The following is a 288358-nucleotide window of genomic DNA, read 5'->3' as shown; positions in this document are numbered from 1 at the left end:
GTGTACAGTTCATAATCATGCACTCAAATGACTACTAGGAGATAAGCACACGCCCAGTTACATTGCCATTCACATACTGGTCATATCTGCCCATATCAAAATAAATTGAACTTAAAGGTCCAACTTAGAAACTTCACTGAATATTCACAAAATATGTTCCAGTGAAATCCTTAAGGCACGAAATAAAGGGTTTTCATTCTTACATTGATATACTGATTAGAACATTGGTTGAGCTCATATTCCTCTTCTCAAAATATCTCATCCTTGATTATTCATTGTGTGCAGTCTTTGAGTGATGTGCTCTTCTGTGCAGTATGCATTTCAACAGCCTCTCTGCTTACTTCACACCTTGCAGTGAATTGGTCTCAATCACGGCAGGGTGTAGCCAGAGGCACCGATGATCACCGTCCTCTCCCTCCTTCATATTTTCCTTCACCTTCATGCCACCCTGTATCCAACATGTCTGAGAGTGCCATGAGGAGAATCGCTTGATGACATCTGAACAAAGATTTGGCAATGGCGATGAATCTCATCAACAAAGGTTCAAACAACAGGAATTCTGCAGATGCTGGAAATTCAAGCAACATACATCAAAGTTGCTGGTGAACGCAGCAGGCCAAGCAGCATCTATAGGAAGAGGCGCAGTCGACGTTTCAGGCCGAGACCCTTCGTCAGGACTAACTGAAGGAAGAGTGAGTAAGGGATTTGAAAGCTGGAGGGGGAGGGGGAGATGCAAAATGATAGGAGAAGACAGGAGGGGGAGGGATAGAGCCGAGAGCTGGACAGGTGATAGGCAAAAGGGGATACGAGAGGATCATGGGACAGGAGGTCCGGGAAGAAAGACAAGGGAGGGGTGACCCAGAGGATGGGCAAGAGGTATATTCAGAGGGACAGAGGGAGGAAAAGGAGAGTGAGAGAAAGAATGTGTGCATAAAAATGAGTAACAGATGGGGTACGAGGGGGAGGTGGGGCCTTAGCGGAAGTTAGAGAAGTCGATGTTCATGCCATCAGGTTGGAGGCTACCCAGACGGAATATAAGGTGTTGTTCCTCCAACCTGAGTGTGGCTTCATCTTTACAGTAGAGGAGGCCGTGGATAGACATGTCAGAATGGGAATGGGATGTGGAATTAAAATGTGTGGCCACTGGGAGATCCTGCTTTCTCTGGCGGACAGAGCGTAGATGTTCAGCAAAGCGGTCTCCCAGTCTGCGTTGGGTCTCACCAATATATAAAAGGCCACATCGGGAGCACCGGACGCAGTATATCACCCCAGTCGACTCACAGGTGAAGTGATGCCTCACCTGGAAGGACTGTTTGGGGCCCTGAATGGTGGTAAGGGAGGAAGTGTAAGGGCATGTGTAGCACTTGTTCCGCTTACACGGATAAGTGCCAGGAGGGAGATCTGTGGGTAGGTATGGGGGGGACGAATGATCAAGGGAGTTGTGTAGGGAGCGATCCCTGCGGAATGCAGAGAGTGGGGGGGAGGGAAAGATGTTATTCTCCATAACTTCCGCCACCTCCAACGGGATCCCACCACTAAGCACATCTTTCCCTCCCCCACTCTCTCTGCATTCCGCAGGGATCGCTCCCTACACAACTCCCTTGTCCATTCGTCCCCCCCAACCCACCCCACTGATCTCCCACCTGGCACTTATCCGTGTAAGCGGAACAAGTGCTACACATGCCCTTACACTTCCTCCCTTACCACCATTCAGGGCCCCAAACAGTCCTTCCAGGTGAGGCATCACTTCACCTGTGAGTCGACTGGGGTGATATACTGCGTCCAGTGCTCCCGATGTGGCCTTTTATATATTGGTGAGACCCAACGCAGACTGGGAGACCGCTTTGCTGAACATCTACGCTCTGTCCGCCAGAGAAAGCAGGATCTCCCAGTGGCCACACATTTTAATTCCACATCCTATTCCCATTCTGACATGTCTATCCACGGCCTCCTCTACTGTAAAGATGAAGCCACACTCAGGTTGGAGGAACAACACCTTATATTCCGTCTGGGTAGCCTCCAACCTGATGGCATGAACATCGACTTCTCTAACTTCCGCTAAGGCCCCACCTCCCCCTCGTACCCCATCTGTTACTCATTTTTATGCACACATTCTTTCTCTCACTCTCCTTTTCCTCCCTCTGTCCCTCTGAATATACCTCTTGCCCATCCTCTGGGTCACCCCCCCCCCTTGTCTTTCTTCCCAGACCTCCTGTCCCATGATCCTCTCATATCCCCTTTTGCCTATCACCTGTCCAGCTCTCGGCTCTATCCCTCCCCCTCCTGTCTTCTCCTATCATTTTGCATCTCCCCCTCCCCCTCCAGCTTTCAAATCCCTTACTCACTCTTCCTTCAGTTAGTCCTGACGAAGGGTCTCGGCCTGAAATGTCGACTGCGCCTCTTCCTATAGATGCTGCTTGGCCTGCTGCGTTCACCAGCAACTTTGATGTATGTTGCAAGAAAGGTTCAAATCCCATTTTAGTGCATTTTTAAGGATACAAACTGCCCAGCACATAACATCAAGGATGCTTTGGTCAATTTTATAATTTGTCATGGGAGGAAATAATGGGACATTGATGCCAAACATAACAGCACCAAAAATAACTGGAAAATGATGTCAGTTACCCAAAGAATTTTTATGGTGCTTTGCATGGTAACTTGGGTAATGAAGCAGGTTCCACCAAGGATCTGCGACCAATGTGAATAGGACAAGTTCTCAAATATCACATTGACAAATCCTTATAGAGGCATGGAGAGGATAAATCAGAGAGTGTACGCTGAAGTATTCAAACAAGTAAGTATCGATTTTTAAAGGCATCCGTTAGTCTTGCAAGACCATGGATCTGTGCCTGGAAAGTCTTCACTCTCCAGGGCACAGGTCTGGGCAAGGTTGTATGGAAGACCAGCAGCTGCCCATGCTGCAAGTCTCCACTCTCCATGACACCAATGTTGTCCAAGGGAAGGGCATTAGGACCCATACAGCTTGGCACCAGTGTCGTCACAGAGCAATGTGTGATTAAGTGCCTTGCTCAAGGACACAACACGTGTTGCCTCGGCTGAGGCTCAAGTGCATGACCTTCAGGTCACTAGTCCAATGCCTTAACCACTTGGCCATGTGCCCACACAAAATATAGATACATACGAAAAGAGGTGAATGTGGTAAAAGGTAGTTAATCTACCTACATAATAAATATCTGCAGAAGTGTTGTACTATACCTTAAAGATAGTATCAGAGAGATGTAAGATAGTAATGAAGAGATGAAGCCAATTAAAGCAACAGACACACTCTGACACAAGGGGTAGTGTGGATGCTGGAAAGCTCAAGCAATACACACAATGTACTGGAGGAGTTCAGCAGGTCAGGAGGCACCTATGAACGGGAATAAGCAGTCGATGTTTCAGGATGAGACCTTTCATCAGGACGCACCCTGAAATTTTCTGGCCGATGGCTGGATATCATTGCAATAAAGAAATATTTGAGTGAGGTTCTGGTATTGTGAGGCTTTGGAGGGCCTACCTTTCTTGGACAGTAACTTTGATTTCTGTAGTCTGCATTTAGTGTACAGCAACTAAACATTGTAACCTCATTGTAACCCTTTAATAATAATGAATCGGTCTCTGCCATTGATCCTTTCATATGATCTGGGCATAGCTATCATGACTGATGTCACTCTTTCAGAATGAGTTTCTTGTATCAAATTCTATAGTATATTGTGCAAAACAGGCAGTTGTCACCTAACAGCATTAGATTAAAAACATTCTGTGCGGAATTTTACGTGATCAATAAATCTTGAAAAGTCACTTGCAGGGGAAATTGTGGTAAATACAACATCTAATTTTAATTTTCTATCAAATCATTCTGCACTTTAAGGACCCAAATGTATTGTTTAGCTACTGGATGGCTCTCCATGGCTGTGACTTCCAAGGAGTTTTGTTTCTTATTGGGAATGTAATAATGAAACCAAATGTTGAAACATTCAATTTTATTGAAAAAAAAATCTAAGACGAAAGTTATTGGATGCCTGTGTCATACGAGAACATTAAATTCTGCGTCTCTGCTCTGGAGCTTGAATCCATGTGTTGATTGATGTCATATCTGGGTCCCTCTTGGAATGTTAGGTTTGGAATGTTGGACTGAATTGGCAGAAAAATTGAATTTCATGATACTACCAAATGCACTTATATTGAATACTTGTAGGTGGAATTTTCCTGTAGTCACTGAAAGCTAAGATGATGCAATGGAAATGAAGTATAAAGTATTAAAATTTAGAACATAATCAGGACAGCACTGTGGCACATTTAGTATACCTGTTGCCTCACGAGTCCAGAGACCCGGAGCTCAATCCTGACCATGGATGCTAAAGCTCTTAATTCCTACCAATCTCTTTATGCAGATCGTACTTTCTTCCAGCTGCTTCAGTTCCCCCTTCCCCATATCCAAATGACATGCTGATTGGTGGGTTAATTGGCCATTGCAATGTAAATGTGTGCTGGATTCTGGGCAGAGTTGATGGGAATGTGGGGAGAATGAAAAGGGATTCGTGTAGGATCAGTCCTATTGGATGCTTGACGGTTGATGCAGACTTCATGGGGCGAACAGCGAGATTCCATGCAATAGAATTCTGTTGCTCTTATCGAGGATACCTGATCAAATAGAGGGTGTCCTTTCAGAATGGAGGTGAGGACGAGTTTCTTTAGCCAGAGAGTGGCGAATCTGTGGAATTCTTTGCCACAGGCGACTGTGGAGGCCAAGACATTGGATAAATTTAAGGCAGAAGTTGATAGATTATTGATTAGCCAAGCCATGAGGGGATACAGGGAGAAGGCAGGAGATTGGGACTGAGGGGAAAAATGTGTCAGCCATGATGGAATGGCAGAGTAGACTCGATGGGCCAAATGGCCTAATTCTGCTCCTGTATCTTATGGTTATATGCCAACACTTTAAAACATGACCAGCTCTGAGATACTAGGCTTAACTTGGCAATTAGTTGTTCTTATATCTTGCTCAGTATTGCTATCTATCACACACCCGTGCTTGGAATATTAGTACAAGCTGGCCTTTATAGGCACATGTATGTAATGTCTGCTTCTTCTGACTTTTGAGCATATGCAAGACATTATTGACATCTGCAGAGAGCACCATAGCAATGAGCAGAAATCTCTTGAAGTAACCATAATGCTCTAACTGCAATATTTCTTCTCCAGAACACCTTGAGGAACAAATGTAAGTGGGAGAGATAATACATTGAGATTAGTCCATTACCTTTACAGTCTTCGGGAAATTTGATTCAATTCCAAACAGGCAAGTTGAATGTTACAAACGCAGGTCCTGAAGAAGGGTTTTGGCTCAAAATGTCGACTGTTTATTCATTTCCAGAGATGCTGCCTGGCCTGCTGAATCCCTCCCGAATGTTGTATGTGTTAAGTTGAATATTACCGCAGCTTTCAAAAAATCTTTTATGTCACACAAAGTACATTTATTTAACATTAGTTATCCACAGAAAAAAATACTATTTCCAAAAAATTGTATAATTTTTTAAATACAAAAATCATTCCATTGATATGAAGGAATTAGTGAATAATGTTACTAAACAGGTTATTGATGGTATATTGAATTAATTATAGAGCTGTCCCTTTAGGCTTTAATAAACTTGTGGCACCATCACCTACAATGTTGATGAAAAAGGCAAACTGATGTAGACTGATGGACCTGGCGCAACTGTGCCTTGTTTACTTTTCTGTGAAGTGGTTGTGACAGCACACCATGAAACGTGAAACAGGAACTAATGTGCTGAAAGCCCTTGAGGAGACCCTTAGGCCAAGCTAATGTCTCAAGCTGCACTGTAAGCAGTATTTGTAGTCTGTTCACAATGTTGTCTAGTGTGTATTTAAATCTTGTTTGCCCTTTGCAACATGATTTCAATTTGCACAATTGGCATAATTTATCTTAAAAAGGTAAAGCATGTTAGGTGGAGCTTTAACTCCGAAAGAATTTTCTTTTGTTGAAAAAAAAGAAACAAACTGCATTCAGATGTGTTTCAAGGACTGAATGCTTACAGGCTGTCCCTGGGTAACGAATGAGATTCTCTTTTAACAGACATTCATAAGTCGATTCTCCCTAAGTCGAAAAATACACAAAATTCACTTGATATTCTAATCATACCTCCATAGTCGTGTAATGAATGGCATTAAAGCACTTAAGACTGATGAGAAGGAGCATCAGTGGAGAGAGAGGATACTATTTCAGCCATTCATAAGAACAATCGGACTTTCGATTTTAATAAAATTATGCAACTTCATTCATATGTAGAGATGTCTATAAGGCGGATATTCATAACCTGTGCTGAAGTAAAACGATGCCTCTTGCAAATCTTGAAATAACATAATCTTTCATCAATAGCTTTGCTAATTAATTCCTACTTTAGTAGACTAAATAGCTAAAGACTATTCATTCAAATTTATTTTGTTTCAATAAGGTTTGTGTTAGAAGATGCTGCATGAATGGTGGGAATCAGCAGAGTATGTTTCTATTATCCAGATAAACTGCTCCAGGCTTTCAGTTGCTCCCAGTTGGAATCTGTTATACTTTTCATTGAAGATTCAGCCATGTAAACAAAAAACATCCAACAGAAAGATACCTTGCGTGTGGTGTACTGGATGCTGAGCACATGGGAAAGTTCAGATGATGCAGCCGATGTGTTCAATAGCAGCTCATTACCATGGAATCAACCACTGATTTGGACTTAAGTGCTAATAAATCAGTTGAGGGCAAAGTTTGTGATACTAAGTTGCTCAAAAAAATTGCTTCAAAGAAAGAGAGCTCTGTATCGATAAAGTCATTTTTAACTGTATTAGAAATCTAGATATTTGTTTGTGAATGAGCATCTGAAAATATGATGTTTATTATATAGCATTTCTTTATTCCTACAAGCCCTCAATTCCGTAATCTTCTCTTTAAATTCCTCTCTCTAAGTACCCACGACGATCGGTTCTTCACAATCCTCCTGGGTAGATAACTTCAGGGATTCACCACCTTCTGTGAGATGATGTGGTGTGATCAGATTCGATGAATGGACATGGGCTTAGAGCATCAAATCTCTCTTTGGTTTCAGTGATTTGCTGAGCACTAGCAGTATTTTTTTATTTTCAATTTAAGATTTGATTACAGTGGTCAGGTTTGATACAGGAAATCAGTAACATGCTAGGAGTTCACTTGGAAGTTATTTGATTGAAACAAAGCTCAGGTTTGGGAGAAGTTAACAAAAACAGAGCTTATCATAGAAAAACCTTGTCTTGGATGATTAGATTCTAATCTGGAAATTGAACAACACACTGAGTGGCTTGGGATCAACCCAGATTGGTTAGGACCAACCCAGATGAGTAAATTGCAAGATTGATAGTTGAGCGCTCGGCTGCCGGGCTGAATGATTGAACTTTGGCCCTCAACTTCTTCAATTTTACTCAATAAAATGGTACCAACTTTAAAAAACAAGATTAAGATTTAGAAATGAAACCTTGAAGGTTTAGCACGTATGTTCAAATCTTCATTCACAGAATATCACAAAAGCTGTAAGCCAAGGAGGCCCACCAGTGCCTTTACTTCCTGAGAAAACTGAAGAAATTTGGCCTGTCCCCTAAAACCCTCACTAATTTTTATAGGTGCACCGTAGAAAGCATTTTTCTAGGTTGCATCACAACCTGGTATGGAAATTGTCCTGTCCAAGACCGAAAGAAGCTGCAGAAGATCGTGAACACGGTGTAGCACATCACACAAACTAATCTTCCACCCTTGGACTCACTTTACACCGCACGCTGTCAGAGCAGTGCTGCCAGGATAATCAAGGACACAACCCACCCAGCCAACACACTTTTCGTCCCTCTTTCCTCCAGGACAAGGCTCAGGAGCTTGAAGACTCGTATGGCCAGATTTGGGAACTGCTTCTTTCCATCTGTGATAAGACTGCTGAATGGATCCTGACCCCTGATCTGGGCCATACCCTTCCAATATGCAGACCTGCCTCTCGGTTTTTTTGCATGACCTTACTTTCCATTTTTCTATTTTCTATTTATGATTTATAATTTAAATTTTTAATATTTACTATTGATTTGTAATCCAGGGAGTGGGAAGCGCAGAAGCAAATATCGCTGTGACGATTGTACATTCTAGTATCAATTGTTTGGCGACAATAAAGTATAAAGTAAGTTAAACTTATACAATTTTAAATTTCTTTTCAGAGTTTTTCTTGAGACAATGACTGAAATTATTTCTTCAATAGCTTTCATTATAATGCAACATTAGCTATGATTAATTGATTAGATCAAACTCCCATGTAAAGATTTTCATTAGTTAGCATTTATTTTAATTCGCAACTATTCTACAATAGTAACACGTTATAGAACATAGAACAGTACAACAAAGGAACATGTCTTTCAGCCTACAATGTTGTGCCAAACCAAGTAAATTGGTAATCAAATGGCCAGCTAAACTAATATCTATGCCAGTATTGTCTCTGTGAACAACAAATTTTTCCACAAGTGTTTCTTCCTCAGAATTTTTTATTGGGTTATGACAGACCACTTGAAGCTGAACACAAATATATTTCCAGACTGCTTATATCACATACGGACGAGAACAATGGAAGGTCCAACGGACAGGAAGGCGGTCTCTGCAAGCGTCGTGGAATGCGTAGAGCACAACAAGACACAGAAGATGTCCTGGTCATCCACTGAGCCTAGTCCCATGCCCAGCAGTCTCGACTGTTGTCTTGCCACTGGATCCAGATGAGAATTGGGAAGCGAGAGTGAGGCTCTCCCTCACTTAAATCCAAATCACGATTTTTATTTGTACTCAGTTTCTGAGGCTTCTTGCTTAAGTGTCCAACAATAGTCAGTCAGCACTGATGGATTCCAGTTGCCCTGATACCGTTTCTCCATGACTGAAATGTTTGTCACTGACAGTGCCCAGATTTGCAGGGAAGAAGTCTATACGGGAATGCAGAAAATGAATCTTTAGTCATGCGTTGCAGTTCATGGTCGTGTATGCTTGAAGCATGTTGTCAACTAGCTGTGCGTAGTTTGGTGCTCTGTAGTTGCCAAGACAAATTTCAACAATATCCTTGAATGCCTTCTATGTGATTTTCTCTGGTCCCATTGGAAGTGCTTTGAACTGTCTGTCATTGATGACCTGTTTGATTTGTGGACCAACAAAAATGCCTTCCTTAATCTTGGCATCAGTTAATCTGACTTGAATTATGAATTGAAGTAACAATTATAGGTGATTTCAAAAAAATGGTGCATGATGGGGAAATTTGTGGTGATTTTTATGAACAGCAGCTCCAACTCCATAGGTTGCATCCAAAAGTATTCAGAAAGCACAATTTTTTGTTGTCCGGTCTTATTACTCAGCTGGATATATGGAGCAGATTACAAACATGCACTATATACATATGAAGTGGGAATAGAAATAGGCCATTAATCCCCTTGAGCCCATTTTGCCATTCAACAGGATCATGATTTATTGTACCTTCAGTTCTGCATTCCACTTCCCTCTTATAACCTTTTACCCATTTTCTTATCAAGAATTTATTTTCTTCTGGCTTAAAAATATTCAAAGACTTTGCTTCTTCAGCTCTTTGAGGATTGAAGTTCCAAGGTCTTATGATTTTTTCAAGAGAAAAGTCTCATCCCTGTGGCAAATAGGCAATGCTTATTCTAAATAGCAACCTCAATATGTTTCAACCTCAAGTTGAAACATCGAAACATCGGCTCTACTTTGGCTTGATCAAGGCATCTCAGGATCTCACATGTTTCAATCGAGTCACTTCTAACTCTTCTAAACGGCAGTGGATATAAACCTTGCTGCCCATTAGATAATCTGTCCATTCCAGATATCAGTCTGGTGAACCTCTTTGGAATTGTTGTCAATAGTTATATGCTTCCTGAAACAAAAAGATCAGCACTGTATGAAGTGCTGACCAGCGCTTGTTATTACTGAAGAATGGTTCTTGCCATCTGAAATAGAGCATGGAAGACTGAAGTGCTACCTTTTCTTCATTGGAAGAGATGTTTTGCTCATTTTGCCTCGTGATTGGAAGTCTTTACTTCTTAGTAAAAAAAAATCAAGTTTCAAGATTGTTTATTGTCATTCTTCAGTATACTGTACCAGTGTAAAAGAGAACAAAATGATTTTTACTCTGGATCCAATGCAGCATTAAAAAACCACAATAATAATTAATATAACAGTAATACATAAAACAAAATGTACAAATAATTGTTGAATGTGGCCTTATATACACAAGATTAACTTATATATTGACATATTGTAGACTGATAGTATGTACATAAAGTGACACTATGTGCTGGAGCATCTGAACATTAGGTAACTCTGACAGGAAATGATAAAGTGACTAAGTAACTCTTGGCAAGCAGAACTCTTCTAGGCAGCAGCAGGGCATATGGAAACAGAGTAGGACATTGACTATGTCAGTGTACGTGAGGTGTGGAGTATAAGTATAAAATAGCAGGGATAAAGAGTGCTGAGGAGCTGTGGAGAGGAGTAGCTGACATGGATATAGTCATCAAAGTTGCTGGTGAACGCAGCAGGCCAGGCAGCATCTGTAGGAAGAGGTGCAGTCGACATTTCAGGCCGAGACCCTTCATCAGGACTAACTGAAGGAAGAGTGAGTAAGGGATTTGACTTACTCACTCTTCCTTCAGTTAGTCCTGACGAAGGGTCTCGGCCTGAAACGTCAACTGCACCGCTTCCTACAGATGCTGCCTGGCCTGCTGCGTTCACCAGCAACTTTGATGTGCGTTGCTTGAATTTTCAGCATCTGCAGAATTCCTGTTGTTTATGGATATAGTCATAGTTGGGGTGGAGGTGTTGATCAGCTTGATGGGTTGGGGAAAGTAAATATTTTTAATCCGAATCAGGTTTATTATTACCGGCATATGATGTGAAATTTGTTAGCTTAGCAGCAGCAGTTCAATACAGTACATAATCTAGCAGAGAAAAATAAATAAATAAACAAACAAATAAATAAATAAATGGACAAGTAAATCAATTACATATATTTGAATAGATTAAAAAACATGCAAAAATGTATATATTAAAATAAGTAAATAAGTAAATCAATTATAGTATACATTTATTAAATAGAATAAAAAACGTGCAAAAAACAGAAATACTGTATATTAAGATAAGTGAGGTAGTGCCCAAAGGTTCAATGTCCATTTAGGAATCAGATGGCAGAGGGGATGAAGCTGTTCCTGAATCGCTGAGTGTGTGCCTTCAGGCTTCTGTACTTCCTACCTGATGGTAACAGTGAGAAAAGGGCATGCCCTGGGTGCTGGAGGTCCTTAATAATGGACACTGCCTTTCTGAGACACCACTCCCTAAAGATGTCCTGGGTACTTTGTAGGCTAGTACCCAAGATGGCGTGGTCCTAGCATGTTTGCTGCATAGGCTGTTCTCTAATGGAAGTGGGACAAACAGTCCATTAGTTATAGTCATAATCATACTTTATTGATCCCGAGGGAAATTGGTTTTCGTTACAGTTGCACCAACCAAGAATACAGTATAAATAAAGCAATATAAAGCCATAAATAATTAAATAGTAATATGTAAATGCCAGGAAATAAGTCCAGGACCAGCCTATTGGCTCAGGGTGTCTGACCCTCCAAGGGAGGAGTTGTAAAGTTTGATGGCCACAGGCAGGAATGACTTCCTATGACGCTCAGTGTTGCATCTCGGTGGAATGAGGGAGGGTGGAATCCTTTATGATATTGTTGGCCTTTTTCTGGCACCTATAAATATTGTTGGGATTTATAACAAATCCTAAAGAGCATTACTTACTTCAGTATCAGTTAGCAGTTTGTGGGTTTAAGTCTCATTACAGAGGCTTCAGCATGCAAATTTATATTGACAGTTCCAGTGCAGAACTGTGTGAGTGTGATACTGTTGGAGATACTATTTTAAAATGAAATATCAAACCATGAATTGATCTGCAGCTTCTGGTGGGGAGTAAAAGATGCATAATTTGGAAAATTTATTCTGGTATACAAAGTCCTGTCTTAATCAATGTCGCAAAAAGGGACTATTTTATCGTTAATGTGTTAGATTTTGTGGCTTGCGTAGTTGGAGATATGACAACCTAAAGGATAAGGTCCCACTACCTACTAAATGTTCTCAATGGCACGTATCTCAGTAGCCTTTGACAACCAAGCCAACTTCTGGCCTTCACATGTGGCTTAGCTACTGAGCTCAGAAGAGCCATTTTGATTGACAGGAAAAAAGGGTAAAGGTGGGTTACTGATGTCTTAAAACCAGTCACTTTGGCATATGGATCTCGTCATCCACGGTTGACAGCTCATCTATAGAAGGAAAACTCTGATCTCAGACCTCTATTGCCTTGTGGCTATACCCACTCATGGGGAAGGCGTCGGGAGTAAACTCTGAGGAAAAATTTGGAGCTATAGCCCCTAAGGCAGTCTTGCGTTGAGTTCAATGCCAACTGGCAACTCTTGAGACACCACTGATACCAAACTGTGCTGTTCTTTAGGATTCATCAGCTGCATGGAGACGGGGAGCCAGCTGTATGGGCAACAGCTTGCTCTCCATATAGTACGGCCTTGGCTTGTGTACTGGGCTCATATATCTGGACAGCGCGGATGCAACACCTATGATGACGCCCGACTAACGGAGGCCTCAGACATTCTTGGAGCTTCATTTCTGACATTTCAACAGTGATAACACTTCAGAAGTAATTATTTTGCTGGAATAATAACAGAGAAAGCTGGGACTATTCAGCAGGTCAGACAGTAGGTGTGGTGATTGGAGGTGGTTTTACATTTCAGAATGGAGGCACGAGAAACGACAGATGCTGGAGGAACTTAGGGGTCAAACAGTATCTGTGAAAGCAAAGGGAAATCATGTTGAGACCCTACATGAGGACACAATATTTCAGACTGATGACTTCTCATCAGGGCTATGAAAAGAGATAAGCAAATTTACAGATGCAGAGCAAAGGGGAAGAAGCGAAACAAAAATTGAAGTTTCTTACAAACATGAGAAAGTCTGCAGATGCTGGAAATCCAAAGCGATACAAACAAAACACTCGAGGAACTCAGCAGGTCTGGCAGCATCTATGGAAAAGGGTAAACAGTCTGTATTTTGGGCCGTGACCCTCCATCAGGACTTGATCTGCCATACTTGGTTACTGACCATTGCGCAACTGGCACTCAGGGCAGCAGTGAAGGTGCTCCATCTCTGGTGGCTTTCAGGTCTTCCTTCATTGTGTCAGTAGCTTCCTCTTAGTTTTTACTACCTTCAGTTACCACCTTATGCAAGTTCCAGGTGGAAACTCAGGAATATTGTCGCACACAAATGTAGAAGGATTCTTTATTGCTGTTTCCATAACAATGTTGTTTTACCAATCAGGGTTGTTAGCTCTGAACTGAACTGCTGAACCTGGAGGACCGGTAGATGACTCTTAGTCTGGCCTCTATGCTTTGACCTGTTTGGCATGGGTGACCCTACCAAAAGCCAAAGCATAAAGCCCTGACTCCAACCAGTATAGTTCTCCAGGTCATTGAGGTATACATGCCTCTGAAACCACAACAAGATTGTGTCCTACTTGGAGGACCTCAGTACATGTGACAATAATAAATCAATTCCCTTTATTTGTACATAGTGATGCAAAAAAAGCGTTTTTGGTTGCGTGGAAGATGGAAGATCTCAAAAATTAGGACAGTTGGAAAAGAAAGAGACTTAAAAATGGTACAAATACTGTATATAATATGTAACTTTTACTCCTCCTGACAATGGGGAAGTTCAGAGGGGGCAGTGGGGTTAAAATGATGGCCTAAGCTTTGCACAAATTGCAATATTAAAAGTTATGACCTTCACTGCTGCTCCACTTGCTAACTCACAGTAACTTTAGGATTTTCCGGATAGTCTAAAACAAAATTCCTAAATTTTCTGCCATTGATTCAGCTCTGCCCTGTGGCCTGTGTTATTTTGTAGGTTACACGATAGTCTTGGGAAATCAGCTGAGTTGGCAAATGTTTCTATTTTTTTTAATTAGTCTCATTTAAATACTCTGTGGATGATATGGTCAGAGTAAATGTTTAATGGCACAGTAAGTCACAATTACTTCTTAACAACCTCTGGTCCAATAAAGTATGTGGATAGTAATTACCTCATGCAAATATTGCATGTTATAATGAATTTTAAAATATTTAATATTTTAAAGTTTATAGTCTTTCAATTTCTGCATAATTCTTATCCTGATCTACATATAGCAGTCTATAGAATCTATAAAACATTAGATAACAATGCATTATTTCTTCTCCTGTTCTACTGAGAGATTTTCTTTGTAATTGGCTCCTTACCACGTTGGTTGATGTCAAAAGTGAGGAAGGATATGGCATAGCAATCACCCAGTCTCTGTGGATAACTTTTCTAGAGATCAGCAGTTAGCATACTGCATGATGAACACATTGAAAGGTTGGGGCATACTGTCAGTACTGATGGCAAAATCTAAGGACAGTCCTATTAATACTGACAGAGCCTCCATCTCTACAGCCTCCTACAGGCTTGTTTGTCCACCACCAAAAATGCCCATTGCCCTATTGACATGGGGTTAGAGCATCAGAACTTATTGGTGGAGATGAATCAGATCTCCAACACAGAACAGGAGACTGCAACTCTCAATTAAATTATAACTGTGTTGCTTAGAGACATTTGCTGAGTGTGTTTTTGTAAAGTATTGGAATGTTTCACAGACTAAATTCACCCCTGGGCTTTTTTTTTGGTCCCTCTTAGTTCAACCAGTTTAAAATCACAATTTATTTATACCAAATGTGTCTTTGCTCATTAAATGAAAGATTGACAGAGGAGGATAGCATGCCCCGCTGATGTTATCTGGACCCTTGCTGTTGTGATTAAATTAGTTATATATACTGCTGGCACTAAGGGCTGCATCATTGGAACAAGCCACAGATCAAATTGGGTGGGAAGAGCTATTAGATCTGATTTTAGAAAGGCCAGTGTGGCTTCTCATAATCCAGAACCTTAATGAGCATATGGCTGACTACCAGTTTAATGTATGTTCAATGTACCCATCTTATTAACCCTCAATGATCCAGTCCGCTCTGTCTGTTTTATAAAAACAGGTAAAGAAATCGAATGATAAACTCATGGAAGTCCATTGCAGGAAACTTAACATTTGAAAAAGAAAAGGAAACATTTCAGACATTTCTCAAAACCCCATTTTTTTTGCCTATCTCCAATCTTCACATCTTTTTCTTTATTCTTCATTTTTAGATTTATTTTTGTTTACTTTCTGTTGAATGATAATGGATTTGGCTTTTCCTTTCTCACTTTGCACTCAAATTTCTTCAACCCTTCTTCAGACGCAATCCTAGACAAAGCCTAATATCACCACTCCCATCACCCTGCCTATTTCTACTAGCACCATCTGTTCACCGGCCTTGGGCAATAACCTGTCACTATGTTTCTTCTTAATCTTGAACTCCATCACATCTTTGTCTCTGCACTAACATCCTGAACAAGAAAGGAATAGCCAATACAAAAAGTACTTACATACAAAGGGAAAGCTATCATGGGACTGACAAAAGGAAAGCAATCATATAAATATTGAGATAGATCCTGACTTGTAGCAGTTGGATAAATGGTCAAAAATGATCCGGTCAGCCACTTATATTTCACTTAAGAGTTGTGCCTCCATGTAAATAATATTCATGAAGCGTGTAGAGTAACTGCCCATTTACAACTACACATTTGGTACTATTGTCTGAAACTATCATTACTCCAGAGAAAAGAATACTTGCAGGAGATGAATGCATCACATACATGAACAGTCGCTGCAGTACATAAGCAAGGTAAATGAAATGCCAAGAATGAAATTTAATTTTAGAAGCAGTGTGGAAATAAGCAAATTACCTGACCTGCTGAAATTTTCCAGAGTTTTCTATTTTAATTTCAGATCGCTGATGACAGCAGTTTAGTTTCCCTCAGATGATTGACAGTCTGGTTGCGATCCACCAGAATAAAGATCTGGCTTACAAGAGCCCGCAGATGCTGGAATCCTGAGCAAAAAATAAACAAACAGCTGAAGGAAATCAAAGGGGCAGGCAGTATCTATGGAGGGAAATATACAGTCAAAATTTGGGTTTGTGACCCTTCATCTGGACTGGATTGATGATCTAGTTTGCAACCCATCAGATTAGTGGGCCTCCGACTGATAGCCTATTAAATGTCCCATTTTAATTGGTAGTCAGTTTATGTTCCGCATGGCGGAGAGGCTAGTTTAATATGCAGTTGCTTAGCAGTTTGGGTAGTGCTCCACATGAATAGCCGACTGGCTATGCTCCACCCATTTTACTTTCCATTTGATCGGTGGTCTGATTTATTTTTCTGTCAATTTTCAATCACATGATGTTTAATTTGACTTACTTCCTCAAGATATGGAAGAAATGTGACAAGCCACATTGAGGTGATGTCAGTTTTATAATGAGGTAATTTTGAAAAGGGGAAATGAGGATGATTGAAAAAATCAGATTACATGGGATTAGATCAGATCAAAGCATAAAAGAAAATTGAGATGAAAGTCAATAATAGCCAAGCCAACCAAGAGAAGGTGCAAAAGGTAGCAACCAATTCAGTAAAAGGGATAGCGGGTGAACATATTATGAAAGCCAATGTCAGTGGTAGGGAAGTTATTGGAAAAAAAGCTCTGAGGGAGAGGATTAGTCTGCATTTGGAAATATATGGATTAATCAAAGGTAGCATAGTTTTGTTAAGGGGAGTTCCTACCTAACCACTTCAACTGAATTTTTCAATAAGGTAACAAAGTGTATGGATGAGGGTGATGACTACAGTAAGGCCTTGACAAGGTACACATATAGTACTGTGCAAAAGTACTAGGCACCCGAGATTTTTTATATGGCTTCAGATAGTATGGCCTCCACAGAGTCCTGATCTCATCATCATCAAGGCTCCCTGGGATTACCTGGAAAGACAGAATCAAGTGAGACAGCCAAAGTCTGCAAAAGAACTGTGACAAGCTCTCCAAGATACTTGGAACAACCTACCAGCCAATTTTCTTATAAAGCTGCATGACAGTGTATCTAAGAGAATTGATGCAGCTTTAAAAGCAAAGGGTGGTCATACCAAATATTGATTTGATTTAGGTTTTTACTGTTTACTGCTCTTTGTAACATTTCATTTCATTATTTTGAAAAAATATTAGTTTTACAGTCTTTGTTATAAGTGCCTAAGACTTTTGCTCAGTACCGGAAAATTGGATTAAAATCTTCTTTAGTAATCTGAGGCAGAGATTGTTGGTGGAGATTTTCTTATGTGATTGAAAATCTGTAACCAGTAGTATCTCATGGAATTCAGTGCTGCAATTCGTTTTGTTCATTATATATACATAAACAAATTTAACAGAGAGATTCAAAATTTAATTATTAAGTTTACACTGGTAGTGTTGTTGATAGTGAGAAGGATTATCATAAGCTATAGGATGATATTAATCAGTTGAATGTTCCTACAACCAAAGATCTCACATTCAAGGATTCTTTATCTCATTATCTCATGTTCTTGTTATATATTGCTATTTATTTATATTTGCGTTTGCAGAGTTTTTTGTCCTGCACTTTCATTGATCCTGTTATAGTTACTATTCTATAGATTTGCTGAGTATGACTAGAAGAACATGAATCTCGGGGTTGTCAATGGTGACATAAAGGTACATGTACTTTGATAATAGCATTTACTTTGAACTTGCAGCTTTGATAAGATGGGCAGAACAATGACAGATGCAATTTAATCCAGGTAACTGCAAAGTTATGCATTTTAGGAGGACTAATCACCACAGAACATATAAAGCAAATGTTAGGAACTTCAGGGAGTATTGAGGAACAAAAGGAACCGCAGTATACATGGCAAAAGATCCCTGAATATGCCAGCAAAGGTAAATAAAGTTGGCGTAGAAGGCATACCAGATACTTAGCTAGACCATAAACTATAAAAACTAGGAGCTTATGGTACAACTTTATAAAATATTAGACACACCATAGCAGGAACATTGTGTGTCATTCTGGTCACCATTCTATAGAAATAAAATGTGATTGTGCTTGGGAGTTACAGGAACATCATCAGGATGGAGAAGAGTCAGGATTGTTTCCCTCACATTAGAGGAGGCTGATGGGGACTTGATAGAATTATGCAAACTTATGAATGTTCAGGTAGATGGAGCTCGTCAGCCTGGGAAGGCAGTCCACCTAAGAGAGGGAAAACTCCACTTTCAAACCTCCGCTGCCTTGTGACCATACCCACCAATGGGAAAGGCTTTGGGAGTAAACCCTGAAGACAAATCCGGAGCCGAAGTCCCTAAGGCAGTCTGACGTTGACTTCAACCTCATTCTGGCAACTCCTGAGACGACACTGGTGCCAAGCTGTATCGGCTCTTGCCCTTCTCTTGGACAACATCGGTGTCGTGGAGAGGGGAGACTTGTTGCATAGGCAACTGCCGGTCCTCCATACAGTCTTGCCCAGGCCTGCACCCTGGAGATCATTCCATGCGCAGATCCATGGTCTCGTGAGACTAACGGATGCCACCACCATGAATGTTATAGATAAGAAAGAGAGTAGGAAGCCTTTCTCTTCATCAGAACTATCTAATGCTAGAGGACAAAGAATAAAGGGTGAGCAACTTAGAGGAGATCTGAGGTGGAACCTTTTCACCAGATGGGTGGAATATGAAATGCACGGCCGAAAGAGGTGGTACTCTCGGAACATTGCAGCATCTGGATGAAGATTGGAATTGTAAAAACATGGAAGTCCACAGACCAATTGCTGATCAAGGGAATTAGTACAGCTAGGTATTGAATGGTCAGCATTAACTTGGTGGAAAGGAAGTCCTGTGCCTCTTTCTGTTCTAATGGCTCAACAACTCTGTAACTGATGTTTTACCTGGTGCTGTATGTCAGCTGGTTAGTGAAGGCTACGATGGCTGAATGAACAGTGATTATTATCTGTAAGGATGTGTCCAACTCCTTTAGAAAATGTGCATTCATTATTTTTCTCTTTGCTGCTTTCTGCATTTACTTAGAGCTGCCTGGATGGTTGCAGATATTATAAGTATGAAAATAAAAGACAGTGTGGGGGCTTCAATGCAGGTTTACGGGGCCCACTTACTCTCGCTGAGTAAACTAATTCCAGATGTACCATGTTAACATGGAAATTTAAAGCTTTGTGCAACATGAGCCTTCAGTAACTCTAACCACCATCTATTCTTCATTCACAAGCAAAATATGATGGGTCATCATATTTATTAGTGCTGGATTGCATGGCAGCCCAGGGCAACTGAAGGAGTTAACATGCTTCATTCTCAAAGACTCCATTACAATTTTGAAGGATTGACATCCCAAACTTTTCCCTGCTAAGGAGTTAGGAAGCCTGAAATTCGATCATGCATAGCGTTATGGTGCCTGTGGAAGCGCAGTACCCAGTGGCCTGTTACTCAGATCTTAGATCCAGCCTTGAAGCCAGCATTAGGGTTCATTTTCAGCCCATTTTGGCATGCCTGTAGCTTGGATGTCGTGGTGTAAATCCCTTCTCTAGAGAGTGTAAGAAAATGGGATGGAGGGGGAAAAAGAGATGTGGAAGAGAGAGAGGAGGTGCCAGACAAAGAGAGAACGAGGAGGGGGAAGGAATTAAAAAGAAAGAAAAGACGTTTAAAATAACTTGATTACCAGCCAACACTGTGGGAGATTTGCTAACTGGACAATTCAAGGCCTTAGGGGCTGAACGTGGGCTTGTTCATTCACTCATTGTAAATTGTCAACTAAAAGCTATAAAAATTGCTAAGAGACTGCATTGTAAACACATGCCCTATACATTGACAAGGGGCAAGCAGAATTTTGGCACACGCTAATACTTCATTTTGAGTACTCTGGCCTAGATTTATAATCAGAAAACCATTAGAAAATGATTTTAATGCACAACATGTTAAGATAATTACCTTCATTAGTTCAAATAATGCTTTCTAATTTGTTTTGAAGTTGTATTTGAGTATTTTATCACTGAGCATTTATTTCATGGTTGAATTTATTTCTGGATCAATAACTTCATATGTTAACTAGTGACTTTATTACTCCTCTGATTTAATTTCAGATCCAAACATTTTTTTTTGCATTGTCTTAATCCTTAATAAACTGATCATTACCAACAAGCTATTTGACACCCAGCATTTCGTCACTTTATTTCTTCCTGTTGCAGTTTAGAAATAGAACTTTGCCAGTCAGTTGGAAAAAGTGGGTCTACATTCTTGACTTCAGGGTATTACAAAGGGCTTTCTAGCTAATTAAGTTTATATGAAGAATAGCCACTAATGTGGTGTAGGATAACTATTAAACAATGAGCTTCCATGAGCCAAAATAGGAGCACAAGTGGATAATCAGTTTTAATAATATTGATAGAGGAATCATCAGAATCAGAATTAGGCTTAGTATCACCTGCATATGCTATGAAATTTGTTAACTTTATGGCAGAAGTACAATAAAATACACAATAAATAAATGTAGAGAAAAAAACTCTCTTACATCTGTGAATTACATTAAGTATATATTTATATATATACTTGTCTTTTAAATAGATTAGGTTAAAATAAGTACTGCAAAAAAAAGCAGAAATAAGAAAGTAGCGAGGTAGTGTTCATGGGTTAAATGTCTATTAAGAAATCAGATGATAGAGGGGAAGAAGCTGTTCCTGAATCACTGAGTGTGTGCCTTCAGGCCTCTGTACCTCCTTCCTGATGGTAACAGTGTAAAGAGGGCATGTTCTGGGTGGTGGTGATCCTTAATGATGGTACCTAAGATGTCTTGCATACCACGGAGGCTAGTACCCATGATGGAGTTGACTAATTTTACAATAAACGTTATATACTCCCTGTCCTTTTTCAAAATAATGTTATTGATTTGTATTCACTTATAGACTAAAACAATATGTACTGTTATATATATAAATATTTGAAAACTGTCCCTGATATTAAACAATTATGTTATTTTTAAAGTTAGAATGTTGCATTTGCTTAATATTAAACAACTTGCCTTTAAGCTGAATTTAATGTATTAAAACATCACAAGATGTACACAGACTCAAGATAACATCTGTTATCTACAGCTGGGAGCCTCAGCTTAATATCTGATCCTCATGGTAACATCTTTGACAGTGCAGCACTCCCTCAATTATGCATTGGAGTGAATCCACTATATTCATGCCACTGAGGAGAGTTCCCTATCACTGAACCACATGTAACCAAAGAAAGTTAATGAGTTATGCAATTATTTGTACTGCCATGGAGACCTGGAACCGTCAGCTTACAAACAGCTGAACTGAGTCAGTGCCCTCTTCAAGTAACTTACAGGTTGTCTGTCTCCTTTGCTTTCTGGGAATTCAGCTGCACTACCAACCAAATAAATAAAATTTGGGTGTATTCAGCATGAAGAGCCTGATGCAGAACAACAGACAGGGATTGATTAAGAAAGTGATTCTGCAGATACTGGAAATTCAGAGTAACATGCACAAAATGCCGGAAGAGCTCAGCAGGTCAGGCAGCCTTGATGGAAAAGAGTAAAGAATCAACATTTTGGGTTGAGACCCTTCATCAGGACTGGAAAGGAAGGGGGAAGAAGTCAGAATAAGAAAGTGGTGGGAGGGGATGGATTGCAAGCCAGGAGATGATAAGTGAAGCTAGGTGAGGGGGAAGATAGGTGGATTGGGAGAGGGTATGAAATGTGAAGCTAGTTGGAATGGGTAAAGGACTGAAAAAGAAGTAGTTTGATAGGAGAGGAGAATGGATCACAGGAGAAAAGGAAGGAGGATGGAACCAGAAGGGGGTGTTAAGCAGATGAGAAGAGAAGAGGTAAGAAGGGAGCCAGAATGGGGAATGGAAGAAGAGAGAATGGGGAGGAGAGGAGAAATTACCACAACTTAGAGGAATCGATGTTCATACCATCAGGATGGAGGGGTATATGATATGTTGCTTCTCCAGCCTGAGAGTGGCCTCATCTCAGAATGAATCAATCTCACATTATATTCTGCAACAGAGTAGAAGTGTTTTTTTTTCCACAGTATGGCACTGATGCTGACAAAAGGAAAAAGCATAATTGAAGACAGTTATTATATGGGGTGCTATAGAAAGCTTAGAAAAGGGATGAGTCATGCAGTGGGTCATAACATGATCTGATCTCAATGGAAAAAGTATGCAGCAAACACCCCCTGAGCGGAATTACAAAAAACAGCTGGGTGTTTTTTCATGTCAGTGAATCATTCCAATGTGACATTGCATTGTTTTAAATCTACTGTAGTATTATAAATTTATATATAAGCTGTACTATTGCAGCTTCTAACATCAAATAACATTTTGACTTCTAATCAGAAAAATAATTTTCCCAATGGTGCAGATCAGAAGAAAAACAGAATCTGTACCTACACTTCAGTCAATATCTGTTAAGAGAAATGGCAACCTTAGAGTGGCCTAGGCCTAGATTGAGCAGACATGGAGATATTTCCTACAGTGGGTTAGTCGAGGACCAGAGGCAACAACCTCAGAATACAAAGACGTATTTTTAGAACAGAGATGAGGAGAAATTTCTTTAGCCAGAGGGCAGTGAATCGATGGAATTCTTTGCCATAGATGGCTGTGCAGGCCAAGTCATTTGGTATTTAAAAGTGGGGGTTGATAAGTTCTTTGTTAGTAAGGGCATCAAAGGTTACAGAGAGAACAAATAAACTCTTCTTGGGCTTCCAGCTGGGTACAGGTATCATTTTTAACCGGCGCTTCAATGACAAACGCTGCCATCTTCATCAAGGAGCAAGACCTTCATCTTTGTTAAAATTATTTTCCTCTTGTTTCCTCTAGTTATGGGGAGAAAGCAGGAGAATGGAGTTGAGAGGTATAATAAATCAGCAAATATGGAATGGCATAGCAGACTTGATGGGCTGAATAACCTAATTCTGCTCCTACGTATTATGGTCTTATGGTTTTATAGTCTTAAAATTTATGCAAGAATCTTCCTTAGATTTAGCAAAGATTTTATACCAGAATGTTTATCTACCTTTCCATACTATTGAAGCTGAAAGATGTGGTTTAGATTTTCTGTTAGCTATTGCATTCATTTGGATATACTACTAAGTTATTTGATAACACTGCACTTTTCATTACTTTAAAATATTTCCCATTTACTGAAACTGAGACGAAAGCATGCAAGTGAATGCTTTATAAGTAATGCTTGTTATGAAGGAAAATGCACCAATATTACAAAATGTTTGGAAACTGCTTTTACTATTGTATGTACAGTTAAAATGCAACAAAATTTATTGATGTAAGTGATATATCATCCACCTTTTCTTGAAAATAATCTTTGATATTAAACATCTTTATTATTTTATAGTTGGAATATTATATTTACTTATTTTTAAACAACTTGTTTCTACATCGTGCATTTACAAAATAAAATATTACTTGGAGTAACTAACCCAAAATATCAGAAGATTTTTTTTTCATTGAGGCTTTTCAGAGAGATTGGGAGAATTTGGAGAGACAGTTAACAGTGGAGTGAAGGGAGACTAGGATGCGATAACAAATGATGGATATGCAGCACCTGCAACGTTCCACAAGGCAATTCACAGGAATGTTACCAAATAAAACTTGACATTAAGACACCAATTGATATGTTAAGGAAGAAGACTAAATGATATATTTTAGGAATTTGACTCAATGAAGGAAGCTTGGCAGTTCTGGCAAGGCTTGAATGCTAGCACCTATAAGAAAGTAAAGTGAAGCAACATAGGTGACAAAAGGGCTGTGCTTCCAGATGAGCTCAATGGATTCTATGCTTGCACTGACCATCAGAACATGGAGGATTCATCACAAACTCGCACAGTCCCTGATGATCTTGTGATTTCCATCTCCGAGGCTGATGTGCGGGCATCATACAGGAGGGTGAACCCACAGAAAGCAGCCAGCCCACTTGGGGTGTCTGGCCACATACGAAGACCTGTGCTGATCATCTTGCTGGAGTGTTCACTGAGATCTGTAATCTCTCGCTTCAGTATTATGAGTTACCCACCTACTTCAAGCAGACCAGATATGCTTCTGCCGAAAATGAACTCTCATCCAGTTGCATTTACATCCACAATTTACTTTGCACAAGCCGAAGGTCTTTGAGCTGCAGCTCCAGTTCCTTAACATGGCCTCCAAGGAGCTGCATCTCAATGCACCTGGTGCAGATGTAGCCACTGGTTAGACTTGTAGTATCCCTGAACTTCCACATCACAGAGCAGAACACTGGCCTTGTAGATGTACCCCTTAATCTCTCAAGAGTTAAGTAAAGAATAAGAAATGAGAAATAATGAATGAACTTACCTACTTACCTTGCCTCCGCCTGTTCTCGCCGAAGCTCTGTTGAGTAAAGCCTGATCGGACCACTCCCACGATGACTGCTCCCATGATGACTGCACCACTAGACCGTACCCCACTTTTATGGAGACTGTTTTTTTGAAGTTCTTCATTGGACTTGTGTGGGAATGCTTCTACTGTGTCAGCACCGTACTCCAATCAAAGATATGAAGTTCTGGAGGACCTTGGCCATAAGAGGTAAGTCAACTACATTTAGGGATGATCTATATGTCAATGATGACAATGTCTTTGCTTTCTCCTGTCTCCATGAAAGATACATTGGAGCATGATGAGGCCAGGAGAGAACATAAAGATAGGAAGTCAGCAGACATTGCTTTGGCTCTGCTTAAAAGCCTTTCAGTTGTGGGATGTCAGTCAGGAAAACTATTATGAGTGTTTGAGAAAGCTTACCCTATGGGAAGAATGAAATAATTATTTTTGAAGTAAAACTTACTGCAATATCTAAAGCTTCAGTAGCCTCGGGATTGCCTTTAATAATCTCTATAACTGAACAATACTATGAGGTTTGAGCTGATAGAGTGATGAGAGATCTTTATTATTTATTTTTGGGATCTGGAAAAGTCAGCATTTGTTACCTTTGCGAAGCTGATGGTGAATCACTGTTTTGATTATCTGCAGTTCTGGTGAAGGCATTCCTTACACGGAACATGCAAAGGTCGACCAAGGTACGTTGTAGATGCACCATAGAAAACATTATGTCCTGATCACAGTTCAGCATTGCAACAGATCTGCATAAGATGACAAGAAGTTGCAGATGATTGTGGACAATCCTCAGTCCAATATGACCATAGGACATTGGAGCACATTTGGGCAAATTGGCCTCCCCTTAATGGATTCTGTCTACACTTAATAGCACCTAAGAAAATTAGACAGTATAACCAAAGACCCCTCCCACCACAAGCACTTTTTCTTCTTCTCCCTTCCATCAGGCAGAGGATGTACATTTGAAAACACAAACCACCAGATTCAAGGTCAGCTTCCATCCCACTGTTAAGACTCCTGAATGGAACTCTTGTACTTTAGAGATTAAATCTTGACCTCATGATCTATCTTATCATGGTCCTTGCACTTTATTGTCGACCTGCATTGCAGTCAGTCCGGATTGGAAGCAGCATTTCCAACACCATCACACTGAGCACGGAAGCCCCCCAATGCTATGTGCTCATTCCACTGCTGTTCAGTCTGCTGTCCCACAACTGTGCTGCAACACACAGCTTGAACCACATCATCAACTTCGCTGATGACGCGACTGTGGTGGGTCCCATCAGCAAGAGCAATGAGTCAGCATACAGAGAGGAGGTGCAGCAGCTAATGGTCTGGTGTAGAGCCAACAACCTGTCTCTGAATGTGAACAAAACAAAAGAGATGGTTGTTGACTTCAGGAGGACACGGAGCGACCACCCTCCGCTGAACATCGACAACTCCTCTGTAGAGATCGTTAAGAGCACCAAATTTCTTGGTGTTCACCTGGCGGAGAATCTCACCTGGTCCCTCAACGCCAGCTCCATAGCCAAGAAAGCCCAGCAGCATCTCTACTTTCTGCGAAGGCTGAGAAAAGTCCATCCCCCACCCCCCATCATCACCACATTCTACAGAGGTTGTAGTGGGAGATCCTGAGCAACTGCATCACTGCCTGGTTCAGAAATTGAACCATCTTGGATCACAAGACCCTGCAGCGGATAGTGAGGTAAGCTGAGAAGATCATCAGGGTCTCGCTTCCTGCTATTACAGACATTTACACCACACGCTGCATCCATAAAGCAAACAGCGTTATGAAGGACCCCGCGCACCCCTCATACAAACCCTTCTCCCTCCTGCCATCAGGCAAAAGGCACCAAAGCATTCGGGCTCTCACAACTAGACTATGTAACAGTTTCTTCCCCCAGGTCATCAGACTCCTCAATACCCAGAGCCTGGACTGACACCAACCTACTGCCCTCTACTGTGCCTATTGTCTTGTGTATTATTTATTGTAATGCCTGCACTGTTTTGTGCTCTTTATGCAGTCCTGGGTAGGTCTGTAGTCTAGTGTAGTTTTTGTGATGTTTTTACGTAGTTCAGTGTAGTTTTTGCATTGTTTCATGTAGCACCATGGTCCTAAAAAACGTTGTCTCATTTTCACTGTGTACTGTACCAGCAGTTATGGTCGAAATGACAATAAAAAGTGACTTGACTTGACTTGACTTGACTTGACTTGATTACCCTTACTGCAACACTATATCCTGCATTCTACTTGTGCTTCCTTCATCTACTCATGTCTTCAAATGATGTGTATGAATGGCTTGCGAAACAAAATTTTTCACTGTACCTCGGTACATGAGACAAGAATAAATCAATTATCTAAGGCTTTAGCAACCTTTGGGCTAGCTTTGATAATTTCTAGCTGAACAATAGCAAAGAGTGGCATGGGTGTTCCAGAATTTCAACCCAACAACAATGAAGGAACAATAACACACTTGCAGGACAGGATGAAATCTTGACTGGGAACATACGAATTAGTGGTGGTGTTCATACTGGCGGTAGAGGTTGCGTGCTTGGAAGATGTTGTCAGAGAAGTGTGTGTGTGCACCACTGCAGACACTGTACACTGTTAATGGAGAGAATAAATATAGTAATGGTTCATGGGGCACCTAGTCAGGAATTGTAAAGGAGGCTTGACCCAAATAGAAAGAGGCAGACAATTTAGTGTGGAGTGATAACTTTAATAATAAACTGCAAAATAGCAAGCCATGATAAGCCATAAAACAAGAGAAAACAGAACAGAAAATTAACATGACAGGGTAACCGAAGGCTAGTCCTGAAGAAGGGTTTTGGTCTGAAATGCTGACTGTTTGTTCATTTCCATAGAAGCTGCCTAATCTGCTGAGTTCAGTATTTTGTGTGCTTTGCAGAATTTCTTGTGTTTATGAAGGATAGGAGCAACTGGTGGAGGATATCTGGCTCATATGAGTGAACAAAGACTGTGAATGAGAGCTGGGTTTAAATAGGCTGCAGGTGATGAGTTGGAAATGAGTGGCAGGTGACTCCTGTTTGCTGGGTGGATACTGGAAAGAGCCTACACATGTCTACCAAGTAGACTGCTTTGACATAGATGCTGTTGGGCTTTGTGAAGTGCATTCACTCAGGCAAGTGGTGAACTTGACAACTTTATGCTCTAACTAGTACTGATGATTAATTGTAGGAATGATAGTTCTGCACTGCAACAGCACTGGAAAGAAATACAGTCCAAAGGTGGAATAAGTCGTTTTTCAGAAATCTCCTGTGTTCTTCCAAAATAGGTCCATTGAATTTGAAAATGACAGCATCTCTATACTGCCTCCCTGTTTAGAGACTGAGTGTTGTCTAAGCAAGGATTTTGTCTCCCAAGGAAGAACATAAATTACATATCATACTTAAACAACTAGAATCAACTTTCCAAGTAAATGGTACAATATCTCAGATGGCTGACAGATCTCAATGCATTAATTAGTAGTTAATCATCTAGCAAGTATCAGTATTTAAAATTATCTTTTGCAAATCTGCATTTCTGTAGAAATTACACATTAAAAATGAATATAAATAAAAGCCAAGGTTAGTCAAGTGATATGGCAAGGCTTAAGGTAAACATATTGTTTAAGGGCTTCTTAACACTGATAAGCAGCAGTTCCAACTACACTGATGTCATGCTTCAAGATAATGCAGCAGCAAGCAACCGTAAAAATAATGTTTATGAATTACTTCACGCGTTTTCAAGTTGCAGAAGAATTTTAATCTGTCTATTCACTCTTGATACACTTATCACTTTCCAATTTACATAGATAAGAATATAAAAGTATATGAAAATAGGAACAACAGTGCCTTAAGCCTGTTCATCATTGACTGATCTGCCCCAATCTCAGTTCATTGCCTGTGCTAATTCCCCATCGTCCTGAAGACGCTAATATTTCAGGAACATACCTAACTCCTCTTAAGGTAAAGCTTATGCTCCTGATACTCCAAGTGGTGGTCAGGAATTAGATACTTTGGCTTCTGCAATCAGATAGAATCAGTTGTTTCTGGACTGGAACCAATGAACACACTCTTTATGCTACTGAAATATTTCATTTTGCATTTTAGGACATGATCTATGGCACAAAGAATATAAAAAGCCTAGAAACTGGTTCCTTATCCTTTTTTGGTCCACTGCACCAACAATGCATTTCATGCTAAACACTAACTTTATTTAGTTCCCTGGCCAAAAAAAAAATTCTGAAATTGAGCAAGAAGACACAATAATAATATTCGATTTGTTTTACATCCACTATAATCCTTGTAAAAAGTACACCTGTGTTATTCTCATTGGGACCATGACAAATATCATGCAGATGTTAAATCTTTGGGCTTACCAGGAAGGACTCCGGCTCTTAAATGTGCAGCTTTCAGGACAACAACATCTACAATGGCTATTGTGGAGGAACGAGTGGCTGGAGGGAGATTGAGAGAATATCTAGAATCACACAACATGATATTAAAGTTCTGGTGCAGGAGCAAGAGGCCAGGAAGAATGACCTGTGCACAGGGGGGACAGTGGTGGTGGTGGGAGTGACCAGTGGTAAAGGAGACCCAGCAAGACAACCATAAGAAGAGCTCAATTGAACGTGAAAGAGGTGTTAATTAGAAGTGAAAATATCCAAAGTACAGAGTAATTCTATGGAAGAAATGCTACGATTTTACCTGATATGTCAAGCTATGCTGCAGACCAACCTGAATACCACTGACTTCTGCAGAAGTACGCATACACACATTGCCTTCACTACCTTCTACACAAGTGCCATGTTCCCAAATGATAGGTTGCCCAACAGAGCCTTAGAGAGATAAAGTGTGGAACCATATTCCTTGAGCCCATGCTGACCATCAACCACACACTCACACTGATACTGCATTACTCCCATTTTATTCTCTCCACGTTTCCATCAACTGCCCCCAGACTCTACCACTCACTTACACATTGAGTATTTTGTAGCGTTCAACTAACGTACCAACCCACCCGTCTTTGGAGGAAACTGGAGCACTTGGAAGAAGCCCATAGTGTCAGAAGAAAAACGTGAAAACTCCACACAGACAAGACCCAGGATCGGGACTGAACGTGGGTCACACTGGTGTTGTGAGGTATTTGCTCTAAAAGCTATGGCACTAGCTCTTCAATACTTACATTTAAGTAAAGAGATTGAGGAACAACTGGGAGGTCACCCGTCTGATAGTATACCAAGACTGATGTTACAAGTGCTGAGCTGCACCTAATAGAGAAGACATTCGATTGCGGAGCTATGGGCAAAGGGTCAGCAACCAGCTGAAAAACGTGCAACTTAGAGTATACCAGGTATGTCCGATGCCAACATTTCACTGCAGTTCCTACATCCCACAACAGGGGACACCCAAATTATCATCTATGCTGCTGACATCGCGCACTGAGGCGTTTTTGGTTGCAATTTATAAGCACAACAATCTTCTACGTTGTCTTTGCTGAGCATCAGAATTACCACATGACTTTCAACCACCCCATCCCATCAGGGGAAGGGAACATAGTGCAGGAGAAACAGGAGGAACAAAAAGAAATATAGGAAAGAGAAGATGAATAGGATACAGAGCACAGTGTATCTTTGTCCCTACCGTATCACAGCAGCACCTCAGAGAATGGCTCTGTGAGAAATGAGTAGATTAGGCTGAAGGAATAACTATCATGTGGGTACAAAAGGAACTGGTGGAGGGGCTCACCAGAACAGGAGTGTGGACATCCAAAATAACTCAGACAAAGCAGAAGGGAAGAACATAGAGTGATGTCATTGAGTATGTATCAGATGCCAGAAAACCATAAGGCAAACTCATGTGAAATGTATGTGGAGTTGTTCCATTTCACTGGGAAATGATTGCTAGCATGATTTACACTGGGTTAAAACAGTTTAAAGGGATTTGTGCATGAAAAATGGATATTAATTGATAAATTTCTAAATACCATGATCACAATTTTGTCAGAGAAATGAGTGGCACCTACAAACTAGCTTCCAACCCTCTGTTATTGCTTTCATAAAAACTTCATTTATTGCCTCTGTCTATGTCTTTGTCATATATAAGATTCAACCATTTCAGTGTTCTCTTCCCTGTCTACTACTTGGCTGTCTAGAGGATGTACTTCTCTTCCCTCTTCCCCTTTAAGATCTTTTTACAAATTATTCCCTCTACAAAGCAATTGGCATACTAATTGATCATGTCACTGTGAAATTCCTGGGCTTGTTTCAACATTAGTATTACACAAGTTCAATTTGTTGCAGCCTTTCTCACAAAACACACCCTGCTCCTTTTCACATCCCCCCTCCCCCCCCCCCACACACACACACACCCAGAATCGCAGCTGGTGATCCTTTAAGATTGCTTTAAGTTTGATTCCTTCAGGTCTGTGACTTATCTCTGTGAGTCCCACTTCCCTGCCCTCTCCCCATAGGCTTGCAATTATCTTTTTCTTTCAAATCCCTTTGGAACGCTGTGATTGAGTTTACCTCCTCTGAACCCTTGATAGTGCATTCCAGAGCCAAACCACTCATCATGTAAAAAAAAGTTTTTCTTTGTGTCACTTACGGTTATTTCACTAATGCCTCTGCCAATGGAAACATTTGCCCTGTCTACGCTGTCTAAACCCTTCATGATTTTACATACCTCTGTCAGATTTCCCCTCAACTTCTCTATCCTGAGAAGAATGATCCCACTTTCTCCAATCTATAACAATTACAATAATAACCCACACAGTGATTTCCTATTGTTCCATAACACAGAAAGCTAAAATTATATATTGAACACTTACTCTTAATTATTGAACAGTTTAAAAAAGTTGTATTACTGAACCGTTTAAAAAAATTGTTTCACTGAACAATCACTGCTCTATAATTTTAGCAGACGATACTCAGTGACAAAGTTCTTACAAACACCCTTTATATCTGCTTCCTCACATAAAATGAAGTAATATAAAAATTGGTGTGTAATCAATTGCTGATGCCCAATTTATATTCAAACTATACTTTGGTGTAAATTGTAGCTAAATTGCTTTGGCGAATTTACTGTTCATAATCTAGTTTATGTTACAGGAAGCAAGAGTGAAATATGCATTAAATCCACATGTATTAGTGCTTTAGAAGATCAAATTACTGCTGTTTTAAAAGTTCTTTCACATTCCCTTGTACATATTGGATGCTTCCTCTTTAATCCTGAACATTACTTGCCGCTATAGAACAACAAAGGTGAAAGGTCAAGGTTCTACTCCAGGACACCAGCAAAGGGGTAGATTGGAAGATGAGACAAAGCAGGATATGGTGATCAAACAATGCCACACTTCTGGGTTATCGAAGGAAAGCAAGGCGGAGATGTAAAACGAGACTTCACAGATTTTAAGAACAGGTTAAATTTATCACCGCAGAACCCTAGGCAGCAAGTCATAATATCAACACTGTACTTGTATAGGAACTAGGAGTAGTGAATGCGTAGCTATGCAGAGGACATTTTAGAGTGTTTTATTTACTTAAACTTAAGAAAAAGCAGCAATAACTTGGCAGAACAGGCAAATAATCAACAAATGAGTGGATGGATACTTTTGGATAGAACGAATAAGGGGAATCATATTATTCTTGAAAAATAAATGTCTGAATCTGATATGAAAACTAGGGCATGTACAATATAGAGATCAATCACTAAAGGTAAATACAGGTTAGTAAGGTCATAAAGAAGTAAGGGCTGGGGTTTATGTCTAGAGGGAAATAATTGCTATAAAAAACAAAAAGCTATATTGAACTTGTATATAACTTTGATTAAACTAAACCAAGATACTGTAAACATTCACAAACACAAGAAAATATGCAGATGCTGGAAATCCAGGCAACATGCACACTGTTCTGGAGGAACTCAGCAGGCCAGGCAGCATCTATGGAAAAGAGTAACCAGCCGAAGTTTTGAGCTAAGACCCTTCATCAGGCCTGATGAAGGGTCTTAGCTCAAAAAATTGAATGTTTACTACTTCTCCATAAATACTGCCTGCCCTGCAGAGATTTTCCAGCACTGTGTGTGTGTGTGTGTGTGGGTGGGTGTGTGTGTGTGTGTGTGTGTGTGTGTGAGAGAGAGAGAGAGTAAATAATCCTGGTCTCAAAAATCTGATAGATTTAGAAACTCTGGATATAGTTGAAAATTATTATTTTTTAAAACTCGGAATTGGACTTTGCACCAATTAGGGAAGATTTTAAAAAATGATGGAGTTCTGTACTCTAGGAAAAAGAAGCCTGTTTGATCAACTGATAGCGGTTGTGAAGAATGTGAAGGACTTCAGGAGGGATGTGGAGGAAATTACATAGATACATTGTTCTCCATAGCTAGTTTCACACAGAATTGTGGTAAATTAAAATAATGGATAAAATTTATTTCTAGGATAATAGAGGAGACTGAGGATATATGAGGGGTGATTGATAAGTTCATGGCCTAAGGTAGGAGGAGTCAATTTTAGACTAGCACATTTATTTTTCAACGTATTTCCCTCCTACATTTACACACTTAGTCCAGTGGTCGTGGAGCATACGGATCCCTTCTTTGTAGGAGTCGGCGTCTTGGACCTCCAGAAAGAGATCCGCAGCACTGGTGATTGATAAGTTTGTGGCCTAAGGTAGAAGCAGATGAGTTATACAGCTCTCGTTACATGCACGTGCAGTTCAACTCTTTAAGTGATTATGCAGAAAGTTTGAAGTTTATAACTTATCTCCTTCTTTGCCAGATCTCTTCAATGAGAGTCATTTAGATTCTGGAAGCTGGAAAGTAAGGAGGGATTTCATCAAATGAGAGGCATAATCAAAATGGAACCAAGAGAACTATTAAAATGGCAAAGGTGATCAGGCCAAATGCTCCTCTCCTCCTGCAAAGCCAGGGTCTTCAGCACAACGTCTTAATGGCGATAAGGAAGTTTAGGAACCTACTCAGTAAACTGCCTGCCTCCATTGAGTTATCTTTCTTATGTCACACCAGTGCCTTTGGGAGATTGCTGCTATTTTCCACATGCTGACCTGGAGCTCCAGTGGCCACCGGAAGCAAAATCAGTCAAGACATTAGTAGTAATTCCACTTGGGAGGGGATTAAGTATTGAGCCAGCCTCTCTCTCTACCTTCTGTCCAATTCTCTAACATCTTGTCCGATTTTTTTGATCAGCTAAAGTATATATTTCCCCTCCATGACAAATATGCTTCCAAATCGGAGTATATAATGAAAAATTTACTTCAGATATTATGACATTCTCGGATCTTGAAAGATAATGATACCATTCTATGTAATTACAAATTCCTTTTGTCTATTAGTTACAATGTGAGCAATTTGCATTGATTTTCTAAACTCCTGGTGTTGATGCCAATTAGAATTGCTGAAGCTCCCAGGAGAAGTCCTTTAACAAGTGCCTGCTGCTTCCTATCCTTCAGTCAAGTCTTTATCCATTTATCTTGAATCCTTTTCACTTTAAAAGCTGAACCAATCATCCTTCATCTACTGCTGTATCCATGACCCTTGACACAAATAGGTCTAGAAACACGGGAGTATTTTCTTTGATTGATACTGTGGACTGGATGAATGTTGCTTTTTTTCTATTCTGTGTGGCTACACTGGTGGATAGAAAGTAAGCTCACTTACTGTCAGTATGTGAGAGCTTTGAGGTCATCTGGACTTAGCAAAATGTTACTGTTAGAAGAGACCCTCTTGTGTCCAATTCTCACTTGTTGACTAAGTGCCTGAAATGATATAATAAGTTAAATCACTGAGTATTGAAAATAAGTTAATTTTATTCCCCCTTCTTTGCAAATAATGGGAAGGAATTAAAATCGGACCAGTAGTCTTCTCCAAACCTATTCCTCTTTGGATAACTGAGGTTCCTCTTTGACAGATTGTTGAGCCTTAGGTAATGGCCATTGGGGTCTAAGATTTCTGCTGAAAAGCCCTATGTCATTTTCTTTCTTTTCAATTAAGTACTGATAGATGTTTATGGTGCTTGAGGATTGTGTAGACATGGTAAATGTAACAGAGATCTTGTTTCAATTTTAAGACTGCCTTCAGCATGTCAGGAAAAGCAGAAACATTGTTGGATCAACACAAGACCTTTCTACCTATGGACCATCTCCTATTTTTGGCTTACACCAGCCCAATCAATCCTTTGGCTACTTACTCTAACCAATCTAATTCAATCCATGGCAACTGAAACCCTCTGACACCCTAAATAAGGCAGATTAATTGATAAAGAAAATCAAATGCAACCAATTAGCTAGAATGGAGTTAAAATGGATCATACCTCCCTCAGTGCCTGCCTGTTTTATAACCGTTGGTTAAATTTGTACATTTGCACACGGCTGATTGTTGGACTTCAGCTTAATTTTTAACCTGTTGTGTGTGCTTTACCTCTGAAAGGAGATTTGACAATGTTAGTCTTTCTCTTGTATGGAGACTTGGCAAGCAAGTCAGGTATTTGGGAATTTTTATTTTATTTAAAGGATACGCTGCTAGGAGGGGTAGCTTTTATTATGGCGCGTGCTGCAACGACTGAACCCAGGTGTGGACGAAAGGCAGACTCAGTCCTCCTGGTGAGTGCTGACACCCACTTAACCCAGATACGCAGAAATGGCAGACTCCCATGTAGAAATAGAAACAAGAGGTTGTACATAAGAATAACAACATAGCAACAATAGCACGGCCGTGACACTGCGAGACAAATCAATCTCAACACAGGAGGACTCCATTCACGGTGCTAAGTGTGAGTCTGCATTAAATAATCGTAGAAAGCAGAAAACCCATGCCAGTAACAATTACTTGACAAGATGAAACAGAAAGCACAAGGGCTTGACCACTCTCGTTAAGACAACAATGTGTAAATACAGGTACTCGAGAAACCTGGAATCCCAATGCTCCACGACAAGCCACAGAGACTCACAAGTCTCATGACAACTTTATTATTTATCCCCCAGTTTCCTATTAGCAAAGTGGTTTCTGGATCATAAGAGCCACTATCTTGCTAGAAGTTTGGAGTCACATGGAGGCCAGATGAGGGGAGGATGGCAGGTATCACACATTAAGGTATATTTTTGGTTTTGGAAGCAACGCAAGATTTTCATGGTTACCTTTGGCATTTTATCCTGGAGTATTGGTATAACCTGACTTAAATTTAACAGTGATTGCTATTTTGAACTCATGCCTCTGAACAATAAATCTGTGATATAATCACTATGCTACCATACATTGGAAGATTTGAGTCATACCAGTAGCTTAGGCAAATAAATTAGTTCTCTTTGATTGTGTGCATTGTTTATTGACCCATATCTACCTAAATATTTTCAGGTTTTAGGTGGTACTGCTGGATACTTTTTATTAACCCAGAGTCATAGATTTTTGTAGATGCTGCATGATACCTTTAAGCAGATGACATAAACCATATGCCTTGATCTTAAAATAATGTTAGGATATTATAAGTGTCCGTCAAAGGGAAAACATTCCCACTTTTCAGATTTAAACCATTATAAAGCCAAACCTACTGACATGATAAACTGTATGAACATTTGTTAATATATTCTACAACCATTAACTGAGCAAGGATGGTGTTATTTATCAGCAATTTTCTAATTCTTCAACAGATTTCCTGATTGGGTGAGAATCAACTGAGTCAAATGCCAGTACATATTTGGGTTATGCATTGAAATATGTATTTTTTTCCAGCCAGAAGAGCTATGATATTAAAAAAAACTTTGTTTAATCTTAACAACACACACAAAATGCTGGTAGAACTCAGCAGGCCAGGCGGGCTGCGTTCCACCAGCACTTTTTGTGTGTTGCTTGAATTTCCAGCATCTGCAGATTTTCTCGTGTTTGCGTTGTTTAATCTTAAAACTGTTTTAAATCTTGGCTATTAGTCATAGGAGCAGAATTAGGCCATTCAGTCCTTTGAGTCTGCTCTGCCATTACATCATAACTGATCCACTTTCCCTCTTAACCCCATTCTCCTACCTTCTCCCTGTAACCTATCAACTTCTGCCTTAAATAAACTCAATGACTAGGCCTCCACAGCTACCTGTGGTAACAAATTCCACAGGATTCACCACTAACTAAAGAAATTCTTCCTCACCTTCATTCAAAATGGTCTTTCCCCTGTTTTGAAGCTCTGCACCCTGGTCCTACCCTTACATTCCCGGAATCATTCTTGTGAACCTCCCATGAACACTCTCCAATGTTAGCATATCCTTTCTTAGATTGCAGGCAGGCCCAAAACTGCTCACAGTACTCTAAGTGGGGCCACACCAGTGCTTATAAAGCCTTAGAATTACATCCTTGTTTTTATATTCTAAGCTTCTCAAAATGAGTGCTAACATTGCATTTGCCTTCCTCACCATCAACTCAACCTGTACGCTAACCTTTAGGTAATACTGCACCAGGACTCCGAAATCCCTTTGCACCTCAGATTTTTGAACTTTCTCCCTATTTACAACATAATCTGCACTTTTATTACTTTTACCAAAGTGCATGACTATACTCTTCCTGACATTGCATTAGATCTGCCACTCCTTTGCCCATTCTCCGAATCTGTCTAAGTTCTTCCGCAGCCTCCCTACTTCCTTAACAATACTTGCCCCTCCATCTTTCGGCATATTGACTGCAAACTTGGCCACAAACACAGCAATTGCATCATCCTAACCATTGACATACACCATAAAAAGAATTGGTACCGACACCGACCCTGCAGAGCACCAACACCAATAAGGTGTTGTACTTAAATGCACGCAGCATAAGAAATAAGGTGGATGATCTTGTTGTACAGCTACAGATTGGCAGGTATGATATTGTGGCCATCACTGAGACCTGGCTAAAGGAAGCATGTCTTTGGGAGCTGAACGTCCAAGGATACACGGTGTATCGGAAGGATAGGAAGGTAGGCAGAGGGGGAGGCATGGCTTTATTGGTAAGAAATGATATTAAATCATTAGAAAGAGGTGATATAGGATCGGAAGGTGCAGAATCTTTATGGGTTGAGCTAAGGAATAGCAGGGGTAAAAGGACCCTGATGGCTGTTATTTATAGGCCTCTAAACAGCTGCAGGGATGTGGACTACAAATTACAACTGGAAATAGAAAAGGCTTGTCAGAAGGGCAGTGCTATGATAATTGTGGGGGATTTTAACATGCGAGTAGATTGGAAAAATCAGGTCGGCACTGGATCTCAAGAGAGAGAATTTGTAGAATGTCTGCGAGATGGCTTTTTAGAACAGCTTGTTGTTGAGCCCACTAGGGGATCGGCTGTACTGGATTAGGTATTGTGTAATAAACCGGAGGTGATTGGAGAGATTGAGGTGAAGGAACCCTTAGGAGGCAGTGATCATAACATGATTGAGTTCACTGTGAAATTAGAAAAAGAGAAGCCAAAATCTGATGTGTCGGTGTTTCAGTGGAGTAAAGGAAACTACAGTGGCATGAGAGAGGAACTGGCCAAAGTTGACTGGAAAGAGACACTGGCGGGAAAGACGGCAGAGCAGCAGTGGCTGGAGTTTATGCGAGAAATGAGGAATGTGCAAGACAGGTATATTCCAAAAAAGAAGATATTTTCGAGTGGAAAAAAGATGCAACCTTGGCTGACAAGAGAAGTCAAAGCCAAAGTTAAAGCTAAGGAGAGGGCATACAAGGAAGCAAAAATTAGTGCGAAGACAGAGGATTGGGAAGTCTTTAAAACCTTACAAAAGGAAACTAAGAAGGTCATTAAGAGAGAAAAGATTAACTATGAAAGGAAACTAGCAAATAATATCGAAGAGGATACTAAAAGCTTTTTCAAGTATATAAAGAGTAGAAGACAGGTGAGAGTAGATATAAGACTGATAGAAAATGATACTGGAGAAATTGTAATGGGAGATGAGGAGATGGCAGAGGAACTGAACAAGTATTTTGCATCAGTCTTCACTGAGGAAGACAGCAGGATACCGGACACTCAAGGGTGGCAGGGAAGAGAAGTGTGCGCAGTCACAATTACGACAGAGAAAATACTCAGGAAGCTGAATAGGCTAAACGTCGATAAATCTCCTGGACCAGATGGAATGGACCCTCGTGTTCTGAGGGAAGTAGCTGTGGAGATTGCGGAGGCATTAGCGATGATCTTTCAAAAGTCGATAGATTCTGGCATGGTTCCGGAGGACTGGAAGATTGCAAATGTCACTCCGCTATTTAAGAAGGGGGAAAGGAAGCAAAAAGGAAATTATAGACCTGTTAGCTTGACGTCGGTGGTTGGGAAGTTGTTGGAGTCGATCGTCAAGGATGAGGTTACAGAGTACCTGGAGGCATATGACAAGATAGGCAGAACTCAGCATGGATTCCTTAAAGGAAAATCCTGCCTGATAAACCTATTACAATTTTTTGAGGAAATTACCAGTAGGCTAGACAAGGGAGATGCAGTGGATGTTGTATATTTGGATTTTCAGAAGGCCTTTGACAAGGTGCCACACATGAGGCTGGAGGGGCCGGTAGTGCTGAGGAAACGGAGAGTCTGCAGAGAGACTTGGATAGATTGGAAGAATGGACAGAGAAGTGGCAAATGAAGTACAATGTTGGGAAGTGTATGGTTATGCACTTTGGCAGAAAAAATAAACGGGCAGACTATTATTTAAATGGAGAAAGAATTCAAAGTTCTGAGCTGCAACGGGACTTGGGAGTCCTCGTACAGGATTCCCTTAAAGTTAACCTCCAGGTTGAGTCGGTAGTGAAGAAGGCGAATGCAATGTTGGCATTCATTTCTAGAGGAATAGAGTATAGGAGCAGGGATGTGATGTTGAGGCTCTATAAGGCGCTGGTGAGACCTCACTTGGAGTACCGTGGGCAGTTTTGGTCTCCTTATTTAAGAAAGGATGTGCTGACGTTGGAGAGGGTACAGAGAAGATTCACTAGAATGATTCCAGGAATGAAAGGGTTAACATATGAGGAACGTTTGTCCGCTCTTGGACTGTATTCCTTGGAGTTTAGAAGAATGAGGGGAGACCTCATAGAAACATTTCGAATGTTAAAAGGCATGGACAGAGTGGATGTGGCAAAGTTGTTTCCCATGATGCGGGAGTCTAGTACGAGAGGGCATGACTTCAGGATTGAAGGGCGCCCTTTCAGAACAGAAATACGAAAAAATTTTTTTAGTTAGAGGGTGGTGAACCTATGGAATTTGTTGCCACGGGCAGCAGTGGAGGCCAAGTCATTGGGTGTCTTTAAGGCAGAGATTGATAGGTATCTGAGTAGCCAGGGCATCAAAGGTTATGGTGAGAAGGTGGGGCAGTGGGACTAAATAGGATAAAATGGATCAGCTCATGATAAAATGGCGGAGCAGACTCGATGGGCCGAATGGCTTCTGCTCCTTTGTCTTATGGTCTTATGGTCACTGGCAGCCAACCAGAAAAGGCTCCCTTTATTCCCACTCTTTGCCTCCTGCCAAACTATTAATCTTCTTTCCATGCTGGAATCTTTCCTGTAGAACCATGGGCTCTTATCGTGTTAAGCATTCTCATGTGTGGCACCTTGTCAAAGGACTTCTAAAAAAAAATCCAATTATGTGACATCCACCGATTCTCCCTCAGCTATCCTGCTTAGAAAAGTAATATTTCAGAACATTAAGTGAAACAAGGTACCTAGTTTCTGTGTTATATTATTGCAAGACTGCTCAATTCTGATCTGCAAAGTTTCAATCAATCTCTGACTTTAAGTATTACCCACACTCTTCATAGAAGTAACACAAGTATACTTGTGTATGAACACAGACAATCTGTCTCTCTCTCTCACACACACACTTATTCTCATTCTCTCTCTCTCTCTCTTTCTGTCTCTATTTGCCTGTCTCTCTCTCACTCTCTTTCTGTCTCTCTTGCCGCCATGAACAAGTACAAAATGACAAAAGTTCCAGAACCGGAGAATATCCTCCATTAATTCATGTGCCAGCCTTAAATATACACGTTCACTGACGCACACAGTATTTACAACAGTCTGCCAAGCCAAACATTCCACTGCACAAGTTTTGATATTTTGAAAGTGATAAATTTCTTTTATCACGCTCAAGTGTGAGACCAAATTAATTATGAATGTATGTTTGACATTGTAAGGGAAACAAATCAGCAGTAAATCTGTGGTGTTCATACATCTTCCAACAGCCATGCTTCTACCCTTCCTGCCTACAGCACTGTGTCAAAGCAGTCAGAGGGCTTTTTATGTCTCCATCCATAGGAGGTTCACAGGAATGATCCCAGGAATGTAAGGATTAATGTATGAGGAGTGTTTGATGACTTGAAGGAGTCAGAATGATGAGGAGGGGATTTCATTGAAACCTACTGATAGTGGATGTTAAAGAGGATGCTTCCATTAATAGGAGAGTATAGGATCTGGGAACACAGGCTCAGAATAAAAGGATGTCCCTTCAAAACTGAAATGAGGAAGAATTTCTTCAGCCAGAAGGTGATGGAACTGTGGAAATTGTTGCTGTGGAGACAAAGTCTTTGAGTATATTTAAGGCTGAGATTCATAGTCTCTTTACTGGCGAAATGGTTAAGAGTTATGAGGAGAAGGCAGGAAAATTGGGTTAAAAAGGAATCAGCCGCAATAGAATGGTGGAGAAATACAATCGGTAGAATCCTCTGTATCTTATGGACTTGAGGACTTTAAGTTAAGATAGGCAATGAATGGTCAGGCGGGCAAAATCAAGACTAAGTATGTGACCTCAATGATTAACTCCCGAGCCTGATTACAATATCATGCCCAGGTATTACTGGTCTTTACCGATTACAGAATTAAATAATTTGGGGAGCAGGAATGCAATTACCAAAGTTATAATAATTTTGCTCAAACTTTCAAAAGATTCTCCAGAAATTCCTTGCTTACTTTCCTTGGTAATTTATAAATGAGTCATAAGAAGGAAGTGTAATAACAGGTCATCAGCTGTTTGAAGGTCTATTGAAGAGCTTTATTACTCTGGAGAATAATGGGGAGAAGTTTCCATTCGGCTCTACTCGCTCATCGTAGGTATCTTTTGCACTTTGTGGTTTACCCTGGAAGCTGTGGCCTCTCCTGTGACATGATGACTGGGCCTTCACAGAAGGGTTCATGTTGATATTTCCAAATGTTCTGGAAGTTCATATAAAAACAAAAAAGAAATGCTGGTAAAGCACAGCAGGTCAGGCTGCCTCTTAGAAGAGAATCAGTCTATGTTTCAGGTTGAAGACCCTTTTACAGAACTGAATTGCTCTGGCTTTGATGTTGGAGGGCAGGTGCCCCTTCGGGACTGATTGATGGACATATCAGAAAGCATAACGGCTTTGTATTGTAGCTATTCTGCAAGTGACCATTAGAAACTGTAGAGAGTTGTGGACACAGCTGAGCACATCAGAGAAACTAGCATCTCGTCTATGTACTCTGTCTCTGGTTCTTGCTACCTCAATAAAGCAGCCAGAATAATCACAGACCCCACCCACAATGGGCATTCTCTTCTCTCCTCTCTTCCACTGGACAGAAGATAGAAAACTCTAAAAGAACTTGCCACCAAGCTCAAGGTAAGCTTCAATCCCGCTGTTATTAGATTTTTGAATGATATTTATTTACTTATGAGATACAGCAGCCCTTCGAGCCACACCACCCAGCAATATCCCAATTTAATCCTAGCCTAATCATGGGACAAGTTACAATGACCAATTAATATACCAAATCGGTATATCTTTAGACTGTGGAGAAAAAACGAGAGCACCCTGAGGAAACCCACATGGTCACGGTGAGAACATATAAACTCTTTAGAGGTAGCGGTGGGAATTGAACCCAGATCGTGGGTACTGTGTAGCTAAGTACAGCTCTAACATCATATACAAGTTTGCTGATGATGGCACTGTTGTGGGTTGTGTCTAAGGGGGTGATGGATCAGCATACAGGAGGGAGTTTGAAAACTTGGCTAAGTGGTGGACTAACAGCAACCTCTCACTCAATGCCAATAAGACTAAGGAACTGATTGTAGACTTCAGGAGAGGGAAATCAGAGGACCATGAGCCAGTAATCATCAGAGGATCAGAGGTGGAGAGGGTTAGTAACTTTGAATTCCTGCATGTCACTTTCTCAGTGGACCTATCATATAAATATTATTGTGAAGAAAGCACAACAACACCTCTACTTCCTCAGGAGTCTGCAGAGATTCTGCATGTCATCAAAAAACTTTGCAAACTTACATAAGACCCTAAGACATAGGAGCAGAATTAAGCCACTCAGCCCATCGAGTCTACTCCACCGTACCATCATGGCTGACCCCGGAACCCTCTCAACCCCATACACCTGCCTTCTGGCCATATCCTTTGATGCCCTGTTGATCAGGAAAATATCAACTTCCACCTTAAATATACGCACGGACTTGGCCACCACTGCAGTCTGTGGCAGAGCATTCCACCGATTTACTACTCTCTGTCTAAAGAAAACTTCTACAGGTGTGTGGTGGAAAGTGTGCTGACTGGCTGCATTACAGCTTGTTATAGCTACTGTAACAAAAGGTGGTGGTTTTGGCCCGGTAGATCATAAGTAAAACCCTCTCAACCACTGAGCACATCTACATGAAATGATGCCATAGAAAAGCAACATCCATCAACAAAAATCCTTACCACCAAGGCCGTGCTCTTTTCTCACTGCTGCCATCAGCTAGAAAGTACAGGTGCCCGAGGACTCACACAACTAGTTTCAAGAGCAGTTACTATCCCTCAACTATCAGGCTCTTGAACAAAAGAGGATAGCTACACTCATTTAAGGACCTATTTAACGACTCTGTCATTTTGTTATTTCATGCTTGTTATTTATTGCTATTTATTTCTATCTGCATTTGCACCGTTTGTTTACACTTCCTGATGTTTACAGTTTACAGATCATGTTTACAGTTACTGTTCTATAGATTTGCTAAGGTTGCCCATGGAGAAAAAAATCTCAGGTTTGTATGTGGTGACATGTACGTACTCTGATAATAAATTTTACTTTGAACTTTGAACTTTGAATTTTGAACCTTGAAGATCTCAGAATATTTTACAATAAAGTAGTAAATTAAAATTTAAAAAAATATGTAAGAAATCTAAAATAAAAACAGAAAATATGAAAAATACTCAGCAAGCCAGGCAGCATCTGTGGAAAGAGAATAAGTTTACATTTTTATTTCCGGATCCTTCTTCCAAAGCCTGACTACCAATGAAGGAGCCCCGACCTGAAATTTCAGCTGCTCTTCTTTTCACTGATGCTGCCTGATTTACTGACTTTTTCCAGTATTTTCTGTTTTTATTACAATAAAACATATATCCTGCGGTGTCTTAGTACGCATTAAATAAAGCAGTAAATTCTGTGCACAGCAAGCTCCCACAAACAAGTATTTGAAATTGATTAAATAATCTGTTCCAGTAATGTTAATTGGCCTTGCCACTGTAGTTATTTTCCTTGTACATCATTACAATTGTACTCTCAGACTCATTATTCCACATGCTGGACCAATGAGGTACTTCACACAGTGCAGCACTAATTCTGTTTGAAGTATATAATCTTTTGCTGCCATCTGTTTTTCCTGCTGATCAGCAATAGAAAAGGGTAATGTTCCTTTTGCCCTCTTCCAGCCTATCAGTATGTTGAAGATGCTACCTCTTCAGATGTTAGAACCAGAAGATCTCAGTAAGGATGTGTTGTCATTGGAGAGAGTCCAGAGGAGATTCACGAGGATCTGGGAATGAAGGGGTTAACATATGAGGAGCATTTGGCAGCTTTGAGCCCGTACTCACTGGAATTTAGAAGAATGTGTGGCGATCTTGTTGAAACCTACTGAATGTTGAAAGGACTCGATAGGGTGGATGTGGAGAGGATGTCTCCTGTGCTGGGGGTATCCAGAACTAAAGGGCACAGCCTCAAAATTGAGTGGTGACCTTTTAGAACAGAGGTAAGGAGGAATTTTTTTTAGCTGGAGAGTAGTAAATCTGTGGAATGCTCTGCCACAGACTGCAGTGGAAGCCAAGTCTGTGCATATATTTAAGACGGAAGTTGATCACTTCATGATCAGTCAGGGCATCAAAGGATATGGCGTGAAGACAAGTGAATGGGGTTGAGTTGTATCTGAGATCAGCCATGATGGAATGGCAGAACAGCCTTGATGGGCTGAGTGGCCTAATTCTGCTCCTATGTCTTGTGGTCTAAGACCTAGCTGGTGCTACTAAAGCATGGATTGTACCTTAACCTCCAATGAAATAAGTAAAAGTTAATGGATTCTTTTCAAGGGAAATACAATATTCAATATTGAAGAAGTAGTGGCAAAGCATTCCTTGCTTTTTCTGATATTAGGAAAATCCTTCAGTACTGAATTGTCAGCAAATGGTAAATAAAACTTTTACGTCAACAGAGAGACTAAGTTAAGATTTTGATTTTGTCATGGATGACCTGAACTGAAAGCCTAAATTAGAAGCTAAAGTTCAAAGGTCAAAAAAACAAGGTACATAAGGGTCTAGTAATGTTTAATACCTGCTGGCAGTAAGCATCCTGTCCTTCGATCTCCTGGCACATTATTGTTAACTTCCAACTAACCTCTCACTAGGGAATCACCTTCTTTTGGGTTTGTTAAACTTATTTCCTTTATCTTCATCTTTGTGTTGAAGGTGTTTTTCGACTGGACAGTTTCCAGCCTATTATTCCATGGGTTTTCCCCGGGTGCTCCCGTTTCTTCCCACAGTCCAGATATAATGGGGTTGTCAGGATCGCTGGGGCAGCATGACTCGAAGAGCCTGAAAAGCCTATTCCACACTGTACAGCTAAATAAAATTTAAAATATATATATATTTATTTCATCCAAATAACCAGCTCCGAACTCCAGAAACAATTTATTTTCTCTTTTAAGTACTTCAGTACAATTGACCTCATTTCAAATCATAAACAAACTAAAACCATTCTTGATTAGCCATTGATTTAAGTGAAAGAAATTGGAATCACTCAAGCCAAGGCAAAATTATATTTTGAAGTTATTCTTATAGCAAAAGAATGTTACAGCACAGGCTTAAACAAGAAGTAAGTTCCAAGAATTAATATTTGTCAAAAAGCAAGTTTTTTTTTGCATGAGCCAAGTTGGAATGTAACTATTTTCCTGAACACAGTCAGATTCTTTTCTTGAGTTTTTTTCTTAATTACTTAGTTTTGCCATGCTTTAACCTCAATAACCTTTCAATTTCTACTGTGTTACCTATGAGCAGGCGTTTTTAGTTCTCCAACGTGCTAGTACCTCTCCTTCTTTGCTGTTGAACCATTTCATTGCCGTTTCATTGACTGGGTGGTGTTTTATTACAGTGAGATCAATAGCAAAGGGCTCTCAGCCACCAATTAGCTTGTCACTCAGAATCAGGGAGTAGAAGCTACACTAATCCCAGAGCATCACAGGCCACTAATGAGGTGAACAGAATACAGAGAACTTGAAGTTCCAACTCTAACTTTTGACTGTTTACCTGCAAAATTTGAGGTGGTGATTTTGGAGACAGCCGCAATTGAAATATTGGTACAAAAGATGGCATTGAGCTGACCTAGAACTGAGATGGGATTTACACTTGTGTTGTATTCTTTTGTTAATTGTAAATAGGAATAATATATATTTCTTCTTTACCTGTTGGAACGGTAACAATTGACTAGGAATGTATTGTCATAGACCAGGGACATGGACCTATCCTGTCCATGCTGACCATCAAATATCCATCTATCGTTAAACAAGCACTGAGAAAGACATAGTCATATATGATATAGCACTCCATTTATACCCGTTTACACTATTATCTTCAAAGGCCTCACTGATCTGTAACTAAGACCATAAAATGTAGAATCAGAATTAGGCATTTGACCCATCGTGTCTGCACCGCCATTTCATCATAGCTGATACAATTTTCCTATCAGCCCCAGTCTCCTGCCTTCTCCCCATATCCCTTCATGCCCTGACCGATCAAGAATCTATCAACCTGTGCCTTAAATATACATAAAGACTCGGACTCCATAGCTGTTTGTGGCAAAGCATTCCATAGGTTCACCACTCTCTGCCTAAAATTTGGCTGCCCAGTTCTTTCCTAAATCAGATGAACAGCTAATTAAAACATATTTGGTGCTCATTGAAGCAATTTATATGTAAGTATTATCAACAGTGACTACTTATCTGCTTTTCATGAAGTATAACTCCCAATCTCACAATTTTAAAATCCTCCTCATTGTCCTTAATTCTTCCATTGTGTCGCATCTGGAGATGATGTTGTCCAGGAGATTCTTCAGAAGTCAAGGATGAGACAAAGATCGCAGAGATACAACCATTTTATTAGATGTTCATCATATTTCAGGTCATATGGGGTCAGCCTGCACCAGCAAGCAAAGAATTAATGAAGGAGATTGAGCATGTGCTTTCCTTTCATCGTGCAAACCAGTCTGAACTGATTTCTATAAGAAACCTGTAAACAGGTACTGACTGAGTCACATTTCAGCTTTGCCAAAAGAAACTACAGAAGTACAGAACAAAATACACTACAAACAGATAAATATATAAGCATGCATAAAGAAAACTAGAAGGAAAAAGCACACAATAAAAACAACCTTCTGAAACCTAATCCAACAATTGCCCCTCCCTTTCATTGTGACTTCCTCCTGTCCTATACACCATTGACTTCAAACCCTTTATTCCACTGTCTGCAGTCCCTCAGGAATCTCCATCTCTTTATTATGCCCTTGCTCACTCTCTACCTACCATTGTTTTGTCTTTGAACAATCTCTTTAATCTCCATCCGTAAAATAAGATTATGTTCATGTAATCCTATAATATTGTAATTTGTTCCTTATTAATCTCTTGACACATTTCACTAATTAAGCATAGGTAAATCAGCCGGCATTTTAAATATCAGCATTCAATAATACAGGGCCCCCAATTTTTTTCTTATAATGTAAAATCTCCAGCAATCTGTTCTGGAATTCTTGCAGTCTTGACTCCAAATGACATGTGCTTTACTTTCTTATACCTAAGCATCCAAGTGCAGGTCAAACATCAATCCAGAATCTAAATACAGAAAATGCTGGAAATCTGAAATGCAAACTGATAAAGTTGGAGATACTCATCAAGTCAAGTAGCAACTATGAAGAGGGAAAACAGGTTAGCTTTCCAAGATGTTGACCTTTCATCAGAAGTGCCTATTATGATAAAACTGGAAAGGACAACCATCAGAAATATTAACTCTCCTGACTGAGTATTTCCAGTATTATCTAATTTTATTGTAGATTAACCATGTCGAATTCCTGACACAATGATAACTATTAAAGTTTTGTGAGATCACTAAGTTATTACCTCCATTAATCTGTCTAGGAAGAACCAATACATCATACTTCAGAGTAGACACTGGGTTTAGTTTCGTTCTTCATGTGGCTGAATCTCCCCAATGAGACTCAGAATTTCTCAACATGTTTTTAAATTTTGGTACACTGTTCCTGATTAATTGTTTTCAGTTTGTGTTCTGATACAAGTCCGACATCAAAGAAAATGATCAAATATAACTTTAAGAATCCTCTTGCCAGAGTAGCTGGCTATATAACAAAAATATATACTTTCAATTTCAATTACCTGTATCGGTGATATTTCTGAAAATAATAAGAATCCAAACTACATATATTTGGGCAAGGCCATAAGACCATGAGACATGGGAGCAGATTTGGAACATTTAACCCATCAGGTCTGATCCACCATTAGCTGTTTTATTATCCTTCTCAATCACCTCTCCTGCCTTCTTCCTGTAACCTTTTGACACTCTTACTAATCAAGAACCTATCAACCTCCACTTTAAATATACCAGATGACTTGGCCTCCACAGCCATCTGTGGCAATGTATTCCACAGATTCAACACCCTCTGGCTCAGGAAATTCATACTCATATCTGTCCCAACCTGTTCTGAATGGCCACTCTTCTATTCTGAGGAGGTACCCCTGGTCCTAGACTCACCCACAATTTGAAACATCCTCTCCACATCCACCTATCTATGCTGTTCAAAATTCAGCATGTTTCATTGAGATTCACCCTCATTCTTCTAAACTCCAGTGAGTATAAGCCCAGAGCATTTTGCTCCTATGCTTTCCTGAGTAGTCAGTGTTACTAGATTATTTAATAATGTGCAAACATGCATCATTGGAGACTGTCCAAAAAAAAAACTCACTGGTTTCATTCCTGGGCTGGGATGATTGCCCTATCACAAGTGCCGAGACAAAAATCCATGTATGTTTTCAGGTGCAAATGATCTTCTTGAAACTTGTCAGGTTCTTAAAGTCATGACGTGTAGACTGATTGTGCAATAATGTCAATAAGAACAAGCCCAAAGTAGTCCGCAAGTGCATCCAATCCAGCTTGCTAGCCCCAAGCCAGCATAAACATCGTGCCACACTGCCTCCAGTCTCTCATCTCCTGGGCGACTGCATCAGGTGATCACGCGGAATAAGGCCTAGTCCGCAGTACAACTGAAACTATGCAGTCTCACCAATAAACCAATGAATTGGATTCCAGTATTTTACATCACCGATGTCCAACAGGATCTTGTGATCTCTTCAATTCTCTACCTTAGAGACAATGTTCCCTCTAAGGGAACACAGTTTTTATTACTACTACACAAAGGAATTTAACCTGCGCACAAATGGTTGTCACCTTCCACCTTATTGGCACGTTAAGTATATTTCACAATTGTACCCAAAGACATTTCCTTTTCCTGTTTCTGATGCGTATGGTTTTGACAACGTGGAAAGACTGTGCAAAGATTTGGCTGCAGATTTTAGAACTGGCTTATTTATACTATTTTTATTGAAGAAATTATTGATTCACTATGTTGAATTCCAAAAAAGCAAAGGGCATGCAGGGCAAAAGAACTGCTAGTTCATTTAAAGAGGAGTGGCTTATTATCCTTAGAATAACTTCAGGTTTACTTCCACTTAAAAATTCAGTGAGCACATGTTGCTGTCACCAGGCAAAAAATTGCACAGCATAAAATTTGTGTACACACTGGTCATTACAAATTAGAGGGAACATAGCTTAGAGATGCAAATCATAAACACAAGTGATTCTGTCAGATTCCTCCTTCTTCAGCCATTTACCTTTTTCAGCTATCACCCCTCAGCTTCTCACTTCATCACCGTCCCCTCCCTACCACGTACCCCACTCCCATGACTTCACCTAACACCTTATAGCTTGTACTCCTTCCCCTCCCTCCACCTTCTTATTTTGGCTTCTTCCCCCTTCCTTTCCAGTCCTGATGAAGGATCACAACCCGAAAAGATGACTCTTTATTCTTTTCCATTGATGCTGCCTGACCTGCTGAGTTCCTCCTTCATTTTGTGTGTGTTATTCTACACTGGAGATTGTGGCGGCTACATCATTGAAATAGATAACTTTTTGAAAGATCAGAGAATTGAGGGCTATGGGGACTAGCATGGAAGAGGAGATGAGGCCGAGAGATAGACCAGACGTGACCATACTGAAACATGGAATGGAGCAGGCTCAACTGACTTGTTCCTGCTTCTATTTTCTAATGTCCTTCTTAGATCTGTTTCCTTTAGCAATGGTTTGTGACTGTCTCCTGCAGCTACAGAGGAGTTGGGCATAGCGTAGCATATTGGGTCTACAGATGGCAGATTATAAATGCAGTTTCAATGGTATTCCACAGGTTTTCAAAGGAATATCCCCTTTTTCAGGATTTGCAGCCATCCATGAAGAGAAGGCTAGCATAAAACGATTCTGCTTTCCTGCAATACTTTGTTGTTTATTCAACTGATGTTTTCCATGTGTGGAAGAAAAACAGCAATGGTAATTTTAAGTATGCAGAGAGTATGTTTTCTTCGACATTTTAATATTGCTTGAATATACAGAACTTCACATGGAACCAAGTAACATTAGAACAAAGAATAATATTTGTACAGTTAATGTGTGTATATTTATGCATTTTCCAAGATGCTATTTTTTGCTGATTGATTTTGCCAAGTCAGTTGAGTTCAAATCCCCAGGCAATGAGCTGAAGTTCTGCATGCTGGTCAGGCTGCACCTGGACCACTTAGTTCTGGTCGACATGCCGTGAGAGACCCATCCAAGCCCCAGAGACCTTACGAAAGAGAGCAATGAGACTGATCCCAGGTGTTACAGTGGCAGTCAGAAGGATCTGGGAGTAAAAGTACAGATCACGGGCCTGGAAACAAAATGTCTCTAAGGGTTTCCCCTATCAGGATGCATGGGGCACTTAGTGTGACAGAGTAACTGAACCTAAAACAGTACTACTGATTGGCAAAGTGAAAAGAGAAATAGACAATCAAGACCTGAATTTGTATAGCATTCTTTTGGGATTTCCCATTGCTATTTGTACATAGTACGATTCCATGAAAACTATATCACCTGACCAACCAAACTATAAATTTTGCTGCAGATTTCATGAATAATAAGTGTATTTTGAATCTTTGAATATTTGAATGTGCTACAGGACTCCATGCATGCTCTCATGATCCTGAGAACAATGTTGGTGACAGTGTAGCACATTCAAATATTCAAAGATTCAAAGTACATTTATTATCAAAGTATGTATGTAGTATATAACCCTGAAATTCATCTCCCTCACAGACAGTCATGAAACAAAGAGAACCATGAAACCAACCCATTCAAAGAAAGACACCAAACATCAAACACCCCCACTCCCCGTGCAAAAAGTAATGCACAAACAGCAACAAAAACAAACAAGTGAGAATGCAAAGGGCATATTTCCGTACAGTTCAGTACATGATCAGGCTGTCCTGCCAAGTAAATCAAAAACTAACAGCAAGGCTAAATGCTAACTTGTCATGCTCACTGAATAAAAACCAAACAATTCAGGTTCTCTGCATTTCTAACACTCGATACATTAATTGCTCACTTACCTGAAATTAATCTGGCACAAGAGTTTTAATAGCTGCCTGACCCCAAAGAATGTCCAGCATTATCTGTTTTTTAAATCTATTTCAGATTTCTGCTGTGTTTTCCTATTTAATTAAGGTTTGGTCTGGATTTTGATGGTTAAAGAATAATAAGAAGAAGAAGGCAAGAACCTAAAGCACAACTTGGCCTGTATTGGACAAGTTAGGCCAAAGATGTTTTTGTCCAAAGTTCAAAGTACATTTATACATTATATAACCTTGAGATTCATCTCCTTGCAGGCAACCACAAAACAGTAAACCCAAAAGATCCCATAAAACAAAAAGACTGACAAACATCCAAGCAACACACACGGAATGCTGGAGGAACTCAGCAGGCCAGGTGGCATCTATGGAAAAGAGTTGACGCTTCGGGCCGAAACCCTTCGGTAGGTCTGGAGAAAAACATCCAATATGTAGACAGAGTGGAAAAAAAACAAATCATGCAAACAATAAAAGTAAGCAACTAGCATTTAGAATGAAAGTGAGTCCTCAGACATGAAGTCCTTAGTAGCCAAAGCAAGCCACAGCCTCAGCCTCAGTTCAACACAAAGCACAGTAAACATTGCAGAGCTCACAGACACAAAGCCCGGAGCAGCTAGACTTTATAACGTTATGATCCTATGTAGTCTATGCTCATTATTCTGTCCTCTTCCCTTTAAAATCTCTAGATTTTCTTGGTTTCAATAATTTCATACATTTCATTACAGTATTTTGTGATTCAGAATTAACCTTTTGTATTCATTTGAATTCATGCCAGAAGCATAATGAGGATTTTCACTTTTGTTATGACCCTGTTTATCATTATTTACAATTACCATAACTGATTTTTAGTAGATCTCCATTTTACTGGCAGGGATTTTAAAGATACTCATAAGCTAAGTGGAAAATCAACAGGAGGTGGACCCACAATTTACACTAAGAGCGGGAGAGTTCTTCATCTGTAGTTAGTGATTTGGGGGTCATTTAATTGGAAAGTTTTGAGGGTAAGCACTTTCGAGTGTATTAAATGAGCTGCCATAAATTCTGCTATCCCAGTTATCAGTCATTGGCATGGTTACCCACTGTTTGACAGTTAAGAAGATTGTGCATAAACAACCTAAGTAATGCACTCCTTTTCAAATCTAAGACCAAAATTGATCTGGTCCCATGCTTAGTTTACAATTAACCACCATATAAAGCAATGACATGAATAATTGAAAATGTAGTTTATATAGCTTTACTAATTTAGTTACCGTTGAAGTTTTGAATATCTCAATATATTTTGACTCAAAAGTGTTAGGAAGGGAAGATATTATATTGGCCAAAAGAAGAATGGGATTACTCTTTCTTTCTTAAAATGCATCATCAGCTGAGTACCCTAATGTCTTTCTTTCTTTTCATTCATACAGTACTGTGCAAAAGTCTTAGCCACCCTAGCTTTTTTGTATGGTTTCATAAGGCCTCCACAAAGCCCTGATCACAATATTATTGAGGCTGTCTCAGATTACCTGAAGAGAAAGAAGCCAGCAAGACAGCCAAAGGCTGAAGAAGAACTGTGGCAAATTCTCCAAGATGCTCAGAACAACCTACCGGCCGATTTTCTAATAAAACTGCATGACAATGTTCCAAAGAGAATTGACACAGTTTTAAATGCAAAGGCTGGTCACACAAAATATCGATTGATTTAATTTTTACTGTTCACTGCTATTTAAAGTAATTTTTGATATTTCGAAACTTTTCATTGCTTTACAGAATTTTTTTTACATGTGCCTAAGACTTTTGTAATTCTAAATCCTAGCAGAGAGAAGCACAGAACAAGCTCATAATGAATCTCAACCTCTTTTCACCATGTCCCATTTCACTTTGCATTAATTTACATAAGGACAAAAAACTAACTATACTGTAAATTATGCTGCCAATCCACTGAGAATCAGTTGCAGCTAACTAGCACAGATCAATTTCACCCTTTTGGTATCTCCAACCTGGCAATGGCACAATGAGCCAAATCATTTTCTTTCCCACAAATGCTCACATTTTGGATGTAAGGTGAATAATAGAGACTCAGAAATTTTGTAGCTAAAAGCATGTCAGATCAATATTCTCTGGTGTTACATTCTAGCTTTTTCAAGACCCCCAGACTCTTATCTTTTGGCATTCACGAGGCTGAGATAAGTGCATCCAAACTCGCACCAAGGTCAATTCTCGGTAGTTTCCCATCATTATAAAGAATAGAAGTTGAGAAGTGAAGGGAAGTGATGATATCTGGTAGGCATGATTTAAGGTAATTTATTTTGTTGCCATTAAGATAATCAGGGAGGTTTAAAATATTTGTAGAATTGGGTGTGTTAGAGCACCTGTCAGCAAATGTCCCCAGGCACTGCAGAGTTAGTGAAGGAACCAGCCTTGAAGAAGATGGCAATTGCCAAGTTAGGTCATGTTTCTTAATTAAAGCTGAAAGAGGCATTGATAGTCCAGTTAAGGCCAATGTCAGTGCTCAGAATCCTGGGGCCTCGTATTCATAAAAGATTCAGCATTAAGGGATATCAAACAGGAATTATGCACCTATTGTCTCTGTACCTTCTCAGTGACATCCATAGGTATACACAGAGGATCAAGGACACAACTCCTCCAGTAGACACATGAAGGATAACAAAACTATACGTTTCTAATTCCTGGGCTTCAGATAAATTGTTACCATAGTAATATAAAAATGCAATATATGAAACTAATTCCAGTACAAATGTTTCATGCAAAACTTATGTGCCTCAAAGACTAAACCTTTGTGACAGATGTCGACTTACTATTAGATAACCATTACTTTATCATCAATGAATAAAGAAAATAATTTTTCCTGAAAGAACAATAAATGTCAGATAAATAAAATATAGTCTTTTCCAGGATTCCTTTCCTAAATAAAGTTCAAAGTACATTTATTATGAAAGTATGTATACATTATACAACCTTGAGACTCGTCTCCTTAGAGGCAGCCACAATATAGAGAAACCCAAAAGAACTCATTTTAAAAAAGGCTGTCAAGCATCCACTGTGCAGAGAAAAAGAAACAAATAATGCAAGCAATAGAACTAAGCATAGAGCATTCAGAACGGAATTTTTATGAAAGACGCAAATCCAGACATCATCGCAGCCAGAGCAGGCCACAAACTCAGATCAGTACAGAGGCAAGTAAACGTTGCTAGACCACAGACATGAAGCCAGGCAGTAGATGTAGGTATGGCGTGCAGAACAGTCATCATGTTATCTTGTCAACAGACTAAACCTCTGTGTTGAACAGAGTAAAACAATGAAAGGACTACGAATGAGAAGTCACAAAAAGGAATAGAAGAAGTGAGTTAGTTCCTCACACATGTTCTGTTAGATCATGGCAAATCAGTACCACCACATAATTTGTTTCATAATATTCCCCATTTGGAAATTCCAGATTTGGAAATTCTAGGTCACTTTTGGCATCCACGGATAAGGGAAAATATGAACATTTCCAGCACTGTTTATGTACAAAAAAGCTTCATCATCTCCTTCCTTAAAATGCTTACCTCTATTTTTTTTAATTGTGGTTCCAGTTTAAGACAACAGTCTTTATATATTTCATTCTGTTGAAATTCTTCACAATTCAAAAAGCATCAATTTAATCTGTAAAGACTTAGCGACTTAGGACTTTCTTCCTTTGGAGCAATGGAGGATAAGAGATGACTTGATGGAGGTGTATAAGATGATAAGAGGCAGAGATAGAGTGTACAGCCATCATTTTTTTCCCCAGGGTGTCAATGGCTAATAGAAGAAAGCATGCTTTTAAGGCGATTGGAAGAAAGTACAATAGTGGGGGGGATGTAAGAGGTAGCTTTCTTACATAGAGACCAAGATAACTGCATGGAAATGCTGAGTGTGGTAGTAGAGGCAGATACGTCAGGGACATTTAAGAAATTCTGAGATGGGTACAGGATGAAAGAAAAATGGAGGGGCTTTGTAGAAGGGAAGTGTTACGTTGATCGTGGATTAGGTTAAAAGGTCAGCATAACATAGTGGGCTGAATGTCCTGAACTATGCTGACTGTTCTATGTTTAATGTTGTCTGTTTTTCTGAACTCAAGCTTGTGCAATACAGCCCATAACCTAATCTTTTAAAACATTGATAATTTAAGTGAATCACTGTTCAAACCCCAAAGCCAAATATATATTATATCAAACAGGTACTCTTTCTTACCTAATGTGGTTATTCATCAGAATTTGTCAGTTTTGTTTATGATTATTTAACTGACATGAAAAGACTAAGGAATGAAAACCAAACATAGCTGTTCATAGAAATACATCTGTAATAACTCATTCCAGAATACTCAGATGTCATGGTGGGCCATAATATGCTAAAAATGCATAAATATGCAAATGTAAATTGTGTATGTATCTGTTTCTGAATCTTTATCCTTCTGACAAACATTTGGAACTGATTATCACAATATTACTCTGAGTCAGGTTACACTGCAAACTCTGATATACTATTAGGCTGTCTGAATAACTGCAGTATTCTAAACATTGCATTTGTATTGCCTATGGAGTTAGACATTTTTTCTCCCAAAAACTATTGAAAAGTTCAGATGACACAGACTGTAAAGCATTTGACCGTAAGCAATGTCCTTCAGAAGGAATTTAAGCAAATTAAGGTTTTTCATCAGTTGCAAATCAATTTCTTGAATTAAATAATGAACATATTGAATAATTTGATAATAACAATAACTTGTACTTGAACAGCATTGCATTTCACAAGAGGATAATAGATCAAAATTTGACATTGACTACAAAATTTCAGAAGGCCAGATGTTTGGGCAATCAGACAGATCATATTTGAAAGAGCAAAGCAATTTTGTTTTATATGCAATTCTGAGATCTGGGCACCAATGTCAAATCCAGCATTTATCATCCATCTCAAACAGTTCTTGTAGTTCTTGAGAGTGTTCTGACAAGCCACTTACTGTACAACTCTAACTATTCTGGTGAAGGTACTCCTCCAGTTATTGTTGAGTAAACCTAGTAACAATGAAGAATAAGTGAAATATTTCCTCGTCATGATGAAGTGTGACTCATAGACAGCTATAGATTAGTAGTGTCCTTATGTTGCTGCTTCCCTTGTCTGTCTTGGTGCTTGAAGTTTGATTTTAGGAGGTATGTTCAGAGTAGTAGTAAAAGTTGTACTGTAAATAAATGTGGGCACGTGACCAAGTGGTTAAGGCATTGGACTAGCGACCTGAGGGTCGTGAGTTCGAGACCCAGCCAAGGCAATGTGTTGGAGACACTTAATCACACGTCGCTCTGCGACGACACTGGTGCCAAGTTGTATGGGTCCCAATGCTCTTCACAACATTGGTGTCGTGGAGAGCTGAGACTTGCAGTATGGGCAACTGCTGGTCTTCCATACAACCTTGGCCAGGCCTGTGCAAAGAGAGTGAAGCTTTCCAGGCGCAGATCCATGGTCTCACAAAACTAACGGATGCCTTAAAAGATGTTAGATATACTGCAGTCAGTGTGTGGCAAATTAATGTTCATTGCAGATAATATGACTAATGAAAATGTGGATGAATCTTTCATCAGAAGAGGAGGGGTGGGATCACATAGAAGGTAAAATAATTTTTAAAACAAGGTGCAACTTGACAAGTTTATCTGGAACGGATAAATGGAGAGGTATTCTTCAGAGTAGTCAAATTTTACACCAAGGTTACAAATCTTGTTCCATTGTAATTTGTTAGAACACTGCTTTGGTCTTTTCAATACTTTACTGGAGGAAATTTCTGCACATTCCACAAGGTGTGAATCAAATCAGGGAAAGAGGTCAAAGCAGGGTGTGGATAGAAGGAGCCGAGCAGTGTCTATCTATATGTGGAAAACAATGTTTGATTTCAAATAGCATAGTCGTGTGTTGGAAACAGAAGAGGGGCTAAAGTTTAAGCAAGTTCAAGGGCAAGGGTACAGAGTGGCTAAGGGAAGCATTACAGCTGATGTTACAACTATCGCTAGATGGAGACAGTTTGGGAACAGTTACATCCTTGGAAATGCAGGAGAATGCAGATACTGGAATCTGAAGCAAAAACCAATCTGCTAGAGGAACTCAGCAAAACTAACAGCATCTGTGGGAGGAAATAAAATATAAATGTTTCGTGTTGAAAACCTGCATCTGGTCTGAGGAGATGCTGGAGGAGGATTGCTTGGTGCAGGTACAGGTATGTCATGTTGATTATTCATATTTCGTATTTGTATATGTGATGTGTAATCCCTCAGTCATTAACAAATAATAATCAATTTGCTCCTCAAATTGTTCTTGAACTCTGACTGACAAAGATTAATTACAAATTCTAAACAGGATACTCGACCATTTGTAGTTATAAGGTCTTCCTATATTACGTTCTTTTCAAATATGTCCTATTTATAATTAGGAATTAGGTAACAAATGAATGGAAGATACTGAATAATGTTATTAATTAATTTACTGTTGAATGTTTGGAATTCATTCAGCTAGACAAGATGTTTAGCAGAGATGCATTTTATTATTTCGAGCAAATTATGTATTTCCAACATTATACACTATCACAGATACCTGCTTTACTTCACTGTTTTTACAGTCTCATCAATTAAAAATAATTGCATTACTGTTATACCTCATAGATATTTACTTAAAAGAATGCAAAACACATGCCTGTGGCTTGTAACCACCAAATAAGGTTTTTATTAAAATCAGACATGCCAGACTGCCTAGCCAACTGCTTTCAACAACAATCAGGCCCTGAGTGAAATAAAGCTGGCACCAAAAAGTGAAAAGACAAACTACGCCTCTTCTGTGCAAGCAATGTTCAAAATCCCTCGCATCAGCAAAAGTGCAGTTGGAATTGTTGAAAGATTGTTGAACAATTTGAAGCTGAATTTCTGAAGGACCTGCATGCCCAATTAAGCTGTGTATAAATGTACACAGCATTACTTTACAGATCTAGCCTGAATGATGAAAGTGGAACTAGTTCATTATGCCAAGAGCAATGAAGCTGCTTACGGCTCACTTTGGTATGATGCTGTTTAAATCTGGAAAAAGTACTATGCAGTAAAACCAAATGTAATTCACAAAGAATGATGTTATAAAAGTTATGTGATATGATGAATCACTTTTACAGCACATGGCTTTAAGTAGACTTGGAGTACTTGGCAAGTTTGGTTGCTGAATTTTTGTAGCACACTCTGCCTAGTTTGTGTTTTGCACCTCAAATTGGTGTGAATGTTTGCACAAGGCTGACCACGAAATACTGAAGGGGTGCTGGATTGCTGGAGGTGTCATCTTTGAGAACAGGGATTAATTTGACAACCAAACTATCCTCTCAGATCACTTGTACTCAAAGAAATGACAATGATCAGCTCTGATATAAAACTGAAAATGCTTGAAGCATTCAGTGGATCAGGCTACATCAATACAGACAAAGCAGTATTAGCAATACAGGTAAATGACCTTTCCAGATTCATTAAGATAAAGAAAGTTTTTCCTTTTAAATGGAAATATCATTGGAAAAAAGAGCAAAAACTTTACAAAGTGGTATTCCTGCAGGGGAGGGGGAAGTTGAATTGAATTCAACCAATACCAACAAAATAGTTTATTTGGCTATTATAGCATCACACTTGAAGCTAACACCATGTAGAAGCATTTTAAAGCATTTCAACATGAAAAGAATTTTAGACTTTACCGAAATATTTTTGACCTAGTCCTTATTAGTCAAAGATATCAAGAGTAAAATAAAAGCCAGTAATTCAAAATTTTTATTCAAATTCTTTGTTGACATTCATCTTTCAGTATTTACATGGATTATGACAAAGTATTTATTATTCTATACCCTTTTCTCAGTCTGGCCGAAATACATTCCACCTCTGGACAGAGATCTTACTCCTTCAGTGTCATTCTACAATACATTGTTCAGAGATAAATAAAATAATATATCCAACAAAATTTTGTTTCTCAGTATAAACAAATTTCCTGGCCAATCAAATGATAATAAAGAAAACTGTAGCAGAGTAATGAGTTATTTTGCACAAGCAGCCTTTATCTTCTCAATCCAATGATATTGCAGTTTGAGAATCATCATAAGGCTTCCAATAAACATGTGGCTTTTATTCATTTAGATCCTTATCTTCTGAAGCTATTGCAGTCTCTGCTGTGCTTCTCACACTATGGTCATTCATCCAACCAATATATACATTACATAGCCACAAGTCTTCCTCCTAACTATCTTCCTCTAATCTACCTTGACAAAGACAAATATATTCATGCAAAATTTCATCCATGGATTCTCAACAGTCAACCTATGGTCACCTTACAAAATATCTTCATTGCTCTCTCCTTTGTTTCCCAAACTTATAAATATAATAACAAGAATAGGCTATTTGGTCCTTCAAGTTCATGCCATCTTCCAGTGTAACGGTCACATTGGTCTCATTCTACCTTTCATAGTTTGCTGCATCTCTACAACTCATTCTCTCTCACACAATCCTATCAATTTCCCCTTTAATATTTTTTTTCCGTTAACCTATACAATGACCAATTTCTCATCTTTGGAGCATCTTTAGTTCCCCAACCATATTGCAGCCACCACCCTGCGACCAGACATTGTCCTAGTGTCTGAGTCTACTAAGCAAGTGGTGCTGCTGGAGCTGACAGTCCCATGGGAAGATAGCTTGGAGGAGGCCTTTGAAAGGAAGTTCTCCAAGTACGCAGGCCTGGTCAGCAACTGTCAGCAGGCTGGATGGAGAGCGAGGTGTCTCCCAGTGGAGGTTGGTTGTAGGGGATTTGTAGCCCATTCTTTGGTTAGAGCCTTCAGCATTTTGGGCATTGAGGGAGAGAGGAAGAGGAGAGCCATCCGCAGTACCACCGATGCAGCAGAGAGGGCCTCAAGATGGCTGTGGCTCAAAAGAGGGGAGCCATTGAGTCATAAGTAGCTAGCCATCTGGACACAAGCTGGGGTCTGATCAGCCCCGGCTGGGTCACCTGGAGGAGGTTGTATGATATTGAAAGACCCGAAACACCCGATGATTCCAGGAACATCACTGAAGATGTGTCCAGAAGCATCAATAGATGTATGTACACAGTGGCATGGGAGAGGAAACCAGAGCATCTGGAGGAACCTCACATGATCACAGTGAAAATGTGTAAACTCGACATGGATAGTGTCAAAGGTCAGGAGTATACCTGGATTGTAGGACAAATGCTATAACTGCACTGATTCCTGAACCACAGTGCCTCCTAATACCATCTCCTGGTATTAAAACTAACAGAATGGGATAAGCATCCATATTATGAAAATTGATTAAGTTCACTGCTCTGTAGACATAGACCCGATTAATATTGAGCTGATTGACAGCATGGTCATTTTTATTTTATTTGGGTCATGGACAAGAATGACATCACACCATCTTTCTCTTCAGCTCCCACACAATGCTCCACAGTTTTTGGTTCTGACGCCACATCTTGTTCTGCTTGCCATTCAGGATAAGCTTACAAAAGGCTAATCTATTGTCCCACTTGACCTTCAACTGTGCTTTAAGCTCTTCCATTTAGTTAACAGAAAAGAACTTACCCATTTTTGGCTCTGCCTCTCATTCAACAGCTAAATCACTGATCCATGTATTTGTCACCTTCAAACATTACTTCTCTATTTCAAAAACTAAATGTCATTTGTTTTAGGAATCGGTTCCAATAAAAGATCATTGATCAGAAACTTTTATTTTGTTAATTTCTCTACCTTCTAAATAACTTCAGCCATTCTTTATTTTATTTTATCTTCTCTTTTTGCAACCACCAAAATATGTAACTCACCCAAAATTCAATTTCCTAAATACTGCTCTTCACTAATTCCCATTTTTTAGATTTCCACTCCCTAATGTAAATTGGAGTGGGAAGTGGAATTAAAATGGGGTAGCGGCTGGGAGATCCTTCTTTTTCTGGTGGTTAGAGCGTGGGTGCTTGGTGAAGTGGTCTCCCAGTCTATGTCAGGTCTCACGATATACGGAAGGCCACACTGGGAGCACCGAGTAGATTCCCCCTTATCCAACACTGTCATCTGTGCCAGCTCTTCACCATCCCCTCTGACCTTCCCCTCTCTGTGCCCACACCTCAGTGAGTTCCACACAGTGACCTCTTCTCCCGTCTTCAACCCTCCTACTCTTCCTGGACCCTTCTTTTCCATTCCCCATCCCCGTTTCCCTCTTTCACCTTATCTCCTTATCTGCCCATCACCTCCCTCTGGTGCTCCTGCCCCTTTTCTTTCTTCCATGGCCTACTGTCCTCTCCTATCAGATTTCCCCTTTCTCCAGCCCTGTATCTCATTCACCAATCAACTTCCCAGCTCTTTACTTCACCCCTCACCCACCTCCCAGTTGCACATATCATTGTGTTTCTTCCTCTCTTCCTCCCACCTTCTTACTCTGACTCCTCATCTTTTTTTCTCCAGCCCTGATGAAGGGTCTTGGCTACTAACATCAACTGTACTCTCAAGAGATCAGTAGTTTCTGAACTACTCAAACCACCCCGTCTGGCACCAACAATCATCCCAAGATCTCAGTCACTTAGATCACACATCTTCTGTATTCTTAACAATAAATGAACCTCTTGATCATATCTGCATGATTTTATGCATTGAGTTGCTGCTAGGTGATTGATTGATAAGCAATTTGCGTTAACGAGCAGTGCACATCATACCTCTAATATTCCCTGCTCTTTGCTGTTCCATCAAAGTCATGTAAACTACATGTTATACCCTTTTTCAGAGGGTATCAGTACAGATGTTTTACTTAAAATATGCATTTTTTCAACAAATAGTGCTACTAAGAAATTAACCACTGATTAGGTGTACAATATTCTCCAAAAATTAGCAGCATAATTCCATTCTTCCATTCATTCCATAATTCCAAGAGGAGAGGCTGTACTTGATCTGGTATTGGGAAATGAACCTGGTCAGGTGTCAGATCTCTCAGTGGGAGACCATTTTGGAGATAGTGATCACAATTCTATCTCCTTTACTACAGCATTGGAGAGGAATAGGAACAGACAAGGCTGGGAAACATTTAATTGGAGTAAGGGGAAATATGAGGCTATCAGGCAGGAACATGGAAGCATAAATTGGAAACAGATGTTCTCAGGGAAACATATGGAAGAATTGTGGCAAATGTTAAGGGAATATTTGCCTAGGGTTCTGCATTCAAATGAGACAGGGAAAGGATGGTAGGGTACAGGAACCGTGGTCTACAAAGGCTGTTGTAAATCTAGTCAAAAAGAAAAGAAGAGCTTATGAGAAGTTCAAAAATCTAGGTAATGATAGAGATCTAAAAGATTATAAGGCTAGCAGGAAGGAGCTTAAGAATGATATTAGGAGAGCCAGAAGGAGCCATGAGAAGGCCTTGGCAAACAGGATTAAGGAAAACCCCAAGGCATTCAACAAGTATGTGAAGAGCAAGAGGATGAGATGTGAGAGAATAGGACCAATCAAGTGTGACAGTGGAAAAGTGTGCATGGAACTGGAGGAGATAGCAGAGGTACTTAATGAATACTTTGCTTCAGTATTCACTACAGAAAAGGATCTTGGCAATTGTAGGGATGACTTGCAGTGGACTGAAAAGGTTGAGCATGTAGATATTAAGAAAGAGGATGTGCTGGAGCTTTTGGAAAGCATCAAGTTGGATAAGTCACTGGGACCTGATGGGATGTACCCCGGGCTACTGTAGGAAGCAAGGGAGGAGATTGCTGAGCCTCTGGCAATGATCTTTGAATCATCAATGAGAACGGGAGAGGTTCCAGAGGATTGGAGGGTTGAGGATATCGTTCCCTTATTCAAGAAAGGGAGTAGGGATAGCCCAGGAAATTATAGACCCATGAGTCTTACTTCAGTGGTTGGTAAATTGTTGGAGAAGATCCTGAGAGGCAGGATTTATGAACATTTGGAGAGGCGTAATATGATTAGGAATAGGCATGGCTTTGTCAAAGGCAGGTCGTGCCTTACCAGCCCGATTGAATTTTTTGAGGATGTGACTAAACACATTGATGAAGGTAGTGCCATAGATCAGGGGTCCCCAGCCTTTTTGCACTGGGGACCGGTTTTATATTGACAATATTCTTGCGGGCCAGACGATGGGGGTGGGGGTGTGGTGGTGTTCAAGTTCAACCATGCATGACAGGAATGAGGAAAGGTGCAGCTGACTCATATCGTTTCATATCGCCAAATCATATGGTTTCCTCACAACCTGGTAGCACATGCTTTGTGGCCCGGTACCGGTATGCGGCCCAGTGGTTGGGGACCACTGCCGTAGATGTAGTGTATATGGATTTCAGCAAGGCATTTGATAAAGTACCACATGCAAGGCTTATTGAGAAAGTAAGGAGGCATGGCATCCAAGGGTACTTTGCTTTGCTGATCCAGAACCGGCTTGCCCACAGAAGGTAAAGAGTGGCTGTAGACAGGTCATATTCTGCATGGAGGCTGGTGACCAGTGGTGTGGCTCACGGATCTGTTCTGGGATCCGTAATCTTTATGATTTTTATAAATGACTTGGATGAGGAAGTGGAGGGATGGGTTAGTAAATTTGCTGATGACACAAAGGTTGGAGGTGTTGTAGATAGTGTGGAGGGCTGTCAGAGGTTACAGAGGGGCATTGATAGGATGCAAAACTGGGCTGAGAAGTGGCAGATGGAGTTCAACCCAGATAAGTGTGAGGTGGTTCATTTTGGTAGGTCAAATATGATGACAAGATATAGTATCAATGGCAAGACTCTTGGCAGTGTGGGGGATCAGGGGGATCTTGAAGTCCGAGTCCATAGGACACTCAAAGCTGCTACGCAGATTGACTCTGTGGTTAAGAAGGCATACGATGCATTGGCCTTCATCAATCGTGGGATTGAGTTTAAGAGCCGAGAAGTAATGTTGCAGCTATATAGGACCCTAGTCAGACCCCACTTAGAGTACTGTGCTCAGTTCTGGTCGTCTCACTACAGGAAGGACGTGGAAATCATAGAAAGGGTGCAGAGGATATTTACAAGGATGTTGCCTGGAGTGCGGTGCGTGCCTTATGAGAATAGTTTGAGTGAACTCGGCCTTTTCTCCTTGGAGCGACGGAGGATGAGAGGTGACCTGATAAAGGTGTACAAGATAATGAGAGGCATTGATCGTATGGATAGTCAGTGGCTTTTCCCCGGGGCTGAAATAGCTAGCACGAGAGGGCATAGTTTTAAGCTGCTTGGAAGTAGATACAGAGGAGATGTCAGGGGTACGTTTTTTACACAGAGAGTGGTGAATGCGTGGAATGGGCTGCCAGCAGCTGTGGTGGAGGCAGAAACAATAGGGTCTTTTAAGAGACTCCTGGATGGATACATGGAGCTTTAAAAAATAGAAGGCTATGGGTAAGGCTAGGTAGTTCTAAGGTAAGGACATGTTCGGTACAGCTTTGCGGGCCGAAGAGCTTGTGTTGTGCTGCAGGTTTTCTATGTTTCTATGTTTCTATTCTGCATTCTGCAGCATCTGGTAAATAACAGTCACACAAAATCAACACAAGCATCAAAGTTAGTTAATTTCCTCACATATTCCCAGATCATGCTCTTGAAATATTATTCTTTAGCAGCACATTTTCAAATATAGCAAAATAAGCATCAAGATAAATTCTAGAATGAAATAAGATCATTGTATAGGAGATAAGTAAGTTGACCAAGGTGCAAGAGGAAAGCGGCATTTTGTTTTACCAAGATGAAAGGTGAAGAGCAAATCACACACTCCTATCTGACACTTTGATTTGTGATTTTCTAAAACTTTGTCACTTAAGATCATCAAGTGTCACGATGTTTACAATTGTGAAGATTAGGGAACTGAAGCTTTTAAAACAACAGGGATAATCTTACCAAGATTAGATCATTGACCACTTCATTGAAAGTCTCTTGAAAACTTCCTTTCAAAATAATGCCAGGTAAAAATTTTCAACAGTGCAACTTCTACTAGGTGTTTTAATGCACCTTTAACTTTCTAATGGTGTAAGTGTTCATACCTAAAAGGAAGCATGTAAATTGAGGAATCTATATATAAAATATGATACACTTTTCTGATTTGATTTATTGCTTTCATCACATTTTACTTTGAAGGGTGTTCAGCATTTACTAGATATGCCCAAACATTGAAATGCTTTTACATTTAATTTGGGTGTAAAATTGTGAGCTTGGGATGGCAAAAAAAGAGAAGGAGGACATTTGGATTTCAACGAACAATGCAATTAATAAATTAGTTACAGATAGCATGAGCAATTAATAGCGTCACAACTGACAGTTCCTCTGGATGAATTCAAAGTGAAGTCAGGTCCAGAAAGATATGGAAGCAACAACTGGAGGGAGAAAGGAAGAAAAAGAAAAAAAAGTTTTTTTTGAAATAAATTATGAATTTGATGTTTCATTACTTACAACAACTACTAAAAAGCTGAACAAATGGGAGTTGACTTTTATGATTGATATTCAGTGCCTAAATGGTTAATCATTGGTAATTAGCACCTTAATAGTTTTGGAAAGGAACAGAAAAGTTACAAAATATTGCAAAAGACATGGCTGGATTCTTTGGTTTTCTTACAAATCTTAGCCTGCAGTGCAAAGCAGCAATTTTATGACATTCTAAGGAATATAAGATCAGAATTCCTGGAAACTATTAACAAGTTAGAGCAAGCTACAAGAAATGTAGCTTGAATGAGAAATCATAAGACCATTACACCATAAAACATTGGAGTAGAATTAGGCCATTCAGTCCATTGAGTCTGCTCCACTATTTCATTATGGATGAATTCTAATCCCTCTCGAATACCTGCTTTCTCCTGTAACCTTTGATGCCTCCACTAATCAATTCCTATCAACCTCCACCTTAAATATAACCAATGACCTGGCCTCCACAGCCCTCTAAATTCCACAGATTCACAATCCCCTGCTAAAGGAATTCCTCCTCATCTCTCTTCTAAAGGGACGTCCTTCTATTCTGATGCTAGAAGATTTAATGGAGCCATTTGAGGATGGAAGTCATGGGATTGATAAAGGAAAAAATTAATGTAATACATTTGGGCTTTCAAAAGGTTCTTGATAAGGTTCCACATAAGAGGTCAATATATAAATTTAAAGTATATCAGGTTGGGCATAATTGACTCCATAGTTGAGAAGAGGAATAAAAGACTAGGGATAAATGGGACATTTATAGGCTGGTAGGCAGTGACAAGTGAAGTATTAGAGGGATCAGGGCTTTGGCCAGTTTTTCTCAATAAGTATGTATGATTTGGATGACAAACAAAATATAGTATCTCCAGTTTCACAGTGACTCAAATATTAAGGTGAGGTGTGAGCAGAATTCCAGGAAATTCTAATGTGATTTAGACAAGTTGAGTGAGTGGGCAAATGCATGGCAGATGCAGTTTAATGCAGCTGCAAGTGGCATTATCCATGATGATTCTAAAAAAAAAGGTAGTTTATTATGTGAATGATGATTGGGATTGGAGTTAGGGAAGTTTTAACAAGACATAGGTATTCTTGCACACCAGTCACTAAAAGTAAACACTCAGATGCAGCAAGCAGTAAAGCAACCAAAAGAGCTAATGGCACACTGGCCTCCATTACCAGATGATTAGATTAGATTAGATTATGAGGACACACAGTTCTCTTTTATTGTCATTTAGTAATGCATACAATGTTTCACAGTAGCAGCGACAGCCAAGCGGGCATTTCAGAAGTTCCTCCAGATGTTCTCACTTCTGTCTCCATCAAATCAGGATTGTGCACGGCCCCTACTTAACAAATATGATATTATTTCGGAGTGGCCGCCCGCGCTGTATCACGTCGCCATCTTCTCCTCCCCTCCTCCTTTGAGTACAGAAGCCAGATTTTATTGCTGTTGTTGTATTGGGCCTTATTGAGAACCCACCTGGAATTTTGTGTGCAGATTTTGTCTCCTTACCCAAGGAAGTATGTTCTTATCATGGAAAAGTGTACAACAAGGGTTTACAAGACTAGTTCCTGTGATGGCAGAACTGACATATGAGAAAACATTGAATTGCTTAAGCAAGTGCAGCTGTGGAGTTTTGAAGAATACTTGAGGATCTCATGGAAATGGACAGATTAGATAGAGGGAGTATGTTCCCAATGACTGGAGAGTTCAGAACAAAGAATCACTGCCTCAGGAAATTGGTGAGGTCATTTAGAACCAAATTGATGAGCAATTTCCTCATCTGGAACTCTTCACCACAGTATGTAGTCTAGGCCAAACCATTAGATATATTCAAGACGAAGGTCAACATATTTTTTGATGGCACAGGGATCAGGGATAAAAGGAGAAGACAGGAACAAAGTACTGAATTGAAGGACTGAATAGTACAGTGGCCAGCCCTTGCTCTTATTTTCTGTGTCTAAAGTTTCTTGGCCTTCAGTTCCTTCTGACACTCACTTTGTTCCCCCAACTATACCGGTCTGTACCATTTACTTGTTGTCTGTTAGGAGAATAGAGAAACTGTTTGAGAATCTTAGAAGTTTAATAACACCATTAACAAACTTGAAATGAATAAGATCATTGTGGGGTTGTTTTTGGATGAAAGCTGATGTTGAACCACCCCTGAGATTTTAGGACAGGTAACTGAAAGTTGGATCGGAGGTGGAGATGAACACTGATGAACTGAGGTCAGGGGATTAGGTGGGAACTACAGGTGAGGTCCAAATGTTTACAGGGACAGCATTCAGTATGGAGCAAATCCAGTTATGCAAGTTGTCAAAACTGGAAGAATGTTTGTATTGTATGATATGGATTAAGCTGAATATTGACAAGTTAAACAAAATGCTAGAAATTGAAGCATGTGTGTGTGTGTCAACTCCGAAAGTGGAGCAGTTGGAAAGCCTGTTTCTGATGTTTTTAGGACTGGTCACATGGGAGCACCGTGGGGGTAGGGCCTGGGGAAGAGAACTGCAAGCCGTTTTCCCAGTTGCTGGGGAAATGCCAAGCCTTTGGTTCTTGTCTCCCTTTATGGCACAGCTGAGCCCAAGAATTGTATCAGTAGAAAATTGCAATCATGAAGTCGTGTCCGGATGCCTTATGGCACAGACTGGCAAATGTGCTTCACATACGTAAAACATTATTTCCAATGCCTAAGTAAAAACCCCCGCCCCCAGCTCCCAACCCAAAAGACAACATTTTTGAGCACTTCAACTTTCCATGACCTTTCCAGCAAATTGGTTTAATACTGGAAGCCCACACATTTAAAGTGATAAATGACTATTTATTAATCAATTAGTCAGATATTTTGACAAATGCTGCAATTTTAGGAGAAGAAGCTTTTTGAACTATTTTAAATAGTTCTGAAATATAGTTCAAGTGTTTCACTCACAAGGGATATGCATAGTTAAAGATTGCTTTCTTACTTGATTTAGGTCTGTGTGTGAACACAAAGAACACCACATATGGGACTAATTAGGGGGCTAAATCTGGAAAGTCTGAATAGTGGTAGGAGGTGATCATTCTTTTGGTACCTAATTTATTGTCCTTCCATGTTACACTTAACTGGGATATGTGTATTGGGCATTTCAGCTGTAAACTCGGCCTTTAAGGGGAAATGTTGCTCACTTTGGAAAAAGAGACTTGAAGAAATTTGCCTCCCGCCTTCTAGGTCCTTAAGCGCTTTTGTTTGTGTAAAGATATTGTGCAGGGTGTGAGGAAGGAGGGGTTAAAAAACTCAAGCTGAATGTACCATTAGCAGCAATTTGAAACCTGCCCTCTAGAGTGTTTCACTCGTAATGGAATGAATCTCCTCTTTCATGAACAGCTGCATTTCAATGGGTAGGGTTGATTCTTGAAAAGAGCCAGAGAGCGCCAGGGGAGCATTCTTTAGCTGACAAAGAGAAGGCTTCTAAAGAGTACCGATATGCTAACATGCCACGTTATTGGATTGAGTCTCTCTTGTAGATCTTGTGAAACTAGCTCTCAACATGTTACTAAGAAGCTTGTAAACTACTTTACAGTTCACAGTCCCTTATTTTGGTTCACTTCCAGGTAGGGGAGCTAAAGGTCACTCACTCTGTGGATAGGTTTCCCTCGCCAATTATAGTGCTATGGTGGTCAAATTATAGCAACAAAACCTTTTAGCAAATGGATTGAGAGACCTCACACATTGAACACCAAAGGAATTGCAGGGATTATTATTAAACATATAAGCTTCAGAACAAACAAGGATTATCAAATATTAACCTGATAACAAATTCAGAAATCTGCAAGTTTTTTGGGATGTATTTATCTAATCCTCCACTCCCTACAGGTGTTGCAAAGGAATTCATCTTTATAAGCTGATTTAAGATGTTTCACAGAGGATATTCTGCTTTCAGGGTGTCAGGCCCGTGAAACCATTGGATCTGGACTTCTCACGGTCCTCAGTATTCAAAGGAATGGTTGATACGCAGTTTTACTTTTAAATCAGATATGTTACCTGTGCTGTGGTCAGGTCCACCTCTGCTAGGTCAGGAGAATAGAACCATTAATGAAGCAGGTTCCTGGACTCTCTTGTACTGGAGAGGTCCCAACCTAGGAGAGTGAAAATGGATTTTTTGCGCACAGCCAACATGGAAGTGTGTGCTCCTCCCCTAGAAATAAAGAAATGCGACAAGTCATTGCACTTCACAAATCCTGTGACACAACAGCAGAGTGGATTACCCCACATGTCATACAAGATCATCAGAAGGTTGAACAGGTCATTTGGATGGTCAGAAAATAACCTTACATTCAACAGTTTGCAATGATATGTTTCAGTATTTCCAAACCAATTCACCAAAATCACAGCCATGTTTTCAGTCAATTGTTTATGCCAACAGTGGCCTGGATTTTGCAGTATGTGATTAAAGCACAATGCTGATCACTTATTACATTTCCAGCTATGCAAAGATATCTTACTGGGTGCATATCAATAACTGAAAGTTAACAGATTTCCTGTCCAAAACTCTTTTCTCCACAAGTGACTCACAGCAGACAAGGAGTAGTGTGTCATTTCAACATATCAGACTGAAGAATCATCACTAAGACAGTAGACTTTCACAGTATGAACACACACACATTTCAAAAAGTGCTGTGAGGTTGTGGTAGGGTAATGTACAAATGCATGCATACTTCAGAATCACATATCCAAAAGCAACAAGCACAAGGATCATGTATGACTTTGAAAGTGGTGAGTGAAGTTTTCTTGTCAAAACTCTTATAGTTGAAACCAAGAAAAACTGGATTGAAGAGCATGCCTTATGAGGATAGGTTAATTGAGCGAGGGTTTTTCTCTTTGGAGCAAATGGCGATGAGAGGTGACTTAATAGGGTTGTGCAAAACGATAAGGATCATAGATCAAATGGATAGCCAGAGACTTTTTCCCAGGGTGGAAATGATTAATACCAAGGGCATAATTTTAAGATGATTGGACGAAAGAATAGGGAGGATTTTTTTTACACAGGGAGTGGCGAGTGTGTGGAACACGCCACCGGGGTGGTGGTAGAGGCAGATACATTGGGGATATTAAAGAGACTCTAAGGCATATGGATGATAGAAAAATGGAGGTTGATGTGGGAGGAAATAGTTAGGTTGAATGAAGAGTTGACTAAAAGGTCTGAGTGGGCTGAAGGGCATGCACTGTGCTGTAATGTTCTAAAAACAGAATGGCAGGCTGGAGTAAGATTCATCTGAATTATTGTTCCATCGACCGAGACTTTATTTCCTTCTCACCTCCACTAAAATGGGAATAATCAATAGCAACTTTATTCAATATCCCTGATGTTCCATGCGAACAGAAAAGCAAAGAAGTTTATAATTATGCTTACATCTACCACAATCTGAACATTGTTGGGTGAGTGGAGCAGGAAGGAGAGGTGGGGCTGCTGGAAATAACTGTAAATCAAATTCACTTTAAAACATTAAACCAAGTAATTCAAAGAAGTTAAAATAACATGAAATCTGCAGAGACCTTTCTTTTTCATCTGTGCATATTTTTAAAATCCAACATCTGATGGATGCAGTTTTGAGGAGAGATTAGTGACTTCAAACAATTGTGTCACTTGTGGGAGAATGGTTTCATTCAGGATGCATGCTGATTAATGAGCTAACATTGATGGTTGGGAACTTTGTAACCTGTGAGCAGTTCATACTAAATAGACTTTTAGACCAAAAATTTGCCTTTTACTATAATGCAATCCTATGTATGTTTTTTTTCCAACCAAATGTGTTTCAAGACTTCACACAAATTGACATTAGCAAGGAAAAGGCAAATAGGATACAGCAGTTATGACCTTACATGTGTTTTGCTGTATAACATAAAATATTTACCTTTTGGTATATTGGAACAGAAAGTGTGTTCCAGCTAAATAGTATCTATTGAGGTCACTGCTCTGGAGTTTAGAACATACTTTTTCTTATAGGCTGCCTGTGCTAATGACACAGGAGGCACAATCAATGACCTGAGGATAAATGTGAACCCTGGAACATGAGCAGTTTGTTTTGTGAACCTCACTGGCAATATGTTGCTGATGAACACAGAGAGCGGCTAAAAAATAAATCAATCACTAATCAGCAGGCATCAAACACAAACCAGATTTGACTGAGTCTAAACTATCATTGTGCTATCGCTTCTACCTTGAGGCATTGCAGGGCTTTGTTATTAATAGCAACAATACCCAAGAGTCAGGTCAACCCTCGAAGTGAAGGTGCAGGACAGCTCCACCATTCGTCGTCGTGGCTATCCCTTGAGGTCGAGGATGATGGTCTTCATTCTGTTGATCTACTTATGGGCTCTCAAATGGCTTATGAGTCATACATATATGGTCATACGTTGCCCGTATTTCATACCAAGGATACTATAATTGCAGTGCAACTTGATAATACATTAAATGGGAGGCAGAGTGGCACAGTGCTCACTGCCTTACCCCTCCAGTGAGCAGTGTGTTCAATCCTGATCTCTAAGATCAAACTCAGCTCACTGGAGGTATGTGTGGGTGTATACATGTGCAGAAGTTGCATCAGTCTCTCTGTGTCTCCCTTGCTTGCTCTGGCTTCCTTCCTCATTGTAAGGAATGTGTGGGTTGGTGGGTTAATTGGCCTTGCTGTGAATGAGACATAGAATCCGGGGGAGAATAGGTGGTGGGGAAAATTAATCCAAGCTTGCATGGATTCAATGGGCAGAATGGCCTCCTGTGTTATGGGAAATTGGAACATTTTGTACTTGCACTAGCCACGTGTGCATAAAACTCTGTTCTCAATGAGCTTGATGTGACTTGTAAAATATACAGCTGGTTGTTCCACTCAGTTCTATTGAGTGCATATTTCATTATGCCAGTCAGAGTCTGAGGGGTATCTGGAGTTAACAGGAGCCCTAAACGTGACTTTTACACCAAATTAATCCATGTTTATAAATGAGCAGATGATCAAACAGAATGCTGTTTTTTTTAAAGACAAGATCATTTCTCTCAACTTAGCTTTCATTTCAAGACATGGTCTACATTTTAAACTGCAGATAAACCAGAGCAATTCATGAAATTTTCAGCAGGCATATTCTGAAGATGGTGTGTTGCTGAAAACATGTTGCTATTCCAGTGCTAAGGGAAATGAAAGATGTATTTGCAATTGCAAGGCGGGTGAAAGGAGCAGCCAAGGTCATTGCCTGTCACCAGGTGCTGTATTTGAGTAGCAATGCCCTTGTTTCCACAACACCACCCATAAGCAACAGCGCAGTAAATCTATTGTCATTAAACAGTGGGAAGCTCTTTTCTGCTGGCAAAGTGCCCGTATTGTGAACTCAGTTGGCATTCTAAGGAGCAAACAAAGCTGACCAGCGCTTGGGCCAATGTTCCCGTTAAAGAAATACAGTTTTCTTTTAACCTTCTTAATTCAGCTTCTTTCAGCATATGAAGGACAGGTAATTTAAAAATGTATGTGTTACTGTGACCCTACTGTATTCCAAGCTATCTAATTATTAATTATATTTTAACTAATCATTGCTCTCAGTGGTTTTGCCCTCTCAATGGCATTTTTGTTAAAGTACGGCAAGGGCAGGTTTGCAACAGTGGAGCAGCTGGTACGATAATTGAATCATCGTCGTGCTGCTGCTGTCCAAGAAAACAAAGTTGGCGTTTTAACTATTTTTAAAAATTAGTACGTGCATTACTCTTTTTTAATCTGAGGTGTTTTGCACTTGAACTCTACCTGGTTCACACAAGAGCTGAAGCACAATTTATCACACAGAAGTGCAGGCGGGAGGGGAAGGCAGACTGTTTGTTCCACAAGGGCAATGTTCGGATGCCAGCCTTAGACTGTTGGCCTCTATTGCCAGCCCTGCCCGCCGGTCTCATCCACCTGCCTGCAGGCAGAGATCTTCAGTGTGCTCTCAGCTCTATCTATCAACGTTCAGAGTGAAAGGGGCAGGGCTAAGAGTGGAGTCAGAGAGTGTCATAGGGAGAAGGAGGACTAGAAAGGGTGAAATCTGAGTCAATTGTCTTGTTTTCACAATGCATGAAGTGCCGATTCAAGAAGGAGCAGATATCCATAAACATAATATTAAAATTCCTGTAGAACAACAATACAGCACAGGGACAGGCACTTCAGCCCACAAAGTGATGCTGTACTAATTCAAAGGTACATTTAATGTCAGAGAAATGTATACAATATACATCCTAAAATGCTTTTTCTTCGCAACCATCCACCAAAACAGAGAAGTCCCCCAAAGAATGAATGACTGTTAAATGTTAGAACCCCAAAGTCCCCCCCAGCTCCCCCCTCCCACATGTAAGTGGCAGCAAGCAATGATCCCCCTTCCCCACACCGGCAAAAAAAAAAGCATCAGCACCCACCAGTGAGCACTCAAGTGTGCAGCAAAAGCAACAGCAAAGACTTGCAGTACTCCAAAGACTACGTGTTTACCCCATATTCGACATACTACAGGCTTTCTCTTTCTCCTAAATAAGGGAGAAAGAGATGTCTCTATTTCACAGCTAGAGGGGAGACATAACAAACAACTCGCTGGTTTATGATGTTAAAAGTCTGTTGTGTCACTTCTTCTGAGCCTCTGTACTCAGGTCTCTGGGCACACAGCCAAAGGTCTTCCAACTCCCATGACACACTGGTCTGGGACACTGACCTTTGATCCACCAGTCCTCAGAACCCCAAGATCCTAGGCCTCCAAAGGCTAGCCAAACTCTTAGGCCGCGCCCTCGGCTTGTCAGATAATGGCCAGTCATGACACCCCGAGAGTGGGTCCCATTCCCGCAAAGAACCAAAGTCAGTGTATAACTCCAGGTCAAGGTCTTCAAAAGAACCCTTAAAGGGAAAAATAGAGATATTGAAGATGGAAATAGAACTGCTTCCAAAGATACAAGCAAAAGAGTTACCATTTAGCGTCATCTTGACTAAGCTCTGCCCTACGAATTCAACACCTAGTTAAGTTATTTCTTTCTGCCTACATAAGGGCCATAATTCTTCATCTCTGCATACTCATGTGCCTATCTAAGAGTCAGATGAGTAACCCTATTGTATTTGCCTCTGCTACCATCTCTGGCAGCACTATAATTGTTGCCGTTAAATTTTTCCCCCCTTTGGGAAATTGCCCTGTTTGATGCAATTGGTACTTAATCACAAAATACTGAAGAAGATCAATTTATGATAGCCTTACTAAATACTTTGAACACATTGAGCATTAATTAATGCACACCTTTGATCCTTGGACAACACAAAGGTACTGCAGGTAGCGCTGCTGGTGCACTGCTCCAGAGACCTGGGTTTGATCTTGACCTTTGTGTTCTCTGTGTAGAATCCACCCTGGTTTCCCCCCAGGTGCTGAGGTGCTCAAAGGTGTGCCAGTTAATTGTCCCTATGGCACGTAGTGAGGCATGTGAAAGAGATTAGGTTACAGAGAAATGAGTGGGGAAATGGGATTGCACAGAGTTGATGAGCTGAATGGGCTTCTTCACCAGCATAAGAGAATATGAAATTAAAAATACATAACAGAAAATGGGCGAAACACAGAATTGCACTGGAATTTCTGTAAAGTACCACTATGGAGGTACCTCATGGTTTCATCACAGATGTTACTGTTTCCCATGAAATCAAAATTTACAAACAGTCACTGGAGTATCAGTCAGGAGCAATTTATATCCGGCCTACACTGCAGGCTTCAACTACTAGATTGAGCACATTTGCCAAACAGAACATCCTCATTTAAAAAGAAGTGCAGTTAAAAAAATGCATTGATTTAAGGTTACCAAAACAAAACCTTGAAGCACGTTACCATTCAAAAAACAATTGTTTTTAATGCTGTAATATTTGCACTTTTAGATTACTTTTCTTGGTATGATTAACTTTAGAGTTCTATGGATTTGGTGGAAGATAAGAAAACCTTGGCAAAGCAAACGTAAAGATAAAATCCATCTTCACTTTGGAAAAGTATGTTTGAGACATTTGTTTGAAGTGAGGAAGTAGATTAACATTAACAGAAGACCTGCTGGTTTATTTTGTAAACTGATACATCCCCAATAAGTCTGTGGCTATGGTAAGTGCAGTAATATTGTGAGCTGGGTCATATATCATGTTTATTCCTTATTAACATCAGTAAAGCAACTAAAATTAGCAAAGACAAGATCCATCTGTCTTGGGAGATAAGTGTGGGCTATTTATTTTCTGGATGAAACCAATCACTTATTAGTATTCCTGAGGAAAAAATATATGTGTCTTGTTTATTAAAATCACTTTTGCAAGAAAATGGAAATGATTGCAAGCACATTCTTTAGGTAAAGGTATCACGATGATTTTTAGTCACATCTCTAATGTGAGCATAAAGCAAACACCTGCGATGCACAAAACCATGCCATTAATTGATGACTTCAGTTCAACTGAAACATTTTCTGTAGTATCTTTCACCATTTTTAATGTATTAAAAACATTATGGCTACTAAATAGAACACAGCATTAGCAGCAGTACTTTACAATGGTAACTCTTTTGGGAATAGTGCCTCATAATAGATTTATAACATTGTCACTGATAAATATATGAAAGATTCACAATGTATGAAATAACTTCCATAATTTAAGGATCCCACCGGAATATTTGCAATGGAGTTGCTGCTCTGGGTTCTTAAGGGCACGTTGCTTACAGATTTTATGAATATTTTGTTTAACACTTCACCATCTGTACTGTAGCAAACCACCTCCGGGATAACGAGCATTATGGATGTTAAGATTGCTTGAGTTCTTCTGGGGAAACCTTGTGCTGAATGCCTCAACTTAGGTTACAGATCAGTCATATCTGGGCAGATATTCAGTTCCTACTTGAATAAAATGGTACGCGTGTATGTGTCTGTGTGTGTGTGTGTGTGTGTGTGTGTGTGTGTGTGTGTGTGTGTATATACGTGCACATGTTCTTGCTCGAGGAGGGGTGTGCTGGAAGGAGGATGGGTGATGTTGGTGAAAGAATGTGGTGGAGAGATACAGCATGGAATATCTTCTGGACTAATATTACCTCTTTAGTAAAGTACACAGATCAGCTCAAAGAGAATAGCATTGATCTAATAAATTTTCCTTACACTTGCGTGTTTGACAGCTATAGGAACCACATGGACAAGAAGATGAAGTTTATTTATATATAAAAAGAGGTTACATTTTGAACTAAAACATTGATAGCTCTGATAAATCCATAATTTGTGCTTTATTTCTGAATCTTGGGCATACTATTAGATGGAAAGGTAATTAATCGTGCATTATTATGCTGTCTGTGCCAAAGGAATCTGTCTGTTTCTTCTTATTGTCAGTTGTTAATCTCCCATAAAATGTTGCCGCAGGGCAGAAGGTGGTATGAACAAGTCAAAGAAAGACATGTTGCAAAGTAGACAATGAACAGCTGTTCCATTGTGCTAATTTAGTCAGACTTACATCAAAGTATTAGCCTGTACCACGAAAAAAGACCTCACAATATGAGAAGTGACCAGAGCAATCATTGGTAGTGAATTATTATATACATATATCTGGTCTAGTAAATAATATTAGATGTTAATAAGGGTAATGATCCTCCTAACAGAATTTGTTCTAATTAAATCTGCTAGCATTTTCTACAGATCTCTGTATCCCATGACAGCAATTTATGCAGAATCACAAGGAATACCCGTACATTCTGAATGTTTGATGGTATCATCCCAATCTCTTATAAGCAGGGTAATTAAAAGATTTACTTTTATATCACATCTTTTACACCCTTTCAGGACATTCAATATCATTTATAGCCAATCAAGTACCTTTGAATTGTTATCAGTGCTATGTAGGAGGTACACGTGCCAATTTACATAATTGGATGGTACCATAGACCAGGAACTAGCTTCTAACAGCTCAGAGCTGCATACTAATTATAGTTAGTTTGTGGGATTAAGATATCCTCTGCGAATTGGCTACAATTACAAGTCTATTGAATATTGAAAGGCCTAGATAGAGTGGTTGTGGAGAGGGTGTTTCCTATAGTGGGCCAGAGGGCATCGTCCCAACATACAAGGACATCCATTTAGGACAGAGAGGAGGAGGAATCTGTTTATCTCGAGGACAGTGAATCTATGGAATTCATCGCCACAGACGGTTGTGGATGACTAGTCATTGGGTATACTTAAAATGGAGTTTGATTGGTTCTTAATTAGCAAGGGCATCAAAGGTTAGAGAGAAGGCTAGAGAATGAGGCTGAGAGGGTTAATAAATCAATTATGATAGAATGGCAGAACAGACTTGATGGGCTGAATGGCCTAACCCTGCTCCTATGTCTCGTGGTTTTATGGTATTTCAATGCCCTAACGTTAATTTGAAAGAGACAACTTCAATTCAATATTCATGGTTCTGAGCCATGACTGGAACAAGTTGCCGTGATTTTCAGGGGCTGGAATGGAGGCAGAGAGTCTTTTGTTGTTTCAGGTCATGTCATGCCTGAACCGGGAGAGCCAGATGCCGATTATTAAAAAGGGATTAGTCTTCACCATGTATGTTGCTCATTCTGATTACTGCAGGAAAGAATTTATTTGTTATGCAATAGAATAGATTTACTGTACATTATGTAGAAATTTTGATTTGGTAAAATACAAGCCCAGTTGGATTTCTAGAATATTTTGTTATAAATATTAAAATATTGATTCCTAAGAGATGTGGGTAATAAATATGGACAAATATCAATAAGACTGTTCTATGATATACTGGCAACTGAAGATTGGAAATGTAACTTCATTATCCATTTGTGCAAATACTCAAAGTTTGACCCTGTGTGCTATTCTACAAAGGCCTTATGGTATTTCAAATCAGAAAAACTGCTATATTACTGAAAGTACAATATTCCTTCAGTACAGCAAGTATTAGTCTATGATTGATGTGCTTGAGTTTCATGAAATTCTCATTCAAAAGCAAAGAGGCATCTTCTGAGCAATGACTACCAATGAGCATTTTTTTTATTATTGGGCCAAATCAAGGTGCCTGTCAACCATTCAGAGGTCAGCTTGTTGTAGACATTTGTGGTGGCTTGGCTGATGTCCCAGGTGAACTACAATCAGCAGCTTTGCTTCGGACCCCTGGGCCACTAGGGAACTCAGCAGTGGCAAAGCGGAATTATCACCTCGTACCTGAGATTTATCTCGTGGTAGCTGAGTGTTGTGTGACATCGTTCATTTCAATGGAGTCACAGACCCCACACAGAAATGGTTATTGATTGAATTACTGAACTTCATTTCACAATAATTTTGCTTTTCTTTAAAATAATTGTATATTGTGTTTACAGTGTATTCCATTTTAATAGATTGAAATAACTTAAACAGATCAGGAGACATTTTAAAAAATTCAGAATTTTTTGACATCAGCATAGCAGAGGCATAGTTGTCTCTCAGAGTTCACTTCATCTCATGGAAAGCCTGTGTGGAAGTTTAGCTCATCTATTGCACTATGGCAAGATGGTGAATAAGAACATAAGAAAAAGGTAGGTATAAAAAATGGCACAAATTCATTATCACCTGTTTTATACCATTGCCTGAGAACCATTTTAACACACATCTTTCTGAGGGTTTTCCAAGTTTATTGAAATGTTTTTTTCCCTTACACTCTCTTTTGTTACCTGGATTTGGTTACACCCTCAGGAAAGCTCCCAAAATTCAAGTGCACAGTTTAAAATTAAAAAAAAGACAGATAGAGAAATACTTACTTGAATTTGATATGACAAAATATGTTTCAAAATTATGCAACAAAGTGTTAAACCATAAATATCTAAGCAATTTGGATCTTAAGCAGGAAGTAGCTTTAATTGAAGTAACCTTATTTTAACCACAATAAAAAAAGGAACACCCTTCAAAGATTGGTTTTGAGTTTGAAAAGTTTACAAAATTATTATCAGTAAAGGAACATGCATAAGTTGGAAAGAACACTAAGCTCCATAGTGAAATGGAATTTTAACCTTTCTCTCAAAGCATAATATTTTGAGTTTATTTTAAATTAACAATTTTTTGTCCTTTCTGCAAGCGCCTCCTCTAAGAATCTTTCATTGAATGAGTGTGGACAGTCTCAACAAAACTAATAATGAGTATTTGTCTGCAGAACGAAATGGTCTATAATTTAACATTAAATCAACAGTGATTCAGAATTGTCGCAACAGCATCCTGGGAGTAGGATATGCAGTAAACTATGCTGATGCAGCTGGGAAGCTTTGCTTTTTAGTCAGACTCCAGGTGAGTTGCTGAGATAGAATACTAGGAACATTACCCTACATCTAACCTTGCTATATTTAATCTGCAGTGCTGCCAACCCTCATTACTCTCAAAGCGAATCTTACACAGTAGCTAGCCAGGAGTCTCAAGGTGGTGTGGAAGTGGAGTCAAGGGAATACATAAATAACCCTTTAAGATTACCTTGAGACCTAGCTGGATTTTGTTTCTAGACTCCTTTAATAATTGTGAGCATTGGGAACACAGAAAAGCTTGATACAGGTAATAGATAGAAAACTTGAAATGCGTTGCATTCCTGTGTACTGAAATCCTATCACAACAAGCAGACAAAATCTTCTTTTGAAGGTTGCCTTACTTGGTGAAGGTAAATTAAATTTCCATTGGACTTGATTTTACATGGCAGTTAACCCCAGAAGCCTTGAATGATGGGGAACTTAGAGCCTGGCAGCAGTGCAAGAAGTTACAGCAGCTGCCTAGAATTTACCCAGGCATATTCTTTCAAGCAAACTGCTCTAAGGGACCATTGCACGGATTCGCTGTCTCCATTCACTTGAATGAAGTGGCTTCAAGTACTAAAAATTAATTAGTCAAGATGGATTCTTGATCTTACACTCTCTCTTGTCAATACCTTGTATCTTATTGTCTGCCAGCACTATATGTTCTCTATAATTTTAATGAGAAGTTCTGCATTTTGTTTTTACTCTTCCCTTGTACTAGCTTGATGTATTGATGAAATTGCCTGTATGGATGGCATGCAAAGTTTTTCACTCTACCTTGGCACATGTAACAATAATAAACTAATTTAATAAATATGCTTATTGTCATATACCTGGAGTTTATTTAAGTGGTTTGTATTTTAGCAAGTGTTTCCATAATTAGGGGACATAGCCTCAGGATCCAGGGGAGTAGATTTATGACTATTGAGATGAGAAGGAACTGCCTTTCACAGAGAATCTGTGGAGTTCTCTGCCCAAGGAAGCAGTAGACACTACCTCATTAAATATATGTAGGACACAGTTATATTGGTTCTTACATTGTAAGGGAAATAAGGGTTACAGGGAAAAGATAGGTCGGTGGAGCTGAATCCATGGCCATATGACCTACTGCCCATTATGCCACTAGCATTTAGTGCAGCAATGAAGGTCCTCAATCTGAAGCTGTTTTCAGGGCTTCCTTCATTGTGTTAGTAGCTCAGTTTTCACTACTATAGTTATGCAAGTCCGGGGTTGAGACTCAGGAATACCATCGTGCACAGATGTCGAAGAATTCTTCATACCTGTCAGGGTGGTTAGCCCTGAGCTGAAGCCCTGAACCTGGAGGACCAGCGGCCTGCTCTTAGTCTGGCCTCTACCCTTTGACCTGTTTGGCATAGGTGACCCTACCAAGAGCCAAAGCATGAAGTTCTGACTCCAGCCCACATAGTCCTCTGGGACATTGAGGTACACAAGTCTCCAAACAACAACAAGATTGTCGTCCTCTTGGAGGCATCCAGATAAGCCATGATCTTATTGAATGGCTGAGCAGGCTTGATGGCCTACTCCTGCTCCTATTTCTTATGTTTGTAGGGTCATTATTTTAATTTGGAAAAATAACCAAGAACTATAAAATATTTTATTGATTCTAAGTGTCAGATAATTTTAGAATCTTTTAATATTTTTAACATGGTTTCACTGTCATTCAGCAGGTTTATGAGAAGGCCTTATTCTACAAGCTTTCTCTGCAAACATCCGCCAGAATACCCCCTCCCCGCCCCCATGTGATAATGTTTGCATGCATTACCACAATATAGGACCTTACCACTGAGTATATTGGGTATGTAAGATGATGCTGTGAATTCCACTGATGTCAAATGTGGACTTGGCAGGTGAGCTCAGATAAGCTTATTGCTGCCAGCAAATTCTGGGCCACTGATTGGACAACAATTACCACAGTCTTTCCATTGAGGCAACAGCATAGCATAAATAATTGCATGAATTATATAGCAGCAGTTGCTGGACCTTCCATCATTTCTCTGTGTAATTGGCAGCAGGTTTAGAAAATGCAGAAATCCCGAAGCTGAAATTAGTGACCCAATGCATCTTCAGAGACTTTACTGACCGGAATCTTCCAGAGGGTAACCAGGTTGAAAATGCATGAATTAATACAATGTTATTCTTTTTATGAAATTCTGAAAATATTCTGAAAAACTTGGAAACCAACATTACTGAAACTTGTTAGGAACATTTTCACTTTGCCTCAGATTACAGCTACTGGGCCCCATTTATATCCAATGGATTAAAGTGCAGGAGTGTAACTTGCAGGTATTTTGCAATAAGTGAAGAAAAGACCCAAGTGTTTCTTGCTTCAGCTCTGTTCATGAAGATTGGATAAAATTTGAATGTGTAAGATAAACTGAGTGGGATGTGTTTTCTTTTTCAATTCTCATCATCCACAGAGGGTTCCGACAATTGCACAAGACACACGGAATTAAAAGCAAGGTTCACTCTCTTTATTCAAGGGCTCCTCATAGAATGAGACCCTGCAACATTTGAGAAACAGAGTTGTGACCCAGGCAGCTGTTGTTCATATGGAAAAATTCTTAAAGCAACAATCTCAAAGCTAGAATTGTTGTTCTTTGCTGATATTACATATTCTACATAGCTTCTCTTTTCCTTAAAATAAACATTCAGAGTGAAAAAAAGTGCTCAGAAGTTGAAATATAGTTGAGATATAATTTTGCATGTTCCATATATCTTGCATTGTCAAGGCTGAGAAGGATATCATTGGTCTCATTATCCATATTTATCAAACACATAAATTTCTGCCATCACTCTTTAAGAATCAGGTCAATGTCCCCATATTAAATAAGTAAGTTCATAGTTCAAAGTAAATTTATTATCAAACTACATATATGTCACCATATACAACCCTGAGATTCATTTTCTTGCTGGCATGCTCAACAAATCCACAGTAGAATAATAACCATAATGAATCAATGAAAGATTACACCAACTTGGACGTTCAACCAGCGTGCAATTGATAACAAACTGTTCAAATACAATAGAAAGAAATAGTAATAATACGTAAATAGGCAATAAATATCAAGAACATGAGTTGAAGAGTTCTTGAATGTGAGTTCATAGGTTGTGGGAATATTTCCAAGATTCAAATTACATTTTTATCAAAGTATATATGCAGTACACAACCCTGAGATTCATCTTCCTCACAGCCATGAAACAAAGAAAAACCATGGAACCCATTCAAAGAAAAATATCAAACTCCCAACCCCTTGTGCAAAAGATACAAATTGTGCAAACAACTACAAAAAAAAGGAGTGAAAAATACAGAATATAAAACACAGAATCAATAGAGTCCAGGCACAGTCAATGACGAGGAAATTGAAGATGAGTTAATTTATCCCCTTTGGTTCAAGAACCTGATGGTTGAGGGTTAATAACTGTTTCTGAACCTGGTGGCATGAGTCCTGATGCTCCTGTACCTTCTTCCTGATGGAAACAGTGAGAAGAGAGTATGTCCTGGGTTGGAGGGATCTCTTATGATAGATGCTGCTTTCCTGCGACAGCATTTCACTTAAATGCGCTCAATGGAGGGGAGGGCTTTACTCATGATGGACTGGGCCATATCCACTAATTTTTGTTGGATTTCCTTTCAAAGGCATTGATGTTTCCATACTAGGCTGTGATGCAGCCAGTCAGTATACTTAATGCTATAAATCTATAGAAGTTTGTCAAAGTTTTAGATTTCATACCAAATCTTTGCAAACTCCTTGGACAGTAGAGGCACTGCCATGCTTTCTTCATAATTACAATTACATATTGGGCCCAGGACTGGACCTCTGAAAAAATAACACTGAGGAATTTGAAGTTGATGACCCTGTTCACCTCTATTCCTCCAATGAGGACTAGCTCATGGACCTCTGATTTCCTTACCCTGAAGTCAATAATCAGCTATTGTCTAGCTGAAATTGAGTAAGAGGTAAGACACCACTCAGTCAGACATTCAGTCTCCCTCCTGTATGTTGATTCAACACCACCTTTGATTCAACCTATGACATTGGTGTCATCAACAAACTTGAATATGGCATAGTGGCTGTGCTTAGCCACACAGTCATAAGTGTAAACCAAGTCGAGCAGGATGCTAAGAATACAGCCTTGCGGTGCACCTGTGCTGATGGAGATTATGGAAGAGTTATTGTTGCCAATCTAAACTGACTGGGATCCTCAGGTGAGGAAATTGAGGATCCAGTTGCACAAGCAGGTACTGAGGCCAAGGTCTTGGAGCTTATTGATTAGTTTTGAGGGGTTGATCGTTTTGAATGCTGAGCAGCGGTCGATAAAGAGCACAGATGTATGCATCTTTGCTGTGCAGATGGTCCAGGTTTGAGTGACGAGCCAATGAAATGGCATCTGCTGTGGATCTGTTCATACCAGATGAATGGCTTCATGCCTTCTTCATGCATATAAATCTGTCTATTCAGTGTGCTATTATATGTCAGCTTCAACGCTGGAGCAGGTCTGGTTATTTACCTTAGTGGGACTGGGCAATCATCGTCTATCACCTGAATTTTTCATCAGAGGGTTACAAAGCTACATACGTACATCCAATGCAGAATTTTGTTGTTATTACATACGTAATGGCATGTGTGCTTTGCAACAAGTGTAGACCGCCTTCATAATGTGATAAAAACTAATGTGGGAACAGTAGACTGTGGACTTTGTGTGGCTAGAAAGTGGTTTGCCATCGGTAATGAGGCTCAACATAATCCCAGGTAAAATCACTCTGAATGTAATCAGCAATATCTCAGTTTGTGCTTTAGATCTGACCTCCCATAGTCAGTATCCATAAGATGGCTAATCACAGTTCTAAATATATTTGGAAGCTGGTCAGATTAAACCTATTTAGATGGACAGATTGGTCTAAACCAACACATGGAAGGGAGACAAATAGTAGGAAATTATACGCCAGGTAGCCTAATTTTAGTGGTTGAGATGATATTGCACTGACTGAACCTGCAAGTAACCTTTACAAGGATTCCCCGGACCCTTTGCACCTCTGCTTTCTAAATTTCGATTTTTTTTTTTTTACAAACATTTGTAGATTATGAGGACACGCAGTCCTCTTTTATTGTCATTTAGTAATGCATGCATTAAGAAATAATACAATATTCCTCCGGTGTGATATCACAGAAACACAGGACAGACCAAGACTGAAAAACTAACAAAAACCACATAATTATGACATATAGCTACTACAATGCAACAATACCATAACTTGATGAAGAACAGGCCATGACACAGTAAAAAAGTTCAAAAGTCTCTCGTAAGTCCCACATCTCATGCAGACGGAAGAAGAAAGAAAACTCTCCCTGCCATGCCCGACCACAGTCCGACTCTCAGTTGTCTGAAAACTTCGAGTTCCGATCAGCCCTCCGACACCGAGTACCGAGCACCATCTCTCACCTTTCAGAAAATAGTCTTATGGTTTTACAGTCTATGCCATGCACATAGACAACTAACTGCTAGTTTTTCCATGCAGGGCTACCAGGTTTATCCTGATTCTTCCTTCAGTGCTGATTGGTATCAACGATATGGCAAGATCTGGTACAGAACAGGATCTTACCCTCAAACAATTTTGATGTTCAACTTTCTTAGTTTTGCTCTCGGCCTCAGTTTTATCCTTTACTGGCTATAACCTATTTTTATCCACTCAGAGATTTGAATAAAATACCTTCAACCTAGATGGAGACGTGTGTGATCTATTTAAGCTTGATATTATGCTGCTAGATTGTTCTAAATACTTTCACAAGTATTTAAAGTCTCTGTGCATCTGTGGTTGTCTCAACTGGAATACTAACCTGTGTAAACAACATTTCATTTCCTGGAATATCTTATCCTTCTTCACCTGCAATATTTTTAGTGCTGAATTAATCTGTTTGGTGGCTTGCTAAGCAAGCACAACTCCTGTGAATTGGAGCTATGAGAATCACAGAAAGGTACAGCACAGAAAAGGGTCCTTTGGCACAATTCATTAAATCCAACCAGGAAACCTATTTGCCTGCATTCGGTCTGTATGACTGGTGGTATTTTGATAAACTGTACTCTATCCAGTCTTCCATTTTGAGGCAATATGCTCTTACTTATGATTTTTTTTTCGTTTGCAACTTTAAACTGAGAGGATTGAACAAAATAGTTTCCTTGGCAATGACATCAGGGTTCCCTGCCAAAACCGTTTTTTTTAAAAGCTACTTGTACTTAGAGAAACTAGGCCTGATGTCAGAGCTCCTGTCATTTCCCCCAAAATTGATCCATATGTTGCATTTATTTGCTACACTGACCGTAACACTCTTGTATTTGTACAGACTGTTTCAATCACTGCATCTATCCTGCTTTCCTAATTCAATGTTAGGTCCTGCACATTTAGAAACTTAGAAACTTGTGTGAACTGAATATACCCAATCTTTCAGTGTACAATCAAAACGGCTTTGAAAGAGAAAGAGAAAAAAAAGAATATTTAAGCCATATTATTAAGATTTCCATTGGATTTCAATATTGTAATGAATGAAATTCTTTTGATGAGGTATCTCATTGGAAGTCTAAGTACAATACAGTCAATTTCCAAATAGGAAGGCCTTACCAGCAGCAACGTCCTGTGGAAAATAGAATTTGCTGGCAGAGCATTCCTCAGATTTACTATTCTCTGTCTAAAACAATTCCTCCTTACCTCTGTTCTGAAAGGTTGCACCCTCAACTTTGAGGCTGTGCCCTCTAGTTCTGGATAGCCCTGCCATAGGAAACATCTTCTCCACATCCATCCTATCTAGTCCTTTCAACATTTGGTAGGTTTCAATGGGATCTCCGGGTATTCTTCTAAATTCCAGAGTTCAGGCCCAAAGCTGCCTCATATGTTAATCGCTTTATTCCCAGAATCATCCTTGGAAACCTCCTCTGGACTCTCACCAATGACAATATATTCTTTCTGAAATATAGGGCCCAAAACTGTGGACAATACTTCAAGAGCAGCCTGACTAGTGTCTTATAAAGTCTCAGCATTATCTCTTTGCTTTTATGTTCTATTCCCCTTGAAATAAATGCCAACATTGCATTTGGTTTCTTTACCACAGACTCAAACAGTAAATTAACATTCTGGGTATCTTTCATGAGGCTTCCTAAGTTCTTCTACACCTCTAATGTTTGAACCTTCTCCCCATTCAGAAAATATTCGGCACTATTGTTCCTTTTACCAAAATGAATTATCATACATTTCCCAACACTGTATTCCATCTGCCACTTTTTTTGCCCATTCTTCCAAATTGTCTAAGTCCTGCTGCAATCACATTGCTTCCTCAGCACTACCTACCCTCCAACTATAATTGTATCATCTGCAAACTTTGCCACAAAACCAATCATTGACAAGCAATGTGAAAATAGTGGTCCCAATACTGACACCTGAGGACCACCACCAGTCACTGACAGTCAATCTGAAAAGGCCCCATTCATTCCCAGTCACTGTCTCCAACTTGTCAACCATTCCACTATCCATGCCAGTATTTTTCCTGTAACACCATAGCATTTTATTCTGTTAAGCAGGCTTACATGAGGTATCTTACAAAATGCCTTCTGAAAATCCAAGTAAATTACATTCAACCGCTCCTTCATCCACCCTGCTTGTTACTTCCTCGAAGAACTCGAGGAAGTAACAAGTATTCTACTGTACCTCACTGTACGTGTACACATGACAATAAACTCAACTTGTCTTTAACATGCATTTGTCACTCTAAATACAACATTAAGTTGTTGGTTTTAAATATTATATGTTAACTATACAGTTTACAAATCATATGTAGTCTTCTATGTTACAAAAATAATTCCAGTATGAGATGAGGTAAAATGCAGGGAAGCATTAAATACCTCAATAATTATATTTTAGAATTAGTTATCCCTTCCATTTCCTGCAGCAGCTGAAATACAGTTTAGAGAAGCTTCTAGAATTAACAAAAGAAAAGGGATTGATGAAGACAATATCTGGATCTCTATCACTGATTGGATAAGACCATAGGACCATAAGACAAAGGAGCAGAAGTCGGCCATTCGGCCCATCGAGTCTGCTCTGCCATTTTATCATGAGTTGATCCATTCTTCCATTTAGTCCCACTCCCCCACCTTCTCAACATAACCTTTGATGCCCTGGCTACTCAGATACCTATCAATCTCTGCCTTAAATACACCCAATGACTTGGCCTCCACTGCCGCCCATGTTAACAAATTCCATAGATTCACCACCCTCTGGCTAAAAAAATTTCTTTGCTTCTCTGTTCTGAATGGGTGCCCTTCAATCCTTAAGTCATGCCCTCTCGTACTAGACTCCCCCATCATGGGAAACAACTTTACCACATCCACTCTATCCATGCCTTTCAACATTCGAAATGTTTCTATGAGGCCCCCCTCATTCTTCTAAACTCCAGGGAATACAGTCCAAGAGCGGACAAACGTTCCTCATATGCTAACCCTCTCAACCCAAGAATCATTCTAGTGAATCTTCTCTGTACCCTCTCCAACGTCAGCACATCCTTTCTCAAATAAGGAGACCAAAACTGCCCACAGTACTCCAAGTGAGGACTTACCAGCGCCTTAAAGAGCCTCAACATCACATCCCTGCTCCTATACTCTATTCCTCTAGAAGTGAATGCCAACATTGCATTTGCCTTCTTCGCCGCCAACTCAACCTGGAAGTTAACCTTAAGGGTATCCTACATGAGGACTCCCAAGTCCCGTTGCATCTCAGAACTTTGAATTCTCTCCCCATTTAAATAATAGTCTGCCCATTCATTTCTTCTGTCAAAGTGCATAACCATACACTTTCCAATATTGTATTTCATTTGCCACCTCCTTGTCCATTCCCCCAATCTATCCAAATCTCTCTGCAGACTCTCTGTTTCCTCAGCACTACCGGCCCCTCCACCTATCTTTGTATCATCAGTAAACTTAGCCACAAAGCCATTCCATAATCCAAATCGTTGATGTACAATGTAAAAAGAAGCGGCCCCAACACGGACCCCTGTGGAACACCACTGGTAACCGGCAGCCAACTAGAATAGGATCCCTTTATTCCCACTCTCTGTTTCCTGCCAATCAGCCAACGCCCTATCCACGTATGTAAACTTCCCGTAATTCCATGGGTTCTTATCTTGTTAAGCAGCCTCATGTGTGGCACCTTGTCAAAGGCCTTCTGAAAATCCAAATATACAACATCCACTGCATCTCCCTTGTCTAGCCTACTTGAAATTTTCTCAAATAATGGAAAGACAAGAACTCGGAACTGGCAAAGCAGTGATCAAAAACTTGAAAATGACAGAAACAACCTAGACAATCTTCACAAATGTAAAAATAGTTACCTTTTCAGGGCAACAATAACAGAGGTGATGCTGTACCCTTGTCCCAACCAGCTTCAACTGCTTCATAAAAGACCTCCTCGGGAAATTAACCAATCTATGCTTCCATGAAATATAAGCTAAATAATTGTCAAGCGTGGATTGATATGTGCAAGTACCATTTGCAGCATACATCTGGACAATAACCAGCTCCATCAAGATGAGTTTAACTAACTTTGATGTTCAGTGGTATTACATTTCCCTCTCTATGGCTGGTTTTTGACCTGAATATTTCCAGCATTTTTCACTTTTTTTCATTATCTTAATGTTGTTTTAAAACTTATTTGTTCTTCAGTGAAACTGTGAATCCTCCAACAGGACCACTACCTTGATGTGGTTTGGAGGCTTGCGTACGTCAGTGAAACAGAAACCAGTGCTGGCTGGAGTCATGGCTTTATGCTTTGGCTCTTGGTAGGGTCACCCATGCTAGACACCTCAAAGGGCAGAGTGGTCCAGTGGTCCAGTGTTCCTCCGGGTTCAGGGGTTCAACTCAGGACTGACAGCTCTGACTGGTAGAACAAAGCTGTTATGGAAAAAGTAATGAAGAATCCTTCTACATCTGTGTGCAATGGGATTCCTGACTCTCCATGGCTGCCAAGGCCAGCCTGAGATGGGGCCCTTCAATGCTGTCCCAAACACCTGGACAGTTAGAAAGTAACTGCGAATGTTGTCAAATGTGCATTTTTACTTAATTGTAGAGTCATAATCTTGGATATTGGAACTGCCAGATGAATATCAAGAAGCAATATAAATGAGGTTGATTTGCAGACACTCTCACTGAAGATGAACAAAGGAAATCCTTGATTAGAAAATTAGCTTTTACTCATAATTTTTTTTATTATTGAGGGTATCTGTAAATTTACCTGAGGAGTATCAATTATCAGTTTGGCACTTTTGGAGAATTTTTTTTTAGATTAGATTAGATTATGAGGACACACAGTCCTCTTTTATTGTCATTTAGTAATGCATGCATTAGTCATAGTCATAGGCATACTTTATTGATCCCGGGGGAAATTGGTTTTCATTACAGTTGCACTATAAATAATTAAATAGTCATAAAACCATAAATAGTTAAATAGTAATATGTAAATTATGCCAGGAAATAAATCCAGGACCAGCCTATTGGCTCAGGGTGTCTGACATTAAGAAATGATACAATTTATTCCTCCAGAATGATATCACAGAAACACAAGACAAACCAAGACTAAAAAAAACTGACAGAAACCACATAATTATAACATATAGTTACAACAGTGCAAAGCAATACCATAATTTGATGAAGAACAGACCATGGGCACAGTAAAAAAAGTCTCAAAGTCTCTCAAAAGTCCCATCATCTCATGCAGATGGTTGAAGGGAGAAACTCTCCCTGCCATGTGCTTCCAGCGCTGCAAACTTGCTGATGCAGCATCCTGGAAGCACCCGACCACAGTCCGACTCTAAGTCCGTCCGAAAACTTCGAGCCTCCGACACCGAGCACCGAGCACCATCTCTGCCGAGCGCTTCGACCCCGACCCCGGCCACGGCAACAGGCAATAGACAAAGCCAAGGATTTGGGGCCTTCCCCTCTAGAAATTCTTGATCGCACAGTAGCAGCGGCAGTGAAGCAGGCATTTCAGAAGTTTCTCCAGATGTTCCTCCGTGCTTCTTCACGTCTGTCTCCATCAAATCAGGATTGTACATGGCCCCTATTTAACATGGCCCCTATTTAACAAATATAATATCATTTCGGAGCAGCTGCACGCTGCATCACGCCGCCATCTTCTCCTCCCCGCTCAATAAATATTTATTTATTTATTGAGATACAGCACAGATTAAACCCTTCCAGCCCTCAAGCCACACTGCCTGGCAACCCCCAACTTAATCCTAGCCTATTGATGGGACAATTTACAATAAGCAATTAACCTACCAACTGGTACACCTTTGGAACCAGAGCACCCGGTGTACGCAGTCACTGGGAGAATTTTCAAGCTCCTTACAGGCAGTGGCGGGAATTGAACCAGGGTCGCTGGTACTGTAAAACATTGTGCTAACCACTATGCTACCATGCCATCCAATGCTGCATGGTATTTAAGTTACAAAAGCACTGGACTTAAATTACAACAGTTACATTAACCTGAAATACCAGAGCACCATAGCCATTCTAAAATGTTAGCTTGTTTATATCAAACTATAATTATTAACTGCTGGAAAGTCTCTTCTTCAGTAACGAGATAAAATGTGAAGCAGAAATGTGCATTATCTTAAAAGTTTAGGAAGATGGATTTGTCTGTGGTAGGTCCTGGTGTAGACCCGCTTGTTAGACCCTGGGAAACAACCACAGTCATATGATTAGAAAATAGAAGCAAGGTCTGTTCTGTGTTAGAAGATATAAGAAGACAATCTTGGATGAAAAGATCAAAACCTTCCTTTTAAATATGAGAGCATTACTAATAGTTACTGTACACGAGCCCACAACAGTTACCAAAGGGAACACTAGCTCTCTGGATTGACAGAGGAGATGAATTGGAAATCCCTGTTTATTGTGGCAGTTTTCCTGACATCTGTGATGTTTATAAGCAGCTGTCTCTGCTAATGACATACCGATAACTGACACTCCTCAGCACACTGAGAGCACTGGAGTCCCTCAAGTTCTGTTAAGTGTGCAAAGTTGGAATGTTTTGTTAGTTTGTGTGCGCTGTGGTCCCTGACAGCTTTCAAATTGGTCCTTCAGGAATTTTGTATGACAAACATGTGGAGTGTTTAAATCTTTCTGGTGTCCTGTAATTTCATGTGTCAAGAATCCTTTTCATTTTTAGGACCACCAAAAGTTATAACTGAATGATCCTACTTTTTTCAATAAGCAAATAAAAGCTAATTTAAAAAATGAAAGTCATTCAGGAGACACCAAAGGTTGATGGAATTTTCCATTTCCATGGGGTAAAATTGCTTCAAGTCATTGCTTAAGACCGATTTATGCCCTGAAACCACTACATAGTAGCCAAGAAGAAAATGTAAATGTGCAATATTTTATTATTTTGAGATCATGCACGAATAGATAATTCTAAAGTGATCAACAAAGAGGTGAAACACAAGACAATGAATTGCGAATCATTAAGAATACTGATGTCAATTGGCATCCCTACAGATCTTTGATACTTAATGGTATAGCTGTTAGCTATTATTCAAGAGGCACTGGTACGTTTCCAGGGCTATAAAGTAGCAGAAAACGGTAATTTAGAAATAATTCCTAAAGAACTTGCATGGATGCCTTTACAAAAGTTATGCATATTGTTACTTGAACAAGGATTGACTTTAAATCTCAATGACTGTGAGGTTAATACTTGTTGTTAGTGATAACAGTATATTGAATCAGCTTATTTTGCGGTATTAAGTGATCACAAAGAGCGTACAGAAGTGTTTAATAGAACATTCTGCTGGTGTTTAGTCGGCTAAAAGATTTTAAAATATAGTAATACCAGAGCAGACACAATAGCTCAGCTTTCTAAAGTTTTTTATAGTGCATGAATTTGAAGCAGAGGTATCCAAAGAGTGATTTTAGTTCATTTTTGACTGGAATTAAGTGATGGTACAGTTGTATAAAATACAAAGCTATAAATTAGGGCAAGCAAGCTTCTTCCTGAAGTGTAAACACCATGTGATGTGACAAGTGTTTGACTATAGTTTATATTTAATCATTTGTTTCCAAAATATTCTTGGTATGCCAAGTTCATAGAGAGCATCCTCACATTAGTCATTACTATCTGGTTAGGTGCAGCATCCTCTTGCAATATACAAAAACTATAGCAAACTGTCAGGTCAGCAGAAAAGGTCATTTGTGCTTCAGTCTGCTATCACCGAAGGACTCGTATGTGCCTTGGACAAAGAAGTGGGCAGGAAAAATCATTACGGACACTACCCACCCTGCAAACAGCTTTTGCCAAGTGCTTCCTTCTGGAAAGCACAATAGGGCTATTAAAACAAAAACTTCATGCCATCATAAAAGTTTCTTTCCCCATTTAGTTAATCTGGTCAACCCATTCTAGTTAGACCACCCCCCCCCAACTACTCTATCTATTACATCCATCACCACACTGTAGACACTTTAAACCACTTCTTAAAATGTTGTTTACATTGTAAATACATGCTGGTATTTATACATTTATTCAAATTCTATTGCATATCCATCCTTTAACTTTGAACTTTATTTTTATATAATTCCTTATTATTTATAATCGTTGAAGGTTGTTGCTTTTTGCACCCTGACTAACACACCACAGCAAATGTGAATGTGAGACGAGGTGATGGTCTTCGTCAATCAGAGTCGACCATGGATATTGTGTCCTATCTGTCTAGATACACAAGCCTAGGCAGTACGATATGGAGAGCAAGCTGTTGCCCATGTAGCAAGCTCCCCCTCTGCATGCATCTGATGAACTCAAAGGAACAGCAACGGCAGAGACTGATACCAACAACGTCGCAGGTGTTGCCAGTCAACATTGAACTCAATGTAGAATTGCCCTGGGGACTCCAGCTCTGGATTTTTCACTCAGGGTTTACTCCTGAAGCCTTCCCCATGAGCGGATATAACCACAAAGCAGTAGAGGTTTGCGATCAGAGTTTCCTTCTCCGAGCTGCGTTGCCAACCGTGGCTGATGAGTCCCCGCCACCCGAAGCGACTGGCTCTAAGGCACCAGTAAGCTGCCTTTGCCCCTTCTTCTAGCAGTAGAAACAGTTTCCTTGGGCTTAGTAATTAAGCCAGACATAAAAGCCAGGAGCTGGACTTGGTTGTCAGAGGTTATTTGAGGCTCATGCCATTAGAAGCATTTAATAGGTAGTGGGAGCTTATTCCCGTTAACATCTCCAGCTATAACAATGTTAAGGTGAATGTATATGCTGAGTAAAGATAATTCTTGATCCTTCACTCTTCATCAAATCTAGAATGTAAATTGACTTCCTTTCATTGATTAACCTAAAAACAAACTACAAAAGCAAAGCTACAGTTTCCACATTGTTTTTCTTTAATAGGCTAAAATAATAAATATTTTACAGTTAATTTGGAGTGGCTGCTTTATTCAGATTTGTTTTGATCTACCCAGCAAGAGCTTATATATTCATCTGAACATCGGACTATGAAATGAAAGCAAAATACTCAGATACTGGAAATCTAAAACAAAAACCTTAAATGTAGGCAAAACTCGGGAGGTGAGGGAGATCATTTGGAGGGAGAAACAAAGTTACAATTTCAGGTCCATAAGTTGTCTATCCATTCTTTTGCTCAGATTCCAAGGTGTTGAATTACTCACAAAAGAAATCCTAACCCAGTGACATAAGTTTGACTGCATATCTGGTTGGATTTATGTTACAAGTAGATGTTGAATACAGGTATTAAGAGTTTCAGGGAAGCACCTGAAGGGTTTCTTGGAAGCCATTTTGTCATGTTTTCTATATGGATCCTCACCAGCTGGGTGCAGTGTTCAGACATATGTCAGAATATTTGACCCCATGTTCTTACTGAATGAGTTTAGCATGTCAGGAATTAAGCCTCACCAACTTATCCCCTATGGCTTTTTCTGTGGAATTATGACTGATGACATGTCGAGAGGATTCAACATATGAGTCACCAATCAAAAGCATAAAGGCACATAGGACAATAGATAGCTTCAACAGTGACCATGGAGACCTGAAGAAATGAATTTGTTGTTTGTGTTAGTCAGAGAGCTTTGCATATAATGATAATGTATAAACCAAATAAAGTGCTTTTAAAGTGAAATAGCTATTTCACTGGGGCAGTTCCACTCTCTCGACCTCAGAAGTCTGGGTCCAGTGGTATGACCAGGCGTCACAAACTGCAGTGATTGACCATGATGTCTTCTATGCCTTGTACTCCACGGAGTGTTGCAGTACTGTCTTCATAGCCATTGGATCTCACTGTAGATCTCCACCAGAGCTGGCTTCACATGCTTGGACAGGGTATAACCCTATCTCACTGTGGTAGGAGGTTGTTGGCTATCATGCCCCGGTTTAGCCTGCCTGTCGAAGCAGTGTACTGGGACGTGGCCACTGCCACATGCAAACAGGTACTTGGAGCCACAGGTGAGAGCTGAGGGTCTGCTGGGGACCAAAGGTGAGTCAGCTGCCCTGGAATGGACACGGCAGGTCCCTTCACCTGAAGTGCTACCCTTTCCTCAAAACTACATACCAAAGCCATGATGGTCAAGTGATGATGAACCCTTGCACTGTAGTCTGGCTCAGCATTTGTAGGGAAGCATGCTTTTTCTCTGAGTTTGGTAATGTCTACTATTCCGTTGCTTTTGGACATCTTTACAATGATCAAATTGCTATGTACCTTCTCTGTTTCACTCTTGGTTTATCAATGTATCTTCCTTTGACAGCTGATCATTCATTTTCTTTACAATCCAAGACAGAATGAAGGAAGGGAAGAGAGATTTAATCAAGTGAATTGTGAAACAATATGAGATCAGCAAGAATGAGATTTCCTCCTCTTTTGTGACACATCCTTGTGTCATGAAATTCTCTGGAAGTCAGTTTAATTTTTCACACTTGGTCCTGCCCACCCCTCCATAAATAGTCAATCACACTTCCACCAGGCTGACTCAGTTAAAGATGTGCTCTTTTTTTTAATTGAGATACGGCATGGTATAAGCTCTTCTGGCCCTTCAAACCATGCCTCCCAGCAATCCCTAGATTTAACCTTACCTAATCACAGGACAATTTACAATGACCAATTAACCTACCAACCATTATGCCTTTGGGATGTGGGAGGAAACCAGAGCACCTGGAGGAAACCCACGCAGATACGCGAAGAACGTACAAACGCCTTACAGGGAGTGACGGGAATTGACCCCGTGTCACTGGTACTGTAAAGCGTTGAGCTAACCACTTGTTTCTGATGATGGTACATGTGTCTTACAGCTACCTACTTTCCCAGATGAAAGAGTAACATTAATGGATGGAAACACAAAAAAAACCCTCAATTATTCCAGGTAATATTCGTACCCCTAATGCAGTTGTTCAATGGTGAAGTTACTGAGGACCAAGCCAATTATCTGTAGGCTTACAATGCTAGCCCACATGAATGACACATACTCAGTTGAGTACATCTGCTTCCACCCACTCATGGGGATCTTTTCTCATGACCATGCGTAGGCGATGGAACTCTGAACACCAAGGAGAACAAACATCGAGCTATTGCCTCATATCTGCACCTGCTGATCTCTGTCCCATGGCTCTTGCCTCATTATTCCCATTACTTTCTTCATTCATAGGTCACAGGAGGAGGATGGCATGGGTTGGTGGTGAGGAGGGAAGTGAAATAACAGTCAATAGAAGAAGATATGTAATGGGGCGAGGCAAATAGGGCAAGGGGTGTTGGAGGAGCCTGGCGTGGAAGGTTTGTTTGAATGGTAAGGTTAAGGATGTGGGAAGCACTACTGTTCCCCAGAAGTAGTCCTGGAAAAGTTCTTACCGGCTTCGAATGACTAGGCTGAGCCTTTCATTTGCTGAGTGATCCATCCTACAATTTTGAAGTTAAATTTCTGACAAATCCTGAGGAACAGAGAATCAGAATCAGGTTTTTATCACTGACATACAGTGTGTCATAAATTTAAAGTTCAAGTTCAGGTTTATTGTCATTCAACTATATACATACATACTGCCAAACGAAACAATATTGCTCCAGAACAAGGTGCACAACAAAGCACATATAACACACAGACTCAACACATAAAATAAATTAACAAATAAAAAAAATATATTCCAAAAGACTCACAGGTGGCATAAGTTGCATTTACAACACAAGTTGAAAAATAAACTGTATGATGCTACTAGAACTTCATATGTGATGAGACCTGGGTGGTGACAAGGAGTTCAGTAGTCTCACAGCCTGGGGAAGAAGCTGTTTCCCCATTCGATCAGTGCTTGTCCTCGTGCTATGGTACCTCCTGCCTGATGGCATGGAGTCAAAGAGATTGTGGGTGGATGGGAGGGATCTTTGACAATGCTAAGGACCCTGAGCAAGCAGTACCTCTGATAAATATCTCATATGAGTGGAAGAAAGACACTGACGATCCTCTTGGCAGTCCTCACAATCCTTTGTAGGGTTCTGCTGTCAGATGCCTTGCAATTCCTGCACCAGACGGTGATACAGCTGGTCAGGACAATCTCACTGGAGAAAATTAGGGATGGGGGAAGTCCTCATTCGCCTCAATCTCCGATGGAAGTGGAGATACTGCAATGCTTTCTTGTTAAAGAGGTGATGTTGAGGGAGCAGGTGAGATCATACATTATGTGCACTCCTGGAAACTTGGTGTTGCTAACTTTCTTCACCTGCACAGTGAAGAGAAGGCAGCTTGCACCTTCCCAAAGTTCACAATGATGTTGTCTTGTCCATGGCTAGACTCAAGTTATTGTGCTTGCATTATTCTACAAGCCACTCTTCCTCATCTCTATAAGCCTTTGTTTTGCAGCAGCAATACAAAGGAAGGCATAAAAAAAGTGTTATAAGTTACAAAAATAAATACTAAATAGTGCAAAAGACAAATGAAGTGATGGCGTTCCATGGACCTCTCAGAAATCTGATGGCGATGGGTAAGAAGCTGTTATATAAAGATTCCAACAACTGAATTGGTTCTCGTTGCCAGTTTAAAATCTTCAAAACAACCATGTCTAAACCAGGCAGAGGAGAGATATTGGTCTCAGTTGAACTGAGAAGTGGTGCCGATCTGGCAAATGGAGATCGGGTGTACTATTCTGTTCAAATTTTGCTAATGTCAGAAAAAAAGCTCTCCGAATTTCATTTAGAGTGCTCCCAAATCCCAAATGAACAAAAGTCTGGTAGAATCATGACTCAGTGAATCACAGAATTGATGATTTTGTGTCTTCCCAGAGTGCTAAAATTTATGTTTTAAGATACTCTGTACACCTCAAACACAAATTGACAAAGAACCAACATGAAGAGGAGCTTTGTATTTGTAATCATTCATAAAATGGTAATTTTTGATAATACATTGAGGCTTATATTTGAAAATATTGTTTTTAAAACAGGGATGATATATGCCCAGAAAAAATCGGGACTGATGAAGGGTCTTGGCCTGGACCATCAACTGTTAATTCTTCTCCTGGACTGCGGAGTTCCTTCAACATTTCCCGCATCTGTGGAATCTCTTGTGTGTGATATGCACTCAGTGGGCACAGCTGTACTCATGCATGTTAATGTAAATATCTCATCAAGCAATCATTTGGCAACAATTCATTGCAATAAAGCACATGGACATGGTCAAAAGGTTCAGTGGTTGTTAAAACAAAACATCAGAATGGGGAAGAAGTGTGATCTAAGTGACTGACCGTGGAATGATTGTTGGTGCCTGATGAGTTGGTTTGAGTATCTCAGAAACCGCTGACTTCCTGGGATTTTCACACACAATGTTCTTTAGAATTTAACAGAGAATGGTTCAAAAGAACAAAATATACCCAGAGAGTGGCAATTCAGTGGGTGAACATACCTCGTTAATAAGCGAGGTCAGAGGAAAATGGCCACACTGGTTCAAACTGACAGGAAGGTGACATTAATTCAAATAACCATGCGTACAAAAGTGGTGTGAAGAAGAGCACCTCAAGCCTTGAAGTGTCAATGCTGTGCAGAGCAACTTCTCTGAATGCACAACACATTGAACTTTGAAGTATTTGGGTTGTAGCAGCAGAATACCAGAAAAATACGCTCAGTGACCACTTTATTAGGTACAGGGGGCACCTAATAAAGTGGTGACTGAGTGTATGCACGTTTCTGGATACAAGGACAGTATTAGAGTTCCAATGGAACACAAAGAATGCATAAGGACAAACTAGGCCTGTGCCACATTGATAATGGCACTCAGTAAAGTTCCACAACAACAATACACAGCAGGCCTATCAATTGCTATGCAAAGATTATTTTTGAGTCTCATCATTCCAACCCTCTTTTGGATCCAGAGTCCTCTTTTCATCTCATTCATCTGCACAGCCTCCCTGGAACCTCCATAAACCTTGGAGAGTGCTGATTCTAATGCTCCAAGCCGTGTTTAGTTCTCTGCATTACTTGTTAGCACTTGATCTGGCTGTGGTGTACCTCCGGTTTAATCAGTACCAGTTAGTTAGTTATAGATGCTTGGCACTCAAAGAACTGGTGATCTTGCTGATACATCCAGTGAAAGACCTTCCCTGAATTCACAATATATCAAACCTTGAAGTAGATGGGCCACAGCAGAACAAGACCACAAAAACATATTAAGTAACCATTTTTACATCAAAGTTGCTGGTGAACGCAGCAGGCCAGGCAGCATCTGTAGGAAGAGGTGCAGTCGACGTTTCAGGCCGACACCCTTCGTCAGGACTAACTGAAGGAAGAGTGAGTAAGGGATTTGAAAGTTGGAGGGGGAGTGGGAGATCCAAAATGATAGGAAAAGACAGGAGGGAAGGGATAGAGCCAAGAGCTGGACAGGTGATAGGCAAAAGGGGATATGAGAGGATTATGGGACAGGAGGTCCGGGAAGAAAGACGGGGGGGGGGGGAACTCAGAGGATGGGCAAGAGGTATATTTAGAGGGACAGAGGGAGGAAAAGGAGAGTGAGAGAAAGAATGTGTGCATAAAAATAAGTAACAGATGGGGTACGAGGGGGAGGTGGGGCCTTAGCGGAAGTTAGAGAAGTCGATGTTCATGCCATCAGGTTGGAGGCTACCCAGACGGAATATAAGGTGTTGTTCCTCCAACCTGAGTGTGGCTTCATCTTTACAGTAGAGGAGGCCGTGGATAGACAGGTCAGAATGGGAATGGTATGTGGAATTAAAATATGTGGCCACTGCGAGATCCTGCTTTCTCTGGCGGACAGAGCGTAGATGTTCAGCAAAGCGGTCTCCCAGTCTGCGTCGAGTCTCGCCAATATATAAAAGGCCACATCGGGAGCACCGGATGCAGTATATCACCCCAGTCAACTCACAGGTGAAGTGTTGCCTCACCTGGAAGGACTGTTTGGGGCCCTGAATGGTGGTAAGGGAGGAAGTGTAAGGGCATGTGTAGCACTTGTTCTGCTTACACGGATAAGTGCCAGGAGGGAGATCAGTGGGGAGGGATGGGGGGGACGAATGGACAAGGAAGTTGCGTAGGGAGCGATCCCTGCGGAATACAGAGAGAGTGGGGGAGAGAAAGATGTGCTTAGTGGTGGGATCCCATTGGAGGTGGCGGAAGTTACGGAGAATAATATGTTGGACCCGGAGGCTGGTGGGGTGGTAGGTGAGGACCAGGGGAACCCTATTCCTAGTGGGGTGGTGGGAGGATGGAGTGAGAGCAGATGTACGTGAAATGGGGGAGATGCGTTTAAGAGCAGAGTTGATAGTGGAGGAAGGGAAGCCCCTTTCTTTAAAAAAGGAAGACATCTCCCTCATCCTAGAATGAAAAGCCTCATCCTGAGAGCAGATGCGGCGGAGACGGAGGAATTGCGAGAAGGGGATGGCGTTTTTGCAAGAGACAGGGTGAGAAGAGGAATAGTCCAGATAGCTGTGAGAGTCAGTAGGCTTATAGTAGACATCAGTGGATAAGCTGTTTCCAGAGACAGAGACAGAAAGATCTAGAAAGGGGAGGGAGGTGTCGGAAATGGACCAGGTAAACTTGAGGGCAGGGTGAAAGTTGGAGGCAAAGTTAATAAAGTCAACGAGTTCTGCATGCGTGCAGGAAGCAGCGCCAATGCAGTCGTCGATGTAGCAAAGGAAAAGTGGGGGACAGATACCAGAATAGGTGTAAGAGACAGGGTGAGAAGAGGAATAGTCCAGATAGTTGTGAGAGTCAGTAGGCTTATAGTAGACATCAGTGGATAAGCTGTCTCCAGAGACAGAGACAGAAAGATCTAGAAAGGGGAGGGAGGCTTATAGTAGACATCAGTGGATAAGCTGTCTCCAGAGACAGAGACAGAAAGATCTAGAAAGGGGAGAGAGGCTTATAGTAGATATCAGTGGATAAGCTGTCTCCAGAGACAGAGACAGAAAGATCTAGAAAGGGGGAGGGAGGCTTATAGTAGACATCAGTGGATAAGCTGTCTCCAGAGACAGAGACAGAAAGATCTAGAAAGGGGAGGGAGGCTTATAGTAGACATCAGTGGATAAGCTGTCTCCAGAGACAGAGACAGAAAGATCTAGAAAGGGGAGGGAGGCTTATAGTAGACATCAGTGGATAAGCTGTCTCCAGGGACAGAGACAGAAAGATCTAGAAAGGGGAGGGAGGCTTATAGTAGACATCAGTGGTTAAGCTGTCTCCAGAGACAGAGACAGAAAGATCTAGAAAGGGGATGGAGGCTTATAGTAGACATCAGTGGATAAGCTGTCTCCAGAGACAGAGACAGAAAGATCTAGAAAGTCTCTTTCTCTGGAGACAGCTTATCCACTGATGTCTACTATAAGCCTACTGACTCTCACAACTATCTGGACTATTCCTCTTCTCACCCTGTCTCTTGCAAAAACGCCATCCCCTTCTCGCAATTCCTCTGTCTCCGCCGCATCTGCTCTCAGGATGAGGCTTTTCATTCTAGGACGAGGGAGATGTCTTCATTTTTTAAAGAAAGGGGCTTCCCTTCCTCCACTATCAACTCTGCTCTTAAACGCATCTCCCCCATTTCACGTACATCTGCTCCCACTCCATCCTCCCACCACCCCACTAGGAATAGGGTTCCCCTGGTCCTCACCTACCACCCCACCAGCCTCCGGGTCCAACATATTATTCTCCGTAACTTCCGCCACCTCCAACAGGATCCCACCACTAAGCACATCTTTCCCTCCCCCAACTCTCTCTGCATTCCGCAGGGATCGCTCCCTGCGCAACTTCCTTGTCCATTCGTTCCCCCCATCCCTCCCCACTGATCTCCCTCCTGGCACTTATCCGTGTAAGCGGAACAAGTGCTACACATGCCCTTACACTTCCTCCCTTACCACCATTCAGGGCCCCAAACAGTCCTTCCAGGTGAGGCAACAGTTCACCTGTGAGTCAACTGGGGTGATATACTGTGTCCGGTGCTCCCGTTGTGGCCTTTTATATATTGGCGAGACCCGACGCAGACTGGGAGACCGCTTTGCTGAACATCTACGCTCTGTCCGCCAGAGAAAGCAGGATCTCGCAGTGGCCACATATTTTAATTCCACATACCATTCCCATTCTGACCTGTCTATCCACGGCCTCCTCTACTGTAAAGATGAAGCCACACTCAGGTTGGAGGAACAACACCTTATATTCCGTCTGGGTAGCCTCCAACCTGATGGCATGAACATTGACTTCTCTAACTTCCGCTAAGGCCCCACCTCCCCCTCGTACCCCATCTGTTACTTATTTTTATGCACACATTCTTTCTCTCACTCTCCTTTTTCTCCTTCTGTCCCTCTGAATATACCTCTTGCCCATCCTCTGGGTCCCCCCCCTTGTCTTTCTTCCCGGACCTCCTATCCCATGATCCTCTCGTATCCCCTTTTGCCTATCACCTGTCCAGCTCTTGGCTCCATCCCTCTCCCTCCTGTCTTCTCCTATCATTTTGGATCTCCCCCTCCCCCTCCAACTTTCAAATCCCTTACTCACTCTTCCTTCAGTTAGTCCTGACGAAGGGTCTCGGCTTGAAACGTCGACTGCACCACTTCCTACAGATGCTGCTTGGCCTGCTGCGTTGACCAGCAACTTTGATGTGTGTTGCTTGAATTTCCAGCATCTGCAGAATTCCTGTTGTTTAAGTAACCATTTTATTAGGTACAGGAAGTACCTAATAAATAGGCCACTGTGTGTATGCCCATTAATTATCGGTGCGCATTGAGATAGGGTCAAGAAAAAGAAAATAAAGGATTACAGGAGGAAAGAGTATAAAGTGATCCTATTTGGATTTTTTTCACCTCTAGGCTCCTCAAAATGTTTTTACATCCAATAAAGCATTTTAAGCAAAGTTACTAATGATATGTAGCAAGTGTGATAAAAAAATTAAGAACAACAAGGTCTAAGAAACAGTGATGTTAGAAAGATATATATATAAGCATCTGTTCGTCTTGTGAGAGGCCTTGGAAGGTTTCCAGGGTGCAGGCCTGGGCAAGGTTATATGGAAAACCAGCAGTTGCCCATGCTGCAAGTCCCCCCTCTCCACGCCACCAATATTGTCCAAGGGATGGGCATTAGGACCCATACAGCTTGGCACCAGTGTCGTTGCAGAGCTATGTGTGGTTAAGTGTCTCGCTCAAGGACACAACACGCCGCCTCAGCCAAGGCTCGAACTAACGACCTTCAGATCACTAGACGAACGCTTTAACCACTTGGCCATGCTCCATTCTTTCTGTTAGAAAGAATGAAAAGAAATATTAGCTTTACTTGTCACATGTACATTGAAACATCAAAATATGTCATTTGTGTCAGCAAGAATTCTGCTGGGGGCAGCCTGCAAGTGTCACGGTGCTTCCAGCACCAACATAGAATTGCACACAACTTACTAATCCTAACCGTACACTTTTAGAAAGTGGGTGGAAACTGGAACACCAAGAGGAAACTACACAGTCATGGGGAGATGTACTGACTCCTTACAAACAGCAGTGGGATCAAATCCCGATCTGTGATCTGCTGGCATTGTCAAGTGATTACATTAACCACTCAGCTCTTATGCTACTGTGTAATTTTACTCTGAGGGATAGGGGTTGATCAGGATGCAGGAGAAAAGAAAATCTCTTCTGCTCTTCAGTTTTCTATAGTACCATGAGTTATTTTACATCCACTTGAAAAGACAATAGGATTTTAGTTTTATTTTACGTTGACTGTACCTCCTCCTAGAGATGCTGCTTGGCCTGCTGCGTTTACCAGCAATTTTTATGTGTGTTGCTTGAATTTCCAGCATCTGCAGAATTCCTGTGGTTAGGATTTTAGTTTAATACCACATTCACAAGGCAGGACAGCTCACATGCAGCATTATGTCAAAAGTTTCAGAATAAATTTCTGGTAAAATTCCTGGGAGATGGATTCTGGAAATGGAATGCACAAGTTTTAAGGTACTATGCTTCTAATCTGAGGAGCAACATTATCTGATTGGGAAATGATTTACAGAATAATTGCTCAGAAGTCCAGTTGCCTAATTTGAAATGCAAATGAACTTCAATTGTTCTATATTTTGTCTGCAGTGTAACACAGTAAAAGTCACTTACAGGTAACTTTACCAACTTATCAAGGTGTTTAGAAGCACAAATCACTTTTGCACCCTAATGTAATTTCAGCATTAATCACACATCAGATGATGTCATTTCCTGTGCAATCATTCCTGATAGACTACTGTGAATGACTTGAATTAACTTATCTCAGCAACCACCGTAGATCACTCCAGTGCAGTAATGTATTGGGAGTTTTGCCAGGAAAGCTCCTTACTCATTTTGTATTCCTGCACATTTCTGCCACGCCACATTAAGCAAACTACTGTGCCAGACTCAGGTGTATGTGTATTTGAACATTGCCATTTCCTTTCATTGTGCAGCACAATTGAGAAAAGGGCATGTCTGCAAACATTAGTGCAGCATGCAAGATATCGGCATACAAAGAGCAAGAAAAATATACGCTTTAATGTCAATTCATCGTGCACTCGGAAGGAAGGCTTGATGCAAGTACGTCTCACAGAAACCATTTATAGTGGGTTTAAAACAACCTTAGAAGGCTGAAGAAAGGTAAATATTTAGACATGTAATTTTTTCATTTGCAAGGAAAAATTGACATGGTGCATACTTAAAATCGCTGAATTCGAAGATGAACTTGTTCTCCTCGAACACTTACAATTCATAAACATAAATATGATATACTATAAATGGAATGGGAAAATATCAAACTTCTGGTTCTGAGCACAAGCTTCAGAATGTGGGTCTATACCACTGGAACAAAGTAGAAGGTGCCAAGAGGAATAGTGAGCATGGAAAGCAAATTGGAATGTCTATGTAAAAAAAAAGATCAACATGAAATTTACTGAATGATCCTAGTATGCAATATTATGCAAAATTCTTAGGCACATATATATAGGGCTAAGGAGTATAAGACCTTTGCATAGTACTGTATTTGTCAAACAGAAACGAAGAGCAAGTTTGTAAATCTAGCAGGAGCAAAGGATGTTGGGAAGGGTGACAGTGGAGCACCATGAGAGGGCTATTGGATATCTGGCAGAGAAACTGTACCAGGGGCGGGTGAGTGGCAGAGAGGAGGTTGGTGGCATGGGTGCAGAGACACCAGGCAAGGTCATTTGATTCCAAACAAATGGTTAATTGATCATTACAGAATGTCCCACTGGTGCTTCCCACTCGCTCCCCTCTCTCTTCCTCTTTTCCCAAATGTGATTCCCCTCTCCCTGCACCTTTCCCACTTTCAGTCCATAACAGTGGCTCTTATCATCATCAGGTTTATCATCATTCACATATATCATGAAATTTGCTTTGTTTGCGGCAGCAGTACAGTGCAATACATAAAGTTACTACAGTACCGTGCAAAAGTCTTGAGCATCTAGCTTTCTATATGTGCCTAAGACTTTAGTACAGTACTCTTATATACTGCAAGAGACCTTAGGCAGACTTGTGGAATTGAATGCAAAGAATCAAAATGCCACATGAGGAATTGACAATGGCTCAAAAATAAAATTATGCACTGGATGGCTACAAATAGTCTCATGGATTACTGTATACTACAGGTTAAAATTGGTTTCAGGTTTCAGAGTGTGATGAAGTTCTTAGCGAAGCTATCAGGGGAAATATTATATGTGGTAATGATAAATACAACAATAACTACAGCAATAACCACAGAAACAATGGAATAGTGCAAAGTATTCTAATGGAATCCAAGGTAGTGCAAAGAGAAATGCTTAAGTGTAGCATAGTCTTTAGCACGACATTTTACAGTACAGATGGCTCAGGTTTAGTTCCCGCCATTGCCTGTAAAGCGTTTGAATGTTCTCCCTACGACCACGTGGTTTTCCTCTAGGTGCTTCAGTTTTCTTCCACAGTCCAAAGACATCCCTGTTGGTAGGTTAAATGGTGATTGTAAATTGTCCTGTGATTAGGCATGGATAAAATCAGGGGTAGCTGAGCAGCAAAGCTTGAAGGGCCATAAGGTTCTATTCTACACTGTATCTCAATAAATAAATAAAATTAAAGAGGAAATAGAATTAAGGATTTGAGAACACGGTGGCAGCTCCACCAGAAGAGAACTGTGAAAGAGCTGATTGTTTCAGAAGTCTGGTAGCAATAAGAAGAAACAGTTCCTGAGCCTGATCATCAGGCTTTCAAGCTCGAAGGTAGAGGAGAGAAAAGGGAATGGCCAGAGTTACAGGCATAAACACAAAAAAATCTGCAGATGCTGGAAATCCAAAGCAACACACACAAAATGCTGGAGGAACTCAGCAGGCCAGGCAGCTTCTATGGAAAAGAATGAACAGTCGACTTTTTGGGCCGATACCCTTCATCAGGACATCCTGTACAGCATCCTTGACATCACCATTATTCTTTCTGATGCATGTGGTTCTCAGGAAGGAATTTTAGCTCCTGAAGGCTCATCCAAGCAAATTGGAAAATCAGCTCATATTCAGAGCATTGGCTCTCCTTCAGCACCGGCATTAGCAACGAAAAATGTGGCAGTGAAATTAAACCGCATCTGGGAGACAACAGCCAGCTTCTTCACCCAATTCTCACTGCTACCTCCACCATTATCCTATCTGCTTCAGGGTAGGAAAGAAGGACAATGCTTAAACATGTAGAAAAATACAAAGAGTTGCCAATTAGACAGCTGGCTTGTATATAACTGAAGTTGTAGAGTTTGTGCATGACAATCCAGAACGACTATAAACTGGGAGTCATTGGGAAACCCAATGGGAACATAATATATTAGTGAACCATTTGCACTTGTTGAATTGCTGGAGGGTGATTTTGTGTTTTTGCTGGTTAAACTGCAACTGCTGCCAGCTTACATTCAGCTCTGTCTTTACATCCAAATACCATATGATCATTGAAGGATAGCAAGTAGCCTTTGCTTTATATACCAAGTGATTCTGACTGAAGGAAAATTACTGACTTGGAGAATAGGAAATCACCCAATCTCCAGAAGAGGAAAATGGCCACCTGGATCCAAGAAGACAAACAAAGTTTAACTTCAGTATCTGATTCAAAAGTTAGGACGCCTGATGCTATAGCACTCTTTCATTATTGCCATTCCAGAGATAACACTCACTCTCAGTGGATTCAAAATTGAGATACTGCTGATTCTCCCATTAGCTTTCAGTATGTTGACATACATACAGCAAGAGATTATTATGTCCAGGTCACAGATCTATCAGCTAATAAGAGCATAGCATTAATGTAGAGTGAAGGTAGAGCAGTAAATGTAGTGTATATGGATTTCAGTAAGGCATTTGATAAGGTTCTTCATGTGCATCTCATTCAGAAACTAATGAGGAATGGGATCCAAGGAGAACTTGCTTTGTGGATCATATTCTGCATAGAGGACGTTGGCCAGCGGTGTTCCACGTGGATCTGTTCTGGGACCCCTCTTCTTTGTGATTTTTATAAATGACCTGGATGAGGAAGTGAAAGGATGAGGTAATATGTTTGCAGATGACACAAAGGTTGGGAGTGTTTTGGGTAGTCTGGAGGGTTGTCAGAGGTTACAGCGCGACATCCATAGGAAGCAGAACTGGGCTGAGAAGTGGCAGATGGAGTTCAACGCAGGTAGGTGTGAATTGGTTCATTTTGGTAGGTCATATCTGAAGACAGAATATAATATTAATGGTAAGACTCTTGGCAGTGTGGAGGATCAGTGGGATCTTGGGGTCCATGTCCATAGGACACTCAGAGCTGCTGCACAGGTTGACAGTGTTGTTAAGAAGGTGTATGGTATGTTGGCCTTCATCAACTGTGGAACTGAGTTCAAGAGCCATAAGGTACTGTTACAGCTATATAAGACCTTAGTTAGACCCCACTTGGAGTATTGTGTTCAGTTCCGGTTACCTCATTACAGGAAGGATGTGGATACTATAGAGAGAGTGCAGAGGAGATTTACAAGGATGTTGCTGGATTGGAAAGCATGCCTTATGAGAGTAGGTTGGGTGAACTTGACCTTTTCTCCTTGGAACGACGGAGGCTGAGAGATGACCTCATAGAGGTGTATAAGATGATGAGAGGCATTGATCATGTGGATAACCAAAGGCTTTTCCCAAGGCTGAAATGGCTAACATGAGGCGGCAGGGTTTTTAGGTACTTGGAAATAGTGTTAGCCTTTGGTTTGTCCTGTTTTCTGTGATATCTCTCCAGAAAAACATTGTGTCATTTCTTAATGCATGTATGCATTTCTAAATGACAATAAAAGTGGACTGAGTGTTCTCATAATCTAAAAAAAATAGGTACATGGGGGATGTCAGAGGTAAGTTTCTCACACAGAGAGTGGTGGGTGCATAGAATGCACTGCCAACGAAGGTGGTAGAGGCAGATACAATAGGGTCTTTTAAGAGACACTTAGATAGGTACATGGAGCTAAGAAAAATAGAGGGTTATGCGGTTTGGAAATTCCAGGCAGTTTCTAGAGTAGGCACTACATTGTGGGCCAAAGGGCCTGTAATGTGCTGTAGATTTCTATGTTTCTATGTTAATGTATGCCCTTCCATGATGCCAGGACAAAAAGCTCAAAAAAAAACATAAAACCAATAAATAACGTTTGCCTTGCCCTACTAAAATACCCAGGTTCAGGAAATGTCATTCTTATTTTAAGGAAATTATTCAGATGCATTTCTAAATTAAGAATTTATAATTTAATATTAAAGGAAGTCCATCAGATTTCTTATACATCATAAGACCATATGCTTCTCCATGAAAGTACAGAGATAAGATTGTCAAATCAAACAATGTGCTCCTGGAGGCTGGTTCTGCCTTGTTTATCATAATAGAAACAGGTCACTTCCAATTGAGACCAGTTTCAGCAAATAGAGTAAAATCCTACTTGCTATTTTATAAAGATTATATGGCGGCTGGACATGAGGCAGAGGTTGAATGCATACTGGCAACAGTACAACCATACACCTTCTTGTCGCTCACAATTCTACCAACAAAATCATCCTACATGTGTAAACAGCTCAGTAATGTACTCTATTCCCATTGGGCTTTGCAATGGCTGCCAGTTTTTCCCCATGCTGGATTGCCATGCACAAATTGAACAGTCTCAGTTACAAAAGGGGCTGCTATTCTGATCAGCTGTTAACCTCCAGGACCCAACAAAACAGTGATCTATTGAAATTGTTGTCGTTGCAATTCTGGGAAGGGCTTATTTTAAACAATTTGTCAGGATTATTCTCTTTAAGGAGAACAGCTTTGTTGCTATTCCACAAACAGACTGCACAGGAATTGCATCATCAAAAATTTTTTGATTACTATTTGGTGTGATATGTGCAGAGCAGTTTTGTATTCAGTGGAATTTCCATTCCAGCTGTTTCACTCTGGAATGAATCCAAAGGCATTTCCCAATAAGTCCATGGCTCAAATTTAAATTATCAGTGTTAGTCTGATGTCTTGTGAGCCCAAGCATTAAAAATTGTACAGCATTAGAGAGCTGTGTATCCATTCTATTCTCAAAGCAGTATGCAGTGCTTCTAAATGAATCTCTCATCAAGTTACACTCAGTGGCCATTTTATTAGGTACCACCTGTACCTAATAAAGTGGCCACTGAGTTGTGAGTTCATGGCCTCCTACTGTGATGCTGCTGTAGCACATCCACTTCAAGATTCAATGTGTTGTGTATTCAGAAATGCTATTTTGCACACCACTGTTGTAACATGTGGTAATTTGATTGACTGTTGCCTTCCTGTCAGCTTGAACCAGTTTGGCCATTCTCCTCTGACTTCTCTCATTAACAAGGCATTTTTATCCACAGAACCATATTGTTTTTTTCACACCATTCTCAATCATGTGTGTGAGAATCCAAGGAGATCAGCAGTCTGTGAGATACTCAAACTACCCCATCTGGCACCAACTATTATTCCATGGTCAAAGTCACTTAGATCTCATTTCTTCCCCATTCTGATGCTTGGTATGAACATCTTGACCATGCCTGCATGCTTTTATATGTTAAGTTACTGCTACATGATTGGCTGATCAGATATTTTCATAAACAAGTAGCGCATTAACAAATAAAGTAGCCCCTGGAAGTATGTTCGCTTTTTGGTGTGCATTTCCTTTTTCAGTCAAAGCTTAGTCACTTTAGGAGCAAAAGAAAAGATACAGCTAAAATTCAATCCACATATTGCTGCTGCATACAGCACAGCCTACATGGATATTGATACTGTTTGGAATAGAACTCCTGAAATTTAACCGTGAATGTGTATTTCCTGTTCAATGTTAATTTGGTGAGTTGTTAAAAATTTGCATTATGTTGCTGAAAGCCCTTCATTTTTATTTCTACGCTCTCAGAATCTGGGTATTACTGGTAATGCCAATATTTATAGTCCATTGCTGATCTATGAGTTAAAGGAGTTCTTCCTGATCATAAATGGAGCTTCGAAACTAATAAAAGTCCCTTTTATTTACTTAAAGGCTTTCCTGGATCTGACTGTGCCCCAAACTCACACCCTCACATGAAACCCCCTAAACTACATCTCATTTGGCATTTCTCCCTGTCCATGAATCATCTACCTGGCCTACACTGAGCAGCACCTTCTAGCTACTCCTATTATCACAGCCCTTCAATCATTCTCGTTGTCTAGCACTCAGTCTGATTTGGGATTCTCCTCCAGACCAAGCCTCACAATTCATAAGACCATACGAACATAAGAGATGGCCGTTTAAGTCTGCTCCGTCATTTCATCATGACTGATCCATTATGTCTCTCAACATCATTCTCTTGCCTTCTCTCCGTAACCTTTCACATCCTGACTAATCAAGAACCTATCAACCCCTGTCTCAAATGCACCCAATGTCCTGTCTTCCACAGTTGCCCGTGGCAATGAATTCCATAGATTCACCATCCTCTGGCTCAAAAAATTCCTCATCTTCTCCATTCTAAATGGACATCCCTCTAGGTCTGAGGCTGTGCCCTCTGGTCCTGGATTCCCCCAGTATAGGAAACATCCACTCTATCTATGCCTTTCAACAGTTGATAGATTTCAATGAGATCCCCTCTCATTCTTCTAAATTCCAGTGAATACAGGTCTAGAGCTATCAAATGCTCCTCATAGGATAACCCTTTCATCCTTGGTTTCATTCTCGTGAAACTCCTCTGAGCCCTCTCCAAAGTCAGCACATCTTTTCTTAGATTAGGGACCCAAAGCTGCTCACAATACTTCAAGTGAGGCCTCACTCCTGCCTTATAAAGCCTCTGCATTACATTCTTGCATTTATATTCTAGTCCTCTCAAAGTAAATGCTGACATTGCATTTGCCTTCCTCACCACTGTCTCAATCTGTAAATTAACTTCTAGGGAATCCTGCAGGATGACTCTCAAACCTCGGATTTTTGAATTTTCTGCCCATTTAGAAAATAGTCTCTGCTTTTGTTCCTTTACCAAAATGTGGACCGTACACTTCCCGACACTCTATTCCATTTGCCACTTCCTTGCACACTCTCCTAATCTGTCTAAGACAATCTGCAGCTTCCCTTCTTCTGCATCACTAGCTGCTTCTCCACCTATCTTTGTATCATCTGGAAACTTAGCCACAAAGCCATCAATTCAGTCATTCAAATCATTCCCATATAACGTGAAAAGTTTTATTGTCCCAACGACCCCTGCAGAACACAACTAGCCTGTCACCAGCAGCCAACAATATTGGAATCAAGCACCAACCTGATTTTTCCAGCCTACCTGCAGTTCCTCAGCCACGTATTATATTCTGCCAAGCCATGTATCTGCCCAACCGTTATGTTCATATCCTCACTGGCACATGACACAGGCAGCAATCTGGAGATGACAATCCTGAGGGTCTTGCTTTCAACTTTCTAACTAACTCCCTAAATTCTTTCATCAATACTTCCTCCATTTTCCTACCTACATAAATCATTGGTGCCAACATATACCAAGAATTCTGGCTGCCCACCCACCCCCTTTAGAATTCCCATGGACCCTATCCGAAGTGTCCCTGATCCTGGCATCTGGGAGACCAACAAACCATGCGGGTGTGTTCAGCAACTCTCATTAACCATCCCTTGTGCTAATCTCCAACCCCAGGTTCCTGTTACCTACTGTGCACCAGTGAAGTCAAAAATTAAAAAAAAAATTGGGTCTCACGTCCAAAGGTCAAGTTTTCCTCTTGGTTGTTAAAGAAACCAGCACTGTCTATACCACAATGCTGGGTTGCCAGACTGAAAGTGTTTCATACGGGCTGTTTCTACTTTCCTCAGGAAACATGAGTAAACCACAAGAAATATGGAAGCAATATCCACCCTGCAAATTTAGTCAAGAGTCGTGAGAATGTGGAACCCACCATTATAATGTTGAGATGAATGGTTTTATGGAAAACTATGTAAAGACAGGAAGGCAAAAGGAAAGAAAGGATATCTTGATAGGGTGAAATAAGAGAAGACAGAAGGAGTCTCAAGCAGAAAGTGAACTCTGGTGCGAATTTGTTGATCTAAACTTAGAACATGGTTTTCCACACATTCCATATATTTGGGGAGCCACCCATTGGTTTTGCACACTAAAAATATTAAAAGATCACTGAAATCTAGAGACTGATGAGCAACTTGTCTCTTTTCAACTTCCCTTTGCAGGACTTACCATTGTCAACTCCTTTCCATGTTAGTTTCAAAAGTATATTCCTCTTGTCTGTTGCTGAATAGAAATCCATCCAGTATTTTTTTTTGATTCATCCTTCTATTGCACCATATGTTGTTCTGTGGTAATAAGATTTTAGAGTTCATTCCAGTTTGCTCATGAGATGGTACATTACATTCAGTATGAAGTGGTTAATACAAACAGGTCAGATTCAAATGTTAATAAAAGGCAACGTGCGCGCGCGTGCGCGCACACACACACTCACACACACACACACACACACACACACACATCTGATTAAAAATGATTTTCTATATAAGTGTAGTCACTATAATTTTGAAGTCTCTAACATTACAATAAGCAATTAAAGGAATTAGTTTTGTTAATAATTTAGGAGGATTTTTAATGTGATAATGGGCCAATAGACAGTGAAGTGGTGAACTCTCATTTTATGTTTTACTATTTCAAAGCTGAGCTGATATTAAATACATAAATTACACTTTACTTTGTTAGACACGACAATACTTGAACAGTGTTTCATTTCACTCAGGTACTTAGTGAAACATTTAACTGTTTTCCCAGAAGAGGTAGGAAGATTTTAGAAAGGGTGAAAGTGTGGGAGCTTGTTAAAAGGGGAGGTGAAGGATGGAGGAAGGGAGACATTATTAAATCAAGCCAGACTAACAATGGGAAGGAGCAGCAGTTTACAACAAAGCAAGATAGGTGATGCCCTTCAGAAAGGGCAAGGTCCAAAATTCTACAGGCATGAAAACAGGAAATGGCTTTCAAATAAAGTTTGAGAAAGAATGATTCATCGGAAGTTTAAATCAGCAGTGTACCCTCAGGTGGCATCATTGATGCCAGGAATCATAAATAAGGACACATCACACATTTTGTCAGTTTGACTTGATTCTCTGATCTGATTTATTAAAGTACTTAATTCCAGATCACTTTGCAAAAAAAGTTCAGCTTGATCATGCAGTTTGTGCATATGCAGTCAATAAACTGCAGCAAGTACAAGGACAGTGATCCAACAATGGGGAAAACAAGTAAACAGAAATGACATGAAAGTTTATATACATTTCTCTCTCCTTTGTGATGCATTAGTTTGCTATGGTCCATACCGCTTCAATCAGGATCAACTTTATTATCATTGACATATGCTGTGAAATTTGTTGTTTTGTAGCAGCAGTATAATGCAATGCATAAATATACAGTAAATTATAATATGAAATAAATAAATAATGCAAAAAGAGAGCAAAAATTGCAAAGCAATGTTTATTGTCTGCTCAGAAATCTGATGGCAGAAAGGGAAGAAGCAGTTCCTTAAAAGTTGAGTGTGCATCTTCTCGTTTCTGTACACCCTCTCTGATGGTAGCAATACAAAGGGGGCACGTCCTGGACTGTAAGGGTTCTTAATGATAGATGCCACCTTTTTCAGGGGTGGTTAGGTTCTAGCCTTAACTGCTGATGATTAAAACTCTGCTTTATCCGCAAATCAAAGTGCATGATAGTGAAGACACAGTTCATTGCATGCAGCTTGTATTATGGTTGTGCTTTTGTAATGCACGGAGGTACACATGCACCGCTTTCTGAAGTGTATCTGTTGTACTGTAACTTTAATAGGTCGAGTGCAGTGTATAGGTCATACGTTCTTTTTATGCATACATATTTATTTTCACTATCAACGTATTGTAGGTCATAGATATTTTTGGCACTTGGGCCAGTAAGGTTTACTGCTTTTCTGGGTCATCATTTTACCTTATTACAGGATGTTCTACTTAAATATAGTGTTGAGTTTGAATAAGTAGAATCAGTGATATAGAGAGGACTTGCATAACACCACTGCATGATAATGACTAATACTCATAACTACAGAACCTTCCTGACATAGTCAGGCTATCAGGAAAGCCAAAATAGCAAAGAGCATTGCTCAGATTCTTGAGGCCAAAGTCACTGTTGATTTAATCTGATGTTTACACACCAAAGTTAGTTTTGCCTTGAAATTGCATTGAGGACAAAGGAATTTCATTTACAAATAACCCATTACAAACATTACATGATATGAGTTCAAGGGGGTTTGACTGCTAAACTCAGTACTAGTTTTTCCATTGTGACCTTCCTAACAGAACTTGTGGTGTTCTTTACCCTCAAAAAAGAAACAAGGATCAATTTCATTCGCCCTATGGATTTGCGTGTATTAGGAATTCACCGTAGTGTGTTGGTCGGGGTGTGACATGCAACAAAAACAAAATCATTCAACAATTGTAAAGAATAAAGAATTATATAAAAATAAAGTTTTATAAATTATATATTTATTGAAATTTTATTCCAGATCTGTACTTGAACCTCTAATACGAGCATGTAGAATAGATTCCATTTAATTGACCATCAGTTAATTGGAGCAAACGCTTATTTGGGACAAATCTTAAAGAACACAAGCTAATCGAGAAAATAGCCCGAATTCCCTTTGTTTATTTGGGACATTATGCTGCTTAACTGGGACAAGAGACTGTTGCTGAAAAGTTTCTAACTAGTGATAGTATTGTGCACTTGTATGGCCGTTAGACACTATGTCTTGCTTAAAATGAAAAGTTTTTAAATGGCATGAGTTGCATGTGTTTCTGTTAAAAAAGCAGTGATCTTTGTCACCAATGGTTGGCAAGAAATAGACAGTAAGACAATTTGGAACAGTTTTGCTCACTGCAGTTACAAGCATTCAGGCTTGGAGATGTCAGAAATGGCTGGGAATGAAAATGAAATGATTTCAATACTTCAACAAGCTAGGAACTATGAAGAATTTGAAAGTACTGACAATCATCTTAAATGTTACAATGAAAATGAAAATTTGGAGGATGCAATCGTTGAAAGCATTGCATGAAGTCAGTCCATTATCTGCACAATGTGCGTCTGCACTAATTTTGTTCATTTACATTCAATCAAAGATCTCAGCAATGTACAATGAATGAATTCTTCCATCAATAAATAGTAGGAACTAAAATATAGTTGTACAGGACTGTACTAATATTGGTTGTGTTTGAATTTGTTCTGTATTTCATTCAAATACATAATCTGTTACTCAGTTAAACAGTAGTTTGTGTTTTTTATACATTTTTATTATTTCCATGAAACTTGGGGCAGCCGCTTAATTAAGTCAAGATGCACTGGTCCCTCTGTGTCCCAATTAACTGGAATCTACTATATTTACAATGTAAGCAGCATTATAAAAATAGTTTAAAGTAGTTTATAGATGTGCAGTGAAGGGGGTAACAGATAAAGGTGGGGTCTAGCTAGAATGGTTAATCAGATTAACCACCTGCTGGAAGAAACTGTTAAAATGGCATGAGTTTTTGTTTTATTAGTCCTATAGCATTTTTAAGAAGGAAGCTTTTGCAAAACATTTGAAGTGTAGGTAGTGTTCATAATGATTTATCCAGCCCAATTTTTTGTCCTAGACATATACAAGTCCTGCAGTGATGGTAGACTGCAGCCAAAAATCACTTCTCAGCTGAGCCATGAAATCTCCTCTTGGCAAATACACTGCACAATAGCAGCTCTGCCATTTTTGCTTTGGTTGTATTACTTTATTTTAAAATTCTTTCAGATGTAGCTTTGCCAAAGACCAGGACATTTCAATGAGTTGTTTCAGCACTAGCAGCTTGTTGAAATTGGACCTAGCAGATGTGCAGCAAGCCACTCATATCTCCTAATTGTTGTGGTCTTCTCTAAATCCTGCACCAATAGTTTCCATAATGAACACTACATTTTCAAAAATACCTGGTATCTGTGGTTGTGTTCTACCTAGCCACCAAAAGGAAACCTGCTGAAGATGCAAAGGTTAAGTGAAAATCAAGAGGTTGAGGAAAATATTGTGAGGTACTGAGGAACCAAGGTAGGTTGATGGAGTTAATTGTACGACAAAGCAGGCTCAGGGTGTTGAGTAGCCTCTTCCCATTGTAATAGAACAATATCTGGACATGAATTAGATCAAGATATTGTTGCTCCAATGCATAATTCCAAAGGTCAGAATAAATCCTTAATAAGGGACCTACAATTTCCAATCTTTCGATGTACCTTTGCATTTAAGATTTTGTTTCTAGATTGAAACTAAGTCTGGAATTTCCTACAGTTTGTTAAACAATGAAGAGATAGTAAATAGCCCTTCAGTCTAAACTTTGGAAAAAAAAATTTGCATGTTTTAACCACTACTTTTGAGATGGATCGAACTTTAAATAAATTACCAGCAGCAGTATTATTTGTTAGTCAGAATCTGTTGACTCATCCAGTATATCTGCTTTACTGAAACACAAGCTTGAAGGCACTATCATTTAAGCCATTAGGTAGTTCCTGATTGAGACAATTCTAGAAGTTTTTATTTGACTGGAAATTATAGTTTATTTAAATAAAATACAGGCTACTATAATTTCAAATCATTTTGACTGCCATCATATCTTACATCTAATCATAGCAGGGCTCTGGATATAGTGTTAATTAGGACCTTGCACCACTACACAGTGTTTAAAATAAGTCAAATTTATTTATACACAGCACTTGCGTCATTATTTCAGAAACCTCCAAAGCATCCCTTTCAATATTCACACAAGAGATTCTGCAGATCCTGGAAATATGGAGTAACACACACAAATTGCTGGAGGAGCTCAACAAATCGGGCAGCGTCTATGGGGAGGAATAAGCGGTTGATGTTTTGAGCCAAGGCACTTCATCAGGACATAGAACCACTCCAGGTTCTCTGCCTTCTTTCCTCCTGAGCATTTGCCTGCCTTTTATTTTTTCCAAATTGGACATCATTCTGGATGGATCATAACTGCCTTTAGTTTAGTTTTAACAACTTACATCGGACATTCTGAATTGTTGTAGTATTTCTTGATGTTGTCGTAATCTTAGAGATCAGAGGCGGCTTGGGAGCTCTCTCACTCTTGAACGGCCTTGGTCTCTAATTCTTTAACATTTTTTTCTAACACTCTTTTCTCTAGCATCTTTCTTTATCTCTCTTTTCTTACTTTTCCCTATCTTTGACTCCAACAATCTCTTTCTTCATCTCTCTTTCTCTAACTTTCTCTCTAGCTTTAACTATTACTTTCTTTAGTACTCTAATGCCCATGTCATTCTGTCATTCCGAACAGCTTTGGACCAATGCAAAATTGGCAATGTAATTCGGACTTTCAGAGATTTTTGGATGCAGGAATAGCTTCTGGCAGCAAATCTGGTCAATTCATTAATGAAGCCTTGATCTTCACCATTCATAGCTCTCCCATCCTTGCAGAATGACTAAGGCAATGGTTCTGATGCAACCTTAGAACCCATATGCCTGCAGTAGCTTAATGCAGCCCTAGACCAAGTAGAACCAAATTCGGTCAAGTACCGTGCTAGGCTCTGCTCAAGCAAACCAACTGTCCACAGTCATGCTCAATTAGCCCTGCAGTCATACTAATCTTGAGGCCTTTATTCTGTGTAGAAGACAGCTTGTCCAGGCCTTCAGGAGTTACAGCTGTAGGCTGCTACACCCAATACTGCCCTGATAGTCCTTATCATTATTTCTAAAAGCTTTGATAGTGAAAGAAATTTTAAAACTGTTGATATTGATATCTATTTTCAAAGTAGGGCTATATTAAAGTATAATGAAAATAATAACCATCTAGTTTGACACAGAATAGATGGGCTGAATGGCCTGTTTGTGAGCTATACTTTTCTATGACTCTATGACTCAAATTTATTCGAAAAATTCAACTACTGTCAATTTATTAAATATGCAGAGAAATAAACAAATTAAAAGCAGATAATGATTTGCAAATCAATGCAGTGAGTGAGACTGCACAATGTGTGCATACTATGACTGACACTCAACTAAGGGGCCAAAAACTATGCATATCTGACTCCACATTTCAGTTTGTCACTGAACACCCCTTTCCACCAGCAAAACAAGAAGTCAGATGCACCCACGTTGACAGAGTCTGGAGAGTACTGCCAGCCCTCAGCACAATTCAGTCCATTATATTTCCTACTGTGTGGTGCATGACCAAGTGGTTAAGGCGTTCGACTAGCGATCTGAAGGTCATGACCCCAGCCGAGGCAGTGTGTTGTCTCCTTGAGTAAGGCACTTAACCACACACTGCTCCAGTCCACCCAGCTGAAAATGGGTACCGGCAAAATGCTGGGGGTTAACCTCGCGATAGACTGGCGTCCTATCCAAGGGGGAGTCTCGTACTCTCAGTCGCTTCACGCTACGGAAACCGGCATAAGCACCGGCCTGATGAGCCTATAAGGCTTGGGACAGACTTTAACTTCAATGTTTCTTACTGTTACAGCTGTTCTGTACCTTTGATGATTAATCCATACATTGAAGACTTGCTTTACAAACCATGTGTGAGAGTGCTCAGATAGGGTGATTGTATTGGGTGTATTGAGTGTAGGTGTGTGGTGGCTTGGACACATTCAGTGGCCGAAGCACACATGCGGTTGCAGGTTGGACATGGAATGGCGGTTGTTAGGACAGATGCATATACAGCTTTGTGGCATCGGTCTCGTGCTGCTGCAAGGCGCTGATTTCGGTCATCCTCAAATGCAGATGTGGCTTTTATGGTCAGGGCGCGCCACGCAGCCCTGTTGGCTGCGGACACCTCAAGTTGTCGAGGCTGGAGGTCTGCCCATTTGATGTACGATTTCTTTGAATCTTTTTTTGGGGCGGGCCTGATTGCGACTGCCATGCTCAAGCTCACCGTAGAGCAGCTGCCTGGGGATTCTTGTTTCACCCATGTGGAAATCATGGCCAGTCCAGCGTAGCTGGGCCTGGAGGATCCTTGCCTCAATGCTTGTGCTGTTGGTTCTGTCAAGGACTTCTTGGTTGGTGATTCGGTCCTGCCATTGAATCCTCATGAACGACCGCAGAGAGCACATGTGAAACTGCTCCAGCTGTTTGATGTGCCTGCAGTACAGGGTCCAGGTTTCGCAGCCGTACAGGAGAGAGGTGAGGACCACAGCCTTGTACACCTTGAGCTTGGTTAAAAGCTGAATGTCCTCGTGCTCCAGACCTTTGACACGGAGTTTCCCGAGTGCCTGGCTGGCTTTCTGGATCCTTGCTATGATCTCTTTGTCAAGGGATCCATCACTGGAGATGGTGCTTCCTAGATACTTGAAGCTCTCCACATTCTTCAGGACAGTGCCGTCGATGGTGATGCATGGCTGAGGAGGGTAACTGTTTGGTGCAGGTTGACACTATCTACATTATATTTAATATACGCCATTGCCTTTCAGTCTTATATTGAGTTTCTGATGAGGGATTATAATTTGTATAAGTGACCCAGTTTTATAACTATGCTCTCAATTTCCTCTTTGGAACTTACTTTTCCACGGGCTAAGTAATCTGAATGCACAGAAGTATAAGCAGTGTTCTGTGTGTGGTAGTACTAACCTGGTGCATTGAGCTTAATTACCTTTGGGGATCAGGAGAAAACCTGTAAAAATTTGGGTTCCCTTAGGAGATTAAATAAATTAGGAAGAATAAGTGACAAGGCACATTATACACAACCTTTGGAATGTTAGCTTCAGTGATTGAAAAGCACCTTCTAAGCTTAGAACAATGACAAGAACAATTGTCTTTTGGCCATGAATGCAACATAACTGTGACTGAAAAATAATGGGAAACTTGCCAGTGATTTACATCGTTCTTGATGAGCAAGGGTCTACGCCAACCACATGAAATCAGGAAACTGTCCCTATTATGCCTGCAGCCAAGAGATATGAAACAATCTCCTCTTTGATTGTTAATTTTGCAATTTTGTTTTAGGGGCACATCAGATTTTTCCTCAGGAAACTGGATTTGGAGGTTTGGTGTTTTATTGGAGGAGATAAGATAAAAAAATAACAAGAATGCAGACAGAATGGAAAATACTTTAACGGAATTTAATGAATAAATTGTTTTCTTGTTTTTCAATGTATTAATTCTCCCATCCTCTTCATTGCATGCCAAAGGAAAGGGAGGTTACCATCTCTTTCTTCCTCAGTTGTGCATCTAATTGTGAATCTGTCAGTGGTGGTTCTGTGGAAATGGTTTATCTCATTGGGGTGAATGACTAGCTGCATGTCAACCACTGCAATTGCCAGTAACCTTGCTTAATCAGGAACATTTTCCTGATAATTTCAAAATGCTGGGGACACAATTGAGTTTGGCAAGGCCATCTCTAAAGCATTAAGTTTATTCATAACTGTCATTGTTAAATGATATGTGGTTAGTAGACTGAGGCTTTACAGTGGCTTTAAAGGGAAGTGAATGTTTGCTGGAAGTGCTGTATCTGTTTTGAGTATTGCCTCTATCATTGAAATGGTTTCCTGTGCTCAATTGTTTACGTACATGGATGTAATATCAAAAGAGATTGTTGCTTCATCCTCTCCACTACAGTAACTTGTGATGTGTTCAACAAAGCAGGAAGAATTTGTGGCCATGCTTTTATTTCCTGACAGTATAGTCAAAGAATCCATGTAAGATATTTGGCAGCAGGGAAAGAAACTGAGCCAGTACATGTAATGGTGGATCAGGCTGGTTTTTATTTTAATACTACACCAGTATAAACATATCTGTCAAAATCTAATATATATTTGATTCTACTGAAATCTGCTTTACTACTCATAAACATAAATTGCATCATGAAATATACAGCATGCCTTTACATCCATTTTTATTTAGTAACAGTTCCAGACTTTGGAAAACAAAATATGTGGTCAAAAGTTATAGCCACAACTGTACATCTACCATTTGCAAGTTCAATAGATTGAGCATGGAATAACAATAACTCTCAATCGTGTCGTGGGACAGATATTGTGTATAATTGGAAAATTATGTCTCAGTAAGTTTACAAATCTTCAATGGTTTCTGTTGGCTAGGCATAGTTATGTAATGCTTTTTGCATACATAAAATACGTGAGAGATGTTTTCACAGGGGAAAAGTCATATAATGAAAGCTCTGCTTGGGAGAGGAGAGGTTTGTTCCTGACAAAAGGACAGACTTGCATTTATATATCTCTCATCACATCCCAAAACTCATTAAAACTAGTGAAGTAAGGCTAACACAATTGGGTTGTGATATTGGTCGGTCAAGAGTCAATTTGCTCATAGAAAACTTCACAAATGTCAATGTGATGTTGATTGAGAGTTGAATATTGACTGAGATATCTGAAATAATTTCCTTAAAATAGCATCATAGAAACTTCTTAACATTCTATATCCATTTGCGAGAGCAGTCAAAGCTACTGAAGGACAGTACATCAAACAGTGCCGCAGTCTCTCAGCCCTAATTATTTACAGCGGGACTATTAGTTTACAGATAAGCTTCTGGGGAAAGAATTGAAGCTAAAGTTATTTGAATTGGACATTAGTGCAGGGAGAGTTGGGTATATGGAGAATTCAAGTGTTGGAGATGAGTAAATAAATTGTAAAAAGCAGGTGAGATCATTAGGATAGGATAAACAAAGACAAAATATTTGAAAACAAAATAATTTGTAATAAAAAGGTTAAAGCTAGGGAATTAGTGTAAATGAGAAGCCACAAGTCAAAATACAGACTGATATTTTGGATGAATTTCAGTGTTTGGACTGTTCACATGAAGTAGTATGGCACAGGGACTGTGAAGTCTAATAAGGAATGTATATGGAAGCGATGTAAATCTCCAAATTTTGTGTGACCAATATGAAATTGTCTCTCCCTCTTGGATTTTCATACTTGTGTCACCAGTGCAAAGACAATTTCCATCAGATCTAAGGATTTGTGGATGCTATTGGATATTTACTAATATAATACAAAGTTTTACTTTCTGTAGATGATGTAAAATCCAGCTGCATGTGCTTTTTTACATAAATAAACCACCTAAATTTATGAATACCATTGATCCACACACAGCCACTTCATTCATTATTCTGGTCCACTTATTATGTTACACTCACAGGGAACTCCCATATATCATAGAGCTTCATTGTGAGGAATGTGAATTCAGGAGCTCATAAATTGACAATTAGTTGATTTCTCTAGATACTAGCCACAAACATATGCAGTCTTCCAAATGACCCTTCAAAACAGGTCAGGGTGCTCTGACATGTCAGTGGTGGCTGGGGTTTATTTTAGTATAACTTGCAGAATGGGATCAGGTGAAACACTGATTTTCAACTCTGTTCAGGGTTATTCTATTGATTTAAAAGGTGAAAAACAAGAAAGCTTGTAAAACTGGTGAGTATACCAAGCTGAGTGAGAAAAAATTGCATCCCAACGCCTGTAAGATCTTTATTTCAATATAGAGCAAGTTGAAATATGTTAATGGCTAACATAATATTCCCTCCCCTCAACATACAACAGTGTAGAACAGTGATAACCATCTAGCATAAACAATTTAGAGAAAGGTAGGCAGTGGCCACTTTATTAGGTACACCTGTACACCTGCTCATTAATGGAAATATCTAATCAGTCAATCATGTGGCAGCAACTCAATGCATAAAAGCCAAATGGTTCAGTTGTTGTTCAGACCAAATATCAGAAAGGGGAAGAAATGTGATCTAAGTGACTGATCATGGAATGATTGTTAGTGCCAGAAGAGGTGGAGTGAGTATCTTAGAAACCAGCGATCTGCCGGGATTTTCACACTAACAGTCTCTGGAGTTTATAGAGAATTTGTGTGAGAAACAAAGAAACGTCCATATATGTGGATAAAAAGCCTTGTTAATGAGGGAGATTAGAGGAGAATGGCCAGGGTCATTCAAACTGACAGGAAGGTGACAGTAAATCAAAAAATGCATTGCAACAGTGGTGTGCATAAGGAAATGCACAACACATTTAACCTTGAAATACACAGATGTACCTAATAATGTGGCCATTAAGTGTAGTTTGTGCAGAGGAGTTCAAAAAATCCAAATCTATCAATTACTATATTTTCAGATTCTTTTTTTTTGATCTTTTAATTTTTTTCTATCTTTTTGTGAATTTCTGAAAGAACTAGTGTTGGAACAAATATTTTTATGCAAAGGCCAATTTCCCAATTGACAAAGGCCCAATAATTCAGATAATAGGGGTAATACCTAATGCAAACTTTAACACAACAATGAGCTTGTAAATACAATCTTTGGTGTCCTTTTCCAGATGTTTGTGGAAGTTATAATTGAAGATAGGTGGAATATCCAGTACCCATGTAGAATTCATTGAAATAACACAAGAGCAAATAATTTAAGAGGAATAGCAGAATCAGAATCAAGTTTATTATCACCGGTGTGTGTCGTGAAATTTGTTAACTTAGCAGCAGCAGTTCAATACCATACATAATATAGAAGAAGAGAAAAAAATAATAAATAAATAAGTATATCAAATACAGGATACGTATAGTGAATAGATTAAAAATCATGCAAAAACAGAAATAATATATATTAAAAAGTGAGATAGTGGTCACAGTATCAATGTCCATTCAGGGATTGGATGGCAGAGGGGAAGAAGCTGTTCCTGAATCACTGAGTGCGTGCCTTCAGGCTTCTGTACCTCCTACCTGATGGTAACAGTGAGAAAGGGGCAGGCCCTGGGTGCTGGAGGTGCTTAATATTGACACTGCCTTTCTGAGACGCCGCTCCTTGAAGATGTCCTGGGTACCTTATAGGCTAGTACCCAAGATGGAGCCGACTAAATGTACGACCCTTTGCAGCTTCTTTTGGCCCTGTGCAGTTGCCCCTCCCCCCCACCCATACAAGACTGTGATGCAGCCTGTCAGAATGCTTTCCACGGTACATCTATAGAAGTTTTTGAGTGTTTATGTTGATACACCAAATCTCTTTTAAACTCCTAATGAGGTACAGATGCTGTCTTGCCTTCTTTGTTGCTGCATCGATATGGTGGGACCAGGTTAGGTCCTCAGAGATCTTGACAGCCAGGAACTTGAAACTGCTCATTTTCTCTCCGCTTCTGATCCTTTTATGAGGATTTGTATGCGTTCCTTCATCTTACCCTTGCTGAAGCAGGTCTCAGAAACTTCTGTTTCAGAAGTTCTGTTTCAGAAGTTTTAAAACCTTAATGAGATTTACAGGAAGATGTTGCTTCCTGCTTGGCATTGCTGCCTGTTGCGCCTCCAACTGTGCCCTCAGGTCATCAGCTGGAAACAACCAGTCATTGATGTTTTGCTCCCTTCGCACTGGTACTTGTCCTGGTGGCGGAGTAGTGGTAGGGGTGTCTCTCTGCCACCCTCTGCAGCTTCCCATGTGGCTAGTCAGTCCACAGATTTCTGTCCTTCTTCTTCAGCTACTGCCAAAAGCTGCCTTTTCTGCTTCTTCAGCCAGCTCTCTGGTGGCCCTCTTGAGCCTCGATCCAGTCACCGTCACCGCCATATCATGGAGTAACCAATGTCCCAGCAGGGTAGATGATGGTCCTCCAGACACTTAGTTCCTTACACTCAGCTGCCAGGTTCAAGTACTTCAGCCTCTTCTGCTTGTTGACAGCCTCTACTTCTTCCTCCCATGGGATGGTTAACTCAATGTTGAGGACTATTTTGGTGGCCATAGACCACAGCGCATGTCTGGGTGGGGATATGTGGTGGTGATCTTAATGGGGAGCTACAGCTGTCTGCCAAGATCTGCCCTGATGTTCCATTCCTTACCTGTGGATTGGAGTCCTCAAGGAGCAGTTGGGTGAGTGCATTCAGTGCTCTTACCAGACTTAGCAAATAGGAAGAGTTGTTGTTCCTCTGGGGGAAAGCTGCTTCTTGTATCCCGCCTGTAGGTCTCCAGGATCTCAGCCAGCTGCTTCGGGTCCTGGTTGTGCCAGCATTTGTAGTGGCCTTGGGACAGCTCATTCTTGCATCCTGCCAGGATGTGTTGGGAGTTGACATTTGAGTTACCACACACTTACAAAACGGAATTCCTGGAACGCCAACTGCCTGACTGTTTGATATGCTGCTGGTTGAATGTCACCATGAGATGTAGATCAACGTGGAGCCAGTTGCAGAGCTCTTCCATCTGATATGAGGACATTTGCAGACTATGAAGGTAGAACTGATACCATCAGGAAATGATATTGGAGCGACCATTCCAGAAGGCATGGTAGAAATCGTGTTGCATCAGTCACTTGCTATCCATCTGATAGTTTGTTTGGTTGACTTCAAGAAAATTGGATGTGGTGTAATTGACAGCCAATTTAATTTTATCTGAGCAACACACATCAAAGTTGCTGGTGAACGCAGCAGGCCAAGCAGCATCTATAGGAAGAGGCGCAGTCGACGTTTCAGGCCGAGACCCTTCGTCAGGACTAACTGAAGGAAGAGTGAGTAAGGGATTTGAAAGCTGGAGGGGGAGGGGGAGATGCAAAATGATAGGAGAAGACAGGAGGGGGAGGGATAGAGCTGAGAGCTGGACAGGTGATAGGCAAAAGGGGATACGAGAGGATCATGGGACAGGAGGTCCGGGAAGAAAGACGGGGGGGGGGGGTGACCCAGAGGATGGGCAAGAGGTATATTCAGAGGGACAGAGGGAGAAAAAGGAGAGTGAGAGAAAGAATGTGTGCATAAAAATGAGTAACAGATGGGGTACGAGGGGGAGGTGGGGCCTAGCGGAAGTTAGAGAAGTCAATGTTCATGCCATCAGGTTGGAGGCTACCCAGACGGAACATAAGGTGTTGTTCCTCCAACCTGAGTGTGGCTTCATCTTTACAGTAGAGGAGGCCGTGGATAGACATGTCAGAATGGGAATGGGATGTGGAATTAAAATGTGTGGCCACTGGGAGATCCTGCTTTCTCTGGCGGACAGAGCGTAGATGTTCAGCAAAGCGGTCTCCCAGTCTGCGTCGGGTCTCACCAATATATAAAAGGCCACATCGGGAGCACCGGACGCAGTATATCACCCCAGTCGACTCACAGGTGAAGTGATGCCTCACCTGGAAGGACTGTTTGGGGCCCTGAATGGTGGTAAGGGAGGAAGTGTAAGGGCATGTGTAGCACTTGTTCCGCTTACACGGATAAGTGCCAGGAGGGAGATCAGTGGGGAGGGATGGGGGGGACGAATGGACAAGGGAGTTGTGTAGGGAGCGATCCCTGCGGAATGCAGAGAGGGGGGGGGAGGGAAAGATGTGCTTAGTGGTGGGATCCCGTTGGAGGTGGCGGAAGTTACGGAGAATAATATGTTGGACCCAGAGGCTGGTGGGGTGGTAGGTGAGGACCAGGGGAACCCTATTCCTCGTTGGGTGGTGGGAAGATGGAGTGAGAGCAGATGTACGTGAAATGGGGGAGATGCGTTTAAGAGCAGAGTTGATAGTGGAGGAAGGGAAGCCCCTTTCTTTAAAAAATGAAGACATCTCCCTCGTCCTAGAATGAAAAGCCTCATCCTGAGAGCAGATGCGACGGAGACGGAGGAATTGCGAGAAGGGGATGGCGTTTTTTCAAGAGACAGGATGAGAAGAGGAATAGTCCAGATAGCTGTGAGAGTCAGTAGGCTTATAGTAGACATCAGTGGATAAGCTGTCTCCAGAGACAGAGACAGAAAGATCTAGAAAGAGGAGGGAGGTGTCGGAAATGGACCAGGTAAACTTGAGGGCAGGGTGAAAGTTGGAGGCAAAGTTAATAAAGTCAACGAGTTCTGCATGCGTGCAGGAAGCAGCGCCAATGCAGTCGTCGATGTAGCGAAGGAAAAGTGGGGGACAGATACCAGAATAGGCACGGAACATAGATTGTTCCACAAACCCAACAAAAAGGCAGGCATAGCTAGGACCCATACGGGTGCCCATAGCTACACCTTTAGTTTGGAGGAAATGGGAGGAGCAAAAGGAGAAATTATTAAGAGTAAGGACTAATTCTGCTAGACGGAGCAGAGTGGTGGTAGAGGGGAACTTCACCCTGCCCTCAAGTTTACCTGGTCCATTTCCGACACCTCCCTCCCCTTTCGAGATCTTTCTGTCTCTGTCTCTGAAGACAGCTTATCCACTGATGTCTACTATAAGCCTACTGACTCTCACAGCTATCTGGACTATTCCTCTTCTCACCCTGTCTCTTGCAAAAACGCCATCCCCTTCTCGCAATTCCTCCGTCTCCGTCGCATCTGCTCTCAGGATGAGGCTTTTCATTCTAGGACGAGGGAGATGTCTTCATTTTTTAAAGAAAGGGGCTTCCCTTCCTCCACTATCAACTCTGCTCTTAAACGCATCTCCCCCATTTCACGTACATCTGCTCTCACTCCATCTTCCCACCACCCAACGAGGAATAGGGTTCCCCTGGTCCTCACCTACCACCCCACCAGCCTCTGGGTCCAACATATTATTCTCCGTAACTTCCGCCACCTCCAACGGGATCCCACCACTAAGCACATCTTTCCCTCCCCCCCTCTCTCTGCATTCCGCAGGGATCGCTCCCTACACAACTCCCTTGTCCATTCGTCCCCCCCATCCCTCCCCACTGATCTCCCTCCTGGCACTTATCCGTGTAAGCGGAACAAGTGCTACACATGCCCTTACACTTCCTCCCCTTACCACCATTCAGGGCCCCAAACAGTCCTTCCAGGTGAGGCATCACTTCACCTGTGAGTCGACTGGGGTGATATACTGCGTCCGGTGCTCCCGATGTGGTCTTTTATATATTGGTGAGACCCGACGCAGACTGGGAGACCGCTTTGCTGAACATCTACGCTCTGTCCGCCAGAGAAAGCAGGATCTCCCAGTGGCCACACATTTTAATTCCACATCCCATTCCCATTCTGACATGTCTATCCACGGCCTCCTCTACTGTAAAGATGAAGCCACACTCAGGTTGGAGGAACAACACCTTATATTCCGTCTGGGTAGCCTCCAACCTGATGGCATGAACATTGACTTCTCTAACTTCCGCTAGGCCCCACCTCCCCCTCGTACCCCATCTGTTACTCATTTTTATGCACACATTCTTTCTCTCACTCTCCTTTTTCTCCCTCTGTCCCTCTGAATATACCTCTTGCCCATCCTCTGGGTCACCCCCCCCCCGTCTTTCTTCCCGGACCTCCTGTCCCATGATCCTCTCGTATCCCCTTTTGCCTATCACCTGTCCAGCTCTCGGCTCTATCCCTCCCCCTCCTGTCTTCTCCTATCATTTTGCATCTCCCCCTCCCCCTCCAGCTTTCAAATCCCTTACTCACTCTTCCTTCAGTTAGTCCTGACGAAGGGTCTCGGCCTGAAACGTCGACTGCGCCTCTTCCTATAGATGCTGCTTGGCCTGCTGCGTTCACCAGCAACTTTGATGTGTGTTGCTTGAATTTCCAGCATCTGCAGAATTCCTGTTGTTTAATTTTATCTGACTTGGATTTCTGTCCATGTTAAAATTCATCAGCTTTCTCCTTCCATCCCTACCAATAACTACTTCCCTGAACTCTTTTGCATCTGTCTTTCCTAATTTCAAAGACAGCAGTAGAATAACCACTACATATAGAGTTACTGATGCCGACACCAGGACTTTGCTGTTCGTACAGAGTATTTTCTTTTCCCTTTAAATATTATCAGTAACAAACCAGAATTCCCTAATTCTATTATATTGCTGTATTTTCCCTTTCAACATTTGTGATCCAGAAAGTATTTTTAATGGACTCAACTCTGCAAGATTCTTGTTTCTATCATTGACTGAGGACATGGAGTGTTTGCATGGATTTCATATGGTCTGCTATTTCTTCCCAGATCAAGAAATTGAACAGAGCTCTATCTCATTTCAGGTATGTAGCTCAACCATCCTGTAGAATGATGTACCAGAATTGAAAAGACGATCATCTAACAAATAGCTTGACCAAAAACAATTAACTTGACCCAAAACAAACAAAGTTTCTACTTGCCAAACTGTTAATTCAATTATGCTGGCTTTCCATTAATCACCATGGGCTTTGTGTTCTAACAATATATGTGTTTTACACTGACTAACTTTTACAGTAATCCCTTCAGGCTGCACAGACTTTAGAAAGATTTCTAGAAGTGTTCTTCCTCATTATCCATATCCCATTAGGTCTCCAATTGTAAAGGTTTCTCATTAGTGACGGATCAGCATAAAGGAGGGAGACTGAAAATCTGGCTGAGAGATGCTACAGCAAGAACATTTCACTTAATGTCAGCAAGACCGAAGAGCTGATTATTAACTTCAGGAGGAGGAAACCAGTATTCCAGGAGCCAGTCCTCATCAGGGGATCAGAGCTGGAAAAGGTCAGCAACTTTAAATTCTTGGTGTTATCAGTTCAGAGGACCCGGACCCAGCATATGTGCAGTTACGAAGATAGCATGGCAATGCCTCAACTTCTTTGGCAGTTTGGGAAGATTCAGCATGACATCTAAAACTTTGACAAACTTCTCTAGATGTTTGGTGAGGAGTATATTGAAAGGTTGCAACATGACATGGCATGGAAACACCAATGGCCTTTAACAGAAAATCCTCCAAAAGTAGTGGAAATGGCCCAGTCTGTCATAGGTAAAGCCTCTCCACCATTAAGCAGATCTACAAAAGAGCATTGTCGCAGTATACGTCATCCGGGAACCCCACCACCTAGGTCATCGACCGTCTCGCTGCTGCCATTAGGAAGAAGTTACAGGTGCCTCAGTACTCACACCATCAGGATCAGGAACAATTAATTCCCCTCAACCACTGGGCTTCTGAACCAAAGTAGATATCTTCACTTAATCTCACTTGACAGATCACTGAAATCTTCCCACAACTGATCAATTCACTTTCAAGGATTCTTCATCACATATTCTGGATACTTATTGCTTACGTATTTATTATTATTATGTATTTATTTTTGAATTTGTACTGTTTATTGTCTTTTACACACTGGTTGTACACCCAGTTGGTGCAGTCTTTCATTGATTCTATTATGGTTAATGTATTTATTGAGTATGCCCTCAAAAAATATTCTCAGTGTTGTGTATGGTGACGTATATTGTTTTGAAAATAAACTTACTTTAAGCTTTTAAGTTCGAACATCATTCTTTGCCCTGGCCATTGGAAAGTTCTCATCATGAAGCCAACTCAATACCAAGAATTCTCCAGGCTCGTGAAATATGCTTGGTTCTAGAACAACTGGCACTAAGTCAATTTCTAACTTGCTCAGGTCCAGAGTAGGTTATGTGATATAGTCCCATAATTCAGGTGTTGGAAACTAAAAAAAAACTCATGCTTTAGAATTAATAGCACAGATACCTTGCTCAAATTCCCATTGGAACAATTTTGGGTGTTCAGTAAAAACACTGAATTGATGAACAAAGAGAAGGAAGCAATCAGCCATCAGCTACTTGGTTGACACAAGGTGTTCAACCACATCTTAAAAGAGACAATGCAACACATCCTAATACTTTATTCTGAAAACACTTCTGCTTGCTTAATTAAATCAAGTTAAACAAGTAAAACAAGCAATTGTCATTGTTATTTGCAAACATGCAGAAAATACCCATAATAATAAGTTGACAACTTGAAGAGCTTTAGGAAAGCACCAGAATGTATAGATTTCATTGTAAATGTCATCTTGCTAAGTATATATTTAAAGAGCTGACTTAACTGTTTAATAGTGCAATTTGCAGCTGAATATGGTCTCCTGTCAACACGTCTACCACCAATCAATATTTTGTCAAATCTTCACAAGTCCTTATTGCTTTGTTCTTATCTTGTCTCAATTGTCCATTTGTCCATTTCTATCTTGTCCATTTTCTATCAAAGTTGTAATCTAACAGATGTGATATGATGACAGAAAATAAATGGGGAGCAAATGGCACTGGATAAATATGAGTTCAGTTGCTATTATCTGCCAAATTTTCCCAATATTATTGTACAATAATATTTCACTGTCTCAGGACAGGGTTGAATGAGTCCAAATCTGCACATCAAATTGATGGAGAAGATTGGTCAACTCTTCTTGCATGCAATGTGCTAGGTCCAGGGCACTGTCTCACGCTTTCATTGCCATCGTTTCGACAGGTTCTCAATGAATTTCTAGAGCTGAAGTACATTTGATGTATGTGTAACTGGAAAGATGACAGGCCATGACATGAAGAGATATCAATGGACATTCTGCAAAGATATTTTTTATTACTACAAGCTTTCATTGTCTTTAAAAGGGAGCACTAAATGGAATGCATGTGACATGAAGTGATGTCATGGGTGGACAGTAGGTAGTCTGAAAATATGAGTACATTGATGGGTTTTGTTACATCCTGCAACATCTTGACAGTTCTTGTCTCAGGGGGCTTTGCTATTGCTTGCTTAGTGGGTGGAGGGTGCTGACGCTTTTGCTGAAGTAAGTGGGAAGAGAGAATTGCTGGGATTGCTTTGAGAACCAGCATTGAGAGGTACAACCTGGATATAGGGCCAGTGTTGCAACCAGTCCTCGTTGACACTCTGCATCCCGTTTACACTAAATTACTCCAACATGCTCTTCGACCCCCACCCAAGTTATGGCATTATACCTATGGATAATTTACAGTCGCCAATATCCCACCAAACTGCACGTCCTTGGCATGTAAGAGAAAATGAGGAAATCTGAAGGAAACTCAAGCAGTCATAAAGAGAGCATGAAAACTGGACGCAGGCAATATGCAGTGGATTGAATGGTATCCTATATTATAAGAAATTAAAAATGAATAATGCAATTGAAAATCTCTTCAGTTATAGCAGGGACATTGGATTAAAGACCAGTGACTACCAGTATGTTAATTGCATTATATCATGAACCAGCAGCCACTTTGTACATGTATCTATGGTGTAAGTGGATTTCTACCTGTCTTATGGCAATAAAATCAACATGCATCATACAAAGCAATGTGTAATGTTCTTTATATTCAAATGTTCTAAGTACATTTATTATCAAAGGAAGTATAAATTACACAACCTTGAGATTTGTTTGCTTACCGGTAGCCACAAATCAAGAAACACAAAAGAACTCAATTAAAGAAAAAAAATAAAAGACCAATACCCAATGCACAAGAGAGAGGAAAAAAAACACAAATCATTCAAACAACTGAAGCGAACAACAATGCTCTGAACCAAATTGTCCTCAGATCCGAACTATGCACAATCCTTTAAAATTGAAATTAAGATATTTCAATTATTTGTTTTCTAATCTATGCCCACTGTATTTTATATGATCATTTTATAGCAAATCATACCCACTAATAAATGTAGTTACAGTATATTCTCCTGCTTGTCAAATATTTAATCAAGTGTATAACTTAACACAATGTTAGTAGCACAGTATATTTTGACATGTACATGAGGCACTTAATTCAGTTTATTGTTAGCCTGGAAAGTACCTATTTTATATAACACAAGATCAGAAAACTGCATACTGTGAGACAGATCAGCATAAAGACCACTTCAATACCATTTAATAGGGCCTTAAGGTCCATTATAATTGTTAGGTCACAAAGCTATAACGCAATATTGCAAGCTTGCAGCCAAGGTCTAATGGAGATTGAAATCCATTCACACATTATATTAAAAGCGATGTAAAAGTATTCTGGTATTAGGAGAAACACAGACAAAATGCTGGGGGATTTCAGCAGGTCAGAAAACATCTATGGAAATGAATAAACAGTCGACATTTTTGGCCAAGACTCTTTATCAGGACTTAATATTGAGTATTGAGAGAAATTGTTTAACTTATAGAGAATTATATATCTACTCTGGCTAAAACATTTATGATATATTCTGAAATTGCTTGGGAAAAAGATTTCCAAAAGCAGCCCAGTAGGGCATAAAATTTGTCTAAGTAAAACAAACTATTTGAAATAACCCCATGCTGAGTTTGCAAAGTGAATGCAGTTTAACATCTTTCCCTTTTCAGTGAAAGGCAGGACTACCTTCGAAAAATTATTTTAGAATTTCTTTCTTGCATGCAAAAAGAAGCAAGTTTAATCTGAAGTAAATGCAGAAGGTACTGGAAATACTCAGCAGATTAGGCAGCATCTGTGAAGGGAGAAATAGAGTTAAGAACTCAGTTCGATGACTGTAAATTGTCCCATGAGTAGGTCAGAATTAAATCGGGGAATTGCTGGGTGGCATGGCTTGAAGGGCCGCCAGGGCCTATTCCACGCTGTATCTCAATCAATCAATCCATGAGAGGAGGCAACTTTAAAGGGGATGTATGAGATGTTTTTTTTACACAGAGTGGTAAATTGCTTTATTATTTTCACATGTACCAAGGTACTGTGGAAAAAATTGTTTTGCATGTAATCCATACCGATCATTTCATTGCAACCATACATTGAGGTACTGCTAGGGAAAACAATAACAGAAAGCAGAATAAAGTGTTACAGTTACAGGGAAAGTGGAATGCAGACAGACCAGAAGTTGCAAGACTATTAAGAGGGAGATTGTGAGGTCACAAGTCCACTTTTGTACTAGGAGACTGTAGAAGCTTCTTATACCAGAGAAATAAAAGCTCTCCTTGAGACTTCTGGAACAAGCTTTCTGTTTTTTGTAACAGACTGGCAAAGGCAAATAGGTCATTCAGCAGGCTGTACAAAAGAGTCTGGAACAACAAGCATTTGAAGAAAGGCACAAAGATCAACATGTACAGAGCCATTGTACTGACCACCCTCCTGTACGGCTCTGAATCGTGGGTCACCTACCATTACCACCTACGACTCTTTGAGCGTTTCCACCAGCGCTATCACCGCACCATCCTCAACATCCACTGGTGTGACCAACATCGAAGTCCTCGAACAGGCGGAGGTCACCAGCATTGAGGCCATGCTGCTGAAGACACAGCTGTGCTGTGCTGGGCAGGGCACGTCTCCAGGATGGAGGATCATCGTCTGCCCAAGACTGTGCTGTATGGCGAACTCTCCACTGGCCACCATGACAGAGGGGCACTGAAGAAGAGATACAAGAACTCCCTGAAGAATTCCCTTAGTGCCTGTCACATTGACCATCGCCAGTGGTCTAATCTAGCCTCCGATCGCGAGGCCTGGCGACACACCATTCACCAGCCTGTCTCCTCCGAGAACACACGCAGGGCTGGCATTGTGGACAAGAGGAGAAGGAGAAAGAACCGTGACACAGCAGCACCAAACCCAGAACAGAATTTCCTTTGCAGCCGCTATGGTCAGACCTGCCTGTCCCATATTGGCCTTGTCAGCCACCAGCGAGCCTGCGGCAGACGTGGGCAGACCCGTTCCTGAATCTTTGTTCGTGAAACCAAGCCATGGATGAATGAATGAAAGTTCTATCTTGGGAGGAAGGAAGGGAAAAGACAGAACATCCAGGTCAAAGTTGAATTTACATTTATTATCAAAGGATGTATACATTACACGACCTTGTGATTCATTACCTGGCAGGCAGCCACAAAACAAAGAACCCCAAAGGAACCCATATAAGAAAGAGGAATGCTGAATGCCCAATGTGCAGAAAGGAAAAAAGCAAGTCATGCAAACAATAACCACAAGCAAATAGTGCTCTGAACTGAACTCTGCAAACAGAGTCCTACAGATCAGCATAGTTCAGTGGAGAGCCAAGTTGTGGAGCAGCGATCTGAATCGGACATCTCTCGCCTTGGGCCCCACTACCCTGACCCTTTCAATCTGGCCTGGCGCCTAAATCAGCATCCAAATATTGGGTTCAATTGTCTCAATTTGGCCTGTACGCAATCTTTCTGATTCAACCCTGCACTTTAGTCTCCATCCAGACATCAGGTTCAATCACTTCAGTACACTCTGGTGCCCAGACCTCGCCATCTCGATTTGGCCAATCTTTCCAATTTGGCACAGCGCTTTAATTGATCAAACCTTGAGTCTCCCTTGCTCTCAGAGAATGGCCAGCCACCTCGCCTCTCCTCGGCTCTTCCACACTGAATTGCCTGCAAGTCCAAAGGGAAGTTACAGCCCGTTACTTAAGATGATTGTTTGCCAGAAAAAGGGTGTTTAACGAAGTAATTAGTTGTTTTTTTTTCCTTATTTCATTAACCACCAGCCAGAAGTCACTGAGTTCACCAGCGCCATCTTAAACCGGAAGCCTAAATGACTGGATGCCTTACCAAGAGAAGAAGCAAAGGCAGAATTCGTGGATGGGGGCTGGTTTCTGTGATGTGCTGGGCTGTATGCACAACTCTCTTCAGATTCAGAGCAGTGATACTTTCAGATAGGATGCTTTCTATGGTATGCTGATAAAAATTAATGAGAGTCAAAAGGAAATTTTAGCCTAACCAACTGGATTTAAATTTCAGTCAGCTTCATATCCTCCTGAGGAAGTAAGGCACTGGTGAGCATTCTTGTCTGTGCTGTTGATGTAGTTGGAACAGGATAGGCTCCTCGGAATTTGAAACTTTCAACCCTCCCAACCTCAACACCGTTGGTGTAAACAGGAGTGTTTGCACCATTCCCCTTCCTGAAGTCAACGGCCAGCTCTTTTGTTCTGCTAACATTAAGGGAAAGGTTGTTGTCATGATAGCACTCCACTAGGCTCTCTATCGCCTTCATCATTAATTAAGAACCAGCCCACTACAGAGGTGTCAGCTCCAATCTTGCAGATGGAATTAGAGTAGAATCTGGCCACACAGCCGTGAACATAGGAGGCTGAGGATGCAGTTTAGTGTGGCATCAGTGTCAAGGATGACCACAGCAGAGGAGTTACTGCCAATCCTTAATGACTGTGGTCAGTCGGTCAGGAACTCCAAGGATCCAGTTGCAAAGGCAGGTAGGAGCCTGCATCAGGCTGCCAGTCTTAGCGGTGGAAGCACATACAGCAGGGTGTTTAAAAGGCTTTTAGGTAGAGATATGAATATGCATGGTGCGGAGGGATGTGGATTAAGTGTAGGCAAAAGAGATTTAGTTAAATCTGGCAGTGTATTCAGCACAGGTATCGTGGGCTGAATTGGCCTGTTCATGCGCTGTATGGTTCTATTGTCGAATCAGGTCAGATTGATGGAAACCTGGTGGATTTCTTCACCACCCTGCTTAATTTTATTCTTTGTTGGCAAAAATTTAAATCGAGTAGCTGAGGCTAAAATTTTGGCTGATGACAATTTAGCTGCCTATCTCATCAAGTATCTAAATACTAATTATTGTTCGATGAAAGGTTATTGACCAGAAATATTCTTTTTTTCCTCTTTCTGCCTGTATTGTCTGTTTTCATGCCATGTTTTTGTTATGTTTTGTAACACTAAAACCTAATTGAAAGAAAATATGGGTACTGGGAAATGTGTGTTTACTTTGTCTTTTTTTTCACTTTAGTGAGGTGTTCAAATCTGATGTGATGGCATTATAATTATATATGACATTCATGTAATTTTACACACACTGAATTATGTTAAAAAAAACAACTGCTCAATCAAACAATGTATTTACAAGATTATTCAAATAGTACTGAAATATTAAACACACAACATTGCTTCCAGCCTAGCTATAAATTCCAACTCAATATAGAATACATCTCAACTCAATTATGTAACATATTGCTCTCTCATCATCTATATATACACCCAGTATACTATATAGACATCCACAGCATAGTAAAATTTAAATTGTCCCGTTCAGGCCTAAAGATTTAGTCGTTATGGAGGATTTCTTACTCCTGTGTGATAATATCTCTCCTGACTAGGGAGGTCACTCTGCATGGGTAATGCAGACCATTCCCAGGGATGGAGAGATGTAGCTCTTTGCATCTTCTGGACGTGCATGGCAAACTGCTCAATCTGCTGATATACCCCTCCCCCCACCCCACCCCGGCCACCAAACAAAGCTTCAAGCTAACGCTTTCATTTTGGCCATGCCTAGATGACTGCCATGTAGTTTCTCAAATACAGCTTGGATGTTACAACTTTCAAGCCCCACATAAGGCAACCCCTGTCAAGGGCAAGTTCATCCTGGTGTTGGTAAAAAAGGGGGAAACTGTCATTTCTGGTGCACATTCCAGCATTGCAATGTAGACCTGAGATGGTGTGGGATATGTTTTCTAGTTTCCTTTTGGACAATTTCTGCTGTTACAGGGAGATTTTCAATTTGCATTAGGGAGAATACGTCAAGAGGTTTCCACGTTTTTGTAGATGTTTCAGGTATTTTCTTTTCCAAGAGTAAACGGGACAATCCATCAGTATTTCTATGATTAGATGTCCTCTTGAATTTGATTTTCACATTGTGTCCTCCAAGAAACAGAGTCCATCTCTGCATTTGTGCTGCTGGTCTTAGTGGAACGCTCTTCTGTGGATTGAAAATGGACACTGGTGGTTGATGATCAGTACTGAGGGTAAATACTCTCCCACACAAGTACTGGTCAAAATGTTTTACACCCCAAACGAGACTCAAGTCCTCTCTGTCAATCTGTGCATAATTTTTCTCTAGAACAGAAAGGGAATGTGATGCAAAAGCCATGAGATATTCACGTCCATCACTCATAACATGTGACATGACTGCACATATACCATAAGGTGAGGAGTCACAGGCATGCCTCACTGGATAACATGGATCATAATGTGTGAGTACAGTGTGTGATGTCACCATTTCCTTTTTCTTTTGGAAAGCCACCTCACACTGCTTTGTCCATTGCCATTTCTTCCCAATCTGTAGTAATGAGTTCAAGGGGGTGGAGCACAGTAAACAGTGACCTGTTATAGTAATTGACAAATCCTTAAAAAGGACCACAACTGTGACAAGTCCTTTGTTCTTGGGACATCCAGCACGGCTTGAATTTTTCAGCACACTTGTGTAATTCTGGTGCATCAATAGTGTGACTACAGTAAGTGATGCTTGCTGTGAAGAATTCCAACTTGCTGCATTATGTTCTGAGACCATAACCTTCTAATCTCTTTACCACTGTCTTGCGATTTTGGAGGTGTTCCTTGTCCTTCTCACTGGTAACAAAGAAAAAAATCAGTATTTATCACTCTTCCTAAGAAACCTGGAGCAATAGAATGTGAATTACATAGGACCATAAGTTTACTGAGTCATATCACCAAGATACTTCTAAGAATTGATGACAAGAGCTAAGAGTAAGATACAAGCTGAAATAGGTAAAGAACAATGTGGTTTCGTGAAAGACAAAGGTACAAGAAATGCGATATTGATGTTAAGGATTCTATCAGAACAAACTATTCAAGTGCAAAAAGATTTGTTTGTTTTTTTTATCAACTACACAAAAGCATTTGATAAAGTGAAGCACAATAAGTTATTCAAAATATTACAGGAAACTCTAGATCTAGATTCGAAAGACCTCCACCTAATCAGAAATCTGTACTGGGAACAAACTGCCGCTGTAAGAATAGATGGAGAAGTGAGTCAGTTTACAAAAATCAAGAGAGGCGTTAGGCAAAGGTGTGTTTTCTCCCCTAATTTGTTTAATGTGTACAGTGAAACAATATTACAAAAAATAAGAGACACCTTGAGAATCAAAGTTGGCGGTGAAATAATCAATAACTTTAGATGCGTGGATGACATTGGGTTAATTGCAAGTACAGAGAAAGAACTACAAAACTTAATTGATATAGTTGTTGAAGAAAGTGCAAAAATGGATCTACCTATCAATTGCAAAAAGACAGAATGTATGGTGATATCCAAAAAGAAGGAGCATCCTATCTACAGGCTGAGAATAAACGGGGAAGGCATAAAACAAGTACATAACTTTTGCTGCTTAGGAAGCTGGGTGACATCAGATGGCAGGTGCGACATGGACATAAAAAGAATAGGGATGGCAAAAGACACCTTTATGAGAATGATACTGACCAACACTAGACTAGGCATGACAACCCGCCTCAGAGTACTGAACTGTTACGTTTATCCAGTTATGTTATATGGCTCAGAATGTTGGAACATGAGGAAACGAACTGACACAGCAGAGATGTGGTTTTTGAGGAGGATGCTAAAAGTATCATGTATGAAATGAATATCTAATGAAGATGTCATGAACAGAGCAAGCACAAAAAGAGAACTAATGTATGAGATCATGAAAAGGCAACATGACTTCATTGGACATGTGATTAAGAAATAGGAGTTAGAATGCACGGTAATTATGGGAAAGACTGAAGGGAAGAAAGCAAGAGGAAAACAAAGACAAATGATGATGGATACAGCAGCCAGAGAACTGGAAATGAATACCAATGAATTGATCCACTTGACCCAAAACAGGAGTGTGTGGCCATGGCAGTCAAAGCTCAAACTGGGCATGGCTCCTGCTGATGATGATGATGATGAACAATGATGTCATCCAGGTAACACTGATTGTCTGGAAAGAACTTTGTCCGCTACCATACAATCTGGCTCATTGGCTACAATATAATTGATGGAATAAGGAACCTGAGGGGCTTTGTAAACCTTGGGTGTGGCATTTTCATTTAACACTATTTTATCCTTGATATGTTTGAGATTTCCAAAGGCATTATTCAGTACCTTCCTTAATTCACTTTGAGTTGACTTTATTACAGGGGATGTGCATGCAAATGGTGGTTGGTTCTCCAAACAAGTTTTAGTTGTCTCAGTCAATCGTGCCCCCACAATGCTGGCCCTCTTGTTTTTACCACACACAAGCCCAAAATGGCTTGTTGGTAGTTGTATTTCAATGCTAAAAACAGGAGTTACCTTTTCTCCAGTAGAGGTTCTGAGTTGGGTATCTGCAGGCTTCAGTTCAGTATCTTTGAAATGTTGTTAAAACTCATTTTGTTCAATGACTGAAACAGCCAAGCCAGTGTCCAATTCCATATGAATTAATTTGTCATTCAGTTCTGGTGTAAGCCATATCGGTTGTCTCTGATTAGTTTTCCCATTATAAATCTCAAGGCTACCCAGTCCTGCGCCACTCTCACCGTTATCAGATTTTTCATCAGCAGCATGCAGATTAATGCTTTTTATGAAACTGCAGCTTGACATTTTATCTTTTTCTCTTCCCTGTACAGTCTGCTTATTTGTGTCTGCCCGACGTGCTCTTCATATGCATCTTACTTTGTTCCATTTTCTGCAAGTTTTACCTTTAAACCTGCATTGGTCTGGTGTATGTGAGCCCCTGTCACAATGGTAACACAAATTGTTTGACGAGGCTGGTTTCAGTTTAGATGTTGCTATTTAGTTCACACTCATTTTCATTCCTGTCTGGAACTCAGTTGAATTCCTGGCTGCTTCTTCCATTGATACAGTGATTTGAACTGTACTTTTAAATATGAGTTGTACTTCAGTTAGGAGCCATTTTTGAATGTTTTCTTGTAAGATTCTACATGCTAAACGATTTCTCAGTGTGTCATTAAGTCCCTTACTGAATTAACAATGCTCAAACAATCTCTTCAATTCAGCCATGCAAGCTGAAAGGGACTCTGCTTCCTTTTGAATCCACTAATGAGACCGAAAGTGTTCTGCAATCAACAATAGCTTTTGTTCTAAACGTTCCTGCATTATTTTATTGCTATCAGAAAGCTTACTTCAGCTGCGTTGGCTGCAACAGTTAAATTTCAAAGCAAACTGTATGTTTCCCCCCACAACACTCAGCAGCATTGGCACTCATTTCTTGATGGCTATTTCATTTACTTCAAAGTACTGTTCAATTCATTCGGTGTACAACAGCCAGTTATCTTTTATGCAGTTGAATGTGTCTATCTTTCTGATGTAGTCAGCCATTCCTGCTTTTTCAGAACTTATTATTACCCAGTATTCACTGTTTACAAACCTGTGAATTTCCTCCACTCTCTGCTTTGTTCCCAAAAAAAAACATGGTCTAGCTGTTCTTTACTCGACTGTTTCCCCCTCTTGTGAAGAAAGCATACTGTGCTTTTTTAAAAATCTTGAACATCTCATTGTGCTTCAACAGGTAGGTAGTTGACTTTGGTTTGTTTTAAAGCGTACTCTTTGCCACTGCTACATTTTGTACTTCAAAAATTAATGGAAAGAAAAATATAGGAACTGGGAAATGTGCATCTACTTATTTTTTTACTTTAGTGAGGTATTCAAGTATGATATGGTGGCATATTGATGTATGCCATTCATGTACTTTTACATATGAATTATGTAAACAATGAATATTTAATCAAATAATATATTTACATCATTACTGAAGTATTACTGTCATATTAAACACACAACATTTTCCGGCACCTGCTGGGTTTTATTTTATTTTCAAGTCTTTTCTGGAACATATGAAAAATTCACATTTTTGATTCTTGCCTTTTGACATGGAAGGGAGGACATTCAACCCATTGTATATTTGCCAGCTCTCTGAGCAACATCACTCTCTTTATTTTCCTGTAGCTATTTTCCTTCTCAGTCCCACCTGCAATTCGGGTAATTTTACTATAACCCGTGGGAGCAAAGCAGGGAACCCAGGGAAACACAGCCATTAAAGGAAGGACATGTAATCTCCAAACAGATAGCATCAGAGGACAGAATTGAAACCAAATTGCTGGAATTTTGAAGTAGCAGCATAACATATTGCACCATTGCGCCAACTGCAAAGGAACCAGGAAGAAAATTCTGTTATGTCTGGCTCATGATTCTAAATATATTCTTTCCCCTCAAGTCTCATCTGGTGCTATGTGGCCTTACTGAATAATACCCTTTTCTTTTGCTTTTTTTTCTTGCTAGCTGACTGAACTATAAAAATAACAATCAATATACAAAAATGTCAAAAATCATTGACTGGTCTGATGCAGTGGTAATGATTTTGACATATACACAACAAATAATGAACTGAGACTCAGTCAATAGTTTGCTATTAAATCTTTTTCAGACATTTCTGATCATCTTCTTCAGAACGGCTTTTGTTGGAAAGTGATGAATAGAATAGTTCAACGTTGATGGTATGTGACTTGTATTGTTTTCATACTAGTACCTTTGGTTCAGAAAAAGATTACAGAGCAAATTGATCCAGACCAAATAAAAATAGTAGCCACCATTGCTGATTAAGTTTGGAGATAGTATATGTTTGACACTATTATCCTTCCCACTGTATTCATTGTGAACAGTAGATTCACTGCTGTTACAGAGCTACATGTCTTTGATGAACTATTGGCAATATTAGTGATATGTACAAGATAATTATCCATTATTTCTTTTTCAGTCAATCCTTCCATCTCGTAATGAAGTTCAAAGAGGTTTCTACTTTTCTCCTGATTCCACACTCCATATGAAAACACAAAGAGAAGCTTATTGGTGAACATCAGAGAGAGGAAAAAGGAAAGCACAATTTTTAGTAACAACAAATTGTTCACAATGCAAATTGGAATCTTAACAAGTTCTTTGATGATGATATTCAATAAAAAATAAATTACAAAAAAAAAGAAAAGTATCCTTCAGCCAACCAATCAATGCCAACCAAGAGGCTCATCTAAGGTGGGCCTCTTGTTGGGCCAAAATAACACTAAGCCTTTCCTATCCATGTACCTACCCACATCTATTTGAAGTGTTGTTATGTACCAGCCTCAACCATTTCTTCTGGCAGCTCATTCCACATGTACACCAGAAATGAAATACATATTTTAAATTAACTCTCTTTTCATGATCAAATCATAAATATTTGTTTTTATTCTAACAGAATTCTGCTTTCCTGAAATATCATGAAAATTCCAATGTAAATATTGTTTCTGAACTAGATCCTGGCAGCACAGTAGTACGTTTGTGATGTTGCCGTCTCACAGCTTCAGTGACATGGGTTCAAATCCTGCCTTTGGTTCTGCCTGTGATGACTCTGTATGTGCTTTCTCATAAGTTTGTTCTGAGCACCACAGATTCCTCCACATCTCGGCAATATGCTGGTTGGTAGGTTACTTGAGGTTCTGATGTTTCTTGTCATTCATTTTTTTTTGGGGGGGTTTTCTGTTTTGTGGATGTCTGCAAAGAGTAAGGTTTAAGTTTTCAGGTTGTATATTGTATGCATTCTCTGATATTAAATTGAATCAGTTGAACCATTTAAACTATAAATTGTCCTTAGTTATAGATGACTGGTAGAATATGGGAAGACTGCAATCTGGGGCGAATGAAGTTAATGTAACAATGAATACTTGAGGCTGGGTTGGACCCGATAAGCCTAAACGCTTCTTCCATTCCCTTTCTCCCTATAACTAATATAATCTGTAAATTTTATCATTCTGATGACCATTACCATGACATTTTCCCCTTCAAATTTCCTTCCCTGTTGAAGATTGAAATGGGGGTGCAACACAGCAACTACCAGCTGGCAACATGTCTCTATGACACACACACAAAATGCTGGGGGAACTCAGCAGGCCAGGCAGCATTTATGGAGAAGTGTAAGCAGCTAACTTTTTGGGCCAAAACCCTTCATCCGGACACATCAGGAATGTGTCTATGTGACTGTTTCTCATGAGTAAGTAGTTGGCAAGAGGCACTTCCAGCCAATTCTTTCATGGAGGTTGCAGCTAACCCTGATGTAGTTTATAAACAATCTCCATTCATAGGTGTTATAAATGGGAAACATTCAATGGAGCTTAATATCATTCCTGCACTTGTCAATCATAAGCGAGCAATATTAGACCACAAGTCAGGCTGGCTGACTTAGTAGCAAGCATAGTTCCTTGCCTTGCAACTAATTCAGTAGAGGAAAGGAAGAACAATTTATATTCAAGTAATGTCTTTCACAATGTTAAGAGATGTCAGAGAGCTTTATAGCCAGTGAAACACTTTTCAAGGACTGTCAACAATTCATGGTAAGTGGAGGTATAAATGGTGGTGAGGAAACAGGGAGACTGCAGAACATGGACAGGTTAGGAGAATGGGAAAAGAAGTGGCAGATGGAATACAGTGTAGGGAAGTATATGGTCATGCACATTGGTAGAAGAAATAAGGATATAAACTATTTTCTAAATGGGGAGCATATTCACAAGTTGGAGGTGTAAAGGGACTTGGGAGTACTAGTGCAAGATTTGCTAAGACTTTATAAAGCCTTGGTTAGACTACATTTGGAGCATTGTGAGGCATTTTGAGCCACATATATAAGAGATGATTTACTGGCATTGGAGAGGATCCAGGGGAGGTTTACAAGAATGATCTTGGGAATGAAAGGCATAACACATAAGGAGTCTCTGGGACTGTACTCACTGGAGTTTAGAAGAATGAGGAGGGATCTCATTGAAAACTATCATATATAGAAAGGCCTGAAGAGATTGGACATGCAAAGGGTGTTTTCAATAGTGGGAGAATCTAGGACCAGCGAGCACAGCTTCTAATTAGAAGAACATCCCACTAGAGATGAAGAGCCTTTTTTTTTTAGCTAGAAGAATGACAAATCTGTGGAACCCATTGCCATGGTTGGCTGTGGAGACCAAATCACTGGCTTGGTTTAAAGGGGTGTTGATAGATTCTTGATTCATCCTGGCATCAAAGGTTATGGGGAGAAGGCAAACAAATGGGGTTGAGAGGGAAAATTATTCAGCCATCATCGAATGGCTCAGCAGACTCAATTGGTTGAATGATCTACTTCTACTCCTATGTCTTATGGTCTTATAGGCATGCCTGTCCACATTACAGCAGTCCTTTTGTGGTAGTATAAGAGGCAATGTCCAAATAGGATCAGCTTTTCATGGATATTGCTTCACCTTCTGTACTTCTTGGACCTCAGGCTCTAGAATTCCCTCTTTTAAGCACGCTGACTCTCCAATTTCATCACTGTTCCTTAATATTTACCGCTTACTTTTCTGTCTTTTTGATGTCTTTATAACTTAAACTAATTAGTATCTTGAAGCATAGTTATAAGATGTTGTATAAGTACTGTTTCTTGTTGTTTTGAAGCTTTAAATTAAATTTCTACTCCATTCATTTAGAAAGGCATTGATAATCTAAAGGATGTTCTTGAAGTATCATTGCACCTCTTGACATGACATGTTACCAAATGGCATTGCCCCTTTGAAGAGTGTAAATAATAGTGGCACTGATCTGATTTAACTGTCACGAGATTAGAAGTGCTGACAATCCGCAGTGGTTAGAAACTTAAGGACTCTCTACAAAGCTTTGTCCTTTATTATAAATTGCATAATTGTTCACAAAAAGGGTTTCTGCTTTGTAGAAACACTTGAGAAGATTGTATGATTGTCTCAGAGACATTTCACTTGTAGCCTCGGTCCCTGAGCAGTGAAAAATAGTCTGCCTTGCAAAGTACTCATTCTCTACTGTGCAAGCAAGGTTGCTTCACAGATGCTCTGTTTGTTGAGGCTTAATCTGTTCTCATGTACTTTTTCTCCAAAATCATAAAGAGATTTCGAAAAATTATTCTCATTTGCACAGTTGGTGCTACAATTACATCTTTCCAAGCAGCCTGAGAGCATTACTGCAGCAAGAAATAGTGCCCCTTTAAATGAGATGCAACAACAAAATCAAAGTTTAATTGTTATCAATAAAGTGGTCTTTTTGTCATACTTTCTACCAGGAGCTTTTATCTGTTCACTGTTATTTTTAGGAATGACAACTTGTTAGTAAAATTAACATATGTAATCATGATTTGCAGCTAATGATGCTTTGAGGTCAGTCACATCTGTGTATTTTGGTCATATGTATTCCTGAAACACAGCCTGATTGGTGTAATTACATTCTTTAGCTACTATTTTAACCACAGACAAGGCTAAAGTTCATCTGTGTGTGTTAACCAATATGTGACTTTGCTAAATCTTGAAGTAATCTCAGAATTGGATTGCAGATCATGGGTGAAGCAAGCTCCATATGTCTGGGCTAAAAGTTCCCAGCAGTGTCTATACTTGTTGATAAACACCTAGCAAGTGATGTCATCCTGTTTTTTTTCTATTCAAAACCATCGGTTCAGAAAAAGCAATACTGGTTTCTGATTACAGAGAAGAACTACAGAAGATTCCTTAGTGGATTATACCAATGGGGAGTGATATTCTGTAGCCACTGTAAAATCCAGTTCAAAGGTTAATTTGTTATCAAAGTGTACAACACTGAAATTCTTCTCCAGATAGCCAGGAAACCAAGAAAGAAAAGAATGGCAGCCAGATCATCAACCCTCAAATCCCCCCTCCCTGCACAAAAAAAAAATAACAAAAAAGATACAGGCATATCGACCCCCAAATCCCCCTACCCACATGCAAGAAACAAGAAAGATTGGGTGAAAAACACAGAATATAAAAAACATAAGACTGAAAAAAGTCGATAGTCCAAGTCCATATCCAAAGAACAAAAAAAACCTGGGAAACATTCTCTGGGCTCAGTGGCAGTCTCTCCCCTTCAATCAAGAGGAAGTCTCCCCTATCCAGCAGCATAGCAATCCCACCAGAGATAAAAAGGCAAGCAGTTAGCCACATTTGACCAGCAAAGGCTATAAAGTTCAATTAATATCCCACGATTTCAATGGATTACTGTTGGCAAAAGATATCTTTTTAACGCTTTTACTTGATGAAGGGTCTCGGCCCGAAACAACAACTGTTTACTTTTTTCCATAGACCTGCTGAGTTCTCCCAACTTTTTGTGTGCAATACTTTACTTTAGTCTTACTCATGAAACAAGAGTAGAAATTGTGAATGCTAGCAGGCTCACCAGAAAAAAAATGTTTTTCCATATTTAGATTTCAGTTCTAAATATGATGGCTAAAATTAATTTCACATTTATGCCACATTAGGTGAAGAATATTAAAAATGTTTGTTTCTGAAAAATAATGTTTGTATTCAAGAATGGGTCTAAGTCAATGCCACGTAGTGATTGAACCCAAAATGATAGAATGAATGTTCTTAAAAACGCAAACACGAGGAATGAATGTTCTCTTTGTTGGTTGTAAAATTATATACTCCGAAGTTAAAATGAAAGCTTCAGTTTTTATGCAAAGGTTTCTATATTGTGAAATTATGTTCTTATGAAGGGAAGGAAAGCCTCATATTAATATAGAATCTTTACATTTCTATCAGGATACCCTAAGGCTTATTACAACCAGGGAAGTATCTTTGGAATGTTGCTATTAAGGAAAGACTGCAGTCAATTTGCACAGAGGAAGCTATGCAGAATTGTGATATTGATATTGTCTGTTTTAATAAGGTTGTGTTGGAGACAATATAGCCTGGGCAATTGGAATAGTGCTTCTGTTCTTTAATTTGGCAAACATGATATCTCTTACAGTCAGCTAAGCAGCTTCATATGTATTCTGACAGTGTAGTACACCCTCAGCGTTGCTCAGGAATATTAATCCAGATGTTTGTGTTAGTTCTCTTCAGAACAGGACTTGAGTCAAAGATTTTAGTTCAGAATTGAGAGTTTTATTAATAGAAAAAAATGTGTTGGGTACTATGAGTGACTGTATGTACTGTATTTTGCACCTTGGCCTCAGAGGAACACTGTTTCATTTAACACAGACAAAATGCTGGAAGAACTCAGCAGGCCGGGCAGCATCTATGGAAAAGAGTACAGTTGACATTTTGGGCCTGCCAAAGGGTTTCAGCCCGAAACGTCAGCTGTACTCTTTTCCATAGATGCTGCTTGGATTTCTAACATCTACAGATTTTCTCATTTGTGACTGTTTTGTTTAGCTGTATACATGTGTATGATTGAATGACAATTACCCTTGAAACTAATGCTACTGCCAGCTGAGTGAGTAGTATGAAGCCTACAATTCGATGCATATTGTCAAAGGAAGAATCGTAATCTGATATTTTGAGTAGTATGATCATATTTCAAAATGGGATTAACTCAGATAGGCAACTTGGCTGTCATAGTTATCCAACAAGGACTTATTTCCTTGCTGTATAACTGCAGGACTCTATGTTAACATGAGAAAAATACTCCATAATCTTTACTTAAGTGCACCATAAAGGTGAAGCTTTTTCAAAGAAAATACTTCTGAGTTTCAAGGTACACTATGTCTATTAATGGATTAACTTTTGCTCAAAAGAAGATTCATGTTGAACCTTGTTTTTAATAAAATCACTATCTTTTCAACAAAATGTCATCTCATTACTTAAATCACAACTCAAACATTTTTATATATGAAGAAATGATGATCTCATAGAATGATAGAAAATGTATGATGTGGGAAATGCCCCAGTTTAGCAATTATGTGCTAGTTGGAAAAAAAAAAGATGCGCAGTCTAATCACCCTTCTAACTCCAGATCCATTGCTAAGACCAGGTTATTAAACACAATATGTAATTCTGTTTCTACCGATCTTTCACGCAATGTGACCCAGACATTTCTACGCCCTCACTGAAAAGAAATTATTTGTTAAATTGGCTCTAATTCTGCCACCAAAACTTTCATTCAACACTCCCTAGTTGTTGGCATGTCAGCTAAAGGAAAATCTGCTCATTCTCAAGCATTTCAATAGGACTGATGACCTACATGAGTTCTCAAAGGCCAATGTAGCAATCTCTAGGAGAAATAAGTCCTTTCTATTTACTCTTTCTGTACATCTCATACTTTTGTACTCCTCAGTTAAGTCTCCAAACAGCCACTTGAAGATCTCTGTACGTTTCATTTTTGAGAGTACCATGTTAGTCATGGATATGTGCGAGAGGTCACAAGACAATAGTGAAGCAATATGGTGGGCTTCAGATTGTAAAGCAGTTCTGTGTGCTTCTTAATACAAGGGTTAAACAGTTGCAATTTACAATACGTACCGTAAAAGTATGTGGTGGGGTGGAAATACGTCTCTACTAAAGGACGTTGCTCCTTCTCCCTCCATCCTGCCGCTTGCCCGCAGGTCATCCTTGGCAAGGTGTAGCACCCGCTTAGTCCCTGATCAGTGTCATGTGAAGCCATGGGCGCAAATAATGGATGGTGGTATGAGCAGCTGGTGCATATTACAAGTCCCAGTTATGCAACCACTGATGCCAGACAGGCAATTTCTGAAGAGTATTGTTAACGGCTGGGGTCACCCGTCTTGTAAAGAAACTGCCCAGAGGAAGGCAATGGCAAACTACTTCTGTAGAAAAACTTGCCAAGAACAATCATGGTCATGGGACCATGATCGCCTACCTCATAGGTAACGGCACATAATGATGATGGTGACTGTAAAGGTAGATTATTAAGGAAGAGAGCCAAGTGCAAGCTGGTGGCATTGTATTTAGTGGGGAATTTCAGATGGTAACCCTTACAGAAGTGAAGGCTTGTCTGGTAAATTTAATGATCTCAAATTCCTGAGATCAAGATCAGCATGAGAGGAAACATGTGTGGGACTGGAGTGTAATAATGCCGGGAGGGATGTTGGAAATCCTAGGGTGACATTAGGGTGGCCAATTGGAAGTAAACTCAGATAACAAGTCAGCAGCAGCCTGTTTTGCAAGTGTGCCTAACTCTATTTAGCTAAATCTAGTCAGCTCCATCTTGGGTACTGGCCTACAAAGTACCCAGGACATTTTCAGGGAGCGATGTCTCAGAAAGGCAGCATCCATTATTAAGGACCTCCAGCACCCAGGGCATGCCCTTTTCTCACTGTTACCAACAGGTAGGAGGTACAGAAGCCTGAAGGCACACACTCAGCGATTCAGGAACAGTTTCTTCCTCTCTGCCATCTGATTACTAAATGGGTATTGAACCCTTGGACACTACCTCGCTTATTTTAATATACAGTATTTTTGTTTTTTGCACGTTTTTAATCTATTCAATAAACGTATGCTGTAATTGATTTACTTATTTATTTGTTATTATTATTATTGTTTATATTTTATTGTTTTTCTCTTCTATATTATGTATTGCATTGAACTGCTGCTGCTAAGTTAACAAATTTCGCATCACATGCCGGTGATAATAAACCTGATTCTGATTTTTCATTCAATTCAAGTGGAAAATTAAGACTTTTCATCTTCCCCTATTGTCAGAGCAGGTACCACTATTTGAGGGTCGTGTCCTAGATAGACAATGATGACAATAAAGTCAGTACAGTTGAGAACATATTCAGTGATTTAATGTGGTTCCAAGACTGAGAAGCCAGGAAGAAATTGACTACTTCACTGCATATTAAGGTGCGTGTCACCTTATCATATAAACTGTGGTTTCCTTTTAAATAAGTATAACCTTCTTATTTTTCAGTTGAATGTCTTTTAGCTTGTTAGAGAAATCTGGTATTTTGATATATTAACGCTACATAATTCACAGATGCCAAAACAACACTTCACCAGACTTCAGTATCCCTGAAACTTTAATCTTCAAGGCGTTTAAAAAAAAACTGGAACAGCTGGTCTGCATGGACTACAGTAATGAAGCAATTAAGTCAGTCACCACACAAACATATCAACTTGAACCACTGTCATTAGTTTAAGATATTTATACAGTGCAGCCTTTTAAATTGCATAGAGCAATCTTCATTAGTGCAGTGTCCCAGTTCTGAATATGATGCCGATGAACTACTAACTCTGGGACCAAGAAATTGACTTAAAAAAAGCCCTTGCAATAGAGTACTTCAGGATATATTTTCTGCAAATATGTTCATGGATCACAAAGGGTAAATTATGAATACCAGAGAAGGTGTGATACAGTCTATCCCTCACCTCATAGATCCTGCCAGCCTAATGTGCCATGTCTGTAAGTAAGTTTAACTGTCACTGACTAATAGAAACAGTTCTCATGGTGTGGAAAGCTGGATTTTAGTTTAATGACAGCAACATAGTTGATTTTCCCCCATTTGTTTCTAGTGGTGCTCCCTGAAACAGCTCGCATCCTTCACATTAAAAGCAGCGAGCTACCTGTTGACCAAGGCTGTGATGTGGTTTGATACCTCCATGCAGTTGCCGCTTGTAAAAAGACATTAGCAAAATCAGAGCTAATTCTAAAAAAGCGCAGTAAGACAGAAAGTCAGCCCAAAGGATCAGAATCAGTTTGTTTCAACAGCTCATTCTGTTAATGGAGCAACTTGGCCATAAAAAGTAGAAAGCAACTGAGGTAAATCAGGCTCCTGAATCTAGATATTTGTTGCCTTCTTGCCTTCATGTGTGTGCAGGGCAGGGGTTCCCAACTTTTTTAAGCCATGGACGAATACCATTAAGCAGAGCATTCACGGACCCCGGGTTGGGAACCCCGGTGACAAGGGTGCAATGGAGTAATGACCCTGATGGTTGTATTAGCCGCTCCCCCACCCTTCCCAACAGTCAAGGAATGTTCACAGGTTGCAATTGCTGGTAGATCAATCCACAAAAACCATTCATTTACATGTTGGTTACCACACCAAATTTGGGCTCAGTTTTCATTGGTGAGAATACCTGCTTCAAATGTCTTCAAACACTATTTGGCATGTAAGGGTTTGGATATTTTTTTCCAGTTATAAGAAAAAGTCTCCGAGATTATGTCAGAATTTTAGTGCTGAAGAAGTCTAAAGAACTTTGGGGTCCTGACTGACATATAGAAATTTTAATTCTGTATCTTTGTTCATTTACACAACAAAGAAAATGACGACAATAGCCTCATTCCACTGTAGTCCTTCTCAATACTTTCTCACCCCTATCCTTATTTAGCCCAGGGCAGATATTCACTAGTAATTCAAATGGCCAGCACAGAAAAAGTCACTTCAGCTCACAGATCATTTCATTGAACACCTACGCTCTGTCCGCCAGAGAAAGCAGGATCTCCCAGTGGTCACACATTTTAATTCCACGTCCCATTCCCATTCTGATATGTCTATCCACTGTCTCCTCTACTGTAAAGATGAGGCCACACTCAGGTTGGAGGAAAAACACCTTATATTCTGTCTGGGTAGCCTCCAACCTGATGGCGTGAACATTGACTTCTCAAACTTCCGCTAATGCCCCACCTCCCCCTCGTACCCCATCCATTATTTATTTATTTATATACACACTTTCTTTTTCTCTCTCTCCTTTTTCTTCCTCTATCCCTCTCACTATAACCCTTGCCCATCCTCTGGGTTTCCCCCTCCCCCTTTTCTTTCTCCCTGGGCCTCCTGTCCCATGATCCTCTCATATCCCTTTTGCCAACCAACTGTCCAGCTCTTGGCTCCATCCCTCCCCCTCCTGTCTTCTCCTATCATTTCAGATCTCCCCCTCCTAGCTCTTCTTTCAGTTAGTCCTGACGAAGGGTCTCGGCCCGAAACGTCAACTGTCCCTCTTCCTAGAGCTGCTGCCTGGCCTGCTGCGTTCACCCGCAACTTTTATGTGTGTTGCTGTCAGCTTACCTCATCTACTCTGACCATCAATTACCAATTTCCTCACCTTCCAAGTATGTGGCAAGCAGTGTCTGTTAAGGATTGGCCTGTACAGCCACTCTAGGACGCACATATCAAACTCCACTAACTGACTGAAAGAAACCATCATCATCCTATAGGATGGATAGCCAGAGAGAGAGAGACACCAAATTTTTCTCTCACACCTCCATCAACTCCCACATATACCCCACCAATTTTGCCTCTGAAGTATACAAAGAGCAATTTGCACTTCAACCAATAAGCACAACTTTGGGCATAGGAGTGGAAAGTAGAGCACTTGGGGAAAATCAACATTGCCTCAGAGAGAACATGAAAACTCCAGGCATTCTGCACCTGAGGTCAGGTTTGAACCCAGCAAAGCTAACTGCTGTACCACTGTACTTTTGATCCTTCAGTATGAAGCTACTAGACTTGACTCACATACCTCTGGTGAATTGTACATGGGTTAGCAGTGTTACTGTCAAATTTGCCTTGTCTTCTATATCAATTTTAATCTTTTCCTTCGATAGTTGGGCTACTTTATGTTGAAGAAAATTATTGAAATGTTTATTACAGTTAGATTTATAGATACAGGGGAGGTGGTTATAGGCCTTACAGTGCAATGTGAGTGCATGGCTTTCTTGAAAAGGATAAGGTTACCTATTATTTTTATTCTGCATAACTGCTGGAAAAATGTGTCCCTTGTTGAAAAAAGGATAGCTGAAAGACAGTTTATCATTGTTAAAAATTATCTATTCCCTCCATCTTCTGAAACTGCTATGAAAATGTAGTTAGTTCCAAATGTAATTTGCAAGACCTCAGAAAAGAAGCCGGTTTTGCGGTATCTGGGATATTCGTATCTTATAACGTAATCAGCAAATAATTATAGAGTTTTAGACTTAGTAAGATCTGTAAAATGATCTAATGTTTATTTTGATATTTAGACTCAAAATGTGGAGAGATTTGTGAGCATATTGTGGTAAAAATTTTTTAAATGTTATGAATATATCTCAGTTTATTCTGATCTACTGACTGCATTGTAATATGTCAATAAGATTGTATTCATTACCTTAACTTTCAATGACTTTGTGCAATTTTGGGTCTTGTATCTGATGTGCTTGTTCTGGAGAGTGTCCAGTGGAGGTTTACAAGAATGATCCCAGGAATGAAAAGCTTAATGTATGAAGAGTGTTTGATGTCTCTGGGCCTGTTCTCAACAAAGTTCAGAAGAATGAGGGGGATCATATTGAAATCAACCAGACACTGAATAAACTGGATAGATTGTATGTGGAGAGGATGTTTTCATTAGCTGCAGAGTCTAGGGTCCACGGACACAGCCTCAGCATAAAGTGGAGCTTCTTTAAAATTGAGATGAGGAAGAAATCCTTCAGTCAGGGGTTGATGAATCTGTCTAATTCATTGCCCCAGAGGGCTGTGCAGCCCAATGCATTGGGTGTATTTGATGCAGAGATTGATAGGTTCTTGAGTAGTAAAGGGGTTAAGGATAATGGGGAGATGGTAGGAGAATAGATGTGAAAAAAATCAGTCATGATTGAATGGGGGACATGACGGGCCAAATGGCCCAATCCTGATCCTATATCTAATGATCTTATGGATATGTAGTCACATTCGATTATTGACATACAGTTGCACTCTAACAATATTCTTAGAAAAAAATTGATTCCCTCTTCTGACATTGCAGATGACAGTTCACCAGAAATCATACCTTTAAAAAGCAAGAGAAAAAAAATTATTTTTCAGAACAAGTAGTAACCCATAGGAAATTGAAGACAGACATGAAAGTGTGGGGGATGAGTCACACATGGGTTCTTTTAATCTCTGTGAAGGGCAAATAATTCAAGTTTGTAACCTGGGAAAAATGTGTGTATTTCAAAGGGCCTGGTTCTCTATTGTTAGTGTCCTGAGCAGTGAGCCTAGCTTTTAACATCATAATGAAGGATGTTCCCTGATGGATTATCTGGAGATAGGATTAATTCCTTCACAGCTTCTCTGGAGGCCAGACATTTCAGTCCTGAGTACACAAGAAATAGCACTGCTAACACTTTATCTCATTTTCAAACTCTGCTGTGAATCAAATTTCTTTTCCCTTGAATCCCTGCTTAGTTTTGAAGTGAAATGCCATCTTGGCTACAGGCTGTAGGGATGAGTAAAGATCCAAAATGAGTCAATTTGGAGGATTTAAATTCAGGCCTAAATGGTGCTCTACTCTTAAAAAACATGGACGTGAGTAGATGTTATAGTTTTAAAGGAGAAAAGAAATTGTTTAGAGTGTAGGGGGAGATTGGAGAGAGGAGTGTTATTGGACCTATCTTCAAAATGTGCAATTTGTGTTTCAGTCAGATAAAACCAGCATCAGGGAACTGTACAACCTCATACAGTTGTCACAACACTTATCACTTCCCGCAGTGTTATTTTACATGTGCTTTTTGAATCACTGTGCTACGATATACCTTTATGGAGATACTAGACCTTTGTGTTAACTGACAATTTATTGGCAAGTTTGATAACGCAATAAATACGAGGACTGTTGTTTATTTTCGCAATGAGGTACCAAGGTTCCAATTAGTAGAGGTCAACATCTCCTTTCATTTGCAGGTACAGTTTTCTGATTACACTTTTCCCAACATAATAACTTTCACAGTGTAAGGAACATGAATGCAAGCGATTGTACTGTTATTATAATTTCCAACCCTTTACAATATTATCAGTAACTTGTCCTTTGCACATCCCAACTTTGATATTTTATCAGATGTCATCAAGAGGGGTAATTGTACCGCTAATTCTTTTAAACAAAGCTCTTAAAGTCCAGGCAATTCATGTGGTAAAGTCTGTGCAGTAAATTAGCAAGATCAAATAGAAAAGTGACAATTTTACTTCGAGTGAGATCAAGCCCAAGAAATCTTAATAAATGGCAACATTTAGAAAGACCACTGGAAAAAAAAGTAAATAGTACACAGATTTTTCTTTCCCATCAGACAGAAGGACTACAGTGTCATTGCATGTATATCAAAGTGTGGGAGGATTGGTGAAGGGTTCAGAAGTGCAGAGAGCATAGGAGATGGATGAGTTGTAGCTGATGCTACAACAGGCAGGGGAGTATTTTGCAACCCAGGTACAAAAAAGAAGCAGTATATGAGGAGATCAATTTTCATCAGATCATTTGTAACTGGGATGTGCTATGCAGCTAAATGTGGCATTACCATTCACAGAGAGAAAAAAAAGGTCTTTTACTAACGTTACATTTTCCATGTCTCTTTTAGGGCATTCCAAAAATCTTTATAGCCAATAAATTAGCTTTGAGGTATGAATGCTACCGTAATGAAGGAAACAGCAATTAAAGTACACACAGCAAGCTATCATGAGAGGGAATGTGATAATGACCAAACAACTTGGTTTTATTTGTGCCATTAAAAATTGGTCAGTGCCAGGGGATAATACCGCTGCTCCTCTTTCACACAGAACCATGAGATCTTTTCAATCTTTCTGGGAGAGGAAGCAGGACCTCTGGTTAATGTCTTAATTTAAAGACAGCACAGCAAACAGCAAACTCCTTAACTGTTGCACTGAAGAGACAGACAGGAATTTTGCATTCATGTTTCTGCAGTAATATTTTAACTCAAACCTTCTTAATTTAGGGACAATTTTTTTTTACTGAATGAAATTGAGCTGGTAGGTTATACCTCAGAAGGTTTCCTCTCGTTCAATAGTTCAGGGAAGACTAAACTGTACTGTTGAAAACAGAAATTCCTCCTTCCTCGGGCCCCACCACCCACCTTCCCTAACTTTTTAAAGGAGAAATGTTATTCTCTTAAGTTAATAGCAGCATATTGGAATATATAATGAGTCACCTAAAAATCTTTATTTACTCTAGTGCAACACTTGTTTATCCATTTGACATCTAAAGATTCTCAGAGTTCAAAACAAGCAATGTTGAAATACTTCCCCTTTTCACTGCCAATACTGCTCAGTTTGCCTCAAGCTGATTACACTGTCACAGGCACTGTGGAGTATCTTGTTACTATCACAGTTGATATCACAGATTCCACCCAAAGTATCATAACTACCACTATTTTTTTCTAAAACAGCTACTCCTGTAATTTTCACCCTGCAGCCTGTTAACCCTGGACACTATTAGAGCTCACATCTGTCTATAAAGAGTTCTCTGTGTTGCCCAGGTTCACAGTCTCTATCATCACTTAAAGTGTTTTACTGGGTATTCTGCCAATCAACTCAAATCAATGTTCATACATGTTAAACACATTATTAGTCAAGCAGATACAAAGCTAAACTGTGAGCAAGTACATCAGTGTAACACCTGAGACACTGTTTCATCTGATTACGCTTGGGTTAATCAAATGTGCAAATACAGAGGGGAAAGGGGAGCTTGAGGTAGAGGGTTTGTTGCATGCTGGCAGTCCTACCAGCAGTACTCCAAAGGCAGATGAGTACATAGAACCCTAGTCATTCCTACAGTCAGTGTTTTTCAATAAATTGCTTCTGATCTGTATTTTAATATTTCGTGTACAGATTGGAATCGGTGACACTAACAACTGGGCAATTCCACGATCCGGCAAAACATAAGGATAACACCAGAGACTTCAAATGCTGCAGTCTGGGATAACAGACTATCTGCTGCAACTTGGCAGGTCGATGGACATCATTGCAAAGAAAAGAATTGTCAAAGTTTTGTGTCAAAACCCTGCATCAGGACTCAAAGCATAAGGAAAGCGCATCATGAAGAGTGTGTATGATATAAAACAGGACGATTTAAAGACATGACCTTTCATCTGTTGATGAAAACTCTTAAAGTAGACACGGTTCAATGGTTCAATTCACTATCAGCGAATGTATACAGTATACAACCTGAAGTTCTTACTCTTTGCAAACATTCATAAAACAGTAAAAAAGAATGACAGAAAAACATCAGAACCTCAAAGCCCCCTCCCCTTCCCACACTTGCTCCAGCAAAAGCATCAACGACTCCCCCCACCCACCATGCAAGCAAAAGCAAAGCCCCCAAAGAGACCATGATCTAAAGTCCATCAAAAATAACTGTCCATCTCAACCCTACGACATCTCAAACAGGCTCTCCCTCCCACTAGCAAGTGAGAGACAGATATCGCTGATGCAACAGTGAGAGGGTAGACCAGCAGCTTGCTGCTTTGATGTTGCAATCCGCTGTATCACATATTCATAAGAAATATGAATCCCGTATGTTCCAAAGCACCTCAGAGCCAATGACACTATTGTGACTAACCAAAACTGGAGCCATACGGAAGCTGTAACCAGGAAATATAAAAATCTTCATTCACACAGCAAACATCCAGAGAGAGAGTCCAAAAGAATCCAAAAGACTCTCACTCTACTGACACTTTTTTATACTTCAATATAAAATAAACAATGAAAAATTAACGACAGATTCCTTTGTTATAATCACCTACTTAATTTGAATATTTTGAAAAAAAGTTAGGTAATTTTACAGAATTACATATTTACAATGGTAGCACATCTCAACTAGTGAATTTCTTTGAATATTCAACACTGGTGTTTGTTCCAAAAGTCTCCGAGTACAAACTGCAGGCATCCAAAATGTACATATTCCTTTTGTTCTTGGTTTGAAGACTGGCTCTAGGAACATACAATGAACCAGAAGTAAAGAGACAAAACAGATCTGTCAGAACCTGTGCCTTAGGTGGCAGGGACACCTTGTTAACGATGTGCTGATAGCCAGAATATTTATAACTGGGGGACCGTTTGACGAGCACCTGCGCTCCGACCGCCAAAAGTGGAACTTCCCAGTGGCCAGATATTTTCATTCCCATTCCCGTTCCCGTTCTGACATGTCATTTTATGGCCTCCTGTTGTGCCAAGAGGAGACCACCCTCAGGGTGGAGGAGCAACACCTTACATTCCGTCTGGGTAACCTCCAAACTGATGGTATGAAAATTGATTTCCCCTTCAAGTAAAGACAAAATCATTCCCTCTCCCCTCTTCTTCTATTCCCCACTTTGGCATTTTACCTCTTCTCACCTGCCCCTTGGGTCCCCTCTTCTTTCCCTTTCTCCTATTGCCTGCTCTCCTCTACTATCAGATTCCTTCTTCTTCAGCCCTTTATCTTTCCATCCCACCTGGCTTCACCTATCACCTTTTTGCTATCCTCCTTCCCCTCCACCCACCTTATTATTCTGTTATCTTCCCCCTTCCTTTTCAGTCCTGAAGATAGACCTCAGCCTGAAATGTCGGCTTTTTATTCATTTCCACTGAGGTTGCCTGACCTGCCGAGTTCCTCCAGCATTTTGTGTGCGTTGCTCTGGATTTCCAGCATCGGCAGACTTTCTCTTGTTTAGAATATTCATCTTTTGTTTTGCCTATGCCATTTCAATGGGACAGTATTAAAATCCACTGAATCCACATCTGCTGATACACTAGCCCCAAAGTATCAATTGGAAGCTAAATTGTCTACCAGTTTTATTTCCTGAAGATAGGTTTTCAGTTTAGTTAATCCATAATTATGCTATCCATAACACTGTAACTCCAGAAAGATTCCTAACAATGCGTATTTGAAGGATTAGCAGTCTTATAATACAGGAATCGTTGCAGTTTACTGGCACACAGAACAACACTAAATACATCACTATGACAGTAACCAAGATGCAGATTCTTTGAAGCATTGGACAGGAATTAAATATTAGTCAGTGGAAAAAAATAATGCTTGGGGATTTTATAAATCCAGCTGAGAATTTTCTGTTTGCATTTGTGGTGTGTATATGGAATGAGCGATCAGAGCACGTGGTTGAGGCAGGTACAATAATGGCATTTAAAACACATTTGGATATGTATAGGATTAGGAGGGGCTTAGACGGATATGTACCAAAGAGGACAAATTGGCCTAACTTGAGACTAGCACCATGGTCGACATGGACAAGAGGGCCGAGAGGCCTTTTTCCATGCTGTATAACTCTGTGACTCGGTAGCTCTATTTACACCAAGGTTTGCTGGCATATCTGATCAGACAGCATCTATGGATGGAAATAAACCGTCGACATTTCAGTCCTGATGAAGGGTCTCGGCCCTAAATGTCAACTGTTTATTCCCATCCATCAATGCTGCCTGATCTGCTGAGTTCCTCCGGCACATCGTGCATATTGCGCTAGATTTCCAGCATCTTGTGCAAGTGTTGCTGGCATATCTGGCATGACTCTATTCAAATGGATAGTGTTGCCAACACACTTAGAAGCTAATTTTCTTGCTGCTTAATTTTCCTTGTTTTGATGTACGTTTGTTTTTCAGCACTTTAATTACTTTTCAGATAATGATGTTAATTTTGTTGATTTTAGAAGTTTATAATTTTAAGTACATTTTTGTTTCACTTTTGTAGTGATGGGACTTCATATGGCCCTCTCCCACCTGCAGCATCATGGCCGACTATGCCTTGAGAAAAGGTCCAGTAGCAATGCTGGCTGATCATGCAGAGCCACTGGCAGGGCAGGAGACTGCATACCACCCAGCTCAATCTCTTCAACTCTCTGGACAGGGTTAGAACTCACAACTTTATTATTACCAAATAAGCCACAGCAGATACTAAAACGTGCACACTGCAAATGTCTTCTCTGGGGTCGAGTGAATGAAAACTTCCCGTGCAAGTAAGCAGTATATTGCATTCAAACAGCACTCAAACTCTATGATGCAAAAGCCACACAGGATAAAATGCAAATGTTACAAATCTGATTAATCAACGGCTTCTGCATAGAATTCTTGTCTGGTACATCAAAGATATATGGAGTTAGGCTACATTATGAAGGCATACCCTTATTATGACCATGAGACATAGCATCAGAATTAGGCCATTTAACCCATCATGTCTGCACTGACATTCTACCATGGGTGATTTATTATCCCTCTCAACCCCACTCTCCTGCTTTCTCCCATTGACATCTTTACTAATCAAGAACCTATCAATGTCCGTATTAAATATACCCAATGACTTGGCCTCCACAGCCATCTGTGGCAGTGAATTCCACAATTCACCACACCCCGGTTAAAGAAATTCCTCCTCATTTCTGTTCGAAAGGGACGTCCCTCTGTTCTGAGACTGTACCCTTTGGTCCTAGACTCACTCACTATAGAAAACAAATAATAATTCGGCTCTTTTCCAAGTCTTATATATGCCCCGTAAGTTTCTTTTCCGTTCAGTCCATACACTGATTGTCTGGGGCAGATGTCATCCATGATTATAACATGTATCATACATATTATATTCTATAATTTTGACTGCAGCCTTGTTTTCATAGGTTTGGAATAGATAGATACATTTATCCACTGGATTTTGAGATGAGGAAACATTTGAGTGAGTGATAGGAGTCTCCTTGACAGTTGAGGTCTTTCTTCTGCAATTTTGTCCATTTATACTTTAAAACTTCAAGTAGTAACTCTGCCAGTGATTAGAAAGATTTGCAAACAGAGTCTGAAGTCACAAAACTCCCACATGTAAACCATAGGGTGCATGGTATAAATATTTATTACATATGTACAAACAAAATGCACTGTACAGTCAAGAATGCAAGATAGTAAAGTGTTTTTTGATTTAAAAAAAAAGGTTGACCTTTTTGTCCTGGAGTGCATGAGTTAGTCCATTCAAAGTGAGGTCAGCTAAGATAAGTAATGGAAATATCACTGAGTGCTGGTAGTTATACAGAACTGGTCTTTAAAACTGTTTGAGAAGGAGATGCTGTTCTCCTTTTATACACTATGTCCATTCAGAAATGAAACAATGGGTGCCTTCACCCGTTCAAATACAGACTTTACATCTGCCAATACTGCCTGAAGTTCTTAAGTACAGAAGGAATTGATTTAACATTCTTAACTAATGCAGGTCACTTCTTCAGCCAGTTCCAGACCCAGAGATACTGATTCCCAGATGTTGGCATTCTCAGACAGCCATTCTGCCAATTCCATGAATAAAGTAATAAGACAACACACTATAAAATATAGTCCATATGCTTCATCCTCATTTTTGTAGGATACAGGTGCATGTCTTTGCATGTTACCCTCTCTTTAACACATTGCTGCTGAATTTGTAAATCATGTAGATTTCTCTACCTTAGTGATTAGAGTGAGATGTCTCCTTTATTAAACAGCACCAAATCACAGCCCACAACAATGGAGGATACTACTCAATATTCTGAAACAACACAGTCAAGTTTAAAAATCACCAATCTTGAACCATTAACTAGTAATACGAAACAATGTGCTGGAGGAACTCAATGGCCCATGCAGTGCCTGAGGGAGGAAAGCAACTGGCCATGTTGTGGGTCAAAATCCTGATGCAAGCATAAACAATTTCTTTGCTTCCACAGATGCTAATGACCCACTAAGTTCCTCTGCCACATTGTTTATTGCTCAGGTTTCCAGCATCTGCAGGCTATTGTGACTCCATTACTTAATAAACACACTGAGTAACAAAGGCATACAGGATGGAAACAGGCCCACTTGTGCAACAAGTTCACACTGATCATCGATCATCCATTGATACTAATTCTACACTAATCCGATCTTGTTCTCCCCACATTCCCATCAATAGTCCCTCCCCATGTTCCTCTACTCAACTACACACTAAAAGCAATTTGCAGTGGTGATTCACCGATCAACCTGCTTGCACCTGGGATGTAAGAGGACTTCAAAGTACCTGGGGAATCTATGTGGTCACAGGGAGACGACTGACAGGAGTTGCTGTAATTAACTGAAGGAAGGATATGGTGCCGGCAAACAATGCTACATCCTCCAGATGGGTCATCAAGCAACTCCTTTCACTTCATTTACGTCTTCCTTTTATTGCAGGTGTGGTTCTGCTATTGTTGGAGCCTGCCATCTACATTTTGGAGGTGTGTTTTTGGGCCAATCAAGTTATCGGGTGCTTCGCTGTCTCTGAGGGGGTTTCACAAGGCTACCGGCAAAGCCTGCAGTATGGAGGCCAGAAAGTCAGGAGACAGGGCGCGAGCCGATTATTGACTTCAACTCTTACCGATCTCGCAGATTAAAGCGCTGAGGGACATCGAAATCATTGAGGTGGACACAAAGGGTGAGCAAGTGTTCAGGACCATCTACAAGCCTCTAGCTCACTGCTGCTGGGGGAAGGCATCTACATGTGGCGATCTCGTTCTCCTTCTTGCCCACTGTTCCCCAGAGAAGGTCCTTGCATTCGATGGATCTCTCTCTTTCCCCCAATTCTGTTCGGATGGTGACTGCCGGAGCAAGGTTTAATCGACACGGTTTGTGGATTGTGGACTCTAATTCATGTCTGATGTGTTGTGAGTTTTTCTGGTCGTTCCTTTTTTTGTTGATAGTTTGGGTGATTTTAAATCTGGGTGGCCTGCAGGTAATGAATATTGAGCTGAATATGCCTTTTGATTTTGAGTTTTATATCTGTGCTTTTTGATCTTTTTTGTGTTGCCTTTGGTGTTTGTGTGATTTTTTTTTTTGCCTGTGGTGGGTTTGATGCTTTTTTTGAATGGGTTCCATGGTTCGTCTTTGCTTCATGGCTGTCTGTGGGGAAGATGAATCTCAGGGTTGTATACTGAATACATACTTTCATAACAAACCTATTTTAAATCTTTTGAAGCTATTAAGATGCTTGATAATTAGTTTGAATACTTGTAGGCAATTGTCCTTTTTGTTCAAAGAAGAAAGAAAAATCCTGCACTAATTTTGTTTCTGTTCACACACAGAATGTGGACTTCACCGGAAATGTCAGTGTTTATGGTCCAACTCTCATTGCCCCTCTACCAAGTAGTTAAGGACTAAAGCCATTGGTGGATCTGGAGGCACATATTGACCAGACGGTGTAACAAAGACAGACTTCCTCCCAAAGGACATTAATGAAACATAAATCCGCAGCACCTTTCAGGCCCTTTGGCCCGCAATGTTGTGCCAACCAAGTAAACTACTCGAGAAACTGCTGAGAATTTCCCTACCACATAGCCCTCTATTTTTCTAAGCTCCATGTACCTATCTAAGGGTTTCTTATAAGACTGTATTGTATCCGCCTCTGGCACCTTCACTGGCAGTGCATTCCATGCACTCACTTCTCTGTGTGTGAAAAACTTACCTCTGACATCCCCCTTGTACCTGCTTCCAAGCACCTTAAAACTATGCCCCCTTGTGTTAGCCATTTCAGCCCTAGGAAAAAGCCCCTGGCTATCCACACTTCTGTGAAGTCTTTGGTTTTTAAGGCACTCTTGTATCTTTGAGATACTATTAATGAGACTAGATATTTATAGTTCATTTTTACACTCTCAGACTAAACCAAGGCACTAAACAGACAATGATATCCCCTTCAGATATTCAACCCTCACTAGAATACAGTGACAGGGTACCAACTTCCTGGTGCATCCCCTGAAAAATGCTTTTGAATCTGCCCTCTAAAGTTGTATCATATCAGAGAAAATTATTTTATGTATTTAGAGATACAGAACGACAACAGGTTCTTCTGGCCCATTGAGCTCATGCCACCCATTTACATCATGAGAACAATTGACCTACTACCCTGTACATCTTCGGAATGAAGGAGGAAAATGGAGTCCCCGGAGGAAACCCACAGAGTCACAGGGAGAATACACAAACTCCTTACATGATCCACTGTTCTCAACATTTTCTTTTAAAGTTCATCAAAAGTTTCAATTAGAATACTGTCTTCATGTAAGTATGCGGGTGAGGCATAGCAAGCAAGGATACTCACTCTTCCCACGGCCTAAGCCCATCTATTTTAACGCTATTGCTTGGGTGATGAAAATACAGAATTAATAAAGTTACTTCCCTTCAACAGTGTCAAGTAAAGATTTATGCTTTTCTGTGCAGTCAGAGAGAGTTTCAGATTAACATTATTTCTGAGGGGTAGCTTCTTGATGAAGAACTGCTCTCAGTACCTCACTGTAAACTCTAGATTACGTTCACGAGTGCATTAAATGGGACATAAACCCACAGGCTTCTGACTCGCAGGTGATGGTGGTTATAATCCACAGGGAAATAGGAGCAATGAACTAAGTCATTTGTCAAAGTGGATTTACAAACTGAATCTGGATGCAGTCAGTTTGGATGCAGCTGAGCAGCCAGAATACTGAACTTCTCCTGCCCCGATAACAAATCCATTGTGCATTTTAAGTTTTGTCTGTTAAGATATAGTGAAATATTTATTTCCAGTACAAAACAAAGCACATCTGAAGAGATGTTGATTGGAAGTAGAAGTCACAATGGGCCAGAATTTGGGGTTAGTGATGAGATACTTAGTTCCAAATAAACTCAACTGAGTGAGACAATGAGCACTGTAAATGTGGAATGGAAAAGGAGGTAGGGTGGAATCCAGTTGAATTTCTTATGATCAGACCCTTCTCTGGAATGGGACTCGTTGAGGGTGGTGTTGGAGAATGTTAGCAAGAGCCCTGTTCAGAAGAACAGGCAACTGGCCTAGATTTCAGCTTACTTAGATGCCAAAAAGGAAGACACCAAATGTGTCGGACATTTGGAAAATATTCAAAAACTATTAAAATTATCCAAACAATGTAAAATATAAAAACATTCAGAAACTTAAAAAAATAAAATAACATATGACTTAAAAGTGAATGACAACAAAATTCTTAGCAAAATCCCTTGCCGCCACACCAACCCATTAAAACGAATGGGAAACTGATTTCTGCATTTACTTCAACCCTTCAACCTGTCTCTGATTGTTGCACGCAGATTTCCCTTGTGGTCCAGGTTTGGAGTACATTGGTAAAGCGTCAGTTTGCATGCTGAAATTCCCCATTTTCTAACAGCTACAGGGTGATATAACAGCAACTTTTCATACATTTCCTAACAAAATCTAGGTCAATGTTTGAAATAATTTGATACTCTTAATGGAAGCCACTAGTCCTGCTAAAATAATGATCACTGGAATGACATGCAAACAGGATTAACATCACCCAGTTCTATCACCTGTCTAATCTCAGATGATGATTGAAATGCACAGCAAGATTGATTCACTTCGAAAAGAAGAATAAGCAAATTAATACTTGATACAATTGAAATAAACTTGATATTGAAGTTTTGCTTCAGTGGTTCTGAAAATTTACTTTGAAAATTCAAATATAAAATGATTAAATATCATGGTGTAACTACAATTCATGTAATGCTAATCTTGCCTTTGGAGGGACAGGATATGAATTAAGGAAATGACTTCAAGGACAGGAAGTGAAAGTAAGTCAACTGAATGTCTTTCAAGAGGGTGAACCCTCGCAAAGCATCAGGCCATGATGGTGTACCAGGTGGGGCTCTGAAAACCTGTGCCAACCAACTGGCAGGAGTGTTCAAGGACATCTTCAATCTCTCAATGCTGCAGTTGGTGATTCAAAAGGGTGACAATCATTCCAGTGCCCAAGAAGAGCTGGGCAAGCTGCTTCAATGACCATTACCCAGTGGCACTCAGATCTACTGTGATGAAATGCTTTGAGAGGTTGGTTATGGCTAGACTCAATCCGGCCTAAGTAAGGGCCTTGATACCCTGCAATTTGCCTATCATCACAACAGGTCTCACTACGGGTGCAACCTCACTGGCTCTCCACTTGGACTTGGATCACCTGAACAACATAAATATAACATACCTACATCAGGCTGCTGTTTATTGACTACAGCTCAGTGTTCAGTACAATCATACCCTCAGTTCTAATCAACAAACTCCAAAACCTGAGCCTCTGTACCTCTTTCTGCAACTGGCTCCTTGACTTCCTCAGCAGGGAACCACAGCCTGCGTAGGTCAGAAATAACATCTCCTCCACACTGATAATCGACAGTGGCGCATGCTTAGCCCACTCTCTGTACACCCATGATTGTGTAGCCAGGCACAGCTCTAACATCATCTACAAATTTGGCGGAATTGGTGATGAGGATGGCATACAGGAGTGAGATAGATCAGCTGGTTGAGTGGTGTCGCAACAACAACCTTGCACTCAATGTTAGTAAGATCAAGGAATTGATTGTGGACTTCAGAAAGGGGAAGTCAGAGGAACACACTTCAGTCCACATCGAGGGATCAGAGTGGAAAGGTAGACAAGTTTCAAGTTTCTGGGTGTCAACATCTCTGAGGATCTACAGTATCCTGTGGCCCAATATATTGATGCAATTACAACATTATGTTTAATAATGAGTTTGAGGAGAATTGGTATGTCTCTCAAGACACTTGCGAATTTTTAGATATACCCCGGAGAGCATTCTAAATGGTTGCATCGCCATCTGGCTTGGACAGGCCACCACACAGGACCAGAAATAGCCGCAGAAAATTGTAAACTCTGCCAGCTCCATCATGGGCACTAACGTCCCCAATATCCAGGCCACCTTCAAAAGTGCCTCAAAAATGCTGCATCCATCATTAAGGACCCCCATCACCCTGTCCATGCAGTCTTCTCATTGCTACCATCAAAGAGGAGGTACAGGAGCCTGAAGACACACACTCAACATTTCAGAAACAGCTTCTTCCTCTCTGCCATCAGATTTCTCAATGGACAATGAATCCATGAACATGACCTCAGTACTTTTCCTCCCTTTTTGCACTACTAATTTAATTTTCTATTTTTATACATTGAATACTTCTTATTGTAATTTATAGTTTTTATTATTATGTACTGTAAAGTACTGCTACTGCAAAACAAAAGATTTCATAACATATTAAACCTGATTCTGATTCTGGTTATTTTAAGATATCCAGAAAGATATCTTGTGTGATTATTATTATTTTTTTCTTAATTTGGACTCAAGCAGCTTCCTCAGAAAATCCCTGCTGACCAGGACAAGAGTGAAACACTCCATTTGTGACAGACAAAATCAAAGGCCATGGAAACCAGGAATAATTCTCCCAACTCTGCAACTACCCTCCGAAAATGAAAATTAATGACATAAGAAGTTATGTTGTGTCAGGAAGGTTCTTTATCTCCCAACTAACAACATTAAAATGTTTATTATGTTATAACATTTATAAGCATTTGCTATGGATAAAATTGGCTGCTGCATCTTCCTCACAAAAACAGTGAATACATTTCAAAGTAAGAATGAAGTAATGGACATTTTCAGCAGATTAGCTAACAACTGTGGTAAGAGAAACAGAATTAGCAGTTCATGTTGAATGTTCTTTATCAGTTCTGATGAAGGGTCTTCAACCTAAAGTGTTAACCCTGTTTCTCTTTCCACAAATGCTTCCTGACCTGCAGTGTGTTTCTGGCATTTTCATTTCAGATCCAAAGCATCTGCAAATCTTTGATTTCATTTACACAACTTATTAGTTATAAAGTGGAGTACAAATGCAAATCTTTTGTTCTCTATAATTGTGTCATTTTAATAAAAAGCTGATATTTTCTTTCTTAGTTATGATCAAGTGTCTTGACCCTGAAATGTTAACTGGTTCTCGTTCCACAGATGCTTAATGAAGTCATAGTTAGTTTTATTTGATATTGAAAATAACTGAGATTGTCTAAAGAAAAATATATTTGAGACCTTCAAAACAGAATTAGCTTTGACAGACGTCAATCTATTGCAAAATAAGCTAACTTGTCTCAGAATCAAAATCACCTGAGAATCCTGAAGTCCACTGAATTAATAAATATCACACCCTCAGACTTGAATATTTCTTTAATTAGCTAGAGGACATATCCAACATTGCTATAAAATTCTATGAATTAGGTACAATCTCAATTGGCCTCAAAGTGTTGTCATGTTGACTATACCTGAAGAGTAAATTACAACAAACCTCTCTTTCAATCTAACTCCTTTTTTAAGTGTCAATAGGACTACATTCAGGGTCACTATTTTTAACACTTGCCCTTTGTTGCTGTCTATCAGCTTTCATTTGTGTTCTAGGTTGGCTTGCATAGGCTTGACCCATGGGATGGAAAACAGGATATTATTTGACTTACGCCCCCTCACTAATTGTCTCATCCCCAGAGGAATGTTCTGGTGGGCACTGGAAACCTTTGTCTGCCTTTTTGGCTTTTGGAACAAAAATCTTGTGGCTCTAACCATTTCCTTGTTCATTTTTGATGCCTTGTGTAGGCTTTTAAATCATTTGAAATCATTAGCATTAACGATTGTTTCTTTGCGATCAACACACTCAAAAGAATAAATAATGAAAGGAAAATCTGTTGGCTGCTTTAACTAAGCCACATCTGCAGTGAGTTACACAGTGCTCCTGAATAATCATCACATTCTCTTAAGTCAGGGTAAGGCACTCTCTTGTCCAATGTCACTTTAGTGCATGGCGGTTAACTGGTTAAATAATCTGCTTTTGTTCAATTGTACAAATCATCCAGAAATATAGCTGGGACTCTTCCTCCCTTATGGAGATGTCTTACAGATCCCCACTCTCTAAATATTCATCCGATTCCTTCTCAATAGCTCTTGCTGCCCTTCACTAAATAATCTGATAGCTCCTATTTATTTATTGAGATACAACACAGAATAGGCCCTTCTGGCTTTTCAAGCCACACTGCCCAGCAACCTCCCAATTTAATCCTATCCAAATCACGAGACCATTTACAATGACCAATTAACCTAGCAATCGGTGTGTCTTTGGACTGTGGGAGGAAACTGGAGCCCTTGGAAGAAACCCACGCAGACATGGGGAAAACATACGAACAGTGGTAATTAAACCTAGGTTGCTGGTACTGTAAAGTGTTGTGTTAACCACTACGCTACCATGCCGCCCTATATTGGCACGTATTACATAAATGTAGATTGCTGATTTATGTCACTCTTCCATGATTGTGATTATAACAGCAATCATATCTGTATTGAATGCTGAGGTCAAAACGAATGAACGTGTGAGGAAACTGTATCCCCTCAAATTAAGTCACAATATCTATTTGTAAGTGTTTAACAAAAAAAACTGTTTATTTTCTGCTAGATCCCTGAAATTCGATTCAGCTGGGGGACAACAAAATGTGTAAAGAAATTGATGGCAATAAAAGTTGGTTCGGGTGGAAGTATTCATTGACTAGTTATACTCGTGAACAGTGAATACTCATTTTAATGCTGTTACACAAAAATAATGCAACAGGCTTTCTCATATTGTCTATGGTCAGTATTTGGTTCCTTAGTGTCCTGCCAGGTCTGAATCCATGAGGCTTATCTTGCTGGCTGAGATAGACTTGGACCTCAACAGTGAACCCCTCCTGGTGAATGAATTTAATTCAGGACAGAACAGACCTTAGCCATAAAGTTTTTCTTGATGTTTGAATAGGTAAATCCTTGCTAAAGCTGTCAATCTCATTCAGTTCACCTGTAGCACTAGTGCTGAAATTCGCTCCATCAAGTCTCACCAGCCCATCCTCCAGATGCCACGTAAATATTATAAACAATGTTCACTGGTTCAAGGGCACTACTTAATGCATAAACTTGGTTCCTTATAGAAGAAGTTAAAGACATCATCCCCTGCTGCTCCCCAGTAGACAGCTTCACTAATGAACCCCTAATGATCAATTTGAGAGCTATTTGAGTGAAAAAAGAGCATCGGTTTCCTGCTGAAATGGGAGCCAGCAAGTTTAAGCATCCTTTGTGTCAAATGGAAATGTAATAATCACAATGTATGCAATATGAATCAAGGTGTCCATATGGAAGAATGCTATGGTGGAGTAATGGATTGTCTATTTTGTCATGTTCTTGCTGCTGGGAACTGTGGTGTAAAGGTTTAATGTTGGGACTACTCAGTGTCACTATGCCTCAGATGTTATTTTTGCTATAATTCTGGTTCCAAAAATAATTAGGCTTATTGCTGCGTGATCTTTTCATGTATCCTTTCTGATGTAAATAAGTAACTTAATAACATTTTTTCACAGTCTTCCGACCATTCTACCCAGCTTCAGTTCTGCTAGTAAACCACTTTACACTCAAGCTTTGAGTTTCTCCAAGCCAATAGTCTGATTAATTGTGATTTAAAATCTGCTCTCATTCTTTGAAGCCTTATATCAGCATTTTATATGGTCATTCAAAGGATGTGAATGTTTCAAAAAAGGTCAGCAGTTAGTTCCTAACCTAAGACCATTGGGAAGATGATGAGATGCTTTGATGAACTGCTGCAATATTTGCAGAGAGAAGGTGCTTTCACAATGCTCTTAGGTTTCTCAGATTTGATGCAGCAACAGTACCTATGAAGAAGAAGGAAAAATGATATACAATATCTGTGTCAAGATGGAAGAGTCAAAGGGGAACTTTCAGGCACTGCACTCGGTCTTCTGGACAGAAGAGTTTACAGATCTGTTAGGAGCAGAGGGGCATTGATGAGTTTTTGATGTGCATTGAAGCCACTGTCAGCTGATAGTGGAAGAAGTGAATGCTCGGGACAGTGTACAAATGCCACTCAATTTTTGTCCTGGGAAAGCAATTCCATTTGTGGAAAACTTACAAACCGGTTTGAGTCATATGAAGTTGCATGCACACTATTTGATGGACCGGAAAATAGTAAGAAAAAGTCAAGAGCACGCACAATATGCAGGAGGAACTCAGTATGTCAGGCAACAACTATGGAGAAGAATTAACAGTTGACATTTTGGGCCAAGACTCTTCATCCAGATTTGGCCCAAAATGTCAACTGTTTATTCCCTTTCATATTTGCTGCCTGACCTGCTGAGTTCCTCCGGCATTTCATGGATTGCTCTGAATTTCCAACAATTTTAGACACCCTTGTGTTTACATTTACTCAATTATTGCACTCTATTGCATGGTCAGTGAAGCTGCCTAAAGCCTCACTTGATGACAGTGTCGAATGGGAGAATGAGATGGAGAGTTTCGGCCACCCGACTTGGGTGCTTCAGATTCTCCAGCAATTCATTCATCTCTGATCTGCATTCCAGCTGAGGGAAGCTAAGCCAGGGAACGTAACCTTACCAAGTTTATCCTTGCACCTGTTTAGCCCCAGGGACAATTTTAAGAGTGCCTACAAAAGTTGGTGCCCACAGTATTCATGCAAGCAACATTGCGACACTTGAGTTCATAATTGGTTCAAGTGTTAGCTGCAAGGCGAAGAGCGAAGGAAACCCCAGTGTGATCTTTGAATAGGGCTCCAGACTTACGCCAGGTGCCAAATTAGAGCTCAATTAGACTGGGTCTGAAAATGCACAGTCTGTGAAACACTTTAAAATTGAGCGCTAGATTTATGATGCAAAAATGCCACATTATTTTTCCATTCCAAGCAATTATAGTGAGAAACCAATCACCCTTTCATACAATGCTGAGTACTACAATTTCATAACATAAATCTTGTCAGTATAATTGCATCACCGCACTAGTAGGAATGAACATCTATGATAAACATGCAAGTGGAAATTTACAGGTGGAATAAATAATTTATATTTGTAAAATGGTCAAATCCGAACTGCCTGTTGCAAGCTATGCTAATTGGGTTACATATTGTGCTATTTCAGGCAGATAATGGTTAGGGTAGAAATGAGAGTTCATTATATCCAGTTTACAGCCAAACATCTGCAAAGAGGCCCCGTTTAGCAAAATGCATATAGCTGTTCAGGGGATTGACAGGGTAAATATGGATTTGTATCTCAAACCAGAGTTCACACTCAGAAATGGGAGATGACCACTCAGGATGGAGATGAGGGGCAATTTCTGCAGTCAGACAATGACAGATCTTCATAATTCCCTATCCAGAAAGACTGAATCACTGAGTGGGAGGTTGGGTTAATGCAGGAAAGTAGCACTGAAGTTGCATTAGACAGCAATATAGCACAGCCAGTGGAGCTGCTGTCTCACAGTGCCAGTTACTTGAGTTTAGTACTGAGTCTGGTGTTCTCTATGCGGAGATTGCACATTATCCTATGGCAGCATGGGTTTCTTCCATGTGCTCCTGCTTATTCCCGAATCCCAAAGACATTCAGGCTGATAGGTTAATTGACCACTGAAATGTAACCTTAATGTGTGGGTGAATGGTAGAATCTACTTTGCTTTACTTTATACTTTATTGTCGCCAAACAATTGATACTAGAGAATACAATCATCACAGCGATACTTGATTCTGTGCTTCGCTAGTAAATATTAAAAAATCGATAGTAAATATTTAAAAATTAAATTATAAATCATAAATAGAAAATAGAAAGGGGAAAGTAAGGTACTGTAGTGCAAAAAAAACGAGAGGTAGGTCCGGATATTTGAAGGGTATGGCCCAGATCCGGGTCAGGATCCGTTCAGCAGTCTTACCACAGTTGGAAAGAAGCTGTTCTCAAATCTGGCCGTATGAGTCTTCAAGCTCCTGAGCCTTCTCCCGGAGGGAAGAGGGATGAAAAGCGTGTTGGCTGGGTGGGTCGTGTCCTTGATTATCCTGGCAGCGCTGCTCCGACAGCGTGTGGTGTAAAGTGAGTCCAAGGACGGAAGATTGGTTTGTGTGACATGCTGGACTGTGTTCACGATCTTCTGTACCTTCTTCCAGTCTTGGAAAGGACAACTTTCATACCAGGTTGTGATGCACCCTAGAAAAATGCTTTCTACGGTGCATCTATAAAAAATAGTGAGGGTTTTAGGGGACAGGCCAAATTTCTTTAGCTTTCTCAGGAAGTAAAGGCGCTGGTGGGCCTTTTTAGCAGTGGACTCTGCTTGGTTGGACCAAGCCAGGTCATTTGTGATATTGACCCCAAGGAACTTAAAGCTTTTGACCTGTTCCACTTGCGCACCACCGATGTAAATAGGGTTGTGCGGTCCGCTACTCCTTCTGAAGTCAACAACCAATTCCTTCGCTTTGCTGACGTTGAGGTATAGGTTATTGTCTTTGCACCATGCCACCGGGTTCTTAATTTCCGCTCTGTACTCAAACTTATCATTACCCGAGATATGGCCTATAATTGTGGTGTCATCAGCAAACTTATATATTGAGTTCATTGGAAACTTGGCTACACAATCATGAGTGTACAGTGAGCACAGCAGGGGGCTGAGTACACAGCCTTGTGGGGCACCGGTGCTCAGAGTGATTGTAGAGGAGAGCTTGTCCCCTACTTTTACAGCCTGGGTCCTGTCTGTGAGGAAGTTGAAGATCCAGCTGCAGATCTGATTGCTAAGGCCCAGGTTCCAGAGCTTAAGAATCAGTATAGTTGGAATGATGGCATTAAACGCAGAGCTGTAGTCAATGAAAAGGAGCCTTACATATGTGTCTTTATTCTCCAGGTGTTCTAAGGAGGAATGTAGGGCCAGAGAGATGGTATCTGTCGTTGACCTGGTAGGTGTTTTGCAAAGCGTCAAGGTTGACCGGTAGGCTGTGGTTGATGTGTGCCATAACCAATCGCTCGTATTACTTCATAGCAATTGATGTCAGAGCCACAGGTCGATAGTCATTCAGGCATGCCACCTTGCTCTTCTATGGCACCGAGATTTTCATTGCCTTCTTAAAACACGAGAGGATCTTAGACTGAAGCAAGAAGCAGTTGAATATATCAGCAAACACTCCAGCTAGCTCACTTGCACAGGCCCTGAGAACCCGTCCCGGGACGCCGTCTGGGCCCGTCGCCTTCCTTGGATTTATCTTCAGGAAGGCCCTTCTAATGTCCTCGGTGTTGATGAATCTCGATACCACCAGGTCCGGTTCATCCGGAGGGAGCGGGACGCTCCTCTTCTGTTCGAATTTTGCACAGAATACGTTAAGTTCATCAGGAAGAGAAGCACCACAGTTATTGATATTCCCAGCCTTTTCTTTGTGCCCAGTGATCTCATTTAGACCCTGCCATAGTCTACCAGCATCCCTCTGGTTAGCCTGGGCTTCCAACTTGGCTCAATATTGCTTCTTGGTGCCCTTAATGGCTTTCCGGAGTTCACACCTGGATTCCGTGTAGCGACTGGTATCCCAGGACCTAAAAGCCGCAGCTCTAGCCTTCAAAAGGGACTTGACCTCATAATTCATCCAAGGTTTCCGGTTAGGGAATACCCAGATCGTCTTGCGAGAGTCCTCCGTGCATTTCCAAATAAAGTCCGTGACAGCTGAGGCATACTCATCGAGGTTAGCTGCCGAGTCCTTGAATACTAACCAGTCCACCGATTCAAAGCAGTCACGGAGGACCTCATCCTTTTCCTCCTTCCAATGCGACAACACTTTTGACACTGTGACCTCCCGCTTCAGTTTCTGTTTGTAAGCCGGGAGGAGGAGTACGGCCTGATGGTCTGATTTTCCGAAGTGAGGTCGTGGGACGGAACGGTAGGCATCCTTGACTGCTGTGTAGCAGTGGTCAAGTATATTCGGGCCTCTAGTGGGGCAGGAGACATGTTGGTATAACTTTGGCAGCAGTTTTCTGAAGTTGGCCTGGTTAAAGTCCCCGGCTGTAATGAGCAAAGCCTCCGGATACCTGGTCTCAAGTTCACTGATGTTGGCATACAGTATGTTCAGAGCACACTCCACGTCCGCCTGGGGGAGAATGTAGACCGCTGTCAGTATGAGCGAGGTGAATTCCCGTGGCAGATAGTAGGGACGACACTTCACCGACAGGTGTTCCAGGTCCAGACTGCAGGAGCTTGTCAGTGCCACTGTGTCCGAGCACCACCCAGTGTTGATCAGTCGGCAGACACCACCTCCCCTTGTCTTGCCTGAAGACGCCATGCAGTCCATCCGATGGATCAAAAATCCCTCCAGTCGGATGGCGCAGTCGGGGGTGGCAGGGGAGCGCCAGGTCTCAGTGAAACAGAATACACAGCAGTTCTGCATCTCCCTGCAGTAGGTGAGTCTCGCTTTGAGATCATCCACCTTGTTCTCTATGGCTTGCACATTAGCTCGTAGGATGGTGGGCACAGGGACAGGACCAGGCCTCGCTGGTCAGGTCCAGGTGCAGTCCGGAGTTGAAGAAGCAATTCTGCCGCAGTGATCTCCAGCTGGATCAGTAGCTTCGCCAGGGTGCTGTTGATCTTGCAGATGTAGCAGATTGGAAGTTTAGAAGGGTTTCTCGGGTATAGGATAGTGTAGAGGGCAGTTTGCTCGGGAGAGCTCACACAGAGACGCCAGATACCAGCGCCATTCTGACAAGCTGTGGGGAGTTGATGGAAATGTAGGGGTGAGGAATGAAATTGGTGTAGGACTCATGTAATAATGGATGGTGTGGACACAGTGGGTCAGAGGACCTGCTACTGTGCTGTTCAGATTTATGTAAAGGACCATACATGATCTTGTTGAAGGACAGTGTGGGCATATGAGGCTAAATGTGGCCAAATAACTTATTTTTTTATGTTCAGGAGAAGTCACCCAAAACAGGCACTGGACTACTTATAAGCTAATGAGTGTATGGTGAAGTTATTAACAAAAATTACGGATCAGATGATGCTGGACCCAAACACTGCACATATCCTCCTCGCCTTGTTGCCAGGCTGCAGTGGCTTTTGGCAGATGCTGAGAGTCATTGAAGCAGATCCTCAACAAAGAAGAGGTCTCCCAATAATCAGAGCGAGATCCGAGAGACTAGCAATCCTCCCATGAAGATTGAACTAATGCTAAAAGGCAGTTGCTAAAATGACAAAAGAAAGATACTCAACCTAAATCTCAACATATAAGAACAAAAGAATATAGGAGCAGGATGAGGCCACAAGGCCCTTCAAGTCTAAAATCGAATCATGCCTGACCTATATTGACCTCAGCTTTTCTTCTGTGCCATCTACCCATAACTTTCAATTCCTCATTCTGTCAAATATTTATCTATATCCTCCTTAAATATGTCTAATGATCTGGCCTCCACCATCCTCAGAGACAGAGAATTCCAAACCTTCACTACCCTTTGAGAGAAAAATGTTAATGCTCCTCAATTTTAAATAACCATCCCCTTATTTGATAGCAATGTTTCCTTGTTTTTGACTCCCAATTCAAACATCTACTCCAGAGAATATTATATGGTTGAATAAGGCCACCCCTCATTTTTATTTTCCACAAGAGTGGAAGATATTGCTGTGTAGGCAACCTTGGCACAATGCTGAGCAGCTGAATGGAAAGTGGACCTGAAACCCTTCTTATCAACAGATGTATGCTCGTTAGTGACCTCATTAGTAAATCCAGAAATGAAGCAAATGGTCAGACAGGCTAGCCTTTCACTTTCAGGTTGTTTCCAACTTTTGTGTTGAACAAAGCTGGGTGCCAGTTTCAAGAGAAGCTGAACTGCAAATAAGTCTCAGTTCACTAGGTAGTCGGACAGAAAGTATTTCCTCTGGTGGAAGAACCAGCATACTATCTTAAAAGCAGAACTCAAACTTTGAGGAAACGATTCTTCATAAAAAAGGTAGAAAAAAATCTGGGCACTCTTCCTAAAATAACTCTTAGCATGGATAGAAGATTGGCTGACTGGCAGAAGGGAAAGAGTTGAAGTAAAGGGAGACTTTTTTTTTGATTAGCTGCTGGTGAGCAGTGAAGTTCTGCAAGGATTGGTGTAGGGTCTGGTGTATGCTAATGATCCGGATGGATTTGTGGCCAAGTTTGTGGATGATACAGAGATAGTCAGGGGGTCTGGTCATGTTGAGGAAGCAGGAAGTCTGCTGTAAGACTTAGATTAGGAGAATGGACTACGAAGTGGCAAATGAATACAGTGTAGGGTAGTGTATGGTCATGTATTTTGGTTGAAGGAATAAAGGCATAGAATATTTTCTAAACAGGAGGCAAATTCAAAACTTGTCCTGTTGTAGGACTCCCTAAAGGTTAACTCGCAGGTTGAGTTAGTAGTAAGGAAAACAAATGCAGCGTTTTCATTCATATTCAGTGTCCACTTTATTAGGTATCTCCTATATCTATTTAATGGTGGATTGACCACAGTCTAAATTCAGGCCGTCAGCGATGGCACCAACATGATCAGTTAAGACACTTTGATGGACACTGTCCAATGATAAATGAAAAGGTGGTTGATGTCCATGTTGAAGTGAATACAGAGTAATGATTGTAGATACAATTTGTTGCAAGTGTCTAACTTCCTGCTCAGAGATGCAATCATTGACAGTTGCCATTCCTGGAACCATTTTACTCCATTTTACTTTTTCCTCCTCCACAGACTTGATACCTTTTTTAAATTGTGGATTTCACAACTGAACACAATAGTTTGGGTGAAATCTGTATTAAGAGTTAATGTAGCTTTCTTTTTTGTGCCTCTTTATAAAAGTAAGAAGACTAGATGGCAATTTATATTTCTTTCAGTTTTTCACATTCTATTTCTAAGTCTTCATTAACCTAATTGTAGAGATATATATTATGATGCATTTAGTATGCTTTATTTTTATATGCTGCTCAACTCCTTTGCAGAATCTTTGAGGCTCTGACATGTAATACTGCTATGTATACTGCATCATATTGCCAATTCCTTGTCTCATCTCTGAAGAAGAATCATTCCCCTTATATTCTTCCTATATTTCCTTTAGGCATGATAATACTGGATAGATATTCAACCAGAATGTGAAAAGTTTTACTTTAAGGAAAAACATTTAAGTGTTAACGTTTAATTGAGTGGTAAAACTCTGTTATTTAGTCTTAAAATTTATTGTTAGAAAGGAATGAAAATTCTTCTAGCATCACAAGTCAACAACATTGACTTTTTCAATCAGTTTATGTAAATGAAGATTTGAACACAATCAAATTGACTTCATTTGAAAACAGAGCTATCACTATTTCATCTCTGCTTCTAAAGAATCCTAGTACCTTATTTATACTTTTATTTCTCTTAAAAGTCTTTTTCTGCACATAAAGGTTGTTTTAACTTATTCAGAGTGATGTGCACTTCTTCAAAATACTCTTATTGCAAAAGAAAATAGACAAAAACAAGAGAACAATAATTCTTTAAGTCCTGTTTTGTCTGAAGGAATATATTTGACGTTTCTAGTGAGAGGTGTTTGGATTGGATTCATTAAGTCCTGGGGTCTCCTCTCTTTTGCCTTTTAATCTGTGTCAGTGTTACTATGTGTACATTGCACAGAAGACAGTAAGGTTCGGAGATGCCTCTATTTGTAATTAGGTCCCCATATTCACATGACAAAAGAGCAGTTGGGCCTTTAGTGGGCGGACTGACATTCCGCTGCTCAGCAGGCCTAAAAGAACCGCAGGTTTACCATGTCACTCACCCTTGGCACACAAAGGAGATTTAAATAAAAAAGGCACAAAAGCAAAAGTACAAATAAATGCAACAAATAACATTTCATTGCCAGACATATTACATTATAGTGTTCTTGATACTCCTGTTGTGAATTGGCCCCTATAGAAAAATAGCACACACTGGAACTTATAATTTTTAAATTGAATTCTTCAGAAGGGTCATGGTTTTATTTTCAAGAATCTTATTGCAAACAGCCTAGTCAAATAAGTTTTCATTGCTTAATGCATTACTATTAATATGCAGAGATAAAACATCTCCATTATTTGTTAATACAATAAAGTTACATTACACAGCAATTCACTATCACAGCATTTTTTATAAGCTGGTCTGGAACACAAAAAGTGCTGCTGTATGGTGAAGCATAAGGCCATTTGATAGCCTTAATAAAATTGTTGATGAAAGCTTCACAATTGTTTAAACATGCTACTTCAGCATTCAGTGAAGATTGTATTGGATTATAGGAGGAAGCAAAGTTGATTTTTCATTGCGACTATGGTCAAATTCCAGTCAGAAATTCTCCACTCTGTATTCATCTAAGAAGTTTGTGCACTAGAAACGATTACCATGGCTCAGGGGAGAAACTTGTAGAATGATAATGAGTATCAGCATAATTTAATGAATAGTCGAGACAATGAAGGTGCTCAGGATCAGACATTTGTCCTCTGCTGATGTCATTATCAATTGTTAAAATAGAATAAGATTGAGAAAATATGAGTTATTTTGTAATGCTGTATAAAAGTCATTATTTCTTTTAACCTGCCACTTCCATCATCATGTAAATAAATATTTTATCAAAAAATTCAAAGAGTTCAAAGTAAATTTATTATCAAAGTATGTATGTGTCGCCATATACTATCCTGGCATTCATTTTCTTGCAGGTGTTCACAGTTGCTACAAAGAAAGATGAAATAATCAATTAAAAACTATACACAAAGAGGGACAAAAAGCAAATGTCCCAGAAGCCTATGCATTAATTTCAGGTGAAGCAGTGATTTACCTAACCTTCCTTCGATGTTGTGTAGTTATGCAGTACTCACTCTGCTCTCAATTGGAGAAGCTAAATGCAAATTTGATAACTGCCTATCACTACTTTTCCATCCAACATCTTCTCCCACTCTGACCTCTCTGTCTTTGACTCCTAAATTATTAAAATGGAGGTCATTGCAAACACAAAGAACAGCACCTGATATTTTGACTAGGTACTTTGCAGCATTTAAGACTTAATACTGTCTTCAGCAAATTCAGATAATTAGCAAATTCATTTTTCTATTTCACACCTCCATTATTCAGTATTCTCTTCCTCCTTGCTCTTGGAGTTAGAAAGTGTGCTCCATAGAAACAGGCCTTTAATACCAAGTTTTTTATGCTTTCGTCCTAATCCCATTTACCTGCATTGTGTCCATATCCCTCTATGTACTGCCTTTTGATAATGGCACATAGATTTCAAGGAATCAGTGGGATGTTGTATGTTTCCCATGAGGCTTCCTTCCCTGTTTGAACTCTGAACAGAGCAACAGACATGCCTATTGCAAGGCCTGCTCATCACGGCTCACTGTCTGACTTGGGCTTCTACACAGAGCATGGTGGCCTGAAATGGACTCAGATACTGGTTCACTGATTCTTCAAAAGAATCCACAAAACTTGAAATCAAAGAGAAAAGTTTGGTCTACACAAAGGGAAGCACATAAAGTATATACTGTATCTGAATACATATATATTATGGAAAAAACATTAGTTAACAAACTATTGGCACAATGGGACACTACATTTGATTGCCAGAAGGAACAGCTTTGTAGCTTTTTTAAAGTGATGAGTATCTAATCTTACCTGGCAATGCATCTCTTGAAAGTTATATTGGCATTCCAACACTGATTTCATTGATATTTAAGTTTGCTACTTGGCCTAGTTTCAAGGCTGCTCACTTTGAGAACATATTAAGCCTACACGATTTTCAAATAGCTTTTGTTTGTGCATAATATTTGATGCTTATACGTCAGAAACTTTGGGAGAACATGGTAAATTGCCCTTGGTCTGTACGAGAGTAGGTAAAGAAAGGAAAAAGAGTGTCAATAGTTCCACTGTTCAACAACAGTGAGCCATTTCCAGCAATTTAACAATTTCTGACATGGTCGCCTTAATTATTTCTTAATTATGCAACTGGAAAAAAACTAGGCATTAGGCATTAGTAATGAAGAACTTTCTATGCACTGGAGGCACAGTTTAAGCAAAGTGATACTGTTACTGACAAACAGAATGGAACAGCTTTATTCCAACTATTGCTCAAATTCAGGTAATCCAAAAATGAAATAATAGCCACAGGAACAATTGAAATAATCAAAATAAACTGATAGGCTAAGATAGCTGAATGCATGATAAACTCAAACCCACAGCCTCAATACACCTGGGTTCAGGTTAAGCACTATGGATAAATTCTTGAGAAGAATTATATGCCATACACTGAGAAAAACATCATGGATTTGTGACATGACCACAAACATTCAACAACTGCTTAATCAAATTCATAAACAGAGTGAATCACTTTAGGTCAGATGAAAAATCAGCACAAAATAAAACAATAAGGACAGATTCACTTGTTGACAGATTAAAACCCACAAAACAGATTGTCCATAGAGGTCTGGATGTTTTTTCAATTGCGCAAGCAATTCTTAAAGGGACAGATGTATAACACATGCAATATTGATCAATATCATTTTAATTTCCATTGTATATCATCAGCTCCTGTCTGTGTTGCTAACCTTCTGTGTTGTAGCTTCCAGAGGTGTCTGGCTCAATAGAGAGAGCCACTATAAAAACTGCACAATGTGAGTTATTTTATATTTAAATGCGTCTATTAGTTTAAATTACTGGGTGTCCTCCAGCTTCTTAGAAATTAAATGAAAGGAACTGAAATAAAGTATATGTAACGAGTTGAAATTTGAGAAATATTGGATAAGTTGAGTTCAGATTAATGCCAAGCTGTAAACAAATAAAAGTAAACTTGTAATTTTGTAACTATTAAGAAGAATAGATAGAGTGGATAGCCAGCGCCTCTTCCCCAGGGCACCACTGCTCAATACAAGGGGACATGGCTTTAAGGTATGGGGTGGGAAGTTCAAGGGGGATATTAGAAGAAGGTTTTTTTACTCAGAGAGTGGTTGGTGCGTGGAATACACTGCCTGAGTCAATGGTGGAGGCAGATACACTAGTGAAATTTAAGAGACTACTAGACAGGTATATGGAGGAATTTAAGGTGGGCAGTTATATGGGAGGCAGGGTTTAAGGCTCAGCACAACATTGTGGGCCAAAGGGCCTGTACTGTGCTGTACTATTCTATGTTCTATGTTTTTGTATTACGAATAAACTCTTCTCAGGCTTCCAGCAGCATCCTGATGAAGATGACAGAGTTAGTCATCAAAATGTTCATTAAACTCAATACCTGTACCCAGCTGGAAACCCAAAGAGAGTTTATTTATCATGTGGGCTGGGAAAGCACTAGATCCTTATTTTGGTATTATTTCATGATGAGCTCCGGCATTGATTATATTCTAATACCAAATCAGTTTAACTCAATCTTCTGAATACACAGGTTCAAAAAATAAGATGTTAGATAAACATCTACTTAAACAATAATTCTCCACTGCTTTTAGAAGTGAATGCATGCTAGTCTCCCCCTCCCTCTCACTCGCTGCTCCCAGAAGAAGATCCCTGCATTCAAATGGTCTCTCTCTCTCTCCCCAATGATGTCCAAGGATGGAGCCAGAGCTCTGGGTATTCAGCAAGGTTTAGTCGACGCATTCTGTGGATTGAACTCTGTCGTTCACTTTATGATGAGTTTCTTGTCGTTCCTTTTCTGCTGCTATTTTTGGGCAATTTTGAATCAGGGTAGCCTGCAGATAATGAACACTGGGCTGAACTGAAGCTAGACTCTTTTGACTTCGTGTTTTATGTTCTGTGATTTTGCTCTATTTTTGTTGCCGTTTCAGCAATTTGTTTTTTTTTGTGCGTGGGGATGAGGGGTTGATATTTTTCTTTGAACGGGTACCATAGTTTTCTCTGTTTCATGGCTGTCTGTGGGGAAGACAAATCTCAGGGTTGTATACTGCATACATTTTTTTTTGGTGTGTGCCTGCATGCATGCGAGTCTGTGCGTGCGTGTACGCGTCTGTGCGTGCGTCCATGATGATGTCTTTTTCATGGCTTTTTACAAGGCGCGGAGCGAGAGAGAGACTGTGTGGCCAGCCACTCCTCACACAGACATTTTTCGCAGTATTTTCTCTTTGTTTTACGAGGTCAAGTTGCATTCTCGATACTCAACCCGGCATGGACGGAAAGCGTACTTGGGTGCAGATCCGACTAGTTTCGAACCCAGGAACCTCTGCTCCTGGGTCCGGCACCGATGTCATTGCGCCACCAGCCGACCCAGACTGCTGCATACATCTTTTAATAATGAATGCACTTTGAATCCTTTGAAATCCCTCTGGCACACTCTGTTTAACCCTCCATCTCCACCAGTATCCATCTCCTTTTTACATCACTGTTCTGAGCAGCTGTAAGAAATGGAGCACTTGCCCTTTTCAGGCACCCTTCCCACAATTCAAGGACCTATGCATTCATGCCAGGTGGAATAGTGATCTACCCAATCTTCTTTCAACATTTAGTGCTTGATACTGTATTTATCTGTTCTCAATTGGAGAAGTTAAATGCAGATCAGATAACTGCCTATCACTTTAATTTTCCTTCCAGCATCTCTTCCCATTCTGACCTCCCTGTTTTCACCCCCTACATTATTCAAATGAGCTCATTGCTGCCTCAAGGATTAGCACCTAATATTCTGACTAGGAACATCACAGTCTTTCAGGATTAATGTTCAATTCAACAATTTCAGATAATTAGTCATTACAATTTTGTGCCTACCATTTCCATTATTCAGTTTTTCCCCCCTCTCTTAGAGTTTTGGAGTGTACAGTACAAAAATAGGATCCATGCCTATATGTCAATGCTAGGCATTTTACCCTTCCATCCTAATCACATTTGGCTGCATTAGGTCTATATTTTTCTCTGCCTTGCCTTTTCAATTGCCTGATAAAAACAGAACATAGAACAGTATAGCACAGGAACAGGCCCGTTGCCCCACAATGTTACTGATAAAGGCTTCTTGAAAGTAGTGACTGTATCTGATTCCACCCTTCTTCTGATAATTTCCAAGCTTCATTGATCTCCTACGTCCTGTTTCAAGGAAGCACACAATGACTACCTTCACTGTTTTGTCTTAGCTAAGATCACGCTGCTTGTGTCAATCTCTCCTTGTCTCCAACTTGCCATAGATTTTCTCTTTTGTTGTCTCCACCCTCCTGACTTTCCCTGCAACCTAAAACTTGTTTCTTTATTTAGTCTAACTTTAAACACAAGAAATACTACAGATTCTGCAGATTCCTATAAAGGGGCTCAGCCCAAAACGTTGACCATTCATTCCCCTCTGTAGATGCAGCCTACCTTCAGGGGTGCATTGCTGCCAGAGCTCACCGTAGCACTGCTCCGGCACCTCTGTAAAAGAAAGTCAAAATAAACAAGCGGGGAGTTTGACAGCGGCCGCATATTAAATAGAGGGAATTTTATTGAAGCGGGGCTTGGGGAAAGGAGTTGGTGGCTACTAGGGAAAATACCACTAATAACATTAGGATAGGATATTTGATCGTTTTTGGTGAAATCCTGGAGCTGTGACTGTTTTTTATTTAGGTATTTATGAAATTCGTCCTCGCTCAACCCGTTGTTTTCCCAGCATACCCTGCTGTAGCCTCCCGCCATTTCACAGATCCTCAGTCTCTCTCCAGCCAAGGGGCGACTGTACACAAGTGTGAGCATTTTTCCACTCTTTCCAATGGGTACCATTGGATTCCAGGTTGGAGCTATATTAAGCAAGGAATGAACATCGAAACCTAAGGTTAAAAGTCGAAAATAATGGAAGAAAAATTCACTGCTCGCTCATCTTCGGCCTGATTTTGATGAAATATTCAAGGTAATCATCCAAAATCCTTTTCTACACCTGGATAAAGTGAATTTAATTTTTGTTTTACAAGCCAAATGGAAAAAAAACATTTCTAGGCTATAAGCTAGTTCTACGTCATTTCAACTATCATTAATAGTGGATCAACCCCTTGGCCGAGCTCCACAAACTATAGTTGATTGGAAAGAGGCTCTTTTTCTCTTTGTGTTGATAGGAAAAGGAGTAATTTAGGGAGGCAATGAACGAGATGAAACGCATTTCCAAACCTCCCAAATGGTTGCTCTCCTCCCCTGTTAATATTTGTCACTTCCAAAATACAAACGTACAATATTTTTTATTCGTATAGATACGATAATAATTTATGTAAAGACACAAGCTTCTTTAACCTTTTATTTATCTAAAGACTAACAGGATCTGTATCGGTCTAACCATGTAATACCCGACGTGTGAGGATATTGTGAGTATCGACACTTACAGGTAAACTTCCTGTCCAACCATTTCTGCGAGAGAAACGGTACGAGACAGAGTTGCCAACCTACCACTTTTGAAACTAATATTCAGCAATACTCGTGGCTTTAGCAATAGTTCATTAGACATTCTTTTTTCATACTTGATGACTTGGTTCCAATTTAGGTGGCTAAAAGTGCAAAAAGCTTATTTGCTTTATTTCTGTTATTTTTATACCTGCTTAGGAACACTGCTCAGCGCAGTGGGCCCTGCTGTCTGCTCTGACTCAGTCGTAGAAGTAAGGCTAATCTGTGGTGGTCCGTGGATTACTCACTAACACAAAAAGTAAATTTTTCTCACTAACAACCCTATGGCTTCTAAGCAAACAATGTTAACTTCTTTCTTTCGTAAGCAAGCTGTGGAGTGTAACAAGAATAACGCACAAGAGACTGATAACAGTAAAAGTGACAAAAGCTGTGTTTCGCCTGCTTCCAGTTCAAATTTTCTAACTGGGTCCAAATGCAGTTCTGAAAGTAATGGTCCTTCGAAGTCAGGCTTGTATCCCTGTTCAGATGTTTGGACTGAAGAAATGTGGAAGAAAAAGAAGGAAACTTATTCCTGGTTAGACTTCAAGGTTGATAAACCTGGGTGTAAAGTATGTGCAACTGCGAACAAAAGCAATCTGACACTTTTCACTTCTAAGGCTTTGAGGCTGTTAAATGAATGGAGCTGGTTGAAGTAAACACTTGAAGTCTCTCAGAAAAAAAATTGTTGATCACAAACTATCAAAAGCTCACACTGCTGCTCTAAGTGTTGAAAATATAGCTAGGGGAGATGCCCTTGGAAAATTATGTGACACTATGAATGGTTGGCGGCTTAAGGCAACTTGTTCAATTTTTTGTTCAGCATGTTATTTAGCTCAGAAAGACAGACCAAACTCTGATCACTTTGGCTTATTGGAACTTCAAAAAATTAATGGTATTGACATTGTAATTGGATTGCATTCCTGCACTAGTGCTACAGAGATAATTAATCACATAGCCATTAATATGAAAAAGAAAATCTGCCAGCATATCAAGCAGATTTTCTTATTGATGAATCTACAAGCCTGAACATTAAGACCGCCCTAATAGTTTATTTGAAATGTGAAAGTGATGAGGAAGATGATCCCCATTTTATGTTTTTAGGTCTGATTGAACTGCCTGATCAGAAAGCTGCAACTATTGCTAAGCATCTATTGAACTGTCTCAATAACCATGGGTTTGATAACTCTTACTTGAAACGGAATCTTGTAGCATTTGCTAGTGGTGGGATGAGCGTAATACTTGGTGTCAAAACTGGTGTTGCTACAATTCTCAAGGAACATTACCCTGATGTGATAATTTGGCACTATCTTAATCACAGATTAGAACTTGCAGTAGGTGATTTGGTGAGAAGTTCATGGAATAAATCATTTATGGATTCTGTTTACAGTAGATCACCCCTAAATCAAAAGGAACTGTCTAAATGTGCCTCTCAACTAGAACAACAAATTTGCAAAATAGGCCATGTTCTGAGCACCAGGTGGGTAGCTAGCTGGTTTCAAACAGTTTCAGCAGTGTGGCAAAATTATGAAGCACTGTGTTTTCATTTTGAAAAAGCAATGAAGGATGAAACAAGATCTGGGAATGACAGGAAAACCTGTGAAGGTCTGTTGAAAAGACTCTCTTCAGAACAGTTTCTTTTGGAGTTAGCTCTAATGTATGACACATTGCATGAACTTGGTTTACTGTCAGAGTGTTTACAGAAATGCACTACTATGATTGTTTATGCAGACAAACTGATCCAACGGAGCATAAGATCACTGCATGGACTGAAAGAGCAACTTGGTACAAAAACTCTAGAAGCTCAAGAGGTAGTTGAAAAGGGGAAGTTTGGAGAAATTACCTTAACAAGCAACAACAATATTGTCTCCATTAATTATCTACAGTTTCTTACTAGTCTTATAAACAATTTGCAGCATTGTATATTCACGGCAACATCCTTGAAAGGTTCTCAAACTTCTAAACCTCAAAGTATGTATAAATCCCTGCTAAATGAAATGTGTGTCCTTGATAAAGATAACTGGCCTGCTGAAATATCACCTAATTATGGAGAAGCTGCAATATCATCTCTCTGCAAGAGGTTTAAGCTTTCTTCTTCCTCTGTAATAAATGCCTTCAGGGATTATGTGGAGGATCGTGGACGCCGCATCCCCCAAGATTTACGCCCATTACTGAGCTGTTCACAAGTTATTCCTATTAGTACTGCTGAGTGTGAGAGAGGATTCAGTCATGTGAACTTGATAATAACAACAACACGCTCAAAGGTTCTCATAGATAATGTATCAGCACTTATGTTTGTTAAACTACACGGACCTCCTCTACTTCAGTGGAATCCTGAGTCGTACGACACATCATGGCTGCGGTACCACAGATCAGCAGATGACACCAGGACAAGAGTTGCTTCAGACCCCCAAACACAAATTACGCCTGACCCTTTGTGGGAATTATTGTGAAACTTCTCATTGGTGGCATTTGGTAAGTAGGCAATTACTTTTAAATTTGGTAAAATACATGATTACCGTTTTTTTCTTCCCTTGCTTGATAATTACATTTTATGATAATTAGTGAGTGCAACCATGTAATACTTTGTCATATTATTAAATTAAGTATTATATGTTTTATTGTACCAGTTATACACTGAAATGTAATGATAGGCTATAAACATGTTAATATCTTAACCATCACTATATTTGTGTGGAGCTCTGGAATTCATATATTTCTTTCATCTTGGTTTAGTGCTTGAAGTTATAAGAAGCTCTATTCATATATATATATCACACCCATTTTGTGTACCTGCTCTTTACATGAATGGGGCAAGGAAGTTGCCCAGTACATGAAATGAGCGGGTACACAAGTTGGGTATGACATACGAGGGGTGGTTGATAAGTTTGTGGCCTAAGGTGGAAGGAGTCAATTTTAGAAAACCTGGCAATTTTCAATTATCTGAAACAGAAATACCACAAAAGTTATTAACTTCAAACTTTCTGCATAATCACTCAAAGAGTTGAACTGCATGTGCACGTAACGAGAGTTGTATAGCCTTAGGCCACAAACTTACCAATCATCCCTCATACAGCTCTGGCACCTAAAGAATTGGCACTGCACCCCTGCCTACCTTGCTGAGGTCTTGCAGCATTTTGTGGGTGTTGCCATTACTTTTAACTTTTCCCATTTCTGATGGATTTGAAATGTTCGCATTGATTTTTTTCTCTCCACAGATACTGCCCAACCTGCCAAATATTTCTAGCAATTTCTGCTTTTACTTCTGATTTCAAGCATCTGCAATGCTTTGTTTTAAATGATGGTCCAATTGATTGCCTTCTTTTTTGCAATAGGAAATCATTCAAAATTGAAAGTACAGCCTTAAAGCTCTAGTGATCTGCATTTAGACCGAACCTCTGGTTCTTAGCTTGTGGGGTTTGCCCATTCTCCCTGTAACCGCATGATTTTCCTGCAGGTTTGCTGGTTTCCAACTACATCAGAATCAGGTTTAATAACACCAGCATACTTTGTGAAATTTGTCTCTGCAACAGCAGTACAATGCAATACATAATAATAGTGAAAAAAAAACTTGAAAACATGAATTACAGTAAAAAAATATATAAATTAGTTAAATTAAATAAGTAATGCATGAATGGACATAAAAATAGTATTGAGGTGGTGTTCATGATATCAATGTCCATTCAGAAATCGGAAGGCAGAGGGGAAGAAGCTGTTCCTGAATCAATGAAGTTGTACCTTCAGGCTCCTATACCTCCTTCCTGATGATGACAATGAGAATATGGCATGACCTGGGTGATGGGGGTCCTTAACGATTGATGCTACTTTTTTGAGGCATCACTCCTTGAAGCTGTCCTGGATACTACAGATGCTGGTGCCCATAATGGAGTCCATAATCCAAAGAAATGGGTTGGCAACTTAATCGGCCACTGTAAATCACCCCAGGTTTGTTGAGGAGTGGTAGAATCAGTGTATATGGGAAGAATACAAATGGGATTAACATTAAATTAATATAAAATGGTGTGTGATGCTCAGTACAGATTCATTGTGCCAAGTGTCTTATGACTCTGTGTCTCTATTTGAAAATCACTCAAGGAGAACTCTTGGAGTTAAGCTACACTTCTTGGTTTCCACTGTTTTAATTTATCGTCAAGCAATATGAGAGCTGTGTCTGATAAAACATATTATATAGATGCAATTAATTCAGTATCGAATGTTGAATTACTATTCTTCCACTTTTTTATTAAGGCTGAACTCAGATGAAAGTCATATTCCATTAAAAAAAGTATAACTTGCTTTTCTTCAACTTTCAGATGTAGAAATAAAGGCAAACAGCATGACTGAAATCTTAGAGTGATTGGATGGCATAGTGAAATGATGTCACATCTGTTGCTCTGTTCCTCAGATTCAGTTACCGCTCTGTTTTTGCAATGCATCAATCATCATCAGAATACTGTTTTCTTCCAGTGACCCTTGCAATTTAAGATTTTCATTAAAATGATCATTAGTGTTCCCTGTAACAACACCATTAAGTCTTGGGATGAAGTTTTATTTGACACTTGCTAATTCAGTATCAAACTGTGAAATAAGCTTCAGTTTGAATCCTTTGGCTTTTCTCTGACATTGCTTTAGGTACTAATTTACTATTACCCGCTTTGCCTTTGTCTAGACCCCTAAGACAATCCCCTATAACCCTGATAATAATGTTCTCTATTTCTTTTCCCCAGTACCTGGCTTTTGAATTCAGTGGAGGTCACTGCAGCCCAGCATCGTGCTCCTTTAAATATGCAAATATGACTCTGATTATGTCATTAAGAAGTTAAAAATGATTTTAATTGAAGGGTTTTGAGGGCAGCTCTGTAGCTTTGTCACTGGGCCATTGAAGCAAGGATTGGAAGCAGAGCCAAAAATTACCAAAAGAGGAGTAAATGGATTTTTGTTTCACTTAACTTCATGTTAAAGGGTGTTCAAAATCAGGGGTTCTTCCAAGTGTCACAAAGAAAAGTTAGGCCCTGACTTAATGAGTATGAGAAGCCTGGATCCATTGAAAGAGTATACATTGATTTGATGGTACACTAAATGTAAAGAAATAGCTGTGTGGATAACACTTCCTGTATATACCTTTAATGAATAACATATATATTTGGAATAAAATGATACCCAGGAACTGGTAGTGTACGTTTCCACACACTTCCATAGTTCTCAGGCTCAACAATCTGCCCACTAAATACAGACCAGGTACAAAGGCTCTCCTGCTTATGAATGGGAGAAAGCAGCAACATGGAGGGAGGAACACAAAGCTTTTTATTCAATTTAATTTATGTTAGTGTTGTCATTGTTTAAATATCTGTGTGTGCATTATAGTCAACTAACTGCTAAATTAATTTAATTCCATTTTGTAGCATTTTAAAATGTATATTTTAGCACTTTTGTAACAAGAGTGATTTCAAAGATTTGTGAATGACAAATACAAACATATAAACAGCAGCTTTGTCATCTGGTGAGATTATGAGTGTGGCATCACCAGTTGCCAAAGCTGTCCTATCATCAACCAGCTCTAGGAGGGATCCTGAATGGTCTTAGATAACTCTGATAAACTGGGGTAATGCCTGGACCTCTTCTAGCTCCAGCGGTCTCTGCCAATAAATCTGTGTGATACAAACTGGCTGAAGACTGCTTTCTATGATATAGGAATGTCAAGAGGATTGGTCACTCATTGGGCATTAGTGACTGAATATGACAGTAAATATATTATTTGTAGTTATTGATGAGTAACAAAGGCAATGGATGTATCAATTGACTAAGCTTGTTACGTAAATAAACTAGTGTCTAATCAGAGTATAGTATGGTATGTCAATTTGTTGTTCAGCCAGCCTATTCTGGTGGGGGGGGGGTGGTGATGGAGGCAAGGTGAGGTGATGATGGGGTGGGGGGATGAGGAGATGGAGGTGAAAGAAGTCTGCACATTAATGCCGATGCATAGGTTTTAACTTATAACCGTGATTGCAATGTTTCACAACCAAGTTGATATAGACCTGTGCCAAGATGGTGAGGCATCAGATCTGCCAGGCCAAATGCAGAAAACGAAGTGGAGCATGGAGAAGCTCATCGTCGTGTTTCTGAAGAAGGTGAACTGAAGCCAAAAAACTATCCCTCCGGCAGTGATGCACTTTCCTGTGCTAGAACTTTCTCTCAGCGACAATTCCATTTCACAAGCCTTGAGGTGGGCTCAGAAGAATGGATATTTTGTGCAAGAGTCATTGATGTTTAAGCAAGATGTAATTCATCAAGAAGTGCGGAAGTATTGTAACAGGCCATTTAAACTGGGAAATTAGATTATTATTTTCGCATGTACCAACATGCAGTGAAAAACTGCTTTGCATGCCATCCACACAAATCATTTCATCACATCAGTCCTTTGAGGTAGTATAAGAGGTAAAGCTAATGCAGAATAAGGTGTTGCAGTTACAGAGAAAGTGTAATGTTAAGTAATTAGAGCAGTATTTTATTCATAATTTATTTATTTTTATTGATTGTGACACAGTAAGGAATAAGCCCTTCCGACTCTTCAAGCCACATTGCCCAGCCACCGCCCCAAATTTAATCCTAGCCTAATCACAGGACGATTTAAACTGACCAATTAACCTATCAACTGGTGTGTCTTTGGACAGTGGGAGGAAACCACAGCACCCAGAGGAAATCTATGCGGTCACGGGGAGAACGTAGAAACTCCTTACAGGCAGCAGCAGGATTTCAACCCGGGTCATCTGTATTGTAAATCATTGTGCTAACCACTGTGCTATATATTCAGGGCACATGAACATACAGAGCAAGGAGAGGGACAATTTTATTTCTAATCTGGGGTCCCTCATGTTGGAGTAATAAATTGGTGTTAAAAAGTCGCGGGTGGAGATGGACACCTGTTTTACACTGGGGATAATCAATTAATGGGGCTTCTTAAGCAAAGTGTCTCTCTACAAATCATTCTTTCTGGACCTTTCCTCCTATGCTCAGCTGGGAGATGAGGACATTCATGTTTAGTTGGGGCATTCTCCTGAGCCTTCCTCACCCCCACCCCAACCCCCGTGCTTCTCCTCCTTGCTTCTTCGCTTTGGTCTTAAGGTCGTGCTCCATGGCCATCAAGCTCTTGCTCTTTATGTTCTTTTCCTGGGTCTATCTGTTGTCAGCATTCAATTGAGCTGAAAAGCATGCCAACACAAGTTTCTGCAGCTATATGAGGTTCAACACACTCTCGTAGGCTGATATAGAGGAAAAATCTTGAAGTTACTAGATTAATGAAGTATATTAATCACATTTAAATAGTTCGTAGACAGGTAAATGGATAGAAAAAAGTTTAGAGTGATATGAACCAAATATGCACAGATGGGACTAGCACCTGTTGGATTCTTAGTTCAGACCAGTTGCACTGAAGGCTGCTGTTTGATTCTGTTACTCTTAAACTAACGGTATTTTCTGGTGCAATTCTTGTAATACCATGTGCCCCATTGTATCATAATTGAGCTGCTGTGGTTTGGAGTCCAAACTGCTCTGGACAGCCACGGAAGAACAGAATGGAATTTGTCCCCCAAATCCACCTCGACGGGCGCTGTTTCCAATGAAAATGTTGAGATCCCGGATCCTCTCAAATAATTCTGCTTTACCAATCCCAAAATGCCCAGAAATGGAATACTGCCCCGAGTGTCACTATTGATGCACCCAGTGGATTAATGGATTGGTAGCTAAATGTTGGGGGAAAAAAATCAATCAAACAGTGGAGTTTGGATGGTACTTGAGAAGTCTTCTTAAATTCTGAGGCATTACAGAAGCCTGTAATGCTTTTGTATTCTCCAGCCAGGTCCATCAGCATAGTTTCTCTACGTTGCATGAAAGGCAAGCTTCCTCACACCTGATGATATCTTCAAGAGGCGGTGCTTCAAGCCTTAGGAAGGTAGCATCCATCATGAAGTGCCCTCATCTTCCAAGACATCCCTACTTTTATGACTAACATCAGGGAAGAGATACAGGAGTCTAAAGACCCATACTAAATGATTTAGGAACATTTTCTTTCCCTTGTGCTCGGATTTCTGAATGGCCTATGAACTCATGAACTCTACCTCATTATTCCTCTTTTGCACTACTAATTTATTTATTTGTTTGTTTTTTTTCGTTTTGACTTATTGTAATGTGTTATACCTGCACTGTACTGCTGCCGCAAAAGAATATAATTTCATGGCTTAAGTCATTAACAATGAACTTAGTTCTGATTCTGAAAGGAGACTATATGCTCCTAATTTACAGAGATCTTTCCACAACAATTGTTGCCTCAGCTTTAAGCTTCTATTTATGTTGGTACTGGTGGAAAAATATGTTTTACAAATAGTGATATAACCATATAAACCATATAACAATTACAGCATGGAAACAGGCCATCTTGGCCCTTCTAGTCCGTGCCGAACTTTCCTCTCACCTAGTCCCACCGATCTACCCTCAGCGCATAACCCTCCAGTCCTTTCCTGTCCATATAGCTATCCAATTTAACTTTAAATGACAACATCGAACCTGCCTCAACCACTTCTGCTGGAAGCTCGTTCCAAACAGCTACCACTCTCTGAGTAAAGAAGATCCCACTCATGTTACCCCTAAACTTTTGCCCTTTAACTCTCAACTCATAAGTGCTTACACTTATGATATCTTTAAGTGCTTACCTGAATCCAAGAAAAGATTGGGCATACAATCATAGAACATTGCCAGAAATGCCAGGTGGAATTTGATGATTTCACTTGCAGAAAAATTGTTGGTGTCATGGACACTACATAAAATCAATTCTTGTTCAAGTCATTTTTCTTACAGTCACTGGGCAATAATTGTGCTTATAATTAGAGTGGAGAGTGAGGCTAGAAGGTCCCACAATGAAACAAATCCCTCTGAAATGAGGTGTTGCAAAAATTGCATGGAAGATCTGCACTGGAATATTTTCATGAATTAGAGGCTTACAGTTTTGAAACAAGATTTAAGAAGTCAGAACTTTTCCCACTGTACCTGAACTAGTTTCAAGCAAGTTCCACTTTAATAGGTAACCATAAGTCAATTCTGTCCATAATTTGGAAAATATTCAAAAATCAGTTGATATGGTAGCCATACCTCTGCAGTACTGAAATTTAATGGAATAAAAAGCATTTATGACTTATAAAAGGGAATGATTACCAAAAATGGAGGGAGAGAGGAAACTAGTCTGTCGATTGTAGGAAAAATATATGTATATATGCAGATTTTGAGTTTGCTAATATTGTAGAAACTAGTTCGTATGTACAGATGTTCATAAGTTTGGCATTCTTAGCCCAGGAGCAGCCTGTAATCTACTGGTATTCAAGATGCCACAGTAGTTCAGCAGTTAGCGCGATGCTATTACAGCTGGAAGCGTCAGAGTTCAGAGTTCAAACCGGATGTCCTCTGTAAGTAGTTTGTATGCCTCCCCTGTGGAACACATGGCTTTCCTCTGGGTGTTCTAGTTGCCTCCCACAGTCAACAGGTCATTGTGCATTGTCTTGTGATTAGGCTAGGGTGAAATCGGTGGGTTGCTGGCAGCGCGGATCAAATGGCTGGTAGGGCTTATTCCCCATTGAATCGCTAAACAAATAAATAAGTTAATAATAAAAGTTTTATTCTTTTGTTAGTGCAGGTTGTGATGGATTGTGTCTCTTGATCAGTGTGATGATAATGGGCAGTCATAAGTTCAAATAAATCAGAAAGGGGGAAAAATGTTCCTAGTTACAGAATGGTGAAACTAAACTAATCTGCCTCCAGTCACCATGCAGAATGCAGAATTCAAGCAATCGAGTGAGAGTCATTGTGGTTAATAAAGACAAAAATGCTAGCAAATACTTGAGGCAAATGACTTTACTCTCCATGTGGTATTATTCTATATCTCTTTCTAATAGCCTACACTGAATAGTCATGTTAGATGGTAAAGGAATGTGCTGGCTTGTGATTTCCTTAACATTTGAATAGCCTGGCGAATTTTAGTGGTTTAGTGTACATGTTAAGAATGGTGCCTTGAACAAGATGTTGGAAGACTGCCAAAACCCAGTGAAATCGCAGCCATACAAACGTTAATACTATTAGAAATGGGTTGGAAATAAAGTGAAAGATCTGAAAACACAAAGACCACCAAATAGTGGTCTAATTCTCATGCCGATGAGTGACGTGCCAGGGAGATAGCATTTGAGGGTCTTTATTCCATTTTAGCTTTGTTGGTGCTGCCTAAAACTGTCAACAAATATTAAGTGATAGTAAATGAATGCTACAATGTTCCTTAACTTAGGAAAATAGACTAATAAATGTACCTTTCCATGTTTTTGGCTCTTTCTCTTAAATTACTTTCTCCTTTTTCCTCTATTCTAATAGATAGGGTCACTCCTCTCCAGGTAAGTAGCCCCTTTAAAACAGCATCCTTTCAGTCGTCTGAGATAATTAAAGAGATATGGAGTCAACAGGATTAATTTCACATAAGTCAAGTTGCAATGATGAAAATTTATAAAGGTGTCTGTCCATTCTCTGTTGAAATTGATATCATGTTGATGTATGATGGACACAAGGTCTCTCACTTTGAGACTACAGGTATTCCTCAATTTATGAAAGATTTGTCTTTCTAGAAAACATTCCATTAAGAGATATTTAAAACCTCAGAAGGGCTGAGTGAAACGCATTATGAAAGTGGTAATGCAATGTGTTCCTAAGGCAGTGGAGTGTTACTCTATTTGTAATAGTATAGATTGATAAATAGAAGACAATGAATCTTAACGGTGTTAAAACAGAGATCTGTAAATTACAAAAAGTTGTTAAATTAAAGAGTGCCTGGCTGGGCTTACCTGGGCTTGACGGAAGAAAAGCTTAAATATTATTTAACTGGCTTTACTTCAGGGTGATTTTCCTTTCCAGAATTACGAGGGGTGATTGATAAGTTCGTGGCCTAAGGTAGGAAGAGTCAATTTTAGAAAACCTAGCACATTTATTTTTCAACATAGTCCCCTCCTACATTTACACACTTAGTCCAGTGGTCGTGGAGCATACGGATCTTGGACCTCCAGAAAATGTCCACAGCATGGGTGATTGATAAGTTTGTGGCCTAAGGTAGAAGGCGATGAGTTATACAGCTCTTGTTACATGCACATGCAGTTCAGCTCTTTGAGTGATTATGCAGAAATTTTGAAGTTAATAGTTCATCTGCCTCTCCCTTAGGCCACAAACTTATCAATCACCCCTGCTATGGACACTTTCTGGAGATCCAAGATCCGTATGCTCCACAACTGCTGGACTAAATGTGTAAATGTAGGAGGGGACTATGTTGAAAAATACATGTGCTATGTTTTCTAAAATTGACTCCTTCTACCTTAGGCCACAAACTTATCAATCACCCCTCGTATAATTTTCTTACTTGCTACTGAGGTTTGCATTTAATTGTAATACCTAAAAGGACCTACTCATACAAAGGAACTGCATCTACTTGACCATTCTGAAAGGACAAGTTCTTAGAACATAGAACAGTACAGGCCCATCGGCCCACATTTTGAAGATAAAAGGCAGAATTTGCTGTGAAACCACTGTGAAACTCTCTCATCCTCTCTTTCCTTCCTTTCTCTTCCCTTCTTTCTCTTGCCCTCTTCCTGCCAGTTTTCAAAATGATTACTTGTTACAAAGATATGTGTGAGTTGCATGGATCTCTTTAAAGCCTGTGACCCAGCATCACAGCTGTGTGGGTAAATGCCAGGAATTGCATGAAATTCCAGTGGAGGTTTTCATTAAGTTGCACCTCTGACTGGTAAGGGTATGTTGCAGATTTTAGGCTCAATATTAAATTTGAAAGAACAAAAATGCCCATGTTATTGCATAAAGACTGCACATAAAGGCACATTTCTTTAAAAAAGATACAAAGCTCTTTTCTGTTTTAACGCTTCTATTTAGGAATGCATGAAATTCTAGGCCACTGTAAAAGAGAAAAATACCAAAGACTTGGGTTCAATGACTTTGTGGCATTGTCTATGCCTGGCCCTACCCACTTCCTCAACCTTCACCAACAAAGGCTGGTTATCTATCATGTGATCACTTCTGTTCACCCATTAATTTCCCAGATTTTATTTGCTATTATACTCCCCACATGCATCCTCAACTTTTAAGGTCCTTTATTTATGTTTTCTCTCTCTAAAGGTCTTACTAATTCAAAGACCTGGTTATTTTTTAAAATGACTAACTTTCATCACAGCCTTAAGGACATCCCATCAGAGTCATTCACCTTGGTTTTTCCAACCCTCCCCCACCTTCTATATAGGGTGCTTTTTCTCTATCCTGGATCTGATGAAGGGTCTGTGTTTCTCTTTCCACAGATGCCTGACCAAATTGACAAGCTAATTGCTACCTTATAGTCGATTTGCTTTTACACTTAAAGTTGCCTGAGGTTGAACAGATTAATCCAGTATGCATAAATGTGGTCCTCCTCATATGATTTGGTGAGGAAACTACAGGAAGAAAGGAATGCAGACAATAAATTTGGCTTAAACTGTTGTAAATGACAAATAGATGAATTCATGCAAATCCTGCCTTATTTGCAAACACAAAAGCCTTCATGATTCTGCCTTTATAAAATGAGTTCTTTTATCCTTTGCCAGTCTTTTCTCCCAGGCTCTCCAAAAGTTGTTGGCTTCTTTCAGGTTTGTATTTCGAAAGTGCATTATTCCTTTGTTAAATTGGTTGCAATATTTTAACAGGTAAGTTGATTGGGTTGATGGGAAATAAAACCAGTTCAATTCTAACTGAGGCAATTAACTGCAGCCAATGTAAATCCAAAACAAAAACACAAAATGCCAGAAATGCTCAGCAAATCAGTCAGCACCTCCATAATGAAAGAAATAGCCAAAGTTTCAGGTCAGTGACTTTTTTATAAGGCCAAATCCAGTTCTATTCTCTTCTGTCAAATGCACTTTCCAGCAATAAATGTGAAGCTGTATTTTGTGACAAACAAACAGAGAGGGTGTGACTGGATATTACTAATTGAATTGAATTAACTTTGTTTCTTATATTCTTCACATACATGAGGAGTTAAAATCTATCCGTCAACTCTGGTTTTGAACTCAGGAACTGAACTGGAATACATGAGAAATATGATCATGTTGTACTGGCCCCTCTGTTGGGTAAATTCATGTTCTGTTTGATCTTGGCCACAGCTTTCTTCTGTGTTACCCACAACCCTTATTCCCTTGCAGATCAAAAATCTATCTGCATGCCTAATTTGTGTGCAACAGTCGATAACTGTCTGCATTCCTGGCAAAAGTATTCTGCTGAGGTTTGGAGAAGTTCCATAGTTTCTTTCAGTATGGTTAACTTTCTACACTCTTTAAGTTGACAACTTCTGAATAAATTGGCACTGTTAGATGTATAAGCAACAGTTTTCTGTAAGCCCAGATATAAACTCAGTTGCTCATCTAACTCATTGAAACTCTGAAACACTAATTGCAACACTGAATAGGCAGCCACAGTAGTGCTGTTAATGTTGATGCAAATAATTAGTCTAGATTCTTCTGATCCCCAAATTTGGGACCTTTTTGGTTGGTATTTCCTTACCTGTTCGCAAGCATGGTGGCATAGTCATTAGCATAACACTTTACAGCAGTAGATACTCATATTCAGCTCCTGAAGCTGACTGTAAGGAGTTTATACGTTCTCCCCCTGACAATGCAGGTTTCCTCCGGGTGCTCCGGTTTCCTCCCACATCCAAAAGACATAAGCGTTAGGTTTAGTTGATTAATTGCTGACATGGGTGTAACTGGGTGGTACTGACTCATGGGACTGAAAGGACCTGATGCCATTCTGTATCTCTAAATAATAAAGTAAATTATAAATTTAAGGAAAGATAATTATGGATGAGAGAGGGAGAGTTTAAAGCACATCCGAATTCGCCGGACATTTGAAATACTTGAAGCTCCTTATGGTGAAAACAGGCAGTTTGGAAGAGTTGAAGAGGATTTTAGATAGACACATCAAAGATCAAAGTTCAGAGTAAATTTTTTTCAAAGTACATATATGTCACCGAAAACAACCCTGAGATTCATTTTCTTGAGGGCATGCTCCATAAATCCAATAACCATAATACAATCAAAGAAAGGCCACATCAACAGGGAGTACAATCCATTGTGAAAAAACAACAGCAAATACAAAAAGAAAGAAATACTACTACCTCTAAAACTACTACTACTACTAGCAATAATAATAATAATAATAAATATTGTAACATGCCGTAAGGTTTCACTGAAACATAATGGCCTCTCTGTGATGTTTCACTGCCAAGGCTAATGGGTTCTCTGTAGCAGCAATGTTTGGGACATGACTAGAGATAACGGGGCATGTTAGCCAATGAGCGGGATATTTTTTGTTCTTGTGTCCAGGAGCAGGGATTTTGCGGTCTTTTGTCGGGAAGCGCTGAAGACAGGAGGTGTGATTGGACAGAGTTGGTAGAGAGCTAGACAGAGTGAAGTGAGGAGCGAGGGTTCGAGGGTCAGCTACGCTCGGAGGAGGTCGACAGGAACAAATGGATGACACTGTGAGTGCCAACATTTGCGCATTAGGCTGTTCCATGAGAATGGCCCCTTTTCTTTATTTTGTTTCTTTACGAACTATATAGTCAAATTAAGAATTATAAAGCTGAAACATTTAATCGCATATTGTGTACTGTTTGTTATTTCGTGGTACTGTTTTGTAATAGGGGACACATCGCGCAGCATCCACCCAAATGAGATTTCTTAAGTTTGGCCGGGCGGGGAGCTATCATCCCCGAGATTAAGCTGCGAGCTGAACTGAGGGTGACAATTGTGGGGGCTTATCCGGATTGATTTCATTGGATGTTGTGTGATTACCCTGAGCATTGAACCAGTGGGGCAGATATTCGTACTCCGGCTGAATTGTTGACTCGCCTGTTAAGTACTGTTAAAGTTGTGATTGTGGGTGGAAGTTTGATAAAATGGTGGGCGCAGCTCTCATTTTAATGCAGACCAGCACTGACGTAGCGGTAGCTGCGGGGCGGAGCTTTCAAAGACAGGGTTCTATCATTTCTGAGGAGTGAGCGGAAGGAGTAGTTGGATTGGGAATGTCTAATTAGTCCACGTCCCCCAGTGATAAATGAGAATTCTGAGTTAGTATCCATCCTTATCTTTCAGGCCAATAAATGGAAAAATCAGGTACAAAGTCCCAGCTATGGTAGGCTCCGTCTATTCTCTGGATAACGCCCACCCCTCAAGGGGAGGAGGAGTATGATTCGTGGGCAGAGCAGACCTCTCAGTGTGTCAGATGAGTGGCAGTGCTCTGATGACATAAAGCGACAGAGATTGGTTGAAAGTTTGAATGGGGGGTGTTGCTGATGTTGTGAGAGCCGTCAGGTTGCGGTATCCGGAAGCGACAGCTGTCAATTACCTGCAAGCACTAGACAATGCTTTTGGCCGGACAGGAAGCTCCATAGAGCTCATGGTGGGCTTTCAGAACATGCGTCAGGAGAAGGGGGAGAAGCTTGCAGCTTATATTTTTTGGGTAGAGAGGCAGCTAAATTGCTTGCAGTGCATAGGGTTCATTCAGGCGGCTGAGGTGGATCAGTTAAGAGTGGACCAGATAGCCAGGGGCGCCAGGCCCAGGACCTGATTGCTTGGCGCCTCTGACAGTCTCGTAAGACACACACCCTCCATCTTTTGTTGAGCTGATCAGAGAGGTATGAGAAGAGGAGAATACGTCCTCGGTAGTAGTCCCCTTTGGTGAAGTGACCACGGACAGCCTACACTGGGGAGCGGTAGAGGAGATTGTGGCAGAGTTGAGAATGGAGATGTTTTGGCTGTTATCAGCAGATGTGACCCCCCCCCCCCATATGATGGAGCTGATGGGGGGATGGATCCTCTAAGCTGACGAACAATGCGGAGGACTGCTGGCAGCAGGTATCACGCAAGAAGAAGAGTGAGCCCCTGGGTGCCTAAGCAGAGAGAATCATTGGGAAAACTTAGAGCAGACCCAGTGAGGGAACGGCCTGGTGTCCCTGAGGGAACACGTTCCCAGCAATGTACCAAGGAACCGCTGAAAGCAAAAGGCCCAATTCCTGAATGCTTAGTGGGACCATGTTCCAGTGTGTCACTACAGATAGAAGGTACGTATGCTAAAGCCACAATCGCCACCGGGTCGCAGGTCACGTTGTTGTTGTTTATGTGTCCTCTGCGATTTTTCCAGTTTGAACGGATGCCCCAGGGCATCTCGGGAGCCCCTGCGACCTTACAGTGGGCCATGGAGAAGACGGTGGGGGATATGAACTTGCTTGAGGTATTGGTGTATCTGGATGACCTCATAGTGTTTGGATCCACCTTGGAAGAACACGAAGTGAGGCTGCTGAAGGTGCTGGGCTGCCTGAAAGCTGAAGGGTTAAAACTTTCCCTGGACAAGTGCCAGTTCTGCCAAACGTCTGTTAGCTATGTTGGGCACATAGTCTCATGAATGGAGTAGCTACTTATCCAGCTAAGATAGAGGCGGTGATCAGTTGGTCAAGACCCCAGACTGTGAGCGCTTGTGCTCGTTCCTTGGGTTCCGTGGTTACTATCAGAGGTTCATGAAAGGCTATGTGAAAGTGAGTCACCCATTGAATTAGCTTTTGTGTAGTTACCCTCCCTTGGGAAAGAAAGTGAGGGGGATAAAAGGACAGGAGGGTGGATAGTATCTTAGCCCATTGGAGCCCTATGGACCAAGGTGGGATGGAAAATGTGAGGAGGCCTTTCAGTCACTGAGGGAGCTGCTGATCCAGGCTCCGATGCTGGCTTTTGCAGACCTCTGATTGCCGTATGTACTGCACACGGATGCCAGCTGATAGGGTTTAGGGGGCATGCTGTATCAGGATCAGGGCTCCAGGTTGAGGCCCATTGCGTTTGTCAGCTAGAGTCTGTCGCCCTCCAAGAAAAACTATCCCATGCACAAGTTGTAATTTCTGGCGTTGAAATGGGCAGTGGTGGCTAAGTTGAGTGACTACCTCTACAGGGTCAAGTTTGAGGTGAGGACAGACAACAACCCCCTAACTTATATTCTGACCTTGGCGAAACTGGATGCCACAGGCCATCGGTGGTTGGTGGTGCTGTCTGCCTATGACTTCAGCCTGAAGTACCGGCCGGGAAGCAGGAACATTGATGCTGATGCTTTGGTCCAACAGGCGCATGAGGGACTTGTCAGGGACGAGGAATGGGAGAGCGTTCCTGCCCTGGGGGTAAAGGCTATTTGTCAATTTGCCATCACCATGAAGGCAGAGGGAAAGGAGGGGCAGGATCGAAAGGTGGATCAATTGGGAGCTTCTGAAGATGCCATTCCCGAAGTTTACTGTAACCTGACTGCTCTGAAGACAAATCAGCTGCCAGAATTGAGTTCTAGGGAAGTGACAGCTGCTCAGCGAGATAACGCGGGCATCAGTATCATTTGGTCAACAGTTGAAAAGGGAGACGTGGCTCAGGCAGAGAAGACAAAACACGTGGCGGTGCCTCCATTACTGAGAGAATAGCCTCAGTTTGAGTTGTGGAACCAGATCCTATACTGGGTCACGTCACCCCCGGACCACCCTTGGCGTTGCCAGCTGGTTCTTCCAGAGAAGTATCGGAGGATTGCGTTGAAATTACTTCTTGATGATTCTGGACATTTGGGGGTTGAAAGGACTTATGGTTTGCTCAGAGACCAGTTTTATTGGCCCTGAATGAAGTCGGAGATCAAAGAATACTGCAAGTCGTACATTCAATGCATACAGCGGAAGACACTGCCTACACGGGCAGCTCTCTTGTTCCACTTGCAGAGTGCAGGGCCCCTGGACCTGGTGTGTATGGATTTTCTGTCAATAGAACCCAATGCCAGCAACGTGGCGAATGTCTTAGTCATCACTGACCACTACACCAGATATACTCAGGCTTTTCCTACCAAGGACCAGAGAGTGTCTACAGTGGCCAAAGTGTTATGGGAGAAGTGTTTCATTTATTATGGCCTTCCCAGGTGGATACATAGTGATCAGGGACGGGATTACGACAGCAGACTCATCCTTGAGTTACTGGGCATGCTTGGAGTCGAGAAGTCGAGGACCACGACCTATCATCCGCAGTGTGATCCCCAGCCCGAGAGGTTTAATCGGACCTTGCTAGATATGCTCAGGACCTTGAAAATCAGCAAGAAAAGCAGGTGGAGTCAACATATTGGACATCTGGTTCACTGTTACAACTGTACCCAAAATGAAGCTACCAAGTATTCGCCATACTATCTGATGTTTGGGCACGAGGCCTGGTTGCCTATTGACCTTTGTTTTGGGACTGATGAAGGTGATTTACCACCGAAGACTTATCTGAAGTATGTGTCTGATATGAGAAGAGAGCTGAAAAGAGCTTATGAATTAGCTGGGGTCGCAGCTGCCAAACAGAATCAAGGAAATAATGAGAGCATATGATCAAAAGGTGAGGTTCTCCCAACTCCTGCCGGAAGACCGAGCCCTCATAAGGAATTTGGGACTACCTGGGAAACATAAGTTAGAGGATTGCTGGGTGGCTAAGCCCCATGTGTTGGAAAATCAAATGCCAAACCTACCAGTTTTCCAGGTGAAACCAGTGGATGGGAATGAACCTGCTAAGATTCTCCATCAGAACCACCTGCTGTCCCTGAGACAAGAGGTTCAGGTAGACCCAGAGCCCGACTTGGAGCCTTCACCTAGAAAGAGGACTCTGGAAATGCGGGGCGACTGCAGGGCCCACAGCAGGAGAGGTTAGGCCCCCACTCCTGAGAGGGATACTGATTCAGAGAATGAGGACCTGGATGTGTGGTATATGCTGCCTTTTGCTATCTCCCCATTGATTGAGGAAGAGACTTCCAGCCATTCTCCTGCTGAGTCAGGTGAAGTCGGGGGAACTATCTGTGGACAGCCTGGGTTGCAGCAGGATCCTGCAAGGCATGAAGCAGGGCTGGGTCACGGGGCAGAAGCATCCAAGTTGCAGGTGGGTATGAGTGATTTGTCAGAGAGGCCTCACCAGGTAGACAAGTAGTATCCCCAGTAATATCTGAACCTGAAGGGTTAGTTGAGGGGGTGCGGAGGTCTCAGAGAATTAGGAGATCACCGGATGGGCTGGCCTATGTAGCACCAGGGGAAAAGTGTGATCCCTACCGTTCTGGGGAGCCATGTCACTGCCTTGTACATCTGGAATAGACTTTGTGTTTTGCAGGAAGGGTTGGCGAATTATCTCAACGTCATGAGGACATAAGTAAATTTGTTGGGGAGAGTGTAACATGCTGTAAGGTTTCACTGCTAATGTAATGACCTCTCTGTAATGTTTCACTGCTAAGGCTAATGGTTTCTCTGTAGCAGAAATGTTGCGGTTATGACCAGAGGTAACGGGGCATGTTAGCAAATGAACGGGATATTGTTCTTTCTCGTGTGTCTGGGAGCAGGGATTTTGCAGTCTCTTGTCAGGAAGCGATGAGGATGGAGGACACGAAAGAGTTGGTAGACCGCTGGATGCAGTGGAGTGAGGAGCATGGGACTGAGTGTCGGCTACGCTCGGAGGAGTTCAACGGGGACAAATGGACGACACTGTGAGCTCCAACGTTTGCACATTAGACTGTTTCATGAGAATGGGTCCTATTCTTTTCTGTTTCTTTAGTAACCATATAGTCAAATGAAGAATTATAAAGCTCAATCATTTAATCGCATATTGTGTACTGTTTGTTATTTCATGGTATTGATTTGTAATGGGGACAATCGGGCATCTTAAATCTGGCTGGGCCGGGGCTATCATCCACTAGGTTAAGCCACTAGCTGAAACGAGGGTTACAATAAATAAATGGATGAATAAATAAATAAATAAACAAACAGTACATATTGAGAAGATGAAATGAAAGTGAGTCAGAAGATTGTGGGAATATTTCGGTAAGTGGGCAAGGGAAGTTAAGTGAACTTTGGTTCAAGAGCTTGATGGTTGAGGGGCAATAACCTGCTGGTGTGAGACATGAGGCTCAGGTACCTTCTTCCTGATGGGGAAAGCGTGAAGCGAGCATGTCTCAGATGGTGGGGTTCCTGATGATGGATGCTGCTTTCTTGTGATAGCGCTCTCTGTCAATATGCTCAATGGTGGAAGGTTTTACCCATGATCCACTACTTTTTGCAGGATTTTCCATTCAAGAGCATTGGCATTTCCATGCCAGTTTATGATGCAGCCAGTCAGTATACTCTCCACCACACATCTATAGAAGTCTGTCAAAATTTTAGATGTCATGCCAAGCTTCACACACCCTTAGGAAGTAGAGATGCTGCTGTGCTTTCTTTGTAATTGCACTTGTGTGCTGGACCCAGACAGTTCCTCAGAAATGATATCACCAAGGAATTTTAATTCGCTGACCCTTCCCACCTCTGATCCCCATGGACCTCTGGGTTTTCTCCTCCCAAGGCCATTAATCAGCTTGGTCTTGCTGACATTGAGTAAGAAGTTGTGGCACCAATCAGTTAGATTTTCAACCTCCCTCCTATATAGAAACATAGAAACATAGAAAATAAGTGCGGGAGTAGGCCATTTGGCCCTTCGAGCCTGCACCGCCATTTATTATGATCATGGCTGATCATCCAACTCAGAACCCCGCCCCAGCCTTCCCTCCATACCCCCTGACCCCCGTAGCCACAAGGGCCATATCCAACTCCCTCTTAAACATAGCCAATGAACTGGCCTCAACAGTTTGCTGTGGCAGAGAATTCCACAGATTCACCACTCTCTGTGTGAAGAAGTTTTTCCTAATCTCGGTCCTAAAAGGCTTCCCCTCTATCCTCAAACTGTGGCCCCTCGTTCTGGACTTCCCCAACATCAGGAACAATCTTCCTGCATCTAGCCTGTCCAATCCCTTTAGGATCTTATACGTTTCAATCAGATCCCCCCTCAATCTTCTAAATTCCAACGAGTACAAGCCCAGTTCATCCAGTCTTTCTTCATATGAAATTCCTGCCATCCCAGGAATGAATCTGGTGAACCTTCTTTGTACTCCCGCTAAGGCAAGGATTTGTCACCACTTTTGATTCACCCTACAGCAGTGATGTCATCAGCAAACTTGAATATGAAAGGAATGGAGAGATATGGATGGTATACAGGATGAAGACATTATTGTATAATTTGGCATGATTTTTGTATAATTTGATAATAGATAGGGCAAAGACATTTTTGTATAACTTGGCATCAATGTTAGCATTTCATCATGGCTAAATGACTCGTCAAGTGCTATATTGTTCTGTGTTCTGCGTTCTATGTTTTATTTGGGAGCTCATGTGGGTATATCATAATTCTCTCTATCAAAGGGATTAGGCCCATCCATGAGTGATAGGTCATTACTACTTCAGCTAACCAATCTCCCCTTGTACAAAATAATATTGTGCAAGTTCTGCCACTGTTGTCTAGTGTCCATCTGTGATTCCAGTTCCAGGAAGGATTTTACGCAGAGAATGGTAGGTGTCTGGAATGGGTTATCAAGGAATCCTCGATTTAAACTATGAGTCAAGATAAGAACTCAATTAATCAAATGTTTTGAATAACTTTAGAAATACTTTTCTATTTTAAATCTTCCGCAATACCAATGGACTCGGCCACACAATGTATTTTAATGGGTCGTTAATGAAGAAATTTTCCTTTTTACTACAGGTGGAAGAATAAGGATCGGATTATATTGATTAATGTTTTAGATATCCAATATTGAAATTTAGCAGTCTAATTTCACATCACGTTTTGGAAATAATAACCTTTTAGCTCCACATTAACTTCAACACTTTGTTCAGACCTAACACGGCCTTGCCCTGACTTGTTTAGAATCACTTAACAGCCCATGATAATTTTACCATGCAGTCTAGAGATGTGCTTCATGGCCTTTGTTTGAACTTGGAGTAATAATGGCAAAGCCGAGTCTTAAAACTCACTATATTGTATGCGCATATACCTGGTATTTAGAGATGGTCATAGTGTAAAATCACTTTATTTGAATTATTGAAGTCAGTGGAACAAAGATCAGATGGGACATGTGCCCAACTCATTCTATGATTCATTTTATACCATTCACGAAGCTAAAGTTACCCACAGAATGTGAGGCATAGGATCAAGGAACAAATTACAAAATAAAAAGCATCACTATCTCTACTCGCTTCACATCAATGACTGTGTGACTAAGTACAGCTCCACCACCATATACAAGGTTGCTGAAGACACCACTGTTGTGAGCCGTATCAAAGGTGGTCATGAATCAGCATACAGGAAGGAGACTGAAAATTAGGCTGAGTGGTGTAATAGAAACAACCTCTCACTCAATGTCAACAAGACCAAGGAGTTGATTATAGACTTCAGGAGAGGAAAATCGGAGGTCCATAAGCCAGTATTCATCAAAGGATCAGAGGTGGAGAGGGTCAGAAATTTTAAATTCCTGGATGTCACTATTTCAGAGTACCTGTCCTGGATGTATCATATAAATGTAATTGCAAAGAAAGCACGACAGTGTCTCCACTTCCTCAGAAGTCTGCTGGGATTCAGTATGTCATCAAAAAAACATGACAAACTTCTATAGATGTGTGGTGGAAAGTGTACTGACTGGCTGCATTATGGCCTGGTATGGGAACGCCAAGGCCTTTAAGTGGAAAGTCCTACAAGTCCTACGAAAGGTAATGGATATGGCCCAGTACATCATGGGTAAACCCCTCCCAACCATTAAACTCATCTACACGAAACATTGTGTAGAAAAGCAGCATCCATCATCAAAGATCCTCACCATGCTCTTTTTCTCGCTGCTGCCATCAGGTAGAAGGCACAAGTGCATCACAGCTCACACCAGCCGGTTCAGGAACAGTCTCTACCTCTCAACCATCAGGCTCTTGAACAAAAGGGGATAACAACATTCATTCTATTTCTGGTGTTCCCACTAAGCAGTTTAAGAATTCTTTATCTCATTATTTCACGCTTTCACTATTTATTGCTATTTATATATATTTGTATTTGCACAGCTTGCTGTTCATTGATCCTGTTTACAGTTACTGTTCCCTAGATTTGCTAAGTATGCCCACAGGAAAAAGAATCTCAGGGCTGTACAGTGTATGGTGACATGTATGTACTCTGATAATAAATTTTACTTTGAACTTTGAGCTTTTTTGAACTGTTTTCTTTGAATTAATATTAATAGCTACCAAGAGAAACCAGATTCATACTGATGATCGAAGTGTTTCTAAACTTCATGACACCCTCTATTAGTCTAAAAATACCTGTCTAGGAGCAGCATGGCCACAATCAATATAAAAATTGCCCTGTACTTTTGGAATTTGGTTTACACATGCTAGTTTGAATTTCAATTCCCATGTTGTCCATTCTGGTGACCTTTCTCAGAGGTGCAGTTAATTTACTGTGAATTATAAAGCCGTATACCTATAAAGGAAGTGTCACCCTGGCACAGCTACAGAGCTCATGCATACTTCTATTCTAGTTGTGAATGTTGATGAACAACCAAGCAGCTAGTAAGAGGAGATTTCATAAACATACCCCTCTTTCAATAACAGTGGAGCTCACCATATGTTTGTAAAGCATATCCCAGGTGTCTTATAAGTCAAATAGGAAGCTCTGTGATCAAAATTCATGTCAGTTAAAACCTCAACTGAAGCTAATTTCTTTAATAAGTAACTCATTCACAAAGGTAGAATGCTTCTTTTCTTGCGACTGGGGCAACAAATGAACTAAATATATAATGTGAAAGAACAGTTTCCGGAGGAGATTTTTGAAGTTGCCAAGAGTGGAAAACTTTAAATAAGATTGGATAAGCTAGCATTACTTACTTTGGAACAGAAGAGGCTTAGGGAGGAATGAATTGAGATGTATAAAATGATGAGGCTTTAAATAGAGTAAATAGGAAGGATTTATTTCCTCAGCAGAAACCAGGGGGCAAAGGTTCAAGATAATAGAGAACTAGATGGGAGATTAGGCTAAACATCATTTAACCAGAGACTGCTGGTGATCTAGAATTCATTGCCTAAAAAGAGTAGGAAGTCAAAAATGCCTGGATATATACTTGAAGAACCAATACTGTATCTGAAGACCAATAGACCAAGTGCTGAATGTTGAATTACCTCGGATATCTTTTCGACTAGCACAGATATGATGGGTTGAATGGTTCTTAAGTTGTGAACTTTCTATGATTCTATATCATGGATGAGCAAAGAAAAAAGTATAATTCTGGAAAATTTATTTTCTGATTTAATAAATAATGAATCTTTCTTTCATAATTTCTTTCTTTCTTTAGAGCTACCTCCCTTGTAATCTCTCCATTAACATTCTTCTTGTTCCTGAGGACAAATTGAATGACCATATATTGTAGATTTTGATTTCTACAAGTTAAATGGTGATCCACCAGAATGGATGACCTTCTCACATGAAGATCTAATGGATTTTCATTGAATTGTTATGAATAGAATGAACATCAGGCATATTCAGTAACTGAGCAAAGGGTCATTGAATTTCTGTTCCTTCCTTTTCTCCAAAAAAATCAAATTGCTGTGAAACGTAGTGTATTGACCCAGATAAAATTTCTACTGCTATGCTGTGAAGTATTTTATTCCAGCAATTTTCTGTAAAGGCAGCATGTCTTGCTGGTAAAAGTGTTGTGGATTCCGCCAAAGATAAAGAGCAATGTTGTCGAAATTAGGAATGTTATGTCAGCCAATCAGAAGGGGGCTGACATGGAATATTCTCCAGAGCTAGATGGGAGGAGTTTTTTGAAGGACAGTAGTCTGTTTTGGGGTCGTTTGACAGGAGGTGCAGAGAGAAGATCACCAGGGAAGACGCTGGAGGATCCCATTCGATGGAGAGACCCAATTGACCATAAGACCAGAAGACCATAAGATATAGGAACAGAATTTAGCCATTCGAGTCTGCTCAGCCATTTCATTATGGGTGATCCAATTTTCCTCTCAGCACCAGTCTCCTGCCTTCTCACGGTATCCCTTCATGCCCTGGCCAATCAAGAATCTATCAACCTCTGCCTTAAATATTCATAAAGATTTGGCCTCCCCAGCTGCCTGTGGTAAAGAATTCCACAGACTCACCACTCTCTGGCTAAAGAAATTCCTCCTCATCTCCATTCTAAAAGGATGCCCCTCTATTCTGAGGCTATGTCCTCTGGTCTTAGACTCTGCCACAATTGGAAACAGCCTCTCCACATCCACTCTGTCAAGGCCTTTCACCATTCGATAGGTTTCAGAAAAATTCACCCTTCACAATACTCCAAGTGAGGCCTCACCAGTGCTTTATTAAGTTTCAACATTACATGCTTGTTTTTATATTTTAGTCCTCTTGAAATGAATGCTGACATTGCATTTGCCTCCTCACCACAGGCTCAAGCTGCAAATTAACCTTTAGGGAATTCTGCACAAGGACTCCCAAGTCCCTTTGCACTTCAGATTTTTATATTTTCTCTCTATTTAGAAAATAGTCAACCCTTTCATTTCCTCTACCAAAGTGCATGACAGTATACTTCATGACACTATATATCATCTGCCATTTCTTTACCCATTCTCCTAATGTGTCTAAGTTCTACTGCAGCCTCTTTCCTCAAAACTACCTGCCCCTCCACCTATCTTCATATCATCTGCAAACTTTGCAACAAAGCCATCAACTCCATCATCCAAATTATCGGCATATAACATAAAAAGAATTGGTCCCAACATAGATCCCTGTGGAATGCCACCAGTCACTGGCAGCCAGTCAGAAAAGGCTGCCCTTATCCCCACTCCACCTCCTGCCAATCTGCCACTGCTTAATCCATCCTAGAATCTTTCCTGTAATACCATGGGGCTGAAGTTTGTTAAGCAGCCTCATGTGTGGCACCTTGTCAAGGGCCTTCTGAAAATTCAAGTACGCAACTCAACCGATTCTCTTTTGTCTCTCCAGCTTGTTACTTCTTCCAACAGATTTATCAGGCAAGATTTTTCCTTGAGGAAACCATGTTGACTAAGGCCTATTTTATCATGTGCCTCCAAGTACCCTCAGACCTCATCCTTAATAATCAACTAATCATCTTCCCAACCACTGAGGTCAGGCTAACTGGCCTATAGTTTCCTTTCTTCTGCCTCTCTCCTTTCTTGAAGAGTGGAGACACATTTGCAATTTTCCATTCTTCTGGAACCATTCCAGAAAGATCATTACTAATGCCTTCATGGTCTCTTCAGCCACCTCTTTCAGAACTCTGTGGTGTACACCATGAGGTCCGAGTGACTTCTCTACCTTCAGACCTTTCAGTTTCCCAAGAACCTTTTCTCTGATTATGGTAACTTCACTCACTTCATGCCCCCTGACATCTCGAGCTTCCGTTATACTGCTAGTGTCTTCCACAGAGTAGACTGATGCAAATTACTTATTCAGTTCGTCCGCTATTTCGTTGTCCCCCTTTACTACCTCTCCAGCACAGTTTTCCAGCAGTCTGTAACTGTAATGGGCCGTTTTATCTGTCTTTTTCTTTCTCTGTTAACTGCTTGATAAAGTTGAAAATTGGAAAGTATACTTTATTTATAATTTTATGCAGTGTACAATCTGTCATTTCTGGGCTACCGATAAATATGTATGGGCAGTATTTACACAGCATTTGCTCAAATCAAGGTACTTTTACTGAGACTATCCCAATGTTTCTGCTTGGTTGAACACAAGATCATATTGACCAAAGATGTGTATTGCTTGTGAAAGGTGGCCTTCGCCCCGCTGAGTCACATAGCTGTTAGCAGCAATAGTTAACGAGCCAAGTTGATGTACAAGTCCTGGTAAAAGTGTTTCATTTGTATAGAGATGCCATTTTATCCACTGCAAAGTAGTAGAGTATAGAATGTTGCGATTGCAAGGAAACCCACACAATACAGTTGGCCCTCCATATCCGCGGATACCAAATTCTGCGGATGCTCAAGTCCCGTATATAAAATGGCGTAGTATTTGCATATAACCTACGTACGTCCTTCTGTATACTTTAAATCATCTCTAGATTACTTATACTACCTAATACAATGTAAATGCTATGTAAGTAGTTGTTATGCTGTATTGCTTAGGGAATAATGACAAGAAAAAAAAGTCTGTTCTTGCTCAAACAATGAGTGCGGGAGAGAGAACTTCTGGGTTTTTTTTTGATCCCGGTTGGTTGAATTCGTGGATGCAGAACCCGTGGATATGGAGGGATGACTGTACTTTTGAAGTGTATGCATTTATTTATTTGTTTGTTAACTTTAATTGAGATACAGCACGGAATAGGCCCTTCTGGCCCTTTGAGCTGAGCTGCCCAGCAATCCCCCAATTCAATCCTAACCTATTCACATGACAATTTACAATGACCAATTAAATTCCATGTCTTTAGACCATGGAGTGTGGGAGTAAACTGGAGCACCTGGAGGACACCCATATGGTCACGGAGGGAACATACAAGCTCCTTACAGACAGCAGTGGGATTTGAACCCTGGGTTGGCTGTACTGTGAAGTGTTGTGCTAACCACTATACTACCGTGCTGCCCTAATAATACATATGATGAAAAAAAAAGTGCAATACCTTTGGAAACTTAGATACCCAAGTTAATACTACAACAGAAATAAATTCTTCACTGATTTCCCCCATACTTTGAATAATACAGTGTAGCATTAGACGACACTTCCTTTGGTAAACTTCATATTGAAGCTTGCTTAATTAGGATGAGAAAGTGAGCAAAATGGAAAACTGCCACAGCTCAGATTGCCCGGGAAGGTGAAGGCTAAAGTATTGGACAGCAGCCACACAAAGTGGCTGAAAGCTGTAAGCTTTTTTTAAATAGGAAAAATGAATACCACCTTTAACTCATTTAGACAGAACACACTGCAGGAAATGTCATGAAGTGGCAATCTCATTAGCTGGCTTTATCCTGCTTTCTGAATGTAAACAATGTTCCAGCCAGGGAGGTAACCTTGAGCTTTTTATCACAAAGTAGGGCAAGCTCACTGCAACAAGGCGCCTTTCGTATCGACTTCTGAGCCAATCAGTGATACCAAAATCAGTTTTACTTAGAGGCCTCAGCAAGTTATATCTAAAATTAAACCTGGTCTGCTTAACAGCCTCTGTGATTGTTTAATGTTCAACAAATGCACCTTGTACACCACGGTGTCATGTGTTCAACACCCTTGAAGCATGCTGAAGTCAACCTGAATCATTACATTGAAGAGTTTCAGTATTTTTTAAAAATATCAAAGTGTTGAATTGAAATTTAAACAAAAAATCCTTAACCAGTGTTCTGAAAAAATCTTTGTTTCATTACTAAGGATGTGACATAAAAGATCTGAATCCTGTAGGTCACAAATAGAATAAATACATGATGTTTAAAAATTTCAGCTGGACATCTTAGCCAATACATGGCATCAGCCCCCAATCATATCATCTGTCCCAGAATGCATTGCTTGAAGAATAAATGGCATCACCTGCTGGTGAAAGATGTCAGTATTCCAAATCTGTATTTTTCATAATATACAACAGAGGAATCAACTCGTTCTCCTTTAGCATAATGAGCTTCACAATTTGTTACAGAATTGATTCAGTATGGCATAAAATGAACAATTAATCTGCATGATGAATGAACTGATTTTATTGATAATATCAATTGACACCAGGCATCTGGAGGCATGTAGGAGGAAGTGTGAAAAGCTGATTGAGTGGATCTTGCTCGTCATCAGCAAAACCAAAGAACTGATTATTGACTACGGCAGGAAGATGCTGGAGGTCCATGAGCCAGTCTTCATTAGGGGATTGGTGGTGGAGCGGTCAGTAGCTTTAAGAAACTTGGCGTTAACATATTAGAAGTACAGTCCTGGAAGCAGCAGATAAGGGCCATCACAAAGAAGGCACAGCAAGTGCCTCTATTTTCTTAAAAGTGTGTGCAGATTCAGCATGTCATCAAAAACTGGAACAAACGTCTATAGGTGCATAGTGGAATGCATACTAACTGGCTGCATCACAGCCTAGTGTGGAAAATCTAATGTCCAGGAATGGAAAAGGCCACAGAATGTGGTGGATAAAGCCCAGTCCATCATAGGCAATGCCCTTTCCACCACCAAGCACATTTACTTGGAGCAATGCAACAGGAAAGTAGCATCCATCATCAACGACCCATACCATCCTGCCATGCTCTCTTCTCACTTCTACTATCGGGCAAGAGGTACAGTAGCTTTAGGTCCCACACCACCAGGTTCAGGAACAGTTATTACCTTACAATAATCAGGCTCCTGAACTGGCGAGGATGACTTCACTCACCACAACCCTGAAATGATTGTGTGATCTACAGGCTCACCTTGAAGGATTCTTTACAACTCTTGTTCTCAATATTCTGTTTTTATTTGCACAATCTGTCTTCTCTTGAACTTTGCCTTGAGATTCATAAATTCTATTGTACTTCTTTATTTTCCAGTAAATTCCTGGATTAAAATGAATCTCAAGGCATTATATAGTAACATGTGTACTTTGACAATAAATTTACTTCGAACTTTTAACGTGAACTGTTAATGCAGGCCTTAGTAAACCACTGCAGCCTCACTGCAACACAGTCAAAGTTCAAAGTACATTTATAGACATTCCCTGTTTGAATCCTTCAGTGCTTCACCATACTAGCCCGTATCAAAGTGATCTTAGAAAAATGTCTGTATTACAGCCTCTCTCTCTGGATTGCTTTATGTGTCTTCAGATCAAGCTCACTAGCCCAGCAAACCTTTGTCCATGCTATCCACATGTTTAGTTATTCTATCTACTATTTTGATGAGTTTGAAATAGTCAAGGAATCTCCCACACGTATTTGGTGTCACACTGCCCCAGTCACTCATCAAGACTTACCATAGTTCAGCTACTTTGGTTGTACCACTCATATAATTTCATTGTCTCGATATCGTTGTGTGAATTTGCTGCATCCGCTCATGTAATCCACTGCAGTGCCATTCTCCACTTATAGAACTCTAGCTTTCTGGTTATTCCTCTCTTTTTCATCGGTCCATCAATTTCATTCAATTCATGTTTCTTGAAACCTTCACTTTGAAGCCTTCATTTATCCCCATCCAACCCTGCAATATTTTGCCTTAAAAACCTCCCCATGATCCTGCTCTTTGACCAAACATTCAATTCCATCTCTCAAAGGCTGACTTGTTCTTTGCTCTAACTTACATTACTGTTTGCCCTTCCCTTGAGTTATTTCTACTGTAGCCACATGCCCAGCAGTTAAATCATTACAAAGCATGATGGGAAAAGAAGTTAACCCACAATGAGTTCCAAGCTGTTGGAAGAAGTGAAGATAAATCAGAGAACTATTAAACTGAAGTTGTCAGCTAAAGGTTGAGTAACATTTGTGACTACAATGATCACTACATCAGGACAATTAAAAAGAGGACAATGAAGAAGAAATGCCCTGTTTATATGATCCTTGGATGGATAATATGAGAAGACTAAAAGGGTCCTGCACATGTACATCATCAAACATTCTGGAAGGTTGGAAAGAAATATATGAAAGAGGGAACATCAAAGACACAAGCAGCAATAACCTAGGACTAAATATTGAGAAAAGACCCTGAGTGATGGGCCAGAGAAGATCAAGTATCCTCGGAGCAAATGTGGCCATTTGCACTGTGACAAGCATTGTAAGGGTTTGATGCTGAAGATGAACTGAGATATGGAGGTGCTTAAGGTGTATAGTGAGGAGTAATAAAACCTTTAAAAATATTATCACACTGAGTGGTCCATTGGCCTCTGCATTAGTTGACTGGAGGAGAAAGGTAAACATTTCTGGTGTCCCAGCGTGGGCCAGCTAAGCTGATGTGATTTTAAGAACATTTGGATAACTTGACCAACAATATGTCAAAGGCAAGAAAGGAAATTGTGTACTTGGATTGAATTTAACAATGGAAAGGTGGAGACATCTGACCTGCTACTGTTTCAGTAAATACTGCAGGATTTAAAGTAGAACGGAGAAAAGTTCTCAGTGAATTCTTAAATCGGAAGTGGCCTAAGTGCACGGAGTACATGGATTCAGGAAAATGGAGATGCAAGAGATTGCAGATGCTGAAATCTGGAGCAAAAAGCAAGATGATGAAAGACGAGAGTGGATCAGTGAACAGATGTACAGGGAGAACGAGAGAGGCAACAAGCTTCTACGTTGGCAATATTTATTTATTTATTGAGATCGGCCCTTCTGGCCCTTCAAGCCGTGCCACCCAGCATCCCCCTGATTTCATCCTAGCCTAATCACAGGACAATTTACAATGACCAGTCAACCTACCAACTAGTACATCTTTGGAGTGTGGGAGGAAACCGGAGCACCTAGAGGAAATGTACACCGTCATGGGGTAAACATACAAACTCCTTACAGGCAGCGGCAGGAATTGAACCCAGGTCGCCGATACAATAATGTGTTATGCTAACCACTACGCTACCGTGCGCTAACTCCCTTTTTTTCTCTCTCTCTCCAGCACAGAGGCAGCAGTGCAAGGTAGATTGAAATGCTATCATCTTTCTGTGTTCCAATATTCTGCACCAACTCCGTGAGGAAGTGTCAATGAGAAATAGAAAAACTAAATGCACAATTGTCAGGGAGGCTTTCCAAAAAATTCTGGAAGCTGAAGGGGATGATGCAAGTTACGAGAGAGGGAGGGTGAAGAGAAAGAAAAGGTCCCACCTATAAGTATGCAGCGGGAGGGAAACCTTTACTAGCTCTTCACCTGTCCCAATGTATCTCCCTCATTATGTCATGGACTAACCAGAAATGAAAGGTCGAGAGGCAATAACAAGCACAACAATGTATTCAGAGTAGAATTGAAAGACACAGAAAAGGAAGAACTAATATTCAAACCCTCGGGGGAATGGTAAGGTTTTACAGAGTGCATCAGACATGTTGATGCTTGTTCATCGATGCCTGCACAGCCATTTAATTAGGCCTACTGTTTGACCCTAACTTCAGTTTCCAGCCCAGTAATGCACTTGCCACTGTTTGATCTGCAAGCACATACAAAGGATCACTGGCAGAACTGTGACAAACCACTGGGGCAGTGGTAACAAGCAGCAGAAGTGATCCAGTAGAGAGTCTAAATAAATGCAGGAAAAGGGAAAGACTGTACAGTCTTTGCCAGTTACTCGTGGATCCACTGTGAGGGTGTAGATGAATTAATTATTATAGACATGATGTTTTGCTTGATGTCCTTCTTAATCAAGTCATATTACTTGGCTTCTACTAACTGGAAGTCCTACATTAAAAACTATAACATCGATGAAGAAAAGCATTAAATGATCAGGTTGATAATCACACTTAAGAAATTTGGAAATTTAGGGACACGGCAAATTTTAATGAATTCATTGGCGGAGGTTTTTGTAGACCCAGGTGACTTCTTTCAGTTCACCCCCAAACAGCTTATTCTTCTTTTCTCATGTCTTTCTTTCCTTTTCAAGGTGGCTGGGGTCCTGTCAGAAACTGTGATCTACAGCTGCAGGTCAAACTGCAGTTCTCCAACTGGCCTTGTGGCCTGGCGTTTTGATATCGCCTAACACGGCCTGGAAGATGTGTGCCTTTGGGGTGTGGCCCTGTAGACAACTTGGTTTCTCGCCGATGTTGCCAACTGAAGCATTCTGAGAGACTGAAACATCGAGGCAGCAGGCGGTGTGTGCTGCTTTTGGAAGAAGGCCCCTATACTCAAGTGATCCTCTCTCTCTCTTTTTGATGGAGAATGAGAGCCTGTTGGTTCTTGTGTTGGGTGACTCGGAGAAGCGGTACAGAAGATTGTAACATCGGAACAGTGAATTGCTGGTCTCCCACTCTCATTGTTCCAGGGGCTAGTGAAAGAGAGCCTGTCCAAGATGTCAGACTGCTGGGTTATGGACTGTAGTTTTTGATAGACTCTAACTCAAGGTCTCTTTGGAGCTTTTGCTGTTGCTTGTATGGTGGGGAAGTGCTTTTGCTGGTGCAGATGGTGTATGCTTCTGCTCCTGGAAGGGGGAGAGGGTCTTTGGGATTCTGGTGTTTCTGTCATTCATTCTGTTTTTTTTTTCCCTCTTTCATGGATGTCTGCAAAGAGTAAGAATTTCAGGTTGTATACTCTATTCATTCTTGGGTTTGAACCATTTGGCCTATTTGATCCTGGCCATGTACTGAAGACCTGTGCTGACCAACTGGCTGGTGTCTTCACAGACATCTTCAACCTCTTACTTTGGTGGTGTATGGTACCCACCTGCTTCAAGCAGACTTTAATTACACTGGTGTACAAGAAAAGCATGGTGAACTGCCTCAATGACTATCAACCAGTGGCACTACATCTACAGTGATGAGGTGTTTTGAGAGGTTGGTGATAAAACATATCAGCTCCTGCCTGAGAAGCAACTTCGATCCACTCCTATTTGTCTACAGGAGCAACAAGCCCACAGCAGATACAATCTCACAGCAAAGGTGCATAAGTTAGGATGCTTTTTAACAACTATAGCCATGATCCCATCAAAATGAATCAATAAGCTCCAAGACCTTGACCTCAGTACCTCCTTATGCAAAAGGATCCTGGATTTCCTTACCTACAGACTCCAGTCATTTTGGATTGGGAACAAAACCTCCTCCACATTCTCCGTCAACACAGGTGCACCACAGGGCCGTGTGCTTAGCTCCCCGCTCTGCTCGCTTTACACCTATGACTGTGTGGTTAAGCACAGCTCCAGTGCCATGTTCAGTCTTGCTGATGACACCACTGTTGGGGGCCGATTCAAAGCTGGTGAGGAATCAGTATATAGAAGAGAGATTGAAAATTTGGCTGACTGGTGTCATAACAGCAACCTCTCACTCAATGTCAGCAAGACCAACAAACTGATTATAGAATTCAGGAGAGGGAAACCAAAGGTCCATGAGCCATTCCTCATCAGAGGATCAGAGGTGCAGAGGGTTAGCAACTTTAAATTCCTGGGTATTACTATTTCAGATGCAACACTCACAACATGCTGGAGGAACTCAACAGGTAGGGCAGCATCCGTGGAAACGATGAGTCGCCAGGACTATAGAGGGAGGGGGCAGAGGCCCTATAAAGAAGGTGGGGGGAGGGTGGGAAGAAGAAGGTTGGTAGGTTCCAGGTGAAAAACCAGTAAGGGGAAAGATAAAGGGGTGGGGGAGAGGAAGCAGGGAGTTGATAGGCAGGAAAGGTGAAGAAGGAATAGGGGAAAACACAATGGGTAGTAGATGGAGGCGGAACCTGCTGCCCGATCTGCTGAGTTCCTCCAGCGTGTTGTGAGTGTTGCTTTGATCCCAGCATCTGCAGATTATTTTGTGTTTCCTATTTCAGACGACCTGTCCCAGACCCAGAATGTAAGTGCAATTGCAAGGAAAGTGTAGCAGCACGTCTGCTTCTTTAGGAGTCTGAGGAGATTTGGCATGACATCTAAAACTTTGGTGAACTTCTAAAGACATGCAGTGAGATGTATACTGACTGGCTGTATCATAGCCTAGAATGGAAACACCGATGCCTTTGAATGGAAAATCCTACAAAAGTTAGTGGATTCAGCCCAGGACAACTTGGGTAAACCCCAGCCAACCATTAAACACATCTACACGAAACGCTGTCATAGGAAATCAGCATCCATCATCAGAGATCCCCACAGCCCAGGTCATGCTCTCTTCTTGCTGCCACCATCAGGTAGAAAGTACAAGAGCCTTGGGACTTGCACTACCAGGTTCATGTACAGTTACCACCCCTCAACCATCAGGCTGTTGAATAGAAGGGGATAACTACAGTCACTTACCCCATCACTGAAATGTTCTTTCAATCAATGATCCCACTTTAAGAACTCTTTATCTCATTATTTCATGTCCTTGTTATTTATTGCTACTTATTTATACTTGCTTTTGCAGTTTGTTGTTTTCTGCACTCTGGTTGATCTTTCATTGATCCTGTTATAGTTACTATTCTATAGATTTGCTGAGTATGCCCACAGGAAAATGAATCTCAGGGTTGTATATGGTGACATGTATGTACGTTGATAACAAAATTTACTTTGAACTTCTAACTTTGAAAGATCAAGTTAAGGTAGATGGGATAATTGTGTGCCAAAATAATATTAAAATGCTTGGCACGTGGATGGTAACTGAGAGAATGAAGTAAAAACTGGATAGAATTTGAAATAGTTTGAAATTCCTTTTGGAAGCATATTCCTTAGTAGAGTTGTCTAACAGAATTCTATCCATTCTGGTGAAGCTATTGAGTAATACCAATCAGAAAACATTTATGGTAAATGAATGTCAAAAAACATCAAATCTAGAAAAAATATTTCTAACAGAGGCCTGAAACATTAACATGGTTTCTTTTTCCTCAGTTGCTACCTGCCTGTTAACTGTTTTCAGCTCTCTCTGTGCATTTATATTGAGTTTGAAATTTCATTCCTATTATTCAGGTATCCTAATATTTGATTAGAAATCCAACAGTGTCGCCTCAGAGGCCATCAATGTTAGTGATCAATTATCAGCATCAAAACCATGATTGATAGTTTGTTTGGTTGGAGAAGAATATGAAAGAATGTGACACCAAGAGAGCTAAGTAAAATTAGGACGGGTTCAGCTACAGTCTGTTTGGTGGTGAAGAAGGTGGAGAATAGATAGTGGAAAAGGCTGCAGAGAAAATCTCTCTTTCTCTCCTTACTCTACGCTCACTGCTGGATTTGTGACTATGCGGACTTAAAGGGAAGCGACAATTAGCTATGTCTCATCACTGGCTGGCCTCTAAATCTTTCCAGGCCTATGACTTGGATGATATATTAGAGTAGGGTTGATATTGTGGAAATGTGCTCTAGGCTGGTTCAGGAGAAGAGGAAAATGTAGGTGAAAAATGTTGAAAAGTAAACTGGAAAATTTCAAACTTTCAAAATGGTCTCTCCAATACTCATCAGAGATAGACCTTGCCAAAACTCTGTTTCCTTTTATTGAGATTTCTTCCCACCAATTCCAAGTTAAATAATATAAAATGCAGTAATAGATACATTAACAGCCTGAAGTTGAAAATAAGCATTGTACTAAAAAAAGAAAACAAAATACTTGAACAGAAAATGGAACTTGTAGTTCAATTGTTGGGCTCAAACATGTGGGACTTTCTCAATTGTTATGACAACATGTGTCTGAGAGCCAATGAGGACTTTGGCAATTCATATATTACACAAACATAGCATGTTTAGAACAATGTAACTAAGAATTTACGAACTGTATTTATTGTAAAGAAGTTTTAGAAATATATTTTCATTGTTGGTGAGGAAATAATATTGCAATTTTTAATTAACAAGCACACTTGATTGTTAGCCCATTAATAACAAGTACAATATTGCAAATGTTCATTGAGATATTCTCAGGAATATAAATACTGGAGTGAAAGTGCAAAGTATAGACAGAATTTGAATGAAATATGTTCAGTTGTTGCCTGCAACTTTCTCTAATATAGTGTTATGAATGACACAAGGTCAGCATAACCTAAACATAAAAAGGGCACAACAACTTTTTGTGAGATTCATTTTTCTAAACAAAAGGCAAACAGGCAATTGACTTTTGGCCTTTGCATGTTAGGTAACTGGTGTCAAACTGTTAAATGTTTGTCAGCATTTGCAGGTGAGGTCATCCAATCTAATTAGGCTGTGCAGACTGTTTAGTGATGTTTATGACAGCCTGTTCTTGTCATCTGTGACAATAAATAAATAACAATGGAAGCAGAAACCTGGATATGAGACAAGTCAATCAATTTTCTTGTGCTATTAAAACCAAATATGTTCAGGGAGAAGCTTACAGTATATGTGGACATGTTTAAAAAAAAGTTACACACAGTGGGTTTTCAATCACAAAGGCCTGGGCACAACTTCCAAACTTCTAGCTTGTGTATGTCTATTAAACATGCAGGAATTGGAATTGGAATGGATCATTATTCATAAAACGAGTTTCGCTACAAGCCACAGACTATCTATGTTGGAGGTACCGAAGTATCTGGAAGTAAACTTTTCAATATTTTGACTTGGCAGTAAGTGATTGGGACATACTGAGCAGGCCAAGAAACTGTGTATCTCCTTAACCAATCAGGCTGAAGGGTTGTGAATTAGCAGCACATTTACTGAAAAAGATGAGGCAACTAGGACGGATTAATTCAGTATTAAATTAAGTAGAGAAAAGAGTCATGAAAAGTGCCAAAAAGTTGTGGAATAAAAGTAAGAAAAGTTGCAGGAGAAGTTGTGAATTTTTGATTTTTAAAATGCTTAAAATAGAACGAATCAATAAAATGAGTCTCCACATATCATTGTCAATGCGAGAGAGGCTGACTAGCAGTAATTAAAACTTCTCACATTGTTACAAGGTACTTGGACTGAAATAGAGAAGAGTTGGCTTTCTGTAAAGAATTTAATTTACATCTATTGAACAAGAACAGTAACTTCACAGTGTTCAATGCACTACAACAGTGGGAAAGCAGCAGGACTCCATTTGGTGGAGAAAATGATGGACTCATGCATTCGGGGCTTCAACATTTGGATTTCAGTGATTTGTCTGAAGTTGATGGAGCATTTATTCAGAAACAACAGCAAATGCCTGTTTTCATGTCATTTTGGCAGGACATTTGGTGCTTTTTCCTCCATGTCTAGTGTTTCTCTCATCTTACTTTAAGTTGCCTGAAATTAGACACAGGATGTCTGACTACCCCCAGAAACAGAACCCCACATAACATTGGAACCCGCCCCACCAGATTGCTTTGCAGGTGGTGGTCATGAAAATCTCAGCCAGTGTGTGTAGCATGGCAGTAATTAAAAATGGTGGCAATAAAAGATTTAAATTTGGCGACCTTTCAAGCAAAAAAAAACTCCAAGCAATAGCATGCTATTTTACATTCCATAACAAAATTTAAACATTCATGTTTAAATTTCATATTCTCAGTAAATTCCTCAAAAGAATGCTATAGCATTGTAACAAATTTCCAGCTATCTCTATTTCTGCAGCTTATACAAAATGACCAATGGATGGACAGCTTCAGATCCTCAACTTGCAACAATGACTTTACAGTTTAGTTAACCTTCATCTGGGAATTTCACTGCAGATCCAAAGCATGAATCACACTGGCATTTGGTTCTCTTATTGACCCTTGGGGCTGCTAAAAAAAGCTGGCCAGTATCAGATATTCTTCAATAAATTTAAGACTGCATATACACATGGAACATTAAAAAGAAGAGACCTTGAAATGACCTTGAAATAGTTTTAAATGATATTAGAAGTTCTTTTGTCAGAAGAGGTAGTCTAGAAGGTTCCATCTGCTTCACTAGGTGAGTGTTGGTTGTCATATTAGTGTCACATGCTTCTGAGTCAGATGGTGCAGATTCAAGCTTCACTCCAGTGCCTTGAGCACAAAATGTAGGCTGACCCTCTGCTGCTTTACTGAAGCTTTACTACATCGCTGAAGGTGGCGTCTCTTGAACAAAGCCTAGTTTCTGCCCTCAGGGTACCCACAGCCACACTGCCTAAATCAGGCCGCCCCTCTGAATTTAGTTGCCGGAGAAGAATAGCACTTGTAAGAGATGCTGCTGTGACGCCAACAGTCGTGCTGAATGAGCTGCAGAAGCCAGTGTCTACAATTGGAAGTGAAGTTCATGCTCCACAATCTCTAAAGCCCTGGGAAAAAAGGCTATTTATGGAAGAGCTGCGAGCAAAAAGCCCTGCCTAGAAAAAAAAGCATACTCTTTCCCACAAAGGCTTTGCAAAACATCACTCGGAAGATACTGTAAAGATGTGGAAGAAGTTCTTGTGGTCAGATAAGACTAAAGTGGAACATCTTGGCCTCAACATTTAGCGGTATATGTGAAGGAAATCTATTACTGCACATCAGCCAAGTAACACCATCCGTACTGTAAAGTATGGTGGAGGAAGCACCATGCTCTGAGGGTGCTTATCAGCAGTAGGGACTGGAAATCAGGTTAGGGCTGATGGGAAGATGAATGCTACTAAATACAGAGATCCTGGATATTAAAAAAAACTGCTAACTCTGCCAGAAAGCTTAAACTGGGGAGGAAGTTCGTCTTTCAGCAGGACAACAACCTACAGCACAGTGCGAGAGCAATCATTCAGTGGCTTCAAGTGATGAAAATTGATGTCCTTGAGTGGCCCAGTCAGAGTCCTGACCTTAGCCTTATCAAACCTCTCAGCTAAGACCTCAAGATTGTTGTCCACTGTTGCTCCCTAACTAACTTGGCAATTTTGCAAGGAGGAATGGGAAAATCTAGCTCCATCACGTTGTTGCAAAACTAATGGAGACTTGTGCAAAAAGACTATTGGCTGTAATAGCTGCCAGAGGCGGTTCAACTAAGTAGCGAGCAAAGGTGGGGGCCGAGGGGGGGGGGCGGTGAATACTTTTGAACCGCTGACATTTCAGATTTTGAATTTTTAGATTTTTATGCTTTACAATTTTCCTTGTTTTGGGGTCTCTAACTGTGAAAAAAGGAGCATTTAAATAATAATAAAATTCTTAGTTAAATTGATTAATTTCCCTGGTTGTAATACTCAGTCATGTGAACAAAGGTTTGGGGGCTCTGAACTTTTACAAGGCTCTGTGTATGGCAGAAGATGGTAAATTGGCAAATTCCAATATTGTACATGAGATTCTGTCCATCACCCTTCAAAAGTTTAATGGACTTTTCAGGTGCAATGCAAAAGCACTATCAATACCAGCAAGCTCCACATCTCATTGCCTTTGACATCATTTGAATCTTCTCATGTCCTCATTATTGATTGTGTAATAACATTGATTTTGCCTTTTGACTGAGTTTTCTATTAGTTTGTGGGCATGTTAGAAGTCACTTTTGACTGAAGGTAAACTATGTTGCTGTACTTGTCCTTTTTCATGATCTTACATTTAGAGGTATTCACATCTGATAGCATCAACAGTTTGGTGTGTTCTGGGCTAACTCATAAACCTAAACAACAATAAGTATGAAAGAGATAATGAAGTATATTGGTGAAGTCGGTGCAGTTAATGTAGTTTGCCTGGACTATAGTAAGGCCTTTGACAAGAGCCAACATGGAAAGCTGGTCCAGAATTAGTTTGGTAATGGAAGGCAGTGGGCAGTAGTGAAGGATTGCTTTGGCAACTGGAGACCTATGACCTAGAGTGTACCAAACGGATTAGTGCTGGAACCCCAGCTATTTGTTATTTTCATTAAGGATTGGGATGTGAATGTAAGAATTAAGATTAGCAAATATAAAGATGGTACAAAAAATTAGTGAATAATCAGGTTACAGAATAAACCAAGTGCTGCTAAGTGGCATTAGTGTAATACAGTTGGTACCTAATGGTCAGCAGTGAGGTGGTAGGCCAAAGGTCCTGTTTCTGTGCTGTATGAGTCCCTGTCTCCACACCTCTTTCAGAACCAGTAACTTGAATGGCATGCGTGTTAACAGTCAAAGTTCAATTAGTATGGAGTATGTTTACAGATTATAGTTCTGAGAGAAGAGCAGAAGTTGGAGGAAAATGTTAAACCACACTGGTGTTAATTACTGGAAATCATCATTCCCCTGAACTTTGCAAGACTTGACATTTATGTTTATTTTTAAAGTTGGGTTAAAAATCTGCATGACTGAAGATCAGCCAGATAGACATGCCCAGCATTAAGAAAGAACTTTTAGAAAATTGGGACCTTTTTCGCCTCTGGTCTTTCCTTTTACTTTTACTTTTATTTAAATATACAACTGCAGCATTAGAAAGTGGAGCTATATGTTATGTAGCAACACATAACATCTTAGTTCATTATCTTGGCATCCCTGCAAGACTTGCCTTCAATATGACTGTCAGAGAAATAAACTTACATGATATTGCTGAAAACCACTCTGCTCTAAGGGTCTAAATGGTGATATTGATTAGAGTGTTGCATCAAAGGCTACGTTATATTATACATCAGTATTTTTAAATATAGGAATAAAGCCCTTGTCCTTTGCAAGAATTTTTAATCACCATTTCACAGGCTTGTTATAATTTAAATCTTGTTGACTGTGATGTTTCTGGTAACCTGCTTAATAAAATGAGGTGTGTATCATTGTTGTAAGACATGCCCTGTAAATCAGACAGAATCCTGGAAAATCTCCTCTGCACCCTCTCTAAAGTTTTCACATTCTTCCTATAATGAGGTAACGAGAACTGAATACAATATTCCAAATGTAGTCGAAACAGGGTTTTATGAAGCTGCAACATGGAATATAGTATGGAAATATGTTTTTCCATCAAGGTAGCACCAACTATCAAACAAACATTTAGATCAGGGACACAACAGGAGAAAATCTGGAGATGCTTGAAATCCAAAGCAGCACACACAAAATACTGGAGGAACTCAGCAGGCCAAGCAGCATCAATGGAGAAGAGTAAAAGGTCAATGTTTTGGGCCAAGACCCTTTACCAGGACTGGAAAGAGGGAAAAGTCAGAGTAAGAAGTGGGGGGAGGGGAGGAAGAAGTACAAGGTAGTAGGTGATTGGCGAAACTGGGAGAAGGGGAGGGGGTGAAGTAAAGAGCTGGGAAGCTGATAGGTGAAAGAGATAAAGGGCTGGAGAAGGAGGAATCTGACAGGAGTGAACAGAAGACCATGGAAGAAAGGGAATGGGGAGGAGCAACACAGGGAAGTAATGAGAAGGTAAAGAGTTAAAGTGAGAGAGGGAAATCACGAGTTTCCAATCTGGGGTCCACGGACCGCTCAGTTAATGGTAGGAGTCCATAGCATTAAAAAAAAATCGGGAATTCCTGATTTAGATTAATTCTATACTTGTCCTATTTTTTCCTCACATTCTCATCAACTCCACTCCCCCTCCCAAGATTCTACCACTGACCTTCTCCATAAGGCCAAGATGTAGTAGAAAATTAACCTACCAGCTGGCAGGTTTTTAAGAATGTGGGAACAATACAGACAACCCGAAGAAAACCCACATGGTCAAAGAAAGAACATTCAAGTTCAAGTTTTTGTCAAGTTTCACACAGACAACACCCCACCTAGGATTGTACACAGGTCTCTGGTGCCCTGGGGCTTTGCTATCTATGCCAGTGTACCAACAGCAGTTTACAGCAGTTTAATACAGTATACATGATTATCAAGAAGTGCATCAACCTGTACCTATATAGAGTGTAAACAAGTTGAGATCAGAAATAATGTCAAAATTTGCACATTTAACATTATATTAATTAAAATTAACACTGCCACATTGATGCAACACCGAAAAGTCTCTGACCAGTAAATATAACAAACCAATGAAATTTTTAGAAGTCTATGTTGAGCAGTTTGATAGGCAGGAGCGACATTCTTAAAATGAATGAAACTGAAATTTCTCCTTAGTTACTATTTATTGACAGCATGAAATTTTATAAGTGAGGGAATTTTTTTTCAAGGAGACATCATGAGACATTTTTTTAATCATTTTAAACTAAAAGATTCTAGACCAATAAGTGCATATGTTGTTCTATTTAAATATTTTTTTGGATAATATAGCTTCATACACAAAGATCTGAAAAATAATTGATTAAATGCAGTATAATACATACCAGCAAAGATTGCATCATAATGATCTCAAATTCATGAACTTTTATGGTGTGTTTGTAAAAGTTCCAAAGAGCTCTGTGAGGGACTTGACAGAACTATTCTTTGGGTGGAACTTAAGAAAGGTCAAACAACTCTTATTTTTAATACTGGCTTCTCAAGATGACTTATTACAGAGTTTTTTTTTTCATAAAATGTGAACAAAGCATGTTGGGATCAGGCTGCTCAGGCAGTTCAAAGTTTAATAAGAAACATTTTTTGGCTGGAGTTAAACATCCCCGCACATGTTACCCTTTGCTGCCAAACAGTTCCTTAATTAAGAACAACACTAAATCTTAGCTGACTGTGACCTCTACATCTCTTCAATGCAATTTTGATCAGATTTACATTAGCTTGCATTTATCTTTTTGAGTGTGTTCATGCATCCTTTTTCCTGTGCCTGCTTCACATTTCCTTTGCTTTTTCCTAATCTATTTATCACTTGTTTTCTTTGGCTGTCTGTAACTTTCCATTTTTCCCCCTTTTTTATGATTCTTTGTTTTCTCATCAGTCATGGCTGCTGTCCCACCAATCCTCCTCTCAGCCGATGTTTCCCATTCTTGATGAAGCTGTAGTGCTTGGCCTCCACTGAATTTATATCCAGCTGTTTCCTCTTTTACTGTAAGCCAGTATTCACTCTGTTAACTTTCTTTAAAAGGCCTATTTTCACATTGCAGAATATGTCCACGACAATCAATGGTTTTCTGGTAAATTGAGGGGCACAGTTCCAGCTGCGGTTTATCAGTCGAGCTTTATTATACTTACTCCAATAACTAACATGAACAGCCATTCTGTTTATTTTCATCTACTATGAAATAAGTTATGTTGATTTTTCATCTCTATTCTTCCCCACCTAAAGAGTGTTTCACTTTGCCAAGTCTGTAAGAGTGCATCATTCCACTACCACCTTGAATCTCCATGTCTATGTAAGCTTGCCAATTCTAGGTATAGCCTGCCAACTTAAGTCTCTGTGTTACAGGCACAGAATGTGCAAGTAGGTCCTAATGCACATTTAATCATTAATGTGCCTTTGACATCATGGAAATTACTTAGCAAGCTTCTGTCATTATTTGGAACTTAACCATTTAGTGATTCTTTCACAATGAAAACTTCCTAACTTACTGCAAATGCACCAGTTTCTGACATTATTCCCTGAATTCAGTAAGTACAGTTAGTCCTATCTTAAACATCCTAGTAAAACATTCTCCTGGGCTATTGCCAAAATGTCATAAATCTTTTTGAACTCCAAAGATTATCTTCCCCTGAGCTTAAAAATTAGATCCCAGAATACCACTATATTTTTGTTTTATGCAATCCGTAAAGTGGCTGTAGCTTAGTGTATTTCGAGGCTGAGGATCATAATGAGAATGTATACCTAAAGTTTAATATAAGATTTTACTCTTGTTTAGAGAACCTAATAATTCGACTTCTAGTTTATTCTCTCCTCAGATCTTCCATTAATATTGCCTGATGTCACCAATGTATATTTTGTTTAGCCAGTTTCTTAAGAAATGAAGCACATAGTTAATCATCACTAATCTGAAGGTAAGTTGCAACCCATTTCTTTTCATCTATTTGGCAGGTCTGGATCTTACAAGTACACAATATATTATTTCTCACCTCGGTGGACAGTGGGTCTCTTTCTTCTGCAGCTGAAGAACTTGTAGTGATGGAAGTCCAAAAATGTTTTTGTGGTAGGAAGTTCTGGGACTTTGATAAAGAAACAATAATATAGATCCAAGTCAGAATGGTGTTTGTCTTGGAAGTGATATAAGTATGTTCGTGGTCCTCTGCTGTTGTAGCCATCCACTTCAAGGTTCAATGTGTTCTGCACAGCACTGTTGTAATGCAAGGTTATCTAAGTTACTGTTGCCTTCCTGTCAGCATGAACCAATTTGGCCATTCTCCTCAAACTTTTCCATTAATGATATTTTTTTTCCCACAGAACAGCCACTCACTAGATTTTTTTTTTGTTTATCACATCATTCTCTGAAAACTCTAGAGACTGCTGTGAGTGAAAATCCCAAAAGATCAGCAGTTTCAGAGATACTCAAACCACCCCTTATGGCACCAACAATCATTCTGCAAAGTCACTGAGATTACATTTTGTCCCCAATTTGATGCTTGGACTGAAGAAGAATTGAACCTTTTGACGATGTCTGCATGCCTTTATGAGTTGAGTTGCTGCCACATGATTGGCTGATTAGATATTGCATTAATGAGCAAGAGTACAAATGTACCTAATCTAGTGGTCAGTGAGTGTGTGGCATAAAACTGAAGTAGAAAGTTGGCAATGAATGAAAAGATGCACTTCATCGTGGCTGTGAAACTAATCATTAGTTATATTTAACTTCAGGAACTGGAAGAATAGGAAAAGTCATTTGGTGGTTGATTCCTTTCCCCAGGGCCCATATCCTGGTTTCATTCGAGTCTTGTTGGAAGGTAATCACTGTCCCCTTTGTCCCTGTCATACTGATCTTGTACTGAGAAACCAAACCCACATGAGATTTTTGAATTCTGAGAAAATTAATCCTTAAAATTGCAGCAAAATCTCAGGTCCCTGGAAACAGTCCGTCAACTCAGGGTTTTATGAAGGTCTGTGCAATAACCATTGAATGCAAGGAGCACTCTTCTGAGGCTTGGATAGAAATAATTATCAGGGAAATGAAGATGGCACAGCTGCTGCCCCGTGCCAAGTCTCACATTGCTTCAAGTAACGGTTTGGGCAGAGACCAAAATATTTTCATTATTATTCTGAAAAAAAAACAGAATAATATAAAGGTGAATGCAAAATAACACTAGATAGTAACACTAATGAAGACTGCATTAGAGCTATAAATATATATTATTTCAATCCTGGGATCACGTTATTGTCAAACTTACATCCAGAACAGAGGAATTATTTTTACATCTGTTTGCATTTACAGGAATAAAATTTGCCTTTACGAATTATAAGTGCTTTAATTGAGAAAAAGTGTTATAAAGCCGGAACCTTATTGCTGTCTCAGAATTATCTTTTGTTCATGGGTTTTATGCTCTAAAACTGCTGCTCAGAGACAGCCTGGGTACAGACCATGTGTAGAAAAATCCCTGGCAGTAACACCAGGAAATTACACTCAAATTACATCATAAATGGGAATTGGTGCCAGAGCCCACTGTCTCCAGGGTGGCAAAGGAATAAAAGATTGCAACATTTAACATCAATCAAATAAATAAACTCCTTTTAAAATAATACTTTATCTTAATTGATCTCCCTATATTTTGTATCAAAGCTAAATGCTAAGAAACTAAAAGCAGATTCCTCTGTTAACTGATATAATGAAATTAATGTTATCTAAAAAGATCTGGACAAATTAAGCACTTAGGTTAAGGACGACAGATGGAGATCAATCTGGGTAAATGTAAGGAAATGCACATTGGTACGAGAAGGTATTACAAACATTAAACAAAGGTAGATCGAGAAATTAGACTAAATAACACCCATATCTGAATTTATCCAAAGCTTTATCATACAAAAAATTCATACAGGCCACCAAATTGAGAAAGCTTTTGGGACTAGTAAAATCTAACATCACTTGATACATCAGGAAAGAGATTTCGTAGAAAAGTCTGGCATTATTAAAACAAAATAAGAAAAGGGTTCAGGTGTGATTACAATGTTGGACCATCAAACATGTTGAATCTGTTCAGACACTAAGTTGTCTCATATTGTCTTTGAACATAACCCCAGAAAAGTTTCAAGGTTTCAGCTGACCCAATCTTCCAAGAGGGTTTCAAGTGACCCAGAGAGCTACGTTGGCGGGAGTTAGGGCTTTATGCTATGGCTCTTGGTAGGGTCATCCATGCCAAACAGGTCAAAGGGTATAGGCTAGACTAAGAGTGGTCCACGGGTCCTCCAGGTGTGCGGGTTCAACTCGGGGCTAACAACCCTGAGTGGTAAAACAAAACTGTTACGGGAACAGCAATGAAGAATCCTTCCGTATCTGTGTGTGACGGTATGGACAGACAGAGATGGAGGACCTTCATTGCTGTCCTAAATGCCAACAGCTTAACGGACAGTAAGTAAATTGACCCAATATGCAAACCAAATAGCATTTAGTGAAAGAGTTCCATTTTTCTACTGCCTTACTGTGTAAAGTTCAGGTTCCTGGACTTCATGAGTATTTTTTTTCAATTTCATTCATAATCCAAAAATTGCCGACAGATGCCTTCGTCTCCTTTATGTATCAAATATCTCTCTATTAAGAATAGCTCATTCATCAGCTGTAGGAGTGTTTATTGAGTGCATTTTGAGGTTGCAATCGCTGAGGAGAAATTGGCTTTCGTTTGTAAGGTAATCTTTTAGAGTGATTGTAAACAGTAACTTTTTTTTCTTATGGAATCATTGTGAACTGTACATTTTTTAAAATCATGATTCACTACACATCTGGAGTTAAGGCAATTTGATCAGAGTTCCTGGTTAAGTGCCAATTTAGGTGATTGAGATGTGTGGAAACAAGTCACAATTAGCCACTTCTTTGCTCTTAATGTTATTAAATTCATGTTTCACAAATTACATACAAGGAAAATGTCCACCAGCTGCTTTGGATTGTCAGTATTAAAATATTAAAATAGTAACACATAACAGGAAAAATGTCCTAAAGTCTTTAATACTTCTATTAAACTAAACAGGAGCAATAGTAATAGTGGACAGTGAAATAAGTACTGAAAAGAAAAACAAAAGGCACAAATCTAGGCTTACATTTATGGAACTGTGCAATAGAATGTAGTAGAGAATGGGTGTTTTGCCTACTGGAGGTCTATGATCAGTGGTGTTCCACAAGGATCAGTGCGGGCAGTTGTAATATATGTGCTGTAAGTGATTTGGATGAAAACGTAGGTGGTCTGATTAGTAAGTTTTGCAGATGACATGAAAATTGGTAGAGTTCTGGATAGAACAGAAAGTTGTCAAAGTACTCAACAGGATATAAATCAGCTGGAAATTTTGGCAGAGAAATGGCAGGAGTTTAATCATGAGTCTGAGATGATGCATTTTGGGAGGTCAAATGCAAGAGGAAATGAGACATTAAATCATAGGACCCTCAGGAGCATTGATGTTTGGAGAGATCTTGGGTCCATAGCTCTCTGAAAGTAGCTGATAAGTTGATAGGGTGATAAAGAAGGTGTAAAGTATGCATTCCTTTATTAGTTCATGCAATAAGTTCATGAAGCAGTTAGTTATGTTCATCATCATTATCATTATGTGGCACGTGGTATGATGTAGGTGATCATTGTCCCATGACCATGACTGTTCTTGGCAAATATTTCTGCAGAAGTGGTTTGCTTTCTGCTGGGCAGTGTCTTTACAAGATGGGTGACCCAGCCATTATTAATACTTTTCAGAAACTGTCTGCCTGACATCAGTGGTCACATAACCAGGACTTGTGATATGCTCCAGCAACTCATACTACTATCAACCACCTGCTCCCACAGTTTCAAGTGACCCTGATCGGGGGGCAAAGCAGGTGCTACGCCTTGCCCAAGGGTGACCTGCAGGCTAGTGGAGGAAAGGAGCGGCTCACATCTCCTTTGGTAGAGGTGTATCTCCACCCCACCACCCAAGTTATGTTACATCTTCATAAAATTCTTGTTAGTCGACATTTGGATTATTACATTCATTTCTGGTGGTCTCATTGTAGACGGTTTGTGAGAGTGCAGAACAAATTTATCATGATGTTGCTTGAATTACAGTATTTTAACTCTGATTAGAAGTTGGACAAACAGGGATTATTTTCTTGAGAGTGTCAGAGACTGAGGAGAGACCTAATGGGGCTATATTAAATTATGAGAGACACAGATAGGGTAGAGAGTCAGATTCTTTCTCTCTGAGTGGAAAGAACAAACACAAAAGGGTCTACACCCTTTTTTAAGATGAGAGGAGGAAAGTTTAAAGGAAGAGTGTGAAAATGGTAGGTAGCTGGAACTCAGTGTCATGGGAGGAGAGTGAAATATGTATGACCTGAAAATTTAACAGCCATTTAGACAGACGCATGAACAGCTAGGGAACAGAGTAATACGGAGCATGTTCAGGGAGATGGGATCAGTTAGATCAGTGATTTTCAACTGTTTTTTGGCCACGGCCCCCTTAGGAGCTCTTCTCAGGTTCCAGGGCCCCCCTTTCAAACAGGGATACAACACGAACAGGTAGACAGAAAATCATTTATTATTGAACACCAAGAAAACTTGAACATTCCGACATACTAGACAAAACTTTAAAAAAAAGACTGTATGAAATTAAACATCTATCAGGCCCAATGCAATCCTAGAGCTTGGTGCTTTTTTGCAAGTTTCATGATATCGGGCTCCAAATTAGACAATGACAGTCGGAGGTAACCTCTTGTTGCGGTATCAATTCAGTTCCTGGATTCTGTCAAGGAAATTACCTTGCAGAACCTGCTCTCAACCAAATATGTTGAGGGAAAGGCAATAAAAAATCTTTGGGCTTTTTCCCACAGTGTTGTAAATTTATTTGGCAGATCACTCTTGATCCAAAAATCTTTTTGAAACTGATTGAATTGACGATGTGCAGTTATAGCACTCTGAAGATCAATCAAACTTTCTTGAATTTCTGCCTCAACTCGGGTGGGTTGTACTTCAAATGGATCCAAAATCCAATCCGGAAAACCGAGGTTTAACAGGTCATTCAATCTTTCTGGCATATCCTTGTGTATCTGCTTGAGATGTTTCACATAAACAGTAAAGTCATCGTCCTTCAGTGCCTCTGCGATCGTCTTAAGGTTTGGAAATTGTAAAAATTCCCAACGTCCTATATTGTGGCAATAGACGTCGACTTCCTTACAATCTACAAGGTTACTACGAGACCCTGTAAGGTCTTGTTTAACAAACTAAGTTTCTGGAAGATATCTGCCATATAAAATATATCCACCTTAGCATCAACGAGTCTTTCTGCATGTTCTTTATCAGAGATGAAGAAAACTGTGGTGTCCCAGAGTGTAACAAAACGCTGAAGACAGTTTCCCTTGGAAAGCCACCTCACTTCAGTATGCAGCAGCAGCGTCTGGAAGTCTTCATTATTTTCTTCACACAGCTGCCGGAAAAGATGATCCTGAAGGACATAGGATTTGATGAAGTTTACAGCCTTTATGACAACTGAAAGCGAAAGATTGAGACGTCCTCCTAAGTTTTTAGCTACTAGGTGCTCCCTGTGAATGACACAATGAATGTTGCTGCTTTGGTATTTCATCAGTTCAGTTATCAGGGCCCCCATAAACCTTTGGGGCTCCCCTTCCACAGTTTTCAATTGGTGGCCCCCTTCAAATGTGCCAGGGCCCCCAAGGGGGCTACATGGCCCCCATTGAAAATGGCTGAGTTAGATATTATCACAGTCAATACAGATATGGTGGGCTGAAGGATCTGTTCTTGTGTTGGATATTACTGTTCTATGTCCTGTGTTCTATATAAATCAACGCTATGCTATTTTCCAGATCTTGTCTTAGCCAGTTGTCTCCCACTTACCTGGAATAGGCCTTCAGGTAAATCAGTGAGGCCCATACTGTGCAAGGCACAGAGCATTTGCAAAGCAATTATGTCTATTAAAATTAATTCAATTAAATCTAAAACTAAATTACCATTATACCACACCCTTTTCCCTCACAGCCCTTCATTCCTTTGAAATGATGCACCCAGTGTGTTTCATCAGGTCTTCTTTGGCAGAGAAGCAAGACATCAACTTCTCAGTGTAAAATGCTGGGAACTGTGTGGAAGCTCCCACTCCAGCATGGTTCACCCTGACGTGTGGTAGGAAAATTAGGTGAACATATAATAAAATATGAAAATAACAAGACACTTAGAAAGCATTATTTGGAATGGACAAAGTCAACATGGGTTTAATGGGAAGAAAATCAAGCTTAACAAATGTACTGAAGCACTTTATTGATGTCGTGAGTAAAATAAACGAGGGAGAATCAGTAACTAGTAAACTTGGACTTTCAGAAGACCCCTTATGGGGAGCTATTATCCAAAATTAAAGTATAATAAGTAGAGGTTTGAAGATAATATACTGACATGCACTAAGAATTGTTTGACAAACAGGTAACAGAAAGGAGGAATAAACAGGTCATTTAATGGGGGACAGGCAGTGACTAGCGAGGGAATTACAGAACTCCACTTGGCCCAACCTAATTTATCAATGATCTAATGTACTGACTTCAGGCTTGCAGATGACACAAAACGCTTTTAAGTGGGGTGGGGTGTTGAAATGTGAACTGTGCACACTAAAATGATCCAATAATATGACACAAAAGGAGAAAAGTGGATCATCATATTGAATAGTGGAGCAGGCCTGAAGGGTCAAATAACCAATTTCCATAGATCACCCTCAACATTTCTGTGAGTTCAACTGTAAAGAACAATCAGAAAGACAAAAGTGATTGAACATTTGGAGATCAGTTTCTGATGGCAAAAAAAATGGCCTCAACCTCATCCATGAAGGATTAACTGGTTATCATCATGTTGCTTCTATTGGGGAACTTGCTGCATACAACCTGACTGATTGTGTTTCCTGCATTATAATAGTGACTAATCAACAATTACATAATTGCATTAATGTAATTTGGAATGTATTTCCAAATCTGTGTAATTTATATTATTTAACTACAGGTATACATAGAGAATTTTAGGCCAATTACTCATTGCCCCCCCCCAATATAACTTTTAAAAAATTGCTTGACAAGAAAAGTGACAATTGATTTTCAGACAAACAAAAAAAAACTTAATTGATCCATTTTATGTCACAAAGGTTAAGGTCCAGTTCAATGCTCTTCCCTATAATAAACATTCAAGATTTATCCAACTGAGTCAAATATTTCCCTACTCTTCAGTCATACAATATGACCTTTATTTTACAAATAAGCCACACAATTCCTTGATCAGTTTAAATGTTCTTTCCTCCTAAAGGTGCTGATAACACTGACATCATTCGGATTAAATGAAACTTATCTACAAAGTAAACTAGTCATAGAAGAAAACGGCCATTGTGTAATCACTGAACCTGTGTTTTTTAAATGATGTTCAAGGTTCTTCCTTAATTGCTTGCCCCTGTTTGCATTGGTTGCCTGTGAAAGATTAAATGGATCATTGCAAACATGACTTGTTCTGAACTTTATCTTTGGTCAGCTAGGCTTCTAACTTACTGAAATACAACCCCACGGCCAGGAATTTCTGTGGAACCACTTTTGCCTGCATGCCGTAAATGTGTCAGAAGTGAAGTCGGCTTCTGCCACATTCCAAAGCAAAGCTGCAGGGGACTAGAGTGGGAGCAATTTTGAGAAATGTCTGTCTGGTTTCCAGATAAGCAACCATTTTAAATTTCTCATCACCTCCAAATTCCATGGTCTGACATTCCCAATGCCTGTGACATTTAGCTCTGTGCACTTTTAATTCTGGCCTCAATGCATTTCCTCAGTTTTAGTGCTCCATCACTAGTGCCCAAACTCTCAGCTGTCAAGGCTCAAAGATGTGGAACTCTCTTCCAAAAGCTTTTTGATTCTCTACCTCAATGAGAATGAACCACCCAGCCAACCGAGTTTGCAGCAAATATCAAATATCCTTTTACACTAATCCTACGTTAATCCTATTGTTCATTTTTTCCCACCAGAAGCTACCACACAGTCAGGGCAATTTATAGTGGCCAATTAATGTACTCATCCACACAGTTTTGGGAGGAAACAGGGGTACCTGGAGGAAGCTGGAGTACACAAAGGAAACCTAAACAGGCATAGGGAGAGTATGAAAACCATACACAGACAGCAGCTGATGTCTCAATTGAACCCAGTTTGCCTCTGTGAGCCTGCAGTTCTACTGTCTATGAACCGTTGCACTTGTGGTAGCTGTTCTCCCAGGTTCGTTGTCACTGACTGAATGACAAAAGTTACTGTGACCTCCTGCAGGGTATGCAGTTCTACTGTTGATGAACATGGACAGAACCACAGTCCAACAAAAAGCACATTCATGCACTTACTACTATTTTTCTAATTTATAAAGGACACAGTATATTCTCCAACTGGAGAAACGCAGGTTCAGTACCAGGTACGTGCCTTTCTGCATTTCTATTCTAATTGGCACTGAGCACCAGTATATAAGCATATAGTTATAGAAAGCACCAGATAACACCTAAATCGCTTACTGACCATGTTTTATTTAACTCTTCATGTTCTGAGTTCAACAATTGTGGGAAAATACATTCTGGACTGTCCAGACATGCAAGTGCTTTGTTACCGCAATATTGAAATGCTGTTCTCTTTCTTCTGTCACCATCTACTTAGTTTTAATTTTTATATCAAGGACTTGGGCAAAGAATGGCTCCTTTGAAGGGAGGAGACTCAGGAAATGTTTGATCCAACCTAGAATCCTTCTTCCTGCTCTTTTAATGGATAAATGTATTTCATGAATAAGTTCTAGGATATATTCTGCCTAGTCCCATCGTCCCAGTGAAGGTCGATGGGACTAGCCAGTTTAAATCATTTAGCATGGACTAGATGGGCTGAAGGGCCTGCTTCTGTGCTGTACTGTTCTATGGCTCTATGACTCTAACATGCAGATGTATCAGAATGGAAAAAAAAATCACATTTCCAATGTAGAGTGGCCAATGAAAGCTGTTTATCTGTACTTTAATGTATTAGGGTCATAAATGAAATTAGAACCACTTTATCAGTGAACAAAGAATGAAATGTTCCAATCCCCTATCCAGTGTTGTCCCAAGAACTAACCACAGCCTCAAACTAGAGCACATTCACATCTCCAAGTGCAAAAGTCATCATTGTCTTGTATATATAGACCTTGTACTTATTGAGATCCTTAAACTGTGAAAATATCACACTTGGTATCCCATTATTTAAGTTGTGACCAGAATATCTTAAATATTCTGGTGAATTAACCAACTATGCAATATTTTTAACTTCAAAAAAAAACAGAATTTTCTCAAAAATATTTGAATGTTCTGAGTTTAACCTGCATAAAACTAGGTATCATTGAGTTGATGCACATATTTGATCATCCACCTAATTCCTTTGAACAGTCTATCCTCCACACTTCTACTGCACCTGGAGCAGAAGACTACACTTGACTATGAGGCCACTCAGAGGTTACCTTTTGCTGGTGAGGATTATGTAAAGTCCGAGAGCAAAGGTTCAATAATAATCAACTGAAAAACAACCCAAGTGTTTTTTTTTACCTGTAATGCCATACCAGGTAATATTTCAGAGGGCTATGTTTTACTATTCATATCCCTTATAAGAGCAAAATCTAAAATTCCCACCCTCTGAAAAATTAATGGGTTGCTTGATGACCTAAGTTACACACCACACGTTTGATTCTAAAGTGTTTTTTTTACTCTTTATTTTTTACTTGAACAAGGCCATTTGCCAGTAAAGCCAATATTAATTGGCCATCTTTGGGTATTCCAGAAAAGATAGTGTTCAGCATTCATTTGGGAATGCTCTGATCCATGTGGTGAAATTTAGAGTTCAATATAAACTAATATTAGTAATTTTTCTAAAATCACCACTGATTCACAAAGGGAAGTTTTGATCCAACTGAGCACTTAATTACCAACCTGAAGGCCATAAGGCCAAATTCCAGAATTGCCTGTCACCTCAAATGCATTTTTCTCCAAGGGTTAATGCCTTAAACTCATTTGTCAGAGAGAGTTAGAGTCAGTGAAACAAAAATATAGTTTAGATTCTTTTTTTTTACAAAGGAGGAACTTAGATTTATATAAAAACTTTCACTTCACAAAGTACATAACAAATTAATAGCTATTCAAGTGTGATCACTTTGTAATGCGGGCAAACAGAGCAGTTAATTATATCTTGGAAAATTTCATTAGTAGTAATAAGAAAAAATCACTGAACAATCTATTTTAGATGATTTCATTAATGGATAAATTCATGGCCAGAACACCCAGAGTAATACCCTCCATTCTTCAGATAGTGCTATTGAATCCAATGAATATCCAACTTTATCACAAAACATACGAAATAGAAGCCCTTCATAACTGCTTCGACATTCAATAAGATCACAGCTTATCTTTTGCTTTAGTGTCACTTCCCTGTAGGAATATGTCCCTTTTGATTCTTTTCAGATCAAAAATCTATCATTGTGTTTCTTGAACGGAGATAGATTCCAGTGTTTTCTTGGTTAGAGATTTCAAAAGTTTACTCTTCCTAGGAGAAGAAATTTCTCCACGTCTTTGACCTAAATGCCCTACCTCCTATTCTGAGATGTTGATGTCCGGTTGTAGGCTCACGAGCTTAAGAAAATATTGCTCCTGCATCTGCTTTCAAAAGCACTCTAAGTAGGTTTCAATGAGATCAATTCCCGTTCCTCTAAACTTTGGGCCCAATATAGCATCTCTAGCATTTAAACATTCACTCAGTTCTGCACTAAAGACCTTAATGACCATAAGGCACAGGAGCAGAATTAGGCCACTTAGTTCTGAGCCAGCTCTGCATCAAACCATCAACTTTGATCATATAGTCAAGTCACTTAAGTGGAACAGCTTTAGGTCACCTGGCCTCTCAAACATACTCAGCCATTCCATGTCATCACGACTTCTCTGCCCCAGCCGTCAACCCTTCTACAACAGTTTCTCATAGATCTAAATTCTCCAGTATTTCAAAACATTGTATGCTCTTACCTAACTAGCAGGAGTGATCAAGCCTCCATAAACCTCTGAGGTGGAGTATACAGCGTACAGCCTAGTAAGTAGTTGAGTGAAAAAAAGAGTAAAAAAATACATGGAATACTCCATAAATCAAACAAACTCCAAGTAACCAATCGGAATGTAAAACAGAATCACAGGGGTCAAATGACTTTAATCCTTGAAAATTCTAAGTGGTCTTCCAAGGTACAAAAGGAACAAGTAACACCAATGAGCTGCTAGAAGTTATCCTGCCTCTAACCCTAGGAATGTAAGTCAAGTACCAGGGTAACTGACATTAACTCAATTCATCCATGGTGTCAATGGAAAGTAAAGTAGAATGAATGTAAAACAGATGGCTGATCCAGTCCTGTTCGTTCCCTGCCGGGCAGAATAGGTTAACATTACCTCCAAGAATCCTTGACAAAGAGACTACAAATGTTGGTTGTTTTGCTTTCTTTTAAGGTTTACTGTTGCAGGTATAGATATATTGGAGCATGTTTAGTAGAAGGGAAGGGGGAAAGTAAACTTGGAGGAATGAAGCATTTCTGAACTGAGTCCTGAGATGGATCTAGCTGAATGCAATTTTAAATTGTAAACAGCAAGAGCACCTGTTCAGGGCAGGCAAGGACCTTTTTTTATAAATGTGCTCCTTTCAGCCCTGTCCATATGCAATGTAAGCCCAGAGCCTGAGGGAGAAATTAGTAGAAGCTTCCATGGGTCAAACCCCCGCCAGAAATAACAAAGCAACGTTTTAAGTTTTATTAAATATTTCTTTTGAGCTTCCTGATAAGAGGAAAAGATATCATTTCACGCTCAAGCAGGAACCAAATAAACATCATGTAAATGAATTCTGGCACTTAAAATCAATCAGGTCCGTCAAATTGAACAAAGAGTCTCTCCTTCTATTTCACTTACCCTCTCTTCTCTCCAATCATGAACTCATTCCAACTTCCATTAAGATTAGGTCTATAATGCTTTGTAGATCCTTTCTGCAGTTGTTAGAAAGTTGCCTTCTTCTGTTCTCTTTCATTGACCTCAATAATAACATTCAGTACTGCATTTAAATAGCTGCCTGTTGCATTCCTTCCTTGAAAATACTGGAAATTTCATAGGAGCAAAAGGACTGACTTGCTCTGTACAACATGGTACAAGTACTGCTCTTTAACCACTATGCCACGACTCAGGTATATGAAGTATAGTTGTTAAGAAAAACTGTGCATTAAGATGGCACGGATAGACTGGAAGCCCGAGTGTTGGGTACGGAGCCAAGGGTTAGGCTGATTTCGCATGCTCTTCCATGAGTGTTCATTCTTTCCTCCGCGGTGCTGAGCTTGTAAATTGACCTGGCTGCTGTGTGTTTCTGCCCTGCTGGTGTGAAAACTGGGGACTGAGGCTTGGCTTGGGTCTACTCTGGCTGCTCTGGGAGTGGGTTCGGTACTCAGTCTGGTTTGGGATCCTGTTGACATGCATCAATTGTTTGCACAATGTGTTTTTATTTTCTCACTCTCTCTCGTTCTCTGCGCAGTAGTTTTTGTTTTTTTTTAATTGGGTTATTCAAGTTTTTACTCTGTGGCTCCCCTTAAGCAGATAAATTTCAAGGTGTATAATTTATACATTCTTTGATAATAAATGTGCTTTGAATCTTTGAAACTGTGCACCCTTGCCCATATGTGCCAAAAACTCATTGATTAGAATTTACTAAATGCTCCAAATCCTTTTAATATCATAACAAAGTTACATAAATACAGTCTTCCTTTCTGTTCCGAAATATGCAGCAACTAAACAATTAAACTAATGACAGGTACATGGATGGGAAAAGTTGATAGGAATATGTGGTAAATGCAGGTAAATGGGACTCTCTTAGATGGGTATTTTAGTCAGCATGGAAATGTTGGGCTGAAAGGTCTGCTTCAGTGTAATACTCTAAATTCAGTTACTCTAAATGAAACAAGGCCTTACTCTTCTCAGTGAGTAGGCAGTGTGCCTTTTTAAGAATCCACACTTATATGTGCACTTCTTTACCAAGTGGTGTGCAGAAAGTGATTGGAGAAATCTTCTAAAATGCAAATGAGGCTCTCTGAGAAAACACAGGATGTCTCCCTCCAGCTGCCTCACCATGCCAGACCCCTTTCCAGGAATGCAGATCCACTGAGCCACTGCTGAGCACCCAGCAGAATCTGTATCTTTCAGTGCTTGACCCATTGGGTCATGGAGGATTGAAGTATCACACCGAGGGACATCTGAACTGTCTTGAATGGAATAAAAACGGTTTGTATTCACCACATTAATCAGCATTCAGGCCTTCATCGGCAGCACACTGACAGATGGAGAGGATGGGATAAACGCATCATGAAATACAGCTCTGACAGAGTTGAAATAAATGCGATGGATTCCTGCCCTATAGGTCTCCTTTGCAATGCAATTGCATTACAACATGTACACTTTATATTTTTATTTTGTTGCATCTATTGAATTAAAAATAAATCATTTAACTTCACTCTGAATGATTTTGTATGCTATCATCACAGCCTGAGTCGCTGGTTCCTCTGACCTTTGCCCCTGTAGAAATGCCTATTTCCTCAGTACTGGGGTCAGGAAAAGGGGGCACACTCCTATTGTACCAAGTAGTCATCCTTCTTGCCCCTGTTTACATTCCAGCAGGATCACCCCAGGGCAGATCAGAGGTCCAGCATGGGAATGCAAATAAGGTGCCATGGAATGCTCCCAAACTTCCTGCCTCAATTGCCATACCTTGCAGGAGCCCACAGACACAAGAAGGTCAAGAAGTTAGCAGTGGTGGAATATGTGCCAAGCCAGATCAGAGGGAGTCTCACAATAAAGTGAAGAGAAGCTTTCGAAAAAAGCTCTTGCCAGCATTAAGTGATATGATGACATTTGGGCTATGGATCATTTGACTGTTCATCTCCAGAAACAAACCAAAGGCTCTGTGACAGGCAACCAGACAAGCCACACTTTTGCTCCACTTCTCCACCTCTACCCCTTCTCCACCTCATCCTTCTGCACAGTCCATTATCCCTGTGGGTGAGGTGATGTAGACAGGTAGGGACTCCAGGTGAGGCCTGAGGTATGAGATTTGCAAATGCATGCTGCCTGTGCAGAAGGAAGATCAGCAGGTTGTTTTCCACAAATTATTACTGCATATCTTCAATAAATGTCTCTTCATCCAAACTGCATCTAAAATGTCTTCAAATTATTTCTTATTGTGTGTACCATGAAGAATAAATGCAGGGATTTATTTCAAAGCAGAGTTGAGATGACATGATAAACTGCTTAAGCTTCACATTTGTGATTTATATTACGGGAATCCCACGATCTATTACTGCTTTGTAGCACACTGTTATTTATTATCTCATATTTATAGTGACTCCTAAACTGAACATGTTTCATAATATTGTCATTTGCATTTATCAGTCAAATTTAAGGCAATATATTACATGCAGCTATATTTAGAATATTGGTATGTTAATACAGATGTTAGTATATCACAGGAGCTCTTAGTACAATATAATCATTGGGCATTAACAAAAGAAGGTAAGTGCTGAGGAATTAAATCACTATCAATGTATGTAGGCCATACATACTTATAAAATATCAGTTGGTCATATCTTTTCTAGAATATGTCCATTTCTAAACCAACATCTATCTGCCAGATGTCAAAATTAAGTCATTACGAACTGCAGGAGAACACTTAAATGAAAAGAATACAACGTGTTTGTTTTCATCTTTAACCAAAGGAGCATTTTTCATTAAGTCTTTGCTCTGCTAGTTTGTCTTTGCTAAACAATTCACATTAGTACCTTCGTGCAAATGTCTCTTCCTTCCAGATGTCACTGTCTGGACTCCACTCACAGCAGAGGATTGGTGTCTGTCGGGTCACGTGTTTCAAGTAACAAATGAAACTGTCACAGGCCTGTTCTTTCTGTGCTTTGACCTCCTCGTGATGTTTTCCAGCTCAAGGCTATTCAGAGAAATGATTGTGTTTGGTGGTGGGGTAGGCATGGGGGTTGGGAGATCAGGAGGGGAAGTAAAAGTTCTTTTGTTTTGCAGGATGACTTTCATTCTTTTATTTGTAATTTATTTTATATTTTTGTCCAAGTTTGAGAACACATCATTATAATGTCCATAGAGATTACTTACAAGGTGTTACTTTAATAAGAAACTAAATTTGGAATATTATTATTAAAATACAAATGTATATATTTTAATTTAATTAACCATATTAAAATAGTTACACTGTTGCTCTGCATAAATAATCATTTGAATAAAAAATTTCTTTGACCTATGCACATGTTATGCAGTGGTGAAAAACAGGACTTAACTCAGCATTAATATTTGAGACTGTTACGTTGGCTAGTGAACAGTAAAGTGTTTGTATGTGTAAAGCTGAAGTCTTAAAAACCAGAAGATGAAAAAAAAAGAAAATGAGATTTTTAAAACACTTTTTAATACTCAATATGAAATATCAGTAATAATTTTAAAAACCTCACAGGAATTTTGGAAAAGAATACAAGAAAATTTGGAATATACCTGAGAATATACAGAGAAAAAGGAGAAAGGATGAGAGGTAGAGCACCAAAAATAGATCATATTGCTATTTACAGTTTTTGACAGATGCTCCAAATGAAAGAAAATTGGTCTCCTACATTCGCCTATAACAACCTTTGGCTTTCTATGTGCGTGTCTCTCTGTGAGACCAGCAGTTATTTATCACAGGAGTTTTGTTGTATTTGACAATCGGTGGATGCATTGACATTGTAATTGAGTCTAGTTGTCTTTTCTAGGACACCAAAAGATCTAACTAAGTCAAGGCATCTCACTTCTACTTGAGATCTCTATAAATGATCTATCACTGAAAGGAGCAGACTGAGTAATCAATCAATGCAGAAATACCGAAGACCCTTTTTGTATCATCTAGGGCACCGTACTTTGCAGTTCCTACTTTCCAACAGATCGGCAGTTCAGATAGCAAAAGGACATTGATAAAAATGTTGACTTTTATGGGATTCCAGGCTGGTACATAAGGGCCATCAGTCAGAAAACAGATATTAATGGTTAGCAGAATAACCGATAGATAAATAGGCCCCGTTAAAAATTAACTGATACATATAGTGTGAAGATACAGTACAATTTGCAGATTTTAGCCTTTGTATGAGGAAGGAAATAAAAGGGAAATCACCATAAACTGAGTTACAGAAACATTTTTAAAACATTGTTCAGATCAATTATTGTACACATGCACATTCGGCTTGTAACACTAGAAACTACATCTAGCTGTCTAATATTTGATAAGCAGAAATTAGATTGCTTGAGTTCTCATGCAGCACACTGTGTTCCCCTGAGTTAACGCATCTGATACAGATCAATTAAGCTTTATTTAAAGGGAAGTAGATTTTAAAAGCAACTGATATGCTGCACTGAATGTTTAGCATCAAAAATAGAACTGCATGTTTATGACTGGGGGAAAGAAAAGGGCATTCCAAATGCAGTGTTCATCCAAAATTGCAGAAATAGTGAAGATTTTTTCTGCTGCTCTAAACAGGTGGAAAACATGTGAGGATCAATTACCTGAGCTCTGGCCCTCCCTTCAGAGAAATGCTCAGTATGAACAGAGACAGTATTTCATTACTTTTTATTTTCTGAGTTATCGAAAAGACTAATGTTTTTGCTCTGTACTGGAATATGTTCAAACTCAGTCGCAGAGGTATGTGTAAAACACTGAATTAGTTAAGGATGTTGCCAAAACTACACAAATTAGATCAAACTCACATGTTGGCAACAATACAGCAGACGAATATTCACAAAGATTATTTTTTCCTTGCAAGCATTCCAGATTTTGCTTTGTATTTTGAACTGATTCTGCTCCACTTCTATACATAAAAATTTACTTTTAATCATTTACATTCTGAGGAATTTATTAATGACTTGAGGTGAAGCTCTTTAGCCTACACCAGGAAGGCCTCAGTTTAAACTGCGTCAGCAACAAACTCTCCCAGCAGTCATGCAATAAATCTGAGAATAACTATCTCGAGGACTAATTGCAGTGAGCTGCCCCCTTGAGAAGGACTAACAGTGTACCATGTCCTAGAGTGTTTGCAGTCACTGACCTTGAACCACAACTGTTCCTCTGCCAGGCATAAATAACACCATGCTCAGGTGTTCTTGCTATGTGAAGGATTTGGACTCAGGTCTGAAGAGCATGCTGTGCAGATCAAACAACAACTAAAACTCATTTGCATTAATAGTACTAATTGATGGTATTGTTTAGAAATGGTGTGATAACTTACTGATTAGAGAGAAATATTTGGTAAATGTGAAAGCTAAATCACCTGGCCTTAACTACATTTGAAGCATACATTTATTAGGATTGGCCTCACAGAAGTGGATAACAATGGAACTGTTAGGAAAGTGAGGAAGCTGAGAAAATGATTTTAAGAGGGAATTCCAGAGGACTGTCCAAAATTGAAGAAGGTCTTTTATCCACCAAACCTATGATGCTGCAAACACAGAGGTGCGATTGATGGAGGACTTTCTTAACAGAGAGCCGCCACCCACTCCTTTACTTTCATATCCTTCTCATGCATTCCTGATCAATGGCAAAACTTCCTTGCTATTTTCCTTGCTTCCTTTGTGCATCCATTGTCCTGGACTAGCCAGGATAATAGAGGGTGTGATGTTTTGTAACTTCAAACAATTAAATTATTTCAAAGGAGACACGGAAGACTGGGAATATGGGTGTAGTACGAGTTACTTTTGTTGAGGTGCGCACGTACCACGTGGTAGTGTGATGACGTAGACAATTAATGCATTTTTACATATTACCTGTAATTAATTATTTAAATGAACAAATTCTTAATTAAAATATTATGTATATATCTAATCAGTCAAATATTATTTTAATATTAAATATACAACAGAGTAGCTTCATGTAAAGTATTTGTTCTGTTTAAATTAAATAACTTGGTTGATTTTCCTCTTAGCATCCATACATGTGGGTCTTCTGCTATCACAAAAACAACTGTTCTTCAAACTGTGTTTACTTTTGTTAACTTTGACAAAATAGTCTTCAATTGCCTCTCTGTGTTTGCAGCATCATAGAAGGTGGATTTCTACCCAGCAAACCTATTCTGGACTGTCCTTAGGAATTCCCTCAGAACCATTTTCTCAGCTTTCTCACTTTCCTTTTGATTTCTTGACTTCCTTAACAAACAACACCCACCCACCCCCCGCCCCACACTCAATTCATTACTTTCATATCCTTCTCATGCATTCCTGATCAATGTGCACTTTTTTTATGTAAACTGCCCTGAAGTAGTTCTTATATGTGAGTCATATTGGTAGAAGTTGTATGTGACAGATCGATGGTAGTTTTCAAACCAATACTCAAATGATACAGTATATTGCAGCTATCCCCAAGCCTCCTTCAATCCTACTATATCTAATAGAATCACCAAATTCATTTTTCTCATATCTATTTATGAAGTTTCCCTGTTACCTATGTTACTCACCTCAACTCCCCCATTTGGTAGAGAATTCTACGTTTGTGTATTCTATAGATTCATAAAGAATTGATCATTTTTATAGTCACATATTGAATTTACTAATGAGTGTAGTGAGTGTATCATACCCAATTATGAGTAAAGAAGCGACCATTTTTTCTCAAATAGTCAAAGGCAGTTCAAAGGATCATAATTTGAACATCCTACTATTTCTGTTCACCTTCCTAATTCTCAGACCGAGATATTTCTCTCCATTAAGAAAGAGACAGGTGCACTGGGACTCAGTGAAGAACACTAAGTCAAGTCAAGTTTATTATCATTTAACTATATACATGTATACTGTCAAGCGAGGAATGCTTCGCTGAACCAGGGCATAAAGCACATACCACACAATAACTTGTGAAAGAAAGGATGAAATCTACAGATGAAATAACAGACTAAAGTGAATAAATTCAATAGTGTAACGTACAGAATAGAGTAACCAGTGACATTTCGAATAAGATGCGGCAGGCAGTTCAGAAGCCTGTTGGTCTGACGGAAGAAACTGCTTCCTATCCTGCCCATTCTCCTTCCTGATGGTAGAACATTAAAAGGATGCTGAATGGATGGGTGGTATCCTTATTAATACTAAGGCCCCTGCGTACGCAGCACTCCTGATAAATGTCCCCGGTGGATGGTAGGAAGGCCTCATGTTCCTCTCAGCCAGTCACATGGATAGCATTTTTGGAAAATTTTGATGCACTCCCATGACATTGTGTATTTTAAAATGAATGAAATACTCCTGGCTACCTCACCCAGATAGTCTACAGCAGGGTTTCCCTATCTTTTTTTTATTCCAGGGACCCCCGCCATTAACTGAGTGGTCTGTGAACCCCAGGTTGGGAACACATGATCTACAGCATGCACAAAATTGCCTCTGGATCATGGAACCATAACAAAGTATTGTCATTTTAAAGCAGATTGGTAGATATGTGAAATCAACCTCATTGGAGGTAACATTACCTTTGCAGATTAATTCCTTCAGAAAGGATCTGGATTGATATTTGATTAAAGGAAAGCAAAGGTCATGTGTGTACTGTATGTGCAAACACAATGATCAAAAACACTGATACACAATGAAATCTGTACTTTGCAAAACATAATTGTTCATAGCTGAATAAATATGATAGATTGCTATCTTGCAGTTTCAGTTGATAACCTTGAAACATTTCACCCAACTTCGTTATCTCAGAAATTTTACCTGTAGTTAGTTTCTTGACTTTGGAGATCAAATAGTTCAGACAAGATCCAAACTGTATGCATTCTCCAGAAGGAAAATGTTTAATGAGCCAATTAACCTTTTCTTGTTCTGTACCTGCCTCTGGTTTTTCAATGGAGTACCTCATTTTCTTTGATCTTACATCTCGATGTTCAGTTGGGAACTGGTAAAGCTCATCCAAATTAGCTAGGTGGATCAATGTGACAGGTCCCTTAGTTCCTTGAAACCACAGCCTCCGTGTCAAGAGAGAGGAATTTGCTATGGGCAGAACAAGGTTACCCACCCCCTTCCCTGCTGTTACATTTCTCTTGATATATATTGATGGTAATCTCAATTTTCCTGCGGATTGTACTTTAAAAAAAATCAGATCAGTACCACCACGGAGGTTTTTTTCTCCTGGTCATTTAAACAGGCTTTGCTTCCTTTAAGATGTTAAACAAACATTTCCCCAAAGTAGAACAAGAATTCATGTGTCTACACACACAGGACAGGAACACGAAGCACAGAGAATACAACGGAGACAGTAAGATATAGCTCTCTGAACTGGGCTGTCCACTGTTAAGAAATGACATCACACATAGGCAGGACATCATCCATGTTTGATTTACATGAAGGTATCAGAGGGCATAAATGGTCTGTAGCATTTTAGGCTGAGTACTTGGCAGACCAGCAAGCCACTTATACACCTCCAATGTTAATGGGTAAAACTATTAAATGGTTAAGGCTGAAGGCTCATGCTTGAGCAGCTGTGCTGATAAGTGATTAAAAAGGAGTAAAGGATTGCCAACTGGTTTTCATTAGGGTGATAAAATGGTTCTCTTTTCACTTGAAACGGTTTACTAGCCAGTTCATTACTGGGGTGCCTGTGTGCTTTACTCCATCACAGGCAATTTGACCTAACATAAAAGGCTGAAAGGACTATGGACGGGGCTTAATCAAATGCTAATTGTAAGATATACCAGGGAGTATTAACACCCTGAGTGGAGGATTGTGCCTGTTATGGATCATATCTATTATGGCATAAAGCAGACGTGAGCATTAAATACAACAGTCGATAGGAAAAGCTCTGTTGCACTGGAGAGGAAAACTGTTGTTAAAGGAACACAAGCTTTTCAAAACATAACAGAGGTGTTGCATTACACAAGTAAATAAGTGAAAATAGCTCAATGAAACTTTGCACCAGCAACTTTGTTATATGTCAACTTCACTACTAGCTCTATGAAGTAGTTTGTTTCATCTTTTTAAATTATCAATAGATTTGTTGAGTATGCCCACAAAAAAAATCTCAGAGATGTATATGGTGACATAGATGCACTGTGATAATAAAATTTACTTTGAACTCAGAACTTTTAATGAAACTGCATCAAATCAGATTGCCTTTTTCCCATATAGTAAAGTAATTTACCTGCAATGGAATGATTTGGTCAAACTAAGCTGAATAATGGAGATCCAACTTCTGTAGTTTATCATATCCCATCAAGAATGGCTGTCGTCAATTAGATAAATGCTAGAAGGTGACATAGGAAGCTTTCCTATCCTCAATGGGGCCAACATGGTTTGCCAACGTATGCAGACAGACTGAGTCTAAGTCAAATCTATTCTCCACACGTACTAGTCAGAAACCCATTCTTTCTCACACACGTTCATCAACTCGCCCACCTATCTAACAGGCACTGAGTCCGACAGCATTTCTTTAGGATGTGGGTAGAAACCAGAGCACCTAGGGAAAATCATAAAGTCTCAGGCAACGTATACAAACTCCTCAAGTCGGCACTCAAATTCCTGATTAAATCCAGATTACTGGAGCTGTGTGACAATGCCTCCCCAGTTCCAGTACATGCAGAAGGATTTATTATGGTAGTGTGTTTGGCCCAACAATCTTTAACTGCGTTGTCAGGTCTATATTTTAAATTTAGAATGGGCTCAAGTAAATGATTCCAAAAACTTTTGCTAACTGAGAAACAGAAATGCAGAATAGAAATTTCCAATGAAAATATGGTGGATTCTAGTTAATTGGGATACACCTGAACCAGCACATTTTGGCCCAATTAAACAGCTGCCCCAATTAGCCAAAGTTTCATGGAAATAATTTAAAAAAGTATAAAAAAAGGCAAATTGTGTAACAAATTATGTACTTAAATGAAATACAGAACAAGTAAAACACATCAATATTACTGCAGTACCACAAAATTGTGCATTAGTTACTAATACTTATCAAATGAAGAATTCATCCAAGTACATTCTTTTGACTGTAACTGAACAAAATCAATGCAGATACCTTGTGCAGATAAAGGACTGCCTTCGTGCAATCTTGTCAATGATTGCAATCTTCAAATCTTCGTTTTAATTGTAACATTCAAAACAATTGTCGATACCTTCAAATTCTTCATAGTTCCTAATTTGATGAAGTAGTGAAATTGTTTCATTTTCATTCCCAGCCGTTCCTGCATCTCCAAACCGCAGTGAGCGAAACAGTTCTGAATTGCATTGTTGCTTATTTCTCACAAACTATCAGTGACAAAAACCACTGCTTTTTGAAGACGAACACACGCAGTTGAAGCTACTTACAAACAGTTCACTCGAAGCATAGTATAGTGTCTAATGGCCACGCAAGTGCACACAACTGATGCTGGTTAGAAACAATAGGAAACAGTTTCCTGCCCCAATTAAGTGGCATCATATCCCAAATAAACTGTTTTCCCGATTAGTTTTTGTTAGAACCATAGACCATAGAACACTACAGGACAAAAACAGGCCTTTTGGCCCTTCTTGGCTGTGCCGAACCATTTTTCTGCCTAGTCCCACTGACCTGCACCCGAACCATATCTCGCCATACACCTCTCACCCATGTACCTGCCCAAGTTTTTCTTAAATGTTAAAAGTGAGCCCACATTTACCACTTCATCTGGCAGCTCATTCCACACTCCCACCACTCTCTGTGTGAAGAACCCCCCCCCCCAATGTTCCCTTTAAACTTTTCCCCCTTCACCCTTAACCCATGTCCTCTGGTTTTTTTCTCCCTTAGCCTCAGTGGAAAAAACCTGCTTGCATTCACTCTATCTATACCCATCATAATTTTATATACCTCTATCAAATCTCCCCTCATTCTTCTACACTCCAGGGTATAAAGCCCTAACCTATTCAACCTCAAGAATTGTCCCAAATAAGCATCTGCGCTGATTAACTGATGCCCAATTAAGCGGAATCCACGGTATTTGGAAGAACAATATTTTGGTTAGTTTTATTTCAGTTCAGGGATGTATCTTTTGTTCTTTTTTATTAACATTCACGAAAATAAACTATCTTTGATTATTAAAAAACTTCTGTTAGAAGATAAAACAATTTTCTGTCTCTATAAGAAGAAACTAAACAGAAATCAATAATGATTACGCCACATGCAAAATCAAGTCACATTTAAATTTACCATACTCTCTCAGGCCATTATCATCACACCACTGAGCAGCACGTCCCACAAACAAAAAGCGTTGAAAACTATTCCAGCATTCTCAAACATGCACAAAAATGTATTTCTGCTTGGGTAGCAGTTATTGTCAAAGCACGGCTTTATTAGCAAGAAGAAAAAAACACTTTTCCAAGTAGGCTTTAGGGGCTGTTTTGAGTCTTAATCAGTTAAAACTGAAAAACTCAATCTTCAGTTATAAAGCACCCATAAGATATTAAAATGAGACAAAGGAGTTGGCAGGAAAGCTTACAGACAAAGTTTGACACTGATGCACATAAGAACAATAGGAAATAAGAAATGGATTGCAAATCATACTGGGTTGCCCCATTATGGAGGATGGAAAGCTTATAATGTCTCCTCCTGCCAGCCATTTACTTTGAGATCACAATTATTGACTAGATGTGACTAAGTTCTGCTTTTTAACAAATTTGTGGTTGCTGGTAATAGATCATAGAAAGCAGTATAGAACAGCACAGGTGTGGGCGCTGACCATAATATCAAATTGAACTATTCCCATCTGCTTTCACATGTCACACCCCTCGATTCCCTACATGTCTAAATGCTTCTTAAATTCCATTATCAGATTAGCTTCCACCACATCCCCTGGCAGCACATTCCAGGCACCTATCATTTTCATTTAAAGGACCTGCCCCTCACATCGCCTTTAAACTTTCCCCTTCTCACCTGCCTCCAATCCACTGGAGAAACAGAGAGGTTGTGTAAACATTATGTTTGCAGGGAATATTTCTCATGGTTTTCACATTTATCATTGATTTCACTGAGGAGAGGGAGATATTCCTGGCACTGCAACTCGTCAGTGTCGCCAAACTCCATGAGTCTGGCTGCCATTGACGGCACTCACCATAAAGTCTTTCCAAAATAAATCAGATATTGTCATCAAACAGGAAAGCTTTCCTCTTCCTCAGTGTGCAGGTCACCGAAGATCATTGTAAGGACTTCCTTGAGCTCAACGCCATGTTTCTAGGAAGTGCAGATGATATCTTTCTCCCAAGGGAGACACGACTCTCAAACATTTTATGTGAGCAGTGTCATTTAGAAATGGATCCTAGAAATAAAACCTACACTCTTAGTTCCCTTCCTCCTGTTAACAACCGTATCCCAATAAGAGAGAGGTTCCTATAGAAGCAGAGCCACCCATGTACCAGAACCCGTAGAGTCATATCGATCTTTTGGCCCTTCTAGTCCATGCCAAACCACTTAAACTGCCCCCTCCCATCAGCCTGCACCAGGACCATAGCTGTAAATACCTCAGCCATTCATATACCTATCCAAACTTCTCTTAATCGAGCTCACATGCACCACTTGTATTGGCAGCTCATTTAACACTCTCATGACACTCTGAGTGAAAATGTTTTCCTTAATGTTCCCCTTAAATTTTTCACCCTTAACTCAAGACCTCTGGTTGTAGTTCCTCCCAACCTCGGTGGAGAAAGCCTGCTTGCATTTACCATATCTATACCCCTCATAATTTTGTACACCTCTGTCAAATTTCCTCTCAATTTTCTACATTCTGTGAGAAATGTATTAGTTTTCTAAAGGTGTATTTCCTCTGCCTGCATCTACAGTATGTAAAACCATCCTTCAGTACACTCCAACTAGTTCGTCAGGACTGAGAAGGAAAAGGAAAGATGCCAGAATAAGAAGATTGGGAGGGAGTTGTGGAAGAGAAGCAAATTAGCTGGAAAGTGGTAAGTGAGGCCATGTGGGTGGGAAAGGTCAAGGGCTGGAGAAAAACACATCTGGTAGGAGAGGAGAGAGGACCATAGAAGAAAGGGAAGGAGAAGGGGACCCAGGGAGATGTGTTAGGCAGGTGAGAATGGGTAAAAGGTCAGAGTGTGAATAGAGCGGGGGGTGGTGGGGGAGGTTGGGGAGGGCAGAGTGTTTCTCCGCCATGCTGAGGGTGTCCTCATTTTTGCACAAGAGGAGGCCATGGACTGACATGCAGAATGGGAAAGGGAATCGGAATTAAAGAGCTTAGCCACTGGGAAGTTCTCCTTGGTGGTTGGGGTGAAGTTGCTTGACAAAGTGGTCCCCCAATTTACAACGGGTTTCACCAACGTAGAGGAGGCCGCATCAGGAGCACTAGGCACAATAGACAACCACTTTTCAATACCCATAGTCTTATGTTCCAATTGACCAAAGCAAGCAGGCACTGTCCACACAGGGTATAAGAAGGTTATTTTTCAGGCCTATATGCCACTAATACACAAGAAAAATAGGTGAAATCTAATTTCTGTCATCTCTGCTCTCATACTGCAATCCCTCTGCCTTAAAGGCAAACATGCTATTTATCTTCCTAATGGCTTACTGGACCTGCACCCTAACTTTCTCTCATTTATCTACAACAGGTGTTCCCCACCTTTTTTATGCCATGGACCAATACCACTGAGCAAGGGGTCCATTGACCCCATGTTGGGAACCCTTGATCTATAAAGATGCTCTGGAAATTTCAAAACACCAACATATATATCATAAATAAAAACAGAAAATAATTGAAAATCTCAGCAGATCAGGAAGAACAAGACAAAGGGGATGGGAAGAAACCCCACCAAAGAAAGCTGCCCAGTGGATTATCAGCACCCAATTGCCCACCATTGAGAACATCTACCATAAATGCTGCCGGGACAGGGCGAAAAGCATTATCAGGGATGCATCTCACCCTAACCATGGACTTTTTACTCTCCTCCCATTCGGTAGGCGATACAGGAGCCTCCACTCCCACACCAGCAGGCACAGGAAGAGCTTCTTCCCTGAGGCTGTGACACTGCTGAACCTCTCATCACAGTGCTAAGCAGTATTGCATCCGTATTGTACTGTCTCAGTACTTTTATATTTGTATGCTGTAGCACTTTCTTTATTCGCTGTTATTTTGTAAATAACACTATTCTTTGCATTTCTGGTCAGATACTAAATGCATTTCATTGGCTTTGTATCTGTACTCGGCACAACGACAATAACGTTGAATCTAACCTAATCTAATCTAATCAAAGAGCAGAAGAAAACTTCATCTGGTTTGGGATTCTACAAAGTGAAGTTGCAGTAATTGAATTAAAAAAAAAGCATTCATATATTGAAAAGCTATCGTGATTTTATCATGATTGCATGTCATTTTTTTCTGCATTTTAAAGTTGTTCTGTTTTTTCTATTATTTCTACCAAAGAAAATAACCTCACACTTGCTCATGTTATACTGCATCTGACAACCTTGTGCTCCCTCTATAAGTATGCCTGTACTGTATCCGTGTGAACCTCCTTGTATCCTCACAGCTGAATTTCCTACTCATTAGACTGTATAATAAAATTGACAGTAATGGTGATTGCAAAGAGCACAGACCCAACTCCTGTGACACCCCATTACTTGTAACCTGCCAAAATAAAAATATTTATCCCTGCTATGTGCTAACAACTCCATATCCATGCTAATATATTACTCCTAACCTAATCTTGTGTAACAACTTTTAATGTGCTATCTCATTGACTGCTTTCCAAATACCTAAATTTAGAAACCCACTCTGTTACAAATATCCACAAGAAACTCTAATAAATCTGTGAAACATAAATTGTCTTTCATAAGGCCAAGTTGACTGGATCAGGCACATCATGCTCTTTTCTGAATATACATTGTATCACTTCCCCAATTATGAGCTGCACCTCTTTCTCTCAATAGCTGATGTGAGTTAGCTGGCCTGTTGTTTCCTGTTTTCTCTCACTGCTTTCCTGAGTGAACCGGTCAATGAGGTGAGCTTAGGGAAATACCTCAAGGAGCAGAGAAACAGATAAAAAGGCAAGTGCTTTGAGAACCGATGTAAGATCATTCATAGCTGAAGGTGATGCTCTGATATATTCAAACTTTACACACATCTAGAATACAGATATGGGATGAATTAAATGCCCAGCAAAAGTTAGCATGGAAGTTCCTGTCACTTTCTGTAAGGAGATTATACATTTCCCCCACGACCGTAAGGATTTCCTCCGGATGCTCTGGTTTCCTCCCACATCCAAAAGATGTATGTGTTAGCAGGTTAATTGCTCACATGGGTGTAATAGGCAGTGAGGATTCATTAGGTTGGAAAGGCCTGTTACAATTTTTTTTAAAGTTTCTTTACAATGTCATTTAAATATAATATTTAAGAGAAAAAATAATATTTTATCAATAGTTTCATATGCTGCAAGAATATAAGTTGCTTGGCCTGGCTCTGGCATTGAGTTCAATTTGTCTGGCTATTATTACACACATTTTTTTTCCCTTGCTCTTGCTTCTTAAAACAAGAAATAAAGTTCCAGAAACAAAAAGTAAGTTTTGGTACAGACTGCTTCTATCATTTCCATTTCTTTGAGTGAGAGAGTGAGCACGTAATATTCCCACTTTTCTGGATAATGAAAGTTTGATTTCTGTCTTCAATTTCTGGTTCTGTTTCAGGCAGATATTTTCCAGCCTTTAAAGCAGCCAGTGCAGTGCACTTGATATTCCCCTACTCCACCATTTGTATTAGGATCACACAGTGCTGGTAGTTGCAGTTGAAGTGATCTTGGGTCAGGTTCCAGTTTCGAGTGACATTTGCACTTTGCTTTTCTATAGACGGAGAGAGTGGCGGTTTCAGGCTGTTCTGTGGGGGAGGAAGGGATTCATTCCTGTTCCACTCAACTGTAAATCTTGGCATCCCTGGAGATGTCAGTGGGCTGAACTGTCCCACCCTCTCTACTGAGGTGGTTAGTGTGGATGAAGGGAATTAAGCAAGTGGGAGGAGAGAGAAGAGGAAAGAAATTAAGCTAACAAAATTGTAGCAATTGCTGATAAACATCATTCTCTTAACAGACAATTCCCAATAAATTAGTAATCATCAGAATGTCTGTCTAATTCCTCAGAAGCAATGGTCCTTTTAAAGCATGCTGAGACATATTAATTAACAATTAATTATCTATAGATTTCCCTGTACTGATTAAACACTGTGGTAAAACTTATATTGTAAAATTAAGCCAAAGGAATTGATATTAAAATGTTATTGGATAACAGTTCTTCAGGCAAGGAAAATAAAATGTGCCAAGATAAAGTATCAGAATCAGTTTTAATATCACTGGCATATGTCATGAAATTCGTTGGTTTCCAGCAGCAGTGCCGTGCAATGCATGATAAAAAAAACTATAAGTTACAATAAGAAATATATATTAAAATTAAATTAAATAAGTACTTCAAAAGAGAGTAAAGAAGTGAAGTAGTGTACATGATGTGTTTATTGTCCATTCGGAAATTTGATGTATACCAAAGTAGATTGGCTTTGCCATATTATGTGTAGACTAGAAGCTAAATGCAATTACTTTAATACTTTTTAATGTTTACAAGTCGCCTTGATTTTCAATACAGTTTCATTGCCTGTTGTGGTGCTGTTTGATTGCTGTAAAAGATTTTAATGGATTATAGTCCCCTAACAAAAGCCCACTGAATAGCTGTTACACTTCTAATTGAAAGCTCCAGTCACCTTCATATAGACTCCTGCCTACATGAAAAAGTTTTCTGTAGTGGTTAAAGCTGGTTGTTTCTTTGCACCCACATGTCTTGTCAGCAGTCTCTTTCATTGAGCTCGGCATCTGTGACAGTGAAATCATCTCACCCTCAAATCTTTCAAGCGTGTAATCACTTTGACTTGAGAAGCACAGATATTTTTCAAAGAGAAGTTACTGGGTGGTTTCCTCCACTGATCCAACATTTTTATTTCCTCCTGCCTGTGAAGATTTCCACAGGCATAACAATTTTTAAACACTCCACCTAGATTTCACACTGTGTAACTAAGAACTGAATGGCTTATCTGTGTATCACATTAAATGTTGTTTTCAACATACATTGTATAGCCTTCACTAACCAGCTAAAGGTCTGCAACTCTCCTCCCAAGACAAAAGGTGCTGGATATTCCAACTGTGCACTAAGCACCCCTTTGACCATGTCTTACTTTGAATAATTATGAAGGGATTTATTTAAATGAAGACATACCAACTATTCAGGTTTAAACCTTGGCACAGGATGAGATAATCATGTCCATGAGTGTTGGATTAGTCGTAGGAAGCCAAAGGCCTCCTATTTCTTCAGCACAAGAGCAATAGAGTCTCTGCCCCTTCTTTTTTAAAGGTTTAATTTAAGACCCATAATTGCTTCAAGTGTTCTCAAGAGTCCCTTAACACAGACAAAGTGTAAAAAAAAAGTCACTGCAGAATTTTTTTTGTGTTGCATTAAGACAGATAAGGCCAGAGAGCATCCCTTCCTCATTACTCAACTTTGCAGCAGACGCTGTTTTAAATAGTCAGAGATTTAATTAAACTAATTGATTCCTATGCATTTTATTAGTCATTGTCATAACGAAAATTTGACCCTGTGGTTACTCACTTAGATTAGAGTCTGTAAGGGATGTTCTCTGTGAAACAATGATGTAAATTGGGGAGGAGCTTATCTGTTCACTCAGGGTTAAGGACTTGCTCTGGCCCACATATTAACTTTAAAGTAGGAAGACAGAATAAAATAATTTATTTTATAATAAAATAATTTATCAATTCTTCAAAATAAACCTTTTTAGACTTTCAGAAATTGGATCTAACTTCCAAATTACAAAATAGTTCCAGATTTTTAAAAAATCTTACATTTTTTTTCCATTCTGCCTCACACAACTGACAAATGCGATCTTCATGTCTGGGATTTGACTGAGTTTAGATAAATATTTCTCCTAGGAGATGAAGTCAACCCCCTTTGGAGAAATAGATAATGCTGCAAATTGGGCCAATCCCAATTGACCTGTGATTATGCCAGCTTCCCATTTCTGTTAAGGCATTTAATTAGGGAAGATAATGCCAAAGAATGCTGGGCCAACTTGCAGCAGGGATCAGAAAATCTGTAGCTGGCTCTATGGCCAACTGAAAGAATTTAATGCCGAGGTGATGTGGTATCTAGACTTCTCTGTGAGCCTATTGTTTATATCCTGGATGATTGGCATCCTTGGAAGTATGCCAAGGTGTCAAGATGAGGGCCAGAGGTTCAGGATTAGCAAAGGCAGATTTAGGACAAACTTCTCTCTATAGAGACTGACCTACAATTGGAATAAATTACTAGGTACAATAATAATGGCCAGGGCACTGATCTCATGCAAAAGAGAACCAGTTGTTTTAATAATGAGATTTATTGTTGGCATCCTTTATGATCGAAATGTGCATCTGAAGTTAGTGTGGATCTTGTGATTGACCCCAAAATCTCACTTCCAACAATCATACAACTGGATAAGAATGTTATGAACTCTTGTCTGGAAATTCATCTTCAGTTTCTGGTCTTCATTGAACCATATGGATATATCAGTATATTGTACTTTAGAAATTTGTAATATTGGCTTGAATGGGATGAATTTCAAAAGTGAATGATAACTCATATCTGGATATTTATTTCTATAGGAGTGTAAGAGAGAAAACAACAGCTAGATGAGAGGGGACATGATAACCAGACTGGATCTATATTAAAGGATGAACCATGTGATCCAAAGTAAACTCAGTGAAAAAGAAATAGAAAGAATAAGGTGGAAATACTTCTCTTTACTCTTGAGGAACTATAGATGTTTTAATGTTCTCCATAGTGAGTTTCTATCCTCCTCATTCTATCATTACTAATTTCTTTCCAAGTGTCCCCAGGTAATGATTACGAATAATTGACTATTTGTCTACTAACTGAGAGAAGTGATAGATAATTGTGGTCCTTTTGATGGATATCAATTAGTGTGGCTTATATCGTAGACTTAATCTTGGACTTTCCTAAACCAAGATAATGAGACAGCCAATGAGTGCTCGAGTCAGAATGTGGCCTAATCTTCCTGCCGCAAGCAATGTTTATATCCAATACCTCTTCCCACGCCTGCCCCCAACTTTCACATCATGGAAGTGAGCAGATGTTATCAAGTAATATTCCAGGAAAAGAAAGCTCCTGAGACTGAGAGAGACCATTCAAGTCAAGTCAAGTCAAGTTTATTGTCATTTAACTAAATACATGTATGTATACAGCCAAACTACAGCATGATTCTCCAGATGGCAGTGTAAAGCACAGTCGTACGCATAGCACACATATAACACACAATCACTTAGTAAAGTAAGAATTAAATAAGCTCATCAAGTCTTAAGCAGTCCTTACAAAAAGGCATGCAGTTGGTTCAAATATCCTGGTTATTCTCATGCCCCTGCACTTCCCTGTTGTTTAAATACAGAATGGTACCACTCTATCAACTGAGCATTTTTAGGCTGTGATATTGATTTGTCTCTATCCATGTAAAGCTTGAAGCAATGGAGCTGCGGAATCAGTCAATGCTTTGCGTAACCCCTGTCCCCTCCCAATGAAAACACTGCCAAATAATTGAAACTACGGATGAAACAGAATTCAACAAAGAAGATTCTTCTGTACAATCTACTTCATCATTCAAAAATGTCCAATGTGCTGATTTTTTAAAACATTATCATGTTGCTTTAGTTTGCCTCTTTGAGTTGTTGCACAATCTCGCAATTAAACTCAAGTAACCTTTTATCTTAGAGTGATAACTGATAATATAGCGGAAAAACTCATTGCACTTTTTAAGCTGTGGTTTACTATTGATTTATTATGTCTCCAATTATTATGTTATCACAACAATGGTTATTGCCATCATCATGATCCATCATCCTATTGAAATGATATACATTGAAGGCAGCTGCTATTCCTGAATTTCTCTTAAAAGGCTTGAACTAAGCATTTAGACTAAAATTGATCTTGCCTCTGCTCAGAATGAAGCAGCATAGTGGAGAGTCACATGTTGCTACAAATTTAATGCAATAATATGAATATTTCAGGTCCCTTAGAAGATGTGAATAATCTATATTCATTCTTTCATATTATAGTATTTTTCTCATATACCTTTTGTTTAATGTAATATTGGCACACACATATTTTGCATTACCAGCACAATTCAATCACCTTTCTGACCTGAGTATAACTTAAATATTTATTCCTGTTTCAGCTGAAAATATGTTGGTCTTTACCTTTGTTCAATATATATATTCTGAATTCAAATGTTCTTACAACTAAAAGAATTGGATTCCCATTCTTAAATTGTGGCTCATTTTTGAATTGTGTTGTTATACACTAGAGATTTTATTCCCAGATTTTGCCCAACATCCTAAATTGTATCCACAGAGAATTAGAAACTGGTAAGATCAAACTCATCTACAATGTCCCTCCCTTGTAATTGATATCTGCTACTTGGTCTCGCTAACACTTTCCCTGGCTCCCAGTTAAAGGAAATTTTGGGGAAAGCAGGAAGGTGAAGAATGAAGGTTGTATACGCAAAAAGCTAATATAACAATTAATTTGCTACCGTTCTTATATTCCACCTGTTTCATATGTTAGGTACTGTGTGTCTAACAGAAATAATCAATTTGATTAACTAATTAGCAAGTTGTTAAATTGGTCACATATATTTATAATTATGTATATAGATATATTTGTGTGTCTATATACAAAATTATTTTGTGGTGGCATGGGCAACATGGTTGTGTAGTGGTTAGAACAATCGCTTACAGTACCAGCAACACAGGTTCAATTCCTGCTGCTGCCTGTAAGGAGTTTGTACATTCTCCCTGTGACCGCGTGGGTTTCCTCCAAGTGCTCTGGTTCCTCCTACACTCCAAAGATGTGGCAGTTGGTAGGATAATTGGTCATTGCAAATGGTCCCGTGATTTGGCTGGGATTAAAATTGGGGGATTGCTGGGCGAAGCAGCTTGAAGGGCCAGAAGGGCTATATGTCAGTAAATAAAAAATAAAATAAATAAAAGATCACCATTTAATGGTTGCTGGTTATGTTCACTGCTTCGCAAGATATAAAAGTTCAAATCTTCCTTCAAAATTGCCATTCTCCACTTAGGGTGTTAGCTTTAAAGACTAAACCCTATTGCTATTTAAGCACTGCTATGGTGGACATTGGGATGGGCTGTGTCATATTTTCAGGGAACTGGGTCCATTCATCTTCTGGAAAGCTGCTAAGGATCTTTCAATTTTAATTTGTTTTCAAATATAAACTTAGATCAAAAGAGAAGCTAGCCCTTTAACTCTGCAAAAAGGCAGTTCTCCCTTGCAGCTTTATTACCAGTTGTAACTAATAACTGAAGGCAGTTATCTCAGCTGTTAAAAAGGGTGTGTGCATCTGCTGGCTACAGTTTCAAACGTTAATAAAAAAGGTCATAGAGTGAAAACCTAATAGCTGTCTTTTTCTTCCCTCCTTTCAGTTATAGCTCTTATCATGCAGTTCTTTCATAGATGTTCTTTCATATAACCTTAGATGATTAAATACAGAATAAAACTAGACCTCTGAGGAAGCTATTACAGCCCTCTACAGGCGTGATGTAAGCCCAGCCACCTGCAACTTTAAGATCTGCTTATAGCTATAAAAAGGGGCATCTGTTGCAGAGATGTGTTATCACTTTATCCTTGCTGCTATCTGTGTGCTCCATTCACCAGTTCTACTTGATGTGAATTACTGTCAAATATTTTACAAACAGCTCATACAGGAAGTTCATGGTTATCAGGCTTTGCACAAAGGATAGGGCAGAGAGTTTCAGAAAACCTTTGACACCATGAAAGACACGTCGCTGGGCTCTGGTTGACCTCTGGATAATGAGAATGTGTTTTTTCTTCTTCACAGTTAGTGCATTTGGTACGGGGATTATTTTGACCATTTTTGATCGTTGCAATTTTCTTCGTCTATTTGTGGTACTGCAATTTCAAAATCCTCGTGCAATGAACAAAACAGTATTAGCTATGCTCTCACCTGTCATCGGCGCACTTAGAATTTTCTTAATAGTATCAAACTAAAATCCAACAGGTATAATACAGTATGTCTCGAGGGAGACTGGAAATCTGGTTGAGTGGTGGCAGAACAACAATTTCTCACTCAGCATCCGCAAAACCAACTACAGAAGGAAGAAGCCTGAGGTCCATGAACCAGCCCTCATTAAGGGAACAAAGTTGGAGATGGTCGGTGGCTTTAAATTACTTGGTGTCAACATATCAAAGGATCCATCCTGGGACCAGCACGTAAGTGTCATCACAAAGAGGACATGACAGTACCCCTACTTTCTTAAAAGTTTGCATAGAATTGGCATGTCACCAGAAACTTGACAGACTTCTGTAGGGGCACAGTGTAGAACAATCCAACTAGTTGCAACACTGCCTGGTATGGAAACACCAGTGCTCAGGAACAAATAAAACTGCAGAAATAAATGAATGCAGCCCAGTCCACCCAATACATCATAAGCAATACACCCAGACCCCAACACACACACACACACACACACACACATACATTGAGTACATTTACATAGAGGGCTACAACAAGAAAGTGGCATCCATCATCAAAACCTCCCCCATCCATGCAGGCCATGCCCTCTCCTCGCTTCTCTCTTCTCTCTTACCATTGGGTCAGAGATTCAGAAGCCCTGGGACCTACCAGGTTCAAGAACAATTATTATCCTACAATCATCAGGCTCCTGAACCAATGTGGATAACTTCATTCGCCACTAGTCTGAACTGATTCCATGATCTACAGACTCACTTGAAAGGATTCTTTACAACTCAAGTTTTCAGTATTATTTCTATTACAGTTTGCCTGCTTATGCAGTGGTATTTTCTAGTCTTTCTCTGTTTATGTATAGTTTTTACAAAATTCTGTTGTATTTATTTTCTTCCTGTAAATGACTGCAAAACTGTGTATTTTAAGATAACATATAGTAACATATACATACTTTGATAATAAACTTACTTTGAACTTTGATATTTGTAAGACCATAATTTCCTTTTGACGTTGAGGTCCTCCGTTTGTTGGGGTCAACCATAGATGTTGCTTCCTAGCTGAATATGTGATACGCAGTCAAGGGCAGTATGATATGGAGAGGAAGCTGCTGCCCATACAGCAGGTTCCCCCTCCCCACACAGCTGATGAATCCAAAGGAACAGTAGAGACCACAGTTTGGCACCAGTGGCATCACAGGAGTTGCCAGCCAGTGTTGAATTCACTGGAGGACTGCCTTAGGGACTCCAGCTCCATATTTTTCCTTGAGGTTTACTCCCAACACCTTTGCCATGAGTGGGTATATCTACAAAGCAGGGGAGGTTTGAGATCAGAGTTTTCTTTCTTCAAAATGAGCAGCCAACCATAGCTGACGAGTCCTATCTGCCTGAAGCGACTAGTGTTAAGGTGCCAGTAACCCACCTTTGTCCCACCTCCTGTCAGTAGAAATTCTTTTGCCGGGTGTAATAGCTAAGCCACACGTGAAGGCCAGGAGCTGACTTGTTGTCAGAGGCTATTTAAGACAAATGCCATTGGGAGTATTTAATAGGTAGTGGGAGCTTATTCCCACTACCTCTCCCAGCTATAACAACCTTAAGGAACCCTTTCTGACTAACATTGTTAAATCAGTAGCTCCTTCCTTCTGGTCTATTTCCAATACCATATCAACATTTTTGTAGCAAAGAAATAGAACTGTTGTCAGATAAATAAGTTTTACTTACTGGTTGTTTTCTGTTGTTAGTTTTCATGCATGTCATGTCACATGAACTTAATATCAAACTTGAAGCTTTGTGGTGTCAGTGGCAACATTCTAATGCTGAAGCAGAAAATTTTGAGTTCAAGCACCATTCCATTAACATGTGCATTTAATCTAGACCGCCTGCTTTTAGGTGATCTCTCACCTTTACAAGGTTTGTCTCTGACGCATCCCATGTCTATCTCTATTTTGGTGTGTGTTCTGGTGACTATAATCCATGATAAACTCCAACCCCACAGCTACCTGTACTTCTAACACCTCTGTTCTATCAATGACACTTGTCATACCTGCTTCCAAAATATCTCCTCCTTTTTCTCAGCTGAGAATTTATCTTCACTGTTGTTTGGACTTGGGGGATTGCAAGCTTCCAGACACAACATGGAGTTCAATAACTTCAGATCTTTACCATTTCCAGCTTTCCAACAATAACACTTGAATTTTTCTTTAATTGGTCACCTACCTCCTGAACTTTCATTGGATCTTAAAAGCTGTATATCTCATAGAGTCACGCAACACACATCAAAGTTGCTGGTGAACGCAGCAGGCCAAGCAGCATCTATAGGAAGAGGCGCAGTCGACGTTTCAGGCCGAGACCCTTCGTCAGGACTAACTGAAGGAAGAGTGAGTAAGGGATTTGAAAGTTGGAGGGGGAGGGGGAGATCCAAAATGATAGGAGAAGACAGGAGGGGGAGGGATGGAGCCAAGAGCTGGACAGGTGATAGGCAAAAGGGGATACGAGAGGATCATGGGACAGGAGGTCCGGGAAGAAAGACGGGGGGGGGTGACCCAGAGGATGGGCAAGAGGTATATTCAGAGGGACAGAGGGAGAAAAAGGAGAGTGAGAGAAAGAATGTGTGCATAAAAATGAGTAACAGATGGGGTACGAGGGGGAGGTGGGGCCTAGCGGAAGTTAGAGAAGTCAATGTTCATGCCATCAGGTTGGAGGCTACCCAGACGGAATATAAGGTGTTGTTCCTCCAACCTGAGTGTGGCTTCATCTTTACAGTAGAGGAGGCCGTGGATAGACATGTCAGAATGGGAATGGGATGTGGAATTAAAATGTGTGGCCACTGGGAGATCCTGCTTTCTCTGGCGGACAGAGCGTAGATGTTCAGCAAAGCGGTCTCCCAGTCTGCGTCGGGTCTCACCAATATATAAAAGGCCACATCGGGAGCACCGGACGCAGTATATCACCCCAGTCGACTCACAGGTGAAGTGATGCCTCACCTGGAAGGACTGTTTGGGGCCCTGAATGGTGGTAAGGGAGGAAGTGTAAGGGCATGTGTAGCACTTGTTCCGCTTACACGGATAAGTGCCAGGAGGGAGATCAGTGGGGAGGGATGGGGGGGACGAATGGACAAGGGAGTTGTGTAGGGAGCGATCCCTGCGGAATGCAGAGAGAGGGGGGAGGGAAAGATGTGCTTAGTGGTGGGATCCCGTTGGAGGTGGTGGAAGTTACGGAGAATAATATGTTGGACCCGGAGGCTGGTGGGGTGGTAGGTGAGGACCAGGGGAACCCTATTCCTAGTGGGGTGGTGGGAGGATGGAGTGAGAGCAGATGTACGTGAAATGGAGGAGATGCGTTTAAGAGCAGAGTTGATAGTGGAGGAAGGGAAGCCCCTTTCTTTAAAAAATGAAGACATCTCCCTCGTCCTAGAATGAAAAGCCTCATCCTGAGAGCAGATGCGGCGGAGACGGAGGAATTGCGAGAAGGGGATGGCGTTTTTGCAAGAGACAGGGTGAGAAGAGGAATAGTCCAGATAGCTGTGAGAGTCAGTAGGCTTATAGTAGACATCAGTGGATAAGCTGTCTCCAGAGACAGAGACAGAAAGATCTAGAAAGGGGAGGGCCGCATCTGCTCTCAGGATGAGGCTTTTCATTCTAGGACGAGGGAGATGTCTTCATTTTTTAAAGAAAGGGGCTTCCCTTCCTCCACTATCAACTCTGCTCTTAAACGCATCTCCCCCATTTCACGTACATCTGCTCTCACTCCATCCTCCCGCCACCCCACTAGGAATAGAGTTCCCCTGGTCCTCACCTACCACCCCACCAGCCTCCGGGTCCAACATATTATTCTCCGTAACTTCCACCACCTCCAACGGGATCCCACCACTAAGCACATCTTTCCCTCCCCCACTCTCTCTGCATTCCGCAGGGATCGCTCCCTACACAACTCCCTTGTCCATTCGTCCCCCCCATCCCTCCCCACTGATCTCCCTCCTGGCACTTATCCGTGTAAGTGGAACAAGTGCTACACATGCCCTTACACTTCCTCCCTTACCACCATTCAGGGCCCCAAACAGTCCTTCCAGGTGAGGCATCACTTCACCTGTGAGTCGACTGGGGTGATATACTGCGTCCGGTGCTCCCGATGTGGCCTTTTATATATTGGTGAGACCCGACGCAGACTGGGAGACCGCTTTGCTGAACATCTACGCTCTGTCCGCCAGAGAAAGCAGGATCTCCCAGTGGCCACACATTTTAATTCCACATCCCATTCCCATTCTGACATGTCTATCCACGGCCTCCTCTACTGTAAAGATGAAGCCACACTCAGGTTGGAGGAACAACACCTTATATTCCGTCTGGGTAGCCTCCAACCTGATGGCATGAACACTGACTTCTCTAACTTCCGCTAGGCCCCACCTCCCCCTCGTACCCCATCTGTTACTCATTTTTATGCACACATTCTTTCTCTCACTCTCCTTTTTCTCCCTCTGTCCCTCTGAATATACCTCTTGCCCATCCTCTGGGTCACCCCCCCCCCGTCTTTCTTCCCGGACCTCCTGTCCCATGATCCTCTCGTATCCCCTTTTGCCTATCACCTGTCCAGCTCTCGGCTCTATCCCTCCCCCTCCTGTCTTCTCCTATCATTTTGCATCTCCCCCTCCCCCTCCAGCTTTCAAATCCCTTACTCACTCTTCCTTCAGTTAGTCCTGACGAAGGGTCTCGGCCTGAAACGTCGACTGCGCCTCTTCCTATAGATGCTGCTTGGCCTGCTGCGTTCACCAGCAACTTTGATGTGTGTTGCTTGAATTTCCAGCATCTGCAGAATTCCTGTTGTTTATCTCATAGAGTCATAGTGTTTTGGAGATATATAGAAGAAAAACAGGCTCTTCGGCAAATCACAATCACATGCTGATCTTTTTCTAATGTACACAATTTCTTCTTTAATTTCAATCTTTTTTTTCCTTTACCAATCAAAAATCTTTGACCTATGTTTCACTCTCTGCTGATTCGGTTTGACTTGCTGATTATGTGTAGCATTTTCTGATTTAATTCTTACTCTGACTGCTGTCTGTGCTGGCATGGTGGCATAGTGGTCAGCACAACACTTTACAGTACAGGCGATCCAGGTTCGCTCCCCAACGTTGCCTGTAAGAAGTTTGTACGTTCTCCCCATGACTGTGTGGGTTTCCTCCAGGTACTCCAGTTTCCTTCCACCTTCCAAAGACGTACTGGTTGGTAGGTTAATTGGTCATTGTAAATTGCCCCATGATTAGGCTAGGATTAAATAGGGGGATTATTGGTCAGCATGGCTTGAAGGCTAGAAGGGTCTATTCTGCACTGTATCTTAATAAATAAATAAATAAATCTTGACCTCAAACTGAATCTTGAAAAAAAATTGTTTCTTTCAGGATAAAGTTCTTTTAACTATCAGGAATCAAATTTCAAGAAAAGATTGTATACAGCAGCTGAAAATATTTTTTTATTTTCCGTTTTGATATATATTTAAGTTCAATTTAAATTAATGTTGCTGGTAAATATATTGCAATATCTATTGGCAAGACCTGCTTTTTGATGCATATAGTCTGTTGGCTTTAATGTGTTACTGCAATAGTTTTAACTGTGTGTTCTAACATCAGCAAACATCATCTTGCAACAACATGTGAGGAAGATCAAGGTTACTGTGCTAAGCTCTGTTTACATTGTGTCTTGATGCCTTAATTTAGACTCATTGCATCACACGGATCTGAAGGGTTCAGTGTGCAGCTGACCTCTTTCAACTGCTGCCTCTTCACAGTGTAAACTTTCTTTACAAGCATGTTTCGTGTTCAGTAGTGCACACATTGGACGTTGCCTGATCACGTCAAATGATGCAGATGTTCAGATGTATTTCTGACTCACTTTATTTGGCCTGGTAGACAGAATGGATTGGACGCTGTTAGTATATCCCAGAGAACCTGGATGCAAACTCAGATTCTATTATCTCAATTACTGACCAGGCTTAAAAGGCCATACTTCAGAGCTGGGTTAACAGCATTGCTGGGTTTAATTCAGACTGCACTATTCACTGAGGTTTCACCCAGGTTACTGGAAGCAAGCAGATGTTCAGTCTTTGTCAAAATCTGATTCTCTTTGTAAATGGAACATGAAATTACATTAATATATCACACAGTAGCTCATCTTTCTTTTATTGAAGCTCATTATGGATCTACTTTAATTAATGGTATTAGTGAAAGAGTTATAGCTCATGTGCTCTGGCACAACCTGGTTCAAACACTGTATTTTAGCACTGTGCAGATCTGAAAAGTTAGTTTCTTATGTCTTACCAATGAAATGATAAAATAATTGTGGAGGAAAGCTAAGAAACCTTTATTTTACTCTCACTAGACTAGATAATTAGGAGAGCAATAAATAAAAGTAATATCTTCCAGATGACCACTTTTTGCAAAATAGGTCCTTTGGACATTCTGCAGGCATTTTGACCCGAATTTGATGAACCCACACTCCTCACTATGTACAATCATCATGGTTTTACCAGAGTCACTTTAACCAAGCAGCTCATTTCAGATCCCACTAACTGTGGCCAAGAATAACAGACAAGGGTTTCTCCATTACTCCTTTTACACACAACTCTTTGACTTTAGCTAGAAGGAAGGGGTGTAAGGTAAAGAAAGACTGTTGTGAAAATTAATGGGCTTGCCTTATATACAATGCTAACCAACAATAATCATGGAATTTAACACATCATAAAATCGGGCATTCTTTGTCCTCTGTCCTCCAATGGGAAAAGTGTTCAACTAAGACTTATTGAATGGTGATGGTTGATTGGAATTGGCATGTAAGCATTACCATGCCCTTTCTCCTCATTTATCTATTACTTCTATATATAGAATCATAAACTAAACCAGTAGGACTAATTGATGTTAATAAACAAGAGAAAGTCTGCAGATGCTGGAAATCCGAGCAACACACACAAAATGCTGGAGGAACTCAGCAGGCCAGGCAGCATCTACGGAAGAAAGTACAGTCAATGTTTTGGGTTTTGTTGTTGATACTTAGCTTTTTCTAAATTGTTTTCATAGAAATAGCAAGATGCTCTGTTCTTTAATTTGCTTCCAGCTGAATACCAAATGCTATTCAAAACTATTGAAAAATAGTTACTTTTCAGTTTTGATATATATTAATAGTTTTAATATTAATATTTATTAATAGCTTTTCCAATAGCAAAATGCTGTTGAAAATGCTATTCAAATGCTATTTGTTGCCTCGAGCGGCTGTGGAGGCCAAGTCATTTAAGGCAGAGGTATGTTGGTTTTTGATTAACCAGGGCATCAAAGAGTATGGGATGAAAGCAGGGGAGTGGGGATGACTTGAAGAATTGGATCAGCCCATGATTGAATGGTGGCAGACTCAATGGACCGAATGGCCTACTTCTGCTCCTATATCTTATGATCTTAAAACAGTCCTGGGTCAACATGTTGATGCAATCATAAAGAAGTTACACAAGTGGTTCATTTTCATTAGGATTCTGAGATACGTCCGGTAACCAGCCTCTTGCTCGCTGCTGCCGGTGAAAGGTATCTGCGTGTGGTGGCCTCTCTCTCCTTCTCACTCATTGCTCCCAAGGGAAGGACCCTGCATTTGAATAGTCTATCTCTCGCTCCCTCAATGTTATCAGAGGAAGGTACAGAAGCTCTGGGTCTGTGGTTTGTGGATTGGACTGTAGTTCCTGGTCGCTCATTTCTCTGTTGCTATTTGGCTATTTTGGGGCAGTGAGAAGGTAATGAACACTGAGCTGAACTGAATATGGACTCTTTCAATTTTGTGTTTTATTTTCCATGTTTTTGTGTGTTCATTCTTGTTGTCATTTGCACAATTTGTTTTTTGCGCAAGAGGGGTTGATGTTCTTTTAGCCATTTGCGAGATTTGTTTTTCCAGGTGGGCGGGGGGGGGCGTGTTTGATGTTTTTACTCTAAACAGGATTCATGGCTGTCTATGGCAAAGATAAATCATTTTGAAAGGGACAGATAAGATCCTAATCTCTGTCCTAAATTTACTCCCCCGAATCTTGAGGCTTTATCCCCTAGTTCTAGCCTCACCTACCAGTGGAAACAACTTTCCTGCTTATATCTTATCTATCCCTTTCAAAATGTTATATGTTTCTATATGATCTCCTTTCAACCTTCTGAATTCCAGCGAGTACAGTCCGAGACAACTCAATTTCTCCTCATAGTCTAATCCCCTCACCTCTGGAATCAACCCGGTGAACCTCCTCTGCACAGCCTCCAAAGCCAGTATATCTTTCTTCAAGTTAGACGACCAGAACTGCATGCAGTACTCCAGATGCGGCCTCACCAGTGCCCTACAGAGTTGAAGCATCATCTCCCTGCTCTTAAATTTAATCCCTCTAGTAAATAAGGCCAACATTCCATTTGATTTCTTGATAGCCTGCCACACCTACAAATCAACCTTTTACGATCAATAAACAAGCACACCCAAGTCCTTCTGCACAGCAGCATGCTGCAGTCTTTTACCATTTATATAATAATCTGATCTTCCATTTTTCCTTCCGAAGTGGAAGACCTCACATTTACCAACATTGTACTCCATCTGCCAGACCCTTGCCCATTCACTTAACCTCTCTATATCTCTCTGCAGACTCTTTGTATCCTCTGCACAGTTTGCTTTTCCACTCAATTTAGTGTCATCAGCAAACTTAGATACACTACACCCGCAAACACGAGGAAATCTGCAGATGCTGGAATTTTAAGCAACACATATAAAAGTTGCTGGTGAACGCAGCAGGCCAGGCAGCATCTATAGGATGAGGTACAGTCAACGTTTCGGGCCGAGACCCTTCGTCAGAACTAGACAAAGGGTCTCGGCCAGAAACTTCGACTGTACCTCTTCCTATAGATGCTGCCTGGCCTGCTGCGTTCACCAGCAACTTCTATCTGTGTTACACTACATTCAATTCCCTCTTCCAGATCGTTAATGTGTTTCATGAACAGTTGCAGTCCCAGCGCTGACTCCTGCGACACACTGCTCACCACTGATTGCCAATCAGAGAAACACCCATGCATCCCAACTCTCTTTTCTATTATTTAACCAATTCTCTATCCATGCTAACACATCACCACCAACTCTATGCCTCCTTATGTTATGGATAAGTCTTTTTCTGTGACACCTTATCAAATGCCTTCTGGAAATCCAAGTAGATAATGTACACCTGTTCCCCTCTATCCACTGCACTTGTTATATCCTCAAAGAACTCCAATAAGATTGTCAAACAGGACCTGCCTTTACTGAATCCATGCTGCACCTACATGATGGATCCATTTCTTTCCAGATGCCTTGTTGTTTCTTCTTTGGTGATAGCTTCAAGCATTTTCTCAACTACAGATGTTAAACTAACTGGTCTATAGTTATCTGCCTTTTGCCTACATCCTTTTTTGAACAGTGGTGTGAAATTCACCTTCTTCCAATCCATTGGGACCTGCCCAGAGTCCAAAGAATTTTGGTAAAGTATCACCAAAGCCTCAACTATAACCTCTACCATTTATTTCAGTACCGTGGGATGCATTCCATCCGGACCAAGGGACTTGCCTCTCTTTAGGCCCCACAAGTTTGCTCAGCACTACCACTTTACTGATAGCTATTGTATCGTGGTCTTCACCTCCCATCTCATCCATATCATCTGATTGCTGAATACTTTAAGTTTCACAAGCAGTATCAAAAGGAAGGGGTCCATTTCAATGTACGTGGCTGAACTGAAAAAGTTGTCTGAGCGTTGTCAGTTCAGTGATGATCCACTGAGAGATCATTTAATTTGTGGAATCTTACAACAAAACATTCAAAAAACAGCTCCTAACTGAATTACAACCCATTTTCAAAAGAGCTGTTAAAATCATTGATTCAATGGAAATAGCAGACAGAGACACAATAGAGTTGCAGTCAGGAGCAAAAGTGAGTGTAAACGAAATTGCAACGTCTTCGAGACAGAGGCCTGCCTAGCCAAACAACTTGTATTACTGTTGTGGCAGGGGATCACATACACCAGACCAATTCAGATTTAAAGGTGAAACTTGCAAAAACTGCAACAAAGTAGGACACATTAAAAGAGCATGTCAGGCAGACAAAAATAAATAGACTGCACAGGGAAGAGAAAAAGATTAAATCACATTGCAGAATCATTAGAAGTACTAATCTGCATGCTGTTTATGAAAAGCCTGCTGATAATGACAGTGACACATGACTGAGTAGATTTGAGATTTACAATCTGAAAACTAACAAGAGGTAAGCAATATTGCTTACACCAGCAGTGCATGGCAAATTAATTAAAATGGAACTGGACCCTGTCTCAGCTGTTTCAGTCATTCCCCAAAATTAACTTGAATGGCATTTAAAAGATACTGCAGGTATCCAACTGACAGCTTATACTGGTTAACACCTGTGGGAATGTCATTCGGAACAGTGAAATACAACAATCGACAAGCCACATTGGACTTGCACGTGGTGAAAAACAGAGGGCCGGTTTTGTAGAGTCATGATTGGCTGAGACAATGACTACTTGATTGGAGATCCATCCACCATTTTCAAGTCATATCCCTTGCAATAGAGTCAACTGTAAGTGAATTAAGAAAGGTACAGGATGATGCCATAGCAGTCTTTAGGGATGGCATATAAAAACTCAAACATATCAAAGGTAAAACAGTATTAAATGAAAATGCACACTCAAGTTTTACAAAGCCCGTCTGATTCCTTACACCATCTGTCATAAAATAGTCATTGAGCTGGGTCATTTGGAGGCTGAAGGAATTCTTTCCAAAGTTGAAAGGAGCCCATGGACAATGCCAGTGGTCCCAGTAATTAAGAAGGGCAGATCTGTCAGGATCAGTGGTGATTCTAAGATCACCATCAATCCAGTACTGAAAGTAGAACAAGAGGAATTCTGCAGATGCTGGAAATTCAAGCAACACACATCAAAGTTGCTGGTGAACGCAGCAGGCCAGGCAGCATCTCTAGGAAGAGGTACTGTCGACGCTTCAGGCCGAGGTGGGGGGGCCCTTTTCCTTCTCCCTGGGCCTCCTGTACCATGATCCTCTCATATCCCCTTTGCCAATCACCTGTCCAGCTCTTGGCTCCATCCCTCCCCCTCCTGTCTTCTCCTATCATTTTGGATCTCCCCCTCCCCCTCCCACTTTCAAATCTCTCACTAACTCTTCCTTCAGTTAGTCCTGACGAAGGGTCTCGGCCTGAAACGTCTACTGTATCTCTTCCTAGAGATGCTGCCTGGCCTGCTGCGTTCACCAGCAACTGAAAGTAGAACAATACCCTCTATCCAGGATAAACAATATCTTTGCAAACCTTTCTGGAGGGAAGCACTTCATCAAAGTGGACTTAGCTGAGGCCTACTTGCACATGGGCATGGAAGAAGAGTCCAAAGTGTTTCTCACCATAAACATTCAAAAAGGGCTTTATTGCAAAAATATGCTTATTTCTGGATTGCCATCTGCACATGCAGACCAGCAGAAAACTGTGAGCCAAGTGCTGCAATGTTGCCCAGACACTCCGTGTTACCAGGATGACATCATTGTTATCATTAAGGATGAAAAGGAACATCTCCAAAATCTCAATACAATGTTAAAAAGATTAGATTAAGGGTTTAGAGCACAATGCAACATGTGTGAATTATTTAAACCAATTATCACTCCATGTCGGCACACCATTGATGCATTAGGATTACACAAGTGTGCTGAGAAAACGCAAGGTGTGGTAGATGCCCCAAGGCCAAAGGATGTGGCACAATTGCGGTTCTTTTTAGGATTTGTCTATTGCTGTAACAGGTTGCTGTCAATCCTAGCTACTGTGCTCCACCCCATGTACTCATTACCACAGATCAGGAAGAAAAGGCAATGGACAAAGTATTATGTTTTAGAAAGGACAGGGAGGGTGGTACTGCTGATCAGAGAAAGTGTCACGGCTGCAGAAAAGGAGGAAGTCATGGAGGGACTGTCTACTGAGTCTCTGTGGGTGGAAGTTAGAAACAGGACCAGGGGTCAATTACTCTACTGGGTGTTTTTTTTTATTGACCACCGAATAGTAACAGGGACAACAAGGAGCAGATAGGGAGACAGATGCTGCAACAGTGCAATAATAACAGGGTTGTCGTGATGGGATATTTTAATTTCCCCAATATTGATTAGCATCTCCCTTGAGCAAGGGGTTTAGATGGGTGGAACTTGTTAGATGTGTTCAAGAAGGTTTCCTGACAAAATATGTGGATAAGCCTACAAGAGGAGAGACTGTACTTGACCTGGTATTGGGAAGTGAACCTGGTCAGGTGTCAATTCTCTCAGTGGGTGAGCATTTTGGAGATAGTGATCACAATTTTATCTTCTTTACCATAGCATTGAAGAGGGATAGGAACAGACAAGTTAGGAAAGTGTTTAATTGGAGTAAGGGGAAATACGAAGCTATCAGGCAGGAAACCGGAAGTTTAAATTGGAAACAGATGCTCTCAGGGAAAAGTACGGAAAAAATGTGGCAAATATTCAGTGGATATTTGCGTGGCGTTCTGCATAGGTACATTCCAATGAGACAGGGAAAGGATGGTAGGGTACAGGAAAGGTTGTTGAAAATCTAGTCAAGAAGAAAAGAAGAGCTTACAAAAGGTTCAAAAAGATAGGTAATGATAGAGAGCTAGAAGATTATAAAGCTATCAGGAAGGAGTTTAAGAATGAAATTATGAGACCCAGAAGTGGCCATGAGAAGGCATTGGCAAGTAGGATTAAGAAAATCCTCAAGGCATTCTACAAGAATGTGAAGAGCAAGACGACAAGGCATGAAAGAATCAAGTGTGACAGTGGAAAAGTGTGTATGGAACCGGAGGAGATAACTGAGGTACTTAACGAATATTTTGCTTCAGTATTCACTACAGTAAAGGACCTTGGCGATTGTAGGGATGACTTACAGTGGACTGAAAAGCTTGAGCAAATATAGACATTAAGAAAGAGCATGTGCTGGAGCTTTTGGAAAACATCAAGTTGGATAAGTCATCGGGACCAAACGAGATGTAATCTAGGCTAGTGTGGGAGGCGAGAGAAGAGGTTGCTGAGCCTCTGGCAATGATCTTTGCATCATCAATGGGGACAGGAGAGGTTCCGGAGGATTGGAGGGTTGAAGATGTTGTTCCCTTATTCAAGAAAGTGAGTAGAGATAGCTCATGAATTTATAGGCCAGTGATTCTTACTTCAGTGGTTGGTAAATTGATAGAGAAGATCCTGAGAGGCCGGATTTATGAACATTTGGAGAGGCATAATATGATTAGGAATGGTCAGGATGGCTTTGTCAAAGGCAGGTCGTGCCTTACAAGCCTGATTGAATTTTTTGAGGATGTGATTAAACACATTGTTGAAGCTAGAGCAGTAGATGTAGTGCATATGGATTTCAGTAAGGCTTTTGATAAGGTACCCCATGCCAGGCTTATTCAGAAAGTAAGGAGTCATAGGATCCAAGGGGACCTTGCTTTGTGGATCCAGAATTGGCTTACCCACAGAAGGCAAAGAGTGGTTGTAGACGGGTCATATTCTGCATGGAGGTCAGTGACCAGTGGTGTTCCTCAGGGATCTGTTCTGGGACCCCTTCTCCTCATGATTTTTATTAATGACCTGGATGAGGAAGTGGAGGGATGGGCTAATAAATTTGTTGATGACACAAAGGTTGGAGGTGTTGTGGATAGTGTGGAGGGCTGTCAGAGCAGGACATCGATAGGATGCAAAACTGGGCTGAGTAGTGGCAGATGGAGTTCAACCCAAATAAGGGTGAGGTGGTTTATTTTGGTAGGTCAAATATGATGGCAGAATATAATATTAATGGTAGGAATCTTGGCAGTGTGGAGGATCAGAGGGATCTTGGGGTCCGAGTCCATAGGACACTCAAAGCAGCTGCGCAGGTTGACTGTGTGGTTCAGAAGGCATACATTGGCTTTCATCAACCGTGGGGTTGAGTTCAAGAGTCAAGAGGCAATGTTACTGCTATATAGGACTCTGGTCAGACCCCACTTGGATAATGTGCTCAGTTCTGGTCACCTCACTACAGGAAGGGTGGGAGGCAGTAGAAAGGAATCTTTAGACCTGTTAGCCTGACATCAGTGATTGGGAAGTTGTTGGAATCGATTGTTAGAGATGAGATTACGGAGTACCCGCAGGCACATGACAAGATAGGTCAAAGCCAGCATGGTTTCCTGAAAGGACAATCCTGCCTGACTAACCCACTGCAGTTTTTTAAGGAAACTATAAGCAGGGTAGACAAAGAAGCTGCAGTAATTGTGGTGTACTTGGGTTTTTAGAAGGCTTTTGACAAGGTGCTGCACATGAGGTTGCTTAGTAAGAGCCCATGGAATTACAGGGAAGTTACTGGCATGGGTGAAGTACTGGCTGGTTAGCAGAAAACAGAGAGTGGGAATAAAGGGATCCTATCCTGGCTGGCTGACAGTTATGGGTGGAGTTCCACAGGGGTCGCTGCTTTTTAAGATGTATATAAATGATTTGGACTATAGGATTAATGGGTTTGCCAATAATTAAAAGATAGGTGGAGGAGCGGGTAGTGTTGAGGAAACAGAGAGGCTGCAGAGAGTCTTAGACAGTTTAGGGGAATAGGCAATGAAGAGCAAATGAAATACAATGTTAAAAAGTGTATGGTCATGGGGAGAGAATTCAAAATGCAGAGATGCCAAAGTTAACCTCCAGCTTGAGTCGCTGGTGAAGAAGGCAAATGCAATGTTGGCATTCATTTCTAGAGGTATAGAATATAAGAGTCAGAATGTGATGTCGAGGCTCTATAATGCACTCATGAGACCATACTTGGAGTATTGTGTGCAGTTTTGGGCTCCTTATTTTAGACGGGATATACTGACATTGGAGAGGGTTCAGAGAAGATTCACAAGAATGATTCCAGGAATGAAAGGTTTACCATATGAGGAAAGTCTGGCAGCTCTGGGGCTGTATTGCCTGGAGTTCAGGAGAATGAGGGGTGATCTCATAGAAACATTCCAAATGTTAAAAGGCCTGAACAGATTGGATATGGCAAAGTTATTTCGCATGGTAGGGTAGTCTAGGACAAGAGGGCAGGACTTCAGGATTGAAGGATATTCATTTAGAACAGAGATGCTGACAAATTACTTTAGTCAGAGGGTGGTAAATCTGTGGAGTTTGTTGCCAAGAGCAGCTGTGGAGGCCAAGTCATTGGGTGCATTTAAGGCAGAGATAGATAGGTTCTTGATTAGCCAGGGCGAAAGGGTATGGGGAGAAGTCAGGGGAGTGGGGATGACTGGAAGAATTGGATCAGCCCATAATTGAATAGCAGAGCAGACTCGATAGTCAAGTCAAGTTTATCGTCATTTTGATCATAAGCTGCTGGTACAGTACACAGTAAAAACGAAACAATATTCCTCCAGGATCCTGGTGCCACATGAAACAACACAAAACTACACTAGACAATGTGAGACAGCACTACTAGACTACGTAAGACAACACAAAAACTACACTAGACTACAGACCTACACAGGACTACATAAAGTGCACAAAACAGTGCAGGGTAGTACAATAATTAATAAACAAGATGATAGGCACAGTAGAGGACAAATTACAATATAGTAATAAATGATGTAGATGTCAGTCTAGACGCTGAGTATTGAGGAGTCTGATGGCTTGGGGGGAAGAAACTGTTGCACAGTCTGGTTGAGAGAGCCCGAATGCTTCAGTACCTTTTGCCAGATGGCAGAAGGGAGAAGAGTTCATGTGAGGGATGTGTGGGGTCCTTCACAATTACTGTTAGCTTTGCGGGTGCAGCGTGTGGTGTAAATGTCTGTAATAGCGGGAAGAGAGACACCAGTGATCTTCTCAGCTGACCTCACTATCCGCTGCAGGGCCTTGCATTTCGAGACAGTGCAATTCTCGAACCAGTCAGTGATGCAGCTGCTCAGGATGCTCTTGATACATCCTCTGTACAATGTGGTGAGGATGGGGGGTGGGAGATGGACTTTTATCACCTTCACAGAAAGCAGAGATGCTGCTGGGCTTTCTTGGCTATGGAGCTGGTGTTGAGGGACCAGGTGAGATTTTGCACCAGGTGACAACAAGAAATTTGGTGCTCTTAACAAACTCAACAGAGGAGCCGTCAATGTCCAGTGGAGCGTGGTCGCTCCACGCTCTCCTGAAGTCAACAACCATCTCTTTTGCTTTGTTCACATTCAGAGACAGGTTGTTGGCTCTGCACCAGTCTGTTAGCCGCTGCACCTCCTCTCTGTATGCTGACTCGTTGTTCTTGCTGATGAGACCCACCACGGTTGTGTCATCGGTGAACTTGATGATGTGGTTCGAGCTGTGTGTTGCTGCACAGTCGTGGGTCAGCAGAGTGAACAGCAGTGGACTGAGCACACAGCCCTGGGGGGCCCCCGTTCTCAGTGTGATGGTGTTGGAGATGCTGCTCCCGATCCAGACTGACTGAGGTCTCCCAGTCAGGAAGCCTAGGATCCAGTTGCAGAGGGAGGTGTTCAGGCCCAGCAGTTTCAGCTTTCCAATCAGCTGCTGAGGAATGATTGTGTTGAATGCTGAACTGAAGTCTATGAACAGCATTCGAACGTACGTGTCTTTTTTGTCCAGGTGGAGGGTGGTGGCAATGGCATCATCTGTTGAGTGGTTGGGACGATACGCAAACTGCAGGGGGTCCAGTGAGGGTGGCAGCAGTGTCTTTATGTGCCTCATGACGAGCCTCTCTGAACATTTCATGATGATGGATGTGAGAGCAACGGGACGGTAGTCGTTGAGGCAGGACACTGAAGATCTCTTCGGCATGGAAATAGGCCGAATGGCCTACTTCTACTCCTATATCTTATGGTCTTATGTTGTGAAATTTGTTTCAGCAGTACAATGAAATACATAATAAATATAGAGAAAAAAACTGAGTTACATTTACTATATATACATATGTCTATTAAATAGTTAAGTTAAAATTGTGTTGGAACTGAGAGCTAAGCAGGGAGGAACGCTGTGTATTTAATATTTCAGTTTTATTTGAGTGATATTTTAAACATTGTTTGATTAAGCATTCTTTTTTGTTTACATAATTCATTACAGGTTATATGTAAAAGAATGGTATATGAATGGCGTACGTCATTATGCCACCACGTCATATGAGCGCGCCTCACTCAAAGTAAAATCAAAGCATAAACGTTTATTCCCTGCTCTGTGTTTTTCCTTTGATTAGTTTGATGTTTTGGAGTCACAAACTATTACAATAATCTATAGGAAAGGATCTCTAATCAAAAGTAATAATAATGCCTAGATCAAATAAGCAATAATAAGGTGTGTGGAAATTTAAAAAAGCAGGCAAACAGGCCAAATGCCCACTTCTTGCCCATTGCATAAAATGCCTGCTTCTCCATTGGTAGAAGAGCCATGCAAGAATCTCATTAAGTCCCCAAATTGAATGCAAATTTATGTAAATGTATGTCAGTCATGATTTCCTGTGCTATTCACTGCAAATGTGCTGACACATTTTCAAGTCTGGATAAGACTTAAAAGATAGGCATGTTTCGGCCTTTAGAGACTGAACATTTGAAGCATGGATTGAGAATGGACTTGGATTTAACTTGCTTATGGTAAAAAGGAAACAAAATGAAGAGGGAAGAGTGATCTGCTGTGAAAGAGCAAATATGACATGCAGTGTTCTCCTGCACAAAGGTGAGATGTCTGTGGAGGAATGCTCCAATCCAGGTTCCACATGGTGGAACAGGATGAGACACACTTGTGTTTTTTTTCCCCAAAAGATTCACAGGGGGAGCTCTGTGATCCACAACCTTAAGGAAGAGGACTGTAGCATTTTCACAGACAAGCATATTGAAGATCTACAGGTCCTTCTATGCCAGTCTGTCTGACAGAAAACTACTGACATCACAGACTCCCAGAGCTTTCTGTCATTTACCACGGAGGTGTTAGATGACAACAAATCGGACAGTCTGGACCAGCCACTGACCCAGGAGGAGCCATCTGGTTCCATCCGTTCCTTTAGCTCAAATAAAACACCTGGAAGAGATGATTTACTGGCTTAGTTGTACTCTGCTCTGTGGGACTGGATTGTTCCAGACCTGTTGGAAGTGTATAATGTTATGCTTCCAGCTGACAGCTGTTGGACTCCATGACGAAGGGCATCATTACCCTTATCTACAAGCAGAAGGGGGAAAGGGACGGCATCAGGAATTGGGGGACCCATTTTGCTGCTGAATAGAGACCATAACGTCCTGTCCAAGACCATTGCCAACAAGGTGAAGTCTGTTCTGCAGCAGGTGATCCATCTGGACCAAGTTTGTGCTGAACCGGACAGAAAGATCTTTGACAGCCTGATGCTGCTGAGAGATACAAATGCCTACTTGCAGCACAGGGGGTGGCTACATGCTTGGTCAGCTTGGACCTGGAGAAAACTTCGACAGGATATCACATACCTACATGGTAGACGTGCTCTCTAAATTGGGCTTTGAGGAGGGAATCAGGAATTGGATCCAACTGCTCTACATGGACATCCGTAACGCAGTCTGGCCAATAGGTGTGAAACAGATAGTTTTCCCCATAAAATCTGGAGTCGGGCAGTCCCGCCTTGTTTCTGTGCCGTGTGGGATCCTTTGCCAAAGCCATCAGGAAGGACCAGAGCTTAAGAGGGGTGATGCTGCTGGGCAGCCAAGACCAAGTGAAAACTTCCTTGTACATGGATGAATTCACCATCTTCTGCTCGGATCCAAGGTCAGTTCGCAGGCTGAACAGCATCTTCAACCATTTTGTGCTGGCACCAGAGGCCAGAGCTATCCGCATGAAGAGTGAGGCCATGCTCTTCAGCAGCTGGCCTGACTGATCTAGTGTCCACTTCACCATCAGGTCTGATTACTTAAAGGCACTGGGGATCTGGTTCGGAGAGGCTGAGGAGTGCAAAAAGAATTGTCTGGAGTGCAGTGCAAAGGTAAAACAGAAAACGGGGAGGGTGCTCACTATTGATAACTGGGAAGAACCTAGTCATCAGGTGTGAGGGTCTCAGGGCTGCTGTACTTGGCACAGGGTGGCCCATCCCCCTCTCCTCCAGCTTGCAAATCACCCGAACTGTCTTCAGCTTCATCTGGGATCCGAAATGGAGCAGGCTAGATTGGTCACAATGCATAAGTCCTTAGACAATTGGGGCCAAGACCTACCCAATGTTACCCTCACCTTCCTGACCACCTTCTTGTGTGGCTACATCTAGCTGTGTGTGGAACCTAAATACGTGGGCACCAAGTACCACTACATGCCAAGGTTCTATCTGTCCCTGGTGTTGAGAAGTATGGATCTGGCCTCAATGCCATTCAACATTCCAGTCAGCTGGACATTGCCACGCTACTTGGCCTTCATCGAAAAGTTCTTCCAGACCAACAACTTTGACCACAAGTCTATCAGACAGTGGTCAGCACAGATATTGCAAGAGAAGGACTTGATGGGCACACTGGGGCAGTTTCCTGAGCTCACCATCTGGCAGAATGCCTCATCACCAGGCCTTAGATCTTGCCTGACTAACAGTGAGAGGTGCCCTCCCAGTCAGATCCTTCCTGCATATCCAGAACATCACTCAAAGCACGGTTGCCAGCTGGATGACTGGAGTGGTGGAGTGGGGAAGCGACAGTAGCTCATCACTTTATGGACTGTGGGTTTGCGAAGGGGATGTGGAGAAAGATGAAAGGGCCTGTGTCACCATTCACCTCCCAAGCAGCTTCCTGACAGAGGACTCTGGTCTACAGGCTGTTTGAATGGACACAGACAGAAACAAACATTGAGGGCTACTGGCGGGTCATCAACTTGGTGAAAGATGCTGTCTGGCCTCCGTGAAACTGTTGGACTACCAGCACATCAAGATGCTCGTAGAGGAATACTGCTGACTAGCACATTCAAGACTGTCGGAGTACGTGCTGAGGGATGCACTGCGCAGCTCGGAATTACCATCGCAAGGGCTCGGCAGGGAAGGACCACAGAGTAGGGATCTTCTTCTGAAGAGAGTTGGGGGAGGAAGATTTTTGTGGCAGTGTGCCACCCCAAAGTGTCACATGAGTGGTAGCAGTGCTATTGATGTGTGTGAATGTCAGAGATCAGCATGGAAAACATTGGCCAGCAATATAAAGAATAAAAAGACATTGAATGGTTTCATTCCTCTAATTCATTTTTTTAAAAATTAGGAATAAAGTTTATCTTGTTTAAAAAAAAATGAGGGAAGGACCACAGTATAGAGTTCTCCTGATACAGGAGAAGTGAGGGGCTGGGTTGAGGGTGGAAGCTGCACAATTATAGTAATAGTATACCAATATGGAGGGCCACTGGAGTGGTAGGAAAGCTATTGATTGATTTGTAGCAATGTAATAGAATGGTACCAAAAGCATTGACTTTGAATGGAAAGAATGAAAAGGCATTGCACAGCTTATTCTTATAAATATTATTTTATTATTGAAAAATGTTTATTTTGATTTTGAAGAAGTGATATATGTTGTGTATTAAATATTTAAGTAATTTTTGTGTAATATTGTAAATATATTGTTTGATTAGGCATCGTTTGCTGTTTATATAATTATTTACAGGTTATATGTTGAAGTACATGAAAAACATCTATCATTACACCTGCATACCATATGCGTGCGCCTTGCTAAAGTAAAAGTGAAACTAGACTCCCTGCTCTCCCGTGTTTTTCTTTCAACTAGTTTCTGTAGTTGCAAAATATAATAGTGGTGTTAAGGAAGTTTTAAACAAACCCAAGATGACTACCTACCTGTTGAAATGCAGCGAGATATTCGAGTTGAAGGAAAAAAGTGCTGCAAAATGTTTGTGTTTAAGAAAAAGGCAGAAAACGGACAAAATTCACATGTTCATTATCAATGGGTACCTGGTGACAATAAGATAAATCCTGTTGAAGTTACACTCATAAGTGAAATGTAGCAACCAGCAAGGCACATTTGCCCTGTATATGGCAAGAACGAAAGGGCCAGCTTTGTGAAGTCGTGATTGGTTGAAACAACAATAACATGATTGGAGATCCATCCACCACTTTCATGCCACATTCCCTGCAACAGAGTCAAATGAAAGCAAATTAAGCATACTGGATGAAGCCACTGGGTTCAGCAATGGCACTGGAAAACTCAAACAAATGAAAGGTAAAATATTGCTAAACAAAATCGCCACACCCAAGTTTTACAAAGCCCATCCAGTTCCTTATACTATCCATGATGATCTAGATCACATGGAGGCTGAAGAGATTTCTTCCAAGTTTGAGTGGAGCCTTTGAGCAATGCCAATAGTCCCAGTAGCCAACAAGAATGGGTCTGTCATGATCTGTGGTGATTTTAAGCTCAACATCAAGCTAGTACTGAAAGTAGGTCAATACCATAGAACACTACAGCACAGAAAACAGGCTATTCGGCCCGTCTACTCTGTGCCGAAACTTTACTCTGCTAGTCCCATTGACCCGCACCCAGTCCGTAATCCTCCAGACCTCTCCCAACAAATCTATGCAATTTGTTTTTGAAACTTAAGAGTGAGCCCGCATTTACCACATCAGATGGCAGCTCTTTCCACACTCCCACCACTCTGAGTGAAGTTCCTCCTAATGTTCCCCTAAATCTTTCCCCTTTCACCCTAAAGCCATATCCTCTTGTGTTTACCTCTCCTGATCTAAGTGGAAACAGCCTACTCACATTTACTCTGTCTAAACCCCTGATTATTTTGTAAACCTCTATCAAGTCTCCCCTCATTCTTCTACACTGCAAGGAATAAAGTCCTAACCTGTTCAATCTTTCCCTGTAACTCAACTCCTGAAGACCCGGCAATATCCTAGTAAATCTTCTCTGCACACTTTCAATCTTACTGATGTCCTTCCTATAGTTAGGTGACCAGAACTCCACACAATAAAGGTAGAGGATCTGCTCAGGATAGAGGATATCTTTATAGTGTAGTGGTTAGCACAACACCTTACAGTACCAGTGACCAGGGTTCATTTCCCACTGCTGGCTCTAAGTAGTTTCCTCCCACAGCCCATAGATGTACTGGTTGATAGGTTAATTGGTCCTTGTAAATCGTCCTGTGATTAGGCTAGGATTAAATCAGGGGATTGCTGAGAGGCATGGTTGAAGGGTCAGAAGGGCCTATTCTGTGCTGTATCGCAACAAGTAAATAAAAATATAATAAACAAATAAATGATAAACCTTTCAGGAAGAGAACTTCAGCAAAATGGACTTAGATGAGGCCTGCCTAAAGGTGAAGCTGGAAGAAGAGTCCAGTTGCTGCAACGACCCCAGGCACTCAGTGTTATCTGGATAACGTCAGTGTTACTGGTGAGGATGACAAGGAACATCTCCAAAATCTAAAAGCAGCATTAAAAATTTTTTGAAGATTATGGTTTCACAGCACAATGCAGCAAGCAAGAATTCTTTAAACCAAGCATCACTTACTGTGGTCACACCATTGAAGCACTAGGATTACACAGGTGTGCTGAGGAAACTCAAGGTGTGGTAGATGCCCCAAGACCAAAGGACATGTCACAGTTGTGGTCCTTTTTAGGATTTGTCTATTTCTATCACAGCTTCCTGCCAAACCTGACTACTGTGCTCCACCCTTTGAACTTATTACCACAGATCAGGAAGAAATGGCAATAGACAAAGCAGTGTCAGGTGGTTTTCCAAAAGTTAAAGGAAATTGTGATGTCAGACTCTGGACACATACATTAAGATCTACATTGTTTAGTGAAGCTTGCATATGAAGCCTCACGTTATGGTACAGGTTATGAGTGAATGCCTCATAGGCTTTGCATCACAATTCCTAACCGCTGCAAAGAAAAATTACTCAGAAAGGTCTTGACTCTGGTTTGGGGTGTAAAATATGTCAACCAGTGATTGTATAGGAGAGAGTTTACCCTCATTGCTGTCATCAACCACTGGAGTCCATTTTCAATCTACAGGAGAGTATTCTACTAACAGCAGCAGCATGAATGGAGATATGGAACCTGTTTCTTGAAGGACACAATTACAAGATTGAGTTCAAGTGGACAACTAATCATAGAAATGCTGAAGGATTGCCCCGTTTACCCTTGGGAAAGAAAATACCTGAAAATTTTACAAAAGAGGACACTCCTCCTGACACATTCTCCTTAAAGCAAATCAATAGTCTCTCTATTACAGCAGAAATGATCCAAAGGGAAATGAGAAAAGACCCTACACTATCTCAGATTTAAACGGCCAACCAAAATAGCTGGAAAGTGCTGTAGAAATCACAGTTCCCCCATTTTTATCAGAGCCAGGGTAATTTTTTTCTTGACAGGGGTGGTCTTATATGGGGATTGAGAGTTGTTGTACCATCCAAGCTGAGAACTAAAGTTTTGGAGGAGCTACATTGCATGCCAGTTTTCTAGGCATGGTAAAAATGAAAGCACTGGATCAAAGCTTTGTCTGGTGGCCTGGGATAGATTAGTAGACCAAGCATTTGCCATGCACTGTTAGGGATGCCAACATATCCAGAAGATGCCAAGAACAGTGTCACTCCATCCCTGCATTCCCCTGGCAGAAGATTCATGTGGATTTTACCAGACCATTCATGGGCACAAATCTCTTGATTATAGTGGATGCAGCTACAAAATGACCAGCAGTGTTCCCAATAGCCTCCACTACAGCCTCACACACTGTTGATGTGTTGAGCCTCTTCTCAAGGACTGGTGATCCAGAACACTTAGTGTCAATGGACCATAGTTTGTTGTGGAACAGGTTCAGTCATTCCTGAAAATAAGACATATTACATCTGCAACATACCACCCAGCTACAAATGGCTTGCTGCCAAGGTTTG

General features: G+C 40.4%; 2 long non-coding RNA genes across 4 annotated transcripts; one reads left to right on the top strand and one right to left on the bottom strand.

Annotated features, from left to right (window-relative positions):
• Nucleotides 1-34979: 34979 nt before the first annotated feature.
• On the top strand, nucleotides 34980-54324 carry LOC134355665 (uncharacterized). 2 transcript variants are annotated; one of them, XR_010020148.1, is made up of 3 exons: nucleotides 34980-35113; nucleotides 51735-51880; nucleotides 52883-54324. It is a non-coding gene; the product is annotated as an uncharacterized LOC134355665 (long non-coding RNA). The 2 variants fall into 2 exon arrangements; XR_010020149.1 differs by lacking the exon at nucleotides 34980-35113 and adding an exon at nucleotides 44339-44462.
• Nucleotides 54325-138133: 83809 nt separating this feature from the next.
• On the bottom strand, nucleotides 138134-245282 carry LOC134355666 (uncharacterized). 2 transcript variants are annotated; one of them, XR_010020150.1, is made up of 3 exons: nucleotides 245213-245282; nucleotides 230315-231448; nucleotides 138134-139196 (listed from the first exon to the last, which is right to left on the bottom strand). It is a non-coding gene; the product is annotated as an uncharacterized LOC134355666 (long non-coding RNA). The 2 variants fall into 2 exon arrangements; XR_010020151.1 differs by lacking the exon at nucleotides 138134-139196 and adding an exon at nucleotides 219685-219857.
• Between the last annotated feature and the right edge of the window lie 43076 nt (nucleotides 245283-288358).

The sequence above is a fragment of the Mobula hypostoma genome, chromosome 13 (genome assembly GCF_963921235.1).
Source record: "Mobula hypostoma chromosome 13, sMobHyp1.1, whole genome shotgun sequence".
NCBI lineage: Eukaryota > Metazoa > Chordata > Chondrichthyes > Myliobatiformes > Myliobatidae > Mobula > Mobula hypostoma.
The sequence above is the reverse complement of the archived record's forward strand: the minus strand, read 5'-3'. Positions and strand labels throughout refer to the sequence as shown.